Raw genomic sequence first — 243,793 nt, forward strand, 5'->3', positions numbered from 1 at the left:
TCTCTCTATGATAGTAAAAGTCATCTTTAAAACTCTCCCTTCATTGATTAAATTCTTTCTTTGAATTCATGAAATGAGGACCAGGAACCACTAACTCCTGGGTTTTGTGTACCTGAGAGGAGGTCTCTTCTGCATTCAAGGGCACTTGCTTTCCCTTTCAATATGGCAGGAACACGGATGATACAAGCATGAGGGGACACACAGGCAGTGCACCTCACTTTATAGCACCCAGCTATCAAGAGAACTACCCCACTTCCAGAGATGGTAATTAGCCCATGTCAAGGATTCTGCTCCCATGACCTAACTGCCTCCAATGAGGTCCCTCCTCTTATAGATTCCACTACTCCCGTAAGGGATCACAGTTTCCAGCACACTATTGTTCAAACCCTATCTTCACCCTAAAAATATTCACTCTTTTCTGTGGACTCAAGCACTCTATATTCATTTCATCCCTGTGTACCTAAGAGTTCTATGGTGATCTCAATACATGGCTATTTCCCAGAATAAAGTGTGTATTTCTTAAACCTGTGGTGGTTAGTTTTAATTGTCAACATGGCACAGTCTATTTCCTAGAAAGGGAGTTTCAATAAGGGGTTATCTAGATCCATTTGGTCTCTGAGCATGTCCTCATGGGGTGGTCCTGGTTATGTTAATTGGTGTGGGAAGACCCACCCCCTGTGGGGGGCACCATTCTCTAGGCAGAGGGTCTTGAGCCATGCAAGAGTACAGAAAGTGAGTGAAAACATGGACATATTACTCCACTGTGCAATGCTTTGACTGTGTGTATATAATGTGACCAATTCTTCAAGTGCATATCACTGTGACTCCCCTACTAGATAGAACTGTGAGCTAAAATAAGTCCTTTCTTCCCTGAGGGTATTTTAGCCCAGCAATAGGAAATGAAACCAATACATTACACTGATTAGTTTTCTTCTTGTCTAGCAACATACACTCAACTGATAAAGATGTAACCAAACAAATTTTTTTTTTTTTCGTTTTTCAAGACAGGGTTTCTCTGTGCAGTTTTGCGCCGTTCCTGGAACTCGCTTTGGAGACCAGGCTGGCCTCGAACTCACAGAGATCCGCCTGGCTCTGCCTCCTGAGTGCTGGGACTAAAGGCGTGCACCACCGCCACCACCACCCGGCTCAAACAAAATAATTTTACCATAAGTAAAAATGTCTTTTAAAAATCACTGAAGTGGGGGGGAGAAAAATAGGGGAGAAGAAGAAAAAAGGGGGATGGGGTGTTGTAGGCATAATTTTCTGTCCCACAAGCTAGCTTCCAAATAACCACACAAAGACTTATTAATAATAAATGCTCAGCCAATAGCTTAGGCTTGTTACAACTTAAATTAACCCATATTTCTTCTCTATGTTCTACCACATGGTTCAGTACCTTTTTTCAACATGGTGTGTTCATCTTCCTGTTCCCCATGTCTTCTGGTGACTCTTCCCTTCTTCATCCCCACACTCTCTCCCAGTCTGAAAATCCCACCTAACCTCTTCCTGCCTAGCTATTGGCCATTTAGCTCTTTATTAAACCAATGAAAGCAACACATCTTCACAGTGTACAAAAAGACTATTCCACAACAGGGTGTGATAGTTGGGTTTTGTCAACTTGACACAAACCTAGGCAGAGCTTTAAAAAGGGAACCTCATTTGAGGAATTGCTTCCCATCAGATTGCCCTGTGGTCACGTTTGTGAAGGATTTTTCTTTATTAATGATTGATGTGGGAGGGCCCAGCTCATTGTGGGTGGAGCCACCCCTGGTCACACCAGTCTAGGCTATATAAGAAAGCAGGCTGAGGAGGCCATGGGAAGCAAACCAGTAAGCAGCATTCTCCAATGGCTTCTGCTTCAGTTCGTACCTCCAGGTTCCTGCCCCACTTGAATTACTGCCTTGACTTCCTCCAGTCATGGACTGTCCCCTGTGAGCCAAATAGACCTTTTCCTCCCCAAGTTTCTTCTGATCACTGTTGTATCACAGCAGCAGAGAAGCTGACTGGGACAGAGGATGAAGAGAAGACAGAGGAGGAGAAAGCAGAGAAAAGAGGAAAACAAACTGAGGATGAGATCTATGAAAATGTTGAACTACATTTGCTCTATCGCTCCTCCTCAAAGCACTAGAACCATGTACACACCACATGAATTCTGTCAGTGATTTTGAGTTGCTATATTTCAGTCACTGTCTGTAATTGATTAAAGCCTAAGTGCCCACTACCTTTCATTTTAAATTTTGTGTAAAAGAAAGGCACAACCAGTTTCTGTGGCATATCCCTGTGAAAGTTCAAAAGGTGAGAAGCTTTATACACAGACAGGAACTTTCACTCCGGGTGAGAATTAAAGGCTTAATTAAAATGATCTTCCCCAGTGGTTGTCTGTAACACTCATCTTTCTGAAAAAAGGGTGTTGTGTATTCCAACACCTACAGTGTGAAAGATAAATTCTCCGATCTAAAAATATCTCCATCCAGCTGTAAGGATGATGTCATCTTAAAAAGAACCCACAGTGTGATTCACTATTTAAATAAAATATATTTTAACATGAAGCAGGATGATTTCATTAGTCTTTTAATTTTATACTATATACCTGAATGCCATTTTTTCCACTTCCTAATGAAGTTATTTTTGAAACAAAAACATACAGCCATTGAACAAATCCTTACATGGTCCCCAGTGATGTGATCTTACCAGGGTCAGCAAGGGAATGAGGAAAGACAGACAGACACACAGAGAGATAGAAAAGCTGAGGTCAGGTGGACTGGACTCGCTGATGGAGAAGCCACAGCACTCTAGGAACTCAGCGTGTTTATTATATACAGCTGACAGGAAGCCAGAAATATTGCCTACAGCTAAACAAGGAGGCAGGGTTACTACATTCAGATAACCTAAAAATCATGGTCAACATGATTAAGCCATCAGAACTTCGGAGGGAATTGGCCTGTCTGAAGCAGATCAGCCTCTAGATTTCTTGAGACAATCAGCTTCATTAGCTCTGCCTCTTGTGTGTGCTTCTGTCCCTGTTTTTATTTTTTTATTTTTTGTAAAAGTTAGGTGCACACCTTGAGACATTCATGCTAACATCTACAGCAACTCCTTACATTACACAAAAACATAAGTCCAAGTAAAAATGCATTTTATAAATCTCAGAAAAAGAACATGATTTTGAAATCAGAAATATGGGGTTCAAATCCCTACTAGCCCATATATTATCTCTGAAATTATTAGCAAGTGTCTCTCCCTGAGCCTCCATTTTCTTGCTTGTACAACAGCAAGTAGTACAGTTACCTGCCTGAGAAAACATGAAGTACATAATACACAGGGAATCTAGAAGTGATTTTTCTTTTAGTTATAAAGGTTCAGTTTTATTTACTTACATTCTTTCAAGGTTTTTAGAATTACCAAGATAAATTGAGAAGGCAAACTCCAGTAGGCTGGAGCCAAAATTCCCCTTGACATCACCTTCCTGAGAAGCTGTAGAGTGTATTTGCCCAGGAAGTGGAGACTCAGGGGAGGTTCTGTCTTCACTCTATGAGGGAAGGACCTAGATTCCAACCATGACCTCTGTGCAGCTCCCTAGTTCGAGGTTCATGCCCCATCCTAGAGCAAACACATGAAAGCAATTAGCTATCTAAATTCCAAGCAGTCTCCTCTTAGCAGGGGATATTGCTATGGCCAAGAAAACCTGGTTTACCACAGAGTGCTTTCTGCAGAGAATGTAAAATCACATCAGCAGGTCTCTTGCACACCACGTCTTGGCAAAAATACACTACAGCTGGTGGTGTATGTGTGTGCCCCTTCAGTGTGACTGTGTCTGCTCAGAAGATTAAAGGTGAGGACTAAGAAGGTCCCAATAGAGCAGATGAGAGGACCAACAATAAACTGCTAGTCATTTGGAGAAGAAATGCAATGATTCCAAGTCTGAATCATGTGCCCGCAGCACCTGAAATACTCACTTCTCCCTTCTAATTCTCTAAAATTTCAACTTTCATCTGCTTTAACAAAACTTAGTAATTATGGAATGCACAAGGCCTTTAAGCTGTCATCTACTGCATCTCAAGACTTCAGACTTAAATTCAACTGAAGATACTATTATTTATATTTTCATAAACTGAAGGGGAGAAAATGATCACTTCCTTAGGCTTCCTAGTATTGTAACAGCGAACAGATTTCGGGAGAGAGAAACAAGCAGGCTCATTAAGAAGGAGCCCTGGTCGATGTTCTATTGCTGTGAAGAGACACCATGACCATGGCAACATTTACTGGGGCCGGCTTACAGTTCAGAAGTTTGGTCCATTATCGTCATGGCGGGAAGCATGGCAGCATGCCGGAAGGCATGGTTCTGGAGAGGTAGCTGAGAGTTCTACATCTGAAAAAGCCCACCCCCAGTGACACATTTCCTCCAACAAGGCCACACCTCCAAATCCCAGTTAAGTACAGCACTCCCTAATGCCCAAGCATTCAAATATATGAGCTTATGGGGGCCATTCCTGTTCAGACCACCACGGGAAGACAGTGGGTTCCACATGGGAGGAAAGTGACTCGAGGCACAGGGTGGCCTGGGCATCTACATTAAATATTCCATGTTTCAACAAAAGAAATATGTCTTAGAGAAGAGCAGTACACGGAAAACAGTCTGAAGCTGTAGAAGTGGAAATGAACATAAAATTTGCCATTTTAACCATTTTTAAATGTAGAAATCTACAGCATTAATTATGCATAAAATGATTTTGCAACCACCAATACTTTCTAATCAATGGACCCTCTGCACAGAAAAATGCAAAGGAAAATCAAGATTTTTCTTAGAAAATGGTTCTCCAGTGAGTACAGAGCACACACAGTCCCTGCCTGAGGAATCAGGAGTGGTGGGGGGCAGATCCAGAGTCTCAGGGCAGGGAGCTGGACATGGCTCAGCAGTTACCAACAACTTGCGTCTCTTACAGAAGCTGCAGGTTCAGTTCCTGACTCCTACATGGGATGGCTCACAAGTGATTTAATGATCTGACACCCTTTCCTGGTCCCACGGCACCTGCATGTATAAGGAGCACATATATACATTCAGACACACAAATATAGACACCTAAAATGAATATAAATAACGTTTTAAAAAATCATTGAGGGAAAAAAAAGAGCATGGGGCCAGCTGGACTACAGAAAGACTCTCCCTGTTTTGAAGGCAATTTTAAATAAATGATAACAGAAGAAATGAAGGAAGAACTCCTACTTTTAATGTTTTTCTTTACCTTTAAAGGCTCTCATAGTGACTGTGATGGTTAATGTGAACTGTCAACTTGACAGGATCTGTAATCACCTAGGAACAGGCATGGCTGGGAGGGGGCTCTAGATTGAGTTCATTGAGATGGGAAGGCCCACCCACCCATCCACCATGCAAGTGGCACCATGCCCTGAGTGACGGGGGGGGGGGGGGGGGGGGGGGGGGGCTGAGCCCTGGCATTCCTCTCCCTGCTTCCTGACTGGGAAATGTGAGCAGCTGCCTCACGCTCTTGTCACCATGCCTTCCCCACCCTGACGGGGCCACTGTGCCTTCCCCACCCTGACGGGGCCACTGTGCCTTCCCCACCCTGACGGGGCCACAGTGCCTTCCCCACCATGATGGGGCCACCATGCCTTCCCCACCCTGACGGGGCCACAGTGCCTTCCCCACCATGATGGTGACACCATGCCTTCCCCACCATGATGGTGACACCATGCCTTCCCCACCATGATGGTGACACCATGCCTTCCCCACCATGACGGGGCCACCGTGCCCTCCCCACCCTGACGGGGCCACAGTGCCCTCCCCACCCTGACGGGGCCACAGTGCCCTCCCCACCCTGACGGGGCCACCGTGCCCTCCCCACCCTGACGGGGCCACCGTGCCTTCCCCACCATGACTGGGCCACCGTGCCCTCCCCACCCTGACGGGGCCACCGTGCCTTCCCCACCATGACTGGGCCACCGTGCCCTCCCCACCCTGACGGGGCCACCGTGCCCTCCCCACCCTGACGGGGCCACCGTGCCCTCCCCACCCTGACGGGGCCACCGTGCCCTCCCCACCCTGACGGGGCCACCATGCCTTCCCCATCATGACTGGGCCACCGTGCCTTCCCCACCATGATGGGCTGTGCCCTCCAACTCTGGGCCAGAATAAACCCTTGCTCCTTTAGGTTGCTTTTGTCCACTATTCCGTTACCACAATCAGGAAAGTAACTAAGATGATGATTGATCTAACATGCCGAATGCCATTCTCAGTGTTAACTAAATATTGACAAGACTCTAAAATGTTGGAAGTTTTAAGGTTTATCTGAGCCAGAGATCAAGATAACATCTCAGCAGTCTTTTTTTAATTCTATTTATTTAGTGTGTGTGTGTGTGTGTGTGTGTGTGTGTGTGTGTGTGTGTGTGTGACTGTGTGTGCATGCACACTTCTGGGTGCATGTACATATCACAGTACACATGGAGGTCAGAGAACAGTATGAAGGAATTACTTCTCTCCTACCACTGTGTTGACTCCTGGGTGTTGAACAAGACTTGTCAGCCTTGGCTGCAAGTGTCTTTAATCACTGAGCTGTCTTATTGGCCTTCCCTCCCTCTGCTGCCTTTAAATAAAAAGAAAATGGTCATGAACAGATCTAGAAAGTAAAGCATTGTTTTTCTTTAAAAATAAAAAAGTGCTTTTTATTGGGAAACAACAATTGTGCTGGATCATAATTTAGGCAAGAAGATCAAATTTTCTAATTTCTGTAAGAAAATTTGAGCCTGTCTTCTGCTTATTTTTTTTTCAGTTGTTTCCTAAGAATGCAGATCTGCTCTTAATCAAGAATCCAAGACACGTGAAGCTAGTTCCTTGCCAAAAAATGCAACCTCAAGTTGGCTACTGACCAACTTTATAAAATCTAATCACAAGAAACAGCATTATCAAAAAGACATACAATCTACCCTTAGCTTGAGAAGTTTTCAATTGTCTTCCTGCATATTAGGATTCAGAGATATGAACCTGCCAGCACACAACACAGTGCTCACCTCAAAAGCAAAGATCCCAGACTTAAAGGATCTACTGGAAATGCTTTGACTAAGGAAGCTGAACATTTGGTTAACAACTAAGCTTTTAGGACCATTGGTTCATTGTAAGCATCCATCCAGAGGAGGCTTGACCACAGAAACAATGACTTTTAACTGTGTGTTTGTGGAAATGAATTCCATGATTATTCTGTGATTCAGTCCCAACACTGCAAGTAGGAAGGATTCTTTCTAACAGAAACAATATCAGTGAGTCCTTGAAAGAAACAAGGAGAAAATATTTAAATTTCTAGGATCAAATGAAAATTAAAGCACAACTTGCCAGAACCTTTGTGTGTGTGTGTGTGTGTGTGTGTGTGTGTGTGTGTGTGTGTGCGCGCGCGCGCGCAGCTTAGAAAGCTAGAAGAGATGAAGTTATCTGAACTTGCATTTAAAAATCAGAAGAAATGGTTTGCGGGAGTTGGGGGTTGTTTTGTTTTGTTTTGAGAGATAGAGAGAGGAAACAAAGTTGAATGGGTAGGGAGGTGGGGAGAATCTGGGAGGTGTTGGGGAAATGAAAAAACATGATCAAACTATATATGAAAAAAATTATAGAAAATTTCAGATTCTTCCTGCCCCAGGTAGAGAGACCTGAACTGGCGAGAGTGGGAGAGCTAGCCTCATGGTCTCTCACACAGAGGCATGGGTGAAGGAGAGGTTACTCCCTTGCTCCTCGCCCTTCACCCCTAGCCACCAATGTATGCAGGAAAAGCTGGTCTCGAGGCCACAAGGGTGGGAGAGCAGACCCTGCCCCTCACCACTGCAGCCCTCGGGAGAGTGGACCCCCCCGCACCTAGCCCCACAACAGAGGAGAGCTGGCCCTATTGACAGAGGCACGGGTGGTCCGGTGCTGCCAACGGAGATCCGGGATTTGGGGAGATCCGGCCCCACCCTTCATCTGCCCTATTTTGGAGTGGCTGAGGGAGAGATGACCTGTAGCAGGTGGAAGAACTGGCCCGGGGGCCACAAAAGTGGGAGAAATGTCCCTGCCCCTCACCAGTTGCTGCATGCATGGTCACACACTACAGCTGACCCTGTAGGCAGGGTGCAGGTGAGCCAGGCCTGTGGGGATGAGAACAGGAGAGCTGCCCCTGCCCCCTCCTTCATATGCCGTGGGGTGGTAAGGGTAAGGGAAATATGCCCTCCCCCCCCCACACACACACACATCCCTTGCCACTCATCAGGTGGGAGAGTCAACCTTGGGAGTGTGAGAAAGGAAGAGCCAGTCCTGCCCCTCATCAAGTACACCATTCTGGAGATCAGGTCCTGCACCTCACCTGGGCAAAACAGCAGAGCTGGCGCTGGTGGTGTGAGTGCGGGTAGGCTGGACCCGAGGGTGTGAGGGCAGAACTGGTCCCACTCTTTCTGTCTGCTGTGAGCTAGCCAGGGCAGTGCTAAAGATCTTACCTGAGTGGTGATGATGAGGGAAAGCTGGCAGGCAGGCTGACCAACTTAGCTACCACCCAGGCCCAGAATCTGGACTACGAGGTAGCCCACCCCAACACCCACCTCATCTATGAACTGCTGGAACACATAAAGGGATTGGACCTGCAGATCCAAAGCTTCAGGATCTCCATGACACAAGGCAAAGACAGGATGTCCAAGAGGAATCCCAGTGAAGGCCTAGTACCAAGGGCGTAGCAGAAGCCAGTGGCCTCAAACCGAACCAATGACTCATTGCAATGAACACTTGCAAGTAAAGATCTATGGACTAAAGGGTATGCTGTGTCACTCACTGGGCCACACCACAGATTCCACGCCAAGGTTTTTTATTTGTTTTGTTTGTTTGTTTGTTTTGTGGTATGGGTGGGTTTTTTTTATTTTACTTTTAAATGTTGTTTTGTAGGGAAGTCACAAGGGCAGAGGGTAGAAGTGAGGGGATGGGAGATGACTGGAATCGAGATGCATGATGTGAAATCCACAAAGAATCAGAAAAAAGTTTAAGAGGTTTTTCAAAACAAAGAAATAAAAATCAGAAGAATCAGATAAATACCCTGGTCCAAGTCCTAGAAAAACAAAGCAGTACAAACTTGAAGTCAGTCATAGGAGGAAACCATGAAAATCAAGGCAAAAACTGGTGAAATGGAGGAAGAGAACAACACACAGACACAATCAAAGGGTTGGTTCCTTGACATAATACACAAAATCGACAAACCCTTAGATAAACTAACCAAAGGAAACAGAACATCCAAATTAGTAAAACTATGACAAAAGAGTTGAGAGGTTAGCGCGTCTTCCGGTAAAGTACAAAGAATCAATGAGGATACCTGGAAAATTCGGACTGTTGAGAAGAAATGGATAAAAATTTCTAGACATACATGACCTGCCAAAATTAAATCAAGATGACACAGAAAACTCAACCAGTTCAGTAACAACCAACGAGACTGACGAAGCATCTCACAACCAAGAAAAACCTAAGTCCCGGCACATTCATCGTCAAAGTCTACCAAACCATTAAGGGGCGTTAACACCAATGCTCCTCAAACTGTTTTTGCAAAATGGGATGGAAACAGATACTACCAAACTGATGCTATGGAGCCAGCACTACCCTGATACCAAAACCGGAGAATGATGTTAGAGAAGGAAGCAGAGGAAAGCGAACTATAAGCCAATTTCCTTATTAACATAGATATAAACATCTGCATTAATATTCTGACAAATCAAATTCAAGTATACATTCAGAAGATGCATCATGATCAGTTTGGTTTCATTCCAGGGATGCAAGATTGGTTCAACATATGCAAAGCGAAAGGTGTAGTTCAGCACATGAACAGACTTAGGATGATCATTTCAATCAATGAAGAAAAGGCCTTTGACAGAGTTCAACATCTCTTCGTGATAAAAATCCCTGAAGAAATGAGTAGTTTCATGCTTCTGTACCATAAACCTAGAGCTAACATTCTACTAAATAAGGAACAATTGAGTGTTTCTTCTAAAATATGAAGTGAGATAGGGTGGGCAACTCTTTCTACTCTTACTCAAAAATAATGCTTTAACTCTTAGAGCAATAGAGATAGAAATAAAGGGGACAGAAATCCCAGGGATTGTGGGGAATCCCACTCATAACAGCTCCGAGGGGGGGGGGCGGGGATAGAAGTAAATAAAATCAACACAGAAGGTGAAATATGCTACAGTGAAAATTTTAAGACATTAATGAAAGAACTTGAGGAGAATACACTAGAAGATGGAAATTGCAGAACTAATATAAAAATGGCTGTATTATTGAAAGTGTCTATATATTGAATACAATCCCCATCAAAGTCCCAATACCAAACAAAGTAATGAAAACCCTGGACATCTCAAGCCATCCTAGGCAGAAAGAGCAATGCCAGAAGGTTCACAATATCTGATCTCAAGTTACACTACCGAGCCCCAGTGACACAGACAGACAGCTTGATAGTGTCACAAAGCAGACATGTGGGTAAATGGAACAGAAGAGAGGGCCCAGAAATAAAGCCACACACCCACAGCCACCAATTTTTCACAAAGTTTTCAAAACTATACACTGGAGAAAAGAAAGCTTCTTTTATATTTGAAGCAGTGGAAATACATGTTGAAGAATAAAACTGGACCCATTTCTCTCACCCTGCACAAAACAGATCAAAGTCCTTAATGTAAGATAGGCAACTTTGAAACAGCTGGGAAAGAAAGCTTTCAAAATATTGGCATAGCAGAGGTTTTCTAAAAAGAACTCCAATGGCACAAGACAAAAATTCCAAGAATTGGCAAATGGTCCTATATGAAATTAAAAGGCTTCTGGGCAGCAAAGAGGATGATCAGCAGAGTGCAGAGACAGCCTACGAAATAGAAAAGAAATCTTTTCCAACAGTGGATTAACATTTAGGGCATAAAAGAACCGTAAAAATAAACTATATCAGCAAGTCACCTTCAGGTCAATAAGTGAGCTCATTCGCTGAACAGATAGCTCCCAGAGAAGAACAACAACAATGGTTAATAAATACTTGAGAAAGAGTTCAAATTCCTTAGCTGCCGAGAAAATGCAAACTAAAATTGCTTTGAGGTTCTATTGTTGCTGTTTACTGTTTGATTTTGTGCTTTGGGAGGGCCACCACCCAGCTCCCAAAAAAAATCACACACAGAGGTTTATTCTTAATTATAAATGCCCAGCCTTACCTTGACTTGTTTCTTGCCAGCTTTTCTAACTTTAAATTATACCATCTACCTTTTGCCTCTTGGCTTTTCCCATTCTCTTACTTCTGTAAATCTTAATCTTACTCCAAGGCTTGCTGTGTAGCTGGGTGGTTGGCCCCTGGAGTCCTGGAGTCCTCCTCCTTCTCTGGCTACTTCTTCCTTTTTTTCCCTCCCAGATTTCTCTTTCTATTTATCCTCTCTAACTGCCAGCCCTGCCTATTCTCTCTCCTGCCTCGATATTGGCCATCCAGGTCTTTCTTAGACCATCAGGTATTTTAGACAGGCACAGTAACACAGCTTTACAAAGTTAAACAAATGCAGCATAAACAAAAATAACACACCTTAAAATAATATTCTACAACAATCTATCTCATACCAGTCAGAATGGCTACCACTAAGAAAACAAATAACAATAAACGCAGTAAATATTTCCTTTTAAAATGGTATTGTTTTGTATGTGTGTGTGGGTGCACACGGGTGCAGTGCCAGCAGAGGCCAGAAGAGGGTATCAGATCCGAGTCATGAGCCACTATGTGGGTGCTGGGAATTGAACCTAGCTCCTCTGCAAGAACAGCATGTGCTCTTAATCACTGAGCCTACTCCAGGCCCACTTTTTCTGTTTTCTAATGAACTGTTGAGCGAGGCATACAAAGCGAGTTTTCAAGGTGACATTGTCATGCATATGTTTCATTACACTTTGTTCTTACTCATCCTGCCCTCCATTGTCCCCTGCCACCTGACTAAAACAAAGACATATGGGGAGATAGCTCTGTAGGTAGGAGGGCCGGCTGCTCTTCCTGAGAACCCTGGTTCTGTTCCCAGCTCCTCCATGGTGATTCACAATCATCAGTAACTCCAGTGCCTGGGTATCTGATGCTCTTTTCTGGCTTCTGTGGGCACTGCACACATGTGGTGCATAAACATAAATGCAGGCAAAATACCACACACATAAAACAAGTAAATTCTCAAAAAAATTAAAATAAGGACACACTTAAATTTCCTTCTTGTTATGATACCCAAAGAGAAAACCTTTGTCATCAGAGACAAAGAGTCCACTCTGAGTGTACATAAACCAACTGACTAAAACAAGCCCCACATGTATAATTCTTAGTCTTTTTACAAAACATGTTGTCCCTTGACACCTAAACCTTTATCCTTGCTTTGGACACAGGAACTCGCAAGTCAACCACTCCTTTGAGATTCACTCTGAGTTCACGTTTTGGAGTTCACTTTTCTATGAACTCCTGTTTATAAATAAAGATTAATAAATTTGTACCCACCAAGCATTGCAGCACATGCCTTTAAATCCCAACACTCAGAAGGCCAAGACAGGAGGATCCCTGAGTTTGAGGCCAGGATTGTCTACAGAGCAAGTTCCAGGATAGTCAGGACTGTAACACAAAGAAATTCTATCTCAAAAAACCAAAAATACTAAATAAGAAAATTAATAAATTTGTGTTCTTTTTCTATCACTAACTTTTGTCAGCTAACTTATCAAGATCTCAGTCTCTGATCCTCAGAGGGCACAGGACGGCTCACTCCCCTCAGCACCCTTACCTACGCATTCAAGCTCCACACCTCCCGTCAAGAATAAACCATATTTTACTTTGCTGCCCCTGGGTTCATGGCTGAGGCCCCTGTAACAGCAGAGAGAGAAATACACACATCGGTTCAGTGTCAGTTTTGCATAACACAGACTCTTTGTAAGGAAATGAATACTTGGGAAAGACCTGAGTAACTTTACACTAGATTTGATGAGGAGCAGTGAGTGGTGGAGGAACATGATGAGACTCAGTACTGTGGAGCGGCAGGAAGCTGGAGCACTTCAGACGGCCTGCTTCTTTGGATTTAGAGATAAAGATGCTCCTTTCATCTAGGAATAAGAAGGACCCTCCAGTCAGAAAGCCCGGGTTGTCCAGGTAGCCAGAGAGAGCTGCAGTCAAGGCCAGAACATGCCCAGCCCTCCTCCAGCTGCCTAGAGGTCACAGTGCAGGAGTCACATGTGAATCAAGCCTCACTGCCCCACTCAGGGAAAGAGTGACCACTCCCCTGCCTCTGTCACATATACTAAGCCTGATTCCTCACACACAGGATCTCCCCTTCCTCAAAGACCTTTAAAAAATAGATGCCTTGCTTTGTCCAGTAGGAACTGGGATTCTCCTTCAGCCCCATCTCCATCCTCATGATAACCTCTTGACTGAAGGGCACAAGGGTTGGCACCTCTGTCACTCTCCCTAAAATCTCACATCCCATATGAAGACGTTATGATCTCTATGATGTGCAAAAAGGGTGGGATGTGGGGGTCTCCGTGACTGCTGTGGCCAGCAGAGTAAAGATCCTCAGGAGACAGGAAGGTAGTTTGGTTCAACGTGACTAAATAGCCAGAATTGGTTCAAACTTCAAAATCTGAGCCCCCAGTGTTTATTTTAGGCATATTTAAGTGTAATACAATTTGGTGAAAATTTTCCTGCTGATAATTAATTCAATCCTGTGTGCACAATAAAGGTTAAGACAATTTACTGCATCTTTGCAAAGTACATGTGACACCATGCATAGAGATAGACTCTATAGATTGACTGCCTGTGACACCTTACATAAAGACAGGTTCTATAGATTGACTGCATGTGACACCTTGCATTGTGATGGGCTCTATAAATTGACTGCATATGGCACCTTGCATAAAGGCAGGTTCCATAGATCGGCAAGCTCACAATAAGGGTCTAGGGAAGAGCCAGTGTGGTCTCAGCCACAGAGTTAGCACTAAGGTCACCAGGCTATCACCCACCTTCTGGGTGGAAAACAGGTGATGTCTCCCTTTCTTTGAAGGGACAAGCTTGTGTGTTTGACATCCCTGGTTCCCTTAGTGCTTATCTGTGAGCACAAGGACTTCCATGCATCCCACTGTGAGAGAGGTCAGGGACACCTTTTGTCACAGACTTTCTTGAATTCTTTCAACTTTAAATATTTGATAGGACAAGGTGCTGTGTTTCTGGTAACTTGTCTTGAAATACCCATGGCCTAACATCTGCTTGCCCTTGCTCCATCTACCTGAATGCTCTTAGATTTACATATCATAAAGCCAAGGACAATGACAGTCATGTCTGTGCTCAGTTTCTCCGCAGTGCCAGCCATATATGCACATTCAACCTCAGATGAATGTGTGAAGGGATCAAGGTTACCGGGTTAGCCCCACATTTTCTGTCCACCAGAAAGGGGCTTGTCTTGATCTTCTTAGCTTCCCTATCACTTGGCCCCTTGTGATGAGTTCAGTTTTGCCAGAAAATGCTGGGTTTTGAGATAGAGACAGACAAGAAAGGTGAAGTGAGGAAGAAGAAAAAGCAGAAGAGGTTTGGGAAGGAGCAAGACTTGGCTTGCTCTCGGGAGTAGAGCGGTAGCCTCACAAGATGTTAGGGATGTAGGATTAATGGGCGTGCCAGTGTGCTGAGAAGGAGAAAGCCAGGCAGGAGAGTGCTTCTAGACATGTCTCCAAGCTCCCAACTCCTGCCGCTCTCAGCGTATTCTGGAGGCCCAGGTAAATGTAGGGATTACTTTGTAATTCCTTTTGGATGCTAGGCTGTATCTCTTTACCGTGGTGCTTTTCTAAGACTGGGCCATATGGGATGTGGGGACTTACTTGAATGACACATGAAGCGTGCATTCACACATCAAGTTAAGGAAGGCATTTTCCACCAGAGACCTGTGTTTCACAGCGCTCTGTGAGAACTCTCATTAAGCATGTTCAGGGGCTGTGGTTTTGGTTTAAGCTGTTGCTTTCATGTGAGTCTGGCCATGCCTGATGGGGTAGTGACAGCTAACAGGTCTTTATACACAACAATTTGCCTCGGAGAGATGAGGAGTGAAATGGATGCATGAAGTTGGACTTCCCAAAGCTCGTGGCGGGAGATAGCCTGGATGGCTCTCCCGGTTATTTTAGAGACTTGTGTGAGCTCTAACAAGAGAGCTGTCACAGGCAAAAAAACAGGGAAGGAAAATAAACTGTTTTCCCAGGGGACCTGTGTAAGGACACAGCTTCTAAAGCAGATCTCTCTCTGTCCCCAGCTGAGGAAACACCCGCACGTGGAGCCGTTTGTTTCTAAGGGTCAGGGTCAACTGCAGACCGTGTGACTCTCCTTGATGCCTCAACTTCGCAGCTCTGAGAGCACCAGACGGTCACAATGGCAGCAGGCTCTGGATACATTCTCAGAGAGGGGACTTTAAGCAGAAACACACGCACTTTCATCATGGGCCTAGAATGCATGTGACTGGAAGGTTGCAGGAGGCAAATGGTGTGACTTCCAGTGTGCCCACTGATGCTGGCATGTCTGACAGCACAGACCTGACACCATGTTCTGTTGATGCCGTGGTAAAGAACATATGTGTGTACTTGGTGCACAGATGAGTGGGTTTCTTATTTTTTTAGCCTTTAAAAACATACAACCCCTGGTGAGGTGGCTCAGAGCTTAAGAGTACTGGCTGCTCTTCCAGAGGTTTTTGAGTTCAATTTCCAGCAAACAAGTGTTGGCTCACAACCATCTGTAATGGGATCTTGTGCCCTCTTCTGGCCTGCAGATGTCCATGCAGGAGGAGCACTGTATACATAATAAATAAACAAATCTTAAAAACATACAACCAAGTATGGCTTGTCGAGGACAGTGTGTGAAAATGTAATGCTATAACCCAGCTGCTGCTCAGACCACAGCCCTTTCCAGCAGCTCTCCTGCTTCCACAGCTAGCCAGGGGCACTCTACTGAGGCACAATGACTTCCTCAGGCCAGGATCTCTCACCTACATCAAAAGGGAGTGCTGTTGGTCACACATCCTGCTCCCCACTCCTTCCCTGCCTCCCGCCTTGGAACCAGAGCCTGGCTGCAGGCTTGTAATGTGAGACGTCCCCCAGCCTCAGAGAGGTATGAAAAGAGAGCCCACTTTAGTGATATTTCTGGTGCTGGGGCCAGTGCTTTCCTGGCACCCTGGCCATGCTGGTGCTTAAGATAGGAGACTTCCTTTGCTTTAGTTTTTGCTCAAATCTCCAGGGACAAAAGGGTTGAACAATCCTGGCTGCCATCATAAAGACACAGCAACCAAGCCCTGGTCTGGAGAAGAATTCCAAGTATCTTGGCCAAATAAATACCCATAGCCATCAAAGTATCAGGTTGTGCCCTGCTGGGTGCTCTCTGTAGTACACACGAATCCTCAAGTCATTACTGGAGCAGCACTGACTGCCATGGGCCACCAGGGGGAAGACTTGCTGTGACATCATCCCTACTACAAAGGTCACTTCTCTGGGCACCAGTGCTTTGGGCTGTCTCTACTGTAGGGTGCCTTCTCTGGGCTCTGCCTACTCTGAAGAACCATCCTGTGACATTATCTTGAGCCTAAATGATCATGTGAGATGAGCCTCTATACACTGTGAATTATGTATTACTCCCATTGGTTAATAATAAAGTTATTTGACCAATGGCCAGGCAGGATAAGGTTAGGCGGGACAATCAAACTGAGGACTTGGATGAAGAGGGGTGGAGTCAAGGGAGATGCTAGCCAGCTGTCCAAGAAGCAAGATTATAGAGGACCGGTAAAGCCACGGCCATGTGGCAATACATAGATTCATAGAAATGGGTTAAATATAAGAGCTAGTTAGTAATAAACCTAAACAATGGTCAAACATTTAGAATTAATATAAGCCTCGGTGTGGTAATTTGGGAAGTGGCTGCCAGGCATTTGGGAACAGGCCAGTGGAAGAGAAGGCTCCATTTACAAGAGCCCAGAAGGCTCAGGGGACAGAGGCTCTGTCTCACTGTATTTAGTGGACAAATCCTATTTCTTTTTAAAATGGATTTGAGGCAGCTGAGTTGTTAGTGGTTTGAAACCTGAAGTTGTCAGTAGGGATGGTGTGGGGGGTGAACGCAACAACTTTTCCTGAAGCTGCACAAACGTGAAAGTGTTCCTCTAAACCTCACCGTCTGAAGAAGGTTGAGAGCTCATTCCAGGACTGGGTGCCCAGACCACAGCAGCTTGCTGTTTATAGAGTGTGGAACAGGAGAGGTGAGCAGGCTGAGGTGGGAACAGCCGGGCCCTGTCCTCAGCGTCTCATGGAATCTGTACTGTTGTTTTCTCTCACACAAAGTTTCCTCAATTTACATCCTTTGTTGCTGCTAATTTGCATTTTTATAGAACGTGTATCCAAAAGATTCAAAAACTCCCTCCTTAAATGATGGTCTACTACAGGGCACTGGCTGCTCTTACAGCGGACCTAGGTTCAGTTCCCAGCACCCGAGTCAAGGCTCACAACCATCTGTAACTTCAATTCCAGGAGATCCAACACTCTTTCCTGGCCTCCTTCTCTACCAGGCATGCATATGGCACACATACAGACATGGAGGCTAACACCCATATATATATAAAATAAAATAAATCATTTAAAAGATGACATAACATAGGGAACAGGGTTATTATGTTTCTTGTTAGCAACAGTAGTTTATACCCACAATGCCTTTGGACTTCACTGGTAGCTGAGTAAGGACATTGTAGAGAAGAAATTCACTACAAAGAGCTTTAATTAGAATCCCTAAATCAAGCCTGGTGGTGGTGGCTGCCTTTGATCCCAGCACTCAGAAGACAGAGGCAGGTGGATCTGTGTGAGTTCTAGGTCAGCCTGGTCTACAGAGTGAGATCCAGGACAGCTAGGGCTACACAGAGAAACCCTGTCTTGAAAAGCAGAAGAAGGAGAAAGAGGAGGAAGGGAGGAGGGGAGAGGTGGAGGAGGAGGACAAATCCCTAAATCAAAGGCAGAGAACAGATCAAAATTGGCTCTCAAAAGTCTAAAAACAGGAAAAGTGTCAAGACATTTTTTGCTTTTCTATATAAAATTGTAACTCTAAGAATCCATTCTTTTTCCCTTTCTAGAAAATCCAACCTAAAACAAGGAAAATGCATGAAACCACAGGTTTCACTTTTTTGTTTTGTTTTCTTTCTTTTAAGAAATTCTCTACGCTCTTCTAAAAAGATTTATCTTGACTCTCACACCAACCACGGGGATCTGAAATTTGATCTGCTTCTGGTGGTCCATGAAGTCAAGTCTTTCAAACCCCACTTGACAGCGGTTGCCAGGAGAAAGGTAAAGTGCGTCAGCATTTCTAATTAGCAAGCGGCTTCCTCCATTGCTGGGTTCGCAACTGGTCGCAGGTACCGTGGTCTCTGCCGAGATGCAGAGACTCGCACTGCGGTCAGACATTACACAGGTGTCCTTCATAAATGTCAGGGACCAAATTGACTGTCCCTTGGAGGTTGGAATATTCAGGGCCAAGGCACTAGACACATTCATCACAGAGGCAGGCTAGATGCCACGGCCCAGAGCAGAGCCAAGCCAAGCGTGCCTCTTTCCATTAAGATCTCACAGTAATCAGGGGCTCTGAAATGGAAAGCAGAGCGTCGATATAGAAGGCCACTATGGGAAGTGAAATCACAGACGTTCGGCTGAGCTTATGGACGCTTAGGATGAAACAGCAGCCATTTTCTCTGGATTTTTCTACAGCGAAAGGAAATCAAATTATTCCAGGAGGAAAATATGCTGTGGTTTTCTTTTCCGGGGAAAACACAATTTGCTCTCTCTTATTATGTTTGACTGGGCTTAGAGTTTGACATTGTTGCCAGCCTGTCTGCTATTGCGAGTCTTGAATAAGCCTTTAAATAATGGGAAGTTAAAAACCTGAGCAGACATGAAAAACCCCAAGGGTTTTCTTTTTCAAGCTAATATGAATCATTCATTTCAGTAGCTTGAGACGTTTCTGTATAAACACGCTCAGAAGAATTAATGATGCTATACATAACATGAGCCATTTAAAATTTCATCTCCTTCATTAGAAAGTCTGGCTTTTAGGGGGCTGGAGAGATCCTTGGCCATTAGGAGCGCTCGTTGATCCTACAGAGGACCCCAGATCAGTTCCCGGGACCCACATAGTGCAGCTCACAACTGCCTGTAATTCTAGCTCCAGGGAATCCCCAGTTCCTTTCTGGCCTCTGCGGGCACTGCACACACATGGAGCGCCTACACAAATATTTTTTAAAACGAAAGTCTAGCCTTTCACTTGGACCTACACAAATGTTTTACGATTCCAGTGACCTCTGTTTCCATGCTGATTCTACACCTTCTCTTCATTCTTAATGTTTTCTGACCTGCACTCTTAGTTTTCTCTAAAGCATTTGGAACATGTCACTCATTAAAACCATTTGTCACTCTGGAGGCAAAGGCATATGGATCTCGGTGAGTTCAAGGCTAGCCTGGTCTACAGAGCTAGTCCCAGGATAGCCAAGGTTACACGGAGAAGCCCTGTCTTAACAAAAAGAAAGAAAGATGGGGAAGGAGGGAGGGAGGAAAGAAGAAAGGAAGGAAGGAAGGAAGGAAGGAAGGAAGGAAGAGTGAAGGAATTTGTCAAAAGGGTAGAGAGATGGCTCAATGTTTAAAAGCCTGGGTCAGTTCTCAGAACCCACTTAGTAACTCACAACCATCCAAAACTGCAGTTCCAGGTACTATGACATCTTCTTCTGAGCTGACTTCCACCGGTACTAGGCAGGCATGTGGTGCACATGCATGCATAAAGGCAAAAAACATACACATAAAATACATCTTTAAAAATTAAAAAATATATATGTATTCACTAAGAAATGAGGGGATTTGTGCTAATATAGAAAATTCTAGGTCAGCCTGGCTGTGGTGGTACACACCTTTAATCACAACACTTAGGAGGCAGAGGCAGGTGGATCTCTGTGAGTTCAAGGCCAGCCTGGTCTACACTAGTTCCAGGATAGCCAGGGCCACACAGAGAAACTCTGTCTCAAAAAAAAAAAAAGAAAAAGAAAAGAAAAAGAAAAAAGAAAGGAAGGAAGGAAGAGAAAAAGAAAAAGAAAAAGAAAATTCTAGGACAAAGATGAATTATAGTTTAGGCTCAGCTCCGACAACAAAGACACCGAGAGGCAATGGGTCAAATAAGATGAAATTTTATTTTTCTCCCAGGACTTGGCTCATACCACCACCGAAGAACCCGACTCCTCCTCGTATTCTGGGCCCCTGTACACAGCTGGGACTAAGTCAGGATAGCGCAGAAAGGGAAAAGAATGAAGGCAAGCAGCTTCCTTTAAATGAAGCAACAGCAGTTACCCAGTCCGTCGCCTCGGCTCACACAGTCGTTGCAAAGAACCTAGAAGTGTAATCACAAGCTGGATAACCATGTGCCTAGCCAAAGTCCTAAGTTTCTCTTACCAAAGCAGAAATGATGGCTGGGTGTGTAGACCATGTTAGATCATGTTAGGACATATGTATAGCATGCACAAAGCCCTGGACTGGATCCCCAGCATCATCCAGAAAAACAAAATTAGAGCCAAGCTTGGTGATTCATGCTTGTCATCACAGGGCTTTGGAGGCTGAGGCAGAAGGGTGGCTAATTTAAGGCCAGCTTGGGACTACATAGCAAGTTTCCGACCAGCCTAGATCTGTTAACAAGACCCTGTCTAAAGTGAAAGGGAGGAGGGAGGGAGGGAGGAGGGAGAGTGGAAGATGGCTGCTAATGAGGAACAATTACACTCTCCACCAATGACAAGGTACTACAAAGTGGGCTTAGTAAGCCATGAGATGCCACCAGGCTTACCAGTATAGGGCCCCATATTGAAGTAATTTCGAAGATCACTGGACTAAATAAAATTTAGAGTAATTATTTATAGGCGAGCATCATAGCATTCAATACACTAATGTTTAAACCAGTGGTTCTCAACCTTTTTTTTTTTTTTTTGAAACAGGGTTTCTCCATGTAGTTTTGGTACCTGTCCTGGATCTTGCTTTGTAGACCAGGCTGGCCTCGAACTCACAGAGATCCACCTGCCTCTGCCTCCCGAGTGCTGGGATTAAAGGCGTGGGCCACCACTGCCTGGCTATTCTCAACCTTTCTAATGCTGCAGACCCCTTCATGTTGTGGTGACCCCCAACCATAAAATTATTTCATTGCCACTTCCTAACTGTAATTGTGCTACTGTAATGAACTGTCATGTAAATACCTGATATGTAGGATATCTGATATGCAACCCCCAAAGGGGTCTGACCCATGGGTTGAGAATCACTGGTGTAAACCTGTGAGTGAAGGAGCTTTTCTTGGCCTCCTATTTTTATTCAGTGTAGATCTCAGTTTTAAAAAGATCAGCTCCTGGCCGGGCGGTGGTGGCGCACGCCTTTAATCCCAGCACTTGGGAGGTAGAGCCAGGCGGACCTCTGTGAGTTCGAGGCCAGCCTGGGCTACCAAATGAGTTCCAGGAAAAGGCGCAAAGCTACACAGAGAAATCCTGTCTCGAAAAAACAAACAAACAACAACAAGAAAAAAGATCAGCTCCTAAGATTAATAGTTCATAGAACACATTCTGGTCCTGGTTCCTATAAATGCTGTAAGTAACTTCACCAGCTTGGTTACATATTATAATTCACCTAGGCAGAGAATGAAAACATTTTCATATTAATATGCTGTACTCCTTGAAAACACTAGGTGCAACTAGAGACTGTCAACTCAGGCTCCAGTGAACTTGACTCTTAGGTCAAAAACACTATTTTTTTTTCTTTAAAATGGAGAAAGAATATTTCTGAACAAAAGAACAAATAAGTATAAATGATATACATTACACATAGTGGAATTACCAAGAATTTCAGGACCATCCCACATGAGATCATTATCTACGAGAGGAAATTGACAGGACCATAAGACAAATAGCTTATAACTGGAATATTAGTCAGGCAATGTTGGTGGTGCTGAATTAAGTCCTTTAACATGAAGGCTGTCTAAGCAGCTAACCAGAGCCTATTCCAACACCTCTACACACCTTGCTGGAGGCAGTGAAGACTTCGTTCAGCATGCTAAGAAAACATGCCTGACTAGCTCCATGCTAGATTAAAGCAGAGTGACCACAGGTACTTACTAAGACTCTAGGATCCTCTCAGATCACCACACAGGAGGCTAATGTCCAGGATGGAGAGATGTGCTCTTGCATGAGCACATGAGTTAGGTTCTCAGCACCCACATGGTGACTTACAAGCACCAGTAACTCTGGCCCCTCCGGAGGCCCTCTGCTGGCCTCTGCTGGCATGCATCCCCACTCACATACACATACTCATATGCAGACATACACAGATACTTATTTGTACTTTTTAAATAAATATTTTTTAAAATAAAAAATTCATGCCTAATTTTTGCCTCCTGTACTATGAATCCCTATCATATCATGAGTGACTCTAACCCTGACACATGTTCTCTAGCCTCAGAAGCTTTCCGGAACCTTAATGTAAACTTTCATGATGCCATAACGCCTTTGATTTTTGCATGCTGGCAAAACCAGCACCATGTAGAGAGCACCAAATTCTGCTGCCAAGGTAAGACACAGCCCAGACTCCTTGGAGCACGGCTACAGTGGCCTCTCTGTGCCTTTGCGGCTGAACCAGGAAATATACTCTTCTAGGTGGCTGATCACTGAGTAGGAAGCCCTCAGGGCTCTCTTTGTTCAGCCACAGTGCTGGATAACTAAGAAGAGCACATGTGGGCTCGTGTATGTGAATGGTTAGTCATCAGTTGGCAGACTGGGGAGGATTAGGAGGTGTGGCCTTGTTGGAGGAGGTGTGGCCTTGTTGGAGGAGGTGTGGCCTTGTTGGAGGAGGGGTGGCCTTGTTGGAGGAGGTGTGGCCTTGTTGGAGGAGTTGTCCCTGAGAGTGGACTTTGGGATTTCAAAAGCCCATGCCAGGCACACTCTTGGTCTCTCTGCCTGCTGCCTGTGGATCTGGATGTAAATCTCTCAGTCACCGCTCCAGCACCATGACTACATGCTGCCATGGTGATAATGAACTAATCCTCTGAAACTGTAAGGAAGCCCCCAAATAAATGCTTTCTTTTATAAGAGTTGCCTTGGTCCTGGTGTCTCTTCACAATAATGGAACTAAGACAGCCACTTTTCAAATGAAAGACCTTCAAGTGAGTGTACATTGTTCACACCCTGGAACCCAGGAGGAGTGAAGCTTTTCCTTCAAGGCCTCTCTCCCACTCCCTCAGTGCTAAGTTCATGGTTTCTCTTTAACAATACTAATCACATTATCAATGTTAACCGCTTCATCTACACCTGCCCTCTCAACGGTTTTAACCAGGTTCAGTCTCCTCGCCTCACCAAACTGCACCTCTGTCTGCAACTTTAAGTGGGTGTTCAGTCCTCTCCTCATCAACCTACGTTTTCATGTCTGCTGGCCTGCTTTCTCCTCTCTCGGACTGTAGAGCTGGGTAAATGCAGCGGCTGATGAGCACGCCATTGTCGGCTTGTCAAGCTGAATGGAAATGTCTTCCACCAAGCAAGTTAGTCCAGGGCTTTCCAGTTCAGCTTCATTCAAACTTTCTAGGATGCAGAAGGCTGCCAGTTTCTTTGCTAGAGTATAACATGAGAGTCCTGCAGTATATGTGTTAGAACTGCCCACATTCCAGAACCAGGTGCTCCCCCATTCACCACCCACCCCGCCTTCAATCATTGTCATTACTAAAGGCCAATGTGACCCATTTCCACGTCACCGCGTGTCTTAGTCAGGGTTTTTATTGCTGTGAAAAGACACCATGATCATGGCAACTCTTACAAACAAAACATTTAACTGAGGTGGCGGCTCACAGTTTCAGAGGTTCAGTCCGTTATCATTATGATGGGGAGGACGGCAGCATGCAGGCAGACATGAGGCTGGCTGCATCTTGACCAGAAGGCAGCAGGAAGTCCACAGACTGTCACACCGAGTGGAGCTTGGGAAAAAGACCTCAAAGCCCACCCCCACAGTGACGCACTTCCTCTAAATAGACCACAGCTAATCCAACAAGACCACACCTCCTAATAGTGCCACTCCCTTTGGGGGCCATTTTCTTTCAAACCACCACAACACTGTTAGGTATTTTCTCTCTCCATTACCCACCCCCATTAAGTCCTCACTGTCACAGTCTACTCTCTCCCTCTCCCTCTCCCTCTCCCTCTCCCTCTCCCTCTCCCTCTCCCTCTCTCTCCCCCTCTCCCTATCCCCCTCCCCTGTCCTCCCTCATCCCCACTCAGAGGCCGCCTTTTGCATCTCCCCAATAAATCTTAGGTGAGGTCTGTTGCGTGGTGTGATTTTTGCAGCATTCCTTGTCCCTCTGATCACCAAGACCCCCTTTTGCTACAAAACCCTTACAATATTTCCTAAGGGAGTCTCTTCTGAAACCTCATGAGCCTGGCATCCACTGTCAGTGTTGCTATTCACATTCTGACCTCCGACCTCCCAGAAGAATGGCCTGTTAAACTCTGCGTACAACATCCTGGGCCTTCTTTCACCTGCAGCTCCAAACTCTTCCTTATTCCTCTGAAAAAATCAATTCTAGGACCTAAAGGCCATATGCTGAATCCACAGTGGTAGCAGCTTTTTTTAAAAAATATTTATTTATTATGTATACAGTGTTCTCCCCACATGTGCGCCTGCAGGCCAGAAGAGGGCGCCAATTCTCATTACAGATGGTTGTGAGCCACCCTGTGGGTGCTGGGAATTGAACTCAGGACCTCTGGAAGAGCAGCCAGTGCTCTTAACCCCTGAGCCATCTCTCCAACTCCCGCAGCTCCACTCTTTACACCAATTTTACATGTTAGTTACGTTTTTATTGCTGTTACCAAGTGCTGAATGAGAAGCAGCTTAAGTGAGGAGGGCTTGCTTTGACTCTCCGTTTGGGGGACACAGTCCACCAAGCAGGGCAAGGAAAGCCAGCAGAGGAGCCTGGGGCTGCTGCTTACATCTCTGCAGAGCAAGAAGCAGAAAGGATTGACGTCAACCTCGCTGTGCGACGGTACACACGCCATCTACACGCACCTCGGTGTCCATGTCTATAACATACAGAGTATAATGTTTTAAGGAAATAAATAGAATACTAAGTACCCAGCACAGTGGCTATCACACACAGAGATACAAAAGAAAAGTTCATTTCCATTCTAACCATTTTCCCAAACCTTCAGAACATGTTAGTTATTAAGAGCATGTTAAACACTAAGAACGTGTGATTAAGAACAAAGATAACAGAGCCAAACATACCAAGCGTCAGTCCCTGATCCTCTGTGTGACTCTGAACCAGCGCTTTACCCTCTCTGTGCCTCTATTCCACACCTGTAAACTAGAATAACACCTATTAGATTGCTAAGGGTAAAATGCAATATTTTAAAAGTAATAGAATATGGCAGACACATAGTTCACCAACCCTAAGACTCCACCCAGTTCAAAATGCAGCTTAGTTTTAGAAATGTGTGTAAGGAAATGCTCGTATTATTGACTTGATAAAATATGGTGATAAGCCTTTGTTAAATATGAGACCTTGTTATTCCTATAACTTCTTACTGAGGAAGTTGTTTGAGCATGCGGGGGTATGGCTTACAGACATTGGAAAGGTCACCCTTTGTCTCGGAATGCCAAGGTAAGTTATATTGACCACTATAAAGGACAGTGAAAGTGCTAACAGGAGTGTGTGCATTGTGCAAGGACAGGAGAGCAGAAGTTGCCTTAAGTCGGGTCTCAGATTATGGGTCCAGGGTCCAGGCAAGTGGGAATGGGAAGGAAAAGGCTTCAAATAACTGATTCATAAACAGGGTTTTGAAAGATAAGCAGGAGTTTAAGGGCTGGGAAAGGACATTCCAGAAAGTGGAGGAAGGAACTGAAAATAATCACCAGGGCTGAGAAGTGCATCTACTCAGCAGAGCTGGAATGTGTACAGCCTTTATCCTGGGCAAGAGAGTACAGACGTGTGCCCTCAGCCTGGGGAGATGAGCCTGTCTATTCCTGGAGGGAGCAGCTTCTAAGCAGAGGAATTTAAGTCTGTTCAGGGAGGAATCATAAAACAAATGTACCAAACCACCTAACCCTGTAGGATAATACAAAAAAGATTAATAAAATCTCTAAGAAAAGAAGAAAAATAGACCTCAAGTCCGTTTCTTAAAGAATGCATGTACAATCAAAGGGAAGCTGACAAATTTCAGTGTCTTTCATGTTTCCTGGAGACTAAATCCCAAACACTTCCGTGATTGAAGTGCATTTTATTTCTAGTTTAAATTTATTTTTTCCCTAACATTAATACAATGACCTCATCTTTTGGATTTTTTAAGAACTTTAGCGCAGTGAGTATCATTCCATTGTGTGTGTGTGTGTGTGTGTGTGTGTGTGTGTGTGTGTGTGTGTGTGTGCGCTAATATGTCACTAAAATCAACTCTGAAGCAGCATGACTCTTAGGAATGCAATAAAACACACTCTTATTTGGGATCAGTAGACAGTCAACCTGAGATACAAAAAAACACCCATTGAAATCAAAATTAAAATTCCATCAGAAATGCAAAGTCAATAGAGAATATTCTTGTTTGAGGAAACTCAGCGGTCTGATCCTCGTGGAGCTGTTGCTGTTTCAGCCACAGGCCCCAGGCAGAGTCCTTTTACTGTGGTACACTTCAGTCTTTCCTACCTGCCTGCATGTAGAGCGCCCCCCACATCTGAAGGGCCAATGGAAAAATGACAATTCCTGATATCGCACACACTGGCAAGGGCTCTGTATGTTCTGTTGCTTTTTGAGACAGGATCTTTTCATGGACACCAGGCTGGCCTCAGACTTACTTACTTACTTACTTACGGCCTTAGCTTCCAGAATGCTGGGATTGTAAGTATTTGCCACCTCATATAGGTTTTAAATAGTGTGTTTGTCGCCATACAAGAAAGGGTAGAGATGTGCTCTATGGAGGACTCCAGCAGTCAGCCTAGACACACAAAACCTGTGCCAACAGAGTCTGCTGTAGATGTAACCAACCGTCGTATTAAATAAGAAACACAGAACCAATGTAAAAGAGAAAGCCGAGAGGTCAGAGCTCAGAGCTAAAACCTTACCCTTCCTCCTGTGGTGGTCCTAGCTCTCCGAAAGAGAGCTACTTCCTGTGTGTATGTCTTTAAATAGTCTTTCTGTTCTGCCTTCTCATTGGTTGTAAACCCAAACACATGACTGCCTCGTCACTGCCTTTAAGTACAGCCCTCCAGGTCTTAAAGGCATATGTCTCCAATGCTGGCTGTATCCCTGAACACACAGAGATCTATGGGATTAAAGGCGTGTGCCACCGCCGCCACACTCTGTCTATGGCTCTAATAGCTCTGACCCCTGGGCAACTTTATTTATTAACATACAATTAAAATCACATTTCAGTACAAATAAAATACCACCATAGTATGTAGTACTCAAAGATAAACTATAGAGAATTAAAATCCTTTTTAAAGCTCATCTGAGGGCCTGGAGAGTCGCCTCAGTTGTGAAGAACGCCAGTGGCTCTTCCAGAGGATCCAAGTTCAACTCCCAGCACCCCCACATAAGGCAGCTCACTACTGCCGGTAACTCCAGCTCCAAGGGATCCCGTGCCCACTTAAGGCCTCCACGGGTACCAGTTTGCACATGTGCATACATGTGTGTGTGCATGTACATTCACACGCTAAAAAAAAAAAAAAAACCCACAAGTTTTTCATTTAAATTTCATTTGAGCAGATGGCAACTCACCAGCCAGGCCACTTCCTACCAGAAGTGATCTGAGGCTCCACCAAAGGAGACAGAGGTCAAGTGTTTAAAAGACAAGTAGACAAGTGCAGGGACAAGAAAGACAGCTTGGTGGTTAAGAGAACTGCCTGCTCTCACAGAGAATCTGGGTTCTACTCCCAGCGCCAACGTGGAGGCTCACAACCATCTCTAACTCCAATTGCAGGGGATGTGCTGCCCTCTTCTGGCCTTCTCAGGCACTGCACGTGGAGGCAAAAGACGGTACACATCAACAAAAATAAGTAAGTCTTTTAAAAATGAAGAGGTGGCGGCACAGGTTAAAGAAAGCATCCGGTTGGCTAACTTGGGGCAATAGCCTTTGGACCAGTGCACTGAGTCCTTAGGTGAAGTTAGCTTTCAGTTTTTGATCAGTGAAACCTAAATTTCATCTCTCTGAAACGTAACCACTTGCACCAAGTCGAGGTTTGTCTAACATAGAAAACTCAGGACTGCCTGGGGCTGCCTCTCTCTAGTGGCCGCTGTACACGAGAGAAGGCATTTTATTCCTCAGCTTTCCCAGGATGCTAGCTGGCATGGGACCTGAAACAAGAAACAGACCAATGGGAGAAAAACAAGCAACTCGTTATTCCCACACACATCACGTCGTGCAGGAGCCGCCCAGAGAGTGGCTTCGAGTTCCAGCCTGCAGCACCTTCAGCACAGAGCCACAGACCTGCGGGGAAATCGTGGGGGAAAGGAAAAGGCTTTCGGATTCCAAGGGCATGAAGCCAAGAGATAAGTGACAGAGTGATGGTTTGTGTGAGCTCCTTGGCGCTCTCGCTGCACCGGTCCAGCTTTGGCTGTGTACCACATGCGTGCAGTGTCTGCAGAGGCCAGAAGAGGGCGCCAGACACCCCGGTCCTGGGGTTACAGGCGGTTGTGAATCTCCAAGCAGATGCAGGGCATCAAACCCGAGTCCTCTGCAAGAGCAGCCAGTGTTCTTATTCCTCCAAGTCCCCACCTGATACTTCTTAATTATCTTTGACTCAAAACTATTTTTATGTCCAAGGAGAATTTGCTTTGGGTGGCATAATCCAGTTTCCTTCGCCTCCCAATGAACAGTGGCCTAAGTGAAACGGTAACGGGGGCGGGCAGAGGAGGAGCAAAACTCTCAAAGCGTGAAAAGAAGCACTCCTAGCGGGCCCTACAGGCGAGGCCTGTCCTGCAAAGGCGGCGTTTGCCAGGCCCTGACTCCAAGACACAAAACCAGTGATTTCCTCACTGCAGTATCAGGCTTTGGCATCCACACCCCCACCACCATCCCCCATCACTTTCCACAACCTTGAAACATGAGCATCCTAAGGTTTTACAGTCACCGTGAAAACAGAGTGAGACTTGGGCTGGGGCAGAATGGGGAATCAGGAAACTCAACAGAGGCAGCGGCTCTTACCTCAAATAAATAAAAGCTGTGGTTTATCCTGGAGCAAAATATGCATGGCCGTGGCCTGGAAACATAGGTTTGGGTCTCCCTAGTAACAGTGCTCCAATGAGGTAGCGTTTTGGTGAACCTTTTATGGTAACTAGATGGAGAAAGCCATAAATCAAGACACTGTTCAAACACATTGGTGGGAACAGCAGGTCATAACTCTGATTTCGGCCTCAGATGCTTCATGACAACTCTCTCGGCCCGTGGTTGGGGGGGGAAACTAGGGTTTCTGTCCAGTTAATACATCCCAGGTTTTTACCTGTGTATCCGGATGTTTAGTCTGGCTTTATCTGTTAGTAACCGGATGTTAGGTCCAACACAAACTGGGGTAGGTCAAAGGTCACCCAAGATAAATTATAAATAGGCTTTGGATTTGCAGCATCCCAGATCTCCACATCACTGAAGTTTTAATCCGTCAATCAGTGCTTGCAGACGCACATTTTTTTTCTAGGAATTTTTGTCCACAGAAGGAAGAAAGAGATATTTGAAATGAAGACAGCCCCGCACCCAGGGGACTGCTGGAATGTGTACCATGACTTTCATATCATCTTTCTCCAATTTAAGAAAAAGCATCCCTTTGCTTTTTCTCTCCCCAGTCACCGGTCCGGTTTCTCTGCTTTAGCTCTGCCTTCCCTTTCTTCTCTGCAGGAATTTCCTCCCAGTACTCTCCCTCCCAGTACTCTCTCCTCTGTCCTGTGGAGGTTTCTTAGCAATCCTGGGGCAACATTTAATGGTTTGCAGCTTGGCGACTTTTTTTTTTTTTTTTCAGACTATTTTAAGATAGAGAGATTTCTGTGTCACAGGAGTGAGCCGTTACAGAAATAGAAGGTGAGAAAGAATGTGCCACCTCTCATTACTCCCTGCTGGGAACTGGGTGCCAGGGTTTCCTGGGCCCCTTCTGAAGGATAATGACAGCTCTAAATCTGAAGCCAGTTTTGTTGGTGTGACGAGATTCTAAAGATGTAACTGGCGCCAACAAATTAGCAGAAAATCAGCAATAACTAAATTCTCCCCATTGCCCAGCCAGTTTGTGAGGGGAAAAAAAAAAAAAAAAAAAACTTTTCTTCATTTCTGATGCCCTTAAAGAGAAATGCTTCCCCAGTTTGAGCCTGGACCATTATTTTTGATGCTGTTGGCTCCTAAACTGATTGCAAAAACTTTTACTTTATCATACATAGCAGATTTGGGCAGGGTGGGGATGGCGGTGTCACAACTGGGAAATAGTTCAGTTGTTCCGGTGCTTATCACACAAGAGTGAGGGCCTGGGTTTGCGTCCTCTACACTCACATGCAAGCAGGGTGTGGTGGCATGCGTCTGAAATCACGGTGTTGGGGGCGCAGAGACAGCAGGATTTTGACGGCATGCTGTCCAGCCAGCCTAGGCAAACTGTCACTCTCCAGATCAGTGAGAGACCCTGCCTCAAACAAACGAGGTGGCCAGCATCTGAAGACTGACACCCGAGTTTGACCTCTGCACATGCACACACATCCAGGTCAAAAGAACAGATTCGGATAAGGAAATACTGAATTAAACTAACTCCAGTTTTATTTCATTAGGGTTTTGTTGCTACGAAGAGACACCATGACCATAGCAACTCTTATTTAAAAAAAAAAAAAAATTTTAATTGGGGCTGGCTTACAGTTTCAGATGTTTAATACATTATTGTCATGGCAGGAAGCATGGTGGCATGCAGGCAGACGTGGTGCTGGAGAGGTAGCTCAGAGTTCTACATCTGGATCCGAAGGCAACAGGAAGAGAAAGTGACATTGGACCTGGCTTGAGCTTCTGAAACCTCAAAGCCCACCTCCAGCGACACATTCCTCCAACAAGCCTACACCTACTCTAACAAGGCCACACCTCCTAATAGTGCCCTCCCTATGGACCCATGGGGGCCATTTTATTCAAACCACCACAATTTGCCTTACAAGAATTCCTGAACCCTTTAATAGCATTCAAAGTAGAGTGAGGTGATGCTATGGTTTAGTTCTGACCTGTGTCCCACGGGTCTTAGGCTTGGACCTTCTATTGGCTCCTATTGAGATGTGGTGGAACACTTGAGAGATGGGATCTAGTTGGAGGAAGTTAAGTCTTTAGGGAGTTCCGGTGAAGGGAATATTGGGACTCCAGCCCCTTGCTTTCTTGCTGAGACCAAAGGGATATAGATGCCCTCTGCCATGGGAATCTGAGCTACCAGCTCAAATCAGCAAGGCCAAGGTTTCAGTCTCTGACACCATGAGTCAAGTCAGTCCTCTCCTTGGTTAGGTTGAATGCGTCAGGTATTTTTGTCACACTAATTGAAAGCTCTCTGGCACAGATGCATGCCTTGCAGTGCCTCCTAAATTCATTTTTCTACACAACTCTTTCTCAGCATCTTCTCCTCAGAGATGAATATTTGCTGGGAAGTATTGGGTTCCATGCTAACCTACAATACTTGGATCTCACGACCCCCTTTGCACTTAAAAGTTAATGAGGACTCCAAAGAGTGTTGGTGCATTACTATTTTCCATATCTAAAATTAATAAAATTAAAAAATAAAAATTAGATGTGAGGGTATGTACCTAGTCCCACCACTTAGGAGGAAGAGACACGAGGATCAAACCAATTGTGAGGCCAGCCAGGGCTCAAAAAAAAGTTTAAATGTATGGATCCACTTCAAATGCTAAAGTAAATTTATTATGTCAGCATAATATTTTTATTTTTAAAAATAAATTTCCCCAAACAAAAATATCCTGTGAGAAAAGAATGACACTATTTCAGATTCCTGCAAATCTCTTCCATGTCTGGCTCAGTGTAAGACATCTGGATGCTCATTTCTGCCTCCCCACTGTCCCTGTAGTCATGGTGTACGTCAAGTAGAATTACGGTAGAAATCTCAATATCCCTAGCAACTTCCCCAAAGAAGCCCTGTGCTTACCTTGGAAATGTCTAGAGTCGGAGTAAAGAGCCTGCAGGAAGGGGAAAGACGGAGTAATGAACTGCGTATGGGTGTCTCCCAGTTGCCAACACACTGGGAACTTGCATTGTTAGTAACACAATTGTCTGGTTCACCAACAGGGTGGTCATTACATCCTTTGTCAGTGGAGGTGAGGAAACAGACTCACAGGGATTGTATAGCTGATCCAGCACCAAATGGCTGACAGGAAAATCCAACCTGAAATTGAGTTGTGGACTACCAAATATCTTAAAGGTTGTTCAGACTTACGTCACGGTACTAACTCTCTGTCACCCATAACAAAGTCGACATCCCCACACAACAACACATATTATCTCACCATTAAGTCTACCTCAAGTCCTCAAGCTGCCGCAGTGAACTCCTCTCCCGGAGTCTCACATTCAGGCTCTTACTGGCTGGGTTCTCACTTAGAGCTTCTGGGGAAGGATGCACTTCCAAGCTGATCTCGGCCATCGGCCGCAGTTAGTCCCATTCCGGGCTGAGTCTCTCATTCGCTCTCTGGCTACTGCCCAAGGGTCACTGCTGGAAGCTGCTCTCAGGTCCCGCACATTTCACTGTCTTCATCTTTCTTTACTTCTGTTCCCTTTTCCCAGCTTTCCCAGGCTTGAAATATCTATGATGACTTCACCTGTCCATCTGGGGCCGGAAACTCAGCCCTGCCAATCAGCGCGCTCGGTGTCCTTCAGAGCCAGGTAGATAAAAATCTCTGGGTTGCACAGCAACCGGCCTGCCATCTTCTTTCACTTTCTGAATTCTAGTAGTTATTCAGCTTCGGCACTTACTCCTCAACTCTCATGGCTCAGTGCCCTATGTTTAAATCAAGAGGGGGATAATGTTTTTGGTTCATGATGCCAGCCCTCTTCGTTTCCTCTCAAAGTATCTTTTTTTCTTGTTTCCTTCCTTCTCATGAAGATAAATTCAGACGCTTCTGTTTTGGTTGCTTCTTTATCGCTGTGATAAGACACCATGACCGAGGCAACTTGTAAAAGAAAGCATTGAACTTGGGGCTCACGGTTCCAGAGGGTTAGAGTCATCGCCACTATTGCAGGGAGCACGGCGGCGGGGAGCACGGCGGCGGCAGGGAGCACGGCGGCGGCAGGGAGCACGGCGGCGGCAGGGAGCACGGCGGCAGGGAGCACGGGGCAGGGAGCACCACGGCAGGGAGCACGGCGGCGGGGAGCACAACGGCGGCAAGGAGCACGGCGGCGGCAGGGAGCACGGCGGCAGGGAGCACGGCGGCGGGGAGCACGGCGGCGGGGAGCACGGCGGCGGGGAGCACGACGGCGGCAAGGAGCACGGCGGCGGCAGGGAGCACGGCGGCAGGGAGCACGGCGGCGGGGAGCACGGCGGCAGGGAGCACGGCGGCAGGGAGCACGGCGGCGGGGAGCACGGCGGCGGGGAGCACGGCGGCGGGGAGCACGGCGGCGGGGAGCACGGCGGCGGCGGGGAGCACGGCGGCGGCGGGGAGCACGGCGGCGGCGGGGAGCACGGCGGCGGCGGGGAGCACGGCGGCAGGGAGCACGGCGGCGGCGGGGAGCACGGCGGCGGCGGGGAGCACGGCGGCAGGGAGCACGGCGGCGGCAGGCATGGTGCCGGAGTAGCTGAGAGCTCACCTCTGAACCACAAGCGCAAGGCAGACAGAGCCAAAACTAGGACTAGATGGGCTTTTGAAACTTCAAAGCCCACACTACGACACACCTCCCCCAGCAAGGCCTAATTCTTCCCAAACCGTTTCACCAGATGTATTCAGATGTATGAGCCCAGAGTGGCCATTCTCATCCAAAGCATCACAACTCTTTTTATCACTTGTGGATTACTCTGATAGCGCTAAATTAGAGACCATCTTAGTAAAATAAATAAATAAATAAATGAATAAATAAATAAATGCTAAAAACTAGATTTCCCAAGAATATAATACGATTTTAGGACCAACAGCTTTACAATTCTATAATTCCAGGCAAAAACATTGTTAAATATTCAAAAGAAGTACTAATGTGTAAGAACATCACAAAATACTTTGGGGAAATTGAAAATCAACTTGCTTCCATGCCCTGCTGCGCATTCGTAGAATTATTATCACCGTGTTAGTCAGACTTTCATCACTGATATATTCGGCTGAAATCTACCAAGCACAGCAGGGCAGCTCACAGCGTGGAGACAAGACAGACAGAGATGACGGCTGGATTAGCTGGCTTTGCTTTCTCTTTGCTTTCCATGTGTACCCCACCCTGTAGAAGGTTGCTACTGTATTCTGGGTAAGAAGGGGCTACCCCTGGGCCAACCAGCCAGGCATCCCTGGAAACACTGTTATAAGCAAACCTAAAGTGTACTTTATTTATCTCCCAGACATTGAAATCCAGTCAAGTTCACCATCAAAGTTAACCATCCCAGCTATCCAAAAAGCATGGCATACCTTATTTTTAAAAAAATTATTTTTGGCTTTATTTTTCAGTCAATTTTTCAGTGTTAAATTTTAAAAAAAGACTCAGAGAAGAATATTACTAGTTGATTACTGCTGGTCTCCTTCCTCCTCAAGGATCATTGGTGACCAGTCCGTGAGGGAGGAGGGAGCCGGAGCAGGGAACAGAGCTCAGACAGCTGTGAGCAATGGAAATAGCCTTCTGGGAGTCAGCTCCAGTGAGACAGCTCAGCTTTATTCCTGAGTGAGGGGAATACATAGGATGGAGACAGTGGCTGGGGCATCACCTAATCTGCATTTGGCAGCACGCTCCCATCATACACCTGGAGCACAACACCTAACTATCTTATGGATGCAGTCGGGGAGCATTTGCAGGGAACTATGTCAAAAGGCATGCTTCCTGCAGACATCCAAGCTCAGGGACAGCCTCCAGATAAGATTGGGCAGAGAGCAGGAGGCCCTGCTTTGGGAAGAAGGGTGCGTCCTCCATTTTGTGCTGAGCTCAGAGAGCTGTCCTGACATGGTGTAGATATCCACTGTGATAGATGTGGGGTGCCATCCTCAGACACTGATAACAGAATTAGCATAGAATTTACTGATCAAATTAAAGAAATATCACACAAGAAACAGGCACAAAGGAATAAAGGGGCATGAGAGCAGGAGGATCAGGGGAGAGGAGCCATGAAGAACAGATGCAAACACAGACACAGAGTGTTAACACAGCATAAAAACAAAGTCATGAACACAATGGAATCATCACACCACAATTAGTCAACTAGTAGTGTTTGTTAGATCAGATAGTTCTAGAATGTTCTATCTGCATATCTAAAGATCTGGGTGGGGTTTTTTGTTTTATTTTGTTTTTGGTTTTTTGGGTTTGTTTGTTTGTTTTTTTCACCCCAGAGCTGAGGACCAAACCCAGGGTCTTGTGCTTGCTAGGCAAGCGCTCTACCACTGAGCTAAATCCCCAACCCCAGGATCTAGGTGTTTCAGCAAGGGTTTCTGTTGTTGTGAAGAGACACTATGATCACAACTCTTGTAAAGGAAAACATTTCATTGCAGCTGGCTTACAGTTCAGAGGTTCGGTCCATTGACATCATGTCGGGAAGCATGATGGGACACACGCAAACATGGTGCTGGAGAGGTATCTGAGAGTTCTACATCTGGATCCACAGGCAGCAGGAAAAGAGAGTGACACTGGGCCTGGCTTGAGCATCTAAGACCTCAAAGCTCACCCCCAGTGACACATTTCCTCTAACAAGGCCACACCTCCTAATAGTGCCACTCCCTAGGAATCTATGGGGACTGTTATCTTTCAAACCACCACAATAAATGGAATAAATATAATATAATCAAAACTAGAGAGATGACTCAGCAGTTAAGAGCACTGGCTGTTCTTACAGCACACCCGGGTTTGATTTCCAGCACCCACATGGTGGCTCACAAACATCTGCAGCTCCATTTCCAAAGGATCCAATGCCTTCTTCTGGCCTCCATGGACACTAGGAATGCAGGCACAGTACCCATACACATTAATAATTAAGTATATATGATTTAAGTCTGTCAACTTAGAGCTTTGAGAAAACTACACATTAATTAATAATATATGTTGGGTTGGCAGGATGATTCAGCATTATAGGGCCGGCAGGATGATTTAGCAGTATAGGGCTGGCAGGATGACTCAGCAGTATGGGACTGGCAGGATGACTCAGCAGGTATAGTGGGTTGCCACCAAGCTTGACAACCTAAGTTCAAGTCCCAGGATTACTATGGTGGAAGGAGAGAAATGACTTCTGCTAGCTATCCTCTGACCTCCAACTATGTGCTGTGCAGTATGTGTACACAACACGCACACATGCATACACGTGCACATACACACAACACATAAAAATAAATAAATAAATAATAAAAATGTAATAAAAAATTTTAAGATGTATTATTTAAATCTATCAGATTAGAGGTTTAAGTATTGGGGGGAATTCTACACTAAGCCAATGTATTGGCATAAGTTCTAGAGTTCCAGCCTAGAGATTCAAGTGCAAACACAGAAAGGGGCTGACAGGATCCATAGTCAACATGACACTACCTTTTGGATTTAACTCCACTTACATACAGCAGTGTACCTGAACCCAGTAGATTCTATTTTCATATCTTGGTGAGTTTCCACAAGTAAGCATGCCAAGGAATAAGAGTGCAGAACATTTTTTATCAACTGCAGCAGGTAAGGGAAACATGGAAGTTGTAGATAGAAGTTTCTGTCCTGCCAGACTGCTTGTAAATAACCACAAAGAAATGTATTATTAATTACAAATGCTAGGCCAATAGCCTAGGCTTGTTACTAACTAGCCCTTATAACTTAAATTAACATATATTTCTTATCTATTCTTTATGTATAGATAAGTAGCAGTACCTTTCAGCATGCCATGTTCATCCCCTGCTTTCTCTGCATCTAGCTGAAGACTCTGCCCTCTATCTTCCCAGCATTCTCTCAGTCTGGCTTTCCCAGCTAACCTCTTCCTGCCTAGCTATTGGCCAGGTGGCTCTTTATTAAACCAATGAGAGTAATACATATTCTCAGTGCATAAAAGTATTATTCCACTGCAGGAAGCTTTTCCAGAGCAATTCTCTACCCAAAAATGGAAAGTATGAGAATTTTATGTGGAGCCTTGTGGTAGTTTGAAAGAAAATGACCCCCAAAGGGAGTGACTATTAGGGGGGTGTGGCCTTCTTGAAGTAGTGTGGCCTTGTTAGAGGAAGGGTGTCACTGTGGGGGTGGGTTTTGAGTCTATTTTGCTCAAGCTTCTTTCAATGTGACATTCAGACTACTTCCTGTTGCCTACAAGATGTAGGACTCTCAGACATATTTCCAGCACCATGTTTGCCTGAAACCATCATGTTCCACCATAATGATAATGGCCTGACCCTCGGAACTGTTAGTGATTACAGTCAGGAAAGTGATTTGCATTCCTGAGCATGCTCAGTTTAAATGCTCAAGAAGAAAGATGGGAAGAAAGGGCTGGGAAGATGGCCCAGTGGATAAAAGCACTTTCAATGAAAGCAAGAGAACCTGAGTTCAAATCTCCAATAGCCATATAAAAGCCAGACATGGCTTGCAGGACCCGGTCTCCAGCACTGGATGCCTGATAACCTATGTTCAATCCTCCAACAAATTGTCTTCTGACCTCCACATGGGCCACAAGCACTATGGCATATGCATGCGCGCTCTCTCTCTCTCTCTCTCTGTCTGTCACTGTCTCTCTGTCTCTGTCTCTCTCTCTGTATCGCACGCACGCACGCACGCACGCAAATGCAAATGCGTGAATAAAAAAATTTTTTTTAGCCAGGCGGCGGTGGTGGCGCACGCCTTTAATCCCAGCACTCAGGAGGCATAGCCAGGTGGATCTCTGTGAGTTCGAGGCCAGCCTGGGCTACAGAGTGAGTTCCAGGAAAAGTGCAAAGCTACACAGAGAAACCCTGTCTCGGAAAAAAAAAAAATTTAATGCTGACATATGTTTGGTGCATGAACAGTTCAAGTTCATGGAGTCATTTTGAAAAGGTTAAGTGGTGTGCAGGAATACCTCTGGGCCTGCTCACCTGGTGTCAAGGTGACAGACAGAAATAACTATGCTGTTTTCTTCAAAAAGTTCTACCTGAAACGAAGAGGAAGGATGCTTTGAAGGTGCCTTACTGGGCATCTAGCCCTGAAAGAGTGTGTCTCGTGTAGTGGCTAGCAGTGATACTATTTTCAAAAACAGAAAGCCGTGCTTCTATGTGTGGTTTGCTCCCACGGTAACGTGACGACAGCCCCTAATGACTGAAAGCTATGCAAGGTCGGCGCTACCCTTTCAGCAGCCTCAGCCCAACTACTCAGGAGAAACCAGAAGCTTAGAAATTCACTTCAATATTTTCCTTTCCTTTTCCGGTCATGCATAGGTCTCCTGCTTTGCATAAACTCTTTGCATTTAAAGTGAGATTCCTGAGGCCTCATTGCCAGAAAACATTTATATTGCCTTGCTACCCTGAAAGAATTAATTTTGTTCATCTTCTATTTCAAAAATGAATTATTTTATACATAGAAGTAAATCATTTAGAAGCCTTCTAAATAGTTTAGGAAAAGGATAGTGAAACAGAAGTAAAATATTACCCTAAAATCCACCAGAAAATTTACAGAATAGATACAACTTGAGATCATGCACAATCCTGGGTTTCCTAAGAACATTTCCATACCAGTACATAACATGCTTTGAGCATGTTCATCCCTCAGCCTCTGCTTCCTCTCCCCTCCCCATCTTATGGTCCCCTTCACTCCTTCAGAGGTCTTTCCTTACACTTTCATGTCACACATACACAAATGATTTTATGCACCACTCCAAAATCTAGGGCCCAGAACCAAGAGAAAGCACCACCCACAGTGGCTGGGCCCTCACACGTCAATCATCAAGACAACGCGTGACCCAGTTATCGACAGCCAATCTTCCAAAACCATTTTCTCAACTGAGTGTCCTCTCTTCTCAAATCAAAGTGAGCCTGTCTCAGAAAGACAATTATCATACATGTTCCCTCATTCCTGATTCCTAGATTTTTTATATAGACCTGTAAAATCATGTATGTATGTATGACATGAAAATAGACTTGGAACCCTCGAGGGAACGAAGGAACTAAGGAGAGGGAGAGTAGTGGGTGTGGGGGGAACATGCCCAACATACAATATATACTTGTATGGAAATTTTAAAATATAATTATAACAGTGTGTGTGAATGTTGTTTGAGGTGCTAGATTATATTGGACAGTAACTCCCTAGATATAAAATAAATACTATCTTTAGATACCACATGTTCCTGGCTTTGCTCATAAGAAGTCCCAGTTTTTACTGTGCCAGAAAGTCACTTTTGTTGGCCTGTGACAACATGCCAGGCAGAACAACTTAAAGGAGCATGTGGGTTTTCTATCGACTTCATCAATGAAGCCCAGCTTCATCTGAGGTGGCTGGAATGAGTAGTGAGGCTGTCCAGACCCTGGAGGACCAGGAAACAGAGAGCATGACCAGAACCAGTGGTGAGCAAAACAGTCAAAGACCCACCCTGGGGACCTACTGCCACCAGAGAGTCCCTTTCTCTAAACCTTCCACAGCCTTTAAAGTACCCATGGAAACTTGGGACCAAGCCTTCAAAACTGCCCAGAAGGAACGTCTCAAGCTGAAACTGTAACAGGTCTCTTTTTTCCTTTGCCTGATTCCCAGCTATCCTAGCTTGCTTTCTGAAGCTGTGATCAACACCATGACACATAGCAACGTAGGATAGGAAAGGGCCGATTTGACTTACAGATTACAGCCCACCATTGTGAGAAGCCAAGGCAGGAACCTGGAGGCAGGAGCTGAAACAGAAACCATGGAGGAACACTGCTTACTACTTGATCGATGAACTTGCTTATACAAACCAGACCCACACCCTAGGGACGACACCGCCCACAGTGAGCTGGGCCCGCCTACATCAGTTAGCAATTGAGAAGATGCCTCAGAGACAAGGCCAAAGGCCAATCCGATGGAGGCCAGTCCTCAGCTGATGCTCCCTGTTGCCAAATGTGTCAAGCTGATAATGGAAGCTTACTATGAGCATTACTATATACTTTCTCCTTTCCTCAGTATGATAGGTTAAAAAAATGACCTCTTTTTAGGTGTTTCTTTTTCTCTGGTTAAAAATAAAGTGTTTTGTGTATGTATTGCCATTCACACACGTCCATTTGTGTTAGCTTTGGGGCCATTTTTCTATTGGTAAGTTTATCTTTCTCGTAGGAATTCATAAAAGCAATTAATTATATATTTTTTAACTTCTCTTTGGAAATTCTTTTCCTTGACAGTCTTTTCCATTAAAACTAGACCATGAAAATAAGACTTAGTGTTTCAGTAATGTCTAAAAAGTAAACAAAAATCAAATTCTTGAATTTGAGCTCCAAAACAGACACTTGAAAGCTAACAGTAGAGATGATAATCTCTGACATCATAAAACCATTAAATGTAAATGGCAGGTTTTAAGCCAGGAGAATATCAAGAGCCAAAACCTGACACGTTTACTGCATAAAGTTTGTACTCAGAATTAAAGAAAACACAAGATGATAAAAGGGCTGGTTACTCTTTCAAAGTGAATTCAATAAAAGTCACTCAGTGTCTGACATTCAGACAGATTCAAAGATCTGATTGCAAAACACTAGCATTTTTCTGTGGGAGTTCAGCCCATGCCCAGCGTCACTGAATGACATGCATTCTGGACCTCAGAAGCACACATCCTGTGTGAGCATGCAGAACAGAAAGAAAGCTCCCACTGGGCTATTTCGGTGATTCCAAGAGTGGAGACCCAGGAAAGCATCAAGACTCGTCTGAAGTCCCTAGACCAAGAAGGATATGAGAGTAACTAAGTATAAAAGCGTTCTGCAAGAGTCTGTCACCTTCTTACAGTCAAAGAAATAGCTGAGGGGCTGAGGGGGACCAAACACAAGCCACACCTTCCTCAGACGGAGTATCAACCACGTGAACCATGAGCTGTGACCAGTGCCAAACTCCCAGAGACTATGCATGTCAGCAGAAGACGCAGTGAGTTGGAGGCTGCCAAGGGAAATGCCATGTCCACTTCCATGCATGCTCTAGTGTACAACACCCGAAGACCAGATCATCCTCCTTCTATCAACCACCTAGAGCACTGTGGTGGACTGAATGAGAATCGCTCCCATAGGATCATAGATTTGAATTCTTAGTCACCAGGGAGTGACACTATTTGAAAAGATTAGTAAATGTGGCCTTGTTGGGGGAAGTGTGTCACTGGGGGTGGGCTTTGAAGTTTCAAAAGTCCGTGCCAAGCCTGAGGTCTCTCTCTCTCCCTCCCTCTCTCTGCCTGCAGAACAAGATGTAGCTATCAGCTACTGTCCCCCAGTGCCATGTCTGCCTGAATACTGACATGTTTTCTGCTGTGATGATAACGGACTAAGTCTTTGAAGTTGTAGGCAAGCTCCCAATTATTACTTCCCTTTATAAGAGTTGCCTTGGTCGTGATAGCTCCTTTTTTTTTTTTTTTTTTTTTTTTTTGGTTTTTCGAGACCGCGTTTCTCTGTGTAGCTTTTGGTGCCTGTTCTGGACCTCGCTCTGTAGACCAGGCTGGCTCAAACTCACAGAAATCCACCTGCTTCTGCCTCCCAAGTGCTAGGATTAAAGGCGCGCGCCACCACTGCCCAGATGGTGTCTCTTCAGAACAGTGGAATAGGACACCCACTTAAGGAGTAGAGGAGCAATGTAAGAAATCTATAAAAAAAAAAAAAAAAAAAAAAATCCTGAATGCTAAGGAGCCACTAGATTTAAGTTTACTAAGAAGTAACTATAGCCAATTTTTAATCATAAAGGAGAAAGTTAAACATTATAATAACACCAAACTCTAAATAAAGTTATGCTTGTACACATAAAAGTTTCACACTAGAAATCATTTTGCAGCCCATATCTATTGCATATGTTACTAATATTTTCCGAGGTTAAAATTTATCCTTCAACCCTTTCAGGTTATTATCTTATTGCTGTTGCTTTTGCTTTGTTAAATTGAGTTACTATTATAAACAGGCTGTGTGTGTGAGTGCACATGCATATCCGTGATGGGAGAGCATGTGTGCTCCAGAGTACATGCAGAGGTCACAAGACACGTTGCTGGAGTTGGTTCTTGCTGCCCACCTTTATTTGGTGTCCAGGGATGGAACTTGGGTGTGTTTAAGAAGGTACCTGACCTACTAATCTGTCCCTCCCTTCCAGCTTACTATTGGTTTGATATTCTGCTTTTGGGGGTTTTGCATTTTAAGTTTTTCAAGTTACTCCCTGATGTTTTCTGGTACAGGTGTAATGCTTTGAAAGCTTTTTTTTATTACTCAAATGATAAAAACATATGACAATATTTTCTCCACTATTCTTATGGATTTATGTGGTGATAATGTGTTCCCCAATATATCGTGCACCCTAATAAACTTATCTGGGGTCAGAGAACAGAACAGCCACTAGACAGACATAGAGGTCAGAAAATGGTGGCACTCACACCTTTAATCTTAGCATTCTGGAGGCAGAGGTCCATCCAGATCTCTGTGAGTTCAAGGCCACACGGGAAACAGCCAGGCATAGTGATACATGCCTTTAATCCCAGGGAGTGATGGCAGGAAGCAGAAAGGTATATAAGGCGGGAGGACAAGGAACTAGAGCCTAGTTAAGCTTTTGGGCTTTTGAGCAACAGTTCAGCTGAGATTTATTCTGGATGAGGACTCAGAGGCTTCTAGTCTGAGGAAACAGGATCAGCTAAGGAACTGGTGAGGTGAGATGGCCGTGACTTGTTCTGCTTCTCTGATCTTCCAGTGTTCACCCCAATACCTGGCTCCAGGTTTGTTCTTATTAATAAGACCTTCTAAGATTCATGCTACAGCTTTATTTACACATATGAATGAGACTTGTATGGGATGAAGCTGATTTCAGTACAGTGTTTTAGTGTGACTATGGAATGACCCTCAAAGTTCATGTGTGAAAGGCTTAAACCCCACCCTGGTTCTGTTGGAAGATGCTAGAAATTTAAGAGGTGGAGCCTTGGGTGCAGATCTAGGTTATTAGAGACATATGTCTAAAGGGAATTGTAGACTCTGCTCATTTTTTACTTGCATCTAGGAATGAATATTCCATGTTGTCACCATAAAATACAGCCATACCACAGGCCCAAAAGCAACAGGACCAGTACCTGATGGACCAAAACCCCCAAAATAAACCTCTCCTCTTTATAAGTTCATTAATGCAGTATTTGTTACAGGGACGGAAGGGTGACTAATGCATGCAGAGATCAAAAGAATAAATGTGTTTTTCCAAGTGATCATCATCTTTCCTTACACGATTCCTTAAGTAGTTTATATTTCTCTTACTATATATTTAGCAGGATTATCATAAATTAACTTTTTATATTTACAAATATTGCTTTCTCAGTGATTTCATTTTTTCCCCTAAGCAGATACTGTGGTAATATTATACAAGACATTTTATCCATCAGAACTTTATAGTATACTTTAATATGTGACTAATCAATTATATTCCCATTAAAATTTATTGTAAAAACTTTTTTCAAGTAAAAATTAATTTTGTCTGTTTCTCCCAAAACAAAGTTTAAATATTTTATTCATTTTTAATGAAAATATAGATCATTTTTATACTATTGAGTCTTCCTATTCCAGCAAGTTAGTAAATAATGTATGGAAATTAAAGACCTTTATTATACAATTGATAACCAGTTAAATGGTATTAAGATAGAGAAAAGTCTATTTATAATGCAAAAAAATATGAAAATACCTAGCAATTTTTTTCAAGAAATGTGCAAAATTCATATTAGAAAACTCTTACGTGTTCCTAAAAGACATAGAAAATAAATAAACAGAATAATACATTCGTTTCTAACTTAATAAATCTCTTTAAAATATCAACAAAATTATAATGAAATTAGACTAGACATCATATTAAAATTCATGTGGAAAATTATGACATTGTCAACAAATTTTTAAAAAAATAAAAACCCTCAAGTATATATGTAGCTTCAGTATATGATAAAATGGCATCTGAACTCACCATACCAAAAACAAAGCTTCTCAGCTACTTGAGAAGAGATAGAATTTGGTCCATATCCCTCAAAAAACCTCCCCGCTCCCCATACCTCTCCCTCTCAAGTAGGTAAGAATGAAAGGTGAAAATGAGCTCGGTATGGTGGCTTCTGACTCTGACCCCAACACTTGGGAGGTGGAACACTTGCTTGGCTACCCAGCAAGTTTGAGGCCAACCCTGACTTCATGATCCCCTTACCTAAACCACCTGAATGTTTGGATTATAGGGGTGCACCACCACGACAAAGTAATCGCTTTGTGTTCATATCAAAGCCACCTCCCGAAGTGTGACATGAATCCCAGGCTCTAGGCAAACACCTCACCACTAAATCCATCTCAGCACGTAAATCACTAGGTATGGCTTTCACATGTTTCAGTCATTCTGTCTGTGATGTATGCAGCAGATTACAAAGAGGGAAAGCTCCCAAAATGAAAACAAAGCAGTAAGTTGAGAAATAGTGTGGTTCCAGCCAGGCCTGCCAGGGTAGCTGTGGAGAGGACAGCGTTCACATAAGGAGGAAGTCCACATTTGAGGTTAAAGACTGAAAACATCTTAATCCAATATTGTAATAATATAAAACTAGCATGTGTATAATAGGAGAGTTTTGTAATCACACACACACACACTTTTCGTCCATTCGAATATCAACACTATTCTACAAAAAGTATTAGAGGCAATGTTCAGAAAGGGTACGTTTGCCCAGTACTAAAGGTACCCATGATGTCCACCCTTTACTATCAGTGTGATAACCAACATAAAGAAAACATCATCACACACACACACACACACACACACACACACAAATGTTCTTTAAAAGACAAAATTTCTCACTAGAAATAATTCCCCTGACATGAAATTGGCTACTTCACCAAAAATGGCCCAGAATATATGTCATAGGCCAGCAGAGCACAGAGCATTGTCCGTGAGAATGAAACTTCTAATATGTTTTCTGTCAGTGTGCTACTTCGCAAAATGAAATGTTTCTTTTTCTTAACATCTTCCTTTTTCTTGACTGTCACTTATGATATCATTTGTTATAATAGCCTTCCAGTACTTTCAGTAGATATAGCTTAACTTAGTTACATCCTTTCAGGGGAGATTCGTCTCTCTCATGTTCACACAGTTCTCAACCTACTGCACAGCTATAGACTATTTGAGTATATATACACATATGTGTGTGGTCATGTATACTACATAATACTGTTTCACAGTGCATCTTCAGTTGTTATAGACCATAGACACATTGAAAAATAAATAAGCTTTTTTTTTAATAAACAGTTGTCTTATGGCTTAAGGGAGAGATCTTTGTAAACCATGTCATTCTCTGTTGCGTTATGGACTCTCTAGTAAAGCTTGTGGTACCATAGTGTTTCTTAACTTGAACTGAAAAAAGAAAAAAACTCACACATGAGATGGAATCTGATTAAACTTACAAAAGCTTCCCTTTTAAAACAATTTACATTTTCTACTTTTACATATCTGATTTTTTTATGAGTTGCTTGAGAATTGCTTTAATCCTTGTTCAACACAGGCCCTTCACTTTACCAGTGTCTGCCCTTACCTAATGTCATCTGGTGTAGATCAGCTTATTGCATGTCACATAACCTCCAAAGAATTCTCTGTATTGTTTATAAATATTATAATATGGGTTGTAATAAATCATGAAAAAAAAAACGCAAACCCATCTGGAAGTCATTTAAGAGAAATCAATAAACCCTACACAAATTCAAGCATCATTCATATGTTAATCTGATTGGCTCACTAAATATTTCCATTATTTCACTAAACATTGCCTGTTTGTCCAAATATGCCTCAGAGTTGATCAAAGGAATCAGCGTCTACATAAAACCCTAACCGACTTCCCTGAGTGCCCTTCCATGTCACCACTCACTCTGGCCAGCCTTTAGTTGAGTAATACAATGTGAACACCTCAGGTACACTGCTGAGAGGAAACAGGATTGCCATCAATCCACGTGAGTCTATTCAATGGGTAACAGAATTTACTAAGATATAAATTCAGGAAATGCACTCACATATACAGAACGGAGTAGACAGCAGAAGTCGTCCTCTGATCTGACTGGGGGTAAATCCACTTCGAAGGCAGGAGCAGGGAGAAGGGGCATGGGACCCTTCTCCAACTCCTTAGAAGAGGTCACATACAATGGCAGGAAGCACCACCTCCTTTGGGCTGTATAGCCCAAGGTCATGGGTGGAGCAAATACCACTACAACAGAGGATTATAATTAGCTGTAATGTGGTTCCATGCACCACAAAATGAATAAAATAACTCTATCATCCAGGCAATTTATCTATACAAAAGAAATTACCCATTAAAGGTGACTTTGCCCTAGTTATCCCAAATCACTACGTCACACCTCTGTACCTCTCTTCTATTCCATTATAACTGTCAGAGAGCCCTGTAAAAGAGATTCTTTGTATATCTTTAAACAGCCCAAACCATAGTCACACATAGTTCTAATCCCAGTGGGCTTGTCTTTATGAAGTTCTCATTGGCTTCAGCAGGACACACCCATTCCCCAGTGTTCAGCCAGCCTTTCTCATTTTTGATGGGAGAAAATGGTTCATCAATAAAGCAGGTAGCAACCATGACAAACATCTTATTGAATATGAAATGGGAGGAGATTTCTGACCTGTAAACTTCAAATAGGCAATGTTTCAGTGTATGCTGGACAGACAGAGAAGGCCCTTTACAGACTTTCTAGAAGTGAACATTTGACCTCTCAGACTGAAAATCGACAGGATTGCTGGCCACTTCTGACAGCATGCTTTGTGCCAAGTATGTATGAGGCACACTACATACATTATCATCTTACAAAGAGTTAAGTTCAACGGTTGTCACTAGGCATGGTGGCGCACACCTTTAATCCCAGCACTCAAGTGGCAGAGGCAGGCAGACGTCTGTTAGTTCAAGGCTAGCCTGATGATCTACATAGAGTTCCAGGCCAACCAGAGCCCCACAGTAAGACCCCTTCTCAAAAAACCTAGACCAAAAAGAAGTTTGTCGGAGCTAAAACACATTAGCTGCTGAAGGATTCATAAAACAGAAGAGTCAGGTAGACTCCCGAAGGCCAGGCCCCGTCACTGTACTACTGCTCTAAATACGCCCTTGCCAAAAAGTGTAAGTCAACTCTCCACTCCCCGGGTGGACAGGGAGAGTGATGCTCTGCCCTGCGGTCTGTAGTTCACAGTATTTTCGTCATGAGTCCCCACTGCCTGGACAGCAAGAGACAAAAGCTAAGAGTCACTTTGGTTAAAGCTTCCTGCAACCCAGTCATTCAAAGTCATGGTGTCTCTGTGAGATGCCACCATGCATCAAGACTCGAGGCCTAGAGTGTGATTTAAATGGCACTACCTCATCTCTAGGGAGGAAATACTCTGAATTTTCTTCTTGATACGTTCAAGGGTAATAAAGGATCTTAGACAACCCCCTGATGCTCTCCAGACTGCCTGGTTTTCAAGAAAGTAATCTTGAAGATAATTTACAAAATAGGGCAATATATTCACATATACTATATGAATATCTGCACAGATATAGAAATAGATTTATAGAGTGGGAGATAAGATAGATATGAGAAAGAGAGATAGAGTTTGGAGAGATGAATCACATTTAAGAGCACCAGCAGCCGGGCGGTGGTGGCGGCGGCGGCGGCGGCGGCGGCGGCGCACGCCTTTAATCCCAGCACTTGGGAGGCAGAGCCAGGCGGATCTCTGTGAGTTCGAGGCCAGCCTGGGCTACCAAGTGAGCTCCAGGAAAGGCGCAAAGCTACACAGGGAAACCCTGTCTCGAAAAACCAAAAAAAAAAAAAAAAAAAAAAAAAAAAGAGCACCAGCTACTTTTATAAAAGACCAGGGTTCAGTTCCCAACACCCACATTGTGGCTCACAGCCATCTGTAACTCCAGTCCTAGGGGACTCAACATCCTCTTCTGACCTTCTCAGGCACCAGACACACATGTGGTGCATATGCACACATACAGGCCAAAACAAAACATTCACATACATGAAATAACAATAAATCTTTGTTTGAAAACTGAGAGAGTGAGAATAAGGTAAAGATAGATACATTTCCCTCACATGCTTCCTGCTAAGGTAACAAGACTAATATTGACACTCTAGTACATATCCATCCACACTTGCATCCACACATACAAGCACACCAACAAAAAGATATGAGTAGGAATATTTGTATGATTGAACAAACTAAGCAAATTTTCAATAGCTTGCTTTTCTCATTTAATAATATTAAAACCTGTCAAATTGCCTTTTTTAAAAAGGTTCCACACAGATATTAACAATTATGAGCACTTCAGAATTGGATTTATATAAAGGGTGAAACATGAATACTATTACAGTACTAGATTGAATATAAAATTCGTCACTGCCCTACAGGGAAATAAAGTCATAACTTAGGGGTTATCTTCTTTACCATACAGAAAAAAAAAGAACTAATAAATGTAATCGCTTCCTAGAGTCCCAAGGGCTAGCCTCTAGCTTTTTGCCAGGCTGTGAGACATTTGGCCTTGGTCCACTGTAAGCATCAGTTGAGCCAAATCTCCTTACAGCTGGGAGAAAGACAGACCTTCAGGCTGCCTAGAACATGCTTTAGCAGGATGCTAAAGTCAGACTTTTTGCCTTATCTCCAAGTTTAGGATGGATTTCCTAAACAACAGATGATAGGTACCCTTCTGGACTAACTAATACGGACAGATACACCTCAAATCCCCTTTTCAAAGCTGCGCCGTCGATGTGCAGTAAAGATGTTTTATAAACACCCCAGCAATCCCACTATTGAGGAACATGGGGTTTGTTGCCAAGGTTTTGGCCACTGCTGTTTTAATATCTTCATATACATGCCTCAGTACTAATAATTCCATCCTGGAAGGCAGTCCCCAAAGCAGGGATAGCCAACCAAGGAAATAGATGTAAGCTAATACTCCTTCATGCTGTCTTCTAAGTGCTGGCTCGGGATATAGTCCTGTGCATATTTTTAACCTACTTAAAATAATCCTCACAGAATTGAAAACACTGATATGTGGAGAGCTATAGCCATCCCAGGAAACGATATGTGGGTTTCCTGCCAAAAAGTGAATGGTCATGATTAATGTGGCTTTAAGGATTATCTGATGGGTGGGGCTTTGTAAAATAAGTATACACCCACTTGCCCTTACCACACGAGCTGAGACAGCACCAGGCCTTCATCAGATGAGGATGCCCAATCTAGAACTTCCCAGAATGAAGAACACCATCAAAATAAATGTCTTTATATGAATTATTTAACCTTGGGTTTTCCGCTATACCACAGAAAATAGACTAAGATACCATAGGACCCAACGATTACACATCTGGGCCTATATTTAAGATAAGGAAAACATATTCACACACAAAAAAAAACCTCATGCATGAATGATCACAGTATGAAACTCACAAGAGCCAAAAGGTAGAAACAACTCGGTGGGCACCTGACAGACGTATGGACATGATATGATGTGGCCATAGAGTGGAAACCCATACAGCAACACAAGGGAACAGCATGGTGGCACATGAACCATGAAAACATGACACTGCGTGTGAGAAGCCAGACTCCAAAGGCCACGCTGTAAGATTCCATTCATAGGAAACTCCAAGAATATGCAAATCTACAGAGTTAGGAAGTCGGTGGATGTCAGAGGCAGAGGAAAGGAGCATGGTGAATGACAATATGAGAGTGGAGGTTTGGAGGGGTCAAAATCTGGCATCAGGGGGTAGAGGTACATTCTTATAAAGCATTTTAAACCATTGAATTACACATTTTAAAATGACTGCGTGGTATGCGGGCGTGATTTTATGGTTGCTGTTTTCTTAAGGACAGTGAGAAGTGATAACTGGAAACTAGGCACAGAATGGCCAGTCACGGGCTAGAGAGACAGGTCAGTAGTTCAAGTGTTCAACCCATTAGCAAGCGTGACCACTGGAGCTCGGATCCACAAAACCCACATAAATGCCAGCTGCCTGCCTGTAATTCTAGCAGTGGGAAACACAGACAGGAGATCTCCAGAGCAAGCTGGCTAACGAGAACATATCCGAGAGCTCCAGGTTTGACTGAGAGATTCTGCTTCAGTAAATGTGGAAGGGCCATGAGGGACGGTTCCTAACTTCAACTTGTTCAGGCTTCCACATATGGCTACACACACACCACAAGCCCACACATGAAAATAGAATATATAGATATTCTATATATACTCCATGTATATTCTGTATATCTATTAATTGTATATATATATATTTTTATGAAGAATGGTCAGATGTGGGCAAAGCTGCTCCACTCTTTCCTTAAACCTCCAGGAACTTTCCTCTCCTTGCAGTCTGAAGAAGATGTTCAAATCTTGAATTATATAAATGAGATGAAATGCATTTTATTTCATTCTCTTTGATCATTCAGAGCTTTTCCAGCAAAGAATGGAGGATCAAAGTCCACGCAGCTAGAGTTCAGATCCTGCTCTGCATCCCCTCGCACATGGAGCTCTATCAACGCAGTCCAGTTCCTTTTCTTTTATGAACTGTGTAACTTATTAAATGAGTGTCCCTGGCCCTGAACTGTCCCCCGATAGTCTGATGTGTGGTCCTGGAGCAAGGACTCTGCAAACTGCACTCTGCTGGTTATTCCATCCTGAGCTTCTCCAACACACAGGGCGGTGGGCACCATCGGCTTCACGCTGGTATCTCTTGGGTTCCTGTCTGCTTCCTGCCCCTTGAGTGTCGCCTGAGAAAGCCTGGTGGGTTCCACAGTAGCAGCTCCTCCAAGGGCTGAAACTGAATCTTGCTTGTAGCTTTTCTAACATGTCCCACAGCTTCAGTCCAGTAATTCAGTTCCCACCAGTTCCTGTCCCTAATTTCATCTCAATAACTACACAGCTGTTTTGCTTACACATTAATTTTTTCCTCTAAAAATACAAACTATGGACTGGGGGATGGCTCAGTTTATAAAGCCCTTGCCTTGCCTTACAAGTATTAGGACCTGAGATTGTATCCCCAGAAGCCAAATAGAAAAAATGTGAAGCCCTGTGGCACAGGCTTCTACTCCCAGAGATGACGAGATGAAAGGTGGACACAGGAAAATCCCTAGAAGCTCACTGGCCAGCTAGTCTGGCCTGCCTGGCAACACTCGGATCAATGAGAGACCCTGTCTCAAACAAAAGATGGAAAGAGCACTTGAGGTTGACCCCTGACCTACACACACACACACACACACACACACACACACACACACACACACACACCACATGAGCATGTGTGCTCTAGGGCAGAGGTTTGAGGTTTGCCATGCACACTCTCATGTCCAGTAGTGTACTCCCTGAGCACTCACCAAATAACTTGCTGATTGAACATCTGAAGAAGCTAGCTCTGGTTTCAAGGAATCAACTCCAAACTGAAAAAACAGAGCCTCTGCCAGCACAGTGGTATTACCCAGCCTAAGTAAACAGGAGTGATCTGCAGCGTTCTGCTCCTATGGCTTCTTCTGAGTTTTAGATTTTTAATGAGGATACCACTTCAAAAACATTCCTAGTGGGTACAGCCCAACAACTCCAGGAGAAGATGGTGAGCTCCCTGATGAAAGCCAGCCCACACTGTCCTCTGTGTTTCTGGGTCACAGATCAGTTCCAAAATCAACCCAGAAGGATACAAAACAAGCAATGTCCCTCCCAAGACACTCTCTGCATACTTTCTATCCTGTTGCGGCCTTCAGAGAAAACCCCAAGAGTTAAAATGGAAAGTTCCAGTTGTCCAACACATGATCAACAGTGTTGAATGAGCTTTTGCAAATACAGTCAGATTTTAAAATATTAGTCTGGCAAAAACATTCTAAATCCTTCTTTCTAGCTTTCTGAGATGCACAGTATACAATTAATAGCTACAGTATCTGCATTAATTTAAGCTCAGTGAAATGAAATCCTTCTTCTTCAAGCAAAAAGGCAAGAAAAGATTAATCATATAATGATAACAGTTGGAGATACACTCAGGAAGCTGAAGCAGAAGGACTGTGAGTGTTTTGCCTGTTTGCACACAATGTTCACATGTATTCAGTCATTGCATAATACACCATCAATATGAGTAATGTTTATATTTTACATACCTCTTAAAATTAAATTTGAATTTTCATTTAGACATTAGACTGAAAGTTGAAACAACTTCCTCAATATTTATGAATACATTTTCAGGAAACTGCTGATTCCTGTAGGTCATTGGTTGTTTGCTATTGTTTTGTTTTTCTTCATTGGTCTGACGAGGGGTTCTCTTCCTCCATTCCTTCATGCACCATCTTGTCATGCTGCATTTAAAGTGGGAATGATCTTGTCATGTACCATGTACCATGCACCATCTTGTCATGCTGCATTTAAAATGGTGCACACCTTTAATCCCAGCACTTGGGAGGCAGAGGCAGGCGAATCTCTGAGTTTGAGGCCAGTCTGGTCCAGATCAGCCAGGGATACACAAAGAAACCCTGTCTCAAAAAAACTAACTGAATGAATGAATGAATGAATGAATGAATGAATGAATGAATGAATGAATGTGTATGCTGTGGTAACAAACTCATCCTTACTAAGTAGAGGAGTGATAAAATATCAATAGATAAATGGGTGAGCAAACGATGAGACACCTTGAAGGCCCAGTATCAGCGCTTGGACCTTTGAGCCAATCCTTGCTGGCACTGGCCCATTCTTGCTGCGCTCCCTCGATTATTACCTTCTCTTGCCAAGCTTACAGCCCATCTTTCCTCCTTCTTTAAGCCTTGTTTGTCCACGTTTCAGATAGGTAAAGTCATTGTGGGAATCCAGGTGATAAACTGAGGCGGACACATGTGTCTATTGGAGTCCTCTTACAACCCCTGGCTGATCATTTCTGTGCCCACAGGCTGGTCTCAGGCTATTTTGTCAGCAGCTGCATCTTTTTGACTAGAGATCCTCTCGCAGAACAAGACAAACAGGCAAGCAAAGAAGTATCAGGGTATGAACTCACTTTTGCATAGCTGTGTTTATAATATCTCACAGGAACCACTGAAAGGGGGAAACAGTTGAGTTGGGTTTATAGTTTCAGGGGGTGTAAGTCCATCGTGATGGGAAGGCACAGTGAAGCAGCCTGGTCGGTGGCGGTGGGTGTGCAGTGAAAGCTGCCCACATCATGGCAGAGGAGGAAGAAGAAACCGAGATATAATTAGGATAGAAATAATGAACTCCCACAGCCCTCCACCACTGTCCTGCATCAACCAACCAGGTCTCCCTTCCTGAAGATTCCACAGTCCCCCAAAAGAGTACCATCATCTGAGGAGCAAACATTCAAAACACAAGCTTGGGGTGGATAAGAGGGACTGCAGATCCAACCCCAGCACTCTCCCTGAAAGGAGCCCTATCCGTAGATGATAACATTGGCATGTGGTACCCAGTTCCCTGAAAGGAGCCCTATCCGTAGATGATAACACTGGTATGTGGTACCCAGTTCCCTGAAAGGAGCCCCTATCTGTAGATGATGACATTGGCATGTGGTACCCAGTTCCCTGAAAGGAGCCCCTATCTGTAGATGATAACATTGGCATGTGGTACCCAGTTCCCTGAAAGGAGCCCCTATCTGTAGATGATGACATTGGCATGTGGTACCCAGTTCCCTGAAAGGACCCCTATCCATAGATGATGACATTGGTATGTGGTACCCAGTTCCCTCACCCCTCGGGTGAGATGCTTTAAAACACATCTTCTAAATGGCCCCCAGAGTTCTCCAGTTGGATGAAGCACCTGCTTTTAAGGTAGTTGCTTGGGTTTAGTGGCTGTCTTCCCTTCCCTCACTTACCCACTGGAGTTTAACGGGATTACCTCCCAGATAAACTACTCATGCTTAAATCTGCTTCAAGAGCCTTTTCTGTGGATCCCAAATTAAGACAGCTGTTGATGGTTATTTGCCAATAATAGGCCATGTCAGAGACAGTGTTCCCTGTCTTACTATGCAGTGCTTCATGCATAGTAAGCCACGTACACACCGCACTGCTGGATAAGATGGATGCTACAGTCCCCGGTTTCATTGTTCTAGAAGGAAATCTGGAGCACAAAGAGGTAGACTAGCCACCGTTTGAGCCTAGCCAACATGGCTTCAGAACCTGTATACTTATGGTATGCTCTGCTGTTCTGCCTCAGATAAGCCTTTGAAAAACAAACTAATAGAACATAAAAGGTAAAATATCAGAAACCTGGGCATCACAGCAACTGATTAATAAATCCTGGCAGCATGAAAGAGGAAGAACTGTTTGGAACATTTAATAGATCCAGTACAGAGAAGGAGCAAAGAATAGTGTGGAGACAGTAGAAGGTAGATCCCTAGAGAAGAATGTACACCAACCCTTCCTCTGACCTCTGTGTACAGCACACACAGACACATAATTAAAAATAATAAAAATAAATCTTTAAAAAAAAAAAAGAGGGCTCAGGAGCCAAAGGATCTCTCTGTGTAACCCTAATGATCTGAATTAGATCCCAAAATCCATGTAAAGGTTAAAGGAGAGAACACGCTCCCCAGAGTTGTCCTTAGACCTCTAAACACACACCATGCATGCATGTATGTGTGTGTGTGTGTGTGTGTGTGTGTGTGTGCACTCACGTGTGCGCACTCACATGTAGATGCACACAATAAATATTTTTTAAATTTTTATCATATGTATTTTAAGTAAACACAAAATAACATTTTCTATAGCTTTTAAAAACATCCTTGGTGTTATTTATGCCCTCCCTCTTCCCTTCCAAGTTAGAGCCTCCCCTGCTATTTTCCCATTTCCCCTTCATAGCATCTGTGTCCTATTGCCCCACTCTCTAGAGCTTGCTCTTCCTGGTCCCCAGGGCCCCTTTTTATTTTCCCGGTATCTATTATAGTTACATACTCACAACTGAAGATTAGGAGCTAAGATCCACAGATAAGAAAAAATGTGACATTTGTCTTTCTTGATCTGGTTACCTCACTCAGTATGTTTTCTTGTTTCATCCATTTACCTGCAAATGTTTTATTTTTTTTTCCAGTTGAATAATATCCTTTTGTGTATATGTACCGCACTTTCATTATCTATTCCTTGGTAGAAGGACCTGTACGTTGTTTCCATTTCCTAGATACTGTAAATAAAACGGCAATGAACTCCGCTGAGCAAGTACCTGTGGAGTAGGATGTCCAGTGCTTTGGACATATGCCAAGCAGTGGCAGAACTGGGTCGTACTATAGATTGATGTTTAGCCTTTGGAAGGCTCTCTGCATTGATTTCCAGAGTGGCCGCACAAGTGTGCATTCTCACCAACAGTGACAGAGAGTGCCCTGCACACCCCAGCATTTGTTGTCTGTTGTTTTCTTGATCTTAGGGGTGAGTGGTTTTCATTCACATTTCTCTAATTGCTAAGGACCTTGAGCACTTTGATTTCTTGGCCATTTTTACCTCTTTTCAGAGCTCTGTGTTTGGCTCTGTAGCCCAATTTTTTAATTGGGTCATTTGTTCCTTGAGTCTTTGTTTTTTTTAGGACTTTGTACAGTTTAGGTATTAATCCTCTAACAAATGTATATATAGCTGGACACAATTCTCTCCCACTCTGTGAATTTCTTCTTCATTCAAATGATTATTTCCTTTGTTGTACAGAAGTTTCTCAGTTTTATAAGGTCCCATTTGTCAATTATTGACCTTAATTCTCAAGCAACTGGCGTCTTATTCAGAAAGTCCTTTTGACACCATCCTTGGAGGGTCCTGCCTGTGTTTTCTTCTAGCAGTCTCAGTATTTCAGCTTTCACACTGGGGTCCTTGATCCATTTGGAGTGGATTTTGTGCAGGGTAACAGATATGAGTCTAATTTCCTTCTTAAAGGATGCTCACAACAGAAGGCCGGTAAAGAATCAAAGGAGAGAATAAACCAGGAGTGTAGGACTGTCTGTAGAATGAGGAAAGAGACTGCCCTAATTATAAAGGAAGCTCTTGAGTCTAGACACACACACACAGTGTGTCTTGCTGAATATTTAGAAAATACACGCTGAACACCTACTGTGTGCCAAGTCACATGCTGGAAATCTGTCTGTGTCTCATGTGAGCTACCGTCTCTGGAAATGTCCCGAAGTGAGCTGGCAAATCCAGGATGGAACTTTATCTCAGGAAGGCACTGGAGGCGGGTCAGCCAGAGGGTTCTGGCAGGTGAGGAAAGCTTAATAAGCTGCACTTTATCAAAAGGAGAAACTTCCATCTTCAAAAGGCCGTGTGGAGAGAGGGGAGATACAAGCTGCAGGCTGGGAGAACGCGCTGCAGAACCCTTAGACAAAGGCTGGAGGTCTGGACTTCCACATCTCTCAAAAGCAGTTGTTAGGGGCAGGTGAGAAAGCTGTTGGATGTGTTTGCCTCACAACCATGAAGACCAGGTCCCGGATCCCCAGAACCCATGTTAAAGATGCTGGGTGTGGTGGTACACACTTGTAATCTCTTCAGTGGTGAGACGGGAGTTCGAGCCAGGCGGATTCCTGGAAGCTTCCATGTCAGGGCAGCTAGGTCAGCTAGCAAAGTTCCAGGCCAGTGGGAGCCCCTGGCTCAAAAGCTGGAAAGTTCCTTCCCATCAACAGCAGAAACTATCACACACACACACACACACACACACACACACACACACACACACACACAAGCATACAAACATGTGTGCACATTCACACAATAAAAAGTAAAAAAATTAAAAACCCAATTAGAAGATGAACAAAAGACATGAAAGGCACACCAGGGGTGTGTATGTATCTAATAAACACATAACGAGACATTCAAATCAGCCAGCAGGGAAAGGCAGTTGAAACCACAGCAAGGTAGTTTTACAGACCCCTTGGGATTGCCAAAACAGCGCAAAGACAACGCCTGACGGGTCACAGGTTTCAAAACTCTTGGGACTTTGCTCCATCTGCTTTTGGTGGCTGCATTATACTGCATTTAAAATATTTTATCACACTTGTTTATTTAGTGTGTGTGTGTGTGTATGTGTGTGTGTGTGTCAGTGCATGCTCATGCCAAGGGGGGTGTGTGTGTATGTGTGTGTGTGTGTGTGTGTGTGTGTGTGTGTGTGTGTGTAGGTCAGAGGACAACTTCCAGGTCTTGGTTCTCTACTTCCGCCATATGGTTCTGGGGACTAAATTCAGGCTGTGAGGGTTGGTGACAAGTGCCTCTACCTAATCGAATATTTCCTGTTAGCTTACAGTCAAAGCGCTAGCAACCACCCTGCTGAGCTGAGATCACGAGGCACAGAGAGATGAGAGACTTAGCAGGCATTCTCTGCCCCATGACCTGTCCTCCAGAAAGTCAGAAATGAAAAGGCAGAGCAGGTCCTCGTCTACATGGAAGAAAGCTGGCAGTTCAGGTGACCACCCACCATTTGTTGGGCAAGGGAAGCAAGCGCCTGCTGCTGCTTCCTGTGCCCCCGGGTGGGTATGAAAGATGACGGGGAGCCCTGATCTCTTTTAAGAAAATATTTCCATTCTCTATTGGCAACAAAGCCACCACTTCACAAAGAAATCCAAGAGTGTGAGTAGGAAACCAGTCACTAGCACCTCAGTGAGTCAGGGACAAAGCCAAGATTCAGAGCCATTTCTTCTGATTCCAAGGCCGACCCCTCAGGCCAGCTGCATCTCTCCAGCTAACAGCTTCAGACAGCCTTTGGCTAACAACTCCACAGAAAGCTGGGCTGGCAGGAGGAGGAAGTGTGATTCTATTGATCATTCCCACCTCTCGTCATGTGGGTTCTGAACACCGGTTTGGACAGATTAAACCTTCTGAGTTCCTATTTGGAAAACTATATTGCCTGTGGACACTGCCTTTCATTAATAACACACCAAACGCTTTCAAGTACACTTGGTCCTCACACAATCCTATGAAAAGGTAAGGCTGGCTATGTTAAAAACCATTTATTTAAAAGTGAGGCTGGTGAGGCTAAGTGCCTTGCCAAAAATGACGTGGTTCGTAGTGATGGCGGGACTGGGATGAGAAGTCACATTCTCAATCGGTGGCCTTTTTTTCCTTTTTGTTCTTTTCTTGTGTTGGTGTGTGTGTGATGTGTTCATGTACGTATGTGTGTTTGCATGTGTGTGCACACACGCGCAGGTGTGCATGTGGAGATGGAGGTTGATATGAGAAATCTTCTGTGACCGCTCGTCCACCCTGTTCTTTTAAGGCAGTTTCTCTCATTCACACCTAGAGCTCACTAATATGCCTAGTCTTGACAGCTGGCTTTCTCCCAGCATCCTGTCTCCGCCTTCCCAACCTGGAATCTGAACTCTGACCATCCAGCACAGGTATCAAGCATTCTAACCACTGAGCCACCTTCCTAGATGTTCTAGTTGGATTTATCTGCTGCTGGGATAAAACATAAACCAAAAGCAACTTGGGGAGCAAAGGGTTTATTTCATCTTAAAACTCCCAGGTCACACTCCATCACTGAGGAAAGTCGAGGCTGGAGCTCCAGCCGGAGCTGAAGCAGAAAGCACGGAGGAGTGCTGCTTACTGGCTGCTTGCCTTGGAGTGCCCAGCCTGCTTTCTCATACATCCCAAGACCACATACCACATTCTTTTCAAAGCAGTCTGAGCCCTCCCACATCAGTCAATCAAGAAAACGCCCCCACAAACTTGCCTACAGGCCAATCTGATGAAGGCAATTCCTCAAGGGAGGCTCACTCTTCCCTACTGACTAATTTGTGTCAAGTTGAAAAAAACCAACCAGAACACCACTCCAATATCTTTAAAAAAGTTTTTTTGAGAGACTAGATCTCACTTATGTAGCCCAGGCTGGCCTTGAACCTCTCTGTACCTCCTCTTGCCTTAGACTCATGAATGCCGGGGTCCACACTCAGTTTTATTAATTCTTTTATATATGAAAATATTTATATTAATAACTACCCAGATTGAGATAATTAGCATCACTCTGGACGCCCCCCCCCAATCAATCCCAGGAATCACCAGCAGTGAACAGTAGAGCAGGCTGACCCCCTGATGCTCTGCCTCAGTAGCCCTTTACGGTATCCCTTCCCCCTCAGTCTTCACTTCCGTCCATCACTCCCTTGCGTTTCCTGATGTTTCACGATATATCTTTTTTTCTCTCAAAATACGCTGCTTAGCTCTGCCCAGTCTTCTGGAACTAACTTTTCCAGTCCATGTTTTGATTGCAAGGTATTTTTTATTTTTCCCTGCAGTGTGGGATTCCATAGCGTGAATCCCTAGTGCTTGTTCATCAAGCCCCCTTCCATTGAACATGGGCTTTGCTCCCTGACTGGGACTACCATAAACACAGCATCTGGGGCTATTCTTGGACACCTCTCGTGAGCTACAGGCATAAAAGTTCCCCTGGGGATGAAAACAGTAATGTAACTGGTAGGAGGAAAGATTTACAATCTGCATCACGACTGCATCCTTTCAGGTTTTCCAGTTTTTGTACCTTTTAACCATCATGGTATAGGGTCTCTGCTCTATCAGTACCTCTCTAGAGGAGGTATAAAATCTCACCGTACCTCTTTGTGACTTTGGTTTGGTTTTTATTGGTCACTGGTAGGACTGGTATCTTTCAAATGTTTTGTGTCATTTCTGGTTTTTTCCCCCTTTTGTGCAGTGTCTGGTCATGTTGGTATTCTCCTTTCTCTTACCAATATTTTAAAGGAATTTGTGTTTATTTGTCAATGATGCATCTTACATCTGTTCTTTACAGACCGGAGAGTGATTGTGATAGCCACCCTTGGGGCTTTAATGAATGAGTTGGTTACGTACGCAAAAGTAAAAGAATAAAAGTAGCAGACAGAGAGAAGCAGAAGACAGTGAAACATCATCAAATCAGGAGTTTACAACTTTGAGCAGAAATAACAACAAGCCCCTTCCTCAATTTCAATCCTCAAATATAGTGTAGGTTTTGTCAGAACAATGTTTGATTTCTATATTCATGTGTGTGCTAAGATACATCTTACCAGGATAAAAGGAAATGGGGAAAATCTATGGGAGACAGTTTTAAGTACTTGGGTTTCATTCTAGCTAAACCTTTTTTCAATCTAAGTTTTTAGTAGAGAAGAGTTAAAGGCATAGATAATCATAAACAAAAATAATATTCCTAATCACCCACAACTATCACAAGTACTATCACAATTTCTATGTGGAAATGTATAGACATATACTACACTACATATATTTTCATATACATGTAACAACACACTGTGAATTTTTATCTGAGGAAATATAGATCTGCATTAGTTTTAATGAATAAGTAGCACTTCATAGAGCAAATGAATTAAAATTTATCTTAGTATCATTCTTATTGCCTAGTACACTTGAGTCGTTTTCTATTTTTACTGTCATACTTCTTCAATGTACAGCTTGATATTTTGTGCTTTGTTTATTTGTTCTGTTACTTCCTGGGTAAACATCTCTAGATATGGTTTAGCTGTGTCTATTTTCTAATTGGCAAAATTCTCCAGTCTTTGGAATCTTCCAGATCATTTAGTTGCCTGGGAAAAAAAGATAGATTAGATTCTTTTGACACCCCCACCCTGCTGGTCAATAAATCCAATTATTTCCAAAGCTGTAGAGTGCCAAAGATTATTTAGCCAGGTGTGGACCGAGAAGGAACTCTCTAGAATCCTTTGGGATATATACATAGCAGTCTTCTCCCACAAGGAAGACAAAACAAAGGCAAGGCAAAAATTCAAAGAAAACTGTGCACGACTATTAACCTGCTATGACTTCTGTTTCAACATATCGCAGTGATTAGTCTGTCATTTGCAAGTGATGATTCAAGTTATTCTGCTTAGATAACACATATTTCTCCTCTCCAAACATGATGACTTATATGTCTTCCTGCTTGGCTTTCTTTACAGTGGCCATCTCTGGAGACAGGAAAACAATTAAACAGGAGGCTGGTTTCTGGCAGGACAGAGTGGCCCGCACTGGTCACCTCTACGTGCACTCTGCCTCATCCCAGTGCATTGCTCTAGGGGAAAAAAATAGGAGGATTATTATTCTTAATCTCATATAGTTTAATTTGGAAGCATTCCTAGCCCAACATGGAAAATGATTTAGGTCAAGTAAAAAGAGTGATGCTGACCTTGAGCAAAATTCAAGTAACTTCTCAAGGCTGGCTGTGTGTGAAGACAGTGTGTGGCAAGGGGGCCAACTAAAGGAGAGAAGCGTCTTCATCCCTAACTTCAGTGTGTGGCCAGGGCTGGATGGGGTCAAAGAGTGGACTGGTACCCTACAAAGAACCCTTAAATGGGGCTATAAGGGCTTTGGTTTGTGACCCATCGGCTCTGACTGTCAACTTGGAGCCCATTTCCCTCAGAAACAACAGAGTGCTCAGTAGCCTGGGCTTTGGAGTCAAGCCAAGGAAAAAGAGAGTACCTGTCCCCAGACTCAAGGAGCCTGCATCCTAAAACTGTCCACATGAAAATACAGCTCTCACTATGAAGAGAATAAGAATTTATCCTGGGGTCTGGGAGGACGGCTAAGTGAGTAGAGTGCTTGCTGTGTACAAGCGTAAGGACCTGAGTTTGAATCCCCAGAACCCACGTAAGAGAGCAGACACGTGTTACAAACATCTCTAAGCCCAGTGCTCCTACAGAGAGATGGGAGGTAGAGACATAGAGATGGGAGACACCGTGGGAACTCAGGTCAGCCAGGCTTGCATGCAAAGCAAGAAACAGTAAAGAAACCCAATGCCCAAGGCTGTCACCTAGCCTGTCCTCTGTCCACATGCACCATGAAATGTGTGTACCCACACTCATATAGCAATGTGCAGACAGTTCCCATGACTAACCACAAGAGTTGAGTTCTGGATGCTCAGAAAAATATGACATGGACCTGGAGAGATGGCTCAGTGGTTAAGAGCATGCTCTTGCACAGGACCTGAGTTTGGTTCCCAGGGTCCACATCAGGCTCATGAACACCTGGCACTTCTCCAGCTCCAGGGGGACCCAATTCTGGCATCTCCAGGTAGTCATGCACACACACACACACAATTAAAAAGAAAAAAACTTTTATAAACATGACAGTCATAAGAAGGAATATTTATGATGGCCAACATTCTTTTATATAGGCCATTGTGGTTTCATCAATGATAAAGAAAATAACTTTACTTAATTTCATTTATGTCTACATTTTTTGAGAGAGTCGAGAAAGAATGGGCAAATCTGAAGTACCCCTATTTCAGAACTTTTTCAGCCTAGAGAGGAAAAGAGGAGCATGGAGACAGAAGGGATAGGAGGGTAATAGACAGCAGTGATAAGTTAGAAACAACCACATCAGCCATGCAGGGCATGTGAGACCGGCCATGCATTCCATAGGTACTGAAAGTTACCTATCTAAAAGGCCTTGTTGTGAATCTAATATTCATTGTTCTTATTTCAAAAATAGAGTCCTGCCTGTATTATTTCTGCAATCTACTCAGACACAAACATGCTCATTCACTTTTTGAGGTGATATTTTGCAGACTTTTTTTACATACCACATGTGTACCTAGCAAGTTATTTACACACACATATACATAGTCTGCCATGCAGCCCAGGCTAGCCTTGAACTGACAATCCTCCTGCCTCTATCTCCTGAATACTGGGATTACAGGCATGCATCACCTGGTGTGTGTGTGTGTGTGTGTGTGTGTGTGTGTGTGTGTGTGTGTTATAAAATTTTAAATATTTAAAGTATTTTGTATGATTATAATAGTAACTCTATAAAGTGTTTAGAAACACAGAAAGTGTATTAAATACACATAACCTCTGAAAATGTTGTTGTGTTTTACACACATACACACACACACACACACACACACACACACACACACACACACGGGTTATACATTGTTGGATTAACAAAGGATATACAGTATCTGCTGTGCATTTTTTTCTTGATAATGAACATAAACTATTCTAAAGGAGTCCATACAATGCAATTTTGTCCACAATTCCAAAATCCATTCTAAGGATTTTTGTAAGTTCTAATGAAGAATGTGCAGAAGTAATTTTCTGTTATAATGGCTCAGAACTTTCATGAACATTTTATTTTCATTACAGTAAAAATATTTGCATAAATAAATTAGCTTGAGAATTTCTTATCTTCATATAAATGAGTCCCTATAAATCTGAGGCCTTTACTTTTGTTCCTCCTTAAAAGGGCATAAGGCAAGTTCCATAGGCCTACCCTAATTTCTGATATGACATGACACAAAAAAGTAAGCATCTTTAATTGCTTTCCAAACTAACTGGCAAAAGCCATCCAAAGAGCAGGTGGCCTCCCAGAATTTAGTGGTCCTTGGCCCAGCGTAATACTTTTCAATTCACAGCCATCACTTTTAAAACATTGATTTTCCTGTTACAGGAAGCATATATGTGCTTCTTGAAGAGAATTTTAACAACAGTAGTAATAGGAAAAGAAACATCGGTAACAGTGTAATGACTGAAGAGACCAAAGGAGACACAGCTGAAGAGGCCTAATGTCTCACCAGGCTGGCGATGCTCATGCCACACACGGGAAGCTGGCTGGGTCCACAGTGCTGATCTGGAATGTAGCTGATGTCAACATGAAGCCAGCAGGCATGTTTCAGTGTGGGGAGTAGCCAAGACATGGTCAACAAACATCAGTAAATATTCCCCCACCCCATCCCTATTTAAAAAAAAAAAAAAAAAAAAAAAAAAAAAACAACATTGAATTGAACATACTACTTTGGGTTTGGGAGGTTTGGGGTTTGCTTTGAGACAAAGACTTGCTCTGTTGCCCAGGCTAGTCTCAAACTTACATGCTTTAAGCACTCAAATCATCCTCCTGCCTCAGCCTACTGGGACCACAGGTGCCCTGACATGTTCTAATAAACAATACAAAAGTCATGTTCTTTTGACTTGTTTTGGAACGCTAGCAGGTCAGCTTTTCCATTTATGTCTAAGGTGGCTTGTCCTTTATTTTCTAATGTGACACTGGTTGATTGACTAGGAAACAAGTCAGAATGAGGCAGAGTGACATGAATGATCTGTAAACAAGACAGTAAAAAGATAGCAACTTAGAAGAGCTGTAAATGTTCGACAGTTCTACACACACACACACACACACACACACACACCACACACACACACACACACACACACACACACACACACACACAGTTAGCCTGGGAATGTCACATCAGATAAAATTGAAGACTTCATTTCTACTGATCTCCAATTCCCCTTATCTGATGGAATTTCCCTTGCTTTCTCTTCCTGCTCTCTATCTAGGGCCTCTGCCCCCCCGCAGTTCCTGGACCTTCTCCACAGGCTGGCCTGCCATTGCTCAGGAGAGTGCTAGCTCACTCTGGAAGATGGGGAGCCATCAAGTTTGACAAATGAGAGCACTCAGCGGACAGATGTCAACATCAGAACCCAAACCCCCAAATGACAGTTTCTTGAGTTATGCAGCATGTCACACTTTTAAAAGATTTCATGTACAGCACTGAAATTTAACTAACTTTCATTAGGTTTTCACCTAATATGAAAAATGTGTTCTTATAGGCCAGGAAGGGATATGTTAATAGCGTAGTTATCAAACTTGGATGAAATGTATGTAAAAACATAAAAATTCAAGGATAAAAATGTGAAGAAAAAACCTTGATTTCCTCAGTTCTTTGTTAAGCAATGTCATTTTATGTTTTTGAGAAGAGCTATGAATGCCCTCTAGTGTTTGTTGGAATAGATGTTTTGAGAACAGAAAGATAAATTGTCTATTTAAACAACATTTCAAAACTACTTAAAAAGTAAATGTTGCCAGATATGGTGGTTCATACCTATAACCCCAGTACATAGGAAGATCACTAATATAAGACCAGCTTGGGCTTATGAGTTGTAGGAGAGCATAGTTCATAAAGTGAGACCTTGTCTCAAAAATAAACAAATAAAAAATCATAAATAATAAAAAAACTGAAGAAGTAAAATATTTTACATATTTCAATAAGCGAGAGAAGCAAGACAGGTTGTCTTGCCTAAATAGTAGATATTATGGTATTATACACAAGATGATAAAGATGAGAGCCGCAACTGAGAGTTTTCTGTATATGTGTGCATATATCCAGAATATATATATACACATATATATATTAGACACATTTTCCTCCTTTCTAGTTATCACCACTTTAAAGCAGTGGCAAGAGCATTCTCAAAGGAACAATTCGCAGAGAGTTTATCTCAAAAGCCACACTCGTATACGACTACAAAGAGCTTCATTAGAGACAGAGAGCTAGACTTCACTTCCACGGCCATCTACCGACCCTGGGAAGTGGGTGCTCTTGTTGATAACGGCTGTGGTAGAGAAAGAAAAGCAGATACAGTTATGCTTTGCCCAGGCAGGTGCCAAACTGCAGTGCTCCCGTACATCTTGCCTCAACTCTACGTATCAGCAATTGTTCTAAGAAGCCAAGAATAAGAAATGCCAGCCCCTCAGGGTTTGATAACTAATGCTCTGTCTTCCTTATATGGCATATCCAGAGAGGGGTAAAATAAGCATGTGGAGACGCTATCTGATTAAATTCTGTCATACGATCTCTGAAAATGAGGGAAATAAAATCATCACAGACAAAAAGAGCATTGACAGGTGAGGAATAAATCTGAGGACCAAGGAAGGGGCACAAAAGACAGCCTTGGTCAGAGTTTAACCCAAGAATAAAGGTTGGGCAAGGCGAAGGGAGAGAAAGTGTGTTCCTTAGCTGGCCTGAGCTGCCTGCTCCTGTGTTCCCCAAGACATGCACATCCAAAAGCCGTAGATTGTCGCTCTCTTCTTGCTTAGATTAAGCAGGATACACTATCAAGCTACTTCATAATAATTGTCTAAGACATAAAAATCAAAGCTAAGTGCTATCATGTTATGTTTCGATTATAAATGAATAGTTCAAGCAGGATATAATATTGAGAATATGGCCTCAAAATATAATGTATAGAGATAAATTATTAATGTTTTTTTTAAAAAAACTATGAAAGGACACCAGAAATTACTAGAGGAAATTATTATTCACTGCTGTCCACAGACAAAGATGGCTGTCTCCTTCGCTCTTTTCTTCAGCGGTCAGGCAGTATGAAGCGGCCTCCTTCTACCATTGTTTTCCTGGTCCTCCAGGTCCTTCGTCCAACTGAATTTGTACTTATTCCATCTTAACCTTCCAAATGGCCATTAAATGACCTAATCTTTATTATTAAATAATCCATATACCTTACAGAACAAAGGTAAAGTAAGGCCAATATTTCTGCTTAAATAGTTGATTCACAATGTTTTCAAGAAATCTCTGAGTCACGCATAGTGGCCCACACCTGTAAGCCCAACACCTAGCGGATAGAAGCAGGAGGAGAAGGAGAAGGAGGCCAAGCCAGTCTTGGCTATGTAGTAAGTTCGAGGCCAATGTAGCCTGCAGAGATGGAGGGGGGTGAAAAAAGAATCAAGTCTATTAGCATATACTGCAAAAAATAAAAAATAAAAAATAAACCTAATAAAAGATTAAGATACCTATTTGCTTTCTTTAGCAGGTAATTTCATACAAATAAAATTAACATTAATAATAAAACTTTAGTAGGCAAATGTGTTTTAGTTTGAATGTCCTCCGATGGTTTGTTTTATTTAAGCCTTGAAACTGTGACAGAGAAGAGATTGGTTTCTCCGCCAGATAAAGAAACTGGGACTGAAGAAGCACGTGGTTCACCTCGGCCTGAGGGGACCGTGCAGCCAAGCAGCAGGGACTCAGCGGGAACTCTGCACCCCATGCTGCCTTTGTCAGGTCACTCTGCACGGTGACCTGAAGCTTTATTTCCCTGGGGTCCTGTCACCATGTGGGTGTCAGGAGACAAGCAAACAGAGAGCAGTGTGACGCCAGACTCTTCTGCGGTTTCCAGAAGGTGTAAGTTACCGTGGCCTTTCTATCAGGAACAGTAACCCCCTGTCCCTCCGCCACCCACCGACAATGCTCCCTAACAGTACAAGGGTGCGCGTCCCATTCCCGAGATAACGTCAATGGACGCTCGGTCCCCAGAGGAAACACGGCCAGCACTTAAGCTGAAGGGTAGTAACAGTCAACGTGATGGCGCTGTGTGTATAGAGATGGCACCCGTGGCTCTTCTTCACAGAAGTGTGCTTCTAGAAGGGGATTTGCATTGACTCATCCGTCACTGCTGTCCATCGTGACCGGTGGGGGGCTGTGTCAGAAATCCTACCTGTGGCTTTTGGAGCTCCTGGGCCCACTGGTATCCCAGGACACTTGCTCCTTGAGCACTGAACACTGATAATAAGGCAGTCCAAACACTAGAGTCTAAGGTTCATGTCTTCAAGTCCTCATTTTTCCTGTGACTTTCAGGAGGGATCTCACGTCAGTCTGGGGTCTTAGAGAAGCGAGCACCAAAGCAGAGTTGAATGTACAAGGATTCTGAAAAGGGAAATGTCTGCATGAAAAGGTCCAGGACAGGTGTCCTAAGTGTGCAGACAGAGTCCATCCGTCCACGGGCTGTGCTTTATCTCTGCCATCCTGTGCTAGGTCCTTGGGGACAGCAGCCTGCGGGAGGGGGTGTGGCCTAACCAGGAGCCAAAGAATGGCAGGATTTCAGAGCCTAGAGGTGAAGGCCTTACTGTCTCTGATTTCCCCACCACAGACAGTGTGAAGGGATGATGTAGAAAAGAAGTTGTTAGAACCTTACAACGTTAAAAACAAGATTTTTTTTTTTTTTTGGTTTTTTGTTGTTGTTGTTGTTGTTGTTTTCGAGACAGGGTTTCTCTGCGTAGCTTTGTGCCTTTCCTGGGACTCACTTGGTAGCCCAGGCTGGCCTCGAACTCACAGAGATCCGCCTGCCTCTGCCTCCCGAGTGCTGGGATTAAAGTCGTGCGCCACCACCGACCGGCAAGATCATTTTTTTTAAAAAAAATAGATAATTCGTTAAATGGACTAATTCCATATGACTCAGAAACAGTATCAATGGCCTTGTTCGGAATCAGGGAATACAGATTGGGCAGTTCTTCTGTTTACCACCAGGTGGCGCGCGTTTGCCTTTTTAAAACTTTTTTTCTTAGTTGAACACAGGGTAAGGCTGATTGAAAGCTCTTAAATCGTCTTTTAAAAGCACTTGAATGATTTCACACTGTATTTACAACTTTTGTAAACCTGATTCCCCCCACCAGTTACCACAAACCGATCAAATTGCAAGTTTTTTAAAGACTAAAAAACAAAATTAAATCACTAAAATAAAGTTTTTAGATTAATTTTTTAGGTTAGCATTAAAAAGTGATAAGTTTCATCATGGAATTTCCATACATATATGCCCTAGTCCTTTGCTCTTACCCTTAACCCTCCCCAACTCTCTGCGCCCAGATCCTCTGCCTTCCCCTAGTTCCCCTAGTAGATCCTCTGCCTTCATAACACTACTGCATGTCTACTTTTTTCCCAAAGAGTTGAAAGACCCATTTAATCCCCATGTTCAATAGCTGCTGAAAACACTATCCCAAATCTTCCACTTGCTCCATAATTGTTTTCTATTCATCCAAAATGCTTCCTGTATAGGAAACATATTGCTTGAAACCTGACCTGAGGGTGTGTGTGTGTGTGTGTGTGTGTGTGTGTGTGTGTGTGTGTGTCTTGTGGGCCAGGCACTGAACTCAGGCCTTCATGCTTTTGAGGAACACACCTTTTGATTGAGTTGTTTCCCCGGCTCAAATACATTATTTTTAAAACCTCTCTGTGCCCTTCCCCCAAAGAAGGCAGCACACACAATTAACACTGTTTGCACTGCAGACCAGGACCTTGACCAGGGGGTTGTTCTGTGTCTGTGCTGTAGGAAGCTTTCATTAGCATCCCAGGGAATTTTTAAAAAATAATTTTGTAATAAAAATGCAAAAACATAATAATAAAATTAGTGATGCAGGTGGCAGACCTATTAAGGATGGAGTTAGAACCCAGTTTTCACTTTCAGTTGATATTTAATAATTGCACATATTACGAGGCAGAGTATGAAATTTTGATGCATGTGTGTCTTCATCTGCTTCCTGTCTCTGTGATAAATACTGACCAAAAGCAACTTGGAGAGGAAGGGTCTGTGGGAGCCACAGCAGGGGAATCTGACAGTTGGCCCAATGTAGAAGCTAGAAAAGACCTTCCTGAGAAGTTACACTCCATGTGCGACTCCACAGAAAAAGAGTGTGGAATGAAAAATTAAAAACAGGGCTTTAAGGAGAAAGTTTGATTTTAAAAACAATGGCAGGCAAGAGAGAGCGAATTCGAAAAAGTGAGAGTATTTCAGCCTGGCTAAAACAGTACTCTAGGAGTAAGGCAAATGTCTCATTTTGCTTTCTGTTGCTATAATAAACATCACAGACAAAAGGTACTTGGAAAGGAAAGGGTTTACTTGGTTTATAGCTGGGAAAGCCAAAGCAGAAACTCAAGGAATCAAAGTAGACTAAAGTAGACCCATTAAGAAACAGAGTTTACCGGCTTGCTTTCTTACCGGCTTGCTTTCTTACCTGCTTGCTTTCTGTGGCTGGCTCAGCCTGCTTTCTCATACTAGCCAGGCCCATCGACCCAGGGCTGGCACCACCCACAGTAAGCTAGGCCCACCCACATCAATTAGTAACCAAGAAAATGCCCTACAGACATGCCTACAGGCCAATCGGATGGAGGCATTTTCTCTACTGAAGTTCTCTTCCCAGATAATGTTAAGTAGTATCAAATTGATAAAAAACCAACCAGAAGAGTAAACACACACCAAAAAAAAAAAAAAAAAAAAGAAGGATTTGTGAGAACCAGATTGCCAAGGGTCTTCCCACAAAACTAAGAAGTCTTCATTTCCCCCAAGAACCATGGGGAAAAGTGTGAGTTGAACAGAGAGGATGGGATAACCAGCCTAAGAGTGTTCAACATCCAAAGGAGCAACTTGTTGGAGAATCAGGAATACCCGAGCAAGATAAACTGATTTGACATGCTCCATTTGATTTTTCTTATCCATTAAAATTATAGCATCCAGTGGTAGAGAGATGGCTCAGCAGTTAAAAGTAACTGACTGATCTTCTGGAGGACCCGAGTTCCATTTCCAGCACCTACATGGTGACTCACAGGCATCTGGAACTCCAGTTACAGGGACCCTGAAGCACTCTGCGGGTCTCTTGCAGGCACTGTGTGCACATGATGTACAGATGTAACATGTAGGCAAAACACCCCACACACACAAACTTAAAATAACAACAATAATAATATTGAGATACAGGACCCAGGCTCAGAGCGTGTGACTTCATTTCAGTGAGTTTTCCACTGAATTCTTTTGAAAAGTTTGGACCTCTCTTTTATTAGTATAAGACTCTTACACTCTATTACTCCACACCCTTTAAGTGGATTCACTGTGTTAAAAGAAAGTGGATATTTCAGTATTTCAGTTTCTGACAAAGCCAATCATTAATTTACTCAGTATATTCCTAGTCAGGAAATTTCAAGTGGGAACAAGTCTGACTTTAATTTCATGCTTAGGCAGTCCAGGAACTCTCTGCTCTGTGGATCCAAGGGATCTGTGCGCCATAGTTGATGGTGCTCGGGGATGGATCCTGTGTGCCTCAAAGCACCACAGCACTCACCTGGCATTTTGACCTGAAAGTCTTTTCAAATTATTATAAACTTGGCTTTTAAGTATAGCTTGAAGGCAAATAACCATGACTTGCTTAATATTAAAAAATGATACATCAATATGGAGAGAAAATACCTTTGTAGGAACGGCTTCCTGCCATCCCACCCCACCCCCAGCAGCTACTGTCCAGACACCTCTGCTCTGGAGATTATGACTAACCTATGCGTTACGTCATGTGAACAATCCATATTCATTTACTTTCAAGCTGGTGTTTATTACTAACATTTGCATTACTCAGTTGGCTTGTTTTAAGCTATGAAGAAAGTGTTTGGTTTTCATGAGTTGAAATGCTGTGGGGTCTTGTTGTTGTTGTTGTTCATTTTTTGTTCTAGAATTTGGAAATTTTTTTTAGATTGATGGTGTAAATTTAATTTAATCATATAGTTTTAAGGAATGAGATAATGTCACCAAACATCAAGAACGGGATCAAAATCTATTGAGGTGTTTCACTGTGTGTACACAGGCATCTACAAAATAAGGTGTTATTGGGTGGAATAAACCATTAAATCAACTTTTGTGGAAGTCATGTGATTACTTTGAAAATAAACCAGATAAACTCAATAACTTCCCAGGAAAACAAAATTTACCCAATCTGTCTCCAATGGAGATAGGACAAGAAGAAAGGAACGGGTTTTTTAAAGTAAGTGACAGCCCTAAACCCTGTGGACAATGTCATCAATTCAGTTACAATTAGAACCACAAACCACAAAGGCTGGAGAGATGGCACAGCCATTAAGAGTGCTGGCTGCTCTTCCAGAGGACCTGAGTTCAAGTCCCAGCACCTGATCAAGTGGCTCACTCCAGCTCAAAAGGACCTACTGCCCTCCACTGTTTTCTGCACACACACACACACACACACACACACACACACACACACACACACACACAATTTTTTAATTAAAAAGAAATAAAGCACAGATACCAATTTTTCCCTTTCAGATTGACATGCATAGCTTCTGAGCTTAGTTTTTAAAAATAAAAGTCAAGAAAGCACTAATAAAATCCCATTTTCTGAGCACCTCTCTGCCCAGTAGACCAGACAGCTTGCAAACTTCTGGCTATTCACCTTTAGGATCATTTAAGTTGTCTTTTTGGGAACAGTCTCTTGTTTCCTTATAATCTTATTATGGAGTATGTGTCAAAACTATGCACAAATAGAGCCGGGTGGTAGCGGCGCACACGATCCCAGCACGGGGAGACAGAGCCAGGCGGATCTCTGTGAGTTCCAGGCCGGTCTGGTCTCCAAAGCAAGTTCCAGGAAAGGCACAAATCTACACAGAGAAACCCTGTCTTGAAAAAAAAAAAAAAAAAACTATGCACAAAACTAGGTTATGGAGCCACCATGATTTTGACCCAGGATAGACAGGGTAGACTTTATTTTGTATCCAAAAATCAACATTTTGTTTAAAATCTCAAATTTCTAGACCATGCATATTGAATTAACATCTTAATTGATTTGTTTGCCTGTTCATAACACACAAGCACAGATAAAACCCAGTGTGAATTAATTTTGTCTGAATTTTCCATCACAGACATTATTATGCTTCATCTCTTCATTCAATCACCAGTTTATTCCATGGTTATTAGATTTCCAAAATGGCTAGTGACAAACAGAATCTTCACATTTATCACTGCCTGTCATTGGCAAGTTATAGGACCCACCCCCCTCTTCCTCTGCTGCTGGAAGCATCTGCTGGTCTCTCTCCAGAGACTTTTAGTTTGTGCCTGTGAGAATCCTATTCCCAGTTTTTAAATTGCCTATCATCTTCAGCTCCTTTTCCTGATACAACACCAGTGGGAACTGAGTGCAAGGTTTCCTTGCACACCAAGCTTTATCTGTTGTCCCCGTGGTCCTTACTCACACATACACCTCCACAGCACCATGCATGAGCCAGTGCAGATAAGCGGAATAATCAGTGCTAGCCTTTTCGCCCAAAGAAAGCTCCTGCGCACACACTCTGAACTCTGTTACCCCCTAAATGTCAGACACCCACTTCCCACTGCCTTATGGAAAGTCAGATTTCCTCTCATTTCTTTAATTCTTAGTTGTGTGAATACATCGCCCTCAAGTTTACCACTCTGTGTGTCACGAATGGCATCTGGACCTTCAGAGAATGGAAAAGTGAGGTGAGCACCCCTCCACCCATCCCCATCCCCGCCTCCCACACAAATTCCAGGCTTAAGCCGCTTTCATCTGGGTGCAGCCGGGAAGAGTAGAGTGGGAGGTGGGTCTGCACAGTATGAGACAGCACACACACACACACACACACACACACACACACACACACACACACCCGTGAGCAGCTCACATGGACACTCAGAATCCAAGACTGATCAAAGCACATGCACCCCCCACCCCACCCCTGTACACTAAGACTGACTGTCAGTCAGGGCACTAGGAGCTTTTCATACTCATATGTACACAAATAGGGGGTTGGAGAGTATGCATAGGCTTTGAAATCAGATAGGAGGTGAGAGGGAAAGGAGAGGTGTTGAGAAGGGGGGCGGGAGGGGGGCAATAGGACACTGGCACACAAAAGCCCAGAGGAGGCTACAGAGGGGAGAAGAGGGAGCGAGAGAAACAAGACAAATCATGTTTGAAAAACTACCCTAGTGAAACCTAATTATGTGTGTGCTAACGAAAAATAAATTAAAAAGAAGTTAGCGGCGTCCTCAGTAATCCTTTATGCCACTGAACTGATCCCATTTGCTAAAAGCCGAGGCACCTGACAGGCCCTAGAGAGGGTCGGCAAAGGGCTCTTCCCACCTGCTTTGTTCTAACAGAGAAAAGATTTAGATCCAGTCCAAATCATGTTACCTATCTGCCTATCATCTGTAAAACACCCCCTCTTCCCTCTCTCCATCTCTCCTTCTCTCCCTCCCTGCCTCCTCCACCCTCATCTTTAGGATGAAAACACCTGAATGCCGTTCATTAGTCTCTGACTTGGCAATGGTGGAAGGAGGAAACATCGGGCTGTGGAGAATCAGGTGCTCCTGTTTGGGACAGCAGTGCAAACAGCCTGAGACAGACAGTTTAGTGCGTCGGAGCTGAGAGTCAACTCCTGAGGAAGATGGGGACTCTCAGCCCTACGGGTGGCTGATGATGGAGGCTGGTACCTCCCCCACACACCCCATCCCCAGTTAGGAAGACGGAAAGGGAGCCTTGTGATGAATGCCTTGAGCACTGTCTCTAAAGGTTAACACAGCAATATGTACTCAGGACTATTAAGTAAGCTGGGTTTAATGACATGAACGTCTGTGCTCAGCACTTGGGAGGTGGAAACAGAAAGATGGCCAGTTTGAAGCTGAAGGAAAGGGGGTTGGGGAGAAGGAAGGAGAAAGGAAGAAAGGGAGGAAGGAGGAAATGAAATATTGGTAAAAAACCAATGATATGCATGAGGGGAAAAGTCAGAAATGCTAAATTACTATAAGCTTTCTGTGATGGTTAACACTGCTTGTCAGTTTGACAGGATCCAGAGTTACCCAGGAGACACACCTTCGGCTGGTCTGTGAGGTGGAAAGATCTGCCTTAACTGTGGATGGCATCATTCCACGAGCTGGGGTGGGAATAAAAAGGGAATAAAAAGAGAAACGTGGGCTGTGCTCCCTGGTGCAAATGCAGTGTGGTCAGCTGCCTCAGGCTCCTGTCAATGACATGCCTGACATGGACTGTGTACCCTCGACCTGGAGACAAATCCTTGCTTCCTTAATTTGCTCCTGTCTGTTATTTTATCACAGCAACAGGAAGCACTATTATAAAAAGACACTATATCACCAATATGCCTACCAATGTCTAAAAGAAAATACACAGAATACTAACAGAAAAAAGTCTTGACTAATCCAATCCTGAACACACTTGCATTCGTAATGTGGAAATATTCCTCTGTTGTCCACACTGCACAGGTGCTGTGTGCCCCAAAGCCCTGTCTTCCTTATTCCTTCTCAGTTTTCTCCTCACTTCCTACCTTCACTTTTTTGTGGCATATTAGTTGAAGATGTGTTATATTTCATTTATGCTGTGAAATATTTGTTTAATGGTGCAAAGATGTGTTGCATTCTTTTATGTTGCATTCGTTTAATTCTTTGAAGCTGTGTTCCTTTGCCTGCCTAAAATAACCGATTGGTCTAATAAAGAGTTGAATGGCCAATAGCTAGGCAGGAGAGGGATAGGGGTGCCAGGCAGAGAGAATAAATAAGAGGGGAAGACAGGAGAGAAGAGTGAGAAAAGGAGGAGAGTGGACACCAGGGGCCAGTCACTCAGCCACACAGCCAGCATGGAGTAAGAAAAAAAGAAAGAGATATGGACTAGAGAAAGGTGAAAAACCCAGAGGTGAAAGGTAGATAGGATAATTTAAATTAAGAAAAGCTATCTAGAAATAGTCAAACTAAGGCAGGCCATTCATAAGTAAGAATAAGTCTCTGTGTGTTTATTTGGGAGCTGGATGGCAGGCCTCCCAAAGAGTAAAAAGTTTCAAAACAAAAACAAAAACAAAACACTACACTCACTATTCTGCCAGGTGCCCCAGTACTCTGGTATCTGTTTCACACTGTCATGCAATAACCTCAGACTCCTAGGCAAGAACCAAAGCTCTCTTGATAATCAGCTGCAGCATCTGCTCATCTTTAGACTAAAAGGCCCCTCATCACTGGTGTGATTTCAAAGGAATAGAGAAGTGTGCTTTGTAGATGACAAGAACGGAGGAAAGTTGATCTATGGAGGTAAAGTCGTGAAGATTAGATCAAGATACTTCTGCAGTTTTTGTTTGTTTGTTTTGTTTTGATACAGGGTCTCTCAATGTAGCCTTGACTGTCCTGGAACTCACTATGTGGACCAGGCTGTCCTGGAACTCAGAGATCCACCTGCCGTTGTGTCCTAAGTGCTGGGGTTAGAGGCATACACCACTACACCTGGTTACTTCTACAATTTTTAAGATCTAGACTTGCTTTGTGTGTGTATATATATATGTTGTCCTTGCAACAGAAGGGCACAATTGCATCCAGCACATAGAAGTCAGTGATTAAGACCACTCCATGCTTTCATTTTTCTTCACTGTGCTGGGGATAGAAGGCAGGGCTCTGCATGTGCTGGGCAAGTGCTGCACCTCTGAGCGCTGGCCATTCGTCACCCTATGCTTCGTGTTCTTCCTGAGGCATAGAATACACAGATGGTCTCTGCAGTAATGCTGCACAGGTGGGCCGGCAGTGCCTGGGACTTCAGAAGCAGCCAGCAGTGCTCGACAAGGGCTTTGGAAGTCTCAAAGCACTCAGACTTCATCTGTTGTTGGTTGTTGTTGTTGCTTTGATGCGATATTGGACCCCATTGTGCAGCATCCTTACCAGATGTTCAAACCTCTGTTGATAAACCCCTCTGGCAGAGAAGTCCATGTCGGACTAGTAGACCACTGCCTAGCCCTCTCCTCCACCACCTCCTCTTATGTCTCTTCTCCTTTTCCCTTTCCTCTACTTCCCCTTCTATTGTTTAAGAGAAATTGTCTCTCTGTACCTCAGCCTGATCTGCCTGCCTCCATCTCCTGAGTCCTGGGATTACAGGCATGCACCACCACATACAGGCTTATGAGCTTCTTTGGTGTTCAGTAAGATGCTGTGGAGCCTGTCTTGGATCCCTCCTCATTCCCACTTGCCCTTTCCTTCAGGAATCATCCATGCCTCATCCTGCTGGGAGTCTCTGCTGAATCCTTACACCAGCCTTCACTGGAGAGAATCACCTAAGCAAATGTCTTTTCTGGATGCAAAGACCTGCTTCAACTCAAAACAGCACTCAAGATCATCTCCTGATAAGGACACAGAATTGGCTGAATATTTGTTGGGACTGTATTGTAATTGAAGTATTCCTCCTGCCCACATGATTCCTTCATTCCCCTCCTTTATCTCCTTACATTTACCAACAAACTTGGTATGTGGAAATCTTCATCTCAGAGGCATCTCCCTGCCTTTGTTTGTTAATTGTAAATGTGCCATTGTAGAAAGACCATCAGTCCTGATTGTAACTTGGAAGATAAGTTGATATGAGGAATCAGTTCTACATGAGAGCCTTTCCAACCTTTGGAGGAAGTTGCTGCGTGCTTGGGAAGAAGAGTCTCAACCTTTATGGCTTAGGAAAAGAAAAGGAAACACCACCACCCACAAAATGCAAAAGCAAGGAACCCAGGAGAGTGTGGTATGGAGAAATTCAGGCCTACACTGTAGCTGCCAAGCACAGCTAAAGCTATTCCTGCCCACAAGCCCAACTGGGTGGAGTCTGCTCCCTGGGCAACTTGCCATCTGCACCCCTGAAAACACCCTGCGTCCGTTTTCTCTTGATACATAGAAATGGCACAAACTTTGTGCACGCAACAACTAGCTCAGAGGTCTAGTGAAACCAGGGGTTGAGCTTAGAGTCTCACAGAACAAAGTCAAGCTTTCCCTGGGGCTAAGGCACTGAAGGATCAGGGGGGTGAAGGGGCAATCCTCTTGCAGGCTTACGCAGGTCGTTGGCAGAGTGGAGCTGTTTTGTGGTTGTGAAATCTATGCCCCCATTTCTGGGCTGGCACTCAGCCAGCTTTCACTCTCTGCTTCTAAAGCTACTGCATGCCCTCCATGCAGCCTCTATCCTCCCAGGCCACCACTGCTCCATGAATTCTACTCAAGAGCATCTCTCCACCAGGGCTGGTTAACCAGCAAGCACCGGGGGTCCACTTAGCTCTGTCTCTCCACGGCTGGAATTACAAGCAGGGCTACCTAGCTGTTTGCCATGTTTCTGAGCACCAAACTTCTGTCCTCATGCCAGCACGGCAAGCATTTTATCAATGTAGATATCTCTCCCAGCCCCTCAGCTCTCTCTGACAAAGCTCTCTGCTTTCCAGGATTCATGCAACTAGGTCTTTCTCATAGAATAATCTCCACATCTCATCACCTGGTGCACCATGAGAACTAGTGTAGCACCAATGTGCTAAGTTGTTATGTTTTCGGGCTCTGTGGATCACGGTGGGAAATCTCTGGGAGGGTGTTTAGCAATCCTGCTTCTCACAACTCTCAAAAGGCATGGAAAGCTCTTTACATTTGTCGTTCCGGTCACCCTCTTCCTCTGGCCCAAGCAGTTCACCTTTCCTGTGCTTTTCTCAGGCCTCTACCTTGGCCCCCTGTCATATCCAGCAGATGATCTTGTCTCCCATTTCACACATGGAAGAAGCTAACTGTTCTAGCTCCCCTGGACTTACACCAAATAGCGGCACACTAGGTACTTAAAACATCAGAGATTTATCTTCCCATCGTTCTGGAGACTAGAAGCCTCAAATGAAGCTGTTAGAAGGACCGTGACCCCTCGGGGGTTCTAGAGGATGCTTGGCTCCAGGCCTAGATTTTGGGGCTGCCAGCAATCTTTGGTACTGCTCGCTGCTTCAGTGGGGTCACTGACTGACCCCAGAGGCTCAGGTGCTTCAGGCTTGGCCCCCAGGGTGGTGTTACTGAGGAATCTTGAACACATGGGACTCTAAGTCACAAGGGGGTGAGCTCTTTCAGGGGATTGTGGGACTTTGGTCTCTTCCTCTTCCTCCTCCACTTCCTGGCAATGAGGCAAGGAATTTGCTTCTCCAAGTGTCTGCTGCTACTCTCATCAGGCATCCCGAAAGGCAGTGTGCGTACCTGCTGATCAGATGGGGCCATCTGTTTTCACAGGTATTTCATGGTAGCGATGGAAAGCTGACAAATACATGTAGAGATTCATCACTCCATATCTGCTGTCCAGCAGTCTTCTCTCTCTCTCTCTCTCTCTCTCTCTCTCTCTCTCTCTCTCTCTCTCTCTCTCTGTATTTCTTTTTCTTGTTCTTGTTATTTTTTATATTGATTTATATTTTATGTATATGTGTGATTTGCCTGCATGTGTATCTATGCACAAGTGTTTTGCCTGCATGCATGTCTGAGTACCTAGTGTGTTTCTAGTGCCAGCAGAGGTCAGAAGACGCTATTGGATCCCCTAGAACCTGAGTCACAAATGGTTGTTAATCAGCGTGTGGGTGCTGGGAACCAAACCCAGGTCCTCTACAAGAACAAGTACTCTGATGAGCCAGCCCCAGCCCCTTTTCTCTCCTCTTATAAAGGCCCCCTGACAGATTAAGGAACACTCTAATTCAGTATAATCTCATCTTTGTTACATGTCAAAGACTATTTCCAAATTAGGACCCCTTTGGGTACCAGGGCTTAAGAACCCCACTATACTTAGGGTGACATGAATTAGCTTATTGCTTATTATATTATATGAAGACCCCAATTCCATGGCTAGCAAGAGACATTGAGAACATTGAGCTAAGCTTCAATTCTTCTTCCTCTTCTCTTTCTCTCCCCGAACCACGGAGTGCAAGGGTACATGTTGCTTTGGAACCAAGGGTCAACTAAGGTCCAGGACATTTCAACGCTATCTCCCAAGGACTGAATAAAAGACTCATGTCAGTCAGGCCTGCAAACACCCTTCACACTGTACTCACTCACATATATGGTTCCTTTTTTGATTTTTGCATGTTTGTTTCGGGACAGGGCCTTGTTATGTAGCCTTAACTGGCCTGGCACTCCTTACATAGAGCAGGCTGGACTCCAACTGGTAACTATCCTCCTGCCTCAGCCTCCCTAGTGCAGGGAAGAAAGAAGAGCACCAACAGCCCAGCTTGCATATGGTTAAAGGGTTTAAAGTCCCACCCACAGGGGCATCTGGCTCCTCTTCCCAGCTCACTTTCCTAGTCTGCAGCACAGCCAAGGGGCCTGCTCATCTGTCCCGCAAGCGCCTCCTCCTCGCCTGGCTCGTTGGTGGCCTCAGGTGGCAGCGGCTTGCCCTGGGGCGGCGCCTGGACACTGGTGCTCTAGACTGGGGCCGCCTGAGGTCGGCTAACCCAGGGTGAGGATCGGAGCGTGCACCGCAGCAAGAGAACGCCCTTGGAGCGCGGTGCCTGGAGCGGTCGCAGGGTCCGGAGGGGCTACGGGGCACCCCGGCCCTGGGGATCTGGGCGGCGCCAATAGAGCGCCCACCTGCAGAGACCTCGCGATCGCTCCCGCCGGCTTCCCCGGAGCACACGGACCCCCCGGTGCCACCTGGGCATTTGTGTCCTTCATCCTCGATCGCAATCAAGCTGGGGAACCGCTGACACCCGCTGCCGCCCCGAGGCTCGCCCTCGCGGCGGCTCCCCACGGGCATGTTTCAGGGGGGTAGGACCAGCATCCCCAAGCCCGCGCCCCGCAACCTGGAGGACCTGGACTCGGTGCAGCGCGTCTTGCTACACAGGTCAGTGCGGGCTCCCGGGATGCGGCCGGGCTAGGCACAGAGGCAGGGTTCGGCTAGGTGCGGGGCTCCCCTCCCGGAGTCGGTGCTAGGTGCCTAGGGTCGCTGAGACTCCAGCCCCGCGCCAATCGGCTCCGTGAGGCTCCACTTTATAAAGAAGGGGAAGGACCACGTGAAGCAAAGCTGCTTCTCAAGGCGCTCTGCACTTTCTGCGGAAGGTTTGGGGGGGCGGGGGGGGGGGAGCCGAGAGCTTTGCTGGACTTTGTGAGTGAAATTAGAAAGAATTTCTGTTTTAACAAATCTAATTTCACCCCACCCCCTACACGCTGCGGAACTGCACAATATAGGAGTTCTAAGGAAGAGAACCTCAACTTTCCATCAGCTTATCCAACCCGATTTTTGATGCGAAACAGGCGAACAAAGATTAAAACCCACGCTGAAGGCGATGAGTTTATTGGTGAGAAAGGAATCCACGCCGAGAACAAACTTGAATGCATGGCAGTTAACGTTGCTAACTCGAAAGGCCTGGCCTTATTGAGATATGATGGGAGGGGGAATCGCTTAGAAATAAATGAAGGGTTTCTCTTGAATACCTCTGTGGTGAGGACGAGTAAGCCAGCTTAGTAAATATCTGCCAGGGAGGTTTACGTGAGTTCTCTCATCTGTAAACGTTTCAAGTGACCCTTTTAAGTCTTTATACAAAACCATATGAGCTCTAGAAAGTGTGAGGGAGGGGGCAGCGTTATGCAAGTTTTCTTTTCTTTTCTCTTTTTTCTTTTCTTTTCTTTTTTTTTAGTTAGTTTGTTTGTTTGTTTTTTGAGACAGGGTTTCTCTGTGTAGCTTTGGTGCCTGTCCTGGATCTCGCCCTATAGACCAGTCTGGCCTCGAACTCACAGAGATCCGCCTGGCTCTGCCTCCCTAGTGCTGGGATTAAAGGCTTGCGCTGCCCGGCTGCAAGGGGTTTTAAAATTGGATTTCTTCGACTGGAGAGCTGTCTTCTGAAACTTGAAGTTTTCTGCACCCCACTCTCCACCCCGCTAGACAGCTGTTGCAGTGTAAAATGAAATACTGTCAAAGGAGGAGCTAAATTCCTAAAGATGATTCCCGCTTGCGTTTGATAAAGTTACAATTCAGGAGTGTTCACTGTAAAGTTACTCACAGCATGATTTTGGCCTAGATGGGAGGAAATTTGTTTTAAACACCCAAGACTCCATTGCAACAAAATTTCTTATTTTTCTTGTTTGAAATGTCAAGTAGAAAGAAAAAAATCCAAACTGATTAACACTACAGAGCCTCAAACTCAAAGCACAAGCCTGCCTAAATGAAGCAGGGCAAAAGAAAAGGTTTAAACTCTAGTCCTCAGCCTGAGGTGATCATTTCAGAAGGAGTATTTCCGGAATACACCTGCTCAGCATTAGAATGAAAAGCCACTTCATCTGAATTACATAATAACTGCTACCATCTGCAAAGGCAGCCGAAGGAATCTGAACTCAGTTTGTCAGTACTATGGCTAACAGCGATTTCTTTTTAACAGAATATGAAAGTCTTTTCATCTTTGCATTGCATTGATTTTTGCGTGTTCTATTATTTTGTGTTTTATTGTCATTTTGTGTTTTCAAAACACCTGTTTAAAATTTTGTGACATAACAAAGTTTCTCACTTGATGAGGACATATTTTCACACACATTCATACTTTTCAAATACTTTCTGCTTGCATATATAAAGCTTTGTATGGATATAATAGAAACGCCCTTTAAATCATATTCATCCATTTATTGTCATTCGCATGAACCAGACCGGTGCATAATCTGTGTTTTAAAGTTGTTTTGGCAATATTTTTATGTTTTCCTTTAGGAGCATCTGTTGCTTATATAGGCAACCCTATCTAAACCCCGTGGGTTGCACACACACTCAAAGACTTGCAAGTGGAGGCTGAGAGCTAGAGAGGAAGGGTTTGAGCGGGGAGGGGGTGAGACAGGGTAATGGGGTGTGAACGAGCCTGAAGTTCACTACACACAGATGAAACTGTCAGAGAATAAAAAGAAACAAATACCTTGTAAGTCATCCACAAAATTTTGACAAATGCTTTAAAGAGACCAGGGCTGCAGGAAATTCATACTGAAGAAAACACTAGGCTATTTCATTTTATTTTCATGTTTAAATTTAAAAGCTAGGTCTTCCGGTTGTTGGTTTGTTAATTACTTGTGTATTTTCCATTGCAAATACGGTTTTCAGAACCTACAGCCCTGAATTGCTTAACTGCTGAGAAAGATACTAGAACCAAACATGCCAGTACTCAAGTGACAGTCACTCACCAGTGAGCGGAGACTTCAGCTAGTCTGCTTTGGGAACAAAAGTCAGATTATCTGAGCCTGAAGAAAGGCTCCCATAATTCATTTCTCAGTTATTTTTACTTAAGCAAGTTAATGTTTTGGAGTCATTTGATTATTTGAAATACTCTGTAGTACTCACTAGTATTTTCTTTCTTTCTTTTTTTTTGTTTTTTGTTTTTTGTTTTTTCGAGACAGGGTTTTTCTGCGTTGTTTTGGTGCCTGTCCTGGATCTCACATTGTAGACCAGGCTGGCCTACGAACTCACAGAGATCCACCTGGCTCTGCTTCCCGAGTGCTGGGATTAAAGGCGTGCACCACTGCTGCCCGGCTCATTAGTATTTTCCAAATACTTTTAAATCAAATTTTACAAATACTTTTAAACAACTTATGCACATGGCTAGTGAATTCAGTCCTCTCAGAGTGGCATTTCTGTTGCAGAGTCCTGTAACTTGATGAGACAGTAACTCGGTCTTCTGTAACTTGGAGAGACCCACATTATAGGGTGACACTGTGAACTTCTGTCCACGTGGCAGTGCTCTGTGAACATAAAGTCCTATCAAGCATAAGGGGTGGTGTTAGTAACTGTTGTCTGGGCTCTAAAACAAAACACAGGTGAGAGGCTATTCTTAGAGATTCCCAGAGTCAGTTGTCGGAGATCTGGTGGCTAATGATGGTGCTGGACTAGAACAGTGGTTTGTGGACACCTACGCCAGCAGACAGGTGAAAATACTGGACGCTCTGAAGTTCATACTTTTACCAACAGCAAAAATGTGTGTATTCAAAATGTATCAAGTATCTAGGCCTTTCTGAGGTAAATGTATGCCCTGTTGATTACAGTGTCCTGTTACCAAGATAGTATAGGATATCTTTTTAAACTTGAAAGTAAAAACTAAAATAAATAATAATAAAAGCAAAAGCTTAGAAAAATACAAGGTACAATATATACTGTGTTATTTTTTCAACAGTAAGGCATTAGATTTAAGGGTTATCACATTTGAATTTTAACAACACCATGTGGTGGGTAAATTATTAATGCTGTCTTCATGTAAGAAAACTGACTTTGCCTACATTCAATTTGTTCTTAGTTCTAGACTCAAAGGACACAGCTCTCTGACCAAGGAGAGCATGGTGCTTCTGCATTATCCAGCACGTGACTGTCACTGCCGGTGACTGCACAGCTCACAACACTGCAGGTTTTTAAAGGGCAGCAGCAATGCTTTCAGCGCTCATATCGGCAGTGGTTTTCTCCCGACTCTTGTGTCTGCTCTTTCTTTCCTCCTTGTCTCTTCACCAGTAGGTTGTAGACCATCAGCAACTCCCCCAGCTGGGCATTCCTGCGTTAGGGGCCTCTTTGCTTCTGGTTGGCAAATACTGGTCTCTGGCGGCAGAACAGTTCAGCAAATGAGTTAGAGTTTGTAAGTAGAGCTAGAGAATGAAGACAAGGAAGGACGGATGAACTGGGCTTGGGGCTCGCGTGGTGCGTCGTCTGCTGCAGTTATTGGGTGACTGACTGGGAAAGAATTGAATCCCGTTGTTTGGTTTCTCCCAAAGTGGGGACTGAAGCCACAGTTTTAAGCGTGTTAAAGAAGCATGTTACCCCTGATCTGCCCCAGCCTGGATCTGCTTCTGGAGCCTCTTCTATGTTCTGTTCTCATTTAAATGATCTTGTAGCAATTAAGTCCTGTACATATGAACAAGGGATTCCATTTTCATATGAGAAAATTGAGATTTCAGACTGTAACTTCATTACATAAATTTAGCATTGCAGAGTGTCTTTTATATATTGTAATTCTATCTTGGAATATTTTGGAAAACTCCACATTAGAAAGTCACGGTATTTTAAATGGTATTTATTGGTCTACCATCATTTAAAAATGATTACTTTAAAATAATTTTTTAAAACTATTATTGCTCATATTATAAAGTGTTATTCCTGTGTTCACACTTAGGGCACTATTGATTAGTTCCTGACAAAGCTGCATTACATCAATTTTTGCCCCGGGGTTTAAATGAACATCATCTCCCATGACCCTGTTTTCATTTATCTCTCATTGCTAGCTACTCCTGCTGCTAAATAGAGAGCCCTGACCCTGCTAACGATAGTAAATATTTAATTATGTTCTTATCTGGGGTATTTTATGTCTGAATTGTATTGTTTGCCTAATTGAGATGGTAATCTATGGAAATTTTGACCTTGTGTCTCCTACATATGAAACTAAACATTTTTGGGCTTCAATTTTTATACAGTCAAAAATAGAAAATGAGAATATACCCCAGTCTAAATCTTTAAGATTTTCTTGTAATTTCCAATTATTAAGTCCTTGAACTAACAGGGTATTTTCAGAAGACCCTGATGTTATTTTCTTTTTCTTTCTCCATCCTTTCCCAACACAATTAAGATTTTAAAAATTAATAAAGTTGGAGATACAATTTGCTGATACCACACCCATCCAAATTAAATTAAGAATAAAAATAGTTGTTGTTGTATTGTATGTAGGTCTGTATGAAAGATCAAGTAAGGCAGTTACACATAAATTCTCTCTCTTTTTCTCTTTCTTCAATTAAACTAACAGATGAAACTTAATTAGCCCAGAAAGTTGACATATGGAGTATCTAGTACAAGGAATCTTTATTAGACAATATACTTTTATAGGGATCTTTTTTTCTTTTCTTTTTCTTTGGCTGTGATTCAAGTTTGTGAAAGGAGAGAAGTTTAAAGAAGAAACAACCAGTCACCTCATCATGTCTCCAGGACATGATGGATGTCAAATACACATAGGATATTTGATTGAGGGAAGATAGGAAAAAGGACTTCTTACTCAGGTAGACGTTTCTGGGTGGCTTTTAAAAGAGAGCTATTGTGTCTTAAAGAGAAAAGTTGTGTTGTATTTGAACAAATGCATTATGTAGAAGCACCAAGAGAACTTCATAAGCCTACAGAGAGGCTCGGTGTACTGACATTGCTTGCACTAGGTATTTTACACGCATCAACTCACTGTACTCCAAACAGTCCTGTGCAGTGGGTACCACTGTGAATTTAGAGAACAGGAAAGTGAAGCTCGAAGAGACTGATGTGCTGGGGGTTGTACAGATGTGGTTTTGTAGAGAGATTCAGAGCTGGTCAGCCAGGCTCAAATTCACCAAGTGGGAGTGGTGGCAGAGTATTCAAAAGTACCAACCATCCTGTTCCAAAGAAGCATTGGTCTGGGGCAAAGCTTAGGGCATCATTTCCCAAGACTTCAGAACCATTTGGGGCCCTCATTTAAAACAGAGATTTGGGAGCTGGAGAGATGGCTCAGGGTTTAGAATACTTGTTCTTGCAGAGGAACCATTTTGACTCCCAGCACCCACGTAGTGGCATACAACCTCCTGTAACTTCAGTTATAGGGGATCCAATACCCTCTTCTGACATCCTCAGGTACCAGGCATGCACATGGTACACATACATACATGCAAGCAACACATCCATATACATAAGGGAAAAAATAAATCTTTAAACAACAAGAACAAAGATTTCTAGGCTTCTCCTCTACAGATTCTGATCCCATTGATGTGGGGTAAGGTCTCAAAACCTGTACATTTAGTAAGCTGTAAGTGATTCCTTTTGATCAGATATGTTGGACACACTTCCTTAGTTTGGTTAATATGTAATAGGAATTAAGGACCTAACTCCTAGTTGATACTCAGTTATTTGATTTAGGGAAAAATATTTTTGAGACAGGATTTCATGAATCCCAAACTGGTCTCAACCTCTCTATGTAATCAACAATGACCTTGAATGTCTGCTCCTTCTGCCTCTCTCTAATGATGGGATTACAGATATGCACCACCATAGCTGGTTTTCATAATGCTGGGGATTGAACTCAGGGCTTTCTGCGTGCTACATAAGCACTCTGTCAAGTGAGCTGCATCCCCAGCTCTGTGAAAAGCATTTTAAAGACTATACAGAACTTAGACTCTATTGTCTAGTGAAGTAACAGTGGAGGTTTATGAGCACAATGTAAGATTAATAGATGCTCATAGAAATTACAGACTATTACTGGGGGTGGGGAGAAGACTGGATATTTTGCTAGTGAAAATGTCTTTTATAGGGCTGGGGAGATGGTGGTTGGGAACACTTGCTGCTCTTCTAGAGAATCTGGGTTAGATTCTCAGCACCTACATGGCAGCTCACAACTGTCTAGAACTCAAATTCCAGGGGGTCTATGGCCCTTTTCTGGCCTCTGAGCACACTGGGCATGCATATAGTACACAGATACACATTCAGACAAAACACCCACATACATAGCATAAAAATTAAGTATTTTAAAATGTCTTTTACTTTAAAAAAAAAAAAACTTCTAATAGGTTACTTTAAAAATTAAGAAATGCGCCGGGCGTTGGTGGCGCACGCCTTTAATCCCAGCACTCGGGAGGCAGAGCCAGGCGGATCTCTGTGAGTTCGAGGCCAGCCTGGGCTACCAAGTGAGCTCCAGGAAAGGCGCAAAGCTACACAGAGAAACCCTGTCTCGAAAAACCAAAAAAAAAAAAAAAAAAAAATTAAGAAATGCAGCCAAACATAGTGATATACATCTCCACTCCCAGAACCTGGGAGGCAGAGGCTGGCCAGTCTCTCTGAATGTAAGGCCAGTCTGGTCTACATAGTGTGTTCCAGACCAGCCAGGGCTGCACAGTGAGACCCTCTCTCAAACAAACAAACAAATGGCTAACTTATCAACCAGGTGCCTACAGTACTTTTTATTTTGGAATACAATCTTGGTAAATTTTATTGTTTGAGACTTTAATGGTGGAAAAGTATATATGTTTTATCAGAAACATAACTATTATAGTCTCTTTATTATAGTGACCTACCCCTGTCTGACATAGGTCATAAGACACGTCATTCCAGAGGAGTCCTAGGAGAAAGAAATGCTAAAGAATAGATACATCCAGGCATTACTGAGTCTTCCTGTGCAGCCTGTTGGCAAGCTGGCCTATGTGATTACATTTCCATAAGAACCAAAAAAGGGGTGGGGGTCCAGAGAACCCACAGATGGATCAGCACACGGAGGCTCTTTTGGAGAGTGAACACTGGAGGAAGTAACTGCAATTCTGCACCTCTTCTCCTGTACCTCACCCTGTGTATCTTTTCATCTATATTTTTGTAATGATGTACAATAAAACGACAACTATAAGGATTTCCCTGAATCTGTGAGCCACTCAAGTAGATTAGTCAAATTCAAGGAGAGAGTTATGAAACCCTCATGTTGTGGGGAGTAGATAAGTAAAAACAAGCTGGAGCTTGTGACTGCCATCTTAAAAGGCATGGCCTGGGTGGCAATCTTGGGGAAATAATCCCTCAGTATGTAGGGTCTGAGCATCTCCAGGCAGTGTCAAAATTGCTGGAGTAGATGGACACTGCTGATGTCCAATGCTTGCTTGCTTGTGGGGAGAAGTCTCCATACCTTTTGAGATCACAGGCATCTTCTTCATTGATTGTGGTACAATATTAGGAGGAGGAAGCCAGTATTTTTTTTCTAGATGCAGAGTGATATTAGGTAAATGATTCAGGCATTGTGATCTAGTGTTGGTCACTAATTAAACACAATCATTGTGATACTGACACCTTGACTGATGGCTTGTCTTCTAGCCAGTCAGCTACTAGAAGGGACTAATGGTGAGTTGCATATACAATGTGCCTACAATGAACAAAGAGAAGGTTTACTACCAAGTGAGTGGAACAAGACTGTGTAAGATTTCACCATGGCCCAGAGTGACATGCAATCTAGAACACATCCTTCACTTCTAGAACCTGTCATATAATACTTTCTCACCTTGGCTGATCTTGGAAAATGAAACCACAGATAAATGGAGAAGTGGTTCCTGAGGAGAAAGTGTAGTGTACTGTAATGACCAAAGTTCATTTCTTGGTTGACTTTGTTGCTAGCTGCATAACCATTTTTACCTCACTAAGTCTCAGTTTCTTATTTAACTATAGAGAACTATTTACTTCATTGTATGCAGATACTTAGCATGGTATATGAACTGAGAACGAATGTAATTGAGTTGGCAATGGATGACTCAGTGAGAGCTATTGTGTACCTTAAAAATACTTGATTTAAGTATTCACAAACCACGGATAAAAATATTTAAAGAAAGAAAGAGAGAAAAAAGAAAGAAAGAGAGAAAGAAAGAAAGAATTGAGACATTTGCATATTTGCATTAGCACCGAGGGGTGCATGAATGCAAAGGCTCTGTGAAAACAACAACAAAAAACCTTGCTAAATCGAACCCATCCTTTTGGATCACAATTTTAAAAACATTACAAAAAAACAAAACAGGATAAAGTACAAACTGTAAGATACTCAGCCTGGAAAGAAAAAAAAAAAAAAGAAAAGGGGGAAAAGAATGTCTGCCTCACTCGCTGCTTGGGGAAACACTGAGCAGCTAAGTTTGCAGTCTGTGGATAGAGCACTCACTGGCTCTCTTCAATGCTCCGCGTCTTTGCTGGGAAGCTTCTCTGTCTCCCGGGCAACCGACGCTTCAGCCAATCGCAGATGAACATCGGGGTCACGTGGCCCGGCCCGGCAAAATGGCGGTGCGGCTGGCTGGCACTGGGGTCTGAGTGTCTCCACCCTGAGCTCTCGCAGTCGTGATGATGTCGGACCCCGCGTGGCGGGACTCGCGCGGGCGCTCGGCCGAGCTCCCCGGAGACCTGTCCTCACTGGAGGAGGAAGAGGAGGAAGACGACTCCGACGCCGGGGCCAGCGGCTTGGGCTCCTGCTCCTCTGCCAGCAGCGACACGTAAGGATCCAGGGGATTGCTGGTCCTCCGCCCCGGGAGCGCGTGCGGGGAGCGGGATGCTGGCCTGCTTGTGAGGTTTCCGGATAAGAGGGTCTCTCCTCCCGGTGGGCTCTGTGCTTTTTGAAGCATGTCTGTGGTGCTCCTGAGCCCTGCCTTCTTGCCACACTTGTGACTTAGACTACGGAGCATTATTTTACAAGATGTATTTTTATTATTTTTGACTCTGTGTACCTGTGTGTCTCTGTGTGTGGGCATGTGCACGTGAGTGCAGTGCCCGTAGAGGCCAGAAGAAGGCGTTGGATCCCTGGAACTAGGGTTTCCAGCGGCTGTGAGTGCTTGGAACTGAACTCTAGCCCTCTCCAAGAGCAGCAAATGCACCTAACCTCCGAGGTCCCTCTCCACCTGCAACTCCTGAGTATTTATAAGAGAAGAGACTCCGTACACACTTTATAAGGCAACTGTTTTTAATTATGTTGATATTTTCTTCTTATGAAAATGAATAGATAGCAGAGAGGAAGTCTCCTCCACACCTCACTATCAAGACAGCCTCTCTGGCTTCAGGATATGCATGCTGTATTTTCCTATTCAACCCCAGGCTTTCTATTTCAAGTAGGAATTCTTGGTAATACCATGAATGAGTTATTTTGATTCACAGTATTTCATTTTTTAGTAAACTATACCTGTTGCTATGGATTAAGGACTTCTTGGAAAAGCCTGTGGTAACTTACAGTGAATGATTGTCGGTGGAAGAGTTCAGGTCACTGGGTACCCAATGGCCACCCATAGTTTTAGGATAATATTTTATGTGTAGTTAGAACTAGCAGTTACAACATCTTCAACCAACAATATGTAACACTTCTTCTTTTTTTTTTTTTTTTTTTTTTTTTTGCATTAAAAGTGAGGGAAACCCTGCTTAAATTAAAAATGAGGGAAAACTCTGCTTAAATCCATTCTAGAAGCTTAATAGGAATAGATTGTATTCTTAAAATTTTGAACAAATAGGGCTGGAGAGATGGCTCAGAGGTTAAGAGCACTGACTGCTCTTCCAGAGGTCCTGAGTTCAATTCCCAGCAACCACATGGTGGCTTACAACCATCTGTAACAAGATCTGATGCTCTCTTCTGGCCTGCAGTCATACATGCTGTATACATAATAAATAAATAAATCTTTAAAAAAAAAAAAAAAATTTTGAACAAATATAAGAATATCAACTTTTTGTAAGTTATTGTTGTCATCTTAAAATGGTGTAAACATTTGTGGTTTGTTCTAGTTTCATGTCTATTGCTATAATAAGAAATTATGACCAAAGGCAACTTAGAGGAGACAGGGTTTACTTGGCTTAGAATTACAGGTTACAGTCCATTACTGAGGGAAGTCAAGGCAGGCCTGCTTGCTCTTCTACAACAATAACTCCCAAACAAAGAACTCACTTCACAGCCAAAGCTGCAAGGCAGAAAGCATGTGGGGTGATGCTGGCTGGCAAGCAAGCAGCCTTATGCTCAGCTAGCTTTCTTGTATAGTTTCAGGACCACAGTGGGTTGAGACTTAGATCAATTAGCAATCAAGACAATCCCCTACAGACCTGCCCACAGGTCCATCTGATCTAGGCAGTTCCTCAGTTGAAATTGTCTTCCTAGATAATTCTAGGTTGTATCAAGTTGGCAGTAATCATTAACCAGGACACTGTTATTTCATGAATTTCTTGGGAGGTTGTGCTATGGTTAGTCTCAGACTGACATTTCCATGCCTGGTTTCTCCACATCTTAGTCATGCACTGTTAGCCTAGAAATAATGTGTAATGTTCCTATGGGCACAGGAATGCTGTCTCTAGAAATCCAGACAGACTCCTGACAGGGCACCCAGCATCCAGTGGGATTTTCTAGAAATGAGCAACCCAAGAACCTTGTAGTAGGAAAACTTAAGTGTTTCACGATCCATAATACATGTGTCTATGTCTTTATTAGTCATTCATCAATCACTCCAGATACTCTAGTGTCCTTGTCCTGATGGTACTCCCCTGTTGCGAAGTATTTTGCTGGTTCTACCAAAATTCAGATTTTTATGCCTGTCCCTTATTGATGTGTGTGACATGAAAATAGAATTGCTGACCTGCCCTGGGAAGTTTTTGTTTACATCTTTTGTTACAATATTAGGTATTTACTGCCTTAAGCTGTAGTTACAGTGTAAGCTGGGTCATTCTGCTTTGAGAAGAACCATTCCACTGAAAGGCTTAGGAATATGAACCTGAACTTCTTTAAGAATCACCTGTTGCCTCTGTGGTCTTGAAGAAACTTAGTAAGAAAGACATATTACATATCCTGGACTTCAAGATTCCAGTTGCTATCTGACTCATCTTTTTACAAGTTTTTTTTTTTTTTGTTTTTGGTTTTTCAAGACAGGGTTTCTCTGTCTAGCTTTGTGCCTTTCCTGGGACTCACTTGGTAGCCCAGGCTGGCCTCGAACTCACAGAGATCCGCCTGGCTCTGCCTCCCGAGTGCTGGGATTAAAGGTGTGCGCCGCCACCCGGCACATCTTTTTACAAGTTTTTGTTTCATGCATGTTTGTGATCAAAACGCACTTTGACCTGCATATGAGTGTCAGTAAGTTTATTAATTTTGAGATGAAATTGATTTAGGATAACATTCTGGTAGGATTTAAAAAATATTTTAGCATGTGCCTGTGCGTCTCTGTGTGTGTGTACACACATATGTGTTTGCTTGCTCACAGTTGCCATAACACAGGTATGGAGGTCAGAAGACAACTTCGACGGTGTTGACTCTCTCCTCCTATCCTGTGGGTTCAGGGCACCAAGCGTAGGTCGTCAGGCTTGGCAGCCAGTGCCCGTGGCTTGTTGAGCCGTTTCTGGGGCCCCAGGTCATTCTTTTCATAGATCTGTTTTAGGCTTGTTCTGGTAGAGAGAAGTTTTCGGTTGATGCTGTTATGTCTACTCCTCAGGGAGGCTTCAGAGACAAAACTGTTGGGAGAATTGGGTTAAGGGAGCCACTGACTGCTCCAGAACTTAGGTAATGGACACCAGGCGTTTCCTTGGCAGTGATGCCAGGCTTCCTTGCTTTGGTCTGCAGATATCATTTCATTGAAGCAATGTTGATTAGTCCATGTTGGCCAGGAGCTGTCAATTTTATGACGTTGATTTTTAATTTTTTAAAGTGGTTTTGTTTTGTTTTTGTTTTTGTCACTGTTTGTTTATAACTAGGGCTGGTGGGCAAGAAGAGGGGTGACTGGAAAATAGATTTTAGCTGTGCAAAGCTGAGAAACTTCTACCTAAAATAAGACTGGCTAGAGAAGAAAGCAAATAGCTCCTTTAAATCTTGCCTGAGATTTTCAGCCACTTTTTTGAGGCCTCTGTGAAAACCTGGACAAACACCCATCAACATAGCACATTATACCTCACCCAGCCGATTCCCACGCGTCTGCGACCACATGTCCCTCTCCCCATAGCCACTTGCTTTCTGTTGCTCTAAGTGCCTTTGGGTTTCCAGAGTTGATACAAACGCAGTCATTTAGTTTTGTTTACCGTCTTTTTCTTGGGATAATTATGTTGTTGCCTGTAGTGGTTCATCTATCTTTTTTTCTGAGTAGGATTCCATTGTAAACATTCCAATGTTTACTTTTTCCTTGAGTTTTGACATGGATATGAGTGACTTATGGAATCAAAATATTTCATTCAAATTCATGATGCCATATTACTATTATACCCTGTTCAAGGTAATAGTTCTCCCTTTTTCTCCTGTTCTGAACCCTGACTTTTCTTTTAATTAGCTTGTTTTTTTCAATAAACTCACGTTGTTTTGTAAGATAAGTAGCATGGGACTGGGTTAATGGTGAAAACGTTAATTCCCAACCGCCACCTCACTCTACCTGTAGCTCAGTGTATGAAGAGAACTCTCTGTTTCTCTTCCATCCTCACTGCCTTCTTGCTTTCTGTCTTTAGACTTGGAAGTCTCCAGTTGTACTCACATTCCTCACCCCTCCCCCTCCACCCGCCTCATGGCCAGGCCTTGCCTCTCCTCTCCCTCTCACACTCTGCGGGGGTCCTTCTAACAGCTGGAGATGTTCAGCTTCTATTGTCAGCCATTCCTCCTTCCAGCTGCAAGAGTTTACTTTCTCTCCAAAGATGGGAGAGATGGTTCTGAGATTAAGAGCGTGGCATGGACTGTTGTCTTGAGGGAGGACCCAAGTTCCGTTTCCAGCCCTGTCAGGTGGCTCACAATCATGCAGAACTCCAGTTCAGGGGGAGATCTGATGCCTCTGGCCTCAACAGATACACACACACACACACACACACACACACACACACACACACACAATTTAAAAAGAAGTCCATTTCATTCTCCTTCCCATCAGTGATCCATTTCTGGTTTTCTGGATTCTGCAGGCACTCCAGATTAAACATACAGATCTCAAGATTTGTCACTGAGAGCCATAAGATGAAGCAGGTTAGCATTCTGGCATGGAGGGGGAAGAGGTTCATGAATCACCACTCCTAACTAAAATACTATGGATGGTTGATGGCTTCTGGGTTAGCTTCTGGCTTCTTGTGAGTTAGCTTTAAGGGTATGGTCCCTATTAGGTCCCTAAATACTCTAGTGGATGTCCCCACATCCAGGAGTGCATTGGACTTGATGGGTCCTTTAAATAATAATATATTGTGAGGATAGAGGTGAGGGTGGATCTGGAAGTACTTAGGGGGAGGAGTTGGGGGTGAATATGATCAATACAATTTTGTGAAATTATCAAAGAATTAATAAAACATTTAAAATAAATCTTTAAAAGACAACACAGTTTTAAACCATTTTTCCTGCTCTACTCAAAATCTCAGTGGCTCCCTATCCTTAGATTCCTTAGGATAACTTTGAAAGTTCTTTTCCTGGCTGATCTAATCTTTGTTATGTATGTGTGTTATATGTATATATATATGTGCGTGTGCTCATGTACTGACAGAGATCAGTGGTGGATATTGGGTGTCCTGATCTGTCACTCTGCTTGATTCCTTAAGAAAGGATCTCTCCCCACAGCCAAGCACTGGACCAAGCTTGGGGAATCTTTTGGAAGAGAGGGAGGACAGATTGTATGAACCAGGGGGTTCAAGGACATCACAAAAAATCCCACAGAAACAACTAACCTGGGCTCATAGGAGCTCAGAGTCTGGACTGACAACCAGAGAGCCTGTATGGGACTGACCTAGGCCCTCTACATATATGTGACAGGTGTATAGCTTGATCTACTTGTGGGACTCCTATCAAGTTGCCTTGCCCAGCCTTAATATGAGGGGAGGAGCTTAGTCCTACCTCAACTTGATGTGCCATGCCTTGGTGACACCCATGGGAGGCCTGCCCCTTTATGAACAGTAACAGAGGGGTGGATTGGGGTGGGAGTGGAGGGAGAGGTAGGGAGGTAATGGGAGGAGAGGAGGGAGGGGAAACTGTAGTCGGAATGTAAAGTAAATGAATACATTTTTTTAAAGAAGAAAGAAAGGGTCTCTCATTGAACCTGGAGGTAGACTGGCAGTCAACAAACCCCGATGACTCTTCTGTTCACATCTCACAGTACTGGGGTGCCAGGCCTGAGTGGCCATCTCCCCTCCAACCCCTTGGATTCAAATCCTGGTCCTCCTGCTTATGGAGCAAGCACTCTTACCCAGTGAACGATCTCCCCATACCCAGCTTCATCCTCTGAGATACTTCCTGCACTGAAATGCCCATCTACTCTTTCATACCTGCAGCCTTGTACACTGTAGTCCTTGGGTTTGAAATCTCTTTTCTGTCTCTACTTGTCAAAATCACTGAAGGGCCCCATTCAAGTGCCACCTCTTTCTAGATCCCTGTTGGCTTCTTCTTAATTGCTCTGCCTTTTACCCTCTAGTTGTGTGTGTGTATGTGTGTGTGTGTGTGTGTGTGTGTGTGTGTGTGTGTGTGTAGTTCTTGCAGTTCAGCTGTTCAGTTAGCTCTCTGTCCCAGCTGACATCCTCAAAAGTTCAGTAAAACTAGGCTCAGTGGCCCATGCCTATCATCCTGAAAACTCTGGAGGCTGAGGCAGGAGAATTGTAATTCTAAGCCTGGCGTGGGCCATATAGCAAGATTTCATCCCACAGTGAATAAAATAAAAGTACATTAAAGCCTTAGCATGAGCATAAATGTGCTACTGGTCTGTGATTTTTATTCTGCCCCCATCAGATCATAATCCAACTTAGCCGTATGTAGGTGTGCCCATTGGCTGCAGGATGGGAAGTGGGAATGGGATCACTATTGTCATAGCTTCAGTGGAGCTGTGCTCCTGGTGCAGAAATATACTACACTCAGTGACTGCTTAGTCGTGGGTTCAGCTGCTCCCTGTCTTCTCAGACATGCTTTTCTGTTGTGCCCATGGTGACTGAGGCTAGAAGAGCACACCGAGGTTGCCACATTCAAGCTGCTACAGCATCTAGCATGATGGTTTTCCGTTAGAAGACTGTCAGAGGTGAAATTTCAGATGTTAATCAGGGGACCACAGAAAAGCCTAGGCAGACTGGTACCTACTGAACACAAAGCCAGATAGAATGCATATTAATCCCATGATGTGTTAGGTCCTTGTCTCATTGCTGTAACAATATACCTGACAACTTACAGAAGGGAGGCTTTATTTGGTTTATAGTTTGAGAAAACAGTCCACCACGGGAGAGAAGTCATAGTAGTATGTACTTGAGGCAGCTGGTCTTGTATCCATGGTCGGTCAAGGATCAGAGATCAGTGAATGCTCAACCAGCTTTCTCCTCTTAATTCAATCCAAAACCCCGGTTTATGGAATGGTGCCACCCACATTTACAGTAGGTCTTTGTGCATCAGTTAACCTAATGCTTATAATCCCTCACAGGCATGCCCAGAGGCTAACCTAATCTAGATAGTCACAGGCATACCCAGAGTCTAACCTGATCTAGATAGTCACAGGCATGATCAGAGGCTAACCTATTCTAGATAGTCACAGGCATGACCAGAGGCTAACCTAATCTAGATAGTCACAGGCATGATCAGAGGCTAACCTAATCTAGACAGTCACAGGCATGCCCAGAGGCTAACCTAATTTAGATAGTCACAGGCATACCCAGAGGCTAACCTAATCTAGATAGTCACAGGCATGCCCAGAGGCTAACCTAATCTAGATAGTCACAGGCTTGATCAGAGGCTAACCTAATCTAGATAGTCACAGGCTTGATCAGAGGCTAACCTAATCTAGATAGTCACAGGCATACCCAGAGGCTAACCTAATCTAGATAGTCACAGGCATGCCCAGAGGCTAGCCTAGATAGTCATTCACAGGCATTCCCAAAGACTTGTCTCCCAGGGAGTCTAGATCCTCTTGTGTTTTGAATATGAAATGTTCCACATAGGCTCATGTCTTTAAATACCTGGTATCCAGCTGGTGATGCTCTCTTTGCTTCCTGTATGCAAATTCAATATGATCAGCCAGCTTCCTGCTCCTGCCTTCCTTCCTGTTACCATGTCACCCCGCTGCGATGAACTCTGTCCCTCTGGAACTGTGACCTTTCTCCTTTATGTTGTTTTTGTCAGGGTGTTTTATCAAAGCCACAGGATTGCATCTAGGACAGACCCCATCAGGGTGACAATTAAGATGAACCATCACCTCATCACCTCATCACCCATTTGTGGTTGTTTTGTTTTCTATTCTGTGTGGTTTTTCTGTGCATCTACACTTGTCCTGCTGTTAGACCTGTTGATATCACATAACTACATGGTGACCACTTTGGTAAAATGCATTGTACTTTTCTCAAGAGGAGGAGAGTGTAATTATTTGGGGTAGCACAAACGTCCATTTTACTTAAATGAGGAAATATGCAGATCAGGATACATTCTGTGTGGATCTTCTTGAAGTGGTTAAGAAAATTGCCAGGCTATTTCAAAGGATGAAAAAAAAAATCTTGGCATTAATACAAATGAAGACCTAAGAGAGTCATGTAACTTTCAGAAAGGGAAAATAAAATGTTTTCTGTTGTCTTATGATTTCTATTGCTGTGAAGAGACACCATGACCATGGCAACTCTTAGAAAACATTTAATTGGGGCTGGCTTACAATTTCAGGTTTGGTCTATTATCGTCATGGTGAGAAGCATGGCAGCATGCAGGCAGACATGATGATGGAGAAGGAGCTGAGAGTTCTACCTCTTGATCCACAAGTAGCAGAAAGAGAACTGTGTACTACACTGGGCAGAGCTTGAGCATATGAGACCTCAATACCTGCCTCCACAGTGACACACTCCAACAAGGCCACACCTACTCCAACAAGGCCACACCTACTCCAACAAGGCCACACCTACTCCAACAAGGCCACACCTACTCCAACAAGGCCACACCTACTCCAACAAGGCCACACCTACTCCAACAAGGCCACACTTCCTCCAACAAGGCCACACCTCCTCCAACAAGGCCACACCTCCTAATAGCGCCACTCCCTATGGGCCAAGCATTCAAATGCATGAGTCTATGGGGGCCATTCCTATTCACACCACCACACCTATAAACCCAGGATTGTGGAATACCTTAGGAATTGGGAGCTACTAACATTTTCTCAAGCCCATTTCCTTTGATACGTTATGGTACAGCTGTAAGTGGATGTGCTAATTTTCATATTAATGAATTTTTCTCTGGGCAGGATGCTGCTCCTATATACTTTTGGTCTTGGGAACCAATTAGAGCACCTTCAGACCTTGTCTGCAACTATAAACCTAAGTCTGTTTCTGACTAGGAAAAAGTAAAATGAACATCATTGACTCTCACAAGAAAACATTACACAGTGGGAACTTCCTAGCTTGTGCCATGGAGTCTCAGAGATGTTAAGAGTACCCTATTTCTGACTCCTGAGGTCTGTGCACTACAAAAATGTGGATGGAAACAGCTAGATTTAATTCCTTTTCTAATTTTTTTTAATATGGGTTAAGTTTTGACCTATAGAAAGTTGCAGAGATGCTCCTGTGCTCCCAAATAGCCCCGTTCTCTGAGATGTTAACATCTTACCCAGCTATTACTCGCTTGCCAGTAGGAAGTTACTGTTGGTCTGTGAGCTGACTCCAGACTTCATTTAGATGTCACCGCTCTTCCATTACTGTTCCATTTTGGTTCCAGGATTCCACCCAGCAGATCATGTTGCTGCTCGTCATCAGTTCTCCTTAGTCTCCTGTGGTTTGTGACAGTTTCTCAGCCCTCGCTTGGTCTCTCAGCAGCCATTTCTTGGTTATGGCGATGTCTGCCCTGTACCCTGTTCTGTGGGAGCCAGCTGTTAAGTCTTGTTTTTCTTTTGCTCCCTAACTCTGCCCGACCATTTTCCGTTTTAGGTCTCTGTTTTGTACCTCCCATATGCATCACCGTGGGTTCTTTCTCAGCTTCTCTTCCCCACAGAACAAAGGTCTTTGTTTTTTAAACTTTGTGTTTTATTTATTATTATTGTGTATGTTTACAAGTGTGTATGTGCCGTGTAGCGTGTGTGAAGAACAGAGAACAGCTTTGTAGAGTCCATTGTCGTCTTCTAGCATGTGGATCCCAGGAACCAACTCAGGTTGTCAGGCTTGGCAGCAGCACTTCTATCTGCTGAGCCATCTAGAGATCACAGCAGAGGTGTTTTCACTGACCACAGTGCCCCCTGGCCCTGCGTACCTGCTACATTTTCTGCCCACATAGATCTTTAAATCATAACCAAGAGGTGAATTCATGTTCAGATTTTAAAGGTTAAGATAAGCCAGCCTTATACTTAGCAAGTGAAAAAGTGCTCATGAGCCTAACACAAAGAACATAGCGAATTAAAAGATGATGTGAAAGCAGACAAATCATTTGTCATTGATAGGCATCTCAGTTACTAGGCCTCAGTCACCTCTCAGCACTGTGACAAGTTAGTTAATTGAGGAAGGATTTGCTTTGGATCCTGATTTCAAAGAAATGGTTGCTTGGCTTTTATCTGGGCCTGTGGTCGAAACAGTCCAAGATGGCAGAGGGAAGCTGCTCACCTCGTGGCAGCCATGCGGGGAGGGGACAGAACATAGTTTGAGAGACATGCCCCCAGTGGCCCCCTCCCTCCTAACAGCCTTTTCACCTGTGAATTCATCCGTGGATGGTACTCTCCTGAGCTCCTCTCTGTAGCCCACTGCCCGGGACCAAACATTAGCACGTAAGTGTTTAGGGGACTCTTCACAGCCAAGCCATAGTGAAACCTGATCCTACTGTCCACAGTGTGCCAGTTAAAGTTATTGTTCACTTCTCACCTAAAGGCTTACCGTAGGCACACAGCTATTTGGAATCTTCGGAGCAGAGCTAGCTATGAAGTGTTAAACACTAACTTCAAGGATAGGTGAGGTTGAAGCCGCCGACATATGTGGCTGGTGACACTGGACATCTAAAGTGATGCCAAGTATTGGGAACCAACTAGACCAGTGAAGTGTTAGTTTTGGTGTTTTTAGCCACCTGTATCTTTCTTTCTTTCTTTTTTATGGCTAACACTTGAAAAGTCTGTGTTACTAACCAGCTATATAGACCACGGCAGTAATAGGATAGGATATTTTGGAAACTGATTTTCATGGCATTTAATATTTGACAAAATTTTAATTAAAGAAGCAGAGTTGCTAATAAACACTCAAGAGCAAAGAAGACTTCTGTTGGGTGATTAGATGATTAGAACACAGATTACACTCTTTCCTACCAGGATGCTCAGCTTAAGGCTGTCCCCTTGGACAGGTTGACACTGACAAACCACTGTCACTTTAAAGAATGGCAGCTCGGAAGGCAGACTGTCACTCCAACAGGACAGAGTGATCAGTGGGTTGCCACAGTGTGGGTGTTGTTGCTGTTTCCATTTTAATGGCAATAATTTGGGTATTGACCAACCAACTTCCCACCTATCCTCTTTTGCAGCCACAGGATGAATTATATAAAGTGTGGGCTTTACTTTTCTTACTATTACTGCTAATGAGGAGTTGTGCAGAAATTATAGGTTACAGCTAGGTTCAAAACGAACTATGATTATAACTGGCTGGTTTCGGGCCTGGTTGCAGTTTGTGGAAAGATGAATGCTGCTTTTCTGAAAATTGTTATCTAAACAAAGTACATGATGCGTAGTTTCATTCTAACCTGAAGCCGTCCCAGGTGTTCCCCGTACGGATAGAACGTTTACCTGTGGTTTCCAGACAGCTGGCTTCTGTGGATTCAGTCACACTTTCAGTGACAAATGTGAATTCTGAGATGTCCAAAGTGACCTATAACCACACAGTGGGCTAGATTAGTGGTGTGTGTGTGTGTACAGGTACATTTGTGAATGGGTATGATTGCCCAGGTGTGCACATGTATAGGCCAGAGGTTGATATTGGTGGTCCTTTATTGCACTCTACCTTATTTTTGGAGACAGAGTCTCTCACTGAACCTGGAGCTCACCCTTTGAGCTAGACATGTGCTACCATGTTGTTGTGTGAGGGATTTTTCTGAGAAAACACAACACATATTTATTTACTCACTGCAGAAAGGGAACCAATAGCAGAGTAGACAGCAGTATCTAACTTGGTGAATCAGTGGGGTTCGTGGGGGGTCACTAACAGGAGTTTTAAGGGGTTACTTACAAGGAGCAGGGACCACTCAAGCAAGTGTGTAGACTCAGAAGCTACAGTCCTAGAGCCGTGTGTGCAGCATGTAGGCAACTCCCCAGGCCCAAGCATCTCCCCCCTGCACAGCATGTAGGCAGCTCCACAGGCCCAAGCATCTCCCCTCTGCGCTGCATGTAGGCAACTCCCCACGCCCAAGCATCTCCCCTCTGCGGCTGCTGTTTAGACCTTCCTCCCAGGCAGTTCCTGCTCTTTCTGTAAAGCTGGGCCTTCTAGAATTTTCAACTTTTTGCTTTCCCAGATGTGGGTCATTTTCTTTATCTCCTGAATCTTGTGAGTCTCCTCATCCCTCCTAAAGGGAGCATGTCATTTCAGAGGACACCCCTATGCAACATCGTCCCCGAGTCTGGCTTTCCTGTGGGTGCTGGGGAACTGAACTCAGGTCCTCATGGTTGTGCAGCAAGTACTTTACCCACTGAACCATTTTGTTGTTCTTGTTTTGCTTTGTTTTTGTTTTTTGAGACAGGGTCTCACTTTGTAGCCTGGAACTCACTGTGTAGCCCAGGCTAACCTTGAATTCATGGCTGTCCTCCTTGCCTATGTTTCCTAAGTGCTGGAATTACAGGTGTTAGTCTGAATTCGTTTTCTTTTAAAAAGTATAGCCCAATAGATTGCAGAAAAGATTCTTTCCCCTTTTCTTTGGTATCACTCTGCCTGTTTGATTCTCTTCCCCATTCTTTAAAACTCTAACCCCCCTCCATCTCTCCTACCAAGCCTTCTGCCCTCCCACACAGGAAGGCGGAGCTGTCTTTCTCATGTTGGATGCCCATTCAGGTGACCTTTCTTCTCTCACACAGTGATCTGGAGCCCGAGTGGCTGGACAGTGTGCAGAGGAATGGAGAGCTGTTCTACCTGGAACTGAGTGAGGATGAGGAGGAAAGCCTCCTTCCGGAGACACAGACCGTGAACCATGTCAGGTTCAGTGAGAAGGAGGTCATCATCGAAGAGGATGATTCTAGAGAAAGAAAGAAGTATGAACCCAAGCTCAAGCGCTTCACCAAGATCCTGAAAAGCAAAAGACTTTTGCCTAAGCGCTACCACAAAAAGAGCAGCAGTGACAACGGGCCGGTGTCCATTCTGAAGCATCAGTCCAACCAGAAGACCGGAGTCACCATGCAGCAACGGTACAAGGACGTGACCGTCTATATCAACCCCAAAAAGCTGACGGCCATCAAAGCCAGGGAGCAGCCCAAACTCCTGGAAGTGCTGGTGGGAATCGTCCACCAGACCAAGTGGAGTTGGAAAAGGAGCGGGAAGCAGGCCGACGGGGAGAGGCTCGTGGTGCATGGCCTGCTGCCAGGAGGCTCTGCCATGAAGAGCGGTCAGGTCCTGGTTGGTAAGTGCTGCAGCAGCTCCAGCCCTGGTTTGCAGAGGTGCGGCGTGGTTAAGGGCAGTGCCCCGTGAGCCATGGCAGAGTTTACAGCCTCCCCGTAAAGTTGCTCCAAATGGTCAGAAAAGAAGTACTTCCATGTAGCAGAGACACGTGCAGCTAGTTCAGACCAAGAGCAGCCCAGCTCATCTGTAGGTTTTGAATAATATAATTTTACTTCATCTTGCTTATGGTTGCTGACAAAGAGAAGAAAGTAAGTTGATTCTACAGTGATCATTTAGGCTGAAACAGCTGTATCCAATAACATGATACAAAAATATGTAATTTATGAATAAAAATACTTTTAAATTGTATGTTTGCACTTGAGGACACCAAGTTCTTGGAGTGGCTGTAGACTGTTTCAGTTGACCTTCTTAATGACAGTGGTATTATACGTAAGTTCCTTTGTAAGGGCACTCCTCTAAAATATCCCAGTTTTGAGAGGAAAAATACAAGTTATTTTGGACATATTAAAATGCGTATTTTTGTGTTGCTGATTTCAAGTTATGTGATATAATGTGTGAGTTAATTAGCAACCCTATTCTACTTTATAATGATAGATTAATCAAATGTGAAAATATACTCTTTCTTATAGTTGTTTAGTTGTCTGTGCCTGGGCACATGTAGCTGACATGTGTGGAGGTCAGGGGACAGCTTGTGGGCATGGGTCTCTCCTGCCATCATATGGGTTCTGGGCTTGGACCTCAACTCACCGGGCTTGTTGGCAAGTGCGTTTACTGACCGAACGTCTCACTGGCTCTGAAAGTTCATTCTTAACAAAACTTCAAACTTGTAACCATCTGAAAAGGTGCCAGTCTTTTCAGCTGACCCAGCTTAAAACAGGAATTTTAGACACATTTTAAAATGTGTCTGAGTCGAAGTCTAAATTTCATTGTTTGTTCATCGATTCAGAACACATTTGAGTGTCTATTAAGTGTCAGGCATGCGAAGGTTACGGTGATACTCTGACTGCTTGTGTAGAGAGCTGATGTAGTAGTGGAAGAAGCATGTTAGAAATAGGCAGACAGTGTCACGGTGTCGGATGATATGACAGAACATCACAGAACTAGCTCCAAGGAGACAGGTCAGGATATCTGTCAGAGCATGGATTCCAAAATGCATCTCCATATCATCTTACAATACGATGTGACCTAGCCAAAACAGCAGCTGTAATTCAGTGAGGGGCCCTGTCTCAGGGCACAGAGTGATAGAGGAAGACACCAACTTCTTGTCTGGCCTCTGCATATACATGGGAACAAACTCCCACACACTTGTACACGTAACACACACACACACACACACACACACACACACACACACACACACGCACTTCTCATGGAGAAAAGGCCACATGAGAAAGGTGGAAGATTGACTTCTGGGGAGAGGATTGACCTTCCAGTATTTCATTTGTCTGCACTGGCACTCATCTAGCTGCTGTAGCTCCAGGGGCTTTTAGTGGGTGAACACCTAGTTGGTGGAAGCCAGCAAAGTAAAGTTACCGACTACTTAGGGAGTGCAGGGCAGTATAGAAAGACGCTCAGGCGGCAAGAGTGCTGTTCCATCTCATTGCTGTTCCGCCAGATGTGTGGTCTGGATACAAGTGCATGTGGAATGGCTTCCCACACCCTCCAGGGAGAGCTGAGGATAGGAACATTTAATTAGGAATGTTCGTGTTGGTATATATGGATTTGAGGAGCTTCAGAAAGAGCAACCCCATGCAGAGACTGTGCATGGACTTCAAGGACTGTGCCCTTGAATAAAACAAACTGCTGTTCATCACAATTCAAGACCCTCAGATATGCTTGTGATCATGAAAAACCAGGGGTAACCGCCAAGCTGTTATCCATAATCTGTCCATGTTGTATACTTCTTTATATGCTGGATATTCTTTTCAGCTTTGGGGGGATTTTGTTTTTGAATCTTTAGTTATTTTTCCATCTATTATTTTAAAGTGTCAACTATAGATGTAACCAACCGTCTTATTAAATAAGAAACACAGAAACAATGTAAAAGAGAAAGCCGAGAAGTCAGAGCTCAGAGCTAAAATCTCACCCTTCCTCCTGCTGTCCCAGCTTCGCGAAAAGAGACCTACTTCCTGTCGGTTCATTTTTTTATAGTATGTTGTTCTGCCTTCTCATTGGTTGTAAACCCAAACACATGACTGCCTTGTCACTGTCTGAATGTACAGCCCCCTAGGTCTTAAAGGCATATGTCTCCAATGCTGACTGTATCCCTGAACACACAGAGATCTTATGGGATTAAAGGCGTGTGCCACCACCGCCACACTCTTGCTATGGCTCTAATAGCTCTGACCCTGAACACACAGATATCTATGGGATTAAAGGCGTGTGCCACCACTGCCACACTCTTGCTATGGCTCTAATAGCTCTGACCCCCAGACAACTTTATTTATTAACATACAATCAAAATAATATTTCAGTACAATTAGATTACCACCACAGTCAACAGTGTTTTATATGTCTTGGATTGTTTTTGTGTGTCTGTGTGGTTTTTATGGTTATGTTCCCCTGACACACACTTATCCATTATCTCTAATACTAGCGGTATAAATTATATAACACCTCTTAGAAAGTTTCAATACATTTTATTTATTTTTCAGATTAGGCTCCAAGGGGATGCACTGTTACTAAGTTAGCTTTGCATGCAAACATTGGGTATGCACATAAACACATGGAGCCTTCCTCACATATGTACCAGTGCTGGCCTTGAACTCCTCAGTCTCCTGCCTCCACATCCCAAAAGCTAGGATACAGGCATGTGCTGTAAAACCTGGCTCTCATTTTCCTTCACCAATAAAAAGGTATCTTTTTCCTATGTCTGCATTTGATGACGTGAGATCTCTGAAGATCTCAGCTCCATCAGTATCTGAGATTGTCGGCCTCTGTATTTAGATGACCACAGTTAGGACACTCTGCACAGTTGTCTTCTGTGGCGATGCGTACACACACACACACACACACACACACACACACATCTTGATTTCCGGCCTCTCTCTGTGAGTGCGGCTTGTCTGCTGAAACTGTGCCTGTCATCATCAGTAAGACAGGCCAGTGATGTTTCTCTTGTATCCTTTCACAACAACAGAGCCCATCCTGCATTTATTTTCTTTGCTTGGATCTCAGAAACTTTCTGTCCTTTGGGGGTGGTGCCACCTACATTTCTGTTTCTAAGTGTTTTCTTATAGTTTGGCAATCAGCTGAAAGTGGTAGCCAGCTGGCATCTTCAGACCGGAGCAAATAGAATTTACTCCTACCTGCACCATGAAAGCTGCCTTGGTGGGGCATTTTTCTTCAATATTTTGGTCATAACTGGATTTTTTTTTCCCTCAGGGACTAAACCTGAGTCTTTTGGCCATGGCTTCTTGGAGGGGATAAAGCAGGAGGGGTGGATGGTACCGGTGCCAGGCCAGCTGCACTTCATGGGCTTGTAAGTGATAGAGAACTCATCTCTAGCTTGATTTCCACCTGGTTGAAAGTCTTGCCATCATACATGCCCACCATGCTGTCCTCCATTTGGGGCAGGATGATTGAGTTCCTCAGGTGAGTCTTTACCACCTGGGGCTTCTCCATGGGTGGCGCCTCCTTCTTGGCCTTTCTCAGCCACTTAAGTAGGGAGTCCTGCTTCCAAGCGGCCGCAGATGGGAGCTGTCCAACTGCATCAGCTGCTCATAGGAGATAGCCAGCAGCTGGTTCAGGTCCATGGCATGTAGGTGAGCTTGCAGACCGCCTGTTTCTTCTTCTGCTCCACTTCCACCATCTTGCTGGCTTCTGGGAGTCGGGGACAGGTGGATAACTGGATTTTTTTAAATACAAGAAAGGAGAAAAGGAAATCATACATTATCTATCTATTTATAAATAATATTTATCTATTCATTGTTTTTTATTGTTTTTTGAGACAAGAATTTACTATGTAGTCCATAGGTTGATCTGAAGCATTTTATTCTCCTGCCTCAGCCTCCCAAGTGTTGGGATTACAAATATACACCATCATGCTCATTTCACACATTAATTTTCCAGATTACTCTCCTCCCCACCCCCTGTGAAGACACTTTCTGATAAAGAATGAAGATTTTAATTCCAAGCTATTTTGTATCGTTTCTTAAGTCCTCAACTGTGGATTTGTTTTCTATGACATACGTAGCTTATGTTTTTCTTTAAATTTTTTGAAGATGCGTGCTCATTCTTCAGAAATGTTTTTGAGGTATGATACCCATTCATAAGTGTACATTGATCATTTTGATGTGTGCATTGTCCTGTTTAACTACCTTCTTGGGTCAAGAGTCAACATTTTCAGTACCTAGATGGTTAAAGGTACTTCATAAGGCAGCCTTGAGCCTTCTGTGAACAGAATTGATTTAGCTCGTTCTTCAACTTTATGTCAATGGGAGTGTGTGTGTGTGTGTGTGTGTGTGTGTGTGTGTGTGTATGTATGTATGTATGTATTCTCTTGTATCTCATTATATACACTCTCTGTGTCTTTTCTGTGATTCAAACTACATCTCTGAGAAGTATATCTCTGTTGGGCTATGGAATTGGCTCAGGCTCTTGCTGCGTGAGGTCGTGTGTTCAGATCCCTAGCCCCCGTGTAAAACCAGATGCAACAGTATCCATGGGTGATCTTCGTGCTCCTGTGCAAGGAGAGAGGTTGAGACAGGAGTCCCTGGAAGCTCATGACCATCTAGTCTGGCATTTGCAGCAGTGGTGAACAAGAGACCCTGTCTCAAGCAAAGTGGAAGGCAAGGACCAGCATCCCATGTTGTCCTGCGACCTTCATGTGTATACTGTGGCTTGTATGTAGCCCCCCACCCCACACACAGCGATGTCTTCTTTATAAGAGAAAGAAAGGGAAGTTCCATGTGGCTGCCATGTAGAATTCCTTGGCGTTGTTGTTATGTTTAGTTCTGGTGTTTTCTTGAGCCCAGTTCTCACTGTGTACCCCAAGCTAACCTAGAATTCACCCCCTAGTACAGGCTGATCTCAGACCTACAGTCCTCCTGCCTCAGCCCTCAACTGATGCGATTATAGGCATATCTGCTGTTGTAGAATATTATTTAAGATGTGTTACATTTGTTTATGCTGTGGAATATTTGTTTAATGATACAAAGATGTGTAGCATTCTTTTATGTTGCATTTGTTTAACTCTGTGAAGCTGTATTACTTTGCCTATCTAAAACACCTGATGGTCTAATAAAGAGCTGAATGGCCAATAGCAAGGCAGGAGAAAGGATAGATAGGGCTGGTGAGCAGAGAGAATAAATAGAAGGAGAAATCTGGGAGAAGAACGAGCAAGAGAACAAGGAGAGGAGGATGTTAGGGGCCAGCCACAGAATAAGAATGCAAGTAAGATATACAGAAGTTAGGAAAGGCAAAAGCCCAGAGGCAAAAGGTACATGGGATAATTTCAAGTTAAGAAAAGCTGGCAAAAAACAAGCCAAGCTAAGGCCAGGCATTTATAAGTAAGAATAGGCCTCCATGTAATTTATTTGGGAGCTGGGTGGTGGACCCCCAAAGAGCTAAGAGTAAAATGCAACCAACAACAATCTACCATGCTTGGCTAATATTCCATTTTATATAGACTGTTTTCATTGCATTGTTGTTGAATCTTTTTTTCCAACTGAAGTATTTGAAATGTTTTTTTTTGTAAAAGATGGGTTTGGTTTTATGAACACCTAATATGTTGTTCTCTATGAATTTTCATCTTCTTTTTGGAATGGGTTTTTATTTCCCTGTTTGTATTCTTTGTGACCTTCTGACTTCCTTACAGACAGCATCTCTGTCCTGTTCTGGCCCCCACAGTGTTTCTCTTCTCATGCTTTCCTGCTGTCAGGAAGAGGCTAGAGCACTGTTTGTTGGAAGGACAGGATTTTAGTGTCTCCTCCCTGGGAAGCCGCTGCTGCAGTTAGTTATTTCCTTCTGCAGAAGTGGGACAGAGGCATTAACAGCAGCTATTCAGGAGCAAACTGCTCCTCACTGTTAGACCTGGGCCCGTGTTCTCATCCGACTCAGACTCTCTGGCCTGTGGTGTTGGTTGCTTCTATAGATGGATTTATTTCTCATTGATGAAAAAAAGAGGAAAAGAAATTGCTTATGCTAGTCAAAATATAATTTAGACATGAGTATCACTCTGCAACAGTGTATAATTTAACCCATTGACTTCATTTCTGGACATGTATCTTGAAAAACCATTCAGAACAGATAGGCAAATTAGAGCTGGCAGGTCACATCAGGTTTACCGCCTGTGTTTATACAGATTGTCTAAAAAGCTTAAATAATGCACAGCATAGGAAAAGTCTTGGGTACCCAAATATGGGTAAATAAAATATTGTTGCACACAGCCCCACCTCTTTATCTGTTGTCTGTGGCTGAGTTCAGGATGGAGCCAGTGGGAGAGTTGTTCAGTTGAACACAGACCATTTACCTACCGAAGCCGGAAATGTTTTCTGTGTGGTCCTTAACAGAAGAAGTTTGTTAAGCCTAGATGAAAATAGAAAAAAAGGAGCTGAGAGCATGAGGACCTGAGTTCAAACATCCAGTATCCACTTAAAAAAAATGGAGGCATTGCTCCCAGATGCCCTTGTAACCCCATTGGTATGGGGGACAGGAGGATCTCTGGGGCTGGCTGCCAGGCCTAGCTCCAGGTTCAGGAAGAGACTGTCACAAGGGAATATGGCAGGCAGTGACAGAGCAGAACATTCGATCCCCCCCCCCCCGTCCTTTTGTTCACATGGGTACACAGACCCACATACATGTGTGCATATATCACACACACAAATGGAGGAAGGAAAACTATGGGCACAAAAATGTCTATTGAGACACTTACAAATTAGTGTTTTAAAAATTTTAAGCACAAAATTGTCAAACGAACGTATGGATATTTACATTATAAGTTATGTCATTTGACCAATAAAATTACAGTTCTATAAACTATGTACCAGCACAAAAATGTTTGCTGCTTGAGAGGCTTAAAAGAATAAAAACATCTCATTCTTCATTTTGGTGAGCATAGTAAAGATGACTTAGTGTTCAAAAATAGTCATAGCTGGAATGATAAGGCTGGCAGAGGCTCCAGAACTAATCTACTGAGGAGCAAAGTTGTGTACTAGTAAGCCACAGATTCTATGTGACCATCTCAGCCTACCACAGTAGAGACATTCTTTTTTTTTCCATATTTTTATTAAGAAATTTTTTTATTCATTTTACATTCCAACCACAGATCCCCCTCTCTTCCTTCCTCCCGCCCTCCCCAGCGTCCCCCTCCCCAGCGTCCCCCTCCCCAGCCCACCCTCCACTCCCTTCTCTGACAGAGTAAAGCCTCCCACAGGGAATCAGCAGAGCCTGGTACATTCAGTTGAGGCAGGGCCAAGCCCCTCCCCCTGCATTAAGGCTGTGCAAGGTGTCCCACCATAGGTAATAGGCTCCAAAAAGCCCGCTCATGCACCAGGGACGGATCCTGATCCCACTGCCAGGGGCCCCTTAAGCAGATCAGGCTACACAACTGTCTCACTTAAGAGGCATTCTTTTCAAAAATTTTTTTTTTTACATTTTATTTAGAGAGAGAGTGTGTCCTTGTCACACTGTACAGTAAGCAGACTTGAGCTGTGCCTAAGACACAGACATTTTCTCTGACATTCAAGCTGTTCACTGTGCAAATACTCTTGAAAGGATGACAGAGGACAGACCTGATGCCTTGGTTTGTAAGATGTGCAGAACCCATTGTTATTTTTTTACCCACTTACACGCTCACTACCCCCTCAAGCTTCCTGAGAGTAGAGAGTTGGTCTTTGTAAACTCTTGTCTTGATTCTCGTATGCAGTAGTGTAGGACAGGACTTGACTTGTAAAGTTTGGAATGATGAGACAGTGTCCTAGATGTATTTGTGATTTTTTTTTAACACAGCTTACTGGGGCTTTGATATTACTTTTAATTATGTTCTTATAAACTGAAGGTCCCAGAGAAAAAGCTACCCCCTTGGCTGAGGACTCGACAGGACCGAGTGACTGGTTAGAACTTCGTGATTGAGGAGATTTGGGGTGTTGAAGATGCAGACCCAAGTTGTCTTGGACTGTCTCTGCCCTAATCATTGCCCAGCCTGTGTCTGTCTCTTAGGCTCACATCACTTTCCCATGTACAGCCTTTTGACTGTCAGCTAGAGCTTTGGCAGTGTATTCTTAGCAAAACACGAGCTTCCACTAACCCCCAAGTCCCGACTCTCCCCAGAAAGCATCTGACACTTATGGAGGCTCCCCCTGCCCTGCTGTGCTAGCTCACCTACCTGGGACCCTCACCAGTAATTTGGTAACTGCTGATTCGCAGCTTCCTTTTATTCTGGCTTATGTTCACTTCCGCAGCAGAACATGTTTGGGTCACCCTGAATCTGAGTTTGTGGACCATGAACGCTCATATTTAACCCAAGAGTAAATTGTCTCACTGTCTTTGGGCAAGAGTTGTGTGTCATTAGTTTGAAAGTAAAACTTCATTTTAATGGTGCTCTTGACTTTGAAATTAGGTAGAAGACTGATGAAGAACAGCCATGGGGAAGAAGATTTTGACTAAAATGTACTTGACGGGTTGGTGCTGTCGGAAGCTGTGGTACAAAGGCCCGCTGTGTAGACACCAGTCAGTGATGGCAGCAAATAGCCCAGTGCGTTGGGATTTACCACATGGATTTAATTAAAATTGAAGCCAGATCTTTTTAAAGCTATGGGTCTGAGTGGTTAGATTCAATTTTGTTAAGTGCAATGCTTGGTCTATGTTAAAAAATTTTCCATTTGTCCTTTGGGTTCACATGACTCTCAGTTATACCAAGACTAGGAATGTTCCTATCTTTACATATTCATGGTTTGCAGAGAGTTATGGTGCAGTGTTGGGAGGCATAATGGACGAGTTGGGTGATTGGCTGTGTCATTAATGTTCAGAATAACCTTGAATAAGTCCCTGAATCTACCACATTTTCCATTATACCCTTGAGGAAGTCTGGATAGCTGTCTTCTCATGCCGCAATTCTGGAACTTTTTGGTTTGGGGTATTCACACAGTTGTCTTTTGTTTTTCTGTTTTTAGGCGATGTCCTTGTTGCTGTGAATGATGTAGATGTGACTTCTGAAAACATAGAGAGAGTTCTGTCTTGCATCCCTGGACCAATGCAGGTGTGGCCATCCCTTACCATATTGTATACAGTGTTGCTTAAAGTGCATACGTTCTGTGCTGTTTGGTTTTTTTTCAGATCCTGAAGTTATCCTCCCGTGTAATGAGTGAGTGACGGTGAGGCTTGAGCACCAAGGGCAGTTTCGCCTCTTGCTAACACGTAGCTCGGGAACTCTGTTCTGAAAGGAGAGGGGTATCTACAAATAAAACATCCTAAGTAAAGGCGGCCGCAGCAGTAATAAAAGTGAACACAGCTGTCAGCTTACCTTTAGAATGCCCATGTTGGCCAATGACAGCATAGCCCTGAGAAGAGTCCTTTAAAAGCCGTGGCCAGGTGTGGGGATGCATGCCTTTCATCCCAGCACCCGGGCGGTAAAGGCAAGTGTGTGAGTTCAAGGCCAGCCTGGTCATCATAGTGAGTTCCAGGACAGCCAGGACTATGTAGAGAGACCTTGTCTCAAAAAAAAAAAAAAAAAAAATTGAGTAAGTAAGTAAATATATAAGCTGTGGACTTTATATTCTCTGATTTAAAATCTCTCATATTGTAAAAAAAAAAAAAATTTTTAGTTTTTAGGTTTTTGAATCTTTCTATGTAGCCGAAGCTGTCCTGGAACTCACAGAGATCTCCTGCCTCTTCCTCTCAAGTACTGAGATCAAATGTGTGCACCATAAGCCCAGCCCATTTTTTGATATGGCTTTGGTTCTTTTGAAGCCTAACTAGTGTTTTCTCTGGGGCTGTGTACACTAGGAGGTGATGGAGGCTGGAGGAGAGGACAGAGAGCTTGCGTTACTCTGTGGCGTCAGCCGACGGCATGCACTGCCAGTGTGTCCCTCCAGCTTTCTGTCATGTGGCACAGTCCCCGAGGAAAGCGACTCTGCAGGTGGAAAGGGTTATTTGGTTCACGGGTTCAGAGGGTTCAGTCCACGGTCAGGTGGCTGTTTTTTTGTGGGGGAAGCTGCTGTGAAGAGGCAGAGCCTGTTGTGAGGGGTAATACTGGGACAATGTCACCCACTTCCTGACAGCCAGGAAGCAAATACAGAGACAGGAAGGTGCTAGGCCCAGATGTCTTCCTCAGGAGCATTCCTCCACTGCCCTCACCTCTCCTGGAGCTCTCAAAGGCTCCACTACCTTTGGCAGTGCCGAATGCTGGCATCCAAGTCTTTAGCATATGGGCATCAAGGAGGCATTTAAGGCCCCACATGGAACATTATATCCCGGATTCACAGGTGTGTGCCCGTATTATCACAAAAATGCATCGAGTCCATCTCCAAGAATTTCCAAAGCTTTCACGGGTCCTCATTGCTCAAAAGCCTGAGCCCACAGACTCCTCAAGGCAGTGAACACTTAGATGTGAGCCTCCACCCAAATGAGACTAAACCGCTTATTTCCCAGGTGATGTCATAAGCATTCTCATCACATAGGAAGAAACGGAGAGAATGAGGAAGACTCAGACCTAAGCAAGACAAAAACTGAACGGCCTGGCCTGCCCCCTTGGATATACAGTGGCGTGGTGTGTGCGCCAGGCCTTGGCACTCCCACCCCCGTGGCCTTGCTGGCTGCAGCCCATATGGCAGCTCTCTCGGGCTGGCTCTGCTTGCCGTCTGCAGCTTCCCCGCACCAGTGCCCCGTGTTCCTGGCGTCTGACTTTCTAGGTTTTCCACGTCAGCGTCACGCGTGGCTGTCAGGGGCTGCCCACAGAGACTTGCCACACACTCTGTGGTCTACACTTTTCTTTAAATTTTTGGCTGAAGCCTCCAGGGCCCTACAGTTCTCACATGCTGCATGCCTGCCAAACTAGCATCCCACCGTCAAAATCATGGGAGCCTTGGCCGCAGTGGTTCCTGAGCACCTTACCCGTTGAACAAGATAAAGAATCCTAGAGAAACTGCACTGACCATACCTGTGCGGTATGGGTTTTCAGAGGTGTCCTCTTGAGAAGAGTTATAGTGTTCCACTTTTGAGCTGGGGATGGGCTGTGAGGGGCTGGGGAGTCCTGGTTAATTCCTGAGTACCCTCAGAATATCCTTCCTGCTGTCCCAATGCAGAGGCCTTGGCCTCTTTTTTTTTTTTTTTTTAGATAAGATTTCTCTGTGTAGCTTTGGAGCCTTTCCTGGAACTCATTCTGTAGTCCAGGCTGGCCTCGAACTCACAAAGATCTGCCTACCTCTGCCTCCCAAGTGCTGGGATAAAGGCGTGCGCCACCACTGCCCAACATCCTTGGCCTCTTCTTAACAGTGCCAATCTCTGCCTATTTACTGGCAGAAACTTTCAACATACTCCATTTCTGGCTAAAATGTAAGTTTTTCAAATGTTTCTGTCCAGTTTTTTGCTCCTGATTCTCACTGTTAATCTGGCTAAAATTAGCAAACAACACAATGCTACAGCCTGAATGTTGTGTGGCCTTGAGATTTCCTGTTAGATTAGTTTTCTGTCACCTTTAAATTCAGTGTCTCACAAAGTTTTAGTGCATAGGTAAAATGCATTCCATCTCTTTGCCACCATGTAGAAAGGTTGATGTATCCAGTTACCAACGGAGTCTTCATTTCTGTCTGGAACCGGATGAGCCTGGTCTTTGCTGTCTGCATTTTGCATTTCTGTCAGGCATCTGGTTTTCTAAACCCTTAGCAGAACTCCTCACCCAAGCTACTTAGAGATTCTACCCAGGCTTTTCTACCCATTTCTCAGACACTTCCAGTAAAGCAGCTCCTCGGGGTCCTGAACTGCCATTGGGTGTAGATGTCACAGCAACAAATTGCTTCTTCCTAAAATTGCTTAACTAAAAAAAAATTATTCTTTAATACTTCCATGGATAAATGCAGTGTATTTTTTTGTCCTATCCAATCCCCATTTCCTCTCCCTCCATTCCTCCTGAACTCTCCACCCAGTGCATCCCTCTCCTGACTTCATGCCCCCTCCCAGTCAAATTAGAGCTGTGTGTATGTGCATGTGTGTGGAACGTGGTCAACTACCATGAGACACACCAGTGAAAAAAAGATGATCTCGCTCCTTCAGTGGCCATTCACTGCCAGGAACTCCTTGTGAGCCACCCCCCCCCCTCCATCCATGCGGTAAAGCGGGCTGGCCTGATCCCCTGCAGGTCTTGTGCAGGTAGCCACAGTTGCTGTGGGTTCCTGAGGGCAGTTTCATGTCCGGAAGACACTTGTTCGCAGACCCCTGGCTCTTACGGACTTGTTGACACCTCTTCTACAGTGTTCCCTGAGTGCTCCTCCACTTACTTCTTCATATAGATTTTCTGACATGTTGGGTCCTAACCATAAGACCTGTAAGCGTCCAGTGGTTAGTGGTCCTATTTTATACATAAAGAAGAGGAGTCTGGAGCACCCAAGGGGCTGAGGCAGGAGGATTGTGAGCCAGACTAGACTGGATGATGAGATCCTAAGGAAGAGAGAAAATTTAGGAACTTCTTAGTGATTTCCCTAAAGTCGCAGAATCAGTTACTCAAAGTACCAAATTTCAAACTAACCCAGAGCATATTCCTTCCTTTCTCTCTCAACCTGTGTGCATCCTGGTGTCTTGATGGACCAGACCCTACTGAGATAGACCTGTCCAAGGTGTCTGTGCGTGTGTGAAACAGTCCCTTCAGCAACAAGAGAGGAGGATTGAGTGTAGGTTTATGAGTGATTCCACGGGAGACGTTAATCCTGGACATACCCAACAGTGACATCTTAGACACGCACTTAGAGTATAACCAAGTCTGCAGCTTCCCGTTCTCCAGCAGACAGTGGCCTCTGAGACAGTGTAACGGGAAGGAGGCACTAGGAGAACAGATCAGTCCTCCATGCAACACCTCCCAGAGAGTCCAGATCTAGTTTCCTCAACTGTAATCAGAGGGGATCTAAAGGGAAGTCTTCAAATCCACTTCCATCTCTACTGGTGTGTGCTGGTGAGAATTGCAGAGGTGAAACCCATCTACTTAGTGATACACAAAAAAGTCCATTTTAACATTTCAAAACTAGTTTTGTGTTTTTGTTTTTGATGTTTTTTATGGATGCTTCAAAAGTCTTAGCATAAGGGTGTTGGGTTGTGGAATAATGGTAGAGTGTGTGCTTAGCATGTGCAAGGCCCTGGCTTACAAAGCCTAGCGCGCGTGCGTGCGCGCGCGCACGTGTGCACATCATGAAAAAGGCTAGAGAACTCCTACACATTAAGACAGACTGAACAGTGAATGTGTGACTGTGTTTTACTTGGGATTTCTATTGCTGTGAAGAGACACCATAATCCCGGCAACTCTTATAAAGGAAAACATTTCATTGGCGCTGGCTTACAGTTTCAGAAGCTTAGTCCATTGTTATCATAGTGGTACATGGCGGCATGCAGGCAGACATGGTGCTGGAGCTGAGTCCTACATCTTGATTGGCAGGCAACAGGAAGTGAACTGAGACACTGGGTGTGGCTTGAACATATATGAGACCTCAAGCCTTCCCCACAGTGACACACTTCCTCCAACAGGGCCACAACTACTCCAACAAAGCTGCACCTCCTAATAGTGCCACTCTCTGTGAGTTTATGGGGGGTCAGTTACATTCAAACCACCGCAGACTTCATCAGATGCAGCAGGCAGTCCTTGACTGCTTCTGGATTGCAGGAGGAACAGCTGTGTTAGATAACTGGAGAAGTCTGGGCTTGGAATTTATTAGATAGTAGTATAGTCTGAGTATCCCTTACTCAAAATGCTTGCAGCCAGAAGTGAGTGGGTGAGTGCTGGGCAGGGAAGAAGTGGGGGAGAGGAGGGGGGGGGGAGAGGAGGGAGGGAGAGAAAAAGAAATTGATTCAATTTAGGACAATTGCATGGTTGAACCGCCCAATGCAGAACAACCTGAAACCCTAAAGACTCAAAAATCTGAAACGTTTAAAACACCACACTGACGGATGCTCAGAAAGCCTAAAATTTTGAAGTATTTCAGATTTAGAGACCAAAGAACTTTCCAAGCTTTACCTTAAGCAAGACAATGAGATTGCCCAAAAGGAGAAGAGGCTGGAGGAGAGAGAATTTGCTGAGCCAATTAGACTAATTCCTTGAGCATTACTCATGAAGCGTTTTGAAAGCCCCTGCCACTTGCCAGCTGGAAGAGAAAGGATAAGGCAGCAGAGAGCAGCGGAGAGTGACAAAGACTGTGGCTGATTCACAGGTGCCAGGCAGACCAGCTCTGCCATGGCATCGGGGCCTCACAGCCCCACAGTGAGCCCCTGTGGAGAGGGTTCCAGCTGAAGTGGGAAGGGGGGGGGTCATCGATAAAGATGAATTGCTTCTTACATAGCACGGCTTGAAGTCAGACTGAGGGAGGAGATGACCAAAGCCACACGACCTTGGAGGTGACGGGTCATAGAAATCACATCCCTGGACCCGAGGGAACCGGGGCATCATTCCTGAGCCTGGAAGGGATGAGGATAGGTCGGGCCGGCTGTACAAGTGAGGAGGCAGGAGATGTGGGATCGTGAACTTCCTTGCATGTTAGAGGCTGGGAGAACAACAGGAAACTAAAAGGCATTTCAAACAAGACTTATTAGATATCGCTTATTAAAGTTCATCCCTATAGCCACATAGTACCCTTAATACTTACATCTATCAATCTTTTTTAAAAATAGTGCTCGTCTCTTTCTTTATGTCTTATACCTTATGTTGTCGAGGCAACTGAACTCAGCATTTATTGTTGCTTATTATATAGGACTTCAGAAATGTCTTTCTGAAGTGTAATTATCTTCTTATGATAGAACCAACTTTTCTTAAATTCAAAATGGTGCTAAAACAGTTCCTTGAAGAATTTTAATGAACAATTTCGTGGGGTGTGTTTTGATTTGGGTTTGTGTTGTGGCAAGGTGAAAAGGTCTTTGCACCAGAACGCAGGGAATGGCATTTGCAAAATATAATATTAAAATTAGTTTTAAAGCACATACATCATTGTCCGTGAGCATAGCAAAGTAGTATCAAATTTTACATCATTGCCGCCTCTCAAGTACAGTTTCCAAATCCTTCAGTTTATCAACTCATTTCCTTTTTGTTGTGTTTTGATGAGTCCCACCCAATCTTTAAACCTTCCCAACCACAAGAACCTCAGCCAGAGAAGATGCCCTCCTGGTATGAGCCATGGCTCTTTCTCTGATGTCCTTTTCTGTGCATCCTCCTACACCCCCTCCCCCAGAGTAACCACCATCTCTCACACTAAATACTGCTGATTTGTGTAGCCTGTTTGTGTCAGAACCTCACACCAAGGCTTCTTTGTAACATTTATTTATTGTACACTCTTCTGGTAGTCAGAGGACAACTTGAAGGGCTTGGCCCTCCTGCTATCATGTGGTCTCAAGGATCAAACTCAGGTCATCAGGCAGGGAGGCAAGTGCCTTACCCACAGAGCCATCTCACAGGCCCTAAATATTCATTTTCAGATCTAAGATCATAATTTCTAAAACCATATGCTTTCAACTCTTTTGTACTTTAATTTTATGTTAATTTTCATCAGATAAAAAAAATAAAAACAAAACTCTTGATCATTCTTACATAGGGTATTTTTTATTTTTTAATTTTTGTTTAGTTTTTTTTCTCTCTTTCTCTAGCAATTAATTTTCTACTCAGCCTTTTTGGACACAGTCTCCAAATACCAAGGGCCCATGTTTCCATATTGTGTTTACAGAAAACATGTAAAGAAAACTCTGTAGACACCGGGCTTTCTCATTTGACGTTTTCCCCTTCCTGCTCTCTCTAAGTTCTGTTAGTCTTCGCCCACTTCATCTTCCCTAACAACATGTACATCAAGACGATTTTAAACCCCTCTCTTTGATCCATGTCGGTTAGATCTGCCCCTGTAAGAACTATCTGAAGTAGCTGACCTATAAGAAAAACTTTATCTGGGCCTGTGGTTTTAGAGGTTCTAGTCTGTGCTCAGGTGTATTTCTTACTTATCTCATAGTTGGAACCAAATATCTGACATAATACAACTTATGGGAGGGGAAGTGTAGGTCGGCTCTTGGTCTCTTGGTTTGAAGGGGGAAGTCCACCACAGCAGGAAACACGTGGCAGAGTGCGTGGCTGCAGGAGTGTTCTGAGGAGATTCTTCCTGTCTGGGCAGACCGGGAAGTAGAAGCATGAATGTGGATGCTCAGCAGGTTTTTTTCTTTTTTTCCCTCTTTATTCAGTAAAGGGGGATGGTATTACCCACATTCAGGGTGAGTCCTCCCCTCAGTAAACTTGGAAATACCTTCACAGACATGGCCCATTGTGTGCCTCCTCGGTGATTCCAAATCTAATCAAGGTGACAATGACTGGCCATCACAAGATGAGTCCCTATCTTGAAGCCTTTAGTGGGAGTGCCACATGGAAATGTTGGGGAGCAAGTAAAGCAGAACTATTTACCCCAAGACCAATAAATAAAAGAGAGAAAGAGGAAGAGGGGCCAGGCTCCCACAACTCCCCCTAGGGCATGCCCCTGCTTCCATGGAGACCTCCAGCCTCCCACTAGCCCTGCACCATGGGCAGAGCTTTTACATGTGAATTTTTGAGAGACACTTTCCAAACTATAGGAACTTGCTTCCACAGTAAATCCTGAGACTTAAGAATGAAAGTATATAAAAGTTATTTTCTAAAAGTGATCATAACGCATTAGTACTTATCACATATTTAGAATTAGAATGGCACCTCTTATAGTAAATTATTAAAATAGGAAAATAGGAATTATTTAGTATTGTTTTTAGTCTTTAAGTATTTTCCTCAGTGTAACTTGCTGCCTTAATACAGTGTTACCTGCTTTTAAGCATTGGCCAGACTTCTTTATTCTTGGTCAAAAAGTAATTAATTATTTAATTAATTAATTTGACACAGTCTCACTGTACAGTTCTGGTTGGTCTAGAACTTTGTGTGTAGACTAGGCTGACCTTAAACTCACAGAGTTCCACCTGTACCTGCAGGGATTAAAGGGAATGACTATCACGCCTGGCTTACCCTTATTTTGAAAAGCATCATTTGACTCTAAATTTAAAACTTTTTGGATTATTCCCTTTAAAGGGGCATTTAAAAATATAAACATCTGGAGCACTGTGTGGCTACCGATCTTATGACGATGCCTTCATTATCCAGCATTCATTATATGCTCACACTGGTGCACCTTTGAAATGAGTGGGTTGTCTCTGGCCAGCTGGCACAGGGTAGGTGTCTCTGTTTTCAAGGAGGGGTACCTGAGAGGTGGAAGGTGCCTTTTGGCACCTGGAAAACAGCCGCATTCTGGATTCTGACCAATCTTGACTTCAGGCTGTGAAATTAGAACTGTCCTGATAAAACTGACCGATAATCCTCCTGGTGGTGCAGGGTCCTGAATGCCAATGGTTGTTAGTTTGGTAGCACTATATTTGGCCCTTCCTTATAGGGTTACAAAGACTGTCTGAGAGAAGAGTATTTGAAACCTGTCCCACTTGGAAGGAAAGGCAGCGCCCATGTGTGAGATTGCCCTTGACCCCCAGTCTCTCTCTTAGCTTCCTTTGACGAGTCAGTGCTGTTAACATTGAAGATGTACAGTGACCCTATTCTACACTCAAATGATAGGGATTTCTGCTCTTCTGTGGTACTTCTTTATGTAGTCATGAATGAACTTTTGTATGGAGCATTATATTTTTCACTCAGTAAACATTTGTGATCACACACACACACACACACACACACACACACACACACACACACACAAACACAAACATATATATAATGTACCCACCACTGTGCAAAGAGTTAGATACAGATACAAGTGAACTCACTGTTCTCACCATTAGCCCTTGCTCTGAGGTGCCATCTCCATCATGTGCACTCCGAACTATACATGTCAGCACATGTCTTTCTTTGTTTTGTTTTGTTTTTTTTCTTTTTTTTAAATGCACCTGATATTTGCCTGGTGGAAAAATTAAACATTTTGTTTTATTTTTTTCAGGTGAAGCTGACATTTGAAAATGCATATGCTGTGAAAAAGGAAACAACCCAACCAAAAAAGAAAAAGACCCAGTCGAGCACGAATGATTTGGTGAAACTTCTCTGTGGGTCAGAGGCTGAAGGCACACAGCACAGTATCCTGGGCACCCCACACATCATCATGTACCTCACCCTGCAGCTCCAGTCAGAGGTGTCCAAGGAGGAGGTGAGTGTCTGCTCACATATGCTGCAGCAGGAGGGGGACCTTCCATCCTTCCAGCACATCCAGACTTCAAGATGGAACGGAAGGGAATTTGCTGTCTCTTATCACTGTTCTCTAGATATTAGGTTATGCTGGGTGGAGCAGATACTTTATATCACCAGTTTTAAAACATACAAGAGAAAAGTGCATGCACTTTTCAGCTCTTCTAAGTGGTAGAGAATGAGACCCCAAAGCTTCCTTTTGCAGTCTGTAATATGAGGTGTGTGTTTCCTTGTGTTGTTTTCTGTCTGTTTAATAAAAATTGAAATGGTAAAGATTTGATTAATTGTAACACAAAAAAATGCTTTGTATATGTACTACTTAGCATTTTTTTGTGTTCTGGAAAATACAAAGATATCCAGTGGTAATAATTCTAATTTCTTGCACCTTGCTGGCTCCTTGTATCTTTAGAACAAGTGAGACATTTAAGCATTTATTTTTTAAATCTCCCAAGTTTGGGAGTACTGTCTTGAACCTTTCTAGCCCACATGTCATTGTGTCTGACTTTCCCTGGAAAAGTGTGTGAATGCCTCGCAAATAAGCAGGTTGCTGTCTGTGGCCAGTTCTGTAGCAGTATGGTAATTAGGAGAGGCTCTTTATTCTTACCACACAGAGTGGAAGCTTCTGTAAGTGCAAGCTGCTAACAAGGGCTTTAAAGATACAGCCAATTAAGTTGGCCAGGCGCTGCAGCGCTTGCCAGCCCCTCAATACCAAGCCTTTTAAGACTCCTATGGAGACTTCCTTAAATGGCCTTTTTTTTCCTACTATGTTACTTTACAGCAAAGTGTCATGGGGTCATTTCTTTCTCTGAGAGTTACATAATTGATACAGAGCTTGTCTTCAAATTACAAGATTTAGAATGCAAGGACTACAAGGTGGAGACTTCTAAAAAGCTAATCAAAGACAGTTTAAATCAGCATTTGGTATTCTGACAAAATAGAATGGAAGGTTTGTTGGAGAAGGTTTAAATCTATTAAGTCAACATCACAGAAGATTTTAATTCATGTTTGACTTAATTTCTAGAGATAAATTATAAAATACTCTATAGCTATTTTTACAATGAAAACTGCAATAAAATTTGAATCATTATGCAGTGTATTTGGCAAACATATCCCATAGCATATATTGAATAATTTACATATATTAGATGGTTTTAGTAAGTACAAAAAGTAGGTTGCACAGTATATCATCATCATATCTGCGATGATGTAAAAATTGTGACTACATGGACACCTTGCCACATAACAATGTCTCATATAGATGTTTAACATTAGAGACAGAACCAAGGAAAAGCTAGGCCAGTGTAATACTCGAGGAGTCTGGACTTTCGTTATAGCAGTTGTAACCACTGGAGCAATTTGGAAGTTACTCTGAATTCTTCATGGTTTCTATCTAGAAGTTTTAATTTGTCATGTGAGAAGAATCGATGTTGCCTAAGCGTCAGCAGAGAGGGAGGCTGAGGCTGCCCCATGTCTTGGGAGCGTCAGCATACTGCAGCTCTCTGTTTCCTAGAAACAGGTTCTTAATGAAAACGGGAAAATATTAACCATTTTCTAAATTACCATGTAAATTTGCATTTTCCACAATTTAAAATAAAACATGCCCTTTCATATAGATTAATTTATGCTGTTTAAACCCTCCCATATTTAGGTTAGAGATTTTATGATCTTGTGATACTTCTTTTTCTTCCTATTTGTACTTCTTCAGTTTTGTATTCTCACTTTGTAAATATTTAATAATATCACCAAAATAATGATTATCTTTTAAGATTCAGTGTGAAAGAAATTAAAGACTCCTAGGAGTAACACGTGGGTATAAAAGTTTAAAACACTGTTTGAAATCAGTACTATTTGTAATTGTGTAGATCTGTCTCCTGGCCAGCATGGCATTTGAAATGCTTGTTGAAGTGTTAACATTCCAGGCATAGTTCTGTCCTTGGGTTTGAATGAAACTGACTAAAGCTGAAAGGATTCCTGTTTTGTTCTCCACGCAAAGTCTGAACCTTCAGGACAAATGTTGGTTGGAGCATCTGAGAGCTCATCATCTGTTCTTCCCTCACAGCAGGAAATTCTGTACCACTACCCAGTATCCGAAGCCTCTCAGAAACTCAAGAGTGTGAGGGGGATTTTTCTCACACTCTGTGACATGCTGGAAAGCGTAACTGGGACGCAAGTTACTAGGTAACAATTTCACTCTTTCTTCACTGTCTCATCGTTAGTTGTTCCTTAGTTGTCTATGACAGACCTGTTCCTGTCTGTGGCATTGTCCACTGCTGGGCGTCTGTTTCAGCTAAACATTGATTTTATCTGGAGTGTGTGTTTCTAATTCAGCTGCAAGTCTGGGATTTGCCACGTCATTTAATTAACAGAGTGGGCTGTTTCAGTAATAATTGCCACAATATTCAGATTATTTCAGTAATCTAAAGTTCATGAAAAAGTTGCAATTCTTCATGGCAATGTTGTTTTTGAGTTGGCAAGATGGCTCATGGGTAAAGGCGCTTGCTGTCAAGCCTGTCAACCTGGGTTCAGTTCCTGGGACCAGATGGTGGATTGAGAGAACAGACTCCTACAAGTTGTCTCCAAACCTCCACACTCAAGCTGCAGTACACATGCCACACACATACATATGTACAACACACTCACATACACACATACACACATACACACATACACACACACACACACACACACACACACATTCATGTAATTACTTTAAAAGTTATCTTTCAAACATGGCATTGTTATGTATCTTGACTTCCTTATGTTTCTATTGTGATTGTCAACTCACTAAGTAATATGCTAAATTTTTCACATGCTTAGAAAATACTCTGATTTTACAGTAATGATAGAAATATAGACTGTTCTGTAGAAGGGATATTCAGAATTCAGTGTCATGTAAAGTTTATTTAGTGATGAAAGGACAAAGTCGGAACTGGGATTGTCCTGCACGGTGGTGGAACTGTTGGTCAGTCAGCACCCTGCACGTGGCCTTGGGTCCATCTGTAGCACCAGGGGAGGAAGAGAGGAGAGGGAGGGGAACCTCAGCCATGGAGAGAACCCGCCCCCACCCCACCCCACCCCCACCCCCCCACCACCGCCAGGTTTGTCAGGCCTGACTGATGGCATGGCTAAGTTATGGGATAAAGAGCTCAGAGCTTTTGAATTTGTTTTCTCATAAAATAAATTATTACTATTTTTCTACTTTAATATTTCAGTAATCTAAAATTCATGAAAAAAGTTTATATCAGTGTTAGCCCATATTACTGATAAAATATGAAGTTGGAGTTCCCAGATTTTAACTTTTGTTTTCTCATCTCCTGGTAAAAATTACACTTAAAAATTTTATAAGATGTTGGGTGTGTAAAATAATGGGAAGAATTTACTTGTTTTCCCTAAATAAAAGCTAGGCATAATGCTCTGACTTTTTAATATGTAGATATATTGATTATATATTTGAAGACTGTGGTACTTGAGGCTTCATTTCATATATAAATTTGTATTTATAAAAGCAGCTTGTTGGACATTCATTCATTCATTCATTGCAGTGGATCAAAACAAAACCTGTCAGTTATACCTGTGCTGTATACCACTGAGCTTTGACCCCATCCTCTCTTTAATATTTTAACAGCTTTGTTTAACTATAGTCCGTAAACCATTCAATTTAGCCATTCTTAAAAGTGTACAAGTAGCCGGGCGGTGATGGCGCAAGCCTTTAATCCCAGCACTACGGAGGCAGAGCCAGGCAGATCTCTGTGAGTTCGAGGCCAGCCTGGTCTACAGAGCGAGATCTAGGACAGGCACCAAAGCTACACAGAGAAACCCTGTCTCGAAAAAAGTATACAAGTAGAGGGTGGAGAGATGGCTCAGAGGTTAAGAACACTGGCAGCTCTTCCAGAGGACCTGGGTTTGGTTTCCAGCACTCACATGGTATCCCAAACCCTCTGTAATTTCAGTTCCAGGGGATCTAGCGCCCTCTTATGGCCTCTGTGGCTACCAGGAATGCATATAGTACAGGTATACGTGGAGGCAAGATAACCATACACATAAAATAAAAACAAACAAGTCTGTTTTTGAAAAGTAGACAAGTAAATAGTTTCAGCTGTATTCATAGATTGGCCATGGTCAATGTTAGAACATTTTTACCACCTTAAAAAGGAACCATGTGCCTCTTACTTGTCAGCCTAGACACCACAGCTCAAGCCCCAGACTCCACTGGCTTGCTAGCTTTGCCTGGGAGAGATCCCTGCAGTAGACGTTCCAAATGAATGGAATCGTAAGATGAATGCTCATTTGTTTTAATTGTGTGTATGAGTAGGGGTGGTTTGTGAACATGAGTGTAGGTGCCTACAGAAGCCAGAGGCATCGAATTCCCTGAAGCTGGAGTTACAGACACCCATGTACCTGACATGGGTACTGGGAACAAAACGTCTTTTGGAAGAGCATCTCATGTTCTTAAGTACCAAACATGACTCTACCCCCCAGAGTAATGCTTTACTCTTTCATTTGTTTTTGGTTTGGGTTTTATTTTAATTTTAATGTTTTTCTGTAGGTTTGTTCTTTGTTTTTCTCTACTCTGTAGGATAGATGCTATTGTACTTAATAGTTAGATCTCACCAGTGATGATAAGACATGAGGTAACCATATGCAAGCAATAAGGACAGCTGGGAATACCTTTCTGAGGAAACAATAAATGTGAAATGTACTTTCAGAGTTCCTTAACAATATGTGTGTCTTGTTGCATATTCTTTTCTAAAAATTGTAATAATGCTAGTATGATAGAAAAGAGGCTAATACTTGCCTAAAAGTATATGTGCTTTTAAACTTTAAGATAAAAATAATATTGTTTGGAGAAACATCTGTTTAATAGTCCATATTTAAAGTGGCACACGTTTGTGTTCTCTATATTTCCATAGTCGGTTGTTGTATTTCTTTTGAGAGGTATCTAACTGTTTACAGCTGCATGAAGTATAGTTAGGAATAAACTGCACATGCATGCAATGTACACACTGACAGCTGATAGAAGCGCCCACTCTGTAACCATCACACGCTGTGCACTTGCCCCGTCCTGGAGTTCCATTGAGCAAGATGTGCGTATGACTCAGGTTCCATCACTTGCTTCTATGGCTGCCTCTCATATTGTCAGGTTGTCATCTTTTAGCTAGAATCACTGTTTTCTTTCCTTTGTAATCTCCTTAGTGATCATGTCCATACACAGGCAATCACAAAGTCTCTATGGAATTAGTGAGCAAGGATGGAAGCAGTCATTTAAAAAACTAACCCGTGTGCAGCTACTTAATGTCAACAAAACATTTCACACACACCCCAATTTGGGGGGGGGGGCGTCTCACTGTGTAGCCCTGCTGTCCTAGAACTGTGTTACTCAAGCTGGTTTCAAACTCACAGCAATTCTTCTGCCTCAGCCTCCTGAGAGCAGGATTGTAGGCATGTAATGATTATACTTTTATGTGTCCTGGGGGTTTGGAGATAATTCCAAATTTATTTTTGTTGTTACATAACCCTTGCCTTTTTTGTGTGGTAGTTAGGTGTGTGCCAAGAAATTTGCTTATTAAGCAATTCATTTCTTAAATTATACCATGTGTAACCTTTTAAGGATATTTTTATAACTTCATAAAAGATATTCTAACCACATCTTGAATTTATGTTTTTCTTAGCTCATCCCTCCATTTAAATGGGAAACAAATTCATGTTGCCTTCTTGAAAGAATCTGACAAGTTGTTGTTAATTGGCCTGCCTGCTGAAGAGTGAGTTGAGATTTTTTTTGTTTGCCTTTAAAAACATTTCTGAAACTATGGTAACAACAGCAACAAAAAAAGTAAAATAATGGTAACAAAGCCTGTCTCATTAAAATTATGCCACTTTCGCCGGGCGGTGGTGGCGCACGCCTTTAACCCCAGCACTCGGGAGGCAGAGCCAGGCGGATCGCTGTGAGTTCGAGGCCAGCCTGGGCTACCAAGTGAGCTCCAGGAAAGGCGCAAAGCTACGCAGAGAAACCCTGTCTCGAAAAACAAACAAACAAACAAACAAACAAAAAAAAAATTATGCCACTTTCATCAAAAAGCAAACTCCTTGTGATGGTTTCATGATCCCAAGGTGCTGCACTGGGGAAGTAGTTCCCTGTGTTCTTTGGGACTGTCACGACAAACAACACAGAGGTAGCATTCGGTCCAACCTCAAAAGTCCCCATAGTCTATAACAGTCTCAAACTTGTTTCAAAGTCCAAAGTCTTTTGAGATACATGGTAATCTCTTAACTGTAATTCCCCTGTGAAAATCAAAATTAAAAAGCAGATCACATACTTCACATACTTCCAACAACAGCACAGGATGTTCATTACCATTCCAAAACACAGGGAAGTGAGACCAGTGAGGAAATACTAGACTAAAGCAAGACCAAAAACCAGCTGGGCAAACTCCAAACTCTGCATCTCCATGTCTGATGTCAAAATGCTCTTCAGATCTCCAACTCTGTTCAGCTTTGTTGAATGTAACACACTTCTTTCTCTTGGGTGGGTTCCACTCCCTGTTAGCAGCTCTCCTCAGCAGGTATCCCACAGCTCTGGCATCTCCAACATCTTGGGTCTTCAAAGGTAATCCAGGATTTACCTTCACAGCTTCACACAATGGCCTCTCTGGGCCTCCATTCAGGGACAAATCCTGACACATGGCCTTAGTGGCTTTCCTTAGTAGTGGAGGAAGATTCTATAACCCCCTTCTTCTACCCTTGACTCTAAAGCCAGAACCAAGGGGCCAAAAGCTGCTAAGTTCTGCTGCTTGCTGGGGCTGGAACATGGCCCCCTCATTCAATTATATCTTTGCCAGCTTTCTGTTTTCAATGGGTTCCTTTACAGCTTAACTGTCCTGAATCTTGCTCTGTAGACCAGACTGGCTTTGAACTTAGAGATTCTGCTTGCTTCTGTCTCCACAGTGCTGGGATTAAAGACATGTATCACCATTCCTGGACCTAAGGTGTTCTTTAATTCCTTTTGACAGGTTGCAAGAATAACTGGGTGGGGTCTTGCTCTGAGATCACTGCTCCTTTTATTCCATTTCTTATCTGTTTATCTTCTTGAGCACAGGATTTAGTTCCATTCCACTTTCTGGTGCTCTGTTCCTCCTCAAATTTTACATTTTGTATTTTTCCTTGCTCAGTTTCTCCTTTTCATTATAAATCTTTATAAGAGTCAACACTAGCAGAATGCTGCCTTCACATTCCAACAAATATTTCTTGACCAGCTGTCATGTTCTTTTGATTTGTCTTTTGGGGAAAGGCTCAGTCAGCAACATATAAAAAGCTGTTCTTTATCCAGTAAGAAAAAAACAAACATTACAGATTAGTATCTTATGCACTATGCATTTTATAATCAGAGCTGTACAGTATAATAGGGCTAAGAATAAAGACTCTGTACTCTGCTTCCTGAAAATAAATAAATAAATAAATTAATTAATTAATAAATACTCAGCCTTAAAAAAAAAAAAAAAGAGTCAACACTCGTAGCCTCACAACTGAGTCTGTACTAGGTTCTTTTGAGATTTCTTCTGCCAAAGGAATTAATCCAAAATTCTTCAGTTTAGCATCAGGCAGACTTTTCTGACAAGGGCAAAAGGCAGCCACTTTCCTCACCAAAGTATCACAAGAGTGATCTCTAGGCAACATACTAAAATTCTTCTCCTCTAAAACCTCTTGAGCCAGACCCCGCAGTTTAGATCACCTCTGTCCTCCGTGCTCCTACTAGTGTGGCCCATTAAGCAGCACTTAAAGCATTCCATTGCTTTGCTAATCCAAAGTCCCAAAAACATGGTTAGGCTTATCCCAGCAATACCCCAGTCCCTGGTACCAACTTTTGTCTTAGGGTTTCTATTACTGTGAAGAGGCACAATGACCACCACAGCTTTTAGAAAGGAAAACATTTAATTGGGGCTGGCTGACAGTTTCAGAGGTTTAGTCCATTATTTTCATAGAAGCATACAGGCAGACATAGTGCTGGAGAAGGAGCTGAGAGGTCTACATCTTGATCCACAGGCAACAGGAAGTAAACTGTCACATTAAGCATGGCTTGAGCAAATATAAGATCTCAAAGCCTGCCTCCACAGTGACATGTTTCCTCCGTCAAAGCCATCCTTACTCCAACAAGGCCACCCACTCCAACAAGGCCACAACTCGTAATAGTGCCACTCTGTATGGAGGCAGTGTTCTTTCAGACCACTACATGTGCCTACAAGTTTGTTCATGCTGGAGAATAGGAGGGAGTCAAGACTTAGCACAGGGTGTCTTACCCAGGTGTTCGATATCTATAGTAAAAGAGTGATGCTTCAGTGCCGAAGTGACTTCCTGCCTTAGGGTGACCATTCACTAGTTGGGTGAGCAGTTTTTACAGCTCTGCCCACAGCTCACTAAATTGTACCAATGTGTAAAGGTAAGGACATCTTGCTTCTTTGGGGTCTGTCTCATTGGATTATGTTGTGAATGAGTAACTGCATTTTTTTCTTTTAAGAATTCCTCTTCCCCAACTGAGGAACATGATAGAAGATGCCGCCCAAACCCTGAAGTTCATGTATGGTTCTTTAGACAGGTAAGTGTTTGGCTGGACTCTGTCTCAAGTGTCAAGTCATGGTTCTGTGTCTTCCTCTGTGCTTTGACAGTGGCTCTTGCTTGAGAAGCAAGTTGTTTGGTTCTTTCTTTTCCTTGTGACAATTTCCTCATGTTTCCTTTCTTAATTTTTAGTAAATTCAATTATGAATTAATTTTTTTAAGACAGAATCTCACTGTGTACCTCAGACTGGCCTGGGCCTTGCTATGTAGCCTGGGATGGCTAGAACTCATAATCCTGCTACCACAGCCTCCCAGGTCCTGGGACTGTAGATATGAACCTCCACACCTGGCTTTTTGTGAAACTAAGATGCTATTACTACTTTCATATTATATTCCAGTATATACCATGTGGAAATTTATGAAAATTGCTAATTAGTACAAGATATAGTGATTACTACAAGTTTTATATTACAATATATAAACTAGAACATACTTGTTCATTTCCTTAGAGGCAAATGTAGCATTTCTATGTAGAATACAGAGAAGATTAAGATTTTAAGTAAAAGTTTGTGTTTTCTTTGCTATTTCACTACCCTAAAATGTTTCTTTATTAAAAAAAAAAAATTAGTTAAAAATGTGCATTTAGGGGCTTGGGGATGGCCCAGAGGTTAAGAGCACTGGCTGCTCTTCTAGAGGTCCTGAGTTCAATTCCCAGCAACCACAAGGTAGCTCACAACCATCTGTAATGGGATCTGGTGTCCTCTTCTGACCTGCAGGCATACATGCAGGCAGAATACTATACATATAATAAATACATCTTTTTTAAAAAATGTGCATTTAGCTGGGTATAGTAGCTCACATCTGTAGTCTCGGCATTTGAGAATCTGAGGCTCCTTGGTTTTAAACCTTATAATGTGATACGTATTTATCATACTATCTTACATTATCATATGTATTTATCACTTATAATGTGATATGTATTTATCATATTATCTTACTATCTTACATTATTATATGTATTTATCACTTACAATGTGATGCATATTTCTTGATTTGAAGGGGAAAAATTGAGCTAATCATTTGAATGTACAGAATTATGAATGGAAAACATTTTCCTCCAGTGGAATGTCCACAGGTTCTAGTGCCTCTGGGGCCTAAAGTGATACCTCTGCTCTAAACGCCAGAGTATACTGGAATAGAAACTGAAAGACACTTTATGCATTTTTCCAAACATGGTGGTCTGTCTCTCTGATTATCTATGGTGAAACTTTATTGTCATGGTGCTCAGAGCATCATGGATGAACTTCTGTGATTATATTAATCTGGAAATCATTTTATTTGTCACATTCTCCACTATAGGAACCTCTAAGGAGGCACATCCCTCCCAAACTTGATTATTTACCAGAAACTTCCAAATGAATGAGGTGCAATAGGCTGGTCATGCAGACACAGTACCTTTGCTTTTTTTTTTTATGTGTGATTTTAATCAATGAGGAATGAGACTGTAGTGTTGTGGTATTAATTGCCTTTTCAAGTTATGTAAGAGTGGCAAACTTGGCTTTATTGTGCCCTGGTTGAGCTATTTCCACAAACTGGGAGATTATCAAAGATTCACACTTTCTGCAGTGGGTTTCATGCATGTCGACAAACTCCTGAAGCTGTTGCATGTCCACAGAGTAGGTTCAGGGCAGAGGGACCTAGTTTCTCTGAATTTCACCTTCTATTGATAGGAAAGTATCTCTGTAGTGGCAGCAACTTTAACTGATCTCTCCTTGTTCAATTGGGACAAAACTACGAAAGGACAAACTACGAAAACAAATGGGAATATGGCAGTTCTTTAAGAAGCAACAGGGGTGTAAGCAGATACTAGTAGACATTTCGTAGCAATTTTAATTAAGTTTTTTTTCTATAAAAAGATTTCAAAGGTCCAAAGACTTAGTGATCATTTCAAAGTTGTGAGCTAGTTCCTATTAGTGTTATGAGCAAATTACAGCTATATTTCTTTTTGCTGTCCCCAACTAATCCATCAGCAAGTCCCATCCTGTCTAAAATGCATCTCCACTCCATCCACTCCTCCCTCTGTTTACCATTTTCCTGCCCAGCAGCTGCTCCATGGCACTACAATGGCCTGCTTCATTCTTGCTACATTAATTAATTTCTATAAAGCAGTTTGAATGATGAACATTATTATCTGGGTGCCACCTACCTACCTATCTGATCAGATCCCAAACTACACCCAAGCCCCTGCCTTACACATTGGCAAAATTTTCTCCACCCTGGACTCTTCCCTTTTTCCTTCTGCTGGGTCTTTCTCATACAGGATATCAACTTAAATTGCCTGTTTTCCAAGTCTTTCTTAATCATTTACTCTAAAACAGCAAATGGACTGGGTATGAAGTTGAATACCTATAGTCCCAGCTCTTCGGGAGGCTGAAGAGACACATGACAGCACAAGTTTAGGCCAGCCTGGGCAATGTCGTAAGTTCCTGTCTTTAAAATAAAGCACCCGACCAGTCATAGAGTCCGTCCCCACTCCCATCATCTCCTTGCCTCATTCCATCAGAATGTGTGCTCTGGGAGTTCATTGTCTTTGGTCTTGATTTTATTGCTGCACTCCTGACAAAGAACAGTGATTGGAACAAAGTAGGTGCCTAAATATTTCCAGGATGAGTCAGTGACTTTTCCTTTGGCATGATACGAACCAGCCATTGTGTCATCTTCTGAGCAGGTCCAAGGACTCGGCATGATTACTGCTGGATTGCTCCTGCATGTCTAAAATCAGCTATTTAATCTCTCCAGTCCCCTCCCTCCCTCTCTGTTCCTTCCTCCAATGCTTGCGCCCTCAATTGAGAAGGAAAACAGCTTAGCTCCTTATTTTCTGTTTCCTGTGTACTCGTAGTAAGCACCACACGAGGTTGTGGGTACGGAGTACTAGGTGATTTGCAGGTGAGTTGCATCACATTAACCCCAGTTTTGACTTGAAAACAAAATTCAGAGAGAGGCCCGTTGATTGGTCTTATGACAGCTGCCTAGTAAGATTCAAAGCCAAATCTATTGTACTGCAGAGTTGACTCTCTCTATTATCCTCCATCCCTCGAAAGGCACTAGGACTTGTAAATGGTGGGAAGGTAGAGGAAGGAAATGTGTTCTTCAGCCCCTTTTCTTGTACACCTGCCCCCTGGGTTGGCCCAGCGATTCTTCCCCGCGTCCTCTCATTAAATACAGAAAGTGTGTGTCTTCATGCCCTCCTCCAGTCACAGGACAGTGGTTGTTCCTAAGGGGACAGGGAGGCAGAGAGCAAAGGCGATGGACCTCTGCACAGGTTACACTCACTCCCAGCCCCTGTTTCTTCAGTGCCTTTTGCCAGGTTGAGAACACCCCTCGTTTGGATCATTTCTTCAGCTTGTTCTTTGAGCGAGCTCTTCAGCCTGACAAGCTGCATCTCAGCGCCAACCCGAGTGCTCAGCAGTACGATGCAGCCAGCGCCGTGCTTTTAGACAGCCTCCCTGCAGTCCGTTGGCTCGCACTTCCACAGGAACTCAAGGTAATCTTAGGGTTCCTCAGTAAGAACCAGAACCATCTGCCTCGTTCTAAGCCTTGAGCTTTTTTCATTTTCTTTTAAAAATAATTTTAAAAAATTTATTACTTGGGGCAGGCCTGCTGCTGTGGTATATACGGGTCAGAGGATGAGTTTAGTATGCTTGATTCCTTTCCCCCACCTCTATCTAGGTTCCAGGATTGAGCTCACCGGCCCTCTTCTTCCTTTCTCTTTGTGTGTGGTGTGTGTGTGTGTGTGTGTGTGTGTGTGTGTGTGTGTGTGTGTGGTGTATGTGTGTGTATGGATATGTGTGTATATGTATGTATATGTGTGTGTGTGTGTGTAAGGGGTGTGTGTGTGTGTAAGGGGTGTATGTGTATGGATATGTATGGATATGTATGTATATGTGTGTGTGTATGTATATGTGTGGATATGTGTGTGTGTGTGTGTGTGTGTAGGGGGTGTATGTGTGTGTATGGATATGTGTGTATATGTATGTATATGTGTGTGTGTGTAAGGGGTGTATGTGTGTATGGATATGTATGTATATGTGTGTGTGTGTATGTATATGTGTGGATATGTGTGTGTGTGTGTGTGTGGTGTATGTGTGTGTATGGATATGTGTGTATATGTATGTATATATGTGTGTGTGTGTGTGTGTAAGGGGTGTATGTGTATGGATATGTATGGATATGTATGTATATGTGTGTGTGTATGTATATGTGTGGATATGTGTGTGTGTGTGTGTGTGTGTAGGGGGTGTATGTGTGTGTATGGATATGTGTGTATATGTATGTATATGTGTGTGTGTGTGTAAGGGGTGTATGTGTGTATGGATATGTATGTATATGTGTGTGTGTGTATGTATATGTGTGGATATGTGTGTGTGTGTGTGTGTGGTGTATGTGTGTGTATGGATATGTGTGTATATGTATGTATATATGTGTGTGTGTGTGTGTGTAAGGGGTGTATGTGTATGGATATGTATGGATATGTATGTATATGTGTGTGTGTATGTATATGTGTGGATATGTGTGTGTGTGTGTGTGTAGGGGGTGTATGTGTGTGTATGGATATGTGTGTATATGTATGTATATGTGTGTGTGTGTGTAAGGGGTGTATGTGTGTGTATGGATATGTATGTATATGTGTGTGTGTATGTATATGTGTGGATATGTGTGTGTGTGTGTGTGTGTGTGTAGGGGGTGTATGTGTGTGTATGGATATGTGTGTATATGTATGTATATGTGTGTGTATGGATATGTGTGGATATGAGTGTGTGTGTGTGTGTGTGTAGGGGGTGTATGTGTGTGTATGGATATGTGTGTATATGTATGTATATGTGTGTGTGTGTGTGTGTAAGGGGTGTATGTGTGTGTATGGATATGTATGTATATGTATGTGTGTGTGTGTGTAGGGGTGTATGTGTGTGTGTGGATATGTGTGGATATGTATGTATATGTGTGTGTATGTATATGTGTGGATGTGTGTGTGTGTGTGTGTGTGTGTGTGTGTGTGTGCGCTTCAGTATTATAGGTAACAAGTGAAGAAGCTGCTGAAACACAAGATCTAGTGACATAAACTTCAACCAATGACCCTTTAAAAATAGAAGTTGGTTCTCTCATTGCATTTTATATTTAAGCTTTTCAAACTCCGGATTTTTTTCGGAAATCTAAGTTGTATGTCTTCCTTGGCAGTTTGGTGACTATTATTTTATAGCACAAGGTCAGCTTTATGTTTTTGTCCAGATTAAAGGTGGGTTTCTTCTAGGACAGAGGAGCAGCTGTGGAATGTAAAAGACTAAACAGATTGTTTAGTGCTCTACATTAGCAGACAGTCTTGATAAGAATACAAGACCCACTGACAGCAAAATAATAAGGTTTGGCTTCGTTTCTGATGCTGGGGGTTGAAGCCTGGGCCTCTTGCCTCCTAAGCATGTGTTCTACTCCAGAGCCATATCTCCGGTTCTTTTCCACGAACACACGGATTTTATCTTGTGGGTTGTCCGTAGCTAGCTTAGCAGCACAGGCCTTGTGATGGTTAGGTGTTTTCAGTGTGACTTAATGATTGTCCACCACTTACAACTTGACACATTTGACAAGATTACTTCAGAAAGCATCAGTGCGGTCTCCATGTAATTCCTTCACTTAGGAGCATTTTCTCGGTATTCAATGAGGTGACATTGCACACTCATGAGGAAACCAGACTGTGTTACTGGAAGAACCTACTGGAGATTCTGTTCTTTGTGAAGCCTTTCAACATATACCTAAGTGAGTGACCTTTACTGCTGGTCATTTAATCAATATGGCAGGATGAGATGGGGAAGCGGTAATTCTCACGGTAACCGCAGTTACAGCTGTGGAGGTTCCGTTACACAGTCTGTTCTTGGAGGGAACTGGGCATCAGCACACGTGTCCAGTACACTTTGCCTTCTGGTCTCTTCTTTTGTCCTTGGTTCTGTGACATGCCAGTCTCAGACTGCAGTGACCATTTTCTTTTCTTTTTCTAGTCCTGGAACTTGAGCCTGAGAACCCTGCATGCCGGTCAAGCCTTCTGCCACTGAGCTATATCCCCAGCCTCATTTTCTCTGCCACTGAGCTATATCCCCAACCTCATTTTCTCTCTCTGCCACTGAGCTATATCCCCAGCCTCATTTTCTCTGCCACTGAGCTATATCCCCAGCCTCATTTTCTGAAATCACCAGTGCTTTCCTGAGAAAACAGAACTTTCCAACACAGAGAGGAACTAGATAATGTTGCCTTTAAGATAGAGGGATCCTGGCCCCAAAGCCTGTCTTACACCCACTGGGGCTCTTTTAACCCAGGGGAGGCACAAGTCCCCCAGGACCCTTTGTAATCCGAGGGCACCAGTGCTAGCTGGCTTCCTGGCCAAGAGTCACCCCAGGCTCCTGTCCCTGGTCCATGATTGCTTTATTGAAGAATCGTGCTCTTCACATATGTAGTCCATCCTTCTAGCATCAGCCCCTCTACCTGACTGTAGAGGTAATAATGATTTTAGGGGTAATGTCCTTAGCGTATATTGACTTTCTGGGTTAGATGGTGGACTGGAGCTGGCTTTTTGTAATCTGGTAACAGAACAGACTCCCTTCTGAAAACAGAAAGAAAAGAGCTTCAGGAAGGCACAACAGAAGTGGTAGAAATATCTGAAGAGATGAACAAGGTCAGCAAAACACTAATAGTAAAGCTTACTAAAGAGAGAGAAGATGGAAATTAACAAATTGAGATGAAAAATGGAATGTTACAAATTCTCATAAATCCAGAGGACAATTAGGAAACACTTTGGAATCCCATATTCCAAAAAGCTGGAGACTCTAGAAGAAATCATTAACTTCCTAGACATGTCTGGCCCACCACAATGACTTTAAGTCCAAGCAATACAAGTATGAGCATGGGAGCCCTGTGTTCTAAGGCCTTCTTCAGTTCGTTTCTTTTGTGTCTCGATGTTTTCATTGTAGAAGGCTCTCCCTCCTTGGTTAGTTTTCTTTCTTGGCCATTGACTATTGTTGTAGAGTCTTTGATCTGTGCCTGTTAGTTTTCCATCCTGCACTTTGCTGGAGGTGGCTCTTCATTTTTAAGCACTTTGTGGTAGACTCATTGGGGTCTTTTTAAGTACAGAATCGTGTCACTTGCAGAGAGGGGCACTCAACTGATATCTTTCCTGTGTGGAAACCTTTTATTTCTTTCTCTGGTCTTCTCTAGATAATACTTTGAAAATAAGAATAGTAAGAATGGGCACCCTTGCCTCATTCCTAATTGCGAAAGAATTTTCCATTTTTCCCACTTGTTTGTTGTATGTAGTTGAGGTATGTCCCTTCTATTCCTAATTGCTTCAGTGTTTTTATTAGGAAAGATGTTGAACTTTATCAAAGGCCTTTTCTGCTGGGAGGTGGTAGCGCACACCTTTAATCCCAGCACTCGGGAGGCAGAGCCAGGTGGATCTCTGTGAGTTTGAGGCCAGCCTGGTCTACAAAGAGAGATCCAGGATAGGTACCAAAACTACATGGAGAAACCCTGTCTCAAACCTCCCCGCCCCCCCCCCCCCCGCCCCCCCCCTCCTCGTAAAATAAAAAGGCCTTTTCTATAGCTAATGAGACGAGATGATCATGTGATTTCTGTCTTTGAGTCTCTTTATGTGATTCATCTCACTTACTGGGCTGTATGTTAAACCAACCTTAAAGTCCTGGAGTGAAACCACTTTGGTCATGATATGTGATCTTAGTGAGTTACTTCCGCACATGAGTAAGTACCAGGGTGTGCTTGTGGAGGTCAGAAGACAACTTTTGGGAGTAGGTTCTTTTCCTTCTCCATTGGGTTCTAGGGATTGGGAACTCAGGTCCCCAAGCTTGGCACCAAGTACCTTTACCTGCTGAGCCATATTGCCAGACCTTCTTAGTACTTTGTTGATATTTTGTGTATGTGTTAAGCTGCGTCAAGATAGCATGAGCTGGGGTTGGACATCTCCCTCCTCCTGCGTAGGAGGTTGCATGGTGCTGTGGGATGGTCTGTATATCAAATCTGTTGCTCTGATTGGTCAATAAATAAAACACTGAATGGCCAGTGGCCAGGCAGGAAATAGGTGGGACAAGGAGAGAGGAGAATTCTGGGAAGCAGAAGGCTGAGGCGGAGAGACACCGCCAGCCGCCACCATGACCAGCAGCATGTGAAGACGCTGGTAAGCCACCAGCCACGTGGCAAGGTATAGATGTATGGAAATGGATTAATTTAAGCTATAAGAACAGTTAGCAAGAAGCCTGCCACGGCCATACAGTTTGTATGCAATATAAGTCTCTGTGTTTACTTGGTTGGGTCTGCGCGGCTGTGGGACTGGCGGGTGAGAGATTTGTCCTGACTGTGGGCAAGGCAGGAAAACTCTAGCTACAGCATGGTCCTCCTCTGCAGTGAGGAAGGCTATTTCCTGGCTGTTCGCCCCCAGGTCTGTGGCATCCCATGGGGTCATGCCGCAGTTAACTAGTTTCTCCATGGGGCAGGCTTTGTTAAGGAGGCCACTGCCGTAGAGTATGGCTCAGTGGTTGGTTCCTTTTCCTTCCTAGTGTCAGAGTCAGAAGGGCATTTACTGTGGCAACCTGGTTCGGCTGCTGGTGGGAAAACTCACAGAAAGAAGCTCGGAGGGCGCAACAGCCTGGGTTTCCATGGAGTTTTCAACGGTGGGAATGACCCACATGGAGCCTCAGGGAACTTGCCTCTGCCAGTGCAGGTTTTCCTGTGTTGGGGCTTTCAGCTCCTGAGTCTGTTATGTTATACAGTTGTGAGTGCCTGACTATGTCTCCATGTCTGTCAGTCTGTCTGTCTTGAGGCTAGCAGTTTGCTGTGTTCTTGCCCTTCTTCAGACATGGAAGAATTGACTTTTTGTTCTGTTCAGCTTTTGGCTTGTTTGGACTTTCTATATGTGTAACCAGAAATCAGAATCCCCAAAGTTTTTATGTTACCAATAAGCTCAAAGAATTTTTTCTTTTTTTCGTTGAGATTTTTCACTGTCTTAGAATAGTCGCTTTTATTGACAACATATCTTCTAATGAAAATAGTAAGGAATTTAATCCCATAAAAACCCGGGTTTAAAACGTAGTCGTGAGGCATCTTGCAGTTGGCAAACATTCAGTGGAAGTGTTTGGTTTTAATTTGGAATTAACTTCATTTGTTCTGAGTTTAGTATATGATGAGGTTTCCCTTTGGTTTTCTTTCCAGGTGTGTGAGAGTTTGTTTCAACCCTGCTTTCTTCGGGCACACTGGCATTGTTAGAGCAACAGTGGTCTACCTCTTTTCTACAGGAAGTTAGTCACATTAGTGTAACATCAGCCCCGAGACCAAATAGAGCAAAATTCAGGGAACAGTGTGAGATCAAAAATGACAAGCGTTCATTCCCTTTGACAGTTTTTCACCAGGTAAAGGTTCTCACCAAATGAGAGAATACAAAGTATTTGCTAGGTGCAGGAAAATACGGGTCACAAGTGAGTAATAAGTCACACTGTGAAAAGTGTTGAAAGGCATGACTAATGTCTCAGGAGCTTTTGTTGTCTCAGAATAACACAGCGTGAGACACAGCCCTGCAGAGAATGCCTTAGCCTTTAAGGAAAAAAAGAGAAAAAAGCAGGGGGAGCCCTTATTTACACATAGTGTGTATGCTGCATAGTTAAGTAACTATTCTTTATATGTATACACATTTATGCATTACAGGTTAATTTTAACTCTGTTTAAATTATGAATGCTTCAAGGAAAAATTCCAGTAATTTCCATGGAAACAAAGCCAAATCCTATGTAAAAGATTGTTGTCTAATAACTCTGTGGGGAGGTTAAACTGTGCCAGATCCCAGGGGAACTCCGGCCTTCATGTTTTCATCTGAATGACGATTGGCACCGCTTTATTCAAAACATTGTTTCCAGGAGAGAGACAAGGAAGAATGTTGGTATTTTTCAAGAATCCAGCTGCTCAAAAATAACAGGAAGTGGGAAAAACAACCTGAAGTAGGTTGACCACATTAATAATGATTCTCATTTTGCTTAGTCTAACAAGTTAAAAAAAAAAAACTAACTTAAAACAAGAAAGCAGTTTTTTTAATCTTATAAATTGTTTGGTGTTGATCAGAAGGGGTTTTTTAAAACTATTTTCCAGCATCTTTTAATAAACAGTCCATGTGTTAAACTAAATAAGTCAATGTTTTATATTTGCAAAGCTTAAAAACAGCATGTTCCATTTTAAGACATTTCTTGAGTAGTGTGACAGAGAAAGACACTTGTTCAGTCCTTAGTCCTTTGGGCCGTTCTGAGTGCTTCTCATTGTGTTCACATAGGTGGAGTTGGACACAGTGCTGAGTGACCTAGAGGCCGCAGACTTCGAAGAACTGGTAAGAGGAGGAGGGTATGCGCTGAGGTACAGCGCTGAACTCTCAGTTTTGTAATCAGTTAGTCTGAGTGTCTGGCAAGAGGCCTTAGAGCATTCGGCCTCGGTCTTGACACTGGCAAATGTCTACTCGCCCCAAGGCTTCTATTCAGCAAAATACCGGCTGCACCATGTGTGTTGTGAGGCTTAGACAGTGATTACTAACTAACACTAGGACTTCTTGAGGACAGAGATGGCGACGGTGTGATGATCTGAGAACACTGTGAGTCCGAATCGAATTTGGAACTCTCAGTGTGACTTTCAACTTTTTAAAAATTTCTATTTCCTTGGTCTCCCCAATGAAAAGACCAACAGGTAAACAATAAATATCATTAACACTCAAGCCACTGTGTATAAACAACTCCTCACTAAAAGGAGCTAGGTTCCTCAGAGACATGGAATGTTCTAGAACTTTCAGAACTGACACAAGTCATGCATCTTGGGGTGATGGTTGTCATCAGAAGATGACTCAGCATACTGAAATGCATCCAGAGTGTTGAACTCTGTAAGTTCATATGATGCTTTGAAAGAAGGGGAACCAAGTAATTTTGTGCAAACTGGTGGTAAGTGGGGAAGAAGCAGACATTTATGCTTCCTCTCTGAAGCACACACATATCAAGCTGACCGAGCACGCAGAGGTAAAGAAGGCACCGGGCAATACACTGTCGGGAATTGCCTTGGCTTCTTTACCTTTTGCTGTGATAACATACTCTGCTGAAGTCCGTCTTCCATTCATACAATCCAGGATCCCGGCGTAGGGAGTGGTCCTCCCCGCTGTTAAGATGGGTCACCCCAGGTCAATTAAGATACCCAAGATAATCCCCCAACATGCCTAGAGGTTCACGTCCCACGTGATTCTGCAGTTGCAGGTTGACACAGAACACGTTTTGCGGTGTGGAAGCACACAAAACACCTGCGTGAGGGATTATATCATCTAACACCACTAAGTAAAGGGCATGTCAAGTGACTGCATTTGTAGAAGGGAAGTTACAATCAGTTAAATCCAAACTGGAAACATAGGCTATTTCTCCAACAAATAAATCGCAGAAAGATGGAGACAGAGACAAGAGGAGAAAGACCTCGAAAGAGGCTTTGAAGAGACAGCTGTTTGAACCAAGTTCACTATATACTCTTCCTTGGCTTCTCATTCAAACAGGTTTTTTCAAAGTATCAGTGAGGTGGGGCATGGTGGCACACACTTTTAATCCCAGCACTAAAGAGGCAGAGGCAGTTGAATCTCAAGTTAAGGCCAACCTGGGTTACATAGTAAGGCCCTTTCTCTAAGTACATAAATATATAAGTGAGTAGACATTTGTGAGACAATTAAGGAAATATAGTGCTGACAGCTGTGTATTAGATGAGAATAAATCTTTCAGCATTGGCATTATGGCTTTGTATTTTCTTAAGATCTCTCCTGTTCGAGTACATTCTTTTTTAAATTATTTTATTTTATGTGTATATTTGTACTGGAGTGTGTATGTATGTATACCATATACATGCTTGATTCCACAGAGGCCAGGGTAGGATCCCCTGGATCTGGAGTTGCAGGTGGATATGCTCTGCCCCTGGGTGTTGAGAGCTAAACGTGGGTCTTCTGCAAGAGCAATGACCTCTCTTAACCTCTGAGCCATCTCTCCATCCCCTTAGAGTACATTCTGATGTTATTTCCAGAAGAAGTGTATCTGGGGTTGGTTCAAAATAATGTAGTGAGAGAGAGGGAAAGAGCAAGACGTGAGAGAACAGAATGGACCTCACACTCACCTCATCAAATCTGGGTAGTAGCAGGCACGAAGGAAGTGAGGCTACTGTTTTCTGCCTTCCAGCTTCTGCCTCAGCCTCCTAAGCTCTGGCCACACAAGCATGTGCCACCATGCCCAGTTCTGTTCGGTCCTCTTATTTCTGAGTAGTGGTGCATCATATGATATAACACAGTTTCAAAAATACTTGGGTTATTTCTGGTTTTTCATTTCCTCTGTGTTCAGGATAAAATTAACAGATGCACGTTGCAGGAAGAGGCAAAGACAAATGGTTCTCTTTATCCTTTCCCAGCGGCACCCCGGGAGTAACTGTTCTAAGAGCTTGGAATGGATCTTTCTAGACTTTTCTATATCCTTACATTCCTACACAAAACCCCACATGTATGGATATACATATTGCATACTATTGTGGGAGAGTGCACAATGTTTAGCAAAAATCAGATGTGGTGGTGTTTTGTTCTGGAACTTGCCATTTCTGCTGAGCAATGCAGTAACTTTTATGCCTGTATTATTCTAATGCCTCTGCTGTTCTCTGACCCATCAAACGTAGCTGATCTTTCCTCCATTGCTGAATGTGGCATTATCTCTAATTTGTATTCCAAATAATTCACTATTGACTTGTACAAAAATGTCTCGATTCACTCAGTTATCTTCTAGATCCCTGGAGGAGGGATTACTTGAATAGTGTGTGTGTTCTGATTTTTAAATATCATTCACTTGCCTACAAATAAGTTGTGCTAAATTGTGCTTTCAAAAGTAGTGCATGGTAATATTGGATATTGTGGGTTAAATAGGAGCTTTCTTATCATAACAGTTATTTTCAGAGTCCCTCGTGGATGAGCAAATGCTGTGTTCTGTTGTTGTAGGACCACAAGTAAAGCTATTAGACAAGTAAACACATTGGTCTTTCACCCCAGTCCTCTAGCATTTTGATGTCAAAGGTACCATAACAAGTTGTTTCAAGGGCAATAGTGGTGCACGCCTTTAATCCCAGCACTCAGAGGCAGAGGTAGGTGAATCTCTGGGAGTTTGAGGCCAGCCTGGTCTACAAAGTGAGTTCCAGGACAGCCAGGGATATATAGAGAAACCCTATCTCGAAACACATACACACACACAAAGTTATTTCTAACAAATATAATAATATAATCACTACTTCAATTATTGTAGCTTAGCTAGAATATTTTTATCTTTTACATAAAAGTAAATAAATAAGTACCACATTATAAATCAACTGTGAATTTCTCCCCAGTCTGAGGATTACTATGACATGAGGCGGCTGTACACAATTTTGGGGTCTTCTCTGTTTTACAAGGTAAGTTGAAGCTTGAAATATTTATCAATATCTAACTGTTATATACATAGAACGAAAGTAAATTTTCTCAAACTTCTACACACATGAAGAAATGTTACCACTTGGCTTCTGTGTGTAGGCACAAGACTGTGGACTGAAAATAAGACCTCACAGATTTGTAAATACCATCAATATTTATGTTTTACCGTATGCTAAGACATTCCAAATGTGTAGAAGTGAAAAAGTACTTAAAAGAATAAAGCATATAAAAGAGAAGAGCAATATGTTCTTCTTTTCAGAATTTTAAAAAATGGCATGCATTTAGTGTGTGTGTGCATGAGCCACGGAGCGTATGTGAAGGTCGAAGGACAACTTGAAGGAGGTGTCCTCTCCTTCGACCTTGTGGAGCTCCCAAGGTCGAACTCAGGCCATCAGGCTGGTGGTCAGTGCCTTTACCCCAGCTCTCTCTAGCAATAGAATCTTAATTTCCCTTTGTGGTGATGTTCTTGCTCTTTTAACCTCTTCTTCAGAAGTGACATATAGTGCATTTTGTGGCATTGAGTAACTACTTCCACGTAAAGCATTAGGAATTGCGTCAGTTTAAGTATTTCACTTAAAAATATCTTTAAAAACAGTAAGTAACATACTTAACATAGATTCATTGCCATAGGAGGTACACAGAAAAGAACAAGTCTATGCTGACCTTGGCCCCTGCTTCCTTTCTAGTCCTGGTTTTACCAAGATCATCATGAGGTGATCTTGTTTTGTCCAAAGCCTGTCTAAAGCCGTCAAACTTGATCTGCAGTTTGCTTCAGAAAAAGTATAGATTTTACCAGATATTAGCTTACTCCCTCTGGAACTGCATTATTTGAAGTCTACTCTTGCAGTGTTTATGAAACTCTTAGAAATGCAGATCATTGATTTATGTTACTAGCTGGCTTTGGCTCTTGGTGGTTAAATCCCAGGGTTATTTGGTGTGCAGCCATCTACCGAAGGATGATGTTGTTGAGATTGCCGCGTACTGCCGCCACTACTGCCTGCTGCCCTTAGCAGCAAAGCAAAGGATTGGCCAGCTGATAATATGGAGAGAAGTCTTCCCACGGCACCACCTCCAGCCTCCCGCAGACGCAGACACCGAGGTCTTCCAGGAACCCGAAGGGAGATATTTTTTACTAATTGTCGGACTGGTGAGTTATGGACTTCTTCCTTGAATTTCATATTACCTTTTTAAATCTACTTGCTTAAATACACAAACAAACGTTCTCATTTACAAGCATGAATATGTTAATTACTTGTATTCAAGAAAATGGTATGTGCCCCTCTATTTCCTTTTTTCTATATCTATTTAATATTCATGAAGAAATACAAATAAAATCCAGTGTACAATTTTAGCAGGGTCTGAGGATGTTTTGTTCTCCTTCTTATAGTGGTTTTTTCCTTTGACTTGTTTTGGAAAACATGGAACATCTGTATTTGAGCCCTGCATAGTGATGATCCCTAAAATCCCAGCACTTGGAAGGCTGTGAGGCAAGAGGATTCCAAGTTTGAGTTTGAAGGCAGCCTGGGTTATACATAAATCCTGTCTGAAATGATGGTGGTGATAATTGAGGCTATTTGAAAGTTATCTTGGGAAATTCTGTGGACTAAGAGAACTGATTGATGATGAGTTGATGCTTTATCAAAGTAAAGCAGTGTGAGAGTGTTTCCATTTGAGGTCAAGAAGCTTTGATGTTGGTAAAAACAGAGGAGAGAGAGATTTTCTGTATTCATTGAGTTTTTGCAAATGCTTATATGCCTTTAGGACAAGCTTTTATATATGGACTATATTAAATATTTTCGTGGCAGCTGAACCTGTACCAATCTTCCTTTGCAGCGACATTATATGTTGTGTGTGCTGTTAGAAGCTGGAGGCTGTACATCTAAAGCTACTGGGAATCCTGGTCCAGATTGTATCTATGTAGATCAGGCCAGAACAACGCTTCATCAGCTGGAAGGAGTAGACTCCCGCATCGAGGAGCAGCTAGCCTCATCTCTGGGGCCCTGCCTGTCTTGTGCTGACTGGTTCCTTGCTGCACCACGTGAAAAGGCAGATAGTTTGACCACTTCACCCATCCTCAGTAGACTGCAGGGGTCCACCAAGACAGCGACCTCTCCAACATGCAGAAGAACCTTTTTCAGTGACTATTCCTTCAAGGCACGGAAACCCAGTCCCTCCCGGAGCAGTGGAGGATGTGAGCCTGGTGAAGGTGGAGAAAGTGTTGGTCCTAGCCCACACGCTACCCCAGACGCAGTACGGAAGCAAAGAGAATCCGATGGTTCAGAGGACAGCATGGCCTTGCTTAAGGTGTGCGTTCATCCAAGTGTCTGCATTGTGATCCATAACTGCTAGGAATTTTGTTTTTAGTTGGGAGAATGTTCCTTATTAGAAATGGTGGGTGTTGTAGTTATTGCTGGAAAACCAAAGACTTAGAACTGAAAAGAGAAAGAAATAACAAGTGTCATCACATGAACCCTTGGCATCTAGGATGTTCATGCCACAATGCTTCCAGGTAGAGAAGCTTCAACCCCTGGCCTACATGCATTGGTCTTTCTTCTGTGTTGACAGGCTTGACAGAACATCCCAGCTGCAGGGCGTTTTCAGTGTCGCTCGAAGTGGCCAGTAAAATAGTTAACAGGCACAAATGACCAGAATGAAGAGGAGACGCCTATTTGTAATAGCTAAGGTTTTAAATCTACACTTAGGAATGGCACAAACATTAAAACTGTGACAGTGGGGTTGGGGATTTAGCTCAGTGGTAGAACGCTTGCCTAGCAAGCGCAAGGCCCTGGGTTTGGTCCTCAGCTCCGGGAAAACTACCAAAACAAAACAAAACAAAACAAAAAACTGTGACTGTAAAGCACAGAGGTTGTTCATACTTGAGTATGAACAAAAAAGTATGACTTTTAGCTGCTTTTTCCATACGTACTATAAAATACCCAAACAATTGTTAGCCTCATCGTCACCCTTGGGAGCTTTGCACTTACTCCTGTGATGCGGGGTCTCCACCGACAGTTTGCAAACTTGCTATCAAGTGGATGGAGGTGATGCCAGACACGGCAGAAGGAAGGTTGAATCTGAAAATGGGCTCCGTGTTTCTGAGTGGTGTGTGCCGTGCATAAGCACAGATGTTCTCGCTTATACACAAACAGTGGGATGCATTGGAGCCATGAATAGAATGCATTAGGAAGCGCTTACATCCTAGCTATAACCTGTTGTCTCAGTTGGTAAAATTAGTAGGTAACAGAGACCAAGAGGATTTGGGTAAATTATACCCAAGCTCTAGTCAGCTGCCGTGAGTAAGGCACATATCTGTGACCTTGAGACGTCCAGACTGCAGGAAGAGAGATACATACACGTGCATATACATTTGATAATGGAACTGGTAGGGAGTTTTCACCATGGCCTCCTGACTTGACCCTGGCATACTCCTTAGTAAAGAATGAGCCAAGAGATGCAGATTGGCATGAAAAGTATTTAATGAAAGCATGTATCACAAAAATGGCGCTCTTAGAAGGTTTTGAATTTCTGAATCATTTCTGCTCTTTGATCCTATTCTTAGATACAAACTGACCTACTTATCTTCCAGCTCGCTAGAAAGAAATCGACACTTCCAAATCCGTTTCATTTGGGAAATTCGAAAAAAGAACTTTCAGAAAAAGAATTGGAAGTCTATAACACAATGAAGTAAGAGCCTTCTAGCATGCCTTTTCACTTAAACTCATTGTCATTATCATGAAGGGGCTTTACAATGAGAAAGTGCAGAGATGATTCAACAAGCGTAATTAAGATGTAACTCACAGATATGAGGTAATATCTATGGTGTTTCTGTAATGTTTCATTTACACATTTGGGAAATGAACATATTTGTATTCTAAAGAAAACACCAAAAGTGGTATTTTAAAATGTGAAAGTTGCTCTATACCCCTCTCCCACAGACAGTGTACTTTTTGGATGTCTATTTTTTAAATTCGAGTTTAAAGACTAATTTTAGACTCTAGTAGATGCCTGGTTATGCCCAGCCCAGTGCCTGTAAGTGATAGCTGCTACTGGCGGACAGCTCAGAACGCTCAGTTCTAGAGAACAAAGGGTTGGCCATTCGCCTAAATTCAAGACGGCTGTGAAAGGCCATCCACGCTTCCCGTTCCAGGTGGTGGGTGGTACCTTTGGCAACTGCGGCCCAGTTCAGCTTCTCTGTAGAGTGCTTCTGTCACCGGCCCTCTGCCGAAGTTCCATAGAAAACGTCCCACTAACTTCTTCTTGAGTCTCCCTCTCGGACTCTGGGTCCTAGAAACTGGTTCTGAACAAATAGATAACACTCAAACTTACGTTAAATAAGAAATTCTGAAGTAAAAAGACCTGAATAAAGAAGGAGTGTATAATTACCTTATGAAGTGTTATACAGTCACTGTGTGCGTGCACACGTGTGTGCGTATGTGTGTAGATGTGTGTGTGTGTGTGTGTGTACTGGTATGTGGAAGCTAGAGGATAACCTTGATTGTCGTTCCTCAGGAGCTCCCTAGCTTGTCTTTTGAGACATGGTCTCTCACTGGCCTGGAGTTAAGCATGCTAGGGTAATGAGCCCCGGGGTTCCACGATCCCTGCCTTCCCACAGCTGAAGCTGCAAATGTACACCACCATGCCCAGGTCTTTTTCATGGGTTCTGGGGTTCGAACTCTGGTCTTGATGCTTGCAAGCAAGCACTTTACTGGCCAAGCTAACTGTAGCCTCACAAGCACCTCTTTTACATTGATTATGTGGCTAGCTACCTAATCTGCCTGAATCTTCTTGCCTGATATGTAGTGTTGATGTCATGTGTGGGACCAGCTGATAAAATCAATTGCACTTAAGCAATAAGACATGTAGAAGTAGAATTCACATACGTGTGTGCATAACCACTACCGTCTAAATGACAGAAATATTTTCTAAGTGCAAATGTGTAAGTAGCAGTTGCGAGGAAATACTTTTTTTTCTGAAGTTAGGGCAAAAGGAAGATAACTTATGTTATTAAAATAGTGCTCTGAAAATCTAATGCTTTAACATTTAATACCTCCACATATGTTTAATTTTTTTTTTGTTGTTGTTTTTGTTTTTTCTAGACAGGATTTCTTTGTGTAGCTTTGGAGCCTATCCTGGAACTCATTCTGTAGACCAGGCTGGCCTCGAACTCACAGAGATCCACCTGCCTCTGCCTCCCGAGTGCTGAGATTAAAGGCATTCACCACCACCACCGCCCAGCTACATGCTTAATTTTTAATAGTTCAAAATTTTTAAACAAATAAATTTGAATACAACCTTCTTTGGTAAGCTGCAACCCCTTTAAAAGCCCTAGTTTTCCATTTAGCAAATAAGTTCAAAGTTTGAGGTAATTTCATTACTGCCATACCATATTTTTTAAATGCATACATTGTTTTGATATTATATCTAGTAAAAGGAAACTTTCAAGTTTAATAGCTTACGTAAATCCACATGTATAAATCACAGCGTTTCTTATTTAAAAGATGCCAGAGATGGATAACTTATTCATTACCGATGTGGAAGCTTCATTTTAAAAGCATGTTATTAGATAAATGCACTCTGTTGCTCTAACTTGTATGCACACACCATTGTAAATACACGATTTTTAATCTTCTACACCAAGCGTTTTATTCAATGGCAAAGTCACATCCACTCTGTATTTCTACAATCCCCGCCTACCTCTGCCTCCATAATACCACTTTGCATGAAGGTCTCCGTTTTCCTCCCTGGCTTTACTGCTTTGGCCTCCCATCCCCTGAAGCTCAGCACTGGAGAGGAAAAGACGGGATACAGAGAGAGCAGGCTGCAAAGTGACCAAGCCCTACTTGGCTGTGCAGCTGAGTCAGGTTCACCCCAGTTCACCCCAGGACACTACTTCCCATGGCTAAGAGGAACAGAATAGCATTTACTGTCATGCATGATCCTTACGAAAACTGAAAGTAAGGTACTTTCAAGCACACACTGTGGCACGTAGAAGACATTCATGGTAGCTGTTACTCTTTCTTGCTTTTTGTTACTCTTAATTCTCCTTCCTTTGGGGAAACATAAACATTCTTTATAGGTTCTGCTGACCTATCTGATATTACATATGGAAGGAAGATATTGGAAAGAAAAGAAAAGCTGAAAACAGTGAATATTGTTGGAACATGGTCCAAGAATAGAGTCATGTGAGAATTCTGAGTGTTTATGAGAAAAAAGTGCCAAGAAACCAAAACAAGAGTCTTGTGACCTCAGTATCTTCAAAACATGGAATTGAGGGGGCTGGAGAGATGGCTCAGTGGTTAAGAGCACTGGCTGCTCTTCCAGAGGACCTGAGTTCAATTCCCAGCACCCACATGGTGACTCACAACCATCTATATAGTGGGATCTGATGCCCTCTTCTGGCATAAAGTCGTACATGCAGATAGAGCACTCATATACATAAAGTAAATCTTTAAAAAAAATCTGGATATGGTGACATTTACCTTTAATCGCAGCACTTGGGAGGCAGATACTCTCAGGTCTCTGTGAGTTCAAGACCAGCTTCATCCACACCAGCCAATGCTGCACTTATTTAGACTATGTCTCAAAAAAACAAAAATAAATAAACTTTAAAAAAAATAAACCAACATGGAATTGTTCTTGAAACATGCTTTCATGCCCCTCCCAGGTGTAGCAGCTAGGAGTGAGTTTACATCATTTTATTCATTACAGCTGGCTATTGTAATTTGTTTACTTGCCTCTATGGAAAAACATGTTTCTGTCACATGTGGCTTGCTCAATACATTCGGTTTGTCTGCCATGTGCAGCTTACCCTTGTGATTGTACACTTTACTCATGTGACCCCTCAGAGTATAAATTGTCTGATGCTCTGAATAAAGTTGGCTATTCCATGAGACTGTAGTCGGCCTCATTTAGACCCACTCTCCCAAGTCCCAGCACCTCTAGAGCGGTAAACAGAGTGTGAGAAGAAGGTTGTAGTAGTGTGGGATACTATCAGCTGTTGGCACCATGATAAGGATGCTAATCCAGAGTGTGAGAAGAAGGTTGTTGTAGTGTGGGATACTATCAACTGTTGGCACCGTGATAAGGATGTTCATCTACCTTTGTGACTGCTAATCATTTTATATTTATTCAGGGTCAGCAGTATTGTTGCCATGCAAGGAAGTTTAGTGATGCTGATTTCAACGTGTTTAGTTTGGTAGGAGAAAATACTGTATGTGCCCTACTCTAAACTCATACCATTTTCATGGCTTGTTGAAATTTAGGCCAAACATGAGCTCAGTTATTCTTACGAACCATGGAAAAAGAGGGCTGAGCCAATTGGTTGTTTAGTGAAGAGTCAATTTAAGTTACTTGCAAATGAATTTGTGTTTATCCTTCCATGGCTGGTACTGTTAGTCTCCATTAGGGAATTAAGAATAGCCAAGCATGTGCTGTAGTCAAGGACAGGGAGTTAACCCCCTGGCTCAGCTTTCTGTCCATAGTTGTACTGCTGATAGTATTTCACATAGTCTTGTGAGAAATGCTACCAAGTTCAAAGTGAAATAGTTCTTCTAACTGCTGAAACTTCCTTCTCTCTCCTTCTCAAGGTTGACCTCTGGTCCTGATAATACACTCTTCCACTATGTTGCCTTGGAAACAGTGCAGGGCATCTTCATCACCCCCACCCATGAAGAGGTGGCTCAGCTAGGTGGTTCCGTCCACACTCAGCTAATTAAGAATTTCCATCAGTGTTGTCTCTCTATCCGTGCACTTTTCCAACAGACACTGAAGGAAGAGGTAAGTACTTAAATATAGTTTCCTGCCAGTATCAACTGTCTGCTTTCTTTAAGCAACATGACCAGCAGTGTTTCACTTAACTCAGTTATACTGAGCTCCGTGGTCTGGAATCTTACTTGTGGAAATGGTGGACCTGGGTTTTCCACAGCGAAGTGCAGAATGGTGGTTTATGATGTCAGCTAGCCACTCATATCTGATATTTGTCTTTTAACCATTTGTTAATCGATGGCTAGTGCTTCAATCCAGGATGAGATTTCATTTAATGTGGCACGCCATTCTTAAATAGTAATTTTATATATAATTAAAAGATCAATTGGATTCTTGTGGTGATGGGAAAATTAGTATTGAGCTCTTGTTATGGAAAAATATTCAGAGCTTTATGGCTAGGACTACAGCTTCGTTGGCACAATGCTTATCTAACATCCAGGAAGCCCTGGGTTCCATGTCCTACTCTGAATAAACCTGTACAGTGGTGCACATCTGTAATCCCAACACCCCAGAGGCAGAAGCAGGAGGATGAGAAATTCAAAAGCAATCTCCAGCCTCGTAGAAAGTCTGAGGCTAGCCTGGACTACATAAAACCCTGTCTCAGAAAATGGAAGAAGGACTGAAAAGGTGGCTCAGCAGTTAGCACACTTAACGCTCTTGTAGAGGTCCTGGGGTTTGGTTCCCAGCACCGCATTGGACAGCTCACAGCCTCCTGTAACTCCAACTCCAAGGGATCTGATGCCCTCTGGACTCCATAAGCACCTGCACACATGTGATGCCTAAACTAACTATTAAGGCACCTACTCTGCACCAGACACTATTCTAGATGCTAGGAAAGAAAACAAACTAAATCCTCTCCCTGAAGCCCATCTCCCAGTGAAGGAGATAAATGAACTGACAAATACCAATATCAAAGCCAGCAGAGTAAATGTCAAGAGGAATTCAATCATAGGCTGAGTGGTGAAGCTCCCCTGATCTTGACAAGCAAGTTTTTAATCAAGAGGGAAAAGGTTGTGTGGCTGTCTGGAGAGCGCAGCTTCTGACAGAGGAACACGGGCACTGTAGGTATTCACTGGCATGGACACATATGTAGACACACACAAATCTTTAAAAAGTAGACCAAATGCAATGATGCATGTCTGTAACCCAACCTCTCTGGAACAAGAGACAGTAAGAGAGCCACAGGTTTGAGACCAGCTCCAGGTCAGCCAGGGCTGTGTTGTGAGAACCTGTCTTAGAGACAGGGTATGAAGAAGGAAGGGGAAGGGGAGGGGACAATATTTGCCTCTGCTTGGGGGAAAGCTTGTAATCTACCTTAGGAGTTAATGTTTAAGTCAAGAATTGAAGAAGAATAGGAATTTTCTGCAGGCTAAGAGAAAGAATAGCATTGTAGACACTTAGAACCAGAGTCAGCCATCATTATCATCTTCAGATATTTATGTGAAACCATTTTATCTTTCTACTGGGTTCTGTGTATGCTAAGCAAGCATTCTATCCCTGAGCTACATTCCCAGGTCCAAACATTTTAAACTAACACTCCGTACTAGTCAATACTCATAACTACTGTTCATTTTCAGAAAAAGAAAGCACTCTGTGGTGCAGAGCTTTCGGAGTCTGCAGATTCAGTGGCTTCTCTGACCCCTGTGAAAGAACATGGCGTGCTATTTGAATGTTCACCTGAAAACTGGACTGACCAGAAAAAAGCACCACCAGTCATGGCCTACTGGGTGGTGGGGTAAGTGAGGGACGTGCGTGCCCGTCAAACGAAAGATTAGAAATGTGAGGCAAAGTAGCAGAGGTAACTGATATCTTTAATTATTGGCCTGGGATTGTAATTAAGCTAACGTCTTTTAATGTATTTTCGAGTTTGATTTTTTGTTTTGGGAGGTTTTTTACCCCCTAAAAACCTCCCTTGTGTCCTTCTGTTGGAGATAAGAGAGGATAATGGGGGGAGAGGTTTGATGATGGATGGATGGATGGATGGATGGATGGATGGATGGATGGATGGATGGATGATCAGGAGCAAGGCTTCTTGGATACCTTCCCAAATCATTAAGAGGACATTGACCCCACATTTCCTTCCCTTTCCCACATCTTTCTTTTCTTTTGTCTCTCCTTTCTTCCCCTCTTCCTTCTTATTCTTTACTTTTTCACACACTCCTTCAAGACCCACCTGTCTGGGTTCCTCTGTCTGTCCACTGTGGGCCAGCTTCATGGGGCTGGGCAGCTGTTTCTGCCCTTTCTTCTGTGTGGGAGTTTCCCCCTTTACATCCATCAGCACTGACAGGTTGTGCTCTACGGAGGACCCATGCAGAGCTTCCTTGCCCTCCGAAGTGGCACCTGTCATTTTCAGCACCACCTCCTTTACTGTTTTTTTGTGTTTGCTTATTGCCATTCCCCTCACCAGAGTATCAGCCTCATGAAGTCGGGGTTCTTCCATGTCTCCCCCACTGTTGATGTCTGTTGTAGCACCTGGCACTCAGTAGCAACTTGATAAAATACAAAGGCGTATTAGATGGAGTGATGTTAGGCAAACAGCGCGGATGGATGAGTGAGTAACACAGTGAACACAGAGGCAAAAATACAGTCATCACCTCCCAGCTTTCCATCTTGTGGAAGAAATATGAAATACGTACACTCACTCTGTATTTATAGATACAGTATTAACATATATCTACATATTTATATGTAAATATGAATGTCTACATATATGTATATGCATGCACACACAATAGACTTGACCAAACACAGGAATTCTGAAGAGAAAAAAAATCCAAGCAAGAATTAAAAAGCAAGGCACATTGAAAGTTCATTTGATCCTGTTTAAAAAATGAATTGTCTTTGGAATGAGCCTTCTGGGTTAAGGAAATGGGGTGGATGAACAACAGTCCACACAAAGGCAGTCATCAGGCATGACAGCGAGATGTGTTGATGGGATGTACGTGAATGACCCACACAAAGTTAAACTGAGTGACTGCACTAGAAATCTTCAGTTAAACCTGTTGCTGAGAGCCTCTGGTTCCTAGCTAAGGAACTGAATTTTTAAGGGAAGGGCTGAACAACAGAAAGTTCTTGAGGTTGGGGTAAAGAGTATAGAGGAAAGGACACGGTTTGGTAGGACTATAGTTGTTGGACACCTACCAGGCAGTTCTAGGCTATGTGATAGGCACTTTACAATGATACAAATCAATAGCCTAGCCACTGGTCCATGGAATTGAGAACCACCAAATCAGTTGGGGAATCCAGAGCTTCCTGCACCTGTGCCCAGACCCACTGAGTCAGAATCTGGGCGTGGGACTCTGGTTTTAAGCTCTCTTGTGATGTAACAGGTAGTTAACTAGGCTTGAGAAGATCAGCCTGAATGTGATTGTATAATGCCATCAGAGCTGTGTTACTATAATTGATCTGGACACAGCCTACAGGTGCTGCTAGGCGGGTGCCCATGCAGGTGCACATTCAGAACAAGGGAGAGGAGAACCAGATGGTCCCATTAGGGAACAGAGTATGTGAGAGAGCTTTAAAGGATGTCAGACAGAACCATCCCCAAATAAACTGTTCAGCTTATGTACATTGTACTGAAGAGAAATAGATTCACCTTCTTTTCTTTTTGAGACGGAAACTCGAAAGGGATGGCCTCAAACCCATGGTCCTGTTGCCTCAGCCTCCAGAGTTCTTACAGTTACAGGTGTGTCCCACCATACCTGGCTCGGTATGAACATTTTCGCTCTTTAGAAAAACCCAACAAAATTTTAATGTTAGGTGGGATGTGGGCAGATTTTTCTGTCCTGCCTGCCAGCTCCCAAATAACTACACAAAGACTTTTTATCAATTATGAAAGCTCGGCCGATGGCTTAGGCTTATTACTAATTAGCTCTTACAACTTAAATTAACCCATATTTTTTCTGATCTGGGTTGTATCACATGGTTTTTACCTCTATCCCATTTTTGTGTCTGACTCATTCTGTGTCTGTCTGGCTTCTTCCTGCATCTCCTCTCTTCTTCCCAGCATCCTCTCTGCCCCCCAAATCCTGCCTAGCTGTTGGCCGTTCGGGTTTTTATTAAACCAGTCCTAGTGACACATCTTCCCAGTGTGAAAAGGGTTATTCCACAACAGCGGGGAGGTAATTCAGTGGGTAAAGTACTTGTCATGCAAGCGTGAAGATCCAAGTTCAAATCCCCAGAGCCTGTGTAAAACCAGACACAGCAGAGCACATCAGTAGTTCCAGTGCTGCTCTGGAGAGATAGGAGGCAGACAGGAGAAGCCCAGAAAGCTTGAGGTTTGCAGCAATAGACAACAGAGTTCTCAAATAAGGTGAAGACTAGAGCCAATGCCTAAGGCTTTCTGTTTGCCTGTGCATGCACACACCTTGGTGTGCATGGACACTCAAGCACACATACAAACACAGTGTTAATCAGATTCTATCTGCAAATGAGTTGCCATTTTTATGTTTTAATAATAATAACAGTTTAAATGTAAGTGAAAATAAAATATTTGATGGCTATTGTGCTTAAAATGATACAGGAAGTATTGCCTGGATGGTAATAATAAGCAGGTTTCATATTCAAGACTGAGGGGTTTGGTGATGTGCATTGATTAAATAGGAGTTTTTACACTCTAGGGCAATAACACTAATTAGGACATACATTATTTATTTAGAAACTGAGCTGTATTCTATTTTCTGTAGACTTAGATTCATGCGTTTTGGGTGGTGGTGGTGGTGGTGGTGGTGGTGGTGGTAGTGGTAGGTATTTTGTTTGTTTTTTGTTTTTTCAACTTACTATTGGTTTCCCCAAAACAGAAAGAAACCAAAGGGAAAAGGGTTTTTTTATCACCTTTAATTTCTGAAATGACCATTTTTTTTCTTCTTGCAGGAGGCTCTTCCTTCACCCAAAACCTCAGGAACTGTATGTCTGTTTTCATGACTCAGTCACAGAAATCGCCATTGAAATGGCATTTAAATTGTTCTTTGGATTAACATTGTAGCTGTGTTTGTAGGATGCACAAATGGATGAACCATGGGACAGTGTCAGAATGGCCGAAATCAACATGGAGAGATCAGGCTCAGCTTAGTCATTTTTCAGTATTGAACTTCTCTTGTTAAATATTGAGATGCAGTGCTGTTAGGTTGCTACATCCAGTCATATGTAGTATTATATGAGACATCTGTGCAGATACTTGATCAAAATACGGAGACAAGATTGCTAATTTATTGCCATTTTGGTATACCATGCTAATTTATTGAATAGTTTTAAATAATGTAAACTCTTTAATAAAAAAATAATAGATGTTTATTTGGGGATCATATTCAACTCATTGTTTGTCTTTCTTCGAACCCAATGCTGACTTATTCCTGGTGAAGGGATCATAAAACTGAAGAGATGACAGGTTGTATAGTCCGTCAGTTCTGTGCTGAGGGGCCTCACCTGTCAGGCCTCCCAGCATCTGTATTCTGATAACATTGTTATTGCATTGGGGTTTTTGAACGTCACAGTTAAGAAAAATTCATTGTTTTTGTTTTGCGTATTAGTATCTAAATTTGCAACAGCTGTGTTCTGGTTTCTTAGCAAATCAAAAGCCTTTGCATTAGTTTAAGTATTTTAGTAGATACCTCACTGCAGAGGAAGAGGGGAAGGATGAAAGTCAAAGTTAATTTATATTTATTTGATTCTCTTTACTCTTTGTGATAAACTTTATTTTGGATTAGGATACATATTTTTAATCATCCATAAGTTTCCATTGCTTTTTTTCTTCTTGTTGAAGGACTTTCTGGTACACATACTTTTTTATATCACCAAGTCATATTAAAAACACTGGAAGAGGGCCGGAGAGATGGCTCAGAGGTAATGAGCAAGTACCTCACTGGAAGTGACCTTAGTTCAGCTCTCAGCACCCACATCAGACAGCTCAAAACCATGTGTAACTCCAGGGAATCCTTTGTCCTCCACAGGCATACACACACACACACACACACACACACACACACACACACACAATTAGAAAATAAAATCCTTTTTAAAACATTGAAAAAAAAAAACAGGTTAACACTGTCCTAGGGTAACTTCTTTTTTGTCTTACAAATAAGTGTCAGTCTGTACTGGATTTCCCCAAAGGGAGAGGGAGGGAGCACTTGAACTGACAGCAGCTTACTTGAGCTTCAGTAGTACAGAAGACTGACTAGACACAGGTTTTCTTTGGCCATGAGAATTTAGCGTATGGAAGAAAAGAAAAATACAGTAAATCTACATTTATTATTACCAGCTACCCGGTGGACTTCCCACAGCCTTAATATCCCCATACTTCACAGTCCTGGGTAGTTTCTCCTTTAAGGATTATGTATGTTGGAAGGCAAGCTATCTAAAGTTGATCTAAAAAACTACAAAGCATATCAGTGCGCCCTGAGCCATTTGGTCTTATAAAAAATACTGTTTAAGAGAGTCTCATCAAGGCGTTGGTGACAGACACCCACTGTTTACATCACCAGTGACTCCTGGGCTTCAATTTCAGTTTCCAAATTAGAGAAGGAAATTGTGGATTTTGAAATGTAGAGAACAGTTTGAAATATCTCCCCTCTTAACAACACTGAGTCAAATTAGTTAAGATGGTCTTCTGTCTTAGACTGCCTGTGTGCCATGTATGTGTTCAGCATTTCTAAAAATGTGTTTATTAAATGTCTTAAATTTCTGGATATACCCTCAAATCCCAAGCTGTTTCTAATACTGATCATTATGATCAATGTAGCCATTGATCACCTCAGGTTTTCAAACAGAACACACTAAGACTTGGGATTTTAATACAGGGAACTTTTCCCACTTAAAATCTGATCTGGTAGTGCTTTCTGGGAGTCAGATAGCCATGAGAACAAAAAGTGGTGTAAAAATACAGACAACAGATCTTAAAGATGGGCCATTTGCTGTGTGGTACATATACACTACAATGTCCATGGTGAAGAGGCATTGCATTTTTAAAAAATAAAATGCTGTCTTCTTTTCCATTTCTGGGTGAATATTGGAGGTCAGTTTAGCTCACCATCTCTCTAAATAGTTCAGACTCACACCTGAAACTCAGTCAGTGTCTTACTGTTGGATATTGAAGTCCTGTCTTTGCCCTTTACAGGGAGGGGACAAAATGACAGGTGCAGACCCCATAGTGATGGGCTTTCAGAGAAATCTCAGAGTTAGGCTGTTCATATCCTAATAATAACGTTCCAAAAGACATTAAATACAGTGTCTACCTAGCATTCTTAGAAAACCCGACACAGCCAGGCATGGTGGCACATGCCTAGAATCCCAGTCAGTATTCAGGAGGCTGAGGCAGGGGGCGATAATAAATTCAAGGACAGGGCTATATAGCAAGGCCCTATTGTAGATGTAACCAACCGTCTTATTAAATAAGAAACACAGAAACAATGTAAAAGAGAAAGCCGAGAGGTCAGAGGTCAGAGCTCAGAGCTAAAATCTCACCCTTCCTCCTGCTGTCCCAGCTTCCCGAAAGAGACCTACTTCCTGTCGGTTCGTTTTTTTTTTTAAAGTATGTTGTTCTGCCTTCTCATTGGTTGTAAACCCAAACACATGACTGCCTCGTCACTGTCTGAATGTACAGCCCCCTAGGTCTTAAAGGCATATGTCTCCAATGCTGACTGTATCCCTGAACACACAGAGATCTTATGGGATTAAAGGCGTGTGCCACCACCGCCACACTCTTGCTATGGCTCTAATAGCTCTGACTCCCAGACAACTTTATTTATTAACATACAATCAAAATAATAATTCAGTACAATTAGATTACCACCACACCCTATCTCAGACAAACAAAAACACAAGGACTTTCTGACTACTGTCAGGTGTTTCTTGGCCTCAAAGAAATTTTAGAGTGTTGCCTTTTCTTCTCTTCTCTCTCTTCTCCCTCTCCTTAGCATTCTTTTGGTTCTGTCATGTCAAAACTGTACCTAGGAGGGTATACAGTGTTTCACTTTTTGTGCCAAGGGACTATGGATGATGATGCGTGTGTAACAAAATGGTAATTGTGAAATAATTGCTTTTTAAATACTTCTGACACAAATTGAAAGAAACTGTGAAACCAGTCTACTAGGTTTGTCTGTCTGTTTTAACCATTATTTGTTTCTGTGTGTTCTCTAAATCGTGGTTGTCGCATATTATAAAGTATGAAGTGTGAGCTGCAGCTACTATTTATCAACATTAAATGGCGTCTGCTTGAGAACCAAAGGACTGCACAACATGACAGGAATGATCTGAGAAAATGACTCCTCCCTCTTGTTTTGAGAATAAGGATTTATATTTTGGATTTTTTCAAATAGTAAGTGCTATTAAAACTTGAACCTACACACCAAACCATGTGAACTAATTTAACTTAAAGAGTTTTATTTCTGTATGTAATTAAAGCTATTTTTCTACATTATTCAGAGTTTTAAATAAAAGTGTTTTGGAGGTTTGTTTGCAGTATTAATTGCCTTTTAAAATTATTATACTCTGTGTGTGTGTGTACATGCATGTGTCCATGTGCTCATACCCCGGCATGGCAGAGTGTACTGTCTCTTTCTACTCTGTGGGTCCTAGGGATGGAACTTGATGCTCGGCAGTGGCTGCCTTAACCTACTGAACCATCTTGCTATCCTTACGTTACCTTTATATACGCTTACCCAACAAGTGTTTCCTGAACTTCTACGCACTGCCAAACACTGCAGAGACAGCAACGAACAAAATAGCTGAGGCGTTCTGTTCTTACAGAGTTTGTGTTCCCATGCAGAGGAGACCACAAATACAATGTTCTGCTGAATGCTAAGAGAAGCAACGCGGAAGTAAAAAAAACAAAAACACGTGGTGTGAGGTTGGCAAACGGCAGCCTGGTAAGGATTTGCTAAGTGACCTCAGTCCAAGGTGAGAAAGTGTAACCATGCTGATTCCGGGGCGAGAGGAGTCCACGGCACAGAGGCCCTTCCCCGCGTGTCTCTGTGGCAGTGTAAACCACTACAGCTTCCTTTTTGCTCAACAGAGTGTCATGAAGCCTGTCAGTCAGTTTCAGTCTAGAGTTTGCGAACTTGACTAAGCTCTCTCGGTGTTAAAGGTAACATTTCCAAGGTAGTGCTTACTTGTTGGTCTTGTATCACTGGATGCAGGTAAGTGGATGCAGATGGTAACAGAGGAATAAGCAATAATATTGTCAGCTGTCAAGTCAAACATGAGCGTGGAGGGTGAGACGGTGGAAATGGCCCGAAGGCAGCAGACTTGTTTTTCTGTCTTCAGAGATGCCATGTCCGCTAGGGCCAGAGATAGATCCTGACCTTCAAAATACAGGCTGACTTGGAGAGGAGTTGAAATCATCCCTTCCTTAAGCTTTTGCAAGCATTCTTGTTGATGCACTTCATTACTTAAAGGAGACAAACATTTCACTACAAGTCTAAGCAAATAAAAAGCTGCTTCTCTCTGGAATTTACAGCGGGCTTCACAAAGGGTTTTGAAATCAATGTGATAAGAAAACTAACTTAAAAAACTGTGAGTGATGATTAAAGTGGCTGCTTCAGGAAGATTATTCTGGACACAGTATATTAAACAGACTGATTGAAAACGCAGGCAGAGTTGGAGAGTCACTGGAAAACAAGCAGATGAAAATACACAGAACCAGAACTTGCCAGCTAACGTCATGAGCAGTAATCAGAATAGTAACAAGATTCCTGGTCTATGATCCTGGCCTAAATGCCTAGACACCAACTTAGAAAGGTAACAGCATGCTGAAGATACCAGGGAGAAACTAGGTGCTTTTGTTCAAAAAAGCTAAAGCTCATCCAGCTCCTGTAAAAGCGTCTCAAGGTTCTGTATCTACTGAAAAATGTCAAACATGCTTTAAAAAGCAATAGGAATATGCTGCCATAGTGGGAGCCAGGGTATTTAATTAAAAAAAAAAAAAGCCAGAAGAAAAGAAAGAGATAGTCTGTACCAAAAGACGCTTAAATGTGGTAACCGGCTTCTGATGAATCCTCAAATGTGGTAACAGGGTAGGCTTGTTGCACTGGGACCCTTTCAGGGACACCATGAAGTTAAAACTACTTTTGTAATGGTGTTGAAACTTGCTTTTTTCACTTTCATTCTGTCCTACTGATACAATGGAATGAATTTTCCAGGGGTTACATGTGTAATATCGCCCAAAAACCAAAGCAATAATGTTTAGTCCAACTGTCTTTTGTCAAGTATAACATTTTCAAAAGTATAGAACAACACTAATATACATATACATACATACATATATACATACATATGTATATATATACATATATATATGTATATATATATATATATATATATATATGTATGTATTTTTAGGCCTCCTCCCTGGTGGTTAGCTTCCATAGTGCAGGAAAGTGCTATGTAGGCTGTTTGGGAAGAAAAGTCGGAACATTCTCACCCAGCAGTGAACCCCATGAGTTAAAATGTCAGTATACTGGACCAACTGTCCTGTCAAGCCTTCGTGTGCTTCAGTGACTTCAGTGACTTCTAGGGAACACAGAGAAACACAAGGCAGCCTGAGTGCTTCACTGCCTGAGGGAGTGCCTGGGTTTCTCAGGACCTGAAAGGCACACAGGATCCCAGAAGCCATGGACTCTAACCTGAAAAACTTATGACACAGGCCTTTCGAGGCACATAGACCAGGCCAACTCCATGATTCCCTGTAAGTAACCAGGGTGAAAATAACTAAAATTCACTAACTATATAAAAAAACATTTAAATAAAATCATACTTTTATTTATGCATGGTAGTTCACAATCCGGAGACTAAGATGGGAATTTTGCCTTCATTGGTGGCTGGCCAGGGTTAGAGCTCACTAATTCTTTTGACTCACAATTAAAAGAATAATTCAAGGGCCATGGTGACACATGCCTTTAATCCCAGCACTCAGGAGGCAGAGGCAGGCAGATCTCTGTGAGTTTGAGGCCAGCCTGAGCTACAGAGTGAGTTCCAAAACAGCCAAGGCTACATAGAGAAACTCTGTCTTGAAAACCAAAATATAATAATAATTATAAATTTTTGATTGCTATGCAATAGACTTGTCATTTTAACTGGGTAAGTGTACATTTTAAAAGATCTTTAATATGGTACTTGTCAGCATATTTAACAACAATAACAACAAAAATGGTTTTTGTAGACTTCAGTAAGTTTTAAGAGAAAGGTTCTGTGGAGGAAGAAAAAGTTTGTGAATTGCTCTTTAGAAAGTCATTGATTGGTTCTTTTTTTTTTTTTCTTTTTTTTTTGAACTGCTAGCAAGTACTTTATTTAATTGTAATTTTCAATGTGATTTCTTATATGTGGATCTGTTAAGAAAATGGTTCACAAAACAGCACATAAATTTTAGCCGTTGTCTTTCAGAAGCAGATTGGTTCTTAAACCTGCAAAGCAGAATACCCCCAAAGGGAGCCCCAGGCGTGATGGTGCATGCCTTTAGTACCAGCACTCAGAAGATAGAGGCAGGCAGATCTCTGTGAGTTCAAAGTCAGCCTGGTCTACATGCTAGTTCCTGGACTGCCCAGGCTATAAAGAGAAACCTGATTTTCCGTAAAACCTGATTTAATAATTAGGGCCCAGCTTAATACATCAATTTAAAAAAACCAACAACACAACACAGCACTGTCCTATCTCCCTTTTAATGTTCGGCCTCAATCAAGAACCACTCTTTTATAGAAATTTCAGCTTAAATAAATTATGGCAGAGGAACATGTTGGCTTCTAGAGAAGAAATACCCACTCCGATGTCCAGGGTGACTGGACAGATTGGTCTCTGCTAAAGCAGACTGTGCCATCTATTTAAGCCAGGGGCTCACATAGCCCAGCCTTGCCTCAAATTGTAGCCAAAGGTGCCCGCACCTGCTGGCCTTACAAACATGCAGCATCTGGCTAGAGTGTGGCTCCTGAGAAGCGGGAGGTAAACGAACTGCAAACCGAATCAGATGCGCTTAATCATAGTGTGCAGTAGGCTGAAGGATCTTCCGCCCAGCAGGAGCACTCAACACCGCCTCCCACTGCCCCCACCTCGCCTCCGCACAGCAGCTGTACACTGCGCACGCGCACTTGGAAACACGTGTTGGGGTCACGTGCGCCACGCCAGGCCGTTGGGCGCGCCTGCGCAGCTCTTCGGCCTGCACCGGATGCGCTGTTCTCCCGGCATCCTTAGCGCCGCTTTCCCGCCAGGGCAGAGCCGAGTCGGTTTTCCGGTCCTCGTCATTGTCGCTTCGGTGTCGGTGTGGGGCTACAGCCGTGGGCTGTCGGACTTCTGCCCACCATGTCGAGCGAACCCTCCAAGAAGTCTTCCAAGGCGGCGCTGTTTGACCCCATGTCCTTCATGAAGGACCTGATGGTCGGCGGGGTCGCGGCCGCAGTGTCGAAGACAGCGGTGGCACCCATCGAGCGGGTGAAGCTGTTGCTGCAGGTGCAGGCATCCTCCAAGCAGATCAGCCCCGAGGCGCGCTACAAGGGCATGGTGGACTGCCTGGTGCGCATTCCACGCGAGCAGGGTGCGTATGGTGCCACACTCGGCCTCTTCGTCCCGGGCACGGGTGAGGGCGAGGGGTAGTGACTCCAGGAACGGTGGCCCAAAGAGAAAGGGGGTCACCCACCGCAGGAGTGGTGTAGGAGAGGTGGTCCGGGGGAGAGGGGCTCATCCGGAAGAGGTGGACCCAGGGAAAAGGGGGTCACCTAGAGGAGGGATCGTACACGGGAGAAGGTGACCAGAGGACATTATCTAGAGGAAGAAAGTGACACGGCAGGGGAAAAAAAGAGCCGGGCGGTGGTGGCGCACGCCTTTAGTCCCAGCATTCGGGAGGCAGAGCCAGGTGGATCTCTGTGAGTTCGAGCCAGCCTGGTCTACAGAGTGAGATCCAGGACAGGCATCAAAACTACAGAGAAATCCTGTCTCAAAAAAAAAGTGACGCGGCAGAAAGGGGGTCATCCCGAAAAGGGAGTCATTTAGAGGGCAGGGTGGCAGTAAAAGGAGCGATCCAGAGGAATCTTCTAGATCAGGGAGTCATCCAGAGAAGAGGTGACCCAGAGGACAGGTTTACCCAGTGGAAGGGGGGGGGTCATTCAGAGAAGGGGTAACCCAGGGGAAAGAGATCATCCAAAGAAGGGGCCACTCAGCGTAGGGTGACACCAGAAGAGGTGGTGCAGAGGAATTGGGTTACTCAGTGGAAGGGGGTGTGTTTTCCAGAGAAGGGTTGACCCAGAGAAAAGAGAGATGCAAAAGAGAGGAGAGGGTCAATCAGAAAAGGGTATGCAGGGTGGAGGTAGCTGCCACCTTAGCCCAGCAGATTTGTTTGTTTGTTTGTTTGTTTCTTGGTTTTGGGTGGTGGTGGTGGTGTTTTGGTGAGTGTGCAGGAGCACTGTTTTTTGAGACAGGGTCTATGTAGCCCTTGCTAGCCTGGAATTCTCTATGTAGACCAGGCTGACATTGAACTTGAGTTGATCTTCCTGCCTGTTTTTAGAGTCCTGAGATTACAGGTCTGTTTCTTAACCTGCCAGGATTTAGTGTCTTGACCCATCTAACAGGCATTCCCAATGCCAAGAAGGCCTTAATGTATCCTGTTTGCAGGTGAGACCGGAGCCTGCCCTTCCCATGTAGGTCTGTTACATCAGTACTTTGAGTACACTTGTGCCTGGCCCAGAAAAAAAAAAGAGTGTATGACTTCCAGGGTGCAAGATGCTTGTGTTAATTAGTATTCAAGTGGCTTAGCTGTTTCTTGGAGTTGTAAGCTTTTGAGAAGTACAAATACAGGTGCATTATAGCCTCTGTATTCTGATGCTTAATTGGCAAAAAGTTCTGCTTATTCTGAGAACCACTGAAGACCAGGCCTTCCAACAAGGCAGTCTTCTCTGTGCAGAATATCAGAGTAGACCAGAACTCAGCAATCATGACAAATGTTGTTTTAATATAACTTCTAAGAACATTTATTCCAAACGTACTCTGTGCGTCTTCATGTTTGCATTCATGCGTGCCATGGCATAGATGTGGAGTCAGAATGGCATGCAGGAGCCACTTCTCACCTTGCACTCTGAGTGTCCTGGGGGTAGAACTCAGGTCATGGGGCTTGACAGCAGGCGCTCTACCTGTTGAGTCCTAACATGATTTTAAACATCAGTTAAAACAGGAAAACAGCAGCAGCAGCACTAAGCAAAATACAAATAAACTGTGGGGTCAGTATTACTTTAGTTTCTTTTTCCTTTTTAGGTATGGAACTTTTTTTTTTTGGTTTTTCGAGACGGTTTCTCTGTGTAGCTTTGCGCCTTTCCTGGATCTCACTTGGTATCCCAGGCTGGCCTCGAACTCACAGAGATCCGCCTGTCTCTGCCTCCCAAGTGCTGGGATTAAAGGCATGTGCCACCACTGCCCGGCTTAGGTATGGAATTTTTTTTAATACTGAAATGATTTGATAAAATGAACAATGAAAGCCCTTCATGGGCCATTGCTGGAAATGGTTCTGTTGAAAACCCTGTACAAACTTTAAAAAAAGAAAATAGATTTATCATTTATTCAAAGCAGGAAATGAAGTGGCTTAAACTCCAGAGCTGTCCTTTCTTTTGCTGCTAGGTCTGTGGTAACATTTTCCCAAAATCAAACAATAGAACAGTTTCTATCCGAGTGTGGTATTGCTTAAGCTAAAATATTGGGGAACAGCCTGGGAAGCATACTCAGACACACCATTTGAAAAAAGGAAATGGGGATTTGAGGAGGGTACTTTATTTCTAGAGATGTGGTTACAACTATTCTTGAGTATTGAGTAGAATATAGGGCTTAAGAGTGGAATCTTAGGCACTATCTAAACTATCTCTAGAATACCCATCTGCAGGGCTGGCAAGATGGTTCAGTGTTAAGAGCATTTGTTCCCTAGTAGAGAGGACTTGGGTCTGGTTCTCATCACCCATATGGCAGCTCACAACCGCCTGGGATGCCATCTTCTGTCTTTGGTGGGCACCAGGCATGCACATTGTGCAGATACATAAATACAAGTAAAACACTCATACACATAATATAACTAACTTTTCATTTTGTTAAATAAGCTTTCACTATATAGCTCTGGCTGGAACTCAATATGTAGCCCAGGCTGACCTCAAACTCAGAGATCTCTCTGCCTCTGCCTCCCAAGTGCTGGGATTAAAGGCATACACCACCACACCTGGCATACACCACCACACCTGGCTTACAACTAATTAAAAAAAAAAATAGACTGCCTGCATGGAGGTGGGGATAGGATGATAACAAGTTCAAGGGCCTGCCAAGGCTATGTTTGGAGGCCTATTTCAAAAAAGGAAGTGGCCAATCTATTTGTTTTTACTGTATGTGCTTTAAATATTTAAGTAAAGTGTTCTAGTCAGGTTGTGCTTCCCAATGCTAATGTAATTGTATCTTAAATATTTTTGAAGGGCTTTTTTTCTGAAAATTTAAAAACAAGTTTCTTGATTTTTTTTTTAAATATAACTCCTGAAATATGACTCCTGTACTTGAGTTAATTCTATATATTTTTTTCTAGTCTTCATTATCTTTACTTTTCAAGATATAGTCGTAAGCAGAACTTTGAGAAATTTTCTGTTCTTATGTGTGGGTTATTGTTACTAAAACATAAGGCTAACTCACAGCAGGGAGAATATTGCCATCTAGAGGCATTTTTGAAGTGTTATGGGGGAAATTTTGTGTGTACAATTCAGAGGAGTATAATCCTAAATCAAAATAACATGGAATGCAAGGGTCAGAAGGACTCCCACAAGTTCTAGGAACACCTGAGCTGCTGCTTAGTAAGATCTTCTCTCAGAAAGAAAGAAGGAGGGAAGAAGGACCCACCGTTAGTTTCAAATGTGATGCTCTTTCGGGGTCTCAGGTTGGTTTAAGGGTATCTTTGTCATGAAAATTTCATTTGTATTTGGTATGTTAACCAAAGCTACAAGACTCTTCTGTTCTTTTGTGAGATGAACATCTGTTACAGTAATCAGAATTACAGTGAATAACTCATGATCTGAATTAGCTAGCCATTTCCAAAGTGATCAAATGTGTGCGTGAGTCATGTATAAAATGGGAAGACCAGTGCCTTTCTCATGTGACTGCAAACCAGTATCTTGTTTTTATTTTTTATTTTAATTTAAATGTCCCTTGATTAGTTGGGAAGATACCTACAAAAATGTGCTTTCTGAACCTTTTAAAATTGAGCTTAATGCTTGCCAGTAGTGTCAATGCATTATTATGGCTGTGGTCCAGAAAATTAAATCTTACTTAGCATCATTTACACAGTCAGGTTCACTCTCTGAATTCTTTCTTCCAGAGGTCAGACTCTGAGAAAACAAATGTGTAGCTGTTTCTGAAAGTTTTTATTAACTAATAAGAATTTAAGTTCCACTAAAAATACTCCAAAAAAGATTTACACCATCCTCAGAAATTTAGCACAACTCTTAAAAAGCAAGACTTACTCCCTTATAATTTGTTTAAATTCTTCATGTTTATTATTATTTTTTACTTTACTTTCACTTGACAGTTGCTCCCCCACTTTTAGACCCTGTCTCTATGTAGTTCTAGCTGGCCTCAAATACTGGGGTTAAAGAAAGCTGTGCACTTCCACACCTGAAAATTAGCCTTCTTTGCACAGGAAGCATATGCATGATTAAAGTGTTTGTCGGCATGCGAGTTATTCTGTCAAGACTGCTTGTGTTTCAATTCTAATTCTATATTGTTACAAGTTAGACTGAACAAATCCTCTGTGCCCTATAAGCTGTTGTAATTGAAAACTTCATCTGGATAAGGGAGAAAATGCTACCCCTTAGTGGTAGGTAATGGTGATAAATGAGTTCAAGGAGAAGTATGTAGCAAATAACCTTTTTTCTTGCTGTTATTGCTTCAAAAATTATTTCTCTAGCTTTTTTGACATTATACATTTACCATGTACAGGAGAATATTTTTGTATGTGTGTTACCTTGATAACCACAACCAAGCAAATTAACATATTAATCACCATATATAATTAAAACATTTTGTATGTTTTTAGAATTTTTATGATTTACTCTTTTAGAAAACTTGAAGTATACACCAGTAGTTTCAATAATAGTCACCATCCTGTGGATCCCCAGTTCTGTGACCCATCCCATTCCAGTGGGAGCTGTTTGCTTACATTCATAAGTTTGTCACATTTGCTTTAAAAAAAAAAGTTCCCATCCTTTGTGTTAGATACCCAAAGCTTATTCACCCCACATAACCAACATCTCACTTTTCCCAGACCACTCCTGCTGAGCCTCTGGGAACCACTGTTCTACTGTCTTCTTCTGTTAGATGTTTTTAGATTCTTCATGTCAGTGATGCTATGTGACATTTTTCTTTCCATGCCTTCCTATCTCATTGAGCATAGTATCCTTCAGGTTCATTTCTTTTTATTGAAAATAGATTCTCATATACAATACATCCTGACCACAGTTTCTCCTCGCTCTCACTCCTCCTCACTGCCCCTCCTCCCCAGATCCACCCCCCTTCTGTTTCCTCTTCAGAAGAGAGCAGGCCTCCAAGAGATGACAGACAAACAGGACTAAACAAGATACAATCAGATACTGGACAAGCAACCCAGTAAGAGGAAAAGAGACAGAGACACAGCCAGGCAGTGGTGGTGCACACCTTTAATCTTGCACTTGGGAGACACCTGGTCTACAGAGTGAATTCCAGGACAGCCAGGCCTGTTGCACAGAGAAACTCTGTCTCGAAAGAGAGAGAGAGGAAGAGGGATATACCTGTACCTACTGTTAGGAGTCCCACAAAACCCCCATGCTACATATACTCAGAGGACCTGGTGCAGACCTTGGCAGGCCCTATGCTTGTCACTTCAGTCTCTGTGAGCCCATGTGAGCCCTGCTTAGTTGTTTTGGTGGGCCATATTTTCCTGGTGTCCTATCTCCTCTGACTCCTGCAAAATTTCCTCCCTCTCTTCCCCAATCTCTGAGAGGAGGGACCAATGGAAACCTCTAATGTATACTCTTTCCACAAAATGTCTGGCTGCACGTCTTCGCACCAGTATCCTTAGGTTCTTAGCTGCAAGTGCCAGGACTTTTCTTTTAAGGGTCGGTAATTCCATTGCTTATATATTCTACATTTTCTTAAGTTCTCTGCTGATGTGCTTAGGCCGACCCTGTATCTTAGCTGATGTGTGTAGCACTGCACATGCATATGCAGACCCCTTCAACATCCTGTTTTAGTTCCTCCATGGACGGACTCACGAGTGGGATTGTGGTAGTTTTGCTTTTAGTTTTGCAGAGAATCTCATACATTAAACATGGTTCTTTTCCCTACATACTTAATTAATATTTTTGTCTTTTTGATGGTAGCTGTTCTAACAGATACAAAATAACTGTGGTTTTAATTTGCATTCTCCCCATTTTCATGTCCTGGATAAGGAAACATTTCATTTTATTAAATCACTGTGTTTTGAATGTTTATTTTTAAGGGCCTGATTTGGGGCATTCTCTAGGTTGGGACTGAAGATAACCCTATTTAAAGTACACAGTCAAAGCACTTGACAGTTTGCCATCAAGATTATGGAAGAGTTAACTGTCATTTTCTAGGGGAGCTCTGGACTATAAGGATAGCTCTGGATTTCAAGTCCCATGATGGCTGAATCATGAGGGTTGAGCAGTCAATCCATGAAGAACTGAGGTGGGGGATTAATACTTAAACAGACTAGGAGAGACTACCTTGAATTTTGTTTGTTTGTTTTTGTTTTTTTTTAAGACAAAATTTCTCTGTGTTGCTTTGTCCTGGAACTCACTTTGTAGCCCAGGCTGGCCTTGAATTCACAGAGATCCACCTGCCTCTGCCTCCCAGGTGCTGGGATTAAAAGCATGCACCACCACCACCCAGCTGAGAGACTACCTTGAGGTAAAATGGATCTACTCCTCTTCCACCACTGAGCATCCCTCTTCTCCCTTTTCTGTAAATTCCAGCCCTCCTTCAAAATGGTTCCAGAATATAAAAAGAAGAAGATAGAGGGTTTCTGTTACCCCTTTTAATGTTCATTGTATGTATAGTTCAGTAAGTGGATCTGTTTGTTTGGTGCAGTGTACTAACATAACAGCTTTATTACTGTAGGAAATGGCATCAAGGTTTGGGGGTGAGGCTGGAGGTTATTAGTGAGCTCTGTTTTTTTCCCATTGATGAGTCCTGTTTTGTTTAGCTGATACTTTTGATAAGGTTTTTAGATGAACAAAATGGGGATGGGCTGCATAGTTAATGCTGCGGTTTTTTTCTTCAGTAGGAATGTTAAAACACATTCTTTACTAATTCTTTACTAATGCAAAATGGATTTATGTGTTTGATTCTGTAGGTTTTTTAAGTTATTGGCGTGGCAATTTGGCAAATGTTATTCGATACTTTCCAACACAAGCTTTAAACTTTGCTTTTAAGGACAAATATAAACAACTATTCATGTCTGGAGTTAATAAAGAAAAACAGGTAATTATGTTTCAATATGTCTAAAATTTTCTAAGAAACTATTGAATTTGTCTTACCTATAATGTCTTATTTAGAGTGAAGGTACTCTGGTAGATGTAAAAATAATAAAAATGGAACACATTAAATGTTGACAAGTTAGCATATATATTGTTATGAAAATATATAAAAATTATATTAGCTTCAACAATGTTCCTGAAATCTCTTAGCTTCAATAACTGAGGGATCATTAGTCTCAAGGCATTATTCCCCAGAGTAAATATTAAATGTAATTCTTATCTTATAATTACTGCTCTCATAAGCATAAAGAAACAGCCATCAGGTTTGTATTACCTACCACTGGGGTTGCTTATTCCCTAAAGCAGTGAATTGTTTTTCTTTTATGGAAATGTAGCATAAGAGGAGTTTCTGGAGTGTAGTTCAGTAGTGGAGCACATGCTTTGCGTGTGTAGGACTGTGGGTTTAATCTCCAGCACAGAAGCTAAGACAAGAAAGGTCAAGCCAAGAGAAAATTATGTAATAAACAGATGGAGGAAACCTGGGGAGATAGTTTAGTAGACAAAATATTTGCTGCATAAGCAGGATCTGAGTTTAAACTTTACAACACATATTTAAAAAAGAATTGGTGGTATGCACCTGTAATCCTCATGCTGGGGAAGGGAGGCATGAGGCCTGGGGCCTACTGGCCAGTCTGCCTAGTCTAATCAGTGAGCTCTGGGTGAGTAAGAGACCCTGACTCCCCACACCCACCCTGCTCCAAAAATGCAAGGTATATAGCACCTGAGGAATGACACCCAAAGTTGTCCTCTGGCCTTCACATGAACACACACACACACACACACACACACACACACACACAAAAAAAAAAACAAACAAAAACATAGCAAACAGAAGATATGTAAGGGTATGAGAGGCTTAATAACATAGTAAACTTTTTAATAACTAGACTAAAAAGTACAGTAAATATGTAAGCCAGTCACCTCCTTTATCACCATCATACCAAAAAGGATACACCAAAAATGACATGAGAAGGTAATACCCTTGATGAGCATGGATGAAAGAAAAAACCTTCAACAGAATTCTAGCTTAGGAAATCCATCAGCACATCAGAAAGAAAAGAAAGTATTCCTTATGACCAAGTGGGACTCACTCCAGAGGTGCAAGAATGGCATACTTACATGTTTGTAATTTGAAGTTCAAGGTTACTATCACAGTGATCTTTGGTAGACTTTCTTTAGGTCAGAGGGTCTTAACCTGGGATCCATGCTATGTGAACACTACCTGTAACATCAGATGTGTATGTTTATACATATGTGATTTCTTCCCCCCACCTCCTGGGAATGAGTCTATCTCTAAATTAAAAAAAACTTGAAGTATCAAATATCAAAAAATGAATAACATTTCCATTTCTACTCTTACTAACTGCAAAGACTTCCTATTTTCTCATGTCAGATTCCTAAGAAAGTCTGGCCCAGCTCATAGTTTTCTGCCAGATTTCTGTGGGTTAGTTACCTACCCCAGTGTCACATGTAATCTCCTGATACAATTGGCTCTCTGTGACTATGTAACATGATACACAGTAGTACAGGTGCATTTCACTTAAAAGGATCCACAAGAATCTGGAAATAGTAAGTGTCATTACTTATATACTCATTAAAACAACTATTCATTAACCATGTGTCTCTGGGCAAAGTCTCATGACTTGCTCTGTAAAAAAACAGATGACCTAGGAATCTGGCTTCCAACCAATGAAAACAACTGGCTGATAGATAAAATCAAACGTGTCCATCCATAGAGCACTATCATTTGACAGTTAAACAGGATTAAGTGTAGTAATAGATGTTACATGAATCAACCTTGAAAGCATTATCCAATGAAAAAAAACCACCACAAATAATTACAAATTGTGTTATTTTGTTCATATGGCATCTCCAAATTATTAATACTATAGAAATAGAAATATTAATAGCTCAGAGAGTTAGGGAATATATAGAATTTCTTTGGAGGTCATAAAAATGTTTTAAAACTGGTGATTATTCAACTCTGTGAATCCAACCATTGTTGAATTGTATTCAAGGATAAATTGTATTAAGTATGAATTGTATTTAAATATATTAAGTAAAAATAATCTTGGCCTCAAGAATTATAATCTGAAGGAGTGCAAGTATATATAAATAACTACAGTTGAAAAAGTTTAAGTCTGGAATGTAGTGACACATTTTGAATCCTGGTCCTTTGATTCATCTATAATATTCATAGGAAGAGGATATGGTTATAGACATTTTTACAGGGCTGGAGCGGAGAGAGGTCATGGAAGTAGAAGTTCAGCATGGTGCAACAACTGTTTTTGTTTACGAAAAGCAATGGGCAGGGCATTCTAGGCCAAGATGAAATCAGGAATTTCAAAGCAGTCTAAAACTTAAAACTAACTTTAGAAATATTAGGGCTAAATGTAGCAGGAGACTGAATTTGACTAGAATATTTTTATTTAACTCTTTTGTGGTTACAAAGGCCTTGTATCTTGCATTTTCCTTAACAGCCCCAATTTAGGTAATCTGTTCTATTCCCATAAGCCCATGATGCTGTCCTGGGCTCTATCCCCAGCATGGGAGTAGGATGGTGGGGAGAGGCTGCGTGGATATGAGGGAAACATTTTGCATATGTCATAGATATTCATAAGAGCAGCTTATGAATATTGGGTTACTTTTTAACCTTTGTGAAAATTAGATCAGCTATTTTAACAGTCAGGTTTTACAGATTAATGCTTTTTAAATTTGCATATTTCAGTTCTGGAGATGGTTTCTAGCAAACCTGGCTTCTGGAGGGGCTGCCGGAGCAACATCCTTGTGTGTGGTATATCCACTAGATTTTGCCAGAACCCGACTAGGTGTTGATATTGGAAAAGGTACAGTTTTTATTAGTATTAACTATTCCTTTGTACTTTGAAACATCTATAAACAGTATCAACACTGTTATCAAAGATAACAGTTTTTTGAGATTTATTTTTATTTATGTATATGTGTCTGTGTATACAGGTGCTGTTAGAGGCCAGGAGCTGCAACTGAAGTTGCAGGCATTAATAAGCCATCTCGCATGAGTGCTGGGAACTGAACTCATGTCCTCATAAGAGCAGCAAACATTGTAACCACTGAGCCATCCTTCCAGTTCCTAGTCTACAGAATTTATTCAGAATCAATATGTAGCCATCAGGCTTACAGTATTTCTGTGGATATTGCTCTATATAAATAAAACACTGATTGGCCAGTAGCCAGACAGGAAGTATAGGCGGGACTAACAGAAAAGAGAATTGAGGGAACAGGAAGGCAGAGGGAGAGACCTGCCAGCCACCGCCATGACAAGCAAGATGTAAGGTACAGGTAAGCCACGAGCTACATGGCGACTTATAGATTAATAGAAATGGGTTAATTTAAGATAGAAGAAGTAGATAACAAGAAGCCTGCCACGGCCATACAGTTTATAAGTAATATAAGCATCTGAGTGATTATTTTATACGTTGGTTGTGGGACTGCGGGGCTTGGTGGGACCTGGAGAGAAACTCTCTAGCTACACAGTGTCTTCTTTTATTTTCTTCTTGAAGGAGAAATGGAAATAGGCATTTAACAACAGAGTAAACCCAAAGCTTGCTTGTAACTTGTCTGTTTTTCTCATCGAGAGTTCTGTATGCCTTATTTGTTTATAGTGGTTCTCCTTTGGTGAGATTAACAACTCTCACCCTGGAGATTTCCATTGTTTCTCCCTAAATATTTTCTCATAATTTTGATGAAATATTTCAAGTCAAATTACTTACTTTGTAAGACATTAATATTTTCAGTTATTTCTTTTAAAATACTTCATGAAACCTTGAATGAATGGGAAGATTATTTGTGTCCTTTAGTTAGAAAATTTTCTGGGTAGAAGTTTCAGATCATTTGACTCTTTAAAATGTTTAATTACTTTGATTAAGATGTTTGATGTAAATGTTACTTATAGTTTTCATTGCTTTATTTTAGGTCCTGAGGAACGGCAATTCAAGGGTTTAGGTGACTGCATTATGAAAATAGCAAAGTCAGATGGAATTATTGGTCTGTACCAAGGGTTTGGTGTCTCCGTTCAGGGTATCATTGTTTACCGAGCCTCTTATTTTGGAGCTTATGACACCATTAAGGTAATTTGGTGACTTTAAATGGGTTTATTAAATATATGGTTTGTTCCTTTTATCCTAATTAGTATATTCTAATTAACATATAGTTACTTTAATTACATAAATCAAAATCAGTGATAAAATAGAGATGAAATTTCATCTAATCCATTTAATCATGACAATTATATGACTATATAATTCAGTTAAATTATAACTGTTACAACTGACTTTGCATGAACATTTTGTCAACAATGAAGCTTTTAAGGTCTTTGCATCATAAACAGGATGTCATGGAAAGTGTACTGGTTGGGCCTCTGTATCTTCAGCAAATAATAAGACATGTTCTAACTTTTTTGCTGACTTATGTTAATTTTGTTACCACTTTTTATATGCAGATAATCATTGTGGGAACTAAGGAAGGGCTAATAACATGTGGCTTGGTTCAACCACTGGCTACTGTTAGATTCTGTGCTGTTTTCCAGCTTGCTTTGCAGTTTGCTTTTGCAATGCAGACTTGAATAGCACTTCCATAATGCAGGAAAAAGAAAGATTATAATAATGGCTGCCATTTTTGAGCTGTTACTTCATTCTACAAACCTTATTAAGTACTCTACAACTTCATGTTATTTTGTAAGTTTAAGACACACATTTTGAAGATACATAACCTAAGAATTGTTAAATATATTTATTAAATGATAAACAGAACATTTTTGCTATTAACCACTGTAGTATGCAATCAATGAAAATATTATTGGTTTTTTTTATTAAGTTGAAAGGACTTTTATACTAGACTTACATGTTACTCCTCTTTTAATACTATAAATGTAGTTAAATATCATTGTGGTCTGGAAAGATTACTTTTAGCTTAGTATATTATTGGAAATGGCATCTCAAATGCACAGAATGTAATGTAATCACAGAACATGTCCTGTGCATTCTCCCTCTGCCTTTCTGATATCTGCAGTAGTGACAGTTAGGAATGCTTCTTCACTATGCTTTAAAGTTGCTCATCACATATCATCAGGTATCTTTTCACTTTTCACCTATACAAGAAATACCTTTTTTTGGTGGTTGAATGCTGACATTTTGTTTAGGTGCCATAATAATGAGTCTAATTTTAATAGGAAATATGCTTTATTTCCATAAATCCTGAAGCATCATCATATGTGGACATCATACCTTTTCTTGCTAGTCTGCTGTTATGAACTCCATAAACTAGATTTGGCTTGGACTGTGGTTCCAGATTTTAAATGCAGGGCCTTCTACATGTTAAGCCAGCAGTTTACCACCAAGCTACTTTCTCAGCTCCAGATGTTTTTTAATTGCACTTTAAATATTATTTCATCATTCATATATTTATAAAAATATCCTTTGAATTAAGAATTTAAGATACTTTGGAAAACTAGATTATTAATTACATGATGCATTTTTCTCCTAGGGCTTATTGCCAAAACCAAAGGAAATCCCGTTTCTTATCTCTTTTATCATTGCTCAAATCGTGACTACCTGCTCTGGAATACTCTCCTATCCCTTTGACACAGTTAGAAGACGTATGATGATGCAGGTAATGTGTTTATGAGTTTAACTGAATCTGTGTCTTACATGCAGATGTAATGTGTTTGAGTTTCAGAGACATTTTATCTGGAAGGCAAGTTCATTTGTCTACATCCTATATTCCTGCTTGAGCCAGCAGCCAACAAAGCTTCTTCCTTTCTGCTGTGAGAACAAACTGCCTTCTTCTTCTGAATTTCTGGGAGTGTGGAGGGGAGTAATAGATTGGATGAATATGTCCATTTTCTAAATTTTTTGGAATAATTATTATTTGATGTGTATAGATGTTTTGCCTTTGTGTATGTTTGTGCAGCAGCTGTGTGCCTAGTACACAAGGAGGCCAGGAAGAGGGCACTGGATCCCCAGCAACTGGATTTACAGATGGTTGTGAACCACCATATGAGTTCTGGGAATCAAACTTAGGTCCTTTGAAAGTTCAGCAAGTGTTTTAACTGCTGAGCAATCCCTCCAGCCTTCAGATATCCATCTAAACCGAAATATTTGTAAACAGAGGCTTTTTTGTCCTCCCCGGTCCCACTGCCACTTTTAAAATAGTCACTCAGATGTCTAATATCAATTACAACTTGTTTGGCCTATTGTTCAGGCTTATTACTAATTAGCTCTTACAGCTTAAATTAATCCATGTCTATTAATCTATATTTTGCTGTGTCTTGTGGCTTTACCTGTGCCTTAATACATCTTACTCCTCTGGTGATGGCCTGGCATCTCTCTGGCTCCACCCTCTTCTCCCTGTCTCTGCTTGGATTTCCTGCCTGACTCTATTCTGCCTTGCTATAGGCTAAAACAAATTCTTTATTAACCAATGGTAATAAAACATATTTACAGCATACAGAGGGGTTATCCCACAGCGTATTATCTCAAGTAAAGTAAACTCAGTTATAGGCCATTAGCATTATAATTTCCTGTTACGGTATATTTTGATGAAAGTTATATAATCTTTAAGTCCAAGGGTGAAAAAGTAGAATAACCTGTGTTCCAAACAAAATGCTAAACTTTATGTATTCCATCATTTGCACATTACATTCATTTCTTGAATAAATATTTAAATACTTAGTCTACACTAAGTTCTGGTAATACAAATACAGCCTGCATCCAAACTCATAGTGCTGTACTGAAGACAAACAGTTAATGACTGAAAGGAAGTGTGCAGAGGACCTAGGAATGCATAGCAAAGGAATGCATACTGCCTACAGTGATGAGATTCAGCTTCCGGGAAGAAGAGCTCAGTGACTGATGAGTGGAACCCAGGGACTATGCAGCTTTCCTCGTGACAGTGACTTTGACAGTTGCAGTTCTGAGACACTGATTCTGTAGTTCTAGGATTTATTTTCCTGGAAATTGTAAATTATGTTTTGGTAGGATTAATTTTCTGTTTTCTTGAGTTTTAAAAATAATTATTACAGAGTTGGTTATATGTTACTTTTTTTTTATTCTGAAGAGGGTGCTAGATCTTGTTACAGATGGTTGTGAGCCACCATGTGGTTGCTGGGAATTGAACCCAGGACCTCTGGAAGAGCAACCAGTGCTCTTAACCACTGAGCCATCTCTCCAGCCCCCATATGTTACTTTTTAAAATCTATGATCATCTGCATTTATGTTGTCCATGACATTTCTAATAATTTGGAGGCCATTCTTCTTTTTCTAAAACATTACTTACAGAAAATTTCTCCCAAAATATTTCAAAGAACTGGTTTAAGTTTTCATGTTATTGTTTTCATTATCTTTTAACTTAAAAAAATCTTTGTGTGTTTGTGTGAATGCATACTCATGTGCTTATCTGTGTGAGTGCCGGCATGCATGTAAAGGTCATAGGACCGTTCAGGTGTCAGGCCTCACTTTCTACCTTGCTTGAGACAGGGTCTCTTGTTTCCCTGCCAGTAGCAGGTTTGCTGGCCCTCAAGCTCCCAGGAGTCTCCAGTCTCCACCTCCCACCTTACATAATAACCATGGGACTTGGGCTTTAAGTGGGTTCTGGGGGTGTGCAGTCAGGTCCTCCCGCTTAAAGTAAGCTCTGAGCCACCTCCCCATCATGTGTGCTTGTTTCTATTTCCCTTATGACTTGTACTTAATCACTGTTCCTACTTTATTTCTTCTTAAATGTTTAAAGCTCATCAATCTTTTTAGCCCCTTATAAACTTATCACTCATACTGCATCTACAAATTTAATTTAAAGAGTCTGAGGTCATTTGTTTTTCCAGGTTTTCTTAAAAACAAACAAACAAAAAAACGCTTTTCCTAATCACAATTTTCTAGTGATACTTGCTCTATATTTTTATAGTTAATTGAAATGTGGTAAGATTAAACCATGATTTATGTGATATCATCCTTTAACATTTGGCAAACCTAGTATATGGTCAGTTTTCAAATGTTTCTGAAAAATGTGGACGTTCTTCACTTCCTCAGTGCAGTATTAAGTATATTCTCACTAACTCAACACAGCATTAATTTTACTCATAGTGCTGATGTCCTAAAATGTCCTAAATATAATAAACTAATAGAAAATTGTCTTTTTAACAGAGTGGTGAGTCTGATCGGCAATATAAAGGAACCATAGACTGCTTTCTGAAAATATACCATCATGAAGGGTCAGCTGCCTTCTTCCGTGGTGCCTTCTCCAACATCCTCCGTGGTACAGGGGGTGCTTTGGTGTTGGTGTTATATGATAAAATCAAAGAATTCCTCAATATTGATATTGGAAGTGGTTCATCAGGAGATTAGATTGAGAAATACATATTTCTAATGTAAAAAGCATGAAAATTACATAGCTGCCATTTGTGTATATTTTGATAGTATGTTACTACTTCAGTGTCTCTTATAGTGTTTATTCTGCAATAAAGAAAAGACTTTTTCAAGATTTTAGTATTAAAAGTCAGAACAAAATGGGTTTTCTTTCTACTTAGACCCAGAATCATTTAGGGAAGCATTTTATTATAGGTTGTGTATGTTACTTCTGTTAAAAAATTCTTACACTTGTGATGAACACGATATAATGTGAAATCTGAGAAATGAAAGTATCTTGAAATTTCTGTTTATTTAGGACAGCTGTAATCCCATCTTTCAGAAATTGTATAGTATGACGAATAGTTCCTAAACATTTATCAAGGGTTGTCATCAGTATCTCTTACATAAATCAGCTTCTGCAGCAATTGTTAATGGAGCTCCAGCATGACTGTGTTAGCACTTATAGTTCCATAGTTTTGATAAGTACAAATTGTGTCATTAAAACGTTGGTAATGACACTGTCAAACTATATGAAAAGTATAGAATGGTTTCTTTTCTAATGTTTAGTCTTGCTAGTGTTGAGTATATCTTGGAACAAGAAATCTCTCAAGCATTAGACTTTTGTATTCTGTATTGATAATAAAGCAAGTTCAAAACTATTGTAATGAGCCTTTTCTCCCCAACACACACACACACTTTTCCTATAAGCATACTTTTTGTTGAAGTGGAACCGGCTTACATCTAACCAGCAAAAGATGTTCCTCAAGCTGGCCATGGTGGAGTATGCCCATAATCCTAGCACTGTGGGAGACTGAGGCAGGAGGATCCAGAGTTCAAGCCATAGAGATTCATGGATTCATAAAGAGACCCTGTCTCGGAACAAATAGTTCTCTAAGGAGAAGTGGTAAGTGCTTTTTCCAGGGTTTTGTAGGAGATTCTCATTTCTTCAGAGATGTGAAATAAAAAAAGTACATTTGAACTACCCAAGATTTTAAAGTTTTGATGGGTAAAAGAATATTAGGCCAGTGGATATAAGCTATAAAGAAATTTTTTGAGGCTACAAGTTGGTATAATGGAGTAGAAAATCTTCCTGGTGCTTGGGTCAAATATATTTCAGTGACTAATTTAAAATATATTGGTAGTGTTACTCAAAGGAAAAAATCTCTAAGGAACTTTTAGCATGATTTCTTGTAGTGGTCAGTGTAACCCAAGTCATGAAAACAAAAGGAAAATATTTTCTTTCAGATCAAAGAAATAAGTAAAACAATGACATTTGGAATAGTTTCCCACATAAAGATGAGCTAAGCTGTTACTACTTATAGAGCTATGCTTAGAGCAAAGAAATCTTTAAAGTTCTGAATGGCATAGGTAAAGAACAAGCTAACCACTATATTACTAGACTACAGCCCTAAGCCTAGAAGGTGTAGTCAGGAGAGAAAAGTTAGATGCTTAGCATCCTAGACTGAGCTGAGCTCTGTATGACACTAAGCTGTTATCAGAGATAGTTAAAATGAGCAAAATAGCCGGGCGTGGTGGCGCACACCTTTAATCCCAGCACTTGGGAGGCAGAGGCAGGCGGATCTCTGAGTTCGAGGCCAGCCTGGGCTACCAAGTGAGCTCCAGGAAAGGCACAAAGCTACACAGAGAAACCCTGTCTTGAAAAAAACAAAAAACAAAAAAAAAATGAGCAAAATAACATAGACTTCATAAGGAAATAAATTGATAGCAAGACTAGTGTTGGCAAAGCACATCAAAAGTGTGCTTAAATGGATACTTTACTAGTGCTGAATTTCTCAGTCTTGTTTGCTAAGTTTCTTTACACCTTTTTTTTTTTCTAAAACTCTTAGGAGTTAGAGCAACATTTTCCCTCCATGGGATATTTGAGTCAATATGCTGACTGAAATTAAACAGTGAATTTAAAATAAGGTGTATAGTTTATGTTCGTGTGTTTCAAAGGGACTTAGCAAAATGCAATTTATTCAAATGTTAATGAACATCTGTTTAGTATGTGGACATTATTATTTCTGTCAGTTCTATAAAATAGTACTGTGGGAGGCATAATTTCTTTTTCTGCCAAAAAGGAGGCCTCATTCTCTTTTTTTTTTAACTGTTTGAGAATTTCGTACATGAGTAAAATAATATTTTTTTTAGAATATATCAAAATACTCTTTATTATACAATGTGTATAATATAGTCATAATATTTTTATAGTATAGATACAAAGTATGTGCTTTCACATACATACTTCTTTTTACAGCACCAGAGACTGAGTTTAAGACTTCAGACATACTGGACATTCACTCTATTATTGAGCTGCACCAATATAGTGCTTTCATAAACACGATCTACATAATTCCAACCGGTTAGCTCTGAGACATTGAGTTTAGGGGCTGGAGAGATGGCTGGGTAGTTAAGAGCACTTACTGCTCTTGCAGAGGGCCCAGGTTTAGTTCCCTGCGCCTACATCAAGCAGTTAACATCTGTAACTCTATTCCCAAGGCATCTGATACTCTCTGGTCTCTGAACTGGCTTTTGAGGATACCTGCATGCACATGGTACACATAAACTCATGCAGTCACACATATATAAATAAAAATAATAAAATCATTTTTAAAAAGACATTAGGTTTGCATTTTTATATTGTATGATGCCAATAGTGGAACACACCATTGAGCTTACTACTCCCTTGTTTTATCAGGGTGCATAAATAATAGCCTAGTTAGGAGTGGAGTACACTGTTATCTTAGCACTCCTTTGTTCTATCAGATTGCATAAACAAGAACCTCTGACTAAGCTTTTCAGACCTCGAGGGGAGATATTAATGTATTGAGATGTGTAGACCTAATCTCCCTGTTCAACATTATTCTGTTTTCAGATGACAGGTGTTTTTCTTAGTAAAATAATATTTTGAGCAAATGCACTCCCCTCCAAATTCTCCCCTATCCTCATCAGCACTGTTCCTTACCAACCGACTTCTTGTACCAGGGTTTTCAACCCACTGAGTCCATTTAGTGAGCATGGGTATAGGACAATCTGCTGGAGCATGGGGGGCCTCTCAGGTGGCTATATCCAGGAAAGAAACTTTCCCCCTCCTCCAGCAGCCACCAATTACCAATAGCTCCTCAGCAGGTGGTGGGACTTGAAGAGCCCCTCCCGAATGCATGCTGGGATTCTAGCTGACTTAATCTTGTGCAGATCATGTGCATGCAGTCACAGCCACTGTGAGTTCATCTGGCGAATACCATTTCGCTGCAAACATCTACCTCTTGTTCATAATCTTTCCACCCCCTCTTCCACCTTGATACCTGAACTGATGGACTGTGATATAGATGTCTCATTTAGAGCTGTATTAATTGCTCTCCACTGTAAAAAGAACCTTCTCTGAAGGTGGTTGAGAGATGCACAAATCCATAGGTCTAGGTAAGAACTGAGGAGGCAGTTTATCATTATTTTCATTAGCTAAATAGTAGTATTAGGTTCTCCAGCAAGGTCCTGTGACGTAGCCAGCAAGAGGTTTTTGGCCCAGGTAAAGGTGTCGGGCAAGAGTTCTGTCTTGTGACGCTGTCTTTACATCCTATAACATTTTCACCGCTGTTGCACCAGTGGGCACATCTTGTTGGGCCAGTTGTTACTGGGCTTGCACAGTTCACAGCATGGCAAGTTTGGTGATTATATTTCTCCCTGGATAGCATGCGTAGCACCTTCCAGCCAGCAGTGTGAAAGCTAGCCAAAAAAGATTGAGATTCTAAGTTGATACTAGTTTGATTTCTCCCTGTCTTGTGATTCAAGTATGTGTTATCATCAGCAAAAGGGTCTTACCCTCAGTTCTGTAGGGTAACCAAGAACAGTGCAATAACCTGTAAAGTTTGGGGGAATCTCTGAGACCCCACTGACAAACAGGTTGAAAAGAGGTAACCCATACCTAGCACTGGAGTTTATTAAATAGCCCGTGGTGTCTGAGGGAGGCATTGCTCCTTGTTACAGACTAACTCAATTTAAAGTCTCTCAGTCTCTCTCTCTCTCTCTCTCTCTCTCTCTCTCTCTCTCTCTCTCTCTCTCTCCCTCCCTCCCTCCCTCCCCCCTCCCTCCCTCCCTCCCTCCCTCCCTCCCTCCCTCCCTCCCTCTCTCTCTCTCTCTCCCTCCCTCCCTCCCTCCCCCCCTCCCTCCCTCCCTCCCTCCCTCCCTCCCTCCCTCCCTCCCTCCCTCCCTCCCTCTCTCTCTCTCTCTCTCTCTCTCTCTCTCTCTCTCTCTCTCTCTCTGTATGTGATTTTATTTTTTTAGGAAGCTTCTATGGTAGTAAGCTTTTCCATATCCATATGGCATTTTCAAAGACCTTTAGTGTTAGTTATCCCTTACCATGATACTCCTCTGCTCTGCCCTCTCATTCCCCACCCCATTTAACCCTTCCTGTTCCACATTCCCTTTTCCCCACTCATACTCTGTCCCCATTTCCTTGAAATCTACCCTGCCATTGCACCTTACTAGTTTTCCTGCCTTTTATGGGTACTCCAATTCAGATACACATACTTGAAGATTTAAATCTAACATCCACATATAAGAAAGAAGATGTCGTATTTGTCATTCTGGTTCTATTATACCTCCTTTGATTATTTCTAGCTCCATCCATTTACCTGCAAATTTCACCATTTTATTTTTCTTTACAACAGAATAATATTCCATTTTGTGTATGTAACAGCACATTTTCATTATCCATTTAACAGGTGATGGATATCAAGGCTGTTTCCATTTCTTGGCTATTGTAAATGTATTAGCAATGAACATGGTTGAACAAGTTTTGTAATAGGACAGAGTCCTTTGGGAGTAGCAATGGCATAGGTAGAGCATATGGTCTGTAGATCTAGCTGTTTGAAGAACAACAACATTGATTTCCACATGGTTGTACACCCACCAACAATAAATAGGTGTTCTCTTTCTCCCACATCTACACTAGCATTTTGTTGTCTTTTGAGGGGAGGTGGGGGGGCACTTCTGATTGAAGTAATATAAAAAAATCTCAAAAAATTTTTAATTTACACTTTTTTAATGACTAAATATATTGAGCATTAAAAGAATATTTTTCAGCCATTTATATTTCTTCTTTTGAGAACTGTCTAGTTCTATATTCTAATTTTTAATTTGGTTGTTTTCTTGAATTTTTTTGAGTTCTTTGTATATTCTAGACCCCAACCCTCTGTCAGATATATAATTGATAAAGTTGTTCCCATTCTGAAGACTACTCTTCATTTGAATGTTTGTCCTTTGCTATTCAGAAGCTTTTTTAGTTTAGTGAGGCATCCCATTTGTCAGTTACAGGTCTTAATTCCTGTGTTACCAGACTCTTGTTCAGGAAATCTTTTTCCTGTGCCTGTAAATTGAAGCATAGACCCTACTTTCTCCTCTGTCAGATTTAGGGTATCAGGTTACATTGAGGTCCTAGATCTATTTGGAGTTGAGTATTTTTCAAGTGAGAAATAAGGATCTAGTTTGATTCTTCTACTGGTAGCTATCCAGTTTGAGAAGCATCATTGGTTTTAGATGCTGTCTTTTTTCCATTGTGTATTTTTGGCCTCAAAGTCGGATGGCTATAGTAGCAATGACTTATGTATCTGGTCCTCAATTGTATTCCACTGATTAGTGTGCTTGTTTTTTACACCAGTTCCATACTGGTTTTATTATTATAGCTCTGTGGTATATCTTGAAATCAGGGTGGTGATACCTCTAGCAGCATTTTTATCGTTCAGGACTTTGTTTATTATCCTAGGTCTTTTGTGTTTCTGTATGAATTTTGAGGCTATTTTGTTCAGTTTCTGTGAAGAATCACATTGGGATTTTGGTGGGTACTGTACTGGTTCTGTAGATTATTTTGATAAATTGGCCATTTTCACAATACTAATCCTACTAATCCACAAACATGGAATGTCTTTCCATTTTGTATTTTCTTCTGTTTCTTCCTCCAGTGCCTTAAAGTTTTCATTGTACACATTTTACACTTCTTGGTCAGGTTTGTTCCAAGGTATTTTTGAGGCAGTTGTGAATGGGATTGTTTTCCTGGTTTCTTTCTCACTTAGTTTCTGGTTGAGATATAAGATGGCTGTTGGGTTTTGTGTGCTAATTTTGTATCCCACGACTTCACTGAATGTGTTTATCAGTTGCAGAAGTTTTCTTGTAGTCATTTCATCTGCAGATAAGGATACTTTGGCTTCCTTTATGTCTTCTTTACCTCCTCTTACCTTGCTGCTGTAGGTACCACTTCAAGTACTGAGGCTGGAATAATGGTCCTGTGGTTAGGAGCACTGGCTGCTCCATGGTGCCTCAACCATCTGTTATACCAGTTCAGGCAATCCAATGCCTTGGTCTGACCTCTATGGACACCAGGGTACACATGTAGGCAAATCACCTGTATACATAAAGTAATAAAAAAAATTTTTTAAGACTTTAGGTACTAAATTGAATAAGCCTGAAGAGGGTAGACATCCTTGTCTTGTTACTGTTTTTAGTAGAAATGCTTAGAGCATTTCTGGGTTTGTTATATATTGTTTCATCAAGTTAAGATATCATACTTGCATGTCTCTTATGCCTTAATTCTACAGAACTTTTATCATGAAATGGTGATGGGTTTTTGTCAAATGCCTTGTCTGCATCTAATGAGATGATTGTGTAGTTTTCTTTTGAGTGTGTTCATGGGCTGGGTTTTATTTATTGATGTATGTTGAACCACCCCTGCATCTGTGCGGTAAAGCTAACTTGATCGTGGTGGATGTGTTCTGGAGTTCAGTTTGGAAGTGTTTCCGCTGCACTGTGATGAACACAGGGAGATTGGCCTATAATTCTGCTTTTCTAGTTGGGTCTTATCTAGTTTTTGGTATCTGAATAATAATGGCTTCGTAAAAAGAACCTGAAAAGTATTCCTGCTTTTTCTGTCTTACAGAATCATTTAAGGAGGGTTAATGTTTAAGGAGGGTTTTCTTTGAAGGTCTGGTAGAATTCTCTGTTGAATACATCTTTCCTGGGCTTTTTTTTTTTTTAATTGGGATTTGGACAGGGGGTATTAGTTACTTTCTCTAACTTGTTTATTGTTATGGGTCTGTTTAAAATTTACTTGGTGAACCAGGTTTAACTTTGGTATGTCATATGTACCTATCAATTCGTCTATTTAAGATTTTTTAATTATTTTTTTCGTTGGTTTTGTTTTTGGAGACAAGGATTTTCTGTGTATCTCTGGATCTACAGAACTCACTCTGTAGACCAGGCTGGTCTCTGTCTCAGAGATCTGTGTGTGTCTGTCTCCTGAGTGTTAGGATTAAAGGCATTTGCCACCATGCCTCTCCAAGGAATATGAATTTTAAAAATCACTGTGATAATCTGAATTTTCTCAGTGTCTGTTGCAATATGTCCCCTCTCATCTCTTAATTTTATTAGTTTGGACTTGCATGCTCACTGTCTTCCTGTCTCTCTCCCTCCCTCCCCCTTCCTGCCTTTTTTCCTTTTCCTCCTTCCTTTTCCTCATCCCTCAGTTAATTTAGCTGAAGGTTTGCCAATCTGGTTAATCTTTCAAAGAACCAACTCTTTGTTTTATTTATTCTTGTTTTTGTTTCTATTTCGTTAATTTTGCCTCTTAATTTTGAAGTATTGCTTCATCTGCTGTTTTGAAGTGTTGTTTGCCCTTGTTTTTCTAAGGCCTCCAGGCTCATTACTATTATTTTGGGATTGCTCAGATTTTTTTTGATGAAGCCACTTAGCACTTTAAATTTTCCTGTTAGGACTAACTTCATCATGCCTCATAGATTTTGGTTTATTATATTTTCATTTTCATTCAATTCTAGGATTTAAATTTTTTTCTTCTTGATTTCACTAGTGACCCAATTATCATTCATTGCTCTATGTAGTCTGAGTGAGTTTGTGTGTTTACAGTCCAGTTTCTCTTGCTGTTGGCATCTAGCTTTTAATCCATTGCATCACATAGAATGCAGGATGTTATTTGTTTTCTGTATTAGTTGAGACTTGGTTCATGTCCTAAACATTTTATCAATTTGGGCGACAGTTCCATGAGCTGATGAGATGATGTGTATCCTCAAGTTTGAGGTGGCATACTCTATAGATGTATTTTAGGTCCATTTGACTCCAGTGTTTCTCTGTTTAGTTTTTGTTTAGGTGACCTGTCTTTGATGAGACTGGAATACTGAAGTAACCCAATATCACTCTGTTGGGGTACATTTTTCAAATGAAATTGGGTGAACATTTATTTGCTACATGCATGTTTAAAATGATAATATCCTCCTAGTGTATTATTATTTTGATGAGTATAAAGAGACCTTACCTCTGCTGACTAGCTTTTGTTTAGTCTGTTTGTCAGATGTTAAAATACACTGCTTGTTTCTTAGGTGCCTGTGCTTGAAATACCATTTTCCCTCCCCTTATCTATATAGTTGATGGTAAGGTGTGTTTCTTGGAGTCGGCAAGATAGATCTTATTTTCTGATCCAGTCAGCTATTCTGTGCCTTTTTATTGGGTGAATAGAAATAATATTCAGTTATTACTGGCAGAAAGGTGTTAATTCCTGTAATTTTCTTAATTTTGTGGTGTTTTCTGTGACCTCTTTTGATAGACTGTTGTGACTGAAGTATTTCTCCTTGAATCCTCTGCAGAGCTGGGACAGTGGTCATACATTCTTTAATCAGTTTTTATCATGGAAAGTTTTGATTTATTGTTTGATTTTAATAACTAGCTTTGCTAGATATAAAGTCTAGGTTGCTAATGACAGTTTTTTAGAACCTAGAATACATCTTTTGGGCTCTTCTGTCTTTAGCATTGTCTAATTAATAATCAGGTGTCATTCTGAAGGGCTTTCCCTTATAAGTGTCTTGACCATTCTCTCTTGAAGCCTTTGTTTATTCTGAGTTTTTAATATGTAAGCTGTAATATATAATGAAGAGTTTTTTTTCTGCTCCTGTCTGTTTGGAGTTTTGTAGGCCTCTTATAACTGGAAAGGCATCTCTTTCTCTAAGTATTTCTTCTGTAATTTCACTGCAAATATATTCCATGCCTTTGGTGTGGTAGTCTTCTTCTATGCCTGTAATCTGAAAATTAGTTTTTTTAATGGTATATCAAAACTTTCCCACATTCTGTTCATGTTTTTTTTTTTTTTTTTTTTTTTTTAGTTCTCATTGATATTTATTGAATGATCCAGTTCCTTTACTTTGCTTTCTGGTCCCAACACTGTTTCTACATGATCTGTCTGTTGTTGAGGCTTTCCAGTGTGGTTTCTAGTTGGCTTACTGAGTTTTTTTCCCCATCATTTCAGTTTGTCTCTTCATCAGTAATTCTCTTTATTGAGTTCTGTTTTCATGTTTCGTATTGTCGTCCTTACTTCATTCAATTCTTTGCATTCTCTTTGAGTTTCTTGGGTGCAGTTTAATCATTTTTTGAATATTTTGGAAATTCTGTTAGGCTATTCTCATTGAAGTCCATTATTAAGGGATTAGTCATTTTTGGAGGAAACAAGCTATCTTGAACTTCCATTCTGTTTCTCTTTTTCTAATGTCTGACAGGAGTTGGACAGATGAGGAAATGCAGCAGAGTGTCTGGGTCATGTTGGGACCCTGAACCTGTAGGGTTAGAGCCGGGGAGACCAGTGGGGGGCGGGGCTTATTCTTAGAAAGATAAATTAGTAGACTGCTTGGTAAAAGGACCTATTATCATGGTTTACAGAATGCTTAATGACCTATAATCATAGACTTCAACTCTACACTCTACTTGCCCATCCAAGGAATTTCAGGCAACCAGAAACATCTGATTTCCTCACATACTCCACATTGTTCTGTGCCACCCTGTACCTTGTTTTTTGTATTTTAATTTCTTTATAACGTCTTTTGCTGTTGACTACTTCCTTCTCAGTATCTACCTAGAAAGTTACTCATTTTTAATGTATAAGGTTTTGAATGAGTTCCTGTCTACAAAAGTGGCACACCATTTCTGGTCTTTGGGTTTTTTGTTTGTTTGTTTTTCATTTATTTATTGGTTTTTCTGGACAGAGTTTTTCTGTATAGCTCTGACTGTCCTGGAACTTGTAGACCAGGCTGGCCTTGAACTCAGAAATCTGCCTGCCTCTGCCTCTGCCTCCTGAGTGCTGGGAATAAACATGTGTGCCACTACCACCTGCCTCATTTTTTGGTCTTTTGAATATGGAAGCTTTTTAGACTTATAGGCAAATCCCTATTAGAGTATTTATTGCAGGGTATATTTTCTATTTATTTCAAAACTACTCATGTATTTAGGACTTCATTAGTATGAAGCATATAAAACCAGGTACATTCCATACTCAACCTAACAGTCAGATTCTGGAGTTCTTAGCATGGAGAGATGTAGTATTGCTAGGTAGACTAGGAAAAGATTAAGGTACTAAGTGCTATCAAAGGAAAGAAACAGTCAGCTGGAAGACAGCAGAGGGAGGCCTCATGACTTTAAACTGAGGCTTACACCATGTTGGCTTGAAACATGGAAAGTTGATGCAGTACTCAATTCAGAGATAATGGCCCAAGAACTTGAAACAGTTAGCTCACATTCGGGCAATAGCAAGAGGCCTGGGGAGTGGAAATTAAACAGCTGGTGTAGAAAATATGTCAGGAAAGGAGAGTGGAAGTAGATTAGGGCCTATCTCAGTTCATTTTGTTCTTGGAGGACAATATATACCAAATAATTTATATAGAGCATGTTCTCCACACTTGTGCAGCCTGACACTCAAGGCACCAGCAGTGCTGCTGTGTCCTCACAGAGCAAGCAGGAGCAGTCTCATTAAACTGTGGGAAGCTTTGTTTATAGGGCTCTTGATTCCATTAATGAGAGAGGAGCCCTCATGGCCTGATCACCTCTTAAGGGCTCATCTCAGTACACATTGGAGGGGACACATCCAAACCCACAGGAATCAGTGAAGGACTTTGATTTACAGAGCTGGACATTCAGGCAGTGGAAACCCACTATTTAAAATTAACAAAGTCAAATCTCTGCTTGAGGAGGACAGGTTGGCACTGTGATTGGTGGGGGCAGGGGAACCATGAGAGTAGAGACAAGAGAACAAATTAAAGCATTACTCCAGTTGAAAAAGAGTCTGGATCATGCAACTCTCAGGTGTATATGCCAAGAAGCAATATGTCAAATTTTGCTGGCATGATTGTCCATCCCCCATAAACACACATAAATTATATTCTGAAGGGCTTGAAGGTACTTTCTTAGTAAAAGGAAATAACATAAGTCAGAAGGAATATACCTAAGACTTAATAAGTGAGAGCGGTGATTGCAGCCTCTTGCAGGGTTCAGAAACACCAGTGCTAACACCAGGGAAGCTTTGACACCACATGAAGATAGAAATGTAAGCGTTGGCTAAATTGGGGGCTTGAAATTAAAACTCCCCATGACTGCCAGCTACAATACTATCCAGTAAAGCTAAAACGTTTTGAAGAATGTTTATGAAGACTGGTAGTACACACCTGGAACCCCAGTGTTTGAGCAGAGACAGAATTACCACAAATTCAAGGATAGCCTGAACTACATAGACTAACAGAGAAAGATGAAGGAAAAGGATGTAAGCCTGTGCCACACACCATAGAGAGCATACATAGATTCACGTTGTATGGTACAGGAGCTCCAAATTAAATAAAAAAAATATACTAAGACTTGGAAACAATTGTCCAACAACAACAGAAGATCAGATTATGATATATTAACACTAGAGATGATATTTCTATCTAAGCCAGGCATGGTGGTACACACTTGAAACCACAGCACATATGAGGATGAGGCAGGAGAATCGCAAGTTGAATGCCCACCAGGGCTACAGATTGAAACCCAGACTAAAAAAAAAAATCCATAGCATTTAGGGACTTGACTATATAATTTGGGGCCTGATAGATCTGGGATTAGAGTTTGAGACCCTTTATCTTCACTTCAGCCACCTGTCTTCATACATTAAAAAATAGTTTTGTTTCAACCCTTTCTTATCTGGGCTAAGTTTCTCACAATGTATTTCCCAGCATAATTTTAAAGAAAAATCATCTTTCATATAATGCTGGGTGTTTGAAGATAAATTTTGAGTCTTTGATTACCAAATTAAATGCCCTCTGGAAAAGCAGCCGATTGACTCCCTGTCAGTGGCCATGAGATGCTAGCACATGGGGCAGTACTGTCACAGAGGCAACAAGACCTGTAAATGGCTCAAGTTCCATTGAATTACTCCTACACTCGCTAGCTGAAAGATGGTAAGGAACTAGTGAAAGCCAGTGTGCAGCAATAGAAAACCGAACAAGGACTAGGTAAAGCCAGTTAATGATGATTGCTACCCAGGATGGATGTTGCCCACTATGGAAATTTTACAAACTATATGTGTTTGTGAGACTTCTATATTAGTTGGGGTTCTCTAGAGGAACAGAACTGATTGACTATATATAGAATTTATGAGTGGCTTACAGGCTGTGGTCCTGCTAGTCCAACAATGCCTGTATATCAACAGAAAGTCCAAGAATCCAATAGTTGTTCAGTCTATGAAGCTGGATGTCTCAGCTGGTCTTTAATATATTCCAGAATCCCGCAGAAGTAGGCTCTAATGCCAGTGAAGGAATGGACTTGCCAGACAGGGAGGTCAAGCAGACAAAGAGCATAGCACTTCCTTCTTCCCTGTCCCTTATACAGGCTTCTCCCAACAGGTGTGGCCCAGAGTAAGGTAGCTCTTACCACCTCAAAAGGTCTGGTTTAATGGTGCTTCTTCCCACTGCAAATGATTGCACTAAGAAGAAAACCCTCACAGGTGTACGCAGCTCCTTAGGCTTTCTCTAGTTAACTCCAGATGTAGTTGACACCCAGACTAGCAACCACATTCCCAGTTGTTGAAAAAAGTTGATTCTGCTAGCTAGGCACACTTGTTAACATATTTCATATGATGAGGAATTTCCCAACCTCCCATGACTTATGTTGGAGGTAATACTCGGAGAAAATACTTCTCTGCCAATGGCAAATTGTGTACAAAGACAATCATTTTGGTGCAGTGGATTGTCTGGGTGAATGGAGAGTCTGGGAGAGCTAACTGAGGAGTTGCAATGGCCTGGTGAATATAGTGGAATTCTGTAATCTTGAGCTGAGTGAGTGGAACTGTACACAGATGTTCCTTTTTATTAGTAACTCAAGGACCCCCTGACCACCAGTGACGTCACTGTAGAGGGACATTTATAAGGAGTGGATGTAGGTGTAGATACTGCTAACATCAGCACAGAGCTTCTGTAGGGTGCATGTGGTTAAACATGTTCACTTCATAGTAAGTTGAAAAGTTAGGATCTAATTTGTATTTTGTTAATACCAATTACTTCATTTCAGTGGAGAGTTGATACTAGAAAGAACTGAATTGATTGGGCACATCATTTTAAAAAGTCCTTTCCTCTACACTTGCTTTGCCAGTTTGCACATTAAATGTCTCTAATGTCAAATGTCAGATTAGTGTGATGAAACAAGAGGATTTAAAGTTTAAAGGTCTTGCTACAGGGTGTTTTAAGGGCCACCTTTAAATTCCTTAAACACCCAATAACAGGATAGTTATTTAAATGGAGGACAGTGACTATTTCTGTTTGTATTAGAAGAAAGCTGATATACCTGCCAGTATTTAATCTTGTCAGTTTTTTTTTATTGTGTATTCTCAGTAGACTTCTTGTTGAAGTGATATGTGGCAGATCTGGGTTATTGAAGCCAGTGCCAGCGAAAAGGGCAGAAACTGGGGTGTTTCTTTTAAGTGCTTACAATGCAGCACATTTGCCTTAGGGGTTTTTTGTTTTGGTTTGTTTGTTTGTTTGTTTGTTTGTTTGTTTGTTTTGCCACTGCATTACCAGTGCTTATCTGAGTGAAGTTACGGAAGAGTGGCATGGTAGTCTTTGATATTGAAACCCTGATTTGAAATGTTTACTTGTTGACAACAGGATATTTAATGCACACAGTAAAGAACAGTGATGTATTTTACCTTCTGAGCTCTGTTTTTATCATTAACAAAAATCTAAGTGGAAGCCTTGATTGAAGAAAATGAAACCACACTGGGTTTGTGAATGCAGCTTTTATTTGAATAATGCTTTGTTCTAGTTTTCTATTCACATGGAAAAATATTGGGATGATTTGTGTCTAGTAGACAATGCCACACAGCTAATTTCTGATGCCAAAATTAGCACTTCCTAATGTTATATGTGAATGCAGAAATCCTTACACTATAGCGTTAATATCCAAAAATGGTTTCTGAACTCATTCATTACTAATAAAAAAAAATGGGGAATTTTTTTTTTCAGGAAGGATGAACTTAAAGAATTTGGGGAAAATATTCACCCAGCATCTTACATCTGAAATAAATCATGTGAGTTTTAAGCATGCAGGAGCCTAATGAGACCGCTAGGGTAACTTCATTAGCCAGCTGTGGCCAGGTATTATCTTCAGATGTTGCTTTGGTCTCTTGTCTCTTTCTTTCCTGTTTCACAAGCACTAAAGGAATTGGTTCACTTGGTTACTGTGTAGTTTCTTACTAGACACCTAGCCCTTGTTTCTGGATGAAAACTTCTTTAGTAGCTTAGTAAATTTGAATGTGCCTAATGTGATTCCTGTTGTTTATAGGAATCTATATTTGTTCTGCTTGGCACAAAGAATACAATTTTGGTTGAGAAAAAAACCTACAGATAAAGCAGGCTCCAGTAAAGACGAGTTTATGGTTATAACATGGGGGAACAAAATCATTATGTAGCAGAGTCGGTAGATGCAACAAATAGAATTAGCACCTCATGGCCTTAAAATGTACTAGGCTACTCTAATAGACTCTGTATATTTATATTTAAAATAATTAAATCAATCATGTTTTTAAGAAAAAAAGGCAGTATTAAGATACAAGCAGGTCTGTAAAAGAATATCTGGAGGTGGTAAATGGGAATTAAAATCAGGTGTCAAAAGATGCTCTAAGAATCACTGAAGCTTGAATGCAAGAAACTCCACAGATTCTAGTAAATCCAAAAGGAATAGGAAGGAAGGAAGGAAGGAAGGAAGGAAGGAAGGAAGGAAGGAAGGAAGGAAGGAAGGAAGGAAGGAAGGAAGGAAGGAAGGAGTGAGAGGAACAGTGAAAGAAATAGTGGTTTATACTTTTCAAGAATCTCAAACCCCCTGAAGGGTGAATTTACACAAAGTACAGTGACACCTGTGTATGAAAATGTCATGATGAAACCCATTCTTTTTAAAAGATTATTTTATGTGTATGTGTGTGTACCTGCATGAGTTAGTGTGCATCACATGTGTGCAGATTCCTTGCAACTAGAATTACAGTTGGTTGTGAGCCAATTGATGTGGGTGCTGGGAACCCAACCTGGGTCCTCTAGAAGAGCAGCAATCACTCTTAACTTTTGAGCCATATTCCAGTGCTTCTCCTGTTATCTTAAATAAATAAATTAAAACTGACAAAAACCATTAAAGGTTAACAAAACATACACTGAATAAGTAAAATCCACAGACGTGTGATTATGAAATACCAAAATAGGAAAAAGAGACCAACTCAAAACTTTAAAAGGATTACTATTTAGACTCATGCATAGTGGATAGCCAGAGAGGGGGGATACTGCCAATGGATTCTAGCGGCTGGGAATATAACTCAGTGGTAAAGTATGTGCTCAGCATGTGTGGGGTCCTGGGTGCAATCATCAGCACCCCGTAAGAAACTATATTTAGCTAAATTATAACTCTAGTTACTTAAAATAATATTTTATATGTTTCATCATTCAGAGACCTGTTGCTGAAAGATTTTCAAACCTGAACCCAGAAATGGTTGTGCAAGAAGTAGTGATATAAACAAATTAATAAACCTAGCTAAGTGCTTACTGCCTTTGAAAGGAAAAATGCTAACTTTTGTGAATTTGGGAATAATTTAGCCCCCTTTTTACTTTTCTTATGAGTCTACATATATTCCACTCTCTTCCTTCTTAATATAAGTTTTATAGGAGGAGACTTGAATATGACATTAGTTACTCTACGCTTAGGTAAGTTTACTTATATCTGGGGCTCAATAATCACAAATCCACAAGTATACCAGTCATTTATTAATGTTACTGGTAATAAAGATGGTATTTTTAATCTCCATTTCTCACTCTTATGTCTCAACTTCTGAAATTTTGAGTAAGATTATAGCTAAAATAATATCTAGAAGGAATTTTATTAAGGCCTCATATGTATGAATTATAAAGCATTAAATATTGTCTTAGGGTTTCTATTGCAAAAAAAAAGCAACTTGGGGAGAAAAAGGTTTATTTTGCTTTCACTTCCACATTTCAGTCCATTATGAAAGGAAGTCAAGGCAGGAACCTTGAGGCAGGAGTTGATGAAGAGGCCATGGAAGCGTGGTGCTTACTGTCATGGTCTTCAAGGCTTGCTCATCCTGCTTTCTTTTACACCCCAGGATCACCTGCCCAGGGGTGTCACCATGCACAATGTGACTGGGTTGTCTCACATCAATCACTAAGAAAATGTGCCACAGGCCAATCTGGTAGGTGCATTTTCTTAATTGAGATCCCCTCTTTCCAAATGACTCTAGCTGTGACAAGTTGGCATAAGAATAGCCATCACATTGATGAAGCAGATATTTAACTTTAGGGATTGGGCAAGGGGGAAATAGACCAGGTTGGGGCTATAGCTCAGTTGTAGAATGTTTGCTGAGCATGTGTGAGATCTTGAGTTGAATCCCCAGTTGGGAAAAACAAAAAAGGAAACAGTAAAAGCAGATTTTAAAAAAGACATAATGATGAAGGCAGGAAAATCAAAAGCCAGTTCTTTTAAGTAGTAGTGATAAGAACCACGACAAAGACAAGCAATATTAAGAATGGAAAAAAAAGACAAAAAAGGCTAAGGAGATTTGACTTAAATAAATCAACAGGTGCCATTTTGAAGGTATAGATAAAATAGTAATTTTCAATAAAATTTTGACTGTTGACTCAAAATAGTAAAAACCATGAATAAATTATAGCCACTAAAATAATGTGGTGACCAGTGGTCATAAATCTTTGTCAGAGAAGAGAGGAATCCTCCTTCTAAGTCTACAAAGTTAGTGTGGTGGTTTGAAGGAGAGTGGCACCATAGGCTCGTATGTTTGAATGCTTGCTCCTCAGTTGGTGGAACTCTTTGAGAAGGATTAGGGGCCTTGTTGGAGATGTGTCACTGGAGGTGGGCTTTGAAGTTTCAAATGCCTGTACCATATCCAGGGAGCTTTCTGTGCCTTCCTCCTGTGAGTCAAGATGTAAGCTCTCAGCTACTGCGTCAGTGCCGTGCCTGCCTGCTACCATGCTCCCCACCTGACAATCATGGATACCAATGCTCTGCAATGTGAGTCTCCAATAACTTCTTCTATAAGTTGCCTTGGTCATTGTGTCTCATCACATAAATTTAAAAAAACTAAGAAAGCTAGTCTTATCTTGAAGAAGAGTAAAGGAAGCAAAATGGTTGGTTTCAATTGTGAATTTAGATGCAAATGTTCTACATAATCAAGTCAAATGTAGTATATCTGAAAACAATCAAAATCATCTTTGGATAGCTGATTTAGCTCAGGAACATGAGGATGTTAAAGCATCTGCTAATATTTTTCACTGAGTAACATATTGGGACTAGGGGTACCATTTCATTCAGTGATGACCAGCATTTGGCTAAGTTTCAGCATTCAAGAGAAGAAAAACTCATAGCAAACTAGGAATGTTAATTTTTGAATTTCTTTTTTTTAATTTTTGAATTTTTTATAAACATTTTCTGTAGAGACAAGTATGCTCACTATTATTCCTTATAGTCTACATTTTATTGGCAAGCTTAAACATCATTAAGAGGAAACAATAATGAAAGGATAAAATAAAGTTATTTCCTAGGTTATATGGTTTGAAACTGAGAAAGTCTAAGAAACTAAACACACTAGAATCTACAATAGAGTGCAGCAAGTTTGCTGGATACACGATCAGTATAAATTATCATTATCCTTATAGTCCAAGGAGCCAAGCATAAGTACATTGACCTTTTGGTGCCAGACACTAATGCTATGTTTGTATTTAGTCTAAAAAACAGCCCAGTTGCCGGGCGGTGGTGGCGCACGCCTTTAATCCCAGCACTCGGGAGGCAGAGGCAGGCGGATCTCTGTGAGTTCGAGGCCAGCCTGGGCTACCAAGTGAGTCCCAGGAAAGGCGCAAAGCTACACAGAGAAACCCTGTCTCGAAAAAACCAAAAAAAAAAAAAAAAAACAGCCCAGTGAGTAATACCATTTCGAGAGACACTGAGCCCACGGCTTGGAAAGTAATTGCCAAGGGTCCTATAGGTGGTAAAAGTTATGAATGACTGGAATTAAGACCTAAATCCATGTAACCTCTAAACACTTGTCCTGTTTTAACCTCTAAGTACTCATTTCCTCCTGTTAGCTGTAAAGAATGAGAACTCTTTGTTCCTGGCATCAGTGATTTCTTTTTAACATTTTAAGGAAAACTTACACCTGAGGTTCCAAAGACATCATAGATAAATAAAATGGAATTTGTGGTCCCAGAAGAGCTTCAAGGTTATCCAGGAACAAATCTAGCCTCTAGTAGATCACTATCCCTCAGGATGATAGCTGAAGAAGGCAACTAGGTAGTGGAAGCCACTGAAACCCAGAGTTCTGATGGGCCAGAAGCATCCAATCCCTGCTCTGTGCGCGCACTGCCTGCTGGGAAGCCAAGTCGAGTGGTCTCCCAGGGAAGTGTTCATTGAGTGGGACAGAGCATGCCTCCTTCGAACTCTGGGCAAGAAAGGTTCCTTAGAGACACTAGGGTGGAGGCAATAGTGACCTCCCAGTTGACTTGGTGTCGATCCTGAAATGTACTTCCCATTCATTATAGTAACAACAACAGGAGCTATTGCCACACTTGCTGCTGCCGCCTTGACAGCGGTGTTGATAGTGAAGGGCCTGAGTATCCTACGAAGGAGCCATGAGCGTATTCAGTATGCGGATAAAAACTCCGTGCCTAGCTCCAGGATAGAACAGAAGGCACACAAAAACTTGGACGAGATGGAACAGGGCTTACGCGAGGAACCGGCTGAGAAGGGTCAGCGGGTCCACGAAGAACCGGCCCCTAAGGACCCGAGGACACAGGGGCCGGATGGCAAAGAGCCGAGCTCGCCCTGGGATGTGCACGGGCAGGAGCTGGGCCGCCAGTCCTCGTGAGTATAACACCTGTTCAAAGTGCACACCGGCAGCACGGCCCCCCGCAGGCTTCTTTTCCGAAGCTCACCGGGCCGCAGGTCGGGGCCTGGAAACCCACTTTTCATGGCGAAAGCACTCCAAGTCCGAGGTCGGGGCCGGGCGCAGCGGGGTGGCTCTGAGGCGGGCGCGGCCCTGGCACCGCACAATGGGCGCCACCTCACAGAGCGGCTCCCGGGAGGCGCCTCGGCGCTGGCCGCACATGGGCCCCTCGGGGCGACGAGGCCGGCAGGTGAGCGACCAGGCCGCGGCTGTCGGGGCCGCCGGAGGATGCGGGCGAGCGGGCGGGCGAGGCGAGCGGTGCTGAGGAGAGCGACGCCGAGCCGAGGCGGGCGGCCGCGCTGAGGGAGCGGCGCTCCTCCGGCCGCAGCCGCCCGCCCCGCCGTTGCCCGGAGACCGCTTGGCCTCGCCTCCCGTCGCGCGGCCGCCGCCCCGCCCCTTCCCTCCCCGCCCCGCCCCGCCCCGCGGCCCCGCCGCCTCCCCTTTCCAGCTCTTTCTCGAACCCGCTGCTGCGCAGCGAGCCGTTGCCGAGCGCTGACGGGAGCGGCCGAGGGCGAGGCCGCCGAGCCCCAGCCGACCGGCGGCTCGCGCCTCCCGGGGCCGAGCGCGCAGGCGCAGAGCGCAGTAACTGCCGGTTGGGGGCGGCGAACCGCAGTGGCGACGAGGCGGCGGGCCGGGGCGGAGGCGGCGCGGCGCGGTGCGGCGCAGGCGGGCGGCTCCACCTCCGCAGTTCCGACGCCCTGCCCTAGATTGATTTGCTGACGGAGAGTGGGGTCCTCTCCTCTGCTTCTCGCAGGAGTCGCAGTGCCCGCAGCAGCGGCCCGCAGCGGGACGCGGTCCCCGCAGCCCGGCGCGTAGGCGGGATGTCGGTGGTGGGCATCGACCTCGGCTTCCTCAACTGCTACATCGCGGTGGCGAGGAGCGGCGGCATCGAGACCATCGCCAACGAGTACAGCGACAGGTGCACGCCGTAAGTGCCGCACGCCCCCTTCCCCCGGGCGGGCCCGGGACGCACGCCCTCCCCGGCAGGTGCAGCGGGACCTGCCCCGGGACCGAGGGCCACAGGGGCTGCCCGCCCGCCCGCCCTCGTGTCGCCGCTGCTGGCCGCAGACGCCCTTGACCCACTAGAGCCCCTGCGTTAGGTCGCGGGAAGGGGCTAGTGCGGGGCCACCGAGGGGTCCGGTACAGGAAGGGGGGGTCTCTCGTGGCCTGCGCGGCGTGGCCTGGGATTATCCTGTGCTAGCTAGACTAGAGCTCTGCAGTCTGCCCTCCCTCCCTCCCTCCCTCCCCCATCTCCCCGAGCGACAGCTTGCTGAGAAAAGTGACCCCTGCCTGGTATTGCACACCGCAGAAGATGAATGGCAGTTTTTCTAATCCTAGAAGTATTTGTTTTATTTATGTATCTATCAGTCTATTTATAGACGGAGAGATGAAGTGTTGTCCTTGAGAATTTGAGACCATCTGACCAGTTTCCGAAGGGATTAGGTTAACAAGGGCGCATTCAGGAGAGACGCGGCAGAGGGAATCTTGGCCGACTATATTGGTAATTCTGTCAATTAGTAGAAATTGCTGGGGTCAGAGGCCACTACCTAAAGTATATTTCTAGAGTGAATTGTTGGTGAGTCAGAGGAGACTATCCTGTATAAACAGGATTGTGGAGTGTTTCCATTATGAACTCTTGATGAAAGAGTTAGTAACATTATGTCATGGAAACGTGCGAAGTTTATTGGCAACGAACACAATTAACACTTGCATGTGAAAAACTCTTTTCTTGTAGGCTCCTGTTAGCCTGTAATTTTATGAGGAAAATTCTGTTCATGTATTTTTATGGAAAGGTAATTTATTTGACCCTTGTGAATGATCCAGACTTAATTTTAAATCAAACTAATGTTAGCCAAGGTCAGTGCTAAACCACCTTTAAATGCTGAGGTTACTATAGTTCTAGGAATATGTCAGTATGTTTAAGAGGAGTATAGGTGAATGCAGAATGCTTTGATTACTTTCCAAATGTAGTCTAGAATGCTTTAAGCCTCCTTTTTTTAAATAGATCGACCCATCACCTCTCTATTAATTCTAGATGTTTATTTACTCAAATATGGACATAAATCAGGTAATCGTTATAATCCCAGGGCCAATAATTTACTCATTTATTAAGTATATCTATTATGAGAAAAAAATGATTGTTAAGCCTAGAAATAGAGGTACATGAAAAGACAAAATTAAAAATTATAATTCTGTGCAGAAATAAAACTTACAGATGGTTTCTACTTGTTTTTAAGATAGAAAGGGGAAAATGGACTTGATGTTCTGTTCACTAACTTCTATGTAAAGTATTTCTATACCATTTGTTTTAGTGTTTGTATAATCATTTCATTAATTCCAACCCATGTTCTATCTTCATGTGTTTATATTTTATTTTTGCAATTAATATTACAATAGCTATCTTTTTTGTTTCCTTTTACTTTGTGGGTTTGGGGTTGGGTTTTGGTATTTTTTTTTTGAGAATTCATATTTAGTGGATGATAAGCTACTAAGATTATTTTGCTTCTGACAAAAATTCAGTGACTATATTTGCTGTTTTGTTTTTAAGTTAAATTTGTTTAGGGGATTATAAGGTTTGATGGTACAAATTGCAGCATAGCCAAACCTAAGACTGTTATAAAAATCTTCAAATATTAATATAAGACAAAACAAAATGTTTCTCCAGTCATTGCCTTGATCTTCTGGGTGAGGGATCTGACATTACATAATATAAGTAGGTATTATGAATTTATGATGTTTCACGTGCCATTGGTAGTCTTTTTAGTCTATGATCATTATAAAAATGAACGATGATCACTGAGATCTGGTAAAATTTCATTTACAAAAGTATGTTGCAGATGGTAGTTTGCAGATTTTCTAGCCAGATATTCATCATTTAAAGAACCTTAAAATTGTTGTGCATATTTATTTGTGTTTGGACCCGGTGATTTTTTAAATAAGACCATATCCTAATCTAATAATTAATATGTATCTACAATCACTGATGAGTTTTTGTTTTTGTTTTTTGAGACAAGATTTTGGGTAAGTAGCCTAGACTGATCTTGGAATTAATCCTCCTGCCTCAACCTCCCAAGTGCTGAGATGAAAGGTGTGGATTGCCATGCCTAATCAACTTCTTAAATATTTGTGTGGTTTCTGTTAATGGTCTCAAGTTACAAGCTAATTTAATTTCCAAATTATGTTTAATAAACATGGAAACTTCCATTATTTTTCCATTTGTTAAAATATTCAGTCCTTTTGGCCATAATTAAAGATTGGAAGTTCTAGGTTGTCATTAAATTATATATGCCTAAAGTTTACTTTTCTAAAAAGCTGTTTGAAAGCCTATAGCAACAATGTGCCATTCTGAGAACATTTCCTCCCTCTTCATCTTCTACATTTCCCCTAGGTAGCTAAACAGTACTCAGATGTCTTTTTCTCTGAAGAACTCCTCAAGTCTCTTTACTTGGAAGCATTGAAAGTCTCTTAAGAAAAGAATGTTTTCCCAAGTTTACTTTAGTGTCTAAAGAATCACATTTTACAGAAACTTTTTGAGGCAGTAGTTCTCAGATGGAGGTGATTTTGTCCTCACAGGGACATCTTACACTTATCTGAAGATTTTTATGTGGCTGTCACAGTTGAGAGTGGGAGTGGAAAGGGTACTATTGGCGCCTTGTGGGTAGAGGTGAACACAGTACAGCCCCATTCACCCAACAGAAGAAGCTCTGGCCCTGAATGTCAGGATCACCATGGTTGAGGAACTCTGCTTTCTGGACACCCTGACACTATAGTTGGAACTAACATGTTGCTTAGCTGTTGAAAATTTGATTCAGAGCCAAACTGGCAACCTAAGAAGTGGGTCATAAAGGCTCACCAAGGAGGTGAAGAGATTGAAGCTTGCTGGCTATCTCTCATCATTATTCATCCAGCAACAACACAGTGACATCAGAAGGCTAAGAATACTGTGATCTGTGTCTGGAAAGGGAAAAGAAAAAAGTAGGGATTTTTTTAAAGCTTATGTGGCAAATTCGAGAGGAGCAGACAGATGTAGAGATGGCTGAAACTGAAGTCCAGTGGGCCTCAGTGTGATATGTCACCTCTTAGCAAGTCATACTCTGAGATAGAACCTTCATTTTGTATTATACATCATCATACATTGTTCTCTCCATTACTCAGAAACTTAATGAATTTCCATTACTGGATGCAAATGTTTCAGATTTGTAATTGGGTTGTTGAGGCTCTATACAGTCTGACCTTAATACTATCTTAATCAAAGCCTCCTATGAAACATGCAGGTTGTATTCTTCCTTGTTTCCCTTAGGATCTATATGCCATTCAGAAAATGTCCTTCCAATTTACCAGTCAGTGCTCCTGGCCAGTGCATCAGAACTTTCTGTTGTGTATATTTGTTCTCTGTATAGTTTTTTGTATCTACTAGCTACATGAAAGTGAAAGGAACCTGAAATGTGACTAGTTCTGAGGCACATAATTATGTAATTTAAATTGTACTGACCACATGTGAGCGTTGGCTACCATGTTGAATAGTGCAATGAGGACAGTGCCTGTTCCCTTACAGATTTCATATTTTGATCTAAAGATACAACAAGAAAATTAAGTTGTATTAGATGACAATATATACTATGGAAAATAAAATTGGTTTTAAATGTTATGAGATGTTTATGTTGGGGAGAATCAGGAATGCTGGTTATATAGGACTGTCAGGGGAAAGTGTCAGACTAGGGAATTCTTTTTTTTCCCCCAGAGCTGAGGACTGAACCCAGAGCCTTGCGCTTGCTAGGCAAGCGCTCTACCACTGAGCTAAATCCCCAAACCCATAGACTAGGGAATTCTAAGGAAACTGACTTGGCTCCAGATTCTAGTGGCTGGAGGATACCTCCTTCATAGTGCTGGTGTTCTGGCAATGGCCTCTGCTGTGTCAGAAAGGGAACATACTTCTGTAAAAGGGGTACTGATTTTCGGAGTCTGGTGCCCCATACATAATCTGTCTCCTAGACCCTACATCTCAAAGATTTTTACCATCTCAGTGTCATTACATTTGGGACCTTTAGAAGGAAACCATATCTAACCTGAGCACCTGTGTGCCTGGAACGTCCTTTTCCACAAAACAGCTACAAATGAAATGCTTTTATCTCTTTTCAAGTCTTAATTTAGAAATTGCTTCTCCTAAGCTCTATTATGTGGATGTTGTTGTTCTTTTTTCATAATCTTATGTGTTCTGTTCAATTTTTTCAATAAACTATAAATTATCCAAGGATAGAGAATGGGTTATGTATGCATAGTATTAGTTGACTGAATAGTTTCTTGTAGTTAAAACTGAAATCATGGGAACATTTTCTTCACTCACATGATAAAAATGTCATTCTTCATGTGACATGTAAAATGTAGTGGTTAAAATAGCAAGCATTTGCTTTTTTGTGTGCCAGGTGTTGAAAGCACTTCTTACCACCTACATTCACTCTCCTGGTCCTCACATAACCTGATGAGCAGGTGATGTCATCACTATCACCGCATGGGAAACTGGAGCAAATGATGCTTACCTAACTCCTACAGATACTTACCTAACTCCTACAGATACTTAGCTGTTGAACTAGAGTGGAAATCCAAGCAGCCTTACTTTACTAAATATGATTACTTTTTAATAGGTCTCAGGCCAGTAGAATTTGAAAAACAATTTTGGCACCAATACTGTATTGTCAACTATTAGGACAATTTTTTAAATTCTAAAACTCTTATCACTATTCTGTTATTATAAAGTTTAGAAATATATAAAGTTTTTCTTTCTACTACCTGATTTTAAAATACTGATTGTTTTAATTATTTTAAATTGAATTTTGCATGAGGAAAACCATATAAAGGCACATAAAACAATGTAGTGTACCAGGTAAACAAAGGAGCTCTTGTTCTCATCTTATTCAGGGCCTGTATATCTTTGGGATCCAGAACTCGAGCCATTGGAAATGCAGCCAAGAGCCAGGTATGTTGTTAGTGTGGTGTTGTGACTCAGAGAGAAAGTTAACTGCACAATGGTAAATTATCATGGTATGTAGTTGAGAATTACAAGTAGGACAGAGGCCAGCACCATTGTATCTTGTCAGAGACACTTTGCTGGGTGTGGTGGCACATACTTGTAATCCCAGCTCCTAAGGCAGGAGGATTAAGAGTTCAAGGGCAGTATAAGATACATGAAATACTACTTCAAAAAAAAAAACAAAAAACAAAGAAAAAGCAGGGTGAGAATGTGAAAGAAGGAGGAGAAATAAATTTGCTTTGAGTTATAGAATAATTTTTCTTTTTATTTATTTTAAAAATTGTAAAGTTGAATGTCCTACCATGTGGATTTTTTTTCCTGTATGATCACTTTTTATAAGGAGCAGTCTTCTGAATCATTCAGAAAAGAAGCAAAAGAAGGTGGGGGAAACAAAGGAAATCATTTCCAGAGTGGCTTAATGTGTACCAAAAAATTTAAGTGTATCTCTAGGCTTCTGAATAGAATATTAACTTTAAATTTTCCTGTTTGCCTGATAGCTTGTTGGTTTTATATTGTCTTATTTTTCCTAAACCAAAGCCCTTTGTAGTTATTTCTTAAATTTAATGTATAGCTGGGTCTTTTCTTCCTGTTCTCATGTCTGTAAACCTAGCACTAAGGACGCAGAGTTATGATGATCAGGAATTCAAGGCTGATCTCAAGTGAGTTTAAAGCCTGAGCTACATGATATCCTGTTTCAAAAGAATCAGTAATTTAATGTGCCATTATTTCCTCATGACTTTGAGGAATTATTTACTCATTTATTTAAAAACTTTGGCTTACAATTTTGAAAGAATGTCTTTTATAATTGCTTTATATGTGAAAGTGTTTTATGTTTTCTACATTTGGATTGTATATAAATGTTAATTATGTGCTAAATAGCTCCTTTAATTAATTTATACATCACATTTTGGTGTTTTTAAGAGTTAGGTTTTATTTTATTTGTGTATATGTGTGTGTGTCTGTGTCTGCATGTACAGGTATGGGACCAGTGCACATGGAGGCCAGAAGAGAGTGTTGGGTGCTTTGGAGCTGGAGTCACAGGCCTTGCATGCCACCTGATGTGAGTTCTGGGATCTAAACTCAGGTCTTCTTGACTGAGCACCAAGCTCTCTTAATCACTGAGCCATCTTTCTAGCACCATCATATTTTGACTGCTTTAAATTTGGCAGAAATAATCTTTGTTTAAAGCAGCCTATAATATTAATTCCCTATGAGTTAAATTAACTGAGTACCCCCATGTATTCATCCCATGATAGAAGTTCCAGATCTGTTTGCAAGTCACTAAGAAAGCAAATATGTACCTAAGTAACAGTGTATAGTTTGAACAAAAAATTATCTTGTCAAAATATCAGTCATTTACAATTAAGACTGTTGCTTAGCACTATGCTACATAGAAGGGATTTTAATTACTACTGGTCTAGGGGTGATTCTCAGCAATGGGAGCAATATATAAGACATCTCTCAGAAAATAGACATGGAGAAAAAAGGAAAACTAAATGATTTTTAAAAACAATGTAAATAAAAACATAGGAAAAGGGGGAAAGGTTTGGAAAAATGGCTCAGCAGTTAAGAGCACACTGCTCTTGCAGAGGACCAGAGTCAGTTTCCCAGCACTCCCAGTGACTCCAGCTCCAGGAGATTTGACTCCTTCTTCTGGCCTCTAAGAGCCCTGTACTCATATGCACCCCCCCCCCATACACACACATAATTCAGAATAAAGTATTTGTAAGTGAGGGGAAAACACAGAATCAAAGACAGGATTTTCCTGGGTCAAAAGTGCTGAGGATGGGCAGGGGAAATGGCACAGTGGTCAGGAATAATGACTGTTCTCCTGGAGGACCCAAGTTCAATTCCAGCACCCACATGCTGGCTCACAGCCGTCTGTAACTCCAGCTCCAGGAGAGCTGATGCCTCCTTCTGTCCTTATCAGGCACCAGACATGCAAGTGGTATACAGACATACATGCAGGCAAAATACTCATACACATACAATTTTCCAAAGTGCTGAAGCCAGAGATGATTTGTCAATAGATTTTCACCATATTACTTGAAAAGTTTTAGGTTTTATATTATCATTCTCTCTTTCACTAATTCCTAGGATAAGAAGAGAATTGTCGATACAGTATTTAAGATACATACATACTCACACTATAACTTTACTTTCTAGTTGGAAAACAAAAAAATGAATGAAGTAAAATTCTGAACTTGAATGTATGGGATTAGATATTTGATGGTTTTAAGTATTAGGATACTACTTTATTTTGCCTCATTAAGTAATTGATAAATTTAAATTCTGTTGCCAACAGATAGTCACAAATGTAAGAAATACAATTCATGGCTTCAAAAAGCTTCATGGGCGATCATTTGATGACCCCATTGTGCAAACCGAGAGAGTCAAGCTTCCCTATGAGCTGCAGAAGATGCCCAATGGAAGTGCAGGAGTTAAGGTGAGTGAGCTTTGTGTTTGCAGAGTACAGCTGTGGCCTTGAAGGAAGGAGCAATGTGGGAATGTTACTGTTATGACCTGAAGTATAACTTTCTTTCTCAGACATAGTACATATGTGCCTCTGTTCTGGCTGGTTTTTTTTTTTTTTTTTTTTTTTTTTTTTTTGTCAACTTGTCACAAGTTAGTTATTTGGGAAGGGGGACTCTAAATTCAGAAAATGCCTCAAGTATTTGCCTACAGGTAATCTGTAATACAGTCTTCTTAGTTATAGAAGTGGGAGGTTCCAGTCGGTTGTGGTGGTGCCACCCCTGGACAGATAGGGGTCCTGAGGTATAAGAAAGCAAGTTGTGCAAGCCATGAGGAGCAAGCCAGTAAACAGTGCTCCTCTATGGCCTCTGATTCAGCTCCTGCCTCCAAGTTCTTGCTCTGCCTTCCCTGGATGATGCACTGCAACTGTAAGATGAAATAAACCCTTTCCTTTCCAAGTTGGTTTGGTCATGATGTTTGATCACAGCAGTAGAAACCCAAATTAGGACAACACCTAAGATAGTCAAGTTTGCAGTTATTTTAGTGAATGCAAAACATTCTATTTTAGATAGCAACTTTTTTGTTGTTTTGTTTTGTTTTATGAGACAGGATTTCTCTGTGAAACAGTCCTGGCTGTCCCGGAACTCGCTCTGGAGACCAGGCTGGCCTCGAACTCAGAGATCCACCTGCCTCTCTCTCCCGAGTGCTGTACCACTGCCTGGCTTAGATAGTAACTTTTTAAAAGTTACTTTGTTTGAAAGAAGAAATTACTATCACTAGGAGAACTCCAGTAGATGAGGTTTGTAGGGAGTAATAGCAGAGCCATGTGCAACTTAGAAGAGTACACCTCCCAAGTAGTAGAACTGCCAGCAGTTCTTCAGGTTTACAAGAATCTTGTAATATTTAGAAGTGCTAAAGCAAACTTTCTTCTAAGAAATGGATTCTGTGTTTTTGACTGTATTCTAGATATTTGTTGGAAATTGGTCAACACAAACTAGTGAGATACTATAAAGCACAGTGTATGACTCAACAATTCTACTCCTTACAAACCCCAAAGAGTTGAAAATATGTCCACAAAATTCCTATTCATGAACATTAATAATATTAACAGTGTAATTTATAGTAACAAAGTTGCTATACTCATGTGTCCATTGAGTTGGATAGGTGAAATACATCCATCTATACAGTAGAATAATATGCAGCCATAAAAAGAAAGTACTGATACATGCCACACCATATATGAACTTCAAAAACATGCTAAGTAAAGGAACCCTAGCACAAAAATCCACATAATTTAGTGGAGTCTTTTTTTTTTTTATTTTTTTTGCAGCCTCCCAGAATACAGTAAATTCATATGGGCAGAAAGTAGATGAGTGACTGATAAGGGCTGAGGGGAAGGGGAAATGGATGTGCAGCCAACTGCTGGGAGGAGGTTTTTAGAGTGGTGATGAAAACATTGTACAAGTTAAACGTGGAGATCCATGCACAATTTTGTAGTCCTCTTAAAATATAATCCCTGGAACTTTCTGCTGTGCGACTGCAGCTTCCTAAAGCTATTTTGATTAACTCTTAAACTTGATGTGTCTGTGCTATGGATATGCCTGTATTTCCAGTTTTAGAAAAAGATTCTGAGTAAAGTGGATGGCAGGTTTTAATAGTGAGAAAGAAACCCCATGAGAGGTTAAAAACAGAGCGTGATTCTGAAGTCATCAGTGTAATCTGGAAGTCAGGGATTGCTGAGTGGAGCTGGATAACTGAGCTATGCCGGCAGTAACTAAGAGGAAAGTTAAGTCGGATATTTAGGTTTTGAGTTCCTGGTCAGTGACCATCTAGCAATCTTACCTGTTAGAGATTACAATTTCAGCTCATTCAAATATTTTGCTTTTATTCTTTAAAATAAAGAAGGGTTGCAGATTTATTTAGCTCAGTGGTCAAGTACTTGTCTAGCAAGCACAGGGGCCTGAGTTTGGTTCCCAGCACTAGGAAAAGAAAATCCCATGTTTAAACACATGCAAAATGGATTGTATTTTGTGAATGGGCTGAAGAAAACTAAGTTTTTAAGAGAAAAGCTAATTTTGGAGCAATAAAATTTTGTATATTCATAATGAGTATAAGATAGTTAAAAGGCTTTGAAAGTATCAGGTCCGTATTCCATTGTCTCCATCTTTGGAAGCTGAAGATCACTAGCCAGTTCTGTATATTTTGTTCACTTGTCTTTCTGTACAGATTTGCTTGAATGTACTTAATACTCATTCCATCTAACCTTCAAATACCCTTATACAAAAAGTACTGAGCACCTCATCAGCCAATTACTGTAAGACTATGTGGCTTGATTCACTCTCTTCACTGTTAGTCATTTCTCCTTACCCCCTTATTTTAAAGGAAGCAGTTCAATAGCATTTGTTACTTAGGTATTTCTTCATGGATTGGAAAACAATAAAAAACAATTTTAGTTGTGGTTCAAAATCATTCCTGTGTCATTAGATACATAATGATTTTTACATATTTACACATCTAAATGTGCTGCTAGGCTTGAGAGCATTCTCCCGAACTCTTTCAAAGGTTAGTGTCATAGAAAAAAAGTGCACCCTGGGGATCTAGAAGTAAAGAACATAGGCTTATATTGGGTGAATTAAGCATAGTTGTTTTGTCGGGCATGGTGGAGCATGCCTTTAATCCCAGCACTTGGGAGACAGACACTGACAGATCTCTTGAGTTTGAGGCCAGCCTGGTCTACAGAGTGAATTCCAGGACAGCCAGGGCTACCCAGAGAAACCCTATCTCAAACAACAACAACAACACACACACACACACACACACACACACACACACACACACACACACAAATTGCTTTATGCAAGTTCTTCCGATCACTTTACATTGTATTGTATTTCATGGGTATTAGTATTTTGCCTGCAGTGTGTCTGTATGCCTGCCTGTTGCCTTCAGAGGCCAGATTCCCTGGAGGTAGAGTTATAGATGGTTATGAACCACCATGTGGTTGCTAGAAGTTGAATCCAGGTCCTCTGGAAGAGCAGCCAGTGCTCTTAACTGCTTAGCCACCTCTCCAGCCCTGCTTGGCATTGCTTTTAAATGCACCACAAAGGTTAAATTACTTTCAAGTACAGGTTCCTTGCTCAAACTAATCTTATATTCCTAAATGAAATATAGTTAGGTAATAAAGTGTAGCATCTTTCTGGTCTCCATTAATCATCAAATTTTATACTTAATCCATGTATGTCCTTAGGAACTTTGGTGTAATATAAGCAGACTTCCTTTTTTTTTTTTTTTTTTTTTTTTGGCCTACTTATTCCTTAGACCAGGCTGGCCTTCAGATCACAAAGATCCACCTGTTTCTGCCTCCCGAGTGCTGGGATTAAAGGCATGTGCCACCACCACCTGGCTCAAGCCAGCTTTCTAAATAAGGGTTCTTTTTATTTACCCGGTGTTTTTAATTTCTTCTTTTCAAAAACATGTGACCGAGGCTTGCATGTTAAGCCCAGGAGTACTAACTTTTAAGAATTTTATCTTTTTTCCTTCATTGTTTACATCATACTTGGAAAATTAATGATAAAAATTAATGGTTTTTATGGATGAGGACCTGTGAGTTTAGAGCTCTGTCCAAAGTAACGTACTTGTTTGTGTGGAGCTAAAAGTGAGAGGCATACTCAATGTTGCTAGTAACCATCTGTAAGGAACGGACTGCTCTTTGCACTGTGGTGTGTGGTGTGCACATGTGTTGTGTGAATAAGTAAGTGACTGAGTGTATCGATCTTGGTTGTAGGTTCGGTACCTGGAGGAAGAGAGGCCCTTTGCGATTGAGCAAGTCACTGGGATGTTGTTGGCTAAGCTTAAAGAGACCTCAGAAAATGCCCTGAAGAAGCCAGTGGCCGACTGTGTGATCTCGGTGAGCTCCAGGGTATTGACATCAAGGAGAAAAGGTTTTCTCTTTGTAATTTTCCCCTTTGGTCAGAAAATAACTTACAGTAACTTTACCTTGTTGCGTGAAGTTTAGATTGACTTTCCAATAAAGTCTGTTCTGATCATCAGTGAACCTTCAAAAACCAGAGTGTGGGGCTGGAGAGATGGCTCAGTGGTTTAAAGGTATTGACTGCCCCTCTAGAGGTCCTGACTTCAATTTCCAGCAACCACGTGGTGGCTCACAACCATGTGTAATGGGATCCAATGCAGGGATACATGCAGATGGAGGGCTTATACCTTAAAAAATTCATAAATAAATAAACTTAAAAAAAAAACCAGAGTGTGTTATTTTTTAGTGACTGCTGCCCCTGCCACTTCTAAGAGTCTCCCTAAGGAACAAGTGAGATGGCTCAGCAGGTAAAGGCACTTGAGTTTGATCACCAGGGCCCACGTGGCTCCTGAGGGTTGTCCTCTGCTTCTGAATGTGTGCCCCTCCCACATGTGCGTGCACACAAGTCTATACAAAGATACACACTAAATGAACGTAATTTTTAAAAACTTAAAAAGATAATCTTCCCAAAAAGCTTTTAACTTCCCAACTTTGAATACTTTAATGTTTTAGGGCATGAGTTAAAAATTCAAAGTTAGGGATTCGAAGTCATAGACAGGAATTTGAAGTTATAGTATTCTGTGGGGATGGGAAGGTATTTCTTTAAGGATCTTTTTTTTAATTCTTAATAAAATATTTAATTATCTGCCATAGCCTATCTCTTGAAATCTCACTGAATATTGTTAGCTTCTTTTTAACATACATGTTTTTACTTAGTGTGATTAAAGTTTTTACTTAGTGTGATTAAAGTTCATCATTTGAATTTAATGGGAAAGAAATGTAAGAGCTTAGTATTTTACTTTGTAACCACTAGAAATAGCAGATAAGAGTGTTTACCATTAGCTGGGCCTGTAGTAGTTTTATATGTATTAACACAGTAAGTCTGAGCTTCCCAATGAGGGTAGAGTATCACCACCTAGTGTTCCTCCAGGCAAAGAATTGAGGTGATTCATTCCCAGGAGTGTGCTTGCCACTCTTCCTCATGTTGCCACTTTGAATATATGTATAAGAATGGTGCGGGTGTCTTAAGATCCACCTCTTGTGGTTGTAAGCATTAGGAGGATTACTTTACTGTTCTGTGGACTACTGTATCCATAACAGATACAAAAGTACTTGGTTCATAAATTGCCCCATAAATAATATATGAACCAGACATATGAATTATAGATTTGTCAGGAGAATAACAATAATGTACAGGACAGTGAGCACATCAAACAGAACACGGGATTGGGGATTTAGCTCAGTGATAGAGTGTTTGACTAGCAAGTGCAAGGCCCTGGGTTCAGTCCTTAGCTCCAAAAAAGAAAAAATAATAAGCAGAACACAATAAACATAGAGACTACTAGCTTAAAACTTAAAATTTAAGCTGGGCATGATGTCATGTGCCCTTAATCCCAGCATTCAGGAGGCAGAGGCAGACAAATCTCTGAGTTCAAGGCCAGGCTGGTCTACATAGTGAGTTCCAGCACAGCCAGGATATATAGTCAGAATCTGTCTAAATAAATAAAAAGAACAACCAGCAAATAGTTTAACTTGGGGGCCAGTGAGATGCCTGAGTAAAAGGCACTTGCCACTCAAACCTGATGACATGCATTTAGTCCTCTGAACTCATGAGAAGATGGAAAGAACTGCTTCCACAAAGTTGTCCTTTGACCTATAAATACATGTTGTGGCATTGCACAACCTCCACATACATATAATAAAAGAAATATTAAGCTGGGTATTGTGACTGAATACTAATTCCAGCATACTGAGAATTTGAGACAGGATTGAACATCAGGTCATGAAGGCATTGAGTTATTTTCTACATTAATATATTCACTAATTATCTTTAAAATTTTGGGAATAACTGAGCAATGGTGACACATGCCTTTAATTTCAGCAATTGGGAGGTAGAGGCAGGTAGATCTCTGTGAGTTCAAGTCCAAATTGATCTACAGAGCTAATTCTGGGACACAAAGAAACCCTGTTTAAAAAAAAATTAGGGGATAGGGGCTAAATCAAAGCATTTCTTAGCTTGACATAAATAAGTATAAATAAATCTTTATACATTTTAAGCCTGAGTTTAACTGTGTAAATGCAGTATTTTTTCATAGCTGTAAAATAGGTTTTTCATAACTTCCTGCAATATATATTTTTCTTCCTTGGAAATGTAACCATTTTAAACATTTGTATTTCATCTTCTAGTTGTATATATATTTCACAGAAATGAAGTTATGCTCTGTATAGCCGTTTTGTTTTGTGTGTGTGTGTGTGTGTGTGTGTGTGTGTGTGTGTGTGTGTGTGTGTGTGTGTGTGTACCTGGTTGTCTGTGCAGGCACCATGTGCATGCCATGTCATAGAAACCAAAAGAGGGCCTCAGATTTCCTGGAACTGGAGTTACAGGAAATTATGCTTGATCTGGGTGGGTACTGGGAACAGGACTCCAGTGCTCTTTAAGAACAACATGTGCTCTTAACCACTGAGCCATCTCTCTAGCCTGTGCATGTCCTTTTTTTAACATTATGTTATTAGATGCACCTCATTTTAGCAAAGTTTTAGGGTTTTGATTTTTTATTATTAAAGAGAGACTAATATTTTATTTATTACTTTTTTTTTTTTTTTTTTTTTGAGACAGGTTCCTACTATGTAGCACTGGCTGGCCTGGAATTCACTATGTAAACCAGTCTGGCCTCAAACTCATAGAGATCCTTCTGCCTCTGCCTCCCGAGTGCTGGGATTAAAGGCATGTGCCACCATGCCTAGGACTAGTATTTTAATAGTCTAATATATTAGTCAAGTTTTCAATAGTGTATCAAAATAATGGAGCAGGCTAACTGTAAGGAAAACAGGTTTATTTTTCTCATTAGGTTTAGGAAGCTGAATTTAATTATGGGAAACTATTAGTTTGTCTTGTGGTGAGGACATAACAGCTAGTGAATCCATTTAAATGTTTTTGACATTGTTTATTTACTTGTGGATGTGTGTGCATGCAATGCATGTGTCTGCCATGTGTCAAGTGCCACAGAAGTGTGTGAAGACCAGAGGACAGTTAGAGTCTGTTCTCGCCTTCCACCGTGTGAGTTCTGGGTATTGAACTCAGGTCATCAGGCTTGGCCACCTTGTCTGTTCATGAAACCTATTTTATTCTGGAGAGAATTAGATGGCTTGGAATTCAGTGGAATTGTAGTAGCTTTCCAGAGTTAAGGTACCCTCTCAGTGACCCAGTGAAGGGTGCACATAGCATTCACTCCTGTGTATGGACCAACAAGTGCTGGCTTATACTTTGCAAATGATTTTTAGGATAAAGCTATTTCAGATATTTTGATACATCCCTTTGGATTGATTGGCACTGTAAATTTTGGATTGAGTTTGAATTAAGAGCCTGGTAAGAGGCTATCCTTTTTTCTATCAATTAATTTAAGCTGGGTCTCATGTAGCTTAGGCTGGCTTTGAACTATGTAGCCAGGAAAGGCAAGGATATGTATGAAGAAAAGACCAGATGGCTGAACAAGAATTCAGACAGAAATGGAGTCCATCATCCCTTCCTAGAGCTACCTCTCAATTAGTCTAAGCACCTTCAACCACAGTCTACCTCCACAAGGTCCACACTGAGGACTAGCACATGAGACTTAGAGACAGCTATCTAAACCACAGTAACCAGACTAACACTGGCTCCTTGAGGTAAACAGAACTGGTGATCCTGCCATTCTAATTGGATTTGTGTTCATACTCCAAATCCCATCTGTGTGGTGTGGTACAGAAACTGTCAAAGTTAAGAACCTACACTGACATTTTACGTTGATTTAAAGTTACATGTGCTCCTGCAGTTACTGAGGCAGTAACTTATGCCTATTCTCACCAGATCCCGAGCTTTTTCACCGATGCAGAGCGACGGTCCGTGATGGCGGCAGCTCAGGTTGCAGGCCTGAATTGTCTGAGGCTGATGAACGAAACCACTGCAGGTCCGTATTGCCACTTGAAAAGTACCATCAAAAAAACAGCATTTTTTCTCTCTACAGCTTTTTAAAACTTGTATTGTTTCTAATTTGTTGCTTTGGAATACAGAATTTTGGCACAGATTGAATTCACATTTGAATTTAAAGAATGGTTACTGCTGTAACTCTTTACAAATGAGTAGGAAAAATAAAATGTTAAGCAATTTGTGAAAAGTTAATGTATTCTGAATCTATTATTATACTGTTTATTAGAATGCAACATAAAAACAACTTTGTCTTGTTTTCCAAAGGACAGCAATATAAAAATTAACCTAATGTTTGTTCTTATACAGTTGCACTGGCATATGGAATTTATAAACAGGATCTTCCCTCATTAGATGAGAAACCAAGGAATGTTGTGTTTATCGACATGGGACATTCTGCCTATCAGGTCTCCATTTGTGCTTTTAACAAAGGAAAACTTAAAGTAAGTGACTCAATTACTCTCTGTATATAACTGTGGTGAGTAAGAGTGTATGGTATGTAAAGAGCACACACTTAACAAGTGGGCTCAAAGTCTTATTCTGCCTCTTAAAAACATAACCATCACAACAGGGCTGGAGAGATGACTCAGCAGCTAAGAGCACTTGCTGCTCTTGCAGAGGACCCAGGTTCAATTCCTTGCACCGTGGGTGGTCCACAGCCTTTGGAAACTCCAGTTCCAGGGGACTGCTGGCTTCTGAGGACACTAGGCATACACATGGTGCACATGCATACATGTCTGCAAAGCATTCATACACAAAAAAATAAATCTAAATATACTCATTATATGTGGTGATATATTGTGTACCCTAATAAAAATTTGCCTGAAGATCAGAGAGACAAAGGAACAAGCCACAGCCACCTCTTATCTCTAGGACTTCTCAGCCTGAAAAGCCTTTAGTTCCGGTCTCCTCACGCCTTATAGACCTTTCTCTGCCCTGCCATCACTTCCTGGGATTAAAGGTGTGTGTGCTTCCCAAGCAAAGGCATGAGATTTCAAGTGCTGGGATTAAAGGTGTGTGTCACCACGCCTGGCTCTGTTTCACTCCTGGACTGAGTCAATCTCATGTAATCCAGGGTGGCTTTGAACTCAGAGATCCAGATGGATCTCTGCCTCCCAAGTGCTAGGATTAAACGTGTGTGCCACCACTGCCTGGCCTGTATGTTTAATCTAGTGACTTGTTCTATCCTCTGATCTTCAGGCAGATTTTATTAAGGTACACAATGTATCACCACATACACACACACACACACACACACACACACACACACACACACACACACACACACGTGCACAATATACACATCAACAAAAACCTGATCCTCAGCAAGTTTTGTTTTGTTTTGAGACAGGGTTTCTCTGTGTAGCTTTGGAGTCTGTCCTGGAACTCACTCTGTAGCCCAGGCTGGCCTCCAACTCAGAGATCCACCTGCCTCTGCCTCCCGAGTGCTGGCATTAAAGGTGTGTGCCACAGCTGCCTGACTTCAAGTTTCTTAACTTTCCTTGACTTTAGATTCTCTTTACTGATATCAGCATCCTAGAAGTTGCTTTTTTTTTTTTTAAGTGAACCAGACAGTTTATAGAGTATGAATAAAGGAGTCACTTGCATGGAGCATGGGTGACTCCAAGGCACTGCTTCATCCCAGAGCCCACCCTGCAGCATGATGACTCACAGAAACTGCATCTCAGGAATGGCCTGTGAGACCTGGAGGCTGCTTGAGATTCTCCTAGGATTTTGTAGATATAAAATGTTTGTGATGTGTGGCACCTGTTAGTTTCTATGTGTTAAATATCTCCGTTGTTTTTTTGTGCATCCATCACTTGCACCTTTTGTTTTGTACTTTGTGGTACTATAATGAAATCCTTATAATCAGAAAAACAAAGGAAATGGCATGTAATGAAATGATAGTATTTTTGTAAACGTTAGTTTAATTCCTGGCCTCTGGTCTTTAATTTTAACGTAGTAACAAAGGTGGATTTCCCTCTTCTTTTTCTAGCTAACTTTAGGTGGAGTCATCTATACTTTTTTCATCACTGAGTCTTGTTGAAGTTGATTAAGGATGTGCCCCGATTCTTAGTTGAATACACACTTGCATCATCACATGGCAGAATGAGTTTGCATTTCATGCTGGACAGCACTGGACCTTGAGAGTAGTCTGTATTCATAGAGTCTGTGTCGGTCTGTTGGAAAAATACCGTCCATAGTACTTGATGTTAGTGTACTGCCCATCTTAGAAGAAACTGCTGAGGACCAGGCCTGCAGAAGAGCAACTCCCTAGTCATAAGGTTAGGAACCATTTTTCTCAAGGAGAGGGGTAGACATCCTGGAGTTCTCTGACTTACAGGCCTACATTACAGTGGCCAGCTGGTAGTCTGGTGGGAAACAGGTTATTCTGTTTCTGTTTTCCATTTTTACTCTTTTGTTTATTCTTTTGTTTTACATTGTAAAAATAAGTAGGTTTTTGTTTTTTTTTTTAAAGATCATAGCCAAAGGCTTAACTGCTAATCTGGAAATTGACTGGTTACATACAATACTGTGATCCAGTCTTTTGATCTTTTCTTGGGTGCTTTGCTCGTCTGCATTAAGCACTTAGAACTGTTGTTTGCCCTTAAACTTCATTTAGGGTCCAGTGTGTTAGAGAACCAATGAATGTAAGCTAATGACATTTTAGTTCTCACTCAGTTGTTTCAGAATTAGAATTGTTCTTCTCTTATAGTTGTGTGATAGAGTTGTGTAACTATAGGGCAGGTAACAGAGGAGGGAGCTATGTGAGCCAGGTACAAGGGATAATTTAACCCAACATTTGGCACCCAGTGATTTGACAAGTTCTTTTGGTTAGCCTTTATTTTTACAGTTTTAGAAGGGTTTTTTGTTTGTTTATTTTGTTTTTGACTTTTGGGTTTGTGTGTGTGTGTGATGGTTTGAACGCAAATGGCTCTCAGAGTCTTAAATTTTAAATACTTGATCTCCAGTTGGTGGAACTGTTTAGGAAGAATTAGGAGGTGTGGCTTTGTTGGAGGAGATATGTCACTGAGGGTGAGCTTTGAGGATTCAGAAGCCTGTGCCATTCCCAGTTTGTGCTTGCTTTTGCACTCTCCTTACCCTGCCCCCCCACGTTTGTTTGTGAGTCGGAGTGTAAGTGCCCAGCTACTGCTCTGTACAGAGTGGAGCCAGCCTAAAAACCAGAGAAGTACGCTGTAGACAGCGAAGCTGAAAGGGCAGAGCCGTCCGTCCGTGTGCTTTGACCTGAGATGTGGAGTTTCAGGATGTGGGGATTGCCCCGTGCATTTTGGTCTTGCTTTCATCCAGTATTTCCTCACTGTGCCCCCTTTTGGAATGGTAATGTATAATTCTGAGCCATTGTTTGTTGGATGTATGTAATTTGCCTTTTTGCTTTTTATTTTACAGAGGATTACAATTAAGAGGTTGCCTTGAGTCTCAGAAGAGACTGGACTTTTAAACTGTGAAAAACCAGGGGACTGTTGATGTTGGACCAAATGCATTTTGTTTCATGATATGGCCACAAGCCTATAGAGGCTAGGGAATAGAATGTTGTGGTTTGAAAGGTTGAACTTTTGAGAAGGATTGGGAGGTGTGGCCTTGTTGGAGGAGGTGTGTCACTGTTAGCTCTCTCTGCCTTGTGGTTGTGTCTTAAGATAAAATACCTCAGCTTCTGCTGTAGCATGGTACCTGCCTGCCTCTATGCTTCCTGCCGTGATGGTCATGGACTCACCCTCTGAAACTGTAAGCCCAAATTAAATGTTTTCTTTTACAAGGTGCCTTGATCATGGTGTTTTGCCATGGCAATAGGAAAGTAACTAAGTAAGACACTGTATTGGAAAACTTAGTTATTTTCTTTCAACTAAACAGGTGTTGGCTACTACCTTTGACCCATATCTGGGTGGCAGGAACTTTGATGAGGCTTTAGTGGACTACTTCTGTGATGAATTCAAGACCAAATATAAGATAAATGTCAAGGAGAACTCTCGGGCCTTGTTGCGGCTGTATCAGGAGTGCGAGAAACTGAAGAAGCTGATGAGTGCAAATGCATCAGATCTTCCCTTGAACATCGAGTGTTTCATGAATGACCTTGATGTTTCTAGTAAGATGAACAGGTACCATGTGTTTTCACTTCGAAGAGCGCTTGCTGATTTTCTCTTTGGGTCATGTTGGGATTTTCCCCAGGTCTGTTGTTTTAGAGGGTATGTGCTTTTCTTCCCCATACTAATGATTTTTATTTCATTTTTGCAGGGCTCAGTTTGAACAGTTGTGTGCTTCGCTCTTGGCCAGGGTTGAACCACCTTTAAAAGCAGTAATGGACCAAGCTAGTAAGTGGAAATGACCAACTTTCTTTACAAGTCTCATAGTTTTCATTTTGAAAAGAAATCATAACTCATTCATTTGTAGAACAGGACACTGGCATTCCAGCTTCCTGAGCACTTTCCTTCCTTATTATATTGTTCACATCATAAACCTGCCAACTGTAGTTTGGGTGTTTTATGTAATTATATAAGATTTTAGTAGGGGATTATATTAGAAATGAGAAGAGATGAGGACATAATTGCTGTCTTGAAGATAACTTGTAAAATAGTTTTAATAAAGTTAGAAGGTGAAAATGAGAAAGGTGATAACCTCTGGAGAGCTTCTAAGCTCATGAGGAACTTGTTCTGTCCTTGTCACTGACATCTGGACTGTGGTCAATGGTGTCATGCAGACAATGTTACAATTTGCCTTTTCCATAATTACTGGGTTTTTTTTTTATCTTCTTTTGAGCACATAAAAAACCCACTTACATATAAAGTACATTCTGACAACTAGTGTGCCCAAATTTTGAAGACTTCTCATTCTTTCACTGAAATACATTTTAATTGTAGACTTACAACGTGAAGACATAAACAGCATAGAAATTGTAGGAGGGGCCACTCGGATTCCTGCAGTCAAGGAGCAGGTCACTAGGTTCTTCCTGAAAGACATCAGTACCACCCTCAATGCTGATGAAGCCGTCGCCAGAGGGTGTGCATTGCAGGTTAGAACTCTTTAATTTGTAGTTTGCACAGTGTCTGTGACAGGTCTTTTACCTGTCCTGCTCATCCCAACAGAATACTGAAAGTAACTACTCCTGGTCAGTCTTGTCTGTCTGTCTGTGTCTATATCTCTCTTTCTCTCCCTTGCTCCCCCATCACATATACTGTGTATGTGTGTGTGTGTGTGTGTGTGTGTGTGTGTGTGTGTACCTGCCTCTGCCTTCAAAGTACTGGGATTAAAAACATGTACCACCATGCCTGGTTCCTCTTGTACTTTTAAACAGTGTTAGGATAATGTGTTTATGTACTGAAAACTGAATTCTTGAGATGATGTTCATTAATAATTCCTTTTGGAAATTTAAAGCTATTCTTAGATTAGCTTTTGTAAAATCACATAAAATAGTGTGGGCCCTTTTAAACTTTCTTTTGTCATTACAAAGATGTAACAAATTTTAAAATCTTCACAGTTTTTACTATAAAGACATCACTTAGCAATTTATTTATGGTTAATCTAGAATATGATTTATACTTGCTCATTTAAGTGCATTTCTTACTTTCAGTGTGCGATTCTGTCACCAGCATTTAAAGTGCGTGAATTTTCGATAACAGACCTTGTTCCCTACTCAATCACATTAAGGTGGAAGACTTCTTTTGAAGAAGGGACTGGGTAAGTTATTTTTAAAATCTTAACTATATTTTATCATAAATCTTCAACTAATCAAATCTGCTTTTTCTAAATTAGTGGAATTTATGCTTCTTAAAATCTTAAAATTTTGTTGAATGTGGGGCTGGAGAGATGGCTCAGCTGATAAGAACACTGGCTGCTCTTCCAGAGGACCTGGGTTCAATTCCCAGCATCTATATAGCAGCTCAAAACTGTCTGTAACTCGTGTTCCAGGGGATCTGACACTCTCACACAAATACATATGTAGACAAAACACAAATGTTCATAAAATACAAATAAGTAATTATAAAATTTGTTAAATGTGTCAAATAGTATTAGAGAAAAGAGACTATAAAAATTAACTTATAAACCATGATGGGCATATTTGTTAATTCATATTAGCTATTTTTAGCAGCAAGTGTATCTGCCTATGCCTGTTCTTTGAATAATCATAAATAAAAGTATGCACCTGTTGAGTACATAAAGAGTCATCTGTGGAGCTCCCATGCAGTTGGTTCTTGAAAAAGATACTGCATAGGACTTTCCCACATCAGAAAACAGAAAACTGTTGCAACAATTGAATATGCTGTAGTAAAGAGCCAAAGCACTAGGAAAAATCACATTTTGCTAAACACCAGTTAAGTGTTTAGAAACATTGCTATACATATAACCATGTACAGGTATGTTTGTTCTGTCTATAAAATAACAGAGTGAAATTGCTTAGCCAGAGCATAAGCACCCATTTTGACTCATACTAGCAAATTAGTGTTTAGTACAATATCTAAAAAATTCCTTACATTGCTATTAACACAATATTACACATTTTATTCCATTTTCCCCTATACTTTTAAATTTAACATAATTATTGTTAAAAAAGAAAAGGGAGGGAGTACTATTTTTTTCTCCCTGATATGACTCAATTGGTAGAGCACTTACCTAGCATGTACAAAGTCATGGGTTCCATCTTCAGTGCCACATAAATAGACCTAGTGTGTTGAAGCATGCCTGTAATCCCAGGTAGTAGAGACAGGAGGATTAAAGTTCAGTGTGCTCAGCTATATAGAATATTAAAGGACAACAGGGGCTACAGGAGACCCTGTCTAAAAAGACAAAGAATGCTTTTATTACTATGTAATAAAAACATTTTTATACATCTAGTTAAAATAGAAATAATATTTTATTTACTATGTATTATATAATCTATTAAGAATTTAATGTAAATCATATTTTTGTGCTTCTGTTGACATTTACATTGTTTCTGAAAATTACCCAGCATGTAAAGAGCTTGCTTCCCTACCAAAATAAAAAATTGTAAAATATTTTACTTGCCTCCCATTTTGAAATAGCTTATACAATGAGTAAAACTGTATCTACATTGTGAACTTGCTTTTGTTCTGTGTTCTGTATGTCATTATACCCAAGAAACTGAATTTTTTTGTACAAATTTCAAAAATACAGACTATCATCTTGTGCTGACTAGATTCATGTCAACTTGTCACAAACTACAGTCATCTGAGAGGAAAGAACCTCAATTGAGGAAATGCCTCCATAAGATCAGGCTGTGGGCCAGTGTGTAGAGCATTTTCGTAATTAGTGATTGATGTGGTAGGGCTCAGCCCATTGGGCTGATGGTCCTCAGTTCTGTAAGAAAACAGGCTGAGCAAGCCATATGGAGCAAGCCAGTACACAGCACTCCTCCATGGCTTCTGCCTCCAGGTTCCTGAAGTGCTCGAGTTTCTGCCCTGACTTCCTTTGATGGTAAACCAATGAGGAAGTGGAAGCTGAATAAACCCTTACTTCCCCAACTTGCTTTTTGTCATGTTGTTTCATTGCAGCAATAGAAAACCTAACAAAGACACAGCCCTATATGAATGTTGTACAGAGCATTTGGGTGACCTGTCTTAATATGGTTTAAGTCAAGAACGGTTATATAGAGTTCAGTTTCAGTTAAATATGTAAGTAAGAAAAATCTCAAACTATAGAGAGAGCTAAACTAAAAAGCATATGTGGTAGCGACCACAATAAGAACGAAAAAAGTATTAGTAGGCTCCTGAAAACTAGGGAGAAAAGTTTCATCTGTGTATTTTAAACCCTTGAGTGACTGAGGTGATATGATGTTATATAATAAACAGCCATAAGCAATAGTCATAAACATTCCTGTTACATTCTTTAAGGAATAGAGATTACTGCAAATTTAAAACTTCCTGCTCTATAGGGAAGAAAACACTATAAACAGACAGAAGATGAACAATTGAAATATGATTAAAACTTCAGAGACTTTCCCTTTTAGGAAGTGCATACTGAAGTATTTGCAATAATAACACAAATGTGTCACTTTCAATTTGTTTAGTACAAAATGCACACATGGAATATGTGCATTCAAATGACAAGACAAATAGGGCAAAGGGCAGTAGCAAGTCTAGGAAACTGATATACAGATACTCTTTGTAATGTTTTTATATCTGTACCCTTCTGTAAATTTATTTCCAAATAAGAGTACTTAATGGGGGCTGTAATTCAAAGGGCTGCATATGGTCAAGTGTTTGAGAGTTACCCTTCCTACATATGACCACACAATGTGCATATTCTCTGGTAATTTTTTTTCTTAGTGTACAGCGATGAGTTACGTTAGATGTTCTGAAAGCCTTAAATTGTTAACTTGTTGAAAATAAAAAAATCCATAGGTGTTTTTCCTTACATATGTTCATCTTTGCAATTACTGCTCATGAATTAAGAGTGAAGTCTATTCTGACATTGGGTCCCAGGCAACCTATTTGCTTTATTTCAATGAATGTCTTTTCTACCTGCACTTTAGGGAATGTGAAGTCTTCTCTAAGAACCATCCTGCCCCATTCTCAAAGGTCATAACTTTCCACAAGAAGGAACCATTTGAACTAGAAGCATTTTATACTAATTTGCATGAAGTGCCTTATCCTGACCCAAGAATTGGTAAGACAACAAAAAAATTTCTTAAGTTTTTAACCTTTAATAAACAATATATAGCCAGGTGGTGGTGGCTTACGCCTTTAATCCCAGCACTTGGGAGGCAGAGGCAGGTGGATCTCTATGAGTTCAAGACCAGCCTGGTATACAGAGCTAGATCCAGATCAGCCAAGGCTACAGGAAAAAAAAAAAAAAACCTGTCTCAAAAAACAACAAACAAAAAAAAAGCAAATAAACAATATATAGAATTAAGTAAGCAAAAATTAACATTTCATTTAAATTAATCTTGATCTTAAAGAAATTTGTACTTTTTTGTAACTGAACTTTTTATGCTTAATTTATTTCTAGAAAAGTAGCATGTTTGAATAGTCCTCATTTGTTTTGGCTTCTATATTTTTATTAGTGTATAGTCTTTGTACAGGATGATGGGTTTCATTATGACATTTTCCTCTTGGTATGTATATCCATATATGCAGAGTGCTTTGATCATATTCAACTCCATTAGCCTCTCTTTCTAACACTCCTCTTCCTCTTCCCAACTAGTCCTACTTCTGATTTCATGGACTCTGTATTCTAAGTATTCTAAAATTGGCCTGAAAAGTTTATGTCAAAGTTGGCTAATGGAAAAACACTTTTAGGCAAATTGTGTTTGTATTATTAACATGACTATGTAACTCTGAAATTGTATTGTTGAGTGATATGAAAGAGCAAATAGAGAATTGTGATGTCCACTTTATCTGTTTGTTTAAATGATAGAATATAAAACATGATTTTGTAATATTTAAAATATTTTTTAAAGTTTCCATATTAATAGACTAAAAAGGAGAAAATAAACTTTGAAAGCAATTACTAAAGCAGTAGAAGTTACTGCAAGTTACACTATTTTTATGGCAGCTACACGTCCACCAGCTAGATGGCTTCAGCAATGGATGTGTATTGTCTCCATTGTGAGCTAGAGTTTTGAACTGAGCTATAAGAAAGTGTTTCCAGCTGGTCTGAAGGTAGTGAGTTATCTCAGTTGAGTGTTCACAGTCAGTTGCAGGTTGAACTCCTGTTCCACACTTTCCCCTCTTCTCACTACTGCACTTGACTAGTCTTAATTAATTTTTAAGAAGAAAGGTCTGTTTCTTTGTAGGACTGTAAAAAGTATCTTCATAGTCACATGACATTCCCATGTATGTATGTAAGACCTTTTCTAATTGTCTCCTTTGATAAGGAAACCAGTCTTCAATTTAATAGACCCTTAAAAACAAAACAAAAACAGAACCAAAAACCTATCTACCAATACTATTACCTTGTGAAGTACTGCATGGGACATAGAATGAGTGTTGGTGTATAACCCAACCTGTAAAACTGTAATCCAAACTTGTTCATTGGCCTGTCTTAACTCTTGGCCTGTTAGTCTCTCTTTAGTTGATACCACTAATTTTGGTATAGGATAATTTGCTTTTACTGTTTGGAAATGCTTTTCATGAACAATAATTTTTCATGAACAATAATTATAAAAATCATAACAAAATTTAAATACATATATACATATATATATATAAAGTTTTCAAACTCAGAAATTAGATTTTGTTATTTTGTCTTTTAATTATAAGTTACTTAAAAGTCATTCATTGGCTTTTGAATCAAATGAAATTGTCCTTAGTTTAGAATCCCAGCTCTTGGTTTGGCAAGATGGCTCAGTGTGATAAAAGCACTTGCCATCAGGCCTGATGACCTGAGTTCAATCCCCAGATGATTCCCATGGAGAGAGAAGAAAAGAAGCAACTCCTGAAGGTTGTCCTCTGACCTCCACACTCATATGGTGCCATATATGTGAAAGTGTGTGCACATGCACATGACAAATACAAAAAGAGTAGTGAAATCACATTTTTCCTAGCAAATTACTGAATGTGCGAGTCTTCACACCTGCTTTGTTCCTGCTGTAAGGATAATCTGAACAAAGCATGTGTTCCATAGCAATCATCCAGAATTTAATCCTATTTTTACATATGCCTTAAAGATGATGATTAAGTTACTAAAACCTTTAGTGAGTTTGATCTGAGGTTAATACACTAACTAATCAAAGCTTTGTTTCCTTAAGGGAACTTCACTATTCAGAATGTCTTCCCACAGTCTGACGGTGATAGTTCTAAAGTAAAAGTTAAAGTCCGTATTAACATCCATGGAATCTTCAGTGTGGCCAGTGCATCAGTGATCGAGAAGCAGAATCTGGAAGGCGATCACAGTGACGCTGCTATGGAGACAGAAGTCTCATCCAAGAATGAAAGCAAAGATGACGTGGTAGGTGGAAACCATATCTGGTTCCTCTCGTCGGGGTCATGACAGCACCCCATAGTGAATACCTTATTTCCTCAGATTAGCACGGGCTTTCTTCTGCAGCGCCTTGTCTTCATTACCATACTACGGAAGACTTGGTTTGAGAATAGTCTACACCTGCTATCTTGTAACGTACTTCACAGGGGCCAAGGCATCTTTCATAGCTTATATGGGACATGTAAGTTTTGAAATCCACTGTTAAATTCTTTAAAACATGCATTTTATTTCTAGCTAGATAAAACTAGGAGTAACTTTTGAGCTAAACACCTATTTTTGTTCTTTGTAGACAGGTTCTCACTATGTAGACCAAGTGGCCTCAAACTCATAGATATCCACCTGTCTCTGCCTCCTGGCATTCTGGGGTTAAAAGCATACTTCTTAAGTAGTTTTTTAAATTTTTTTCAGGATTTAGTTATAAAATATCTGTGGCAGTTAAAGAAATGGATATTTCCAGTGACATTCAAATGTAGATGTTCTACTTTATGAAAGATTGATGAGTCATTGAATTTACTGCTAATATACTGTAGAGGAAGGAGTATTAGGAAACTGTTGAGACAAGTTCTCATGCTACCAAGACTGTTCTTAAACTGTCTGTGTAGTTGAGGCCAAACGCACTCCTCATCCTCCTGCTTCCACCTCTATAATGCTGAAATTACAGGTGTGCACCCTTGTCTCTGTGCCCAGCTCTGGGTGGGAGGTGGGGGGCTTGATTCTATTGACTTGCAGAAAATGTTTACCTTTTTATGTGCACAATTTGTATGTTATTGTCAATTGCATTTATCATGTATTTTTTTCTAGTCACATTTGGAGGCATTCCCAAGTCCTTCCCTTTATTTGTGCATTTAAGAATGGGTTTTCAGGGCTCGGAGATAGCCCAATTGGTGAATGCTTCTTACAACATGAGGACCTGAGTTCAAACCCAGAATCCACATTTTAAAAGCTGAGCTTGATGGTACAGGCTCAGCCTGGAGAGGAAAGACAAAATGAACCCCTGGGCCTTACCATGTAGCCTAGCCTATTTGTTGAGTTATACCCAGTGAAAAACCCTGTTTAAAAAAATAAATAAATAAATGGTGCCTGAGGAATGACACCTCCAACTAAAAGTGTGTGTGCACGTCCGTGCGCGCGTGCACACACACAAACACAAACACACACAGATTGAATAGTTTATGCTTATAATCCTGGTTCTCAGGAAGAGGAATTTTGCAGAAAGATTAAAATCAGCCTTGACTACAGAGGAAGAGCTTCACTTACATTTTTTCTTAGAAGAAAAAGTAGGGTGAGCGCTGGAGAGATGGCTCAGTGGGTGAGTCCTTTCTTTAATTGGCTTACAGATTCAGAGGGTTAGAGTCCGTGAGAGCAGCGCAAAGACATAGTGGCAGTGACAGCTGAGGTCCTATCTTCATCCACAAGTAGGAGGCAGAGAGCACCAACATTTTTTCTTTGTTACTATGTTGCATTAATATTTACATTTTGTTCCTCTGTGACTACAACTCAGCACTGCATTTTTTACCTCTTGTCATGATGTGGGAAGTTGTTGAGTTGTAAGGGAAGAATTAGAATATAAAACATAACTGATCCTGAAGGCTAGGGCTGGGGCTGTAGCTCAGAGGTAGAGTTGTAGTTTTGCATGCACAAAGCCCTAGATTCAACTCCCAGGAGTGAAAAAAAAATTTGGTCTGTTTTTCTCTTTGGAAAAACTGAGAAGTCCATATTTGCTCAAGTCCAGATACAGCAAAAAAGTACAATTCCTATATTCTAGGCTACTTCTTTCAACAGGTTGGTGGTACAAGAATGTATCTATTGTTTAAGATTGTTTGCCAAATGGACAGCGCATTTGGCTGTTTATATTTGAGTGCTTCAAAGACGTCTGAGTTTTGGTTAATTTCGGTATTTTTTACATTTAAAATACGTAACAGAGGGCTGGAGAGATGGTTCAGAGGTTAAGAGCACTGACTGCTCTTCCAGAGACCTTGAGTTCAAGTCCCACATATAATGAGATCTGGTGCCCTCTTCTGGCCTGCAGGCATATATACAGGCAGAACATTGTATACATAATAAATAAATCTCCAAAAAAAATATGTTACAGAAAGAGCATGGAGTTAGAAGGATGGGAAGGTGGAGAGGATCTGGGAAGAAAAGATGTAGGGGAAACTGAGATTAGAATATATTGTATGAAAAAATGATTTTCAATAAAAAATAAATTTAAAATATGTAACTGAATTGTGTAGTTGAGTCTCATCTTTTCCACTACATTTCCATCTAACTAAAGTCAGTTCCATAATATTTTAATGTCAAGTTGAATATTCTCCTTTTTTAAAGCTTAATTTTTTTGAATCTTGATTTATGAGTTTGAAAACAGCTGTCTATATTCTTTACAAATTTTTGGTCAAAAAGGTGAATGAGAAGGTCTGTTTACACAGCTTCAAACTGATCTTTTCATTTATACTTGTTAATCTGTTTGTTGCTACTATCATTTGAAAAGTGAGCTGCTTTAGTGTGCACACAACACGGGAGTAGGGCTATGCTTTTTACTGGAAAAAGGAAACTTTATACCGTCCATTATATATTTTGCCAGGACAAAATGCAAGTTGACCAAGAAGAAGGAGGTCATCAAAAAGGTCATGCTGAGCACACCCCAGAAGAGGAGATTGACCACACAGGGGCCAAAGCGAAGGTTTTCTTTCCTATTTTTGTGGTTGTGTGTTTGGAGCTTTGTCAGGTCTGGGCTTTGTGTCTGCTTGTTTGGGTGTGTCTGTTTTAGACAAGGTTTCCTGTTGTAGTACAGGACTATCTCACATTTAGGGTGTTCATTCCCTCCTCAGCTCCCCAAGTAGCTGGGTCAAAGGCCTGCACTACTTAACCTATCTGGCTGAGATGTGCCGAGATGGCCTAGCCGATGTGTGTGTTTCATGCTGCTTGCTCTTTAATGTGCTTATTAGTAAATTTAAACTACAGTGCCATGAGAAGCAGAGAGAGCTTACTACCAAAATTTCAGAATCTTACTTAAAAGCTTTTAAAAGAACCAAACTTAATATTACAAGAAAAATTATCTTTTGACAGGGAAAAAGATGTTTTAATAGCATTTTTTTTTCGTTAGAAATTACACAGTCTCAGAGAAATGGAGAAATGGAGAAATTCCAAATGAATTTAAATGTATAATGCTCTGCATGGAATTTTGGTCACATCATATTTAAAAAAATCTTTGGGGAATAGAAGACAAGGTCTCCTTATTCCCTGGCTAGCCTGGAATCCATTGTGTAGACCAGGATGACTGTCTTGAGCTCACAGAAATCTGCCTGCCTCTGCCTCTGCTTTCCAGAATATTGGAATAAATGGTGTGTGTGACCATACTTAGCTAAATATATTTTAGTATGAGTATCTGAGCCAGCTGTGGTGATGGGCTGATGGGCTTCATACTATCACTGTCCATGTCTGCTGTCCTGAGAGCATCAGATTCCATTGACTTTTTAAGCCCCCCTACATCCATTCACGTCTCTGAATAGATATTAGGTCTGAGGAGATAGTTCATGGTTAATAGTGCTTACTGCTCTTCTAAAGAACCTGAGTTTGCTTCCTAGCAGCCACGTACAAGTCATGTTCCTGTGGCCTAGGTGAGTACCTTTAGCTCTATGGTACCATCTTGAAACGCTTCTGCCCTGTACAGAAGTCCATCTGTACAGCATAGCTGTATGATTATTTTCCTTAGAGGTTTTAAATTCTAGATTTTAGAATTATTTAAAACCGGAAACCTGTTTTTAAAATTATTTAAAACCGGAAACCTGTTTTTATTACTTTCTCATTTTACTCAGAATTGTGTGTTTTTGTTTAAGAGTTTGAAGTATACCTGGTTCGTCACACAATTCTCCCACTTAGTGTAAAAATCAGTAGTTTCTGGATCCTCACACCTGCATCATTACAATTTTAGAGAAGTTTTTGCCCTAAAAATAGTCATGTACTCATGAGCTACAATTCTCCCTTTCTCTAAATTCTTCCCCTTCCAGCCACAGGCAACCATTAGCCTACTTTGTCTCTACAGATTTGCCTATTCTGGAAATTTCAGATAAATGCCTTTAAAGATGCCTTTTTACATTAAGCATGGCTTCAAGGTTCATCTTAGTGATAAGATGTGTTAGTATTTCATTTCTAGTTATGGCCTAATACTACATTGTATCAGTGCATCCCACATTCTAATTTACCCATTTACTAGTGATGAACATTTACAGTGTAGTTTTCCTGTTGAGAATGTTACTTTTGACAAGTTTTCTGTGTGGATGTTTTCATTTTCTTAGACACTTAACTTAGCAACAAACTGCTAGTCATAATAGTATTTAAGTGTTTAGCATTTTGAAGAATCTCTCAGCTAGCTTTGGGGTGTGTGTGTGTGTGTGTGTGTGTGTGTGTGTGTGTGTGTGTGTGTGTGTATGTATGCCACAATTCTTGTGTGGATGTCAAAGGACAACTTGCATGTGGGTCCCGGGGATTGTATTCAGGTTGTCAGGCTTAGCAACAAGTACCCCATGAACCATCACAATGGCTCAGTTATTTTAAAAACTGGCAGCAATTACTATACAGTTTATAATGGCACCAACAGTTAATACGAAAGATTCCAGTTTCTCCATACCCTTACCTGATTTGTTTTCCTTTGTCATGAATTATAGCCACAGTATTGTATGTGAAGTGGTAGTTCATTACAGCTTTGGATTTCCAGCTCCATATTCCAAATGTAGAAAGGATTTAGCATTAAACAGAATACAAAAGGCTCTCGGTATTAGTTTTTTTATGTGGAAGCATGGGGGTGATAGTAGAAATTGAGAGCAGAGTTTGTGAATGCTAGACAAACACTTTACTCTGAGCTGCATCCCAACCCTTCCAGTTTTGTTTTTAAATACAGAAGACGGTAATAGGCTTGTTTGGCTTTGCTTCTATCTTTGCTAGTTTTAGAAATTTTCACTTTTGATTTGATTTTCTTTTCTAGTCACCTCCTTCAGACAAGCAAGACCGCATAAATCAGACTATTAAAAAAGGGAAAGTCAAGAGTATTGATCTACCCATCCAAAGTAGCCTGTACAGACAACTGACCCAAGATCTTCTCAATAGCTACATTGAAAATGAGGTATGTAAGTTGGAGTTGCTGTTGAATAATTGTTAAAGCATTCTGATACTGTATTGAAGACAGAGGTTGAAATCTAGGCAATCTGGTTTGCAATTATTAAGGAATTATAGTATCATCAAACTAGTAAGCTGTATTAGTACCATATAGTACTTTCATCTTAGTTATATGAAAAACAGTGTTCACTATAGAGAAAAACTGAGGCTGATTCACAATCCCCCTCCCCTTTTTTAAAAATCAGGGCTCATGTAGCCTAGGCTGGCCTCAAACTCATTATGTAATTAAGGATAACCTTGAACTCCTGATTTCCTGCCTCTACCTCCTAAGTGCTAGGATTATAAACATGTCCCATCCCCCCAACTCCATCTTTTATTGTCTTTAATAGTAATAAAATAGGAACAGCCCCCTTTTTATTTTGGCTTGGTTTGGGGAATTCTTTGTGTTTTGTTTTGGGGAGGTGTTGAGGCAGGATTTTGCTATATAGCCCAGGCTGGTCAGATCCTTCTTCCTCTGCCTTCTGAGTTTTAAGATCACAGGCATGTAACATCTCCTCTGGCCTAGTAAGGCCCCTCTTTTAAATGTGTGCTACTTAAAGACTGTTCAGAGTATTGATTAAGAATGTTTTCAGCCGGGCAGTGGTGGCGCACGCCTTTAATCCCAGCACTCGGGAGGCAGAGGCGGGAGGATCTCAGGGAGTTCGAGGCCAGCCTGGTCTCCAAAGCAAGTTCCAGGAAAGGCGCAAAGCTACACAGAGAAACCCTGTCTCGAAAAACCAAAAAAAAAAAAAAAAAAAATACAGCTTGGGGCTAGAGAGATGGCTCAGGTGTTAAGAGCACTGGTTGTTCTTCCAGAGGACCCGGGTTCAATTCCCAGCACCCACATGGCAGCTCACAACTGTCTGTGACTCCATTTCCAGGGGATCTGACACCCTCACACAAATGCACATAAAATAAAATTAAATAAATTATAAAAAAAAAGAATGTTTTCAACTCTGTTGTCATTATTAACATTTTCTTACATGCTCTTGTCTATTTTCATGTTTAGTTCCGGTCTCTTGAGAAGTGAGTTCTTTCTTTAGCAGTAACTGTATGAAGTGATTATATTTATCCTCTAGTTTTATATTGAAATGGTGGTTCCTAATTTATACAAGCATTAGGTCAGTATTTGAAACATTGCTGTGGTGATATTTTATTTGTGCTTTAATAAATAAAGCTTGCCTGGAGATCAGAGGAAAAAGGCCAGCCATTATAGGTAAACAAAGAAGTCAGGCAGAGATAACACATGCCCTGAATCTTCTCACTTAGCAGGCAGGATCTCTGTGTGTTCAAGGCTACACTAGGGAACAGAGCCAAGCATGGTAACACGTGCCTTTAATCCCAGTACCAACCATAGATGTCTGGAGGTCTGTACAGACAGACAGAAAGTGACAGAGCTGTGTAGGAAGAGGAAGTGATGTAGCTGGGCTAAGAGAGCCAATGAGAGAACAGAACAGAAAAGGCATATAAACGTGATTATACAGGAAGAAGCTCTCTTTGGAATCTGTAGAGTTGGTGAGGTGAGGTTAGATCATGGTTTGTCCTATTCCTCTGATCTTTCTCTCGGGCTTTATTTATTAAAGCACAAATAAAATATCACCACATATTGCATTCAACTGTTCACTGTCCATCATTAGGTGAAGAGATTTTGATTTTATAAGGCTTCCTTTCTTCAAATACCAATGCATAATACCTATTTATTAACAATACTCTATTCATGCATAATAATTCCTAAAGATCTCATGTAATACTCAAAATGTATATGTTTAGAGCCTAATTTTTCCAAAGGAACAAACCATAGGAAACCATAGTAGGTTTATGTGTAAAATGAGACTTTCATTAATTTTTTTTAAATGTCTCTTTTTAAATCTAGGCCATTGTATCACAGCTTGTCAAGGGATCCTTATATTTAGAAAACTGGTGCTTTTAAGTGAAAATTTTGTTCCAGAATTATTTCATTCTTTCCTTGCTTTTGATCCTAATAGTTCTTGCTAACATGTTCCATGTTCTCAAAACAAAGATAATTCGTAGGTCCTGGGAAGGGTTATAGCTTACAGATGAGAAAACTGAAGCCTGTGTACAGTATGCCCCAAGTCAGACAAGAACCTTCATATTTGGATTCAGGTGGTCGATTTCCAAAGCTCAGCATCACAACTACTGTTAATATATCCCTGACCAAGGGTAGTGCATCATGTGTGGAAGAAGATACTGCATGTGAGTTACAATAGATCTTAATCACAGCATCGTGGAATTAGACAATTTAGGGTAATAAAACTCAGAGTAGATGACTTTTGCTATCCCCAAGTAATAAATGGAGATGCTGGAATTTGAACATGCATAGATGTATTCAAAAGCTGTTACTGAGGTGTAAGTCACATACCATATACTTCATTCACTCAAAGCATACAAGTCAGTGGTTTAGGAATATATGAATACTTTTAAAAATACATGTAGTTTAAAATTTGACATCTTAGAACCATTTTCCAGTATACAGTGTTAGTATTTATCACATTTGGTATTATATAACAGTCACCACTATTTCCAGAGCTTCCAGCTGTCCCAAATAGAAATGGAGTAGCATGGAATTCAAACTTTCCACTCCTTCCTCCCAGTCCTCATTGAACACTCTTCTGTTTTCTGTCTCCTAAGAGTCTGCCTTGTTTAGACAGCTCACATAAATTTCATCAGATAATGCCTGTTCTTTTCTACCTGGTTTGTTTTACTAGGCATGATCTCAGGGTTCACACATACATAGAACTTCCTTTCTAAGCCTTATAGTTCTGTTGTATGTGTACATATATCCTTTATCCATTCATCAGTTAATGGATGCTTCAGTTTATACTTCTGGTGCTAATTAATAATGGCTCACTAAACACTGGCATACAAATATCTGTGGAGTGTCTAATTTCCATTCATTTAGGTATGTACTCAGTAGTAGAACTGCTAGGTTTGAGGGAAGTCATTATTCTGCATTTATTTGTTTGTTTGTTTGATACAGGGTCTTACTATGTAGCTCTGGCTGGCCTCAAACTCAGAGATTTGCCTGTCTTTGCCTCCCAAGTGCTGGAATTAAAGGCATATGCCACTACACCCGGCTTATATTTATTTCTGAGGAACCTTCACACTGTTCCTGTGGTCCAAAGCTGTAGAATGTTTTATTCTCACCAGTGCACCAAGAGTTCAGTTTCTCTACAGCATCAAAGAGTCTTACCTGTTGTTGTTGTAATATGCGCCTCTTAGAAGGTATGAAGTGGTATCATGATTTTGACTAACAGTTCTCTAACGCATATTTTTATGATAATCTGAAACTTTTTGAATAGGGGAAGATGATAATGCAGGATAAGTTAGAGAAGGAAAGAAATGATGCTAAAAATGCCGTTGAAGAATACGTCTATGATTTCAGAGACAAACTGGGCACTGTCTATGAAAAGTTCATCACTCCAGAAGTAAGTCTGAAGTTGTAAGAACTATATTGAATGTTTATTTGAATATCCTAGTTAGAATTATGTTTTTTAAAAAAAATCATGAAATTTATTATTGTTAATTTTTCTTGATGGTTCTTAGTTTTTTTTTCCAAGTTGAAGGATAGTGAAATACATGTTTATGAAAAGGTCAGAAGAATATGGTACTGAAATTAAAAGCCTCTCTTTCCTTAATTACTTTTATTTCTAAGGCATTTGTAATTAATGTCTCTTAACTGTATAACTAGGACATGAATAAACTATCTGCATTATTGGAAGACACAGAAAATTGGCTTTATGAAGAAGGAGAGGACCAACCTAAACAAATTTATGTGGATAAGCTTCAGGAGCTAAAGGTTAGTAAATTGCTTTAAGTAATAAGTGAATATTAATGTTTGAAACATTTTAGTCTTGTAAAAATTATGATGCAAAAGCATTGTTATTTAGTTTGGTTCATTTTGCCTGCAATGGTGGTGCATGCCTTTAACCTTAGCATTTGGGAGTCACAAGCTGGTAGATCTCTGTGAGTTTGGGCCAGCCTGGTCTCCATAGTGATTTCCAAGACAGCCAGAGCTACACAGAGAAACTCTGTATCAAAAATAAAATTTGAAAACAAGTTTTAAATTTGTGAATTCCATATGCAGCAGAGTAGTCCTTACTTTTTTTTTCAAATGGTTCTACAGAGTTTTAGCACCTTGCTTTGAAAGGATTGACAGTTTGGATTAGATGTTGGGGTTTGAAAATAGTCAAGAGGTAAATTTTTAGATAAAAGAAGGGTTAAATTAGGATGAGGGCCACTGGAATACATTTGTTTGTGGGAAAATAGAAAAGACATATTTTTGTCTAGCTATTGTCTTTGCCTGTTTATCATCCTGTAAGGGAGAAATAAATTTATTCTGTTAGAACTATTCATTCTTTTCAATGTTTCTTATGTTAATAGAAATATGGCCAGCCCATTCAAATGAAGTATGTGGAGCATGAAGAGAGGCCCAAAGCTTTAAACGACTTGGGCAAAAAGATTCAGCTTGTCCTGAAAGTGATAGAAGCACACAGAAACAAGGTACGGGGCTAGGGCGGCAGCTGCAGAGGAGGAAGGGTGTGTGGTGCCTGGAGAAGTCCTCAGCTCCAAAGAGAGCAAGCACACCAAACTTACAGCCCCGCAGTGAAGAATTACTGTGGAGAACTCCAGGACCTTTCTAATCTGAGGCTTTCACCTTTTAGATTTCCCTGAAGCCATGCTTTAAATTGTTCCAGTGACTAAGTCCATTGCTTTCTTTTTGTGTGTTTATTACATGAGAAAAGGGTCTTCCTTGACAGACTTTATTTTTTCTTTGCCTAAATTGTTGTTAATCTTTATCTGTCGTTTATCCACAATCTCCTTTTGTTCTTTGTACACACCCAAACCTCTCTTAACTCTTCACTGTTCTGAAGCTTCAGGTAGGGTAATATATATACATCATGTGTTCATTTGGATGGAACAGTAAGTAACTAGTCAGGCCTAGCAAACTGTTGAAGAAATTATTGGTTTATACCTTAGTTTTCCCTGTGTCTGTTCACTTCTTCATTGCTGTTGTCATATTGCAGCAGACAAGTAGATACAGCCCTGTTCCAGAAAACTCAAGAGAAACAGGCCATCTTGTTGAAGTTGTCCCATGAGGTCAGGTTTACTGGTCACTACTTACATACGCAGTTATCTCCCACTTTTGATCATTGATGTTAACACTGCATCTGTATACAGGAGAGAGCAACATCAGAACCATTCAGGCATGGCATCATCCCTAAAGTTTACATTCTAGCACTTAGTAAATCTCAAGCACTGTGAGTGGGTTGTCCCACACAGTTCTCACCAGGGTATTTCTTACCTATGAACAACGAATCCTGCTGTCCCAGTTCGCCTATGAGAAGATCTGGATGTTCAAGCAACTTGTTGGATTACACAGGTAGTAATGATAGGAGTCGGGAGTCAAACTCAAGTAGCTGCTGTCAGTGTGTATACAGTTCTCAGTGTCTATACAGCTTTCCAGTATACAGTATACAATTGAATTCTTTGTTTACAGCTAGTGATGATAGGAGGCAGGAGTCAAACTCAAGTAGGTGCTGTCAGTGCGTATACAGCTCTCAGTGTCTATATAGCTTTCCAGTATACAGGATACAATTTAATTCTTTGTTTACACAGCTAGTGATGATAGGAGGCAGGAGTCAAACTCAGGTAGCTGCTGTCAGCTTTATTTTAGAAGATTTGTGTGTGTTGTAAAAGAACGTTTGTAATTTGGCTAGCCCATTCTGCCTGCATAGTCACAAACAGAATATATGGATAATGGAAAAGTAAAGAATGAGGCAGACAAAATACCAAGCATATTTCAAATCTGGTATAGTTCCTGGCATGGTTGGTGCTCCTCTGACTCAAGACTCTGGTCTCGAGTGTGGGTTTAAGATATCATCCAAAGGAGCTCTTCGCCATCTTCCCTCCGGCTGGCCGGCAGCGTCCGCCATGAAGGTCGAGCTGTGCAGTTTCAGCGGCTACAAGATCTACTCCGGACACGGGCGGTGCTACTCCAGGACCGACGGGAAGGTTTTCCAGTTTCTTAATGCAAAATGCGAGTCCGAGTTCCTTTCCAAAAGGAGTCCTCGGCAGATAAACTGGACTGTCCTCTACAGAAGAAAACACAAGAAGGGCCAGTCAGAAGAAATTCAAAAGAAAAGAACCCGCCGTGCAGTCAAATTCCAGCGAGCTATCACTGGTGCATCTCTTGCTGATATAATGGCCAAGAGGAATCAGAAACCCAAAGTTAGGAAAGCTCAGCGGGAACAGGCTATCAGGGCTGCCAAGGAAGCAAAAAAGGCTAAGCAGGCGTCCAAGAAGACAGCAATGGCTGCTGCCAAGGCCCCTACCAAAGCAGCACCTAAACAAAAGATTGTGAAGCCTGTGAAGGTCTCTGCTCCCTGAGTTGGTGGAAAACGCTAACTTGGTAGATCAGAGTTTTGAATAAAGATCAATCTCTAACTCTAAAAAAAAAAAAAAAAAAAAGAGAGATATCATCCAAAGGAAACTTAAGACTTTACTTTTGATTAGGCATGTGAGTTCTAATTACGTACCAGGATGTTTTGCCGGTCCTGGACTTTAGCAAACAGAAATACTGGCCTGTTTGGTTTCATTTGCTTCAGTTGGAAAATAAAGTGCTAATAAAGGGGAAAGTGGAGAAAATAAGGGACCTCTAGGAGCTCTGTCAGAGAAAAGGGCAGACCAAGGAGAGATCTACATGTCAGAAGAAAATTAAGGGAAGCCAGGGCTCAGAATGTATGGAGAAGAAATGGTCTTGAAAACAAACTGGGGAGCTGTGAGATAACTTTGTGCATAAAGGCCACAGAACCTGATGACCTAAGTTTAATCCTAAGGTCACACATGATTGAAGGAAAGACCTGACTCCGGTAGGTTGCCCTCTGACCCTTAAATATGCTTCCCTCCCTAACACACACCCTTGGGGGAACATACAAAAGAAACATTAGAGCCAGTGTGACTTAAACCTGGGGAGAGGACAGATGCCTGATCACAGAAGGCCTCATCTGAGCTGTTGTGGAAGTTTAAGATTCTGGTACAGGTAGCTTGGAGGTTTTAGAGCATAGAAGCAATTATGACTTGACCTGGTTTATGAAGAATCTCGTAGTAGACTGGTTAAGATGTTAGAATATAACAGAAGTAACAGTCAAGAAATGATGGAAGCTCAAACCTGATGATGATGGGCCAAAAGTGATCAGAGTTTTTGCATTTATCTTGTTTAAAAGGTATAACAGGCCAAAATTACTCCAAAGATTTTGATATGAATTGGTTGCATTTTTAAATATATTGATATGGAGAAAACTTCAAAAAGTAGGTGGTGATTTAATGAGGAGTTTATTAAATAGTAGTAGTAGAGATTTCAGACTTTACAAATAGCCTCAAGTTGGTTAGAGTTGAGTTCCGCAAACAGCTCCAGGCTACAGATAATTTTTACAAGGCATGTATATTGATTAATTCAAATAACTAGCAAAGAAAACTTAATCCATGAGGTAGTGATAAACTGAATAAAATGTAGCAGCCTAGAAGTCAAGTCCAATGTGATGATGTATAATTTGTAATCTTACAAAGAAAACTGGAAAAGCTTAACAGTTTAGAAAATGGCATCCTCATGGTTCTCCTTTTTAACTTTGGGGTTTAATCAATGCTGAAGAAGCTAAGGCAGCAGAGCAGGACAAGCCCTGCTTTGGCTAGGTTAGAACCAGTCTCAAAAAAACTTGAAGGAAAATAAATTCAGTAAAAGAATTTTGTTTTGTTTTAAAAAAAAAAAACTTTAATTAGCATATACAGTGTTATGTTTTATTATGGCATTTTCAAAGGAAATTTGTTTGGGTTGACCCCCCTTTACCCCTTCTAATTCCTACATCCATGTACCCTTCACCACCTTCTGCTTTCATGTCATGTGTGTCCTATAGCCCTCTTCTCCTTCCTCAACACCTCTTTTTTTCCTTGTTCACTCTGTATTTTCTATGTAATCCATACTCTTTGCCAGGAAATCCTCTTGCTGGTATGTTAAGTTGCTGCTGATTTCTGCTCTGCTGGCTGCTGATGTACTGTGATTTCTTGGGGGTTTCCCAGATGGAGAGAAGCTGCATCTGTGGTTTTTGGACAGGATTTCATTGTCCTTTCTTTCTCTCTCTCTCTCTCTCTCTCTCTCTCTCTCTCTCTCTCTCTCTCTCTTTCTCTTTTTGGTCAAAAATGCACCACCTAGTTTTATGGTATGTTCAGAATTTTCTTTCTCCCTCACGATACACCTGTGCACCTACTTTCTCTTTATTCTGTATAAATCCTACTCTTGCCCAATGCAGGGCCTCTACTGATGGTTCTTCTCCAAAGCTGACCTCTTCTGGGAGTCCTTTGCAAGTCTGCACTGTTTTTATAGTTTATCCTAGTCTCTTCAGCTTGTATTATCTTATATGTGGCATCTTTACATCAATATACATGAAGTGTGTAATAAGTAAGAACTTGAATGTTTTAAGGAGAAATTATCAATAAGCCATTATTTGGGAAAAACCGGTTACTTCTCTTTCTTTTACAATTTTATTACTTTTTGAATAGGATGAAAGGTATGATCATTTGGATCCTGCTGAAATGGAAAAAGCTGAAAAGTACATCAGTGACTCCATGAATTGGTTGAACAGTAAGATGAATGCACAGAACAAATTAAGTCTTACTCAAGATCCTGTGGTAAAAGTATCAGAAATAGTTGCAAAGTCAAAGGTAAGACACAAAAATTCCCTTTTAGAAACATGTTTATGATGTGTGTGAAAGGACACAGTGAGTGTGTGGACACATGTGCCATGGCTCTCAGGAGATCAGAGGACAACTTTGTGCTGATTGGTTCTCGGCCTCCACTTTTATGTGGGTATCCAGGATAGAACTCAGGTTCCCAGGCTTGTCTTGCAGGTACTCTTCCCTGATGAGCCATCTCACTAGATAAAATTTCCTTTTTAATAATTTAAGCACTAAAACAACTTTAGGGACTGAAAAACAAATGAGTGTCACACTGAGAAGTAATCAACTTGCAAAAGAACAGAGAAGTGATGTTTAAGGCCAGTCTTTGTTTGCTTTGCTGACTTCAACAGTTCTAGGTATGAGGGACTTTCTACTTCCTTTTGGAACTTGCTAGACATTGCTGGCTTTTTAGTTCCAAGAGTAGTACAGAATGAAGTACAGTAATGTGACCAGATTCCTTGAGACCTCAAATATCTTTATTGCATTAGGTCTGTCTTTGGAATGTGAAATCTTCCACTGTGAAATCCTGTTTTTAATTTTATGTAATCTCAGATAAACTTTGAAATTTAATAAACATTGATAATAAAAATGTCAAAAGCTATAAAAAAAGATCATGAAAAACATGGCACCAAAACGATGCAAAGATGGACATAAGTGAAAACACTGGATTGGGGGCTGACAGAGAAGAGATGCGCACTCAGTCGCTAAGAGTGCAGGTGGTTTTGTCTCCATCATTCGCTGTGCTTGCATTTCTAATCTGCGCTGTAGTTGGAAGGACATGAAGCAGTGAGTACTCTCCCCTGACCAATTTAAATTGGTACACCTTTGCCTGAGACATTGGGTCAGAAGATGTAATATACACATATATGTAGACATTTGAAGTGAGTGTGTAACTGTTAGCCAAAAATCACAATTCCAGAGATTACTACAAAAATTCTAGGAATTACTACTATATATGTAATATAGCTATCAAATATGATGTTATAGTTATACGATTTTACAACATATTGAGTAAAAATGATTACAAACCCCTAATAAAATCACATTTGTAGGCATAAGACAAAGCTCTCACTTCAAAAGAAATAAGGACATAATTTATTGTGAGTGATTGGACCATGAGCACAGACACAGGTTGCTCTGAATAACATTTCATCATGGAAGTGGTCTCATAAACTTAGTTTCTGAGAAGTCATAAGTCAAGACATTTGTCAAATACATTTGTGGGGGCCAAAATTAGAGAAGTTACAGCAACAGAAAATTCCATTCCAGGTTTCAGACACTGTCTGATGATACTATTGGCTTTGGGGATGGTGGAAGCTACTGCTCTAATACATTAGTCCATCCCAAATGTTTATCTGAGAGCTGGAAAGATATGAGGACAGATATTAATGGGGGCCTAAAGGTATCCCATAATTTTAGTTCTAGATTAGCACTTCAACTCTCCACAATCACAGCATTCTAATTAGTCAGCTAGCCTGCAGAATCTCAATGTAGAGGGGGCATTTTTCTAGGAACTTCAATATACACAGTGTAAGTGTGTGTGTGTGTGTGTGTGTGTGTGTGTGTGTGTGTGTGTGTGTGTGTGTGTAAGAGTCTTAACATCTAGTAGAAGGATGTTTACTTAAGTATTAATATTAAAAGATTTCCTTTGTTTGATATTTTTTTGTACATGATATTCCTCTTTTTCTTAAAAGCAGGTACTATATAATTAGATAAACTTAAAAGGCTTTAGTTCTGTTTTGTCCAGAAGCTTGTAAGTACTTCACTGTAAATCACATAAGATTTGGAACTCATCAAAAGCAATTTGTAACTAGACCATTCTCCCTGAGGGGTCACTTCCTGTCATAAGATCTTATCCCAACCCCTAGGAGAGTCTGGAAAAACTTGAAAATTTCATCACTTGAAGTAAGAATCTCTCATTTCTGTGTAAAAAGCAAAGAGAGAGAAAATGCCTAAAAGCAAATTGCCCATCAAGTCTTTCCAACATGACTGCCTAAAAGTGAGCTGAACCAACCAGGCTTAGTGAGGGTGACACCAACAGATATGCCAAGGTGGAGGGAAGAGTCCATGAGCCCTCAACACTACCCAGAGAACTGCAGGCCACTAAGGAAGGCAAAGAGCAAGAGGAATAGTCGTCCCCAGGGAAAAGCACATCAGTTGCTTATTCAATACCAAGTGGTCAGGCTTGAAAACATATATAGGTAACATTATACAGACTGACGAGCTTATATTTAGGATTATATATGTGTGTACATACACATATATGCATAAAATAACAATGAAAAAAGAGGCCATGAATTTGAAAGAGAGCAAGGCGGTTTTATAGGAGAGTATAGAGAAAGGAAAGGGAAGGGGGGGTATAATTATAGTATAATCTCAGAAATGCAAAAAAAATTTATACACAAATTGCATAAAACTTAGAATTGAATTACACTTATTTTTTATTTTTTGTTCATCTATTTTCATAAAAATACTATGGGCGTTTATCTGTTTCTGTTTTATTTATTTATTTATTTATTTGTTTGTTTGTTTATTTTGGTTTTTTGAGACAGGGTTTCTCTATGTAGTTTTGGTGCCTGTCCTGGATCTCGCTCTGTAGACCAGGCTGGCCTTGAACTCACAGAGATCCACCTGCCTCTGCCTCTGGAGTGCACCACCACTGTCCAGCCCTGGTTCTGTTTATTAAAATTGTTTTCATATAAATGTTTAGAAATGTGTTGACATAATTCTCAAAACATCTGACATATAAAGAATTAGAAACTATGTGCAATAGCCAGGTTGTGGTGGCACACGCCTTTAATCCCAACACTCAGGAGGCAGAGGCAAGCAGATCTCTGAGTTCAGAGCCAGCCTGTCTGCAAAGTGAGTTCCAGTACAGCTAGAACTACAGAGAAACCCTGTCTTGAAAAGCCAAAATAAATAAATAAAAAGTACACTAATAAAAAATGTTAAATATGTAGAACTATTTAAATGTATGAGGACACACGTTTTAAGAGGTTGGAGAGTACTGTCAAACATCTTAAGTGTTTTGTGTAATATTTGGCATGGCTTGTTTCTGTCTTCAGGAACTGGATAATTTCTGTAACCCCATCGTTTATAAGCCCAAACCAAAAGTAGAAGTTCCTGAAGACAAAGCAAAAGCTAACAGTGAACACAATGGACCAATGGATGGACAGAGTGGTACAGAGACCAACCCAGATCCAGCAAAAGGCAGCTCACAGCACACTGAGTCTGGAGAGATGGACGTGGACTAAGTTCATGTACTTCCAACAGTGGGATAACTACAGGGTCCATTCACCCTTTACACCCGGTACACACAACATATGTTCAGTTGTTCTTAACTACTTTTGTCATTTGTTTTTTGGAGTAGTTTTGAAAAGTGTCTGTATTGAGTGCACTGTTGATGCCCATTGCTGCTGTGAAGCTTTAGCTGAATATAGATGTACAAATGAGTTTGAGCTCTTCTCACATACTTTGTGTCAGTATGCAGGACTGCTATGTAGTCGGAATCCATCTCCCTTAGTCACAGCTTGTACTTGCATAGCCCTCAGCTCCTCTATGCAGGAAGGGATACTGCATTGCTCTTTGGTTGCAGAGACAGGGGGTTGAATACATTGTTATTGTGAAAAAAATTGAATTTCATGTGGTTTAGAGCCACCAGCACTGACCTTTTCCTAGTTTCCATATTGTTATCATTTAAATATTAAAACAAATGAGAGGTTCTGACATACTAGTCCATCTCACTGGCGCGCCTCAAGAACTCCAGTCTTGTTATCACATAAATGAACTTAATGAGTCAGAAACAGTGCACAGTTTGACATTCAGATGACACCAGCATTTGCTGCTTTTGTTAGTAGAATGGATTGATGTTTTCTCAGAGTAACTTTTCACTTGAAACTGTTGATTTACTTGTCCTAAAGACCAGCTGCTGCTACACCAACTCTAAGCCTATACCTTCATGTTTTGGGGAAGCACTGTTGACCTGTTTAGATGTGCACCTGGGTTGCTGACAGGCTTAGTTCAGTTTTTATAGTTGTGTTGGTTTTCTTAATTGATTTGTGTTAATAATACCTTAATCTGGGGTAGGGGGAAATTGCACACTGCATTGCATTATATATACCTATCACTGATTTAATGTTCCAATGTAGATAGGCACTATTAAATAAGCAGTAATTCCTGAAAAGGAGTACCTGTACAATAAGTCTTAGAAAATGATGCTTGTAATAAACATAACTGTGTTACATCAGTAGGTAAAATACATAATGTTACATAGTGTAATATGATATGATGTGATTAAATTATAGTTCCTGCTGTTAAATTGCCTTTTGAAACTTGGCTCCAGGTTTGGTGCTTCTTAAATGGGAAAAGGCACAGTGTACTTCAGCTATATTAAGGACCTGGTCTGTGGTTTATCACTAGACTTGTTCACACCATTCAGTTCTATCCTGAGGCTTGGAACTGTTTATTTAACCACGGGGAGGGCTAGAGTGATGTTTCAATCTTCAAGGGAAAAATGCAAGAAAAATGCATAGACCTTTGTGTTCCTAATGCCAGTTAACTGAAGGATAACTTCAGTTATAATTTTCAAAGGCTCTTTTCCCAAAGCTAAATCTTTATATTAAACACAATACTGACTTTTCTTAAGTAGTTAAAGACTGAGAGTATACTATCTTCAGGGATAGTCATTTCTCAAATGAGTTCTCTAATAGAGATTTTGTTCCTACAATGTAGTTCGC

The 243,793-nt window shown here is 41.8% G+C and overlaps 3 protein-coding genes and 1 pseudogene across 7 annotated transcripts; all 4 read left to right on the forward strand.

Moving 5' to 3' along the window:
- Window positions 1-80,012: 80,012 nt before the first annotated feature.
- Window positions 80,013-156,501, forward strand: Intu (inturned planar cell polarity protein). Of its 3 annotated transcripts, none has more exons than XM_076574028.1 (16): window positions 80,013-80,199; window positions 101,760-102,298; window positions 111,411-111,496; window positions 120,423-120,626; window positions 122,724-122,842; window positions 126,334-126,423; window positions 129,174-129,251; window positions 132,566-132,755; window positions 139,576-139,629; window positions 142,671-142,733; window positions 143,678-143,899; window positions 144,586-145,056; window positions 146,339-146,436; window positions 150,339-150,528; window positions 152,094-152,251; window positions 155,389-156,501. In XM_076574028.1, exons 1-16 carry the CDS (start codon window positions 80,111-80,113, stop codon window positions 155,498-155,500), a joined length of 2,763 nt encoding a protein of 920 aa, XP_076430143.1. In that variant the 5' UTR covers window positions 80,013-80,110; the 3' UTR covers window positions 155,501-156,501. The 3 variants fall into 3 exon arrangements, with proteins under 3 accessions (XP_076430143.1, XP_006987517.1, XP_015861472.1); XM_006987455.4 differs by lacking the exon at window positions 80,013-80,199 and adding an exon at window positions 89,075-89,312; XM_016005986.3 differs by lacking the exon at window positions 80,013-80,199 and adding an exon at window positions 89,086-89,312 and having other exon boundaries at window positions 122,727-122,842.
- Window positions 156,502-162,643: 6,142 nt separating this feature from the next.
- Window positions 162,644-179,076, forward strand: Slc25a31 (solute carrier family 25 member 31). Its single transcript, XM_006987456.4, has 6 exons — window positions 162,644-163,033; window positions 169,859-169,986; window positions 172,771-172,888; window positions 173,994-174,148; window positions 175,563-175,688; window positions 178,214-179,076. The coding sequence occupies exons 1-6, from the start codon at window positions 162,802-162,804 to the stop codon at window positions 178,412-178,414; spliced, it is 960 nt and encodes a 319-aa protein (XP_006987518.1). The 5' UTR covers window positions 162,644-162,801; the 3' UTR covers window positions 178,415-179,076.
- An 18,049-nt stretch (window positions 179,077-197,125) lies between these two features.
- Window positions 197,126-243,388, forward strand: Hspa4l (heat shock protein family A (Hsp70) member 4 like). Of its 2 annotated transcripts, none has more exons than XM_076574029.1 (20): window positions 197,126-197,629; window positions 198,466-198,639; window positions 203,628-203,685; window positions 206,045-206,185; window positions 209,996-210,118; window positions 214,086-214,185; window positions 214,512-214,645; window positions 218,073-218,317; window positions 218,454-218,530; window positions 219,077-219,228; window positions 219,787-219,893; window positions 222,706-222,839; window positions 224,923-225,122; window positions 227,737-227,835; window positions 230,137-230,274; window positions 233,627-233,752; window positions 234,016-234,123; window positions 234,708-234,827; window positions 238,881-239,042; window positions 242,123-243,388. In XM_076574029.1, the coding sequence occupies exons 1-20, from the start codon at window positions 197,286-197,288 to the stop codon at window positions 242,309-242,311; spliced, it is 2,931 nt and encodes a 976-aa protein (XP_076430144.1). In that variant the 5' UTR covers window positions 197,126-197,285; the 3' UTR covers window positions 242,312-243,388. The 2 variants fall into 2 exon arrangements, with proteins under 2 accessions (XP_076430144.1, XP_006987519.1); XM_006987457.4 differs by lacking the exon at window positions 197,126-197,629 and adding an exon at window positions 197,839-197,901.
- LOC121830089 (large ribosomal subunit protein eL24 pseudogene) lies at window positions 234,897-238,025 on the forward strand (annotated as a pseudogene). Its single transcript, XR_013052038.1, has one exon. The product of XR_013052038.1 is annotated as a large ribosomal subunit protein eL24 pseudogene (transcript).
- Window positions 243,389-243,793: the final 405 nt, after the last annotated feature.

This window comes from Peromyscus maniculatus, chromosome 6 (genome assembly GCF_049852395.1).
Source record: "Peromyscus maniculatus bairdii isolate BWxNUB_F1_BW_parent chromosome 6, HU_Pman_BW_mat_3.1, whole genome shotgun sequence".
Classification (NCBI taxonomy): domain Eukaryota; kingdom Metazoa; phylum Chordata; class Mammalia; order Rodentia; family Cricetidae; genus Peromyscus; species Peromyscus maniculatus.

Excerpts from the sequence above, each read along its gene's own strand:
- Slc25a31 (XM_006987456.4), top strand. The coding sequence starts at position 162,802 with ATGTCGAGCGAACCCTCCAAGAAGTCTTCCAAGGCGGCGCTGTTTGAC. Across the intron at positions 163,034-169,858 it reads GCGCATTCCACGCGAGCAGG|GTTTTTTAAGTTATTGGCGT; the intron begins GTGCGTATGGTG and ends TTGATTCTGTAG. Across the intron at positions 172,889-173,993 it reads AGGTGTTGATATTGGAAAAG|GTCCTGAGGAACGGCAATTC; the intron begins GTACAGTTTTTA and ends GCTTTATTTTAG.
- Intu (XM_006987455.4), top strand. The coding sequence starts at position 89,164 with ATGATGTCGGACCCCGCGTGGCGGGACTCGCGCGGGCGCTCGGCCGAG. Across the intron at positions 139,630-142,670 it reads CCGCAGACTTCGAAGAACTG|TCTGAGGATTACTATGACAT; the intron begins GTAAGAGGAGGA and ends ATTTCTCCCCAG. Across the intron at positions 145,057-146,338 it reads ACAGCATGGCCTTGCTTAAG|CTCGCTAGAAAGAAATCGAC; the intron begins GTGTGCGTTCAT and ends CTTATCTTCCAG.
- Hspa4l (XM_076574029.1), top strand. The coding sequence starts at position 197,286 with ATGTACTTCCCATTCATTATAGTAACAACAACAGGAGCTATTGCCACA. Across the intron at positions 210,119-214,085 it reads TGGCCGACTGTGTGATCTCG|ATCCCGAGCTTTTTCACCGA; the intron begins GTGAGCTCCAGG and ends TATTCTCACCAG. Across the intron at positions 214,186-214,511 it reads GATGAACGAAACCACTGCAG|TTGCACTGGCATATGGAATT; the intron begins GTCCGTATTGCC and ends GTTCTTATACAG.